The sequence below is a fragment of the Symphalangus syndactylus genome, chromosome 20 (assembly GCF_028878055.3).
Source record: "Symphalangus syndactylus isolate Jambi chromosome 20, NHGRI_mSymSyn1-v2.1_pri, whole genome shotgun sequence".
In the NCBI taxonomy this organism is placed as follows: Eukaryota; Metazoa; Chordata; class Mammalia; order Primates; family Hylobatidae; genus Symphalangus; species Symphalangus syndactylus.
Window position 1 is genome coordinate 19,655,219 of NC_072442.2, and position 271,529 is coordinate 19,926,747.

A 271,529-nucleotide genomic window follows, 5' to 3' on the forward strand; every position below is an offset into this window, starting at 1 on the left:
CAGGAACGTGACTTCATTATCTCCCAGTGAACAAGGAGTATGCCTTTCCCATCTCCCTCTTTTTCCTAACACAGACAGGGATAGAGTTGTTTTTCAAAGTGCTTTCTCCCCTATGCTCCTTATGGACATCAAATAACTAAGACGGTGAAATTCTGCAGTAAACACAACAACATATTTGCCTTAAAACCTGTGGATTAAGCTGGGCGCGGTTGCTCACGCCTGTAATCCCAGCACTTTGGGAGGCCGAGGCAGGCGAATCACGACGTCAGGAGATCGAGACCATCCTGGCTAACACGATGAAACCCCTTCCGTACTAAGAATACAAAAAATTAGCCGGGCGTGGTGGCGGGCGCCTGTAGTCCCAGCTACTCGGGAGGCTGAGGCGGGAGAATGGCGTGAACCCGGGAGGCGGAGCCTGCAGTGAGCCGAGATTGCGCCACTGCACTCCAGCCTGGGCGACAGGGCGAGACTCCGTCTCAAAACAAAAACAAAACCAAAACCAAAAACAAAACAAAACAAAAAACCTGCGGATCACAACTTTTTAGTGACTTTTTTATATGATAATAAATAGCTGAGATTAGTAGGGCACACACTCTGAGTCTGGCACTGTACCAAATGCTTGACAAGTATTATAGTATTTATTACTCACAACCATCTCAAGAGGAAGATATTATTATCATTATTTCCATGCTACAGAAGAAGGAACAGTGGCTGAGAGAAGTAAAAATAAAAGCACTTAGTCGGGATCACAGAGCTATTATGTGGAGCCTAGATTCAAACCCAGGAAATTTGCCAGCAACTCTTAACTGCTGCAAGACACCACATGACTTCTCCTAGGAGAAAGGGAGATTGATATTACGCACATTTCATTCCCTGTAAGTGTTTATTATGTAATATTTAAGATAGAAAAAATGTACATTATGCACAGATAGTGCTTCCTCATTAATTTATGTATTTTATATTTCCCACTGTGTGCCAAGCATTAGGGATGTGATATATATTCGCACGCGTATGTGTATATATATATTTGCCATTGTGTACCAAGCATTAAGCATGTAACAACAAATTCCTCCCGATGGAGAAGGTCAGGAGAAAATTAAGGCAATGTTAGAAAAATCATTTAGAGTTTATTATCCAGTGCCACCTCCGTGTCTAGCATTACACTGGGTAAGCCTGAGTAAAGAAGAGTGTCCGAAAACCCTGCCATAAAATAAACTACATAGACAGAAAAAAAGTCACTTAGTTTGGTTATAAAGAAAGGAGTCTGTTCACACAGCGTAAAAACGAATCTTATAATCGTATTTTATAAGCATCACAGGCAAAAGCAACTAGGGTGACGGGCTTTGGGGAGTGGAAAGCGCCGGATCCTGGGAGCCAGTCGCCCTACTCGATCAAGCATTTTCTGAGGGCCCTGTCCAATAACGTGGGGACGCGGCTGAAAACCATGCAAGCTGATCGCTGCCCTCCCAGAGTTTATAGTCTGGTGAGAGTCCCTGCCAAGCTCTAACTGTGTGACTTTGAACAGGGAATTTCTGTCCCTATCTATAAAATAAACGGGGTTAAACCACGGAATCCACCATTCAAATTCCTGGCCCAAGTGTCTCCGGGGTCGCGGTGCCCGGAGGAGGGTGGGCGAGGCTCCCTGGGCCTGCGCTGCCACGGCCTGACAGCGGGAGCGCTGTTCCGGCACGGAGAGCGTTCGCATTCCGAAAGCGCGTGTCCCTCGCCGCGTGCCGTCGTCGTCGCCGCCGCCGCAGCCCGCTGGGCCGGAGGAGGCGGAGCTGGTGCCTTCCCGGCTCTCCTGCGGGGAAGCAACTGAGGGGGCGGCACGGCGGGCCTGGGCGGCCGAAGAGGCTGGCAGGTGGCGCCGTGGGGTGGGCGCTCCTAGTGAGAGGAGTCCACTCCATGCGTGCGGGCGGAGGCCGGCCCCCGAGAGCCGCCGACATGAAGAAAGACGTGCGGATCCTGCTGGTGGGAGAACGTGAGTCCGCACCCTCTGGCCGGCCCCTGAGTCCCTGCCCTCCCTGCCCCTGCAGCCCCTGTGGCCCCTGTCGCCCCTGCAGCCCCAACTTTTGCAGCCCCTGCCCTTCTCGCGCCTCACAGCTCCGCTTGCCTTTCTCCGCGTTCCTAGGCCTTTGCTCTTCTCTTTTGGCTGCCCGCCGGCGGCCCTCACCCTGTCACCTCACCTGGGCCCTCCAGAGATCTCCTTTCTCTGTTCCCCAGCCGTCCTTCCAAGCCATGTCCCCATTAGCCCCTAACCGCCCGACCTCATCCCTCAGAAGGTTCTCCCCTCCTTTTGCTCTTCGAACCCTGTCCTTCTGGGCCTCACAGTTTCCCAGGCCGCCTCCTTTCAGACCCTCTTGTCTTCTTCTGGAGATTCCCTTGTCACTGCCAGGCAGGTGCCGGAATAAGCAGACTGACCAATAGGGATTGCGTGAACCGGCTCCCGGGGAAGCTGGGGGAGGGCTGCAGAACTATCGACTTGTGGGCAAGGTCAGGTTTCTGCGTTTTTTTGGCACTCGCAGTCTTCACTCCCTCTATGTATTGACATTAAGATATGAGTAGTGGAAAGGGCCGGATCCTTTTTAGCAATACTTGTGCTTTGCATTGAACTAACTCCTCGTACTCGAGATATTTCATCAAAATTTTTTTCTCAACTTCGAGTTATGCAAGCGCTCAATGAATTAGAATTATCTGGGGAGGGTCCAATTATTGTTACCATAAAGCCTAATCTTTGCCCTCTTTTTAAGCATTATTTATTCCATAGTTACTTGGTAGTTAACTTATTAATAACCACAGGCACACAGACATTTGATATCTCCCCCCACCCAGAAATTTCATACATTTCACCTTTTGAAAATATAATAAAGGAGAGTTGCCTCTGTTCACTGACATGAGGACACAACAGCGGGGACTTCTTGATATCACTGTGCAAGTTATGTGACTCAGTTGCTAGGACTAAAATAGGAAAGTGGGCCAGGGAGAACTGGATTGTTTGTTTTAAAGTGTTAATACATTCGTTAATAGTCTGCCATTGCTGTTTCGAAGCATTCTATTCTAAACCATTATTTCTTTCTTGGTAACCCCTCAGGGTCACCATGATGGAATCCCAAGGAGAAAGTTAACACGTTTTTACCCTCTTCTGTAGTGTTCTTTGAGTTCACTGAAATTTCATCCACCTGCTGTTTGGAGAAATCTTCCTTTAGAATTAGAATTTAGGAGTAAGCTTAGCCAGCCGTAATTTACTTTTTGATCTGCAGTTGTAAATTTTAATTTTTATTTATAACTATATCTTAATCTGTATTTTTCATGGACTTCCTTGACAAAGTTCAGGAAGGTGTTATTTAACATATAATTCACGCTTATGCTTTTGGAGCAAGGTAGGGAAAGTGAGTAGACAACTTGCTTGAAAAACTGGTCCTTAAATATATGATGAAATAGTTTGTTGTTGTTGTTGTTTTGAGACAGAGTCTCGCTCTGTCACCGAGGCTGGAGTGCAGTGCCGTGATCTTGGCTCACTGCAACCTCTGCCTCCTGGGTTCAAGAGATTCTCCCACTTCAGCCTCCTAAGTAGCTGGGACAAAAGGCGCACGCCACCATGCCTGGCTAATTTTTTTTTTTTTTTTTTTGTATTTTTAGTAGAGATGGGGTTTTACCATGTTGGCCACGCTGGTCTCGAACTCCTGACCTCAGGTGATCTGTCTGTCTCAGCCTCCCAAAGTGCAGGGATTACAGGTGTGAGCCACCATGCTTGGCCATGAAATCGTTTTATAGTACAATAATTTTTATACTAATTTTTTTAAAATAGAGTCTATATTTTGGGTTTATTTTTGAATATAGGATCAATATTTTGAATATCACTAGTGTGTAAAACATCTAAATAGGCTGGGCATGGTGGCTCACATCTGTAATCCCAGCACTTTGGGAGGCTGAGGCAGGTGGATCACCTGAGGTCAGGAGTTTGAGACCAGCCTGCCCAACATGTTTAAACCCCATCTCTACTAAAAATACAAATACTAGCTGGGTGTGGTGGTGGGTGCCTGTAACCCCAGCTACTAGGGAGACTGATGCAGGAGAATCGCTTGAACCCAGAAGGTGGAGGTTGCAGTGAGCTGAGATCGCACCACTGCACTCTAACTTGGGCGATAGAGTGAGACTGTCTCACAAAAAAAAAAAAAAAAAAAAAAAAATCTAAATAGAAGTGTTACACATACAAACAATATGTCATCCTTAGGACATGTAGGTTAAAACATTAGCAGTATTACTTGGGCCGGGTGCGGTGGCTCACGCCTGTAATCCCAGCACTTTGGGAACCCAAGGCGGGAGGATCACGATGTCAAGAGATTGAGACCATCCTGGCCAACATGGTGAAACCCTGTCTCTACTAAAAATACAAAAATTATCTGGGCGTGGTGGTGTGCGCCTGTAGTCCCAGCTACTCGGGAGGCTGAGGCAGGAGAATTGCTTGAACCCGGGAGGCGGAGGTTGCAGTGAGCCGAGATCGTACCACTGCACTCCAGCCTGCGCAACAGGGAGAGACTCCGTCTCAAAAAATAAATAAATAAAAGCATTAACAGTATTATTTAGGAATATATGAAAGGACTCAAAATTTGTTAGAAAACTTATGTTCCATGTTCTGTAGAAAGCAATAAGAAAGTTGGTAAAACTGTATGTATGTGCTAGAGTTTTCTGATTATAGTGAGCAACTTGACACAAGAGAAAGCCTTAGGTTTTGAGAAAGAAAGCTTTCTTTTTTGAGATGGAGTCTCCCAGGCTGGAGTGTGGTGGCGCTATCTCCGCTCGCTGCAACCTCTGCCTCCTGGGTTCAAGTGATTCCCCTGCCCCAGCCTCCTGAGTAGCTGGGATTACAGGTGCGCGCCACCATGCCTGGCTAATTTTTTTGTATCTTTAGTTGAGACGGGGTTTCACCATGTTGGCCAGGCTGGTCTTGAACTCCTGACCTCGTGATCTGCCCGCCTCAGCCTCCCAAATTGCTAGGATTACAGGCGTGAGCCACTGCGCCTGACCCTTTTTTTTTTTTTTTTTTAAAAGAGATGGGTCCTCGCTATGTCGCCCAGGCTGGAGTATGCTAGCTGTTCACAGGAATGATCATAGTGTACCACAGCCTCAACCTCTTGGGCTCAAGCGATTTCTCCTACCTCAGCCTCCAGAGTAGTTGAGACTACAGGTGACGACCACCATGGTCAGCCACAGGAAGACACTTTTTTTTTTTTTCTTTTTTTGAGATGGAGTCTCGCTCTGACGACCAGGCTGGAGTGCAATGGCACGATCTTGGCTCACTGCAACCTCTGCCTCCCAGGTCTAAGCAATTCTCCTGCCTCAGCCTCCCCAGTAGCTGGGATTACAGGTGTGTGCCACCATGCTTGGCTAATTTTTAAATTTTTAGTAGAGACGGGGTTTCGCCGTGTTGGCCAGGCTGATTGAAGACACTTTTCTTAGAGGATGGTACCAAAAGCCTTAGGCCATCAATCATATATGTTATTTTTTACATTTAAAAATATTAGAAATAGAGTTACTCTTAATCAGAATATGTAATTTTAATTTTAAAGGCTGATATTTTGGGGGGAAATGTTAGAGGCTTTACTCTGTGAGATATAATGTAAATATTTGGCAGCTGTTAGCCTAGGTGTAGCACTTTTAAATGCTAGGTCTTGGCAGGGCGTGGTGGTTCATGCCTGTAATCCGAGCACTTTGGGAGGCCAACGCGGGTGGATCACCTGAGGTCAGGAGTTCGAGACCAGCCTTACTAACATGATGAAACCCCATCTCTACTAAAAATACCAAATTAGCCAGGCGTGGTTTCCCATGCCTGTAATCCCAGCTACTCGGGAGGCTGATGCAGGAGAATGGTGTGAACCCAGGAGGCGGAGGTTGCAGTGAGCTGAGATCGCGCCACTGCACTCCAGCCTGGGCGACAGAGCAAGACTCCGTCTCAAAAAAAAAAAAAAAAATGCTAGGTCTATTTTAGTAGTGATCTGATACATGTATTTATCAACAACATTGACATTAGAAAAAAGTAGTAGTGATTTGAGTTGTTGCTTACCTGTTTGAGCGAGTCTAGTTTTCAGATGTAGTTTTAACATGTTTAATTGAGAGGAACAGGAAAAGCAAAGAAAAAGAAGTATCTTTGTATTATTGTTGTAAAGCCTCTTCATTCATTCACTATCACTTCAGTAGTTGCACAGTGATATTTTGTTGCTGTCAGTGTCTTTCTCTGAACCATAGTAGCAGCATCATTCACCAAAGCTCTGAAATAGTTGTGAATGGTTTCAACATTTTGTTGACTAAACCATTACGCTGTACTGTTGGGGTGAAATGGATCTTTTCTTGGCCCACTTCTCATCTATCCAGGTTTTAATGCTAACTAATTGCTTAGTGATTGTTTAGTGCTTAGATCAAAGAAGTTACTATTTATATATATATTTTAAGGTATTTATTTGCAAGGAAAGCCAAAGTGTTTTAAATATTATCTGCATCTTTTTTTTTTATTTATTTTTTATTTTTAGATGGAGTTTCGTTCTTGTTGCCCAGGCTGGAGTGCAATGGCGTGATCTGGGCTCACCGCAACCTCCACCTCCTGGGTTCAAGCGATTCTCCTGCCTCAGCCTCCTGAGTAGCTGGGATCACAGGCATGTGCCACCACGCCCGGCTAATTTTTTGTATTTTTGGTAGAGAAGGGGTTTCACCGTGTTAGCCAGGATGGTCTCAATCTCCCAACCTCAGGTGATCCTCCCACCTCTGCCTCCCAAAGTGTTGGGATTACAGGCGTGAGCCACCGCGCTCGGCCCACATCTTAATTATTGAACAAACCAAATACAAATCAGGCCAAATCAAAAGTCAGCTACTATTCCTTAAACAAAACAACATTTTGCCAGGTGCACTGGCTAATGCCTGTTTTCCTAACACTGGGAGTCTGAGGTGGGAGGATCGCTTGAGCCTAGGAGTTAAAGATCAGCCTAGGCAACATGGCCATTCTCCATCTCTACATAAAATAAAATTTTAAAAAATTAGCCAGGCACGGTGGCACACACCTGTGGTTTCAGCTATTCAGGAGGTTGAGACAAGAGGATTGCTTGAGCCCAGAAGGTTGAGGCTTTGGTAAGCCATATTTGTGCCATATTTTACACTCCAGCCTGGGCAAAGACCTTGTGATGACAACAACAAAAAAAACAAGGCCAGGCACAGTGGCTCACACTTGCAATCCCAGCACTTTGGGAGGCCGAGGTGGGAGGATAGCTTGAGTCCAAGGAGTTCGAGACCAGCCTGGACAACATAGCAAGACCTCGTCTCTAGAGAAAATAAAAAAAAATTAGCTCGGCATGGTGGCACATGCCTCTAGTCCCAGCTACTTAGGAGACTGAAATGGGAGGATTGATTGAGCCTGGGAGGTCAAGGCTACAGTGAGATGAGATTGTGCCATGGTACTCCAGCCTGGATAATAGAACAATAGCCTCTCTCAAAAAAAAAAACAGACCGGGCATGGTGGCTCATGCCTGTAATCCCAGTATTTTGAGAGGCCGAGGCAGGTGGATTGCCTGAGGTCAGGAGTTCGAGACCAGCCTGGCCAAAATGGTGAAACCTTGTCTCTACTAAAAATACAAAAATTAGTCGGGCATCGTGGTTTGCACCTGTGATCCCAGCTACTCAGGAGGCTGAGGCAGGAGAATTGCTTGAACCTCAGAGGTGAAGGTTGCAGTGACTGAGATCGTGCCACTGGACTCTAGCCTGAGTGACAGAGTGAGACTCTGTCTAATATAAACAAACAAAATTTTAAAAATCTGCCGGGCACAGTGTCTCATGCCTGTAATCCCAGCACTTTGGGAGGCCAAGGCAGGCAGATTACTTGAGGTCAGGAGTTCGAGACAAGCCTGGCCAACATGGTGAAACCCCGTCTCTACTAAAAATACAAAAATTAGCCGGGTGTGGTGGCACACACCTGTAGTCCCAGCTACTCTGGAGGCTGAAGCAGGAGAATCGCTTGAACCCTGGAGGAGGAGGAGGTTGCAGTGAGCCGAGATGTACTGGCCTGGGAAACAGAGCAAGACTCCGTCTGAAAAAAAAAACTTTAATAATGCTCCCACACAGCTGGATGAGGTGGCTCATACCTGTATGCCAAGCACTCTGGGAGGCTGAGGCAGGAGGATCACTTGAAGCCAAGGAGTTCGAGACCAACCTGGGCAATGTAGTGAGATCCTGTCTCTACAAGAAATTTAAATATTAATGGCTGGGCACAGTGGCTCACTCCTGTAATCTCAGCACTTTGGGAGGCTGAGGCAGGAGGATTGCTTGAACGCAGGGGTTTGAGACCAACCTGGGCAACATAGTGAGACCCCACCTCAAAACAAAAGAAAACAAACCACAGCACTATTAGCTAGGCATGGTGGTGTGCACCTGTAGTCCTAGCTACTGTGGAGGCTGAGGTGAGAGGATTGCTTGAACCCAGAAAGTCGAGGTTGCAGTGAGCCATGATCACACCACTGCACTTCAGCCCAGGTGACAGAGCAAGACTGTCTCTTAAAAAAAATTAACTTTTAATGACTGGGTGCAGTTGCTCATGCCTGTAACCCCAACACTTTGGGAGACCAAGGTGGGCAGATCACCTGAGGTCAGGAGTTTGAGACCAGCCTGTCCAACATGACGAAACCCAGTCTCTACTAACAATACAATAATTAGCTGTGGTGGCACGCGCCTGTAATCCTAGCTACTCAGGAGGCTAAGGCAAGAGAATGGCTTGCACCCAGGAGATGGAGGTCGCAGTGAGCTGAGATCACACCACTGCGTTCCAACCTGGGCGACAGAGTGAGACTCTGTCTCAAAAAAAATATCTATATATCTATATATCTATATATGTATATAGATATATATATATATAAAAATAATAGTAAACAGGTTAGTTTTCATCTTAATGGAGTCTTCTTTTTAAATTAAATTGAGATATATTTGTTTTCTACTAGTTAAGTTTATTAAGAAAATGGAACTGTTATCTTCTTTTAAAATGAATCTGGCAGCTCTTTAACTGGTTTGTCTAACTCTGATTATCATTGCAACCTCTGCCAAACTAGTTCAAAATTCCATTGGCTTTGGCCTTGACTTTTGCAATATCTCCCTTAACCAGTCTTTCTGCTCCTGCTTTCCTCCATTTTCCATGGAGCAGGCAGATTCATTTTTTTTTTATTTTTAATTTTTTTACCCTGAAGTATAGATTCAAGCTGTCCTGAATATATACAGATTCATATTTAGAAAATATCTCAGATTCTGCTATCCACCTTAAAAATCATCTAATGTGCCAGGTGTGGTGGCTCATGCCTATTATCTCAGCACTTTGGGAGGCCGAGGCAGGTGGATCACTTGAGGTCAGGAGTTCAAGACCAGCCTGGGCAACATGACGAAACCTCATCTCTACAAAAAATACAAAAAATTATCTGGGTGAGGTGGCATGCACCTGCAGTTCCAGCTACTTGAGAGGCTGAGGTGGGAGAATCACCTGAGCCCAGGAGTTCGAGGCTGCTGTGGATCGTGACTACACCCCCGCACTCCAGCCCTGGTTGACAGGGTGAGAATCTGTCTCAAAAAAACAGATGTATATCATCCAATGATTTCTACTTTCATTTAGAATAAAGTCCAAACTTTTTAATGCCGTCCTATAAGGCCCTCCACAATCTAGCCCTTCTCTTTTATGTTACTCTCTCCTTCATTGCTCTGTCTATAAGAAGGCTCTGACCTAGGCATTATCCCCATAACCATGTATATTTGTACATTTTTTGTCCTGTCTCTTGGGCTAGAAAAGAATCATCATGAAGGCAGGGGATTTGTCTTCCTTCTTGCTGTATCCCCAGTGGCTAGAACAGACCTGGCACAAAAGAGGCACTCAGGTATTTCTTAAAAGAATGAATGAGTTCAAGCTAGTTCAGTTTGTTTAGACTTTCCTTGTTTTCCAAACCACTCTTCTTTGTCATAAAAATTTGATCATTTTTCTTTGTTATTATTTTATTTATTTATTTATTTTTTGAGATGGAGTCTCGCTTTGTCGCCCAGGCTGGAGTGCAGTGGCGTGATCTCGGCTCACTGCAAGCTCCATCTCCCGGGTTCAGGCCATTCTTCTGCCCCAGCCTCCCGAGTAGCTGGGACTACAGGTGCCCACCACCACACCCGGCTATTTTTTTTTTTTTATTTTTTTTATTTTTTTTTTATTTTTAGTAGAGACGGGGTTTCACCATGTTAGGCAGGATGATCTCGATCTCCTGACCTCATGATCTGCCTGCCTCAGCCTCCCAAAGTGCTGGGATTACAGGAGTGAGCCACCGTGCCCGGCCTATTATTATTATTTTTTTGAGACAGGGTCTTGCTCTGTCGCCCAGGCTGGAGTACAGTGGTGCCATCTCGGCTCACTGTAACCTCAGCCTCCCAAGTAGCTGGGATGACAGGCATGCACCAACCACGTCTGGCTAATTTTGTAATTTTTTTTTTTTTTAGTAGAGACGGTTTCACTGTGTTGGCCAGGCTGGTCTGAAACTGCTGACCTCAAGTGATCCACCCACCTCAGCCTCCCAAATGCTGGGATTATAGGTGTGAGCCACCATGCCTGGCCTGCTCTTTTTTTATTTTTTTGAGACAGAGTCTCACCCTGTCACCCAGGCTGCAGTGCAGTGACACAGTCTCGGCTCATTACAGCATCAGCCTTTCGGGTTCAAGCAGTTCTCCTGCCTCAGCCTCCCAAGTAACTGGGATTACAGACGCATGCCACCACGCCTGGCTAATTTCTGTATTTTTAGTAGAGACAGGTTTTCACCATGTTGGCCAGGTTGGTTTTGAACTCCTGACCTCAAGTGATCCACCCACCTTGGCCTCCTGAAGTGCTGGGATCACAGTCATGCGCCACTGTGCCTGGCCTAAGATCATTTTAAAGCCATATTGCTAATCCCAGCACTTGAGAGGTTAAGGCAGGAGACTTGCTTGAGCCCAGGAGTTTGAGATTGGCCTGGGCAACATAGTGAGACCCTGCCTTTACTTTTTTTTAACTATTGAAAAAAAAAGCCATATTGCTTTCCATTCTGGTCTTTGTTGGAATGATATTTAAAGATTAAACTGGATTAAACTGGCCAGGCGCGGTGGCTCACACCTGTAATCCCACACTTTGGTAGGCCGAGGCGGGTGGATCACAAGGTCAAGAGTTCAACACCAGCCTGACCGACGTGGTGAAACCCTGTCCCTGCTAAACATACAAAAATTAGCTGGGCATAGTGGCGTGTGACTGTAATCCCAGCTACTCAGGAGGCTGAGGCAGGAGAATCACTTGAACCCAGGAGGCGGAGGTTGCAGTGAGTGGAGATTGTGCCACTGCACTCCAGCCTGGGCGATAGAGTGAGACTCCATTTCAAAAAAAAAAAAAAAAGATTAAACTGCTCCAGTTTCAATTACACTGTGTTTACTACCTGGGTAATATTCTATGGCCAGGGATGTTCAAACACCCATTGAGGTGAAATGGATCTTTTCTGGGCCCACTTCTGATGTGTGCAGGCTTTAATGAAAATTGCTTAATAAGGGCCGGGCGCAGTGGCTCACGCCTGTAATCCCAGCACTTTGGGAGGATGAGGCAGGCAGATCACAAGGTCAGGAGATCGAGACCATTCTGGCTAACACGGTGAAACCTCGTCTCTACTAAAAATACAAAAAATTAGCCAGGCGTGGTGGCAGGTGCCTGTAGTCCTAGCTACTCAGGAGGCTGAGGCAGAAGAATGGCGTGAATCGGGGAGGCGGAGTTTGCAGTGAGCCGAAATCATGCCACTGCACCCCAGCCTGGGTGACAGAGTGAGACTCCGTCTCAAAAAACAAAAAAGAAAAAGAAAAGAAAATTCCTTAATAAGTATTTAGTGCTTAGATAAAAGAAGTTAGGCTGTCTTTAAATGCAGAGAAAGCCAAAGTTCAAACATCCCTGTCCATAGAATCCATTCTGCATAAAGAGTCTATTCTGTTCATACAGTCCTTTCTATAACATCCTCACATATGTATTGAAACCTATTCTCTGCTGTCTTTTATTGCTTCACCAGTTGGTTACTAGTGTTGATCTCGTTTGAAGGAGAAGGATAGCTGAGCGATAGCTTTTGTTCTGCAGGCCACATCATCTGCATATGGGCAATGAAATTGTCCTTTGGGACAATGTTTAGCTATTTCACCAAATGCTAAAGTTTTCCAGTTAAAAATGTAACTCCATAGTTACCTTCCTCCCCGCAGTGTATTCTAATTTCAATAACTTAGGAAGAGCCAACAAGGCTTCTTACTAAAGAAACATAAAAATGAGGAGTAGGTCTCTTTGCCACTTGAAGCAGGGGGTGTTTGTTATCAAGAAAAATAGCCAGTATGGCTGGTAGAGTGGTAATTGGAACCAGAGAATGTTATTTCTGCTTCATGAATATTAGGAATTTGCTGTCATTTGGAACTAGATGTTCAAAAGATGTGATGAAAAGACAAATTTTTAGCCTGGATAAATCTAGATAATGTGTTCTATAGTGATGAATTATGTTTTCCATGGATGACCTACTTAGAAGCATGGAGTCTCAGAATTGTGGCATATTCTATTGAACTGGATCAGAAGGCCTTCTGTCCTTGCGGATAATTGTGGTCTTGCTTTTAGTTTTTATAGATTACTTCAATATTTCTCAGGCAAAATAGAAGAAATAGAGACCATTAGTTGGTTGGCTAATGAAGGTTAATTTTTTTGTCCTCCATATTAATAACATACTAAGTGTTTGCATCAAATGTATTTATATTACATTTTATACATTTTATTATAAATTTTATTTGTAATTATTTGTTATGTTTTATTATGAAATACAATGTTTTGTATGCATTTGTCCTATAATTTTTATAGTAAATATAAAGTTTAATTAGTATAATTTAAGAAGAGCTTGGGATTTTTGTTTCCTCATAAACAATCTTTATTTTCTGAAGCAGTTAAAAATATGTAGTGTTTATGTCATATTTGCCATTATTAAGATACCTTTTTGATTGTAAGCATATTTAAATAGTTTTTAGAATTTAATATTCATTACATTTCATTATCTTTAAGGCACTCTTATTTATTTCTCAATTAAAATTAGCATAGTCTGGCTGTGGTGGCTCATGCCTGTAATCTCAGCACTTTGGGAGGCCGAGGCAGGTGAATTGCTTGAGCCCAGCAGTTCCATATATATACGCACACACATATATATATACACACACATATATATACACATACACACACACACACGTATATAGAGGGAGAGAGAGAGAGAAGAGAGTCTCGCTCTGTTGCCCAGGATGGAGTGCAGTGGCATGATCTCAGCTCACTATAACCTCCGCCTCCTGAGCTCAAGTGATTCTCTTGCCTCAGACTCCCTAGTAGCTGGGATTATAGGCATGTGCCATCACGCGTGGCTAATTTTTTGTATTTTTTTAGTAGAGATGGGTTTTGCCATGTTGGCCAAGCTGGTCTTGAATTCCTGGCCTCAATTGATCCACGTTCCTCAGCTTCCCAAAGTGCTGGTATTACAGGTGTGAGCCATTGCCCCTGGCCAAAATATTAATTTTTAAAAAATAGCTTAAAAGTGGCTTTTACACTTGCTGCTTTATTATTCCTTTGATAGTCTCACATAGGGTTAGGTAGGGAGGCCGTAAGGAGAGCAAAAAGCCCTAGTTTAGATTTTGAAGCATTTTTTAACTAAGTCACATTTGTTTGATCCTTTATTAAAGTAGCTGTTATTTCACTGCCCTTCCAAAAGGAAACACAAAAATGATACGGATGAAAATGTGCTATTTTTTTCCGTAAATTCACTGTAATCTGTCTCTCTCTCCAATTTTGAACTTTTGCTGCTAATCAACTTAATTTTTTTCATGTATAAGATGCAAAAAGACCTCTTTTCTAAATGGTCCATATTTATTAGTACTCTGGTCAGAGAAATCCAAAGTCTACCATATTGGAGGTTTTCTGGAATTCCAGGCTGTCTGTTAGACTGTAGTCTTCAAAGCCTTGCCTTATACTAGGCCAGGTTTGTGTGGGAGATAGGCCTACAGCTAGACCAGCAAAGGTGCTGAGAGAGGAACCCTGTCCTCCTACCTGGTACTTTGTGAGTGAGAGATACTGATACAGACAGTGGAAAGAATAGCTGGATATCTCATTCTCATCAGGAAGACTGTACAGTTCTATGATTTGGGATATGTCATAGGCATCAGAGTACAAAGCAGGAACTGAGGCCACCAGCCTCTCCCACTGAGTATCTTGCATTTGGAAGTCACTTGTAGGACTCTCAGTGAAGGTAGAGTTCCATGCCCAATTAGAAGGGTCTGAGGGCTGAGGTGGAAGGGAGCTGTAGAAATCTGAAACCACGGGAGAAAAAGCATAAGCATTGGGGGATGTTCTGGGGGAGGTGGACACATTCTTCTTGAATGGAAGGTATCTGGTTTGGTTGCTTTGCTGATTGCTGCTGCTGCTGCTGCTTCAATTTGAATCGCCGGTTCCTAAACCAAGCCTGGGAGTGGAGGAAGAGGGGAGATTGTGGTCTGTTCTTGGAGAAGGCATTCTAGGCTTCTCCTGAGTGAAAACAGCCAGGTTATCATCTTCACGTCCTCTCCAATTCATCATGACACTGGGTTCTTGACTGTTGACTCTGGTAGGTTGAGTTTCAAAGCTAGTTTCTCCTGAAGATTTCTATCTGGGAACATGGTCTGGCTAAACAGAGCTTCTAGCTCTTCATACTGTTGGCAGGTGAATGAAGTACGTTCTTGATGCCTTCTCCATATTGCTGTAGTCCCAGATACTTGGGAGGCTAAGGTGGGAGGATCACTTGAACCTGGGAGGTTGAGGCTGCAGTGAGCCAAGACTGTACTACTGCACTCCAGCTTGGATGACAGAGTGAAACTGGGACTAGCTGGATCCTGTGGTGGTATCACCTTCGTGTTGGAATCATTCATGTTGATGAAAGGGTCTAGTTGGGGATTCTCTGGGGCCATTCTGTTCATCATGGTTTCTGAAATCTGTCATGAATCCCCTTAGACCATTTTCAGTCCTGCGTGGTATGTCTCTCTCTCAATGAACTTTTTTAAAAAAGGAAATCATGGCCCGGAGCTGTGGCTTGCGCCTGTAATCCCAGCACTTTGGGAGGCCGAGGTGGGCAGATCACGAGGTCAGGAGTTCAAGACCAGCCTGGCCAACATAGTGAAACCCCATACCTACTAAAAATACAAAAAATTAGCCGGGCATGGTGGTGGGCGCCTGTAATCCCAGCTACATTGGAGGCTGAGGCAGGAGAATTGCTTGAACCCAGGAGGCGGAGGTTGCAGTGAGCCGAGATTGCACCATTGCACTCCAGCCTGAGCGACAGTGCGAGACTCTGATTCAAACAAAAAAAAAAAAAGGAAATCACTCTTGGATTTTAATGTGGAAGAGATTCATGTTCTTTGATTTTTAGAAGATCTTACTGTACAATTACTTCACAAACTAGCTGGTATTTTTTATAATGTAGTGAGTGCTAAATTACCTCAAATTCTTTTCCAGATAAGGCAGGATATGAATAAATTTTTTAAAATCACACTTTAAAAGATAGTGACTGATACAAATAACTTAAACAGAATTGCCCCCACTCTTTGTTACCACTGTGTTGTGTGTCTGTATGTTCAAGCGTGAGTAAAGCTACTTGATTATTGTTGTCTTTATGACACCTCCTCTCCTGCCAAAGTGTTTTCTTTCCTATCTCTGAGGCCTGCCCTGCTGGAATAGACCTGGTGGCAGGTTTGTACTTTGGCAGGAGCCTGCTGCTACAAAGGCAGCCAGAACTGCCCTTCAGACTAATGAGCAGAGCTGTGAAGAAATCTGAATTTCCTCATAATGTTGGTTATCTGTTCTGAAAATATCATTGCAGATATAGGGAGTCCATGGGAAAAGCAGAAGGGGACTGTGACTGGGAAAAAGTTTGTTCTAATGAGTTTTAAGAAGAGAGATGAGGGTCTTTTCTCTCTTGGACCTTCAGGCACCCGCTTGGGTCTCTAGCAAGCAAATTTTTCATTGATTTCCTCTTATAAAGCCTTTTAAAATAAACTTCCACTTCTGCTCTGAAAAAAAAAAGAGAGAGAGATGAGGAAGAATGGATGAGTTTTAAGGGCCATGGTGAGGGAGGGAACTTCAAGGGGAACAAAACATCTCCTGAAAGCCTGAATTGTGCTAAGAGATCCTGTGTGATTGGGATTAAGGAACAAGTGCTTTCTTGGAAACCAGTAGCCTTTCAGTCTTGGGGATTGGCTTAATTTTGATCACATTATTTATCCTTTTTTTTTTTTTTCTTTTTGAGACAGGGCCTCACTCTGTTGTCCAGGCTGGAGTGTAGTGGCGTGATCATGGCTCACTGTAGCTTTGACTTCCTGGGCTCAGGTGATTCTCCCATCTCAACCTTCCCAATACCTGCATATAGGCATGCATCGCCATGCCTGGCTAATTTTTAAATTTTTTGTAGAGATAGAGTTTCACCATGTTGTCCAGGCTGGTCTAGAACTCCTGGGCTCAAGTGATGTGCCTGCCTTAGCCTCCCAAAGTGCTGAGATTACAAGCGTGAGCCACCTCACTTGGCCTGTTTAACGTTTTTTGAACTGTGAACTAAAAGGTGGGTTTTTTTCTTTCTGAAACTGGTGAGGGCCTTAGACTGGTGGAACGTGAGCAAAATTTTAAAAAGATAATTCTGAAAAGGGGATTATGAGAAGAATCAGTGTCTTAAGCATATTAAGATAGGCACATTTCTTATGGACCTAGAGTGGGACTGAATTATTGAATGTCAGCTTCATTTTTGCCATTCTTAATATGGTAGATGAAGGATGAGAATATGGAGATATTTGAAATATCCAGGTAGCTGGGCTCTGTGGCTCATGCCTATAATGCCAGCACTTTGGGAGGCCAATGCAGGAGGATAGCTGGAGGCTAGAAGTTTGAGACCAGTCTGGGGAACATAATGAGAACCTATCCGTACAAGCAATTTTTAAAATTAGCTGGGTAAGGTGGCATGCACCTGTAGTCTCAGCTACTTGGGAAGCTAGGCGAGAGGATCACTTGAGCCACGAGTTCAAAGCTGCAGTGAGCTATGATCATGCCACTGTACTCTTGCCTGGGCAAAAAGTGAGACCCTGTCTCAAAAAAAAAAAAAAAAAAAAAAAAGTAAAATATCCAGGATAGCTCTTTAGAAATGGAAAAGTTCCTAGAAATATCCATGCTGGTGGTAGTTGTGATTATGGAGACACTCCAGGAAAAGCAGACATATCTACGGGGAATAGTCAGGCCCAGAAGTTCAGAGGTCACAGAAATTATACAGGCATTGTATCCTTTAAAAGGCCTTGCTGTTTTGAGTACCTGGGAGTTATAGTACTACTAAAATAAATTACATAAAGTACAGGGCTTGGTGGACTTGATGGGACTTCATAACAGAGGCATTCTGTGATCCACACAGAGCTCTGTCTGCTGTGTATTATTCATATAAACCAATTGTAAAGTTGAAAAATCAGGGGACAGGTGGGGTGGCTCACACCTGTAGTCCCAGAACTTTGGGAGGCCAAGGCGGGAGGATTGCTTGAGCCCAGAAGTTCAAGAGCAATCTGGGCAACATAGTGAGACTTTGTCTCTGAAAAAAAAAAAAGAAAGAGAAAAGGGGCCAGGCACAATGGCTCATGCCTGTAACCCCAGCACTTGAGAGGCCAAGGCAAGAGACCCACCTAAGCCCAGGGGTTTGAGGCCAGCCTGCGCAACATAGGGAGACCCCGTCTCTACGAGAAATTAAAAAAAAAAAAAACCAGGCACAGTGGCTCATGCCTATAATCCCAGCACTTTGGGAGGCCGAGGTGGGCAGATCACGAGGTCAGGAGATCGAGACCATCCTGGCTAACACAATGAAACTGTCTCTACTAAAAAAAAAAAAAATACAAAAAAATTAGCCAGGTGTGGTGGCGGGCGCCTGTAGTCCCAGCTACTCGGGAGGCTGAGGCAGGAGAATGGCGTGAACCCGGGAGGCAGAGCTTACAGTGAGCAGAGACGGCACCACTGCACTCCAGCCTGGGTGACAGAGCAAGGCTCCATCTCAAAAAAAAAAAAAAAAAATTGGCTGGGTGTGGTGGCTCATGCTTGTAAACCCGGCACTTTGGGAGGCTGAGGTGGGTGGATCACTTGAGGTCAGGAGTTCGAGGCCAGCCTGGCCAACATGGTGAAACCCTGTCTTTACTACAAATACAAAAAATTAGCCGGGCATGGTGGCAGGCGCCTGTAATCCCAGCTACTCAGGAGGATGAGGCAGGATAATTGCGTGAACCTGGGAGGCAGAGGTTGCAGTGAGCTGAGATCGTGCCGTGCACTCCAGCTTGGGCAACAGAGCAAGGATCCATCTAAAAAAAAAAAAAAATTAGCTGAATGATGGAGTGGTGTGTGCCTGTGGTCCCACCTACTTGAGAGGCTGAGGCAGGAGGATCACCTGGGGCCAGGAAGTTGAGGTTGCAGTGAGCTGTGAATGCACCACTGCACTGCAGCCTGGACAACAGAACAAGATCCTGTCTCAAGAAAAGAAAAAGAAAAACAACTATGGTAAGTCAGGGACTGTCTTTCTGTGTTGTTAGCATTAAATGCATTCTCTTTTTTTGTTTGTTTGTTTTTTTGAGACGGAGTCTTGCTCTGTCGCCCAGGCTGGATGAAGTGCAGTGGCGCAGTCTTGGCTCACTGCAAGCTCTGCCTCCCGGGTTCACGCCATTCTCCTGCCTCAGCCTCCCATGTAGCTGGGACTACAGGTGCCCACCACCACACCCGGCTAATTTTTTTGTATTTTTAGTAGAGACAGGGTTTCACCATGTTAACCAGGATGGTCTTGGTCTCCTGACCTTGTGATTCGCCTGCCTTGGCCTCCCAAAGTGCTGGGATTACACGTGTGAGCCACTGCGCCCAGCCTAAATGCATTTTCTTTTCTTTTTCTTTCTTTTTTTTTTTTTTTTAAGTTTTGGTTGCCAGGGAGGATCCTAACACATTTCAAAAAATTTTTTGAGGCCGGGCGCGGTGGCTCACGCTTGTAATCCCAGCACTTTGGGAGGCCGAGGCGGGCGGATCATGAGGTCAGGAGATCGAGACCACGGCGAAACCCCGTCTCTACTAAAAATACAAAAAAAAAAAAAAATTAGCCGGGCGTGGTGGCGGACGCCTGTAGTCCCAGCTACTCAGAGAGGCTGAGACAGGAGAATGGCGTGAACCCAGGAGGCGGAGCTTGCAGTGAGCCGAGATTGCGCCACTGCACTCCAGCCTGGGCGACAGAGCGAGACTCCGTCTCAAAAAAAAAAAAAAAAAAAAATTTTTTTTGATACAAGGTCTCACTCTGTTGCCCAAGCTGGAGTGCAGTGGCTCAGTCATGGCTCACTGTAGCTTCGACTTCCCAGGCTCCAGGAATCCTCCCACCTTAGCCTCCTGAATACCTGAGACTATGGGTGTGTGCCACCATGCCTGGCGAATTTTTTATTTTCTGTAGACATAGGGTCTCACTTTGTTGTCCAAGCTGATCTTGAACTCTTGGGCTCAAGTGATTCTCCCACCTCAGCCTCTCAAACTGCTGGGATTACAGACATGAGCCACTGCATCTGGTCTAAGTATATTTTTAACTTATATTTTCAACTTATGATAGGTTTATTGGGAAGAAATCCCATCATAAGTGAAGGAGCATCTGTGTTTTGCTTCCATCGTGCATAATCATCTGGAATCAGGATGAGCTACTATGAATGTTGACAGGAATACTACCTTGAGCTAGCTGAAGGTTTGGGATTGCTGGAACCTTAAGCAAGGGCATGATAAATGTAGTTATTTAAGGAAAAAGGGTTATGAGATGTTGCACGTAAGTTGGCAAGATCTGAAAATTCCGGGACCCAACATTGGCTTGGTGAGTTCTACTTTGTTCTTGTAGCTAGACAAATGTTTCTGCCAAATCACTTTCCCACACACAGTTAAAACAGATACAGTTTGCAGATCTCTCTGCCATTTCTAGGGTACTATATCTTACCTAGTGGTGTGTGAATGTGTGTTTTGAGACAGGGTCTCGCTGTGTCACCCAGCCTGGACCAGCCTGGTGTGCAGTGGTGTGATCATGGCTTACTGCAGCCTCAACCCCCTGGGCTCAGGTGAGCCTCCCAAGTAGCTGGGACTACAAGCACACGCCACCATGCCTGGCTAATTTTTAAAATTATTTTTGGTAGAGACGGGGTCTCACTGTGTCGCCTAGGCTGGTTTTGAACTTCTGGGTTCAAGTGATCCCCTCACCTCAGCCTCCCAAAATGCTGGGATTATGGGCATGAGCTGCCATGCCCAGCCCTTAATGTTAATGTGCACTTTTTCTCATGTTACAGACCTGTTTTCTAGGTGTGCTCCATGGAAGTTTAAGCATATGCTGTAAGCATTTAGATAACATCTAGTCCACCTATCCCCACCTTTTCTTTTTTTAACGGATTTAACTGGTGAGAAAAATTGAGGCCCAGAGAGAGTTGTAACTCAGGGTCATACTGTTAATGGCAAAAGCCAGTTCCTGAATCCAGATTTTCTGCCCCAGGCCAGTGCTCATTTTAACACCCTTAATTCAAACTGATCATCGTCATGACATTTACCATTTGTGTACTTAATGTGCGACAGGTGTTGTGCTAAGCATTATATAGCTCTCATCTTGATTAATCCTCTTAACAATTCTATGAGGCTGGCCAGTATTTTATAGATGAATAAGCAGGCTTGATGACTTGCCTGAGGAAGCACAGCTAGTAAGTGCTGGAACTAAGATTTCAGCTCAATTCTGTGTAGTTCCAAAGCCTGTTTTTTCTTCTTTTCTTTTTTGATTAAATATTTATGTAAAAGGTAATAAAGAATAATATGACAAATACCCAACACCCAGCTTAAGAAATAAAGTATTACCAATCATTTGAAGCTCCCTTCCCATGACATTGTCCTCTCTTTCCCTCTGAAGTAATCATCCGCTTTCCTGAGCTTCAAATTTGTGCTCCTAACCACCAAGCTATACAGCTGCATTTATTAATTGCCATGGGAGCTGGAGCTACTGTTATTCAACAGTAAACAAGAAAGACATGTTTTCTGCCCTTGAGGAGTTTCCTATAGGTTATAATGAAATATTTGTTTCTTAATCTTTCTGGAGATCTTCAGTAGGAAATGTGACATCAAGGAGGTTTAAGAAGTCCTTCAGGAGATCACTGGTGATATGTTGGAAGGTTGCCTAGATATTACACAAATGAATCAGAGTTAAGAATACATGTGTTGGCTGGGCACAGTGGCTCATGCCTGTAATGCATTTGGGAGGTCAAGGCGGGCGCATCATGAGTTTAGGGTTCAAGACCAGCCTGGCCAACATGGTGAAACCCCGTTTCTACTAAAAATGCAAAAATTAGCCAGGTGTGGTGGCGCACACCTGTGATCCCAGCTATTCAGAAGGCTGAGAGACAGGAGAATCAACTTGAACCCGGGAGGCGGAGGTTGCAGTGAGCTGAGATCGTGCCATTGTACTCCAGCCTGGGTAACATAGCAAGACTGTCCCCCGCTCCCACCCTGCCCCCCCAGAAAAAAAAAAAAGAATACCTGTGTCTTAATTGGATCACTGATTATTTTTTCCTCCTAGAGACCAAGTTATAGATTGGGTGTTTTGTTTTCAGACAGGGTCTTGCTCTTCCATGTCTCACTGCAGCCTCAACTTCCTGGGCTCAAGTGATCCTCCCACCTCAGCCTCCTGAGTATCTAGGAATCCAGGCCCAGCTAGTTTTTGTATTTCTTATAGAGACAGAATCTTGCCACATTGCCCAGGCTGGTCTCAAACTCCTGGGCTGAAGTGATCTGCCTGCCTCAGCCTCCCAAAGTGCTGGGATTACAGGCATGAGCCACTCTGTGCTCAGCCTTGTCTTATTTAATATATTTTCCATATTATCCCCACATAGTATGTAAAACAAAACTTTGTTCTTAGAAGACAATCAGGTCAATAATTATAAAATGAACTAATAGTAGGAGTCTAGACAAAAAAGATGGGTCACGTAGAAGCATAAGTTAATACCCTGCATGTTCTAGTGTTTTCCCTAGTTTGTTACAGGCAGGGTACACATGTGTCTAGGTGGAACTAGTGCTCTTGGATAAAAAATCTGTTACAGTGTTTCTCAGTTTTTGTTTGTTTTTTGTTTTTTTGAGACAGAGTCTCCCTCTGTTGTTTTTTGAGACAGAGTCTCGCTCTGTCACCAGGCTGGAGTGCAGTGGCGCCATGCAATCTCGGCTCACTGCAACCTCTGCCTCCTGATTTCAAACGATTCTCCTGCCGCAGCCTCCCTAGTAGCTGGGACTACAAGCGCATGCCACCACGCCCGGCTAATTTTTGTATTTTTAGTAGAGACGGGGTTTCACCATGTTGGCCAGGATGGTCTTGATCTCTTGACCTTGTGATCCGCCCACCTCAGCCTCCCAAAGTGCTGAGATTACAGGCATGAGCCAGCATGCCCAGCCATTTCTCAGGATTTTAGCTATAAGTTCTTTTGATAAATACAGAGCTCACGTACCCTCTGAGTTCCAACACCAATTTTCCTATACCAACTGAGTGTCATACAATTCAATTCATTTCTAATGATGGCAGTGGTGGCTATCTGGAGTGGCCATCGGCTGCAGCAGGGAGGCGCAGGCAGTGGCAGCAGTGGTGGTGGTGGGACCCCTGTGCCCTGCATCCCTGAGGCAGCTGAGTGCATCACTCCTACCTCACATGGCCAGGCAGGACCTGCTTCCAGGCCTGGAGCCTCCACTATGGCCTCAACCTCTCCGCACACCATGTCTCAGGAGCCCATGAGCACCTGGCTGAAGGCACAGCTGGGACTCGTGGGGCCAGCCTCAAGATCATCGGGTTTGTTTGTGCGGGGTTGGCCAGGGCTGCCACGCCACCTGTACCTCGCCTGCTGCTGCTGCAGGGAAAATATGGAGAGGAGGCATGTAGTCCCCAGAGCCCACACCTGGGAGCCCCCTGGAGCCTGATACCCCGAGAGTCACCATGATGGGGCCAGGCCGAGTTACCCGTTGGCAGGGGAGCAGTGCAATCAGGCATGGATGGGTGGACAGAGAGGGGCCCCGAGGTGGAGCTGGGCCCTGAGCGGTGCCGCGCTCCATGGAGCTGGCAGGAGCTGGAAGCAGGCAGGAGCCCCACCTCCCAGTTGCAGCTGCAGCTGCCCAGCCGTGGCTGTGGACCCAGGCATCTCTGCAGTCTCAGGGGCCCAGGAAGCCTGTGGGCTTGGAGGTGTCTGCTCCTGCTGCCTGGCCTCTCCCTGCTCCTGGTGCCCGTTCTGATCTCAGAGCGAGGTTGGGGCCAAGCCTGGGTGCTGTTGCAGCCTGGCTGGGTGTGCGCATGCTTGGGGCAGTGGTGACATGCCAGGCCCCTGCCACTTTGGCCTCCTCCAGACTTCGGGCACTGGCGAGCATGGGAGGGAGGCTGAGATGGGGGCTGAGGGCAGCTTGGCGCAGGCCTGCAGGTACCCCTTGGCATGGCCTTGGCGCCTTGAATGCCAGCAGGAGGCAGACAGGCTCCTGGGCAGAAAGGGGCAGGTCCCCCGTGAAGCCCCACCTTCAGGCTGGGGAGGGCCTGAAGCCCGGGGGCTGGGCTGCTGATCCCGCAGACCAGTGTGGGAACTTGTGGCGTGGGTCCTCCCATGGCTGCCCATGGACCAGTCGGCACACTCTTCCTTCCCTCTGAGGCCCATAAAAAGCCCCCCCGGACTCTGCCAGACCAGGAGAGATGACAGCATGACCTGCCTACAGGGAGGAACTACCCTCTCTGCTGAGAGCTGAAGAGATGACAGGATGATCTGCCTGCAGAGAGGAGCTACCCTCTCTCCTGAGAACTGAAGAGACGTTGGGATGACCTGCCTGCAGAGAGGAACTACCCTCTCTGATGAGAGCTGAACATTCTTCGGGACAGCCTGCCAAGCAGAGAGGAGCTATCCTCTCTGCTGAGAACTGAACACTTGTTGGGACACCCTGGCTACAGAGAGGAGGTACTCACTGTGGGTTTCCTCTGAGCTGTTCTGTCGCTCAGTAAAGCTCCTGTTTGTCTTGCTCACCCTCCGTTTGTCTGTTACCTCATTCTTCCTGGATGCAGGACAAGAACTTAGGACCTGCTGAATGGTGGGGCTGAAAGAGCTGTAACACAAACAGGGCTGAAACATGCCCCTTGCTTGCTACCTTGAGAGCGTAGAGAAGGGGAGAAGAGCTGCAGTCCTTCAGGGAGCCCAGACCTGGGAGCTCCCTTAGCCAGGGCTGTGACTCCCTCTTTGGGGCCCTGTGGTTCCTGGAGTCGCCAAGCTTCCGGGCACCACTGTGTTCTCCAGTGCCAGCTGTGGAAGCTGCTTGTGATGCGCCTGGTCCAGTTGCAGCCTCGCAGGGAGATGGTGCCCAAGCTGGCACCTGGAGCTGCCCACCCCGCAGCAGCAGCTGGCGTGCCTGGCTGTGCACAGTGGTCAGACCCCATGCTTGCTCACATATCCCTCACCACTTTGTGCCTGGCTCACCTTTGGCAGGTGTGGGATCCAGGCTGGTCGTGTGAGTTGAGCACAGCCTGCCAGGCTGAGTGGGTGGAACGAGCCCAGTGGGCCAGAGCAAAACTTGAACAAAGGCACCACTGGCCACAGAAGTTTCCAGTTGGTGAAATGACACCCCAAGGATCCCGTAACACTGACACCACTCAGAGTTAGCTTCAGATCCACTATAGTTGCCCAGTGGGTTCTTCTGCCTGCTACACAGACAGACCAATTCACCGAGACCACAGTATTGTAGTAAAGAAATAATTAACACAAGGCTGGCCATGCAGGAGAACTAGATGTATCACTCAAATTAGTCTCCCAGAAGGCTCAGAGGTTTGGGTTTTTCAAGGATAGTTTGGTGGGCAGGGGCTAGAGAATGGAGGATGTTGATTGGTTGAGGATGAAATCACTGGGATGTGGAAAATATTCCTCGTACTCAGTCAGCCACTGACTGGGGGCCACAGGATCGATTGAGTCACAAGTTGTGGGTCCTGGTAGAGTCAGTCCTTCACCAGAAATGCAGAAATATGAAAAACATCTCAAAATGCCAATTGTAGGCTCTATTATAGTGATGTTATTCACAGGAGTAATTGGGGAAGTTACAAATCTCCTGACCTCCAGAACAATGGTTGGTTATCATTTACACCTATATCTTAGCAGAATTCAGGTCCCTCACATAATCCTAACCTTGTGGCCTTTCATTAATTTTACAAAGGTGGTTTAGTTTTAGGAAGTGCTATTATCATTCTTGCTTTAAGATTAAACAGTAAACTTAAATTCCTCTGAAGGTTATCTTGGCCTATTCCCAGGAATGACCAAGGACAGCTTGGAGGTTAGAAGCAAGATGGAGTCAACTATGTCAGATTTCTCTTACTGTCATAATTTTGCAAAGGCAGTTTCACCACCAGTTAAAGAGCAAGGTTCCCAACAACATTGCCCTTACTTCAGCAGCATGCACTTTGGCCTGACCAACCACAAATTCAGGGTTTCCTACTACCCCCTCAGACTAGAGTGAGTCACAAAACTCGGGAAAGTGCTATATTCACGATTATACAAATGAACAACCAGATTGAAGAGGTACGTGGCGAAAGGCCTGGAAGGGTCCCGAGCTCAGGAACTTCTTTCTCTGTAGGGTCAGGGTGCACCACCTTCCTGGTACATTGACCTGTTCACCAACCAGGAAGCTCTCCTGAGCTTTGATGTTCGGAGTTTTTATATGGGTTTTCAGTAGGTAGACATGATTCAAGTCATTGGCCACGTGCTTGACTCCAGCTCTTTCCCTGTTGGAGGTTTTGGGGTGGGGCTGAGAGTTCTGACCCTCTAATCATGTAGTTGGTTTTTCTGGTGACCAGCTCCCATCCTGCTAGCATGCTCTGTTGCCCCCTCCTCCCAACATGAGTCACCTCATTAGGATGAACTCAAGTATGGTTGAAAGGGACTCATTAATCATAATAAAAGACACTCCTATCATTCAGGAAATTCCAAGGGATTCTGATGCTCTGTGCCAGAAGCTGGGGACAAAGACCGGATGTATTCTATGTTATATCATTCCCTACTATATATTATTTGAAATTTTAACATTTTTTTACTAAAAACAAATTGAACACAGTAATTTTAGCATATGTTTATATTTTAACTGCCTCAGCAGTTACCCGTTATTCCCAGTTCTCCGGTTGCTGTTAAGAAAATCTTTGAATGCTAGTTCCAGAATCTCCAGGAGGTGGGACCAGTTTCCTTAGTGGTGATGCTGAAAATACAGCAGTACCACTGTGCTTGGGCCAGGTGAAATCAAATCAGATGATTCAGTCTGGTTGATGTGCTAGAGGCCCTTTTCCCATTCGTGTAAAATTGGAAAATTTTGTTCACTATCCAAATGTTTCCAAATATTTGGTTATTGTGTCAATGTAGACTCATACATATTAAGTATGTATCTTGGGTATAAATTTAAGTTATAATTTAATATAAATTATGTGGCACAGAAGTAGTTCAAAGGAGGAAGTGGAGGAAATAAGAGCTATAGGTAGAATTTGAACCATCCTTGAAAGATAATTATTAATAACATTTGGAAAAGTAGAGGGGAAAGCAGGAATGACGTTTAGATGAGGGAAACTGTGTGAGGTGGGCAGGATTTATTGTGGCTTGTTTGCACTTAAACAATGCAGAATGGCCTTATTTGAGCAAATTGAGTGGGGGATAGTGGGAAATGAGATTAGGTAGGTGAGCTAGGGATAGATTATTTATGATATTCAAAGGCAAGTAGAATGATTTCATTTTGATGTGGTAGATAATTGAGAGTCAAAGAAAGCATTTGATCAGGTGAGTTAGAAAATGAAAAGAGCATGTAAGAAAAATGGACCAGCATTTGTATTGTTGGTAGATTAATGAGGAGAGAGACTGGAGAAAGGGATAGGAAATTTGGGACTGGGAGATTTTTCAATAAAAGTACCATAATTAGGGAAATAGGGGAACAGTGAGGGAAGGAATGAATATTAAAAATTTCAAAGGAAAATTTGACAGATCTTGATGGCTAAATGCAGAAGAATGATGAATCGGAGATGGTACATTTTAAAAATTTTTCTTTTTATCCAGATATGTAAAAAGAATGTTAACCAAGGCTGGGTGTGGTGGCTCACGCCTGGTAATCCCAGCATTTTGGGAGGCCAAGGTGGGCAGATTACAAGGTCAGGAGTTCGAGACCAGCCTGGCCAATGTGGTCAAATCCCATCTCTACTAAAAATACAAAAATTAGCCAGCGTAGTGGTGCGCACCTGTAATCCCAGCTACTTGGGAGGCTGAGGCAGGAGAATCACTTGAATCTGGGAGGCAGAGGTTGCAGTGAGCTGAGATCGTGCCACTGCACTCCAGCTTGGGTGACAGAGCAAGACTCCGTCTCAAAAAAAAAAAGAAAGGAAAAAAAAAAAACAAAATGTTAACTATATTGGTGGTAACTATCTAAGTCTGTTACAATGTAATGTAAAAGTAGAGAGGACCTAGTGGCCATGATCAGTGGTATCCCCAGGATCAAGAATAGTGCCTGGCGGACGGGCGTGGTGGCTCACCCCTGTAATCCCAGCACTTTGGGAGGCCAAGGCAGGTGGATCATGAGGTCATGAGGTCAAGAGATCGAGACCATCCTGGCCAACATGGTGAAACCCCGTCTCTAATAAAAATACAAAAATTAGCCAGATGTGGTGGCGTGCACCTGTAGTCCCAGCTACTAGGGAGGCTGAGGCAGGAGAATTGCTTGAATCCTGGAGGCGGAAGTTGCAGTGAACCAAGATTGCGCCAGGGCACTCCAGCCTGCCAATAGAGTGAGACTCCATCTAAAAAAAAAATAAAATAGTGCCTGCCTTATAGAATTGCTCAAGAAATATTTATCAAAGGATGAAAGAATGCATTTAACCTGTCAACTTTTGGGTAAATTTTAGTTGTCATTTTTAACATCCCAATTTTTTTTTTTTTTTTAGATGGAGTCTTGCTCTGTCGCCAGGCTGGAGTGCAGTGGCGTGATCTTGGCTCACTGCAGCCTCCGCCTCCCAGGTTCAAGCAATTCTCCTGCCTCAGCCTCCCAAGCAGCTGGGACTACAGGCATGTGCCACCATGCCCAGCTAATTTTTGTATTTTTAGTAGAGACAGGGTTTCACCATGTTGACCAGGATGGTCTTGATCTTTTGACCTCATGATCCACCCACCTCAGCCTCCCAAAGTGCTAGAATTACAGGGTGAGCCACCATGCCCAGCCTAACATCCCAATTTTTAATACCAAAAATGGACTTTAAAAATAATACTTACTGAGGCTGGACGTGGTGGCTTACACCTGTAGTCCCGGCACTTTGGGAGGCTGAGGTGGTGGATGTCGAGCCCAGGAATTCAAGACCAGCCTGGGCAACATAGTGAAACCCTGTCTCTACTAAAAATACAAAAAATTAGCCAGATATAGTAGTGCACACCTGTAGTCCCAGCTACCCAGGAGGCTGAGGTGGGAGGATCATTTGAGCCTGGAAGGTCAAAACTACAGTGATCTGTGATGATGCCACTGCACTTCAGCCTGGGCGGCAGAGTGAGACCCTGTCTCAAAAATAAATAAATAAGCTGGGCGTGGTGGCTCACACCTGTAATCCCAGCACTTAGGGAGGCCAAGGCAGGTGGATCACTTCAGGCCAGGAGTTGAAGACCAGCCTGGCCAACATGGTGAAACTCCCTCTCTACTAACAACAACAGCAAAAAAAAAAAAAAAAAAAAAAAACAGGGCTGGGCACTGTGGCTGATGCCTGTAATCCCAGCACTTTGGGAGGCCGAGGCAGGCGGATCACAAGGTCAGGAGATCGAGACCATCCTGGCTAACACGGTGAAACCCCGTCTCTACTAAAAATACAAAAAATTAGCCAGGCGTGGTGGCAGGCGCCTGTAGTCCCAGCTACTCGGGAGGCTGAGGCAGGAGAATGGCGTAAACCCGGGAGGCGGAGCTTGCAGTGAGCCGAAATCATGCCACTGCACTCCAGCCTGGGCGACAGAGCGAGACTTGGTCTCAAAAAAAAAAAAAAAAAAATACAAAAATTAGCCAGGCATGGTGGCACATGCCTATAATCAGCTACTTAGGAGGCTGAGGCACAAGAATGGCTTGAACCTGGGAGGCGGAAGTTGCAGTGAACCAAGATCGTGCCACTGCACTCCAGCCTGAGTGATTGAGAGAGACCCTGTCTCAAAAAAAAAAAAAAAAGTTACTGATCTTTTCTAGTTACAAAAACTTTGTGTTTATTTTCCAAGATAACCACTTTAGTATAATATATTCATCCAGGGTTTTTTCTATGCACATACATATTTATCTTTAAAATGGGATCCTGTTGCTCATGTTGACTTATACCTGCATAAATGTCATTTTTAGAAGTAAAATGGAACTTGAACCTCCAAATAATGACAAACCATAAAATAATAGGATGATATAGGAATCTGTTAGTCTGTACTCATATATAAATAAATAAACAGGCATACCTCAGAGATACTGTGAGTTTGGTTCTACACTACCACAGTAAAGTGGCTCACAAATTTTTTTGTTTTCCCAGTGCATATAAGCTATGTTTATAGGCTAGGTGCGGTGGCACATGCCTGTAATTCCAGCACTTTGGGATGCCAAGGTGGGCGGATCTCCTGAGACCAGGAGTTTGAGACCTGCATGGCCAACAAGGCGAAACCCCATCTCTACGAAAAATACAAAAAAATATAGCCAGACATGGTGGCACATGCTTGGAATCTCAGCCACTCGAGTGACTGAGGCATGAAAATCGCTTGAACCTTGGTGGCAGAGGTTGCAGTGAGCCAAGATTGTGCCACTGCACTCCAGCCTGGGTGACAGAGCAAGACTCTATCTCAAAAAAAAAAAGTTATGTTCATGCTGTACTGTAGTCTGTTAAGTGTGTAATGTAATGTCTAAAAAATGTACATACCTTAATTTAAAAATGCTTTATTGTCAAAAAATGCTAATAATCATCTGAGCCTTCAGTGAGTTGTAACCTTTTTGCTGGTGGAGAGTCTTGCCTCAGGGTTGGTGGCTGCTGACTGATTAGGGTGGTGATTGCTGAAGGCTGGGGTGGCTGTGGCAGTTTCTTAAAATAAGACAACTATGATGTTTGCTGCATCAATTGACTCTTCCTTTCACTAAAGATTTCTCTGTAGCATGTGATGCCATTTAATAGCATTTTAGCCACAGTGGAACTTCTTTCAGAATTGGAGTCAGTCCTCTCAAACCCTACTGCTGCTTTATCAACTAAGTTTGTGTAATATTCCAAGTCCTTTGTTGTCATTTCAATATTGCTCACAGCATCTTCACCAGTAGATTCTGTCTCAAGAAACCACGTTCTTTGCTCCATAATAAACTCTTCATCTGTTCAAGTTTTATTATGAGATTGCAGCAGTTTAGTCACATTTTTAGGCTTCACTTCTAATTCTAGCTCTTTTCTTGCTATTTCCACCATATCTGCAATTCCTTCATTGAGGTCTTGAATCCCTCAAAGTCACGTGAGGGTTGGAACTAACTTCTTCCAAACTCCTGATAATGTTACTTTGATCTCCTCCTATGAATCACGAATGTTCTTAATGGCATCTAGAATGGTGAATTATTTCCAGAAGGTTTTTAGTTTACTTTGCCCACATCCATCAGAGGAATCACTATCTATGGCAGCTATATATAGGCTTGTAAATAGTAAGCCTAAATAATAAGGCTTGAAAGTTATAATTACTCCTTGAACCATGGACTGCAGACTGGATGTCATGTTAGCAGGCACGAAAATAATCTCCTTGTATGTCTCCATCTGAGCTCTTGGGTGACCAGGTGTATTGTCAGTGAGCAGTAATATTTTGAAAGGAATTTTTTTTTTTTTTTGAGGAGTAGGTCTCAACAGTAGGCTTAAAATATTCAGTAAACCATTCTCTAAACAGATGTGCTGTCCTCCAGGCTTTGTTATTCCATTTATAGAGCATAGGCAGAATAGATTGAGCATAATTTTTTTTTTTTTTTTTTTTTTGAGACAGAGTCTCGCTCTGTCACCCAGGCTGGAGTCCAGTGGTGCAATCTCGGCTCACTGCAAGCTCCGCCTCCCGGGTTCACACCATTCTCCTGCCTCAGCCTCCTGAGTAGCTGGGACTATAGGCACCCACCACAATGCCCAGTTAATTTTTGTATTTTTAGTGGAGCCTCCCGAGTAGCTGGGATTACAGGTGTGAGCCACCATGCCTGGCCAGATTGAGCATGATTTTTAAGGGCCCTAGGATTTTCAGAATGGCAAATGACCACTGGCTTCCACTTGAGGGCAGCAACCTGCATTAGCCCCTAACAAGAGTCAGCCTATCCTTTTAAGCTTTGAAACCAGGCATTGATGTCTGCTCTCTAGCTATCCATGGCATCTTCTTCTGATATAAGGCTGTTTCATCTACATTGAAAATCTTGGTTGGGTCCTATAATACCAGCAACTTGGGAGACCAAGACAGGAGTATTGCTTGAGGCCAGGAGTTTAAGATCATCCTGGGCAACATGGTGAGACCCTGTCCCTACAAAGAATTAAAAAATTCACTGGATGTGGCGGCATGGCCTGTAGTACTAGCTACTCAGGAGGCTAAGGCAGGAGGATTGCTTGAGCCCAGGAGTTTGAGGCTACAGTGAGCTATGATCATCCCACTGTGCTCCAGCCTAGGTGACAGAGACCCCCATCTCAAAGGAGAAAAAGAAAAAGAAAAGTGCGCATGCACACACACACACACTCTCTCTCTCTCTCTCACATACACATGCATATATTTTTTCCTCCAGACAGAGTTTCACCATGTCACCCTGGCTGGATTGCAATGGTAAGATCATGGTGCACTGTGGCCTCCAACTCCTGGGCTCAAGCAGTCCTCCCGCCTCAGCCTCCCAAGTAGCTGGGACTACAAGTGTGTAACACCACACCTGGCTAATTTTTAAAAAACTGTTTTGTAGAGATAGGGTCTCACTATGTTACCTAGGCTGGTCTTGAACTCCTGGCCTCAAGTAGTCCTCCCACTTCAGCCTCACAAAGTGCTGGGATTATAGGCATGAGCCACTGCACCAGACATATATATATATATATATACACACACACACATATATATACACACACACACACATATATGTAATATATAATACACACACATATGTAATATATAATATTTATATATAATATATTTTTATATATATTATATATAAGCCTCATAAGTTATTCTGATGCATGGCTTTAGAGGTCACCATTCCCTTTCGGTGTTGTTAACTTGTATTAGCAATATTTTTTAAAGTATGGCATAAGAAAGAGAAAGCATTGGCTTGGCCATCAGGAGCTGGGTTATTTTCTTAAATCTGCAACTAATCTTTTAGTAAGACTTGAAGAAAATGACTGTCTCTGGATCCCAGGTTCTTTATCTGAAAATTTTCTGGGGAAATGAATAAACTGACATTGTTAACAAGATTCTAGCAGTTCTATGATGACAGATTCACGGACATCATCAGAACTCCGTGAAATGTGACCTGTGGTCAGCCATTTGAAAAAGGCCTAAACCTTCTTACACAAGTCAATTGAAAAGGCCTGTAGAAATCAGAGCTAGAAGACACCTGTTAAATCATCTAATCTATCCGTCTACCAGCGGTACTTGGTTGTTCATAGCCCTCTCTAAGCTGTTTTCACTCTCCTTCCTGTGTTCCAGACATTCATTATTTTCCCAGAGACTTGACTTGTGTTCACCCTTACTTTTAATCATTTAAGAAGGGAATGTGACTTTTCTTAACTCAAAAAATTGCATTTCTTTTATATTTAGACTTTAATTTTGGAAACTGTAATTTGTTGATAATGGCAGAGATTAGTAAGCATGTGGACTGTTTTCCTCTAGATTCACAAAAGGATTTAGTTGATGACTTGGATGTCTAACAGTAGTAATTATATGATCAGAAAGTGATGGGAATAGAAGTCAAATTTCATAATAAAAGTTAAGATTTTAAAGTTTGTGTATAAAAAAATTGCTAGAATAGAAAATGTAACAGGAGACTTTCTTTGCTTTTACCTTGTTACTAACCCTTTAAATATGATGCTCTATGGAAGAAAGAATGGAGAGATGCAGAGAAATGAGCACTCTGATATTCTGTTTATGAGGATGTAAATTGGTTTATTCATTTTTGGAGATAATTTAACAACATCAGTTAAAAATAAAAAAGATCTTGTGCACTAACTTGAGTTCTACTTCTAGGAATTTATTCTGTAGAAATACTAATTATTGCATTGTTTACAAAAGTGAAAACTTAGGGCCAGGTGCGGTGGCTCACACCTGTAATGCCAGCACTTTGGGAGGCTGAGGCAGGTGGATTGCTTGAGTCCAGGAGTTTGAGACCAGCCTGGGCAACATGACGAAACCCTGTCCCTATTAAAAATACAAAAAAGTTAGCTGGTTGTAGTGGCATCTGCCTGTAGTCCCAGCTACTCGGGAGGCTGAAGTGGGAGAATCACCGGAGCCTGGGGAGCTCGAGGCTGCAGTGAGCCAAAAAAAATCACACCACCGCACTCCAGCTTGGGCAATCAGAGTGGGACCCTGAATCAAAAAAAAAAAAAAGTTAAAACTTGGAAACCATTCCAACGTTCCTTGTTAAGAGTGTATTTTAATAAATTATAATACATCATACAGTGGATTCTAATACAACTATCAAAAATAATGCAGGATGGCTGGGCGCAGTAGCTCATGCCTGTAATCCCAGCACTTTGGGAGGCCGAGGCAGGCAGATCACCTGAGGTCAGGGATTCAAGACCAGCCTGGCCAACATGAGGAAACCCTGTCTCTACTAAAAATACAAAAATTATCTGGATGTGATGACACATGCCTATAATCCCAGCAACTTGGGAGGCTAAGGCACGAGAATCTCTTGAACCCAGGTGGTAGAGATTGCAGTGAGCCAAGATTGCGCCATTGCACTCTAGCCTAGCCAACAGAGTGAGACTCCATCTCACAAAAAAAAAAAGATTTAAAAAAATATTAATATAAAATGGGTTTATTATTGCCGCTTTTAAAAATTGGTTAAAATACATGTAACAATTATCATTTTAACTGTTTGTAAGTATACAGTTCAGCAGCATTAAATTTATTCATAATGTTTTATAACCATCACCACTATCTGTACTTCAAACTTTTTTATTATCCTCAACAAAAACTATATACCCATTAACCAGTAACTTTTGTCTTCTCTTCTCCTAGGAGTTTTTATGTACTGACATGAAATACTGCCCAAATGCATAATTAAGTGATAAAAGAAAATTGCAAAGTAATGTGATAACTATGATTCCATTGTGGTAAAATACTGCAAGTTAATATAAGTATAGGAAAAATCTGGGAGAATATTAAAATGTTAGTAGAGGATGTTAGGAAGGATTTGTACTTTTACAGAATATATTTTGGCAAGTTTTTAAAAACTAGTATATGTGACTTTTCTAAACATAAAGATATGCTTTTACGTATTGTACTACAACTTGATAATTTGGATGCCTTAGATTTTAGCCAATGAGTAACAGACTTCCTTATGTGGTTGCCGAACTTGAGCTTATGTAGAACCTAAACACTTTATTAAATAAACGATTTTTCTTTTCACAGCTAGAGTTGGGAAGACATCACTGATTATGTCTCTGGTCAGTGAAGAATTTCCAGAAGAGGTAAACATTTTGATTTCCATATTTAAATTTTAAAAAATGTATCAAAATCAAATTAAAATGAACTGAACTCTGTCTCTTTTAGCATGTGTTATGTGCTTCCTTTTGGACAGTTGAGACTTTTTTTTCTCCCTTCTTTAGCGACAGGGTCTCACTCTATTGCCCAGGCTGGAGTGCAGTGGTGCCATCATAGCACACTGCAACCTTCAACTCCTGGACTCAAGCAATCCTCCTGTCTCGGCCTCCCAAAGTGCTGCAATTACAGGCATGTGCCACTGTGCCCTGCCAGTTGAGACTTTTTAAAAAGCTAATATTTGTTTATCAGTTATATCTGTGAAATACAGTATAGGAGAAATAACCAGCCTATGTCTAAGTTCACCTAAGTCTTTTGCGTTTTCTTCCTTTGACTTTGTCTAGGACCTTTGTATTCTCTGTGTCTCAGTTGTCTCATCTATAAAATGGAAGCTGAAAGGGATATAAATGTCATATAAGCTCTGTAACCCTTTCTTAAAAATAAAATGCTGCTCATAAACCCAAAATATAAAAAAGATAATGAGCATTCCGTGAGTTGAAGTTAAGGGGAAAGGTGTGAATCCCTACTTGCCTTCTGCCTGACACTCCCTGGTCTGTGAGGTGTTTTTGTCAGAACCACTAGAATTATGATACATATATTTGAAAACCTTTAATATGATCTACCTGCTTCATTTTACAAATGATGAAACGAACTCATTCCACCTTTGCCTACCTCAAAGGATTGTTATGGGTCTCAAATGAGATAAACTTAATAGCAGGGAAGTGCCACCAAAAGTAGTAAGGTGGTTTTATTATTACTGGCAATAAATTTACATTTTGGAAGCTCTGGAGTGAGGAGCTGTTGGCTAAACTTTATATAAAGTTAGCATATAGTTATAGGGAATGAAATTTGTGCAATGGGATGAAAATGATTTCAAATTACCCTCTTTCTTGCATAGTAGGTATCATTAGTGTCACAGTTTACATTTATCTTTCCTTTACTCTAGTTTAGATAGGAATATCTGTATAATTTCATTGTTCAAATAGGAATTTGACGTATCATGTGGTAGTGTTTTCAGCATTTACAGCTGCCAAAAGATTATTTATTATTATTTTTTGCTTTTTTTTCTCTTAGACAAGATGGTTAAATAAGTAATTACTTAATTTAAGAAATGAAGTATATTTTCATGCATTATTTGTAGAATCAGTAACATTAATTTATAATTACCCTGGGTATAACACCTAAAAGTTTTCTGTGAGAGTTTTAGTTTAGAATTGTTTTAGCATAGTCCTCTTGATTGTGGATAAGGGTTTTGTGTTTTTGGTTTTTTAAAATTTATTTTTTCACTTTTTTAGGGATTGTAAGTAATCTAGAAGGGTTTTTAATTAATTTTAAAAAATGCAGTCCTTGTGAAAAATGGAATCATTAAACATAAGGCTTGGCTGGGCGTGGTGGCTCATGCCTGTAATCCCAGCACTTTGGGAGGCTGAGGTGGGCGAATCACTTGAGGTCAGGAGTTCAAGACCAGCCTGGCCAACATGGTGAAACCCCCATCTCTAGTAAAATACAAAATTAGCCAGGTATGGTGGTGCATGCCTGTAATCCCAGCTACTTGGGAGGCTGAGGCAGGAGAATAGCTTGAACCCAGAGGCAGAGCTTGCAGTGAGCTGAGATCGTGCCATTGCACTCCAGCCTGGGCAACAAGAGCAAAACTCTGTCTCAAAAAAAATAAATAAATAAATGAAAAACAAGCAAACAAACATAAGGCTTATGTAAGCCAGTCCATTATTTTCTAGAGGAAATGAATGTTGATAACCTGTTGGTTTATTTGCAGATTGTTGTGGATTTAAATACCTCCTCATTTGCAGAGTATCTTCAGCCTTCAACAAAATAGAATGAAAACAACATATTTTAAAAATCTGACACTGAAACACCAAATTAATCCAAGAATCCTTTGAGTCTGTGTCAGATCTGAAGTATCCTTAATGTATTGGGTCTACGTAGATAGAAATATGCATTTAAAATGTTTTTATCCTACAGTTTTAATATATATTTGCATCTGTGGTAAAGCACAAAAGTAAACACTTATATATACAACAAATGGGTATTGGTGAGAGGGGCTAATACAAGTTGAGCATCCTTTATCCAAAATGCTTGGGATCAGAAGTGTTTCACATTTCAGGTTTGTTCAGATTTTGGAATGTTTGCATTATACTTACTAATTGCACATTTCCGTAATCCGAAAATCAGAAATGCTCCAATGAACATTTCCTTTGAGTATCATGTTAGTGCTAAAAAGTTTAGAATTTTGGAACATTTCAGATTTCAGATTTTCGGCTTAGAAATACTCAGCCTGTGATCCCAGCACTTTGGGAGGCCAAGGCGGGTGGATCACAAGGTCGGGAGTTCAAGACTAGCGTGGCCAAGATGGTGAAACCCTGTCTCTACTAAGGAGATATACCTAATGCTAAATGACAAGTTAATGGGTACAGCAAACCAACATGGCACATGGATACATATGTAACAAACCTGCAATTCTGCACATGTACCCTAAAACCTAAAGTATAATAATAAATAAAAAAATAAAAATACAAAAATACAAAAATTAGCTGGGCGCAGTGGTAGGCGCCTGTAATCTCAGCTACTCGGGAGGCTGAGGCAGGAGAATCGTTTGAACCTGGGCAGCAGAGGTTGCAGTGAGCAGAGATCGTACCACTGCACTCTAGCCTGGGCCATAGAGTGAGACTCCATAAAAAAAAAAAAAAAAGAAAAGAAAAGAAACACTCAACCTGTGTAGATAAATTTATATCATCTGTTACAAGTTTGAGTGATAATATTCAAAGGTGGTTTTTTTTTTCTATATTTGTTTGTAAATGAAGGTTCCTCCCCGGGCAGAAGAAATCACCATTCCAGCTGATGTCACCCCAGAGAGAGTTCCAACACACATTGTAGATTACTCAGGTAATGAATATCCTCTTGTAGATGAAGGTGTAGGTTAATTTAATAGACTTGAAAAAAGATACTGAGCTTTTACAAATGTTCAGAGAGGTGGTCTTTTCTCTGTAGCAATAAATGATCCTTTACGATTCTTACCTCATTTATATCTGTCAACCTCTACCCTATACCCACCTGGTGCCTCCATCTGACAGTTCTTCGTCCCCAGATTACTCAGTTGGGTTCCATAATACCTGTGGCTGTTGAACACTTGAAATGTGACTGTTCTGAATGAAAATGTGCTGTTAATTGTAAAATATAACTGGATTTTGAAGACTTAGTATGAAAAAAGGATGTAAAATATCTCATTAATTTTTCTATTGAGTACATGTTGAAATTTAAATATTTTTGATATTTTGGGTTAAATGAAAATTTAATTTTACCTTTTTTACTTACCTTTTTAAAGGTTGCTACTAAAAAATTGAAAACTATATATGTGGCTTGCATTGTCTGTATGTTGGACAGCACTGTACTGGAAGCTGAGGGAGGTGAATGCCTTCTGCTACAATCAGTCTCATAACTAGATTTATTTACAGAATTATTCTTCAATATGTGTAGCCATATAATTAGATTCACCTCAGTATTAGAATTGAAGCCTTAACCCATTGATTACTTAATATATGGAAAGATATTAAAAATATGGCCTGTTACTTAGCATAGTATAAAATACCATTGAATTCATGTATGATATTAGTTATTATGTCAGAAGTAACAGGCATTTTTAGGGGAAGATATATGTAACCTAAGGTGGTCTAAATCAATATGCCAGTAATTGCTTTGCTCTTCAATTATTTGCTTTCTATCCTAGCTATATCATTCATATCCCCGCATCCGTGGAATTGCAGGCACACCCGCCCATTGAGACCAGTTCTAGCTAAAGATACATGCTAGAGGGGGAATTCTCATCACTTCATTATCAAGCTACAGTTTTGCCTCTGGGTCTTGGTTATTATTACTCCCACCTGCTATCTAGATCTTACGCTTGTATTACCCAGAATCTCACCTGCCTTTTGATCCTGTGTGTATAGACTCTTTGTCCGAGCTCCTGACTCTTCAGCACCCAGTCTGCTAGCTTGGATTTCTGAGGTCCTTTGCCTGACCCTTTTCAACTCTGGATCAGATGCTGGCCTAGATTTATTACACAATGCTTCTGCTGTTCCATGCCTGAGTTATCCTTTTATAGACTTGTCTTTCAGTGCCAGCTGCCTTATCATGTTTGAACCTTTTCATTCCCCTGGCTTTCCCTTGTGTTGGCTACACCACATCATTTTGAGGGATGTTAGATGGGTGTTGCATAGAATTTAGCTTGGCCATTAGTTTTTATGAAAATGTCTGCAATATGAAACATTGACTTTTTGTCATTTGTAGAAGCAGAACAGAGTGATGAACAACTTCATCAAGAAATATCACAGGTGAGCTTTAAAAAACAGAGGTATGGGTTTTTGTGTAGAAAAACAGTGATGATTTTATGAGCCTGCCTTTTTCATTCTCTTTTTGTTTGTTTGTTTGTTTGAGATAGAGTCTTGCTGTCGCCCAGGCTGGAGTGCAATGGCATGATCTCGGCTCACTGCAGGCTCCGCTCCCCGGGGTTCACGCCCTTCTCTTGCCTCAGCCTCCTGAGTAGCTGGGACTACAGGCGCCCGCCACCTTGCCCGGCTAATTTTTTGTATTTTTAGTAGAGACGGGGTTTCACTGTGTTAGCCAGGATGGTCTCGATCTCCTGACCTCGTGATCCGCCCGCCTCGGCCTCCCAAAGTGCTGGGATTACAGGTGTGAACCACCACGCCCGGCCTTGTTTATTTGTTTTTGTGTTTTTTTTGGGGACCGTGTCTCACTCTGTCACCCAGGCTGGAGTGCAGTGGTGCAATTTTGCCTTATCGCAACCTCCATCTCACAGGCTCAAGTGATTCTCATGCCTCAGCCTCCCAAGTAGCTGGGATTACAGGCATGCACCACCATGCCCAGCTAATTTTTGTATTTTAGTAGAGATGGGGTTTTGCCATGTTAACCAGGCTGTTCTCAAACTCCTGGCCTCAAGTGATACACGCTGCCCCTTTTTCATTCTCTTAATTACCAAAAGTTCTTTTGCAGTTCTTTGTTGTTATGGCTGTTACTGAGTATGTGTTTTTGCTTTAAGTCCTTAGGAACATTTTCTCTTAGAGGCAAGCTAATTCTTTTTTTGTTTTTTTGTTTTAGCGTTTAAATTTTTTCTTCCTTTCACCCAAATATATTAACAAGTTGCTAATTAAGAGCTGTCTATGTTTTTATTATTTTTAGATACCATCAATTTGTTAATTTTTCTTCTAGGCTAATGTCATCTGTATAGTGTATGCCGTTAACAACAAGCATTCTATTGATAAGGTAGGTGTGATCTTTTCTTCACTATAGTTGGTTTCAGTGGAGTGCTTCCAAAGTTGATCCTCTGTTTAGAATTTTAGGGGTCTAAGGGAAGAGTGTTTTGTAAAGATCCTTATCATGGCTAAGCGCTTGTTAATTTTCATTTTAGGTAACAAGTCGATGGATTCCTCTCATAAATGAAAGAACAGACAAAGACAGCAGGTATTTTTTCCTCTCTCAAACTTTTTATAATTAAAAAGTTTAAAGCGTGCAGAAAACGTACAAGAAGTAGTACATTGAACTTCCCTAAATCCTTCACTTAAATTTACTAGGTAACATTTTGCCACATTTGCCTTATCTATCAGTTTTTCTGTCTGTTCATACACACACCCACATGCCTTTTTTGGGGGGACTCATTTGAGGCAGTAAATATACTTGAGAGCAAAGCAAGAAACAGAACTCTGATATCATAATGATTCACAACTTCAGACAGATTATTTTGGTCATAAATCTTACATTTCTCTTTCTCAAACTGCTGCTTGAAAAGTCTCAGTTTTATTTATTTACTTATTTATTTTGAGACAGAGTCTTGCTCTGTCGCCCGGGCTGGAGTATAGGGGCGCAATCTTGGCTCCTTGCAGCCTCTGCCCCCCGGATTCAAGTGATTCTCATGCCTCAGCCTCCTGAGTAACTGGAACTACAGGCATGTACCACCACGCCTGGCTAATTTTCGTATTTTTTAATAGAGAGGGTTTCACACGTTGGTCAGTCTGGTCTCGAACTCATGACCTCAAATGATCTGCTCACCTTGGCCTCCCAAAGTGCTGGGACTACAGGCATGAGCTACTGTGCCCGGCCTGAATCTTTTTAAATAGGAAAATCAGACTAATATCTATGTATTGTACACATTTGGTCCTTTTCTCAATTTTTTAGATTTCTCTTTTAGTTGGACGTTTTCGTGCCTTGAAGCTCTAAAGATCTGGTTCTAAACATATGACTATGGTCATTAACCCTCTGTCTTACATATTTTGGAAGGGAGACTGAGATGACATTATATGTGCTGTGAGCAATGCTGTGGCATTGTATGGCTTCTCTTTTATCATGGTTTTAACTTTGTGATGATTTGACAAGGTGGGAAGGAAAGAATGACCCTTTAGAGCTGTGCCGTCCAATGCAGCAGCCTCTCGTCAGTTGTGGTGATTTAACTTTAAATTAATTAAAATTGGCCGGGCACGGTGGCTCAAGCCTGTAATCCCAGCACTTTGGGAGGCTGAGGCGGGCGGATCACGAGGTCAGGAGATCGAGACCATCCTGGCTAACACAGTGAAACCCCGTCTCTACTAAAAATACAAAAAATTAGCCGGGCGTGTTGGCGGGCGCCTGTAGTCCCAGCTACTCGGGAGGCTGAGGCAGGAGAATGGCGTGAACCTGGGAGGCGGAGCTTGCAGTGAGCCGAGATTGCGCCACTGCACTCTAGCCTGGGGGACAGAGAAAGAAGACTCCATCTCAAAAAAAAAAAAAAAAAAAAAAAAAATTAATTAAAATTAATAAAACTAAAACTTGTTCCTCGGATACACTTAGCCATGTTTCAAGTGCTCATAGCCACATGTGACTAATGGTTACAGTAATGGAGAGTAGAGATAAAGAGCATTTCCATCATCATAGAATGTTGTATTGGACAGGTCTGCCTTGGGGGATCCAATACCCATATGCTCCTAATATCTGCTTTTCTTGCTCTTGCTTGAGCCATTTCTAGGAGGGAATCTTTAAGAGAGGGCAGTTTTGCCAGGTGCGGTGGCTCACGCCTGTAATCCCAGCACTTCGGGAGGCCGAGGCGGGCGAATCACGAGGTCAGGAGATCGAGACCATCCTGGCTAACACAGTGAAACCCCGTCTCTACAAAAATACAAAAAAATTAGCCTGGTGTGGTGGCGGGCGCCTGTAGTCCCAGCTACTCAGGAGGCTGAGGCAGGAGAATGGCATGAACCCGGGAGGCGGAGCTTGCAGTGAGCCGAGATCACACCACTGCACTCCAGCCTGGGCAACAGAACGAGACTCTGTCTCAAAAAAAAAAAAAAAAAAAAAGAGGGCAGTTTTGCTAAGATCTATCAATCTATCAAGCACCAGCTTGGACCACTGAATTAAACAATTTTGGCTTTACCATGACAGCTTCCCAAGTAGCTGGGACTGCAAGTGCGTGCCATCACACCTGGCTAATTTTTTAAAAACTCTTGCAGAAACGGGGTCTCACTATGTTATCCAGGATAGTCTTGAGCTCCTGGTCTCAAGCAGTCCTTCCGCCTTGGCCTCCCAAAGTGCTGAAATTACAGGCATGAGCTACTGATGCACACCTTTGGTTACAAACCGCTACATTTTTGGAAACCCTCCTGGTTCTGTTAGGAATTTATATTTGGGCTATATGGTGGTCGGTCTTTTCAAGCATAATGGCACACCAAGGGTTAGGTAAGCTAAATGCTTTCAAGTGCTACTTTTGCAGTCTGGAGTTCCAGCAGGATGATTGGCTTTCCCTCCAAGCTCTCTTGCAGGATTCACAACATTTCTCCACTAGGTTGGTCCTCTTTAATATCCCCATTAAGATTTTTCCCCACAGACTTACCAGATTTGACTTATTTAAAATAAAATCTTTAATTCCCTGCCTACTCCCTGCCAAAAACAAACACAAAATATCATTCTCAATCTTCTGTATCTTCTGAGATCTACCCATTTTTTTCCAGCCAAAACCTGAGTATTTTTCTTGGTTTCTGCTTTTCCCTCAACCTTCACATCTAACCTATCAGCTGTTTCTGTCTTATAAAATATATCTGAAATTCGAATATTTTCCATTTCATCTTTACTGTCACTGTCACTAGTCCAAGTTACTATTATATTTTTAAAAATTTGTTAGTGAAAAAATGTAACATACTGAGGTACACACCTGTTATCCAGCTTCAACAATTAACTCATGGCCAGTCTTGTTTCATCTATTACCCCTCCCACTGAGATCATTTTGAAGCAAATAGAGACATTATTTTCATGCTGTAAATATTTCAGTATATAGCTCTAAAAAATCACTGCATTTAAAAATGTTAACCCTCTTCTTAGAACCATTCAATGACTTCCCATTTTACACTAACAATAAAACCTACACTCCTTACTGCAGCTTAAGTCCTTATGTGTCTGACCTTTGATCCTCTTTCTAACCCCATTTTATACCTTTTTCTCTTTACTCAGTACTGTGTAGCCATTCTGGCATTTTCCTGTTGTTTGGCCCCATCAGGATGTTTTTTCAGTTTGGGGCCTTTGCACATGCCGTTCCTTCCTCCTGGCTTCCTCTTCCCTGACTCTACATGGCAGATTTCGTCTTATCCTTCACCCCTTGGCTCAAATGTCACCTTTACATAGGGGGTTTTCCTTAATTATTATACAGAACTAGCTCCTTCCCACTACTCTATCCCCCTACTTATTTCCTGCATAGTACTTACTGAATTGGAAATTATTTTATTTGCTTATTGCTCATTTTCTGTTTTTCACTATTGGAATGGTCAGGTTTATAGATCTGCCCAGGCATGGTAGCTCATGCCTATAATCCCAACACTTTGGGAGGCCAGAAGTTTGAGACTAGCCTAGGCAATATAGCTAGACCCTTCTCTACAAAAAAAAAAATTTTTAATTTGCTGGATGTGGTGGCTTATGCCTATAGTCCTAGCTACTAGGGAGGCTAGGGCAAGTGGATCACTTGAGCATAGGAATTTGAGGTTGCAGTGAGCTGTGATCCTGCCACTGCACTCCAGCCTGGACAACAGAGCTAGACCCTGTCTCAAGAAAACAAAAAACAAAACAGAATGGGTAGGGACCTTCTGTCTTGGGTCCTTAATACTTGGAGCAGTATGTGGCTTATAATAAGTGCTCAATAGATAACACGTTGAGTAAATACGTGCTATCTGGGGGCTTGACGTGACTGTAGAGGAAGGTTCATGTTGTTGAGAAGATTAAATAAAAGCTTTTTAGTTAGAATGGGTTATGGTGTAAATTAAAATATAAATCTAATGTCTTTTGCCTTCCTTATTACAATGTGCCCTGTTTATTTTAGGCTGCCTTTAATATTGGTTGGGAACAAATCTGATCTGGTGGAATATAGTAGTATGGAGACCATCCTTCCTATTATGAACCAGTATACAGAAATAGAAACCTGTGTGGAGGTATGCCTCATAATTTGATTTGAAAATTTATTTTTAATGAATTCTTACTAAATTGGGGTTTTAAATGGGGACAATGTGGGATGGAATAAATTTTCTGCTCTTTGTGAAGTCACGTAAACCAAATAAAACAGAAGTTGCAGTTGGCCTCTGAGCTCTTTCTAGACATTCATATTGTGATGTCCACAAAGATGCATTTTTCGTTTTTTTCAAGGAATCTTTCTTTTGCCTTATGTTGATAGTTTGAAAATTGTTTTTAGCTCTCATAATTGATTTCAGAGTGTAAAATTTTAATTTTATTTTTTCAGTGTTCAGCAAAAAACCTGAAGAACATATCAGAGCTCTTTTATTACGCGCAGAAAGCTGTTCTTCATCCTACAGGGCCCCTGTACTGCCCGGAGGAGAAGGAGGTAACAGGCTGTGTTTATAGGGGCTGGAATGTGTATGTAGTAACTGTAGTATGGTAGTGATTTTTAGTAACTCTTAAGTATTTGTGTAGAGATTAAACTGCTGAAATTTAAATTTATTGCTTATTAAATGGTTACATTTTCCAGGTACTCTTCTTCAATGACATTCATATTAAATATTCGTAATATTTTCCACAACAGTGGAATGTAATCAAGTACTGCTTCAGGAAGTGCCATTAAAACAAACAAGAATTGGCAACAATAACAACAAAAAAGTCCTCCAAAGACTTAGCTAATGGTCTTCTTGTTTTGCTACTATAAAATCTACAAACTAAAAAACACACACAAATAAAAATCTTATGTAGTTTTTTGACATAGGCACAACGTAATACAATGTGACTACTCCTTTTGTTTTTGTTTTTTTTCTTTTGAGACAGAGTCTCGCTCTATCACTTAGGCTGGAGTGCAGTGGCACGATCTCAATCTCGGCTGACTGCAACCTCTACCTCTGGGGTTCAAGTGATTCTCATGCCTCAGCCTGCCAAAGTGGCTGGGATCACAGGCATGCGCCACCATGCCTGGGTAATTTTTGTATTTTTAGTAGAGACAGGGTTTCACCATGTTGTCCAGGCTGATCTCGAACTCCTGACCTCAAGTGACCCGCCTGCCTGGGCCTCCCAAAATGCCAGGATTACAGGCGTGAGCTACTGTGCCCAGCCCTTTTTGTTTTATAGCTAAGAAACACAGTAACTCTTTATTGAAATATCCAAAATTTAATATTTTGCCATAGACATTGAAAAACTAAATTTTTTTGAGATATATCTCAAGTACCTTAAAATTCATCCTCTTAAAGTTGTACAATTCCGTGGTTTTTAGTATATTCACAAAGTTGTGCAATCATCACCACTGTCTAATTTCAGAACATTTCATCACCCCAAAGAGAAACCCTGTACCTATTAGCAGTCACTCCCTATTGTCCGGTTACTCAACCCCTGGCCACCACCAATCTACCTTCTATCTCTGTGGATTTGCCTCTTCTGGACATTTTATATAAATGGACTCATACAATATGTGACCTTTTGTTTCTGGCTTCTTTTACTTAGCATAATATTTCCAAGGTATATCCACGTTATAGCATATATCAGTATTTCATTTCTTTTTACGGCCCGATAATCATTTTATGGGTACACCATGTTTTTGATGGGTTTTATTTTATTTTTTATTTTTTTTATTTTTTGAGACAGAGTCTCATTCTGTCACCCAGGCTGGAGAGCAGTGGTGTGATGACAGCTCACTGCAGCCTCAAGCTCCTGGGCTCAAGCAATCCTCCCACCTTAGCCTCTCGAGTAGCTAGGACCATAGGCATTCGCCACCATGCCCAGCTGATTTTTTTTTTATTTTATTTTTTGTAAAGACAGGGTTTCGCCATGTTGCCCAGGCTGGTCTCAAACTCCCGGGCTCAAGCAATCTTCCCGCTTCCACCTCTGCCTCCAAGAGTGCTGGGATTACAGGTGTGAGCCACTGCACCTAGCTGGATACATCATATTTAGTTTATCCCTGTATCTGTTGATGCATATTGAGTAGTTTCTACTTTTAGGCTATTACGAATAGACTGTTGTAAACATTCAATACAAGTTTTTGTTTGAACACTTGTTTGCTTTTTTTTGAAGACAGAGTCTTGCTCTGTCACCCAGGCTGGGGTGCAGTGGCATGATTACAGCTTACTATAATCTCGAATTCCTGGCTCAAGCAACCATCCCACCTAAATCTCTCAAGTAGCTGGAACTATAGGCACATACCACCATGCCTGGCTAGTTTTTCTTTTTCTTTTCTTTTTTTTTTGAGACAGAGTTTCGCTCTTATTGCCCCGTCTGGAGTGCAATGGTGCAATCTCTGCGCACCACAACTTCCGCCTCCCGGGTTCAAGTGATTCTCCTGCCTCAGCCTTCCGAGTAGCTGGAATTATAGGCATGCGCCACTACACCCTACTAATTTTGTATTTTTAATAGTTATGGGGTTTCTCCATGTTGGTCAGGCTGGTCTTGAACACCCAACCTCAGGTGATCCTCCTGCCTCGGCCTCCCAAAGTGCTGGAATTATAGGCGTGAACCACTGCTCCTGGCCTATTCTCCTTTTTTTTGGGTCAGGGCCTTACTGTGTCACCCAGGCTAGAGTGCAGTAGCGCAATCACGGCTCACTGCCCCCTCGACTTCCTGGCGTCAACGATCCTCCCACCTCAGTCTCCCAAATAGTTGGGATCACATGTGTGTGCCACCACACCCAGCTAATTTTTGTATTTTTAGTAGAAGATGGGGTTTCACCATGTTGCCCAGGTTGGTCTTAAACTCCTGGGCTCAAGCAATGCACCCACCTTGGCCTCCCAAAGTGTTGGGATTACAGGTGTGAACCACCATGCCTGGCCTTTTTTTTTTTTTTTTTTTTTTTAATTTAGAGACAAGATCTTACTTGTGGCCCAGGCTGGAGCACAGTGGTGTGATCATAGCTCACTGCAGCCTCAAACTCCAAGGCTCAGGCCATCCTCCCACCTCAGCTTCCTGAGGAGTTGGGACTACAGGCACATGCCACCGTGCCCAGCCAATTTTTAAATTTTCTTGTAAAGTCAGGATCTCACTATGTTGCCCAGGCTGGTCTCAAACTCCTGGCTCAAACAATTCTCCCATCTAGCCTCTCAGAGTGCTGGGATTATAGGCATGACCCAACACTCCTGGCCTGTTTTAAATTCTTTTGAGTACATTTAGTAGTTGAATTGCTGAGTCACATGGTAATTGTATATTTGACATACTGAGGAACCAGCAGCTATTTTACACAATGACTGGACCATTTTACATTCCCACCAGCAGTGTATGAAGGCTCCAGTTTCTCCACATCTTTGCCACACTCGTTATTTTACTTTTCTTTTTTGGTTTATTATAGCCATCCTAGTAGATGTGGTTGGGATCTCATTGTTTTGATTTGCATTTCCCTGATGGCTAATGATGTTGTGTAATTTTTCATGTGCTTATTGGCCATCTTCTTTGGAGAAATGTCTATTGCCTATTCAAAGTCCTTTCCCATTTTTGTTTTAAAGAGACAGGGTCTCACCGTCATCCAGGCTGGAGTACAGTGGCATGATCATGGCTCGCTGCAGCCTCAACCTCCTGGACTCAAGCAGTCCTCCCACTCAGCCTCCTAAGTAGCTGGGACTACAGGTGCATGCCACCACACACAGCTAATTTTTAATTTTTTTTGTAAAGATGGGGTCTTGCTGAGTTGCCCAAGGTGGTCTTGAACTTCTAGCCTCAAACAGTCCTCCTGCTCCAGCTTTCCGAGTAGCTGCCTTTGCCCATTTTTTAGTTGGGTTGTCTTTTTTAAAATTATTATTAAAGGTAATTTTTCTTTTAAGAAGTGGGGGCCGGGTGCAGTGGCTCATGCCTGTAATCCCAGCACTTTGGTAGGCTGAGGCAGGGAGATCACTTGAAGCCAGGAGTTCGAGACCAGCGTGGCCAAGGTGGCAAAACCCTGTCTCTACTAAAAATACAAAAGTTAGCTGGGCGTATTGGCACATACCTGTAATCCCAGCTACTCGGAAGGCTGAGGCACGAGAATCATTTGAATCTGGAAGGTGGAGGTTGCAGTGAGCTGAGATTGCACCACTGCACTCCAGCCTGGGCTACAGATTGAGACTCTGTCTCAAAAAAAAAAAAAAAGAAAGAAACAGGTCCTTGCTATATTGCCCAGGCTGGTCTTGAACTCCTGGCCGCCTCCTGCCTCAGCCTCCTGAGTAGCTGGGATTACAGGTGTGAGTCACCACACCACCACACCCAGCTTGAGGTGGTTGCTTTGATTCTGTTTGTCGGGAGAGGTATTGTTTTTAAGAATAAAAAGTTGCAGATATCTTTCAGGAAAAGTTTATAGTATAAGTGAGTGGTTAGCAATGAATGACTCATGGGCCATATTTGGCCTACCACCTATTTTCACACAGTCTGTACACTAAGGAAACATTTTATATTTTTATTTATTTATTTATTTATTTATTTATTTATTTATTTATTTGAGATGGAGTCTCGCTCTGTTGCCCACGTTGGAGTGCAGTGGTGCGATTTCAGCTCACTGGGTTCAGGCGATTCTCCTGCCTCAGCCTCCCAAGTAGCTGGGACTATAGGCATGTGCCACCACATCCAGCTAATTTTTGTATTTGTGGTAGAGACAGGGTTTCACCATGTTGGCCAGGCTGGTCTCGAACTCCTGACCTCAGGTGATCTGCCTGCCTTGGCCTTTCAAAGTGCAGGGATTACAGGCATGAACCACTGTGCCTGGCCATATATTTTTAAATGATTGAAAAAAGTGAAAAGAAATAATATTTTATGATAGGTGAGAATTATGTTACATCCAAATTTTATCATTTCATAAAAATAAAGTTTGATTGTGACATAGCCATGGTCATTCTTTTATGTTATCTGTGGCTGTTTGCGTGCTACAAAGGCAAAGTTTAGTAGTTTCAACAGAGCTTATGTGTACTGCTCTCATCTCTTCTCACTGCTGCTGAGTGCACTACTAATTGCACTGACACACTAGACAGCATTTCAAGTACTATGTATATCACTGTACCAGGACCTTTTATTTATATTCATTGCATACCCATCATGCCAAAACATGAAAAGAATAATAAAGTGTTTTTTTTAGATGGGAAAGCAGATAAATTTTCCAGGTTCAAATTACAGTTCCAGCATCATCTTTTTAGACCTTGATGCAAATGCAAAGGAAATTTCCATATTTCATAATCCATTTAACTATGCAATTGAGTTTCCATTAACCTTCAATTGGAATTGATTAATCTGCGGTGTAATCACACGCTAAAAGGCAAACATCAAGAAAATAATCAAACATAATTTTATAAATACTTTGTGCTCTATAAAGTCATAGGTTTGTGGATATGTACCAGTATTGGCAGTATATATTTGTGCAAAAAGACATTTTCAACGATGGGACACGTAAAATGTCATTACAGATCAGCATTAACATATAAACATTGGCAATTAATTTTCATGGTGGACAACACTAACTTTGAACCCCAACAAAGCAAAATGTTTTCCTTCCAAAAAGAATTTCATTCTTCTCATTAATAAATCTGCATTGCAAAACTGTACTCGGTTATATTTTGAGTTTTGTCAAAAAAACTTTGTAGAAGTTTGGTTTCTTTCTTACTACGTAAGTACCTACATGACATGCTTGATTTTGCCTGTTGGCCCCAAAGCCTAAAATATTTGCTATGTGGCCCTTCACAGAAAACATGCCAGGCCGGGCGCAGTGGCTCACACTTGTAATCCCAGCACTTTGGGAGGCCGAGTCCGGCGGATCACGAGGTCAGGAGATCGAGACCACGGTGAAACCCTGTCTCTACTAAAAATACAAAAAATTAGCTGGGCATGGTGGCGGGCGCCTGTAGTCCCAGCTACTCGGAGAGGCTGAGGCAGGAGAATGGCGTGAACCTGGGAGGCGGAGCTTGCAGTGACCGAGACCGCGCCACTGCACTCCAACCTGGGCGACAGAGCGAGGAGACTCCACCTCAAGAAAAAAACAAAAACAAAAACAAAAAACAAAAACAAAAAAACGTAGATTCCATTCTGATTCAGCTAGGTATTGTATTTATGATAAAGGAAATTTGGGAAACAGTCTTAATACTATGGGAACTGTTACAAGAATTTACCTCTGAGGCCTTAGCCTAGCAGTATATGAAATCCCCCTATTAGTTTGTTCTCAGTTTTTTAATTGTTACTTTGTTCTCAGGCCTGTTATTAGTTCTGCTAATCTGTTAATCCCTCATCCCCGCCCCCATCCCACAAAAGTAAAATATCTACCACCATCTGTTACTCAATTCTTAGGTGGACCTGAGTGAGAGGTAAAATTTTCAACTTTTAAACTATACCTTGTTTTACACAAGTACAAACTTTAAATTGCCTATAACGGAATCTTTTATTTAGACAACACTAATACCTTTTCTTTCTTTTTTTTTTTTTTTTGAGATGGAGTCTCACTCTGTCTCCCAGGATGGAGTGCACTGGCACGATCTCAGCTTACTGCAACCTCCACCTCCCAGGTTCACATGATTCTCCTGCCTCAGCCTCCCAAGTAGCTGGGATTACAGGCATGCACCACCATGCCTGGCTAATTTTTGTATTTTTAGTAGAGATGGGGTTTCATTATGTGGGCTAGTCTGGTCTCAAACTCCTGGCCTCAAGTGATCTGCCCACCTTGGCTTCCCAAAGTGTGTGAGCCACCACGCCCAGCCAAATACCATAATTTTTTATAGCTTTATTAAGTAGAATTTTTAATACTTTTTAGTAGTCCTTTTTTGGTGTTACATTTTCAGGTGGTTAGTTTTTAAATATGACATTGGGCCAATACCTTAGAGCTCTTTAGCTTTGCATTTCAAGCTTTAATGAAAAGTGCATCGTTGGCCGGGCGCAATGGATCGTGCCTGTAATCCCAGCACTTTGGGAGGCCAAGGCAGGCAGATCACGAGGTTAGGAGATCGAGACCATCCTGGCTAACATGGTGAAACTCCGTCTCTACTAAAAATATGAAAAATTAGCTGGGCTTGGTGGCACGTGCCTATAGACCCAGCTACTCAGGAGGCTGAGGCGGGAAAATCGCTTGAACCTGGGAGGCAGAGGTTGCAGTGAGCCAAGATCGCACCACTGCGCTCCAGCCTAGGCGACAGAGCAAGATTCTATCTCAAAAAAAAAAGAAGAAAAATGCATTGTTTATTTTTCTTAAAATTACTTTTTGAAAATGTACCCCTTTATTATGAGAGGAAAAATCACTTAGACAAAATAAAAGGTTATCATTAGGTTCTGTTTTGTATATTCTTGCTGTTGCTTCTTTCGGAAACATTTAAATTACTAAACTTTTTTAAAAGGAGAGTAAATAAAATATGACAATGTAGTTTTTATTAATCTTTAGTTACTAACATTAGGATCACATTTATAGAAGCATTATCTTACCATTCATTATTTTAAAGAATAAATCACATGTGATTATAGATGTTATAGTCCATTTAGTACTCTTTTATAAGGGAAGCGCCGTCAGATGCTTTCTTTTTTTTGAGACGGAGTCTTTCTTTGTCTCCCAGACTGGAGTGCAGTGATGGAATATCGGCTCACTGCAACCTCTGCCTCCCGAGTTCAAGCGATTCTCCTGCCTCAGCCTCCCAAGTACTGGGACTACAGGCATATGCCACCACACCCAGCTAACTTTTGTATTTTTAGTAGAGACAGGGTTTCGCCATGTTGGCCAGGCTGGTCTCAAACTCCTGATCTCAGGTGATCTGCACTCCTCAGCCTCCCAAAGTGCCGGGATTAAAAGTGTGAGCCACCGTGCCCAGCCTCAAATGCTTTCTAAATGTTTGACTTCTTTTTCTCATTTCTTTCTCTTTGTATCTTAAGTTTTATCTTTTTCTCACTATATCAAATTACTCTCCCGGAGACCCCATTTAAAACAAGAATAGAAGGGGTTAACTGTGTATGTTTGGAAGATAATTATTTTCTTTCCTATTTTTTAAAGAATTTCTTTTCTGCATTTGAGTTTGATAGCGTGATCAAAGCTGTCATCATTACCATTTTGTAAGTTAATAAGTTTATATTTCCTCACCTTGACATCTCATTTCTCTGATTTAGGTAGAACCATAAGAGATCTATCTCCAAGCTTAGATGAAATTCAAAGCTCTCTTTGAAGTTTTATTCTCAAAATTGTTGACAGTGATTACCCTATAGTGGTTATACAGTGTAGAAGCATGTGGGCCTTATTTTAAAATAGTCATATATTTATTCTATCCATGATGAATCATAAAACAAAAATGAAGGAAATTGTCAGAATATATTTCCAGCAGCATTAGTCATAAAAGTTTTAGAGTCACAAAAGGCAAAATTCTTTTTAAAGTATAAATAATTCTTATACTAGGAAGTTAGTAAAAATTTTTTACACTTATTAACCAGTGATAATTTTGCCACTTGTTTGTGAATAAGTGAATATTTTATTTCCCAGCATTAACATACACACAGGGAAAAGATCAAAATAAATTTCATTCTGCTACCAGAAGGTTGATGGTCAGAAATCAGAAGTTGAGGGGAAAGTCCTTAGTAGTTTTAAAAGTCAGTTCATATGCTTTATGGAATGAGGGAAGATATAAATAAATAAATAGTTCTTCTTTCTGTGACTAGAAAAATGAATCCCTCCTAAAGATGAACTTCTCTTTTGCCTGTTCTTAGAGGATTTGTGGTCCTAAGGGGAGAGCTTGACCATTCCAAATATCAGTACCAGCAAATATTGACTCATTTACTTAAAAAGGCTTTCATATAAAAGTAAATGGCTTTGCTTTAGTTCATTTTTTCATGTTGGTTGTATTTGATATTGTGTAAAAATAATCAGAATTGTTCTCAGCATTGCTTATGAAAATCACTGTTTAAACAATTAAAACAATTATTTCTTTTCTCAATGATTTATAGATGAAACCAGCTTGTATAAAAGCCCTTACTCGTATATTTAAAATATCTGATCAAGATAATGATGGTACTCTCAATGATGCTGAACTCAACTTCTTTCAGGTAATGGTCCTTTATTTCAGACATTTGCGTATCTTTTTTTTTTTTTTTTTTTTTTTTTGCTGAAAGCTGTAAAATGTGTTAGCTTAAACAACAAGAACGGTATGTTATAAACATAAGTTTCTTTCTCATAAAACTATCTTTCACATCAACCTGTATATGCCTAAACTCTCTTATGCCCAGGAATTGAGGGGATTTTGATAGCTTCATTTTATGGTATAAAGTGGGTATGTTAAGGATGACTTGGAGGCTGAACTCTGAATCATTTTGCTTTCTTGGTTTTGAATAACATAGCTACACAAAGAGCCCTATGTTTTAGAAACAGGATGGAGGGAATTGGGAATGTTTCTAAGTATGACATGTTTTACTTTTTTTTTTTTTTTTTTTTTTTTTGAGATAGAGTCTCGCTGTGTCACCCAGGCTGTAGTGCAATGGCGCGATCTCAGCTCACTGCAACCTCCGCCTCCCAGGTTCAAGCGATTCTCCTGCCTCAGCCTCCCAAGTAGCTGGGACTACAGGCATGCACCACCATACCCAGCTAATTTTTGTATTTTTAGTAGAGATGGGGTTTCACCATGTTGGCCAGGGTGGACTCGATCTCCTGACCTCGTGATCCACCTGCCTCAGCCTCCCAAAGTTCTGGGATTACAGGCGTGAGCCACCTCACCCAGCCCATGTTTTACTTAAATAATACAAAGTGATGACTATTCCTAATGTAGAATATGTTTCTTTGGTTGCAATTCTTGGATTTAATATTGCTTTGTAGATTATCATTTTATATTATTTGTGGTTTTAATGCTGGTTTGTTTTTAAAGATATTTTTATGTTTTTTGCTAGAGGATTTGTTTCAACACTCCATTAGCTCCTCAAGCTCTGGAGGATGTCAAGAATGTGGTCAGAAAACATATAAGTGATGGTGTGGCTGACAGTGGGTTGACCCTGAAAGGTGGGTAAATGGTGTTTTTCCCCCTTTTGAAACTTAATATTTTTAAAATTTGGCAGAAGGTGAAGGTCTTTATTGCATTATTTATACTTTAAGGAAAGGTTAATATTTACTAGTATGCCTAAAGTCTGATTTGGATATTTACGAGTTGGGAGGGACAGGCCATTGTTGGGGATTATCATCTTTACTACCAATATAAATTAGAGGTAGGGAAATTGGTTGGATCTCAAGGATACAGAGGTCCACCTGAGGGAAGGAGATATCTGGAACAAAAAAAAAGTATCTTAAAATTCTTCCTACTCATAAACAGCCTTTAAATAGTCATTATTTTTAGGGAATTTTGTCTATGAGTCAAATTTACCAGTATAGAATGTTCCCTGGAGAATATATTATAGAGGCACAGTGAAGTTAATGAGATTGAAATCCAGAATTTTCCATGACAAAAATAAGCTCAAAGATCTGTAGAACACTACTCTCGTATAACTTTGTGCATGTCAGTATATTCCTTGAGATGCATTGTTGGCCATTTCCTCCAGTGCCCTCTCTTGCTGAGCTGGGTGTATATGTGAAACAATTCTGAAATCAGCTCTGTTTCGTTGAGATACTTGTGAATTTTGTTTTGTTTTGAGCTTTACAATGCAAAGCTAGCATCCGTATGTTCATGAATCTGGTTCTTGCCATTATGTTACATGCTTTTCTCCTATATGACTCTGTACCCTTTATTTACTAATTTACTTTATTTCAGGTTTTCTCTTTTTACACACACTTTTTATCCAGAGAGGGAGACACGAAACTACTTGGACTGTGCTTCGACGATTTGGTTATGATGATGATCTGGATTTGACACCTGAATATTTGTTCCCCCTGTATGTACCTTTGTTTTTTTTTGTTTGTTTGTTTGTTTTGTTGTTGTTGTTTAATTTTTTATTGATACAGGCTCCCACTATGTTTCCCAGGCTGGTCTTGAACTCCTGAGTCAAGTGGTCCTCCCACCTTGGCCTCCCAAATTGCTGTGATTACAGGCATTGAGCCATGCCCAGTCACCTTTGGTTTTGTAATGATTTTACTTGCTAAATATTTTTAAGGTTGATTTAGCACACATGGGGAGGTGGGCTTCAAGCTAATTGGGAATATTTTAGAATTATAGCAGAGCTTTATAGCAGGATTTCGCAACCTCAGCACCATTGGCATTTTGGACCAGACAATTTTTTGTTGTGGATGTCCTGTGCAGTATAGGATGTTTACCACATCCGTAGATGTCAGTGACACTTCCAGTTGTGACAACCAAAACTGTTGAGAAATTGCCAAATGTGCCCTCTGAAGGGAAATTATCCCCAGTTGAGAACCACTGATTCCCTCATGGCTCAAACTTTTCCTCTTCTTGTGGAGACTACAAGTATCTTTTTTTTGTTCATTTTACTGAGGAAGGAAAAACAAGATGCTAGACAACAAACTTGTTTTGGGAGTCAAGAGATCTCAGAAATATGTTGATTAATGTTTTTCTTACATTGTTCTTCTCCCTCAGTTTTATAGCCTGTTCTTAGCTTAAGTTGAAGTAGGTATTTTCCTAAACGACTAGTCTTATTTGTGGTTCTTTTTCTTTTTTTCTGAGACAGAGTCTCGCTCTGTTGCCCAGGCTGGAGTGCAGTGGTGCAATCTCGGCTCACTGCAAGTTCTGCCACCGAGGTTCAGGCCATTCTCCTGCCTCAGCCTCCCGAGTAGCTGGGACTACAGGCGTCTGCCACCACGCCCGGCTAATTTTCTGTTTTGTTTTTTTTTTGTGAGACGGAGTCTCACTCTGTCGCCCAGACTGGAGTGCAGTGGCACGATCTTGGCTCACTGCAACCTCCCCACCTCGTTCAAGCGATTCTTCTGTCTCAGCTTCCCAAGTAGCTGGGAATACAGGCGCCCGCCACTAGGCCCGGCTAATTTTTTGTGTATTTAGTAGGGAAGGGGTTTCACCGTGTTAACCAGGATGGTCTCGGTCTCCTGACCTCGTGATCTACCCACCTCGGCCTCCCGAAGTGCTGGGATTACAGGCGTGAGCCACCACGCCCGGTCATTTTTTGGTATTTTTATTAGAGACGGGGTTTCACTGTGTTAGCCAGGATGGTCTGCATCTCCTGATCTCATGATCTGCCCGCCTCGGCCTCCCAAAGTGCGGGGATTACAGATGTGAGCCACTGCACCCGGCCTTTTTTTTTTTTTTTTTTTTTTTCCTAAGAGACAAGGTCTCATTTTGGCTAGCTCACTGCAACCTCAAACTCCATGGCTCAAGCAATCCTCCCACCTGAGCTTCCCAAATAGCTGGGATATTATAGGTGTGCACCACAATGCCTGGCTTTTTTTCTTTCTTTCTTTCTTTTTTCTTTTCTTTTTTTTTTTTTGTAGAAAAGGGGTCTCACTATATTTCCTAGGCTGATCTTGAACTCCTGGCCTCAAATGATCTTCTTGCCTCAGCCTCCTAAGGTGCTGCGATTACAGGCATGAGCCACCATGCCTGGCCGGTTATTTTCCTTTGATAATGCTGTGTTTAAGTTCTGTTTGTTTAAAAATGGACCCAGTGCCATCCCCAAACAAGAGACCGCCTTGTTGCAGGATCCCTCGTCTATACCCCAGGGAAGCGAGCTTTTCATGGATGGTGACTTCCCAGGATCTGGCCTCAGAGTTTTCAATCATTCTTCATTTTTTCATTGGCACATTACCTTCATGGTGCTCTTTTATTTTAGCATAGCACCTTCAGCTGTCTATGTAATGGTTCAGAAAGACTGTTGTTTTTTACTTCTCCATTATTGAGGAAGCAAAGTTCTTTCTGATTAGATTCCTAGTCCATTAATCTGTTCTAAATTGAAACTTCCTTTGACTGAGTTACTAAATCTTGGCTCAAGTTAATTTCCTAGATTTTTCAATAAATACATACTAAATGAATGAATTTGTTATAGGACTCTCATAAGGTTTTCTTTTCTGTGTCATTTATGTGAATAGATGAATTCTATGGGATGTTGCTTATCGCTTTCGTAAGTATGACAGTTAGGAAATTCCATGTCTTATGGCATTGTGGCTTACACTAATCATCTCTTTCAGTTTTTTTTATCCTCTTTGCCTTTAATTTTCTGCAAAATAACTCCCTGGAGCTACTACATGAATATCTCTATCCTTATGAAACCCTCTGCCTCTGTCCTTCACATTGCTGCTAGAATAGTTGATAAATAAATAAAAATTTGGCTCTGTCACTTCCCTTCAAGACACAGGATAAAACCCAAGCTGCTGCTTTTTTTTTTTTTTTGAGACAGGGTCTTGCCCTGTCTGTCATTCAGGCTAGAATGCAGTGGCGTGACATGATCACAGCTCACTGCGGCCTCAGCCTGCTGGGCCCAAGCAGTCATCCCACTTCAGCCTGCCAAGTAGCTGGGACTACAGGCACATGGCCACCATTCCCAGATAATTTTTAAATTTTTTGTAGAGATGAGGTCTCCCTGTGTTGCCCAGGCTGGTTTCTGTCTTCCAGACTCAAGAAATCCTCCCGCCTCGACCTCCTAAAGTGCTGGGATTACAAGCATTAGCCACCACACCTGGTCTAAAATCCAAGCTTCTTAACATGGTTTGCAAGGTCATTCATGATCTGTTCTCCTCATGCACACTCCCTGCCTTCATTCTGGAAGTCAATACCAAACTATTTGTTGTCCACCAAGCATATGTTCTTTTCTACACCAGGCTTTTGTCCATGCTATTTTCACCTCTCTCCCTCTCACCCCAACCTAATTAATGCCTCTCATCCTTCAAGTCTCAATTCAGATGACAATGTTTCTCAGCAGTGTTGAGGTTTTCCCAGTTCCCAGGCCAGAGATGTTCCCTTTCATGTGGCTCCCTAGCATCCTTGGCTTGCACATACTTAGCTCCTGCCTCATTCTGTTGAAATGTCTTTGGGGGCCGGGTGCGCTGGCTCACACCTGTAATCCCAGCACTTTGGGAGGCTGAGTGGGTGAATCACGAGGTCAGGAGTTCGAGACCAGCCTGGCCAACATGGTGAAACCCCATCTCTACTAAAAATACAAAAAATTAGCTGGGTGTAGTGGCGGGCACCTGTAATCCCAGCTATTTGGGAGGCTAACGCAGGAGAATCGCTTGAACCTGAAAGGTGGAGGTTGCGGTGAGCCGAGATCATGCCATTGCACTCCAGCCCTGGCGACAGAGTGAGACTCCATCTCAAAAAAAAAAAAAAAGAAATGTCTTTGTGATCCACCTCCCACTTGTTTGTGGTTCCTTAGAAGTGGGGAGCCTGTCTCATTTTTGTCTTCCTAGTACCTAGCTCAGTACATTTGCCTTTTTTTTGAGATGGAGTCTCACTCTGTCACCCAGGCTGGAGTGCAGTGGCACAGTCTTGGCTCACTGCAACCTCCGTCTCCTGGGTTCAATCACTTCTCCTGCCTCAGCTTCCCGAGTAGCTGGGATTACAGGTGCATGCCACCACACCCAGCTAATTTTCTTTTTTCTTTTTGAGACAGAGTCTCTCTCTGTCGCCCAGGCTTGAGTGCAGTGGCGCGATCTCGACTTACTGCAAGCTCCACCTCCCGAGTTCACCGACATTCTCCTGCCTCAGCCTCCCGAGTAGCTGGGACTATAGGGACCACGCCCAGCTAATTTTTTTTGTATTTTTAGTAGAGACGGGGTTTCACCGTGTTATCCAGGAAGTCTCGATCTCCTGACCTCGTGATCTGCCCGCCTCAGCCTCCCAAAGTACTGGGATTACAGGCGTGAGCCACCGTGCCTGGCCACACTCAGCTAATTTTCATATTTTTAGTAGAGACGGGGTTTTACCATGTTGGCCAGTCTGGTCTCGAATTCCTGACCTCAAATGATCCACCTGCCACAGCCTCCCAAAGTGCTGGGATTACAGGCATGAGCTACCACGTCCAGCCAGTACATTTGTTTTTTGTTTGTTTTTATGTTCGTTTGTTTGAGACAGGGTCTCATTCTGTCACCCAGGCTAGAGTACAGTGGCACAAACACGGCTCACTGCATCCTTAACCTCCCGGGCTTAACCTGTCCTCCTCCCTCAGCCTCCCCAGTAGCTGGGACTACAAGCATGTGCCACCATGCCTAGTTAATTTTTAAAATTTTTTGTAGAGATAGATTTCACTTTGTTGCCCAGGCTGGTCTTGAACTCCTGGGCTTAAGTGATCCTCCTTGCCTCGGTCTCCCAAATTGCTGGGATTACAGGCATGAGTCACCATGCCCAGCACTCAGGCATTTGGTTAATCTTTATTAAACCGAATTTAGGGTGGGTCCAAAAGGTCAAGTCAGGTAGAAATAACTTCTCTTTGCATCATTTTCCACTCATTACAATATTGGAATTAATATGAAGCTCATAAGTATGACTTACAATTTGTAGGAAGAACAAACCCATGACAGGTAAATCAGTATTATTTGTAAATTTTTTATACTAACCTGCTTTTCTGATATTTAAGAAAATGGGCCTGGTACAGTGGCTCATGCCTGTAATCCCAACACTTACTGGGAAGCCAAGGTGGGTGGATTGCTTGAGCCCAGGAGTTTGAGCCAGCCTGGGCAACATGGTGAGACCCCATCTCTACAAAAATACAAAAAATTAGCCAGGCATGGTAGTGTGCGCCTGTGGTCCCAGCTACTCAAGAGGCTGAGATAGGTAGATTGATTGAGCCCAGGAGGTCGAGACTGCAGTGAGCTGTGATCGTGCCTGGGCAACAGAGTGAGACCCTGTCTGAATTTAAAAAAGAGAAAAAGAGAAAATGTTGTTACTTTGGAACGAGCATTATTATGACTCTTCCAAAGAGTGCCAAAATCACTCCAGAGAGTTTCCTTGGGAAAGTCTAAATGATACCAAGTGAAGATATTCTTGTAAATGGTGTTACCTCACAAAAGACTTGTTGCAATTTTATATTAATTTCTTAAATTTTAAAATTTGATTAATGATTTATTTTACTCTTGAATTTTTTTAACAGGCTGAAAATACCTCCTGATTGCACTACTGAATTAAATCATCATGCATATTTGTTTCTCCAAAGCACCTTTGACAAGCATGATTTGGTAAGCCTTTAGCTGTAATTTTCCATAATATATAGTAAAATATTTTTCTATGGATGATATAACTCTGTTCCCTGAGCTATGGGATGTGTATGTTACATAGCCAAAAACTGCTTAACCTCTCTAAGTTAAATTCGCAAAAATATTTTCTGCTGTTTACCTTTGTTGTTTTCTCAAGGTGAAAATGTGTAATTTCTAATAGACTCTCTTATAGGTTTTCTTACATACATGTGAGGAATTTTCTTGATAAAATGTAAAATTTCTTGTCATTTATTAAGTAGTTTTAAAAAGCATAGCTTTACTAGATTGGGGGGCTTTTGAGTTGGGAATTATTATCTTAGATATCTAAACATTCTGTATCCTTGTGTTTCTTCAGGATAGAGACTGTGCTTTGTCACCTGATGAGCTTAAAGATTTATTTAAAGTTTTCCCTTACATACCTTGGGGGCCAGATGTGAATAACACAGTTTGTACCAATGAAAGAGGCTGGATAACCTACCAGGGATTCCTTTCCCAGTGGACGTGAGTATAGAGCTCACCTCTTTCCTCTAGAGTTACAAATAGTTTAAAATTATGGTGTATTACATTTGTCACTTTGTAAGCTTGTGAGGCCTTATGAAATGCTTCAATCATAATTGCCTCTAAGCAAGATTAGCTGCTGATATCTCTAAGATGAACTATAAATGTTCTATAAATTTATCAGGAAGGGATTGTTTTCTTTTGGATGATGTACAGGGAAAAAGTAGTAAGTCTTATATGAAAATTGAACTACATTTTAGCACTTTTTTGTTTGATTAAGGGAATTGGAAATGTCATTGCTATTGCACAATTCTTACTCTTTCAGAATATGGGGTGAAGCATATTTTACTTGACACTGAAGACTGCTTTTTTTTGTTATTGTTTGTTTTTAATGAACTCTTTTTTTTTTTTTTTTTTTTTTTTGAGATGGAGTCTCACTCTGTCGCCCAGGCTGGAGTGTAGTGGCATGATCTTGGCTCACTGCAAACTCTGCCTCTCGGGTTCAAGCCATTTCCCTGCCTCAGCCGTGAGGTTCTTTCACTCAGCACATTGTGGACATTTTTATGTATCAATAAGTGTACTTTTATATATCTTAATGTTAAATAATGTGTCACAATATGGGTGTTCTATAACTATCCCATAATTATATATTTTTATCATTTTCGGTTTTTTTTTTTCTACTATCACTAGTATTCTGGTGAGGTCTGTTGTAGTTCAGTCTTCAGGTATAGCCTAAGGAGGTTGTTTTTTTTGGTTTGTTTTTTTTTTTTTTTTTTTTTTTTTTTTTGAGACGGAGTCTCGCTCTGTTGCCCAAGCTGGAGTGCAGTGGCGCGATCTCGGCTCACTGCAAGCTCCGGCTCCCGGGTTCACGCCATTCTCCTGCCTCAGCCTCCCGAGTAGCTGGGACTACAGGCGCCCGCCAACACGCCCGGCTAATTTTTTGTATTTTTAGTAGAGACGGGGTTTCACCGTGTTAGCCAGGATGGTCTCGATCTCCTGACCTTGTGATCCGCCCGCCTCGACCTCCCAAAGTGCTGGGATTACAGGCTTGAGCCACCGCGCCCGGCCTTTTGGTTTGTTTTTAACTTGGAAGGTAGATCACATAAAATATCCCCACTCTATCTAGATTTTACCAGCCACTCACCGCCTATGTTTGTAGCCTTGGTGTTTCTGGGCAGATGGAGTAGAGAGAGGAATTACCCACCATCTTGCATTCTTCTCCCTTTCTTCTCTGCCTTAAGAATGGCAGTGTAGGGCCAGGCAACGTGACTCATACCTATAATCCTAGCACTTTGGGAGGCCAAGGTGGATGGATCACTTGAGCTCAGGAGTTCGAGACCAGCCTAAGCAACATGGCGAAACCCTATCTCTACTAAAAAATTTTTTTAAATTAAAAAAAAATTAGCCAGACTTGGGGGCACATGCCTGTAGTTCCAGATACTTGGGGGGCTGATGCAGGAAGATCACTTGCACCCAGGGGGTCAAGGCTACAGTGAGCCGTGTTTGTGCCATTGCACTCTAGCGTGGACGACAAAGTAAGACCCTATCTTTCAAAAAAAAACAATGGCAGTGTAAGAAAAACTATGGTTGGGCACATAGGAAATTAAAGTAGTCTAGACAAAAATTATCTGGGTCTGGTGCATAAAAGTTTTTTAGCTATTGGCTTTTTTTCCCCATAAATATTCATTTAGGAACTTTACACATTTTAAACTCTTTTCTTTCATAGGCTCACGACTTATTTAGATGTACAGCGGTGCCTGGAGTATTTGGGCTATCTAGGCTATTCAATATTGACTGAGCAAGAGTCTCAAGCTTCAGCTATTACAGGTAAGTATCTAGATACTGTTCAGCTCATGATTAGAGATATTTTTTAAGACTCCATTTTCAAATGTAACAAAGAGTAAGAATAAGCTCATCTTCATTAGTCTTCTATCTGCACTCTATTAGTTTTCCTTGTGATCAGATCATTTCTTTTGTGTTGAGGTGCTTGATTTTATTGTTTATGAAAAGAAAGAAAGAGTAGAGACTTTGCTTCAAGTCTACTCCCTGGGGTTACTCCACTGGTGAAAATGAGGAAGAGCTGTGGGCATTAAAGGATTTACCAGTTGATCTTGCATTTTAATTTTCTTTAAACATTAAAAATAATGCGTATTAACTGTTTTCTGTATTAATACAGCTTTCACAAATCTTGTAAGCCAGGCATTCTTGCCAAGCAATGTGCACCACTTAAAGTAAACCATATGTATGGAAATAGCAAGTTAAGGAACTGATCATTTCAAGAGTTTCTTATATCCCTGTTGGTGGAAAATCTGCCATATCTTACGGGAAGCCCTAGCACAAGAAGACAGCCTTTCTTAAATTGACAGAGCAGGTACCCTTTAAAATACTTAACCAATTAGGCAGTATTTAATTCAACACCAGAGAATAAGAAAACAGTCACTAGCCAGCCATGAGGTTCTTTCACTCAGCACATTGTGGACATTTTTCTGTATCAATAAGTGTACTTTTATATATCTTAATGTTAAATAATGTGTCACAATATGGATGTTCTATAACTTAACTATCCCATAATTATATATTTTTATCATTTTCAGTTTTTTTCTACTATCACTAGTATCTCTGGTGAGGTCTGTTGTAGTTCAGTCTTCAGGTATAGCCTAAGGAGGTTGTTTTTGTTTGTTTGTTTGTTTGAGATGGAGTCTCTCTCTATCACCAGGCTGGAGTGCAGTGATGAGATCTCGACTCACTGCAACCTCCACCTCCTGGGTTCAAGGGATTCACCTGCCTCAGCCTCCCAAGTAGCTGGGACTACAGGCGTGCACCACCATGCCCAGCTAATTTTTGTATTTTTAGTAGAGACGGGGTTTCACCATGTTGGCCAGGATGGTCTCAATCTCTTGATGTTGTGATCTGCCCCCCTTGGCCTCCCACAGTTCTGGGATTACAGGCGTGAGCCACTGCACCTGGCTCTAGGGAGGTCTCTTTACCTCAGGAAGGGATACCTGCTGTCCTGATGATACAGCATTGTTTTCTGGCATGCCTCTTTTACAGTTTACATTTGAAAGGACGGCTAACCCCAAAGTGTGTGTCCCTTTCTGTTTTATGGATCCAGCTCCAAGAGAGTGCAGATTTGAAATAGCATCTTTTATTTTATAATATGTGACAGTTTATCACAGAAAAAATTAGATGGAATATAATGTTGGCCATATTCTTAGTAATTTTCATTGATTTGTAGGATATTTTCCTTATGAAAATATACTATTTTATGATGAAATAAATGTTTGGTTACTTGAAATTCACATTCCAGTCAACTTTCAGAAATGCGTATTTTCCACTAACTGGGGCCCTTCTGCATTCTGTGTACTTCATTCACATACAGCTTGACTGTTGTACAATATGTTTGTTTATAGATCAGCTACTTCATAAAAATAATAAACAGCAATGCCCTATTTTGCAAAAGGTGGAATGGAGGCTCAGTGAAACTAAGTGGTACATATTTAGTGGGTTTTTTTTATTATTATTATTTTTAGTAACAAGAGATAAAAAGATAGACCTGCAGAAAAAACAAACTCAAAGAAATGTGTTCAGATGTAATGTAACTGGAGTGAAAAACTGTGGGAAAAGTGGAGTTCTTCAGGCTCTTCTTGGAAGAAACTTAATGGTGAGAGTTCTCGTAAAATACAATTTTATCCAACAAATTTTTATAGTTTACAAGTTTACATAATGTTTTCATAACCATTGACCTTTTTAGATAATTATTAGAACTCAATGGGCTGTATTAGTCAAGTACAGTCTAAATATAACAATAATCCTGTTGAACTGTCTTTATCTTTGTTTCGTTGATATTAGCTATCATTTGTCTTTTTTTAACCAGTGTTTAAATGGGCATTAAATGACTACAGATGTGAAAGCACCTAACACAGTCCTTGGCATGAAGTAAATGCACAGTAATATTTTGAATTGAATATTGATATCTAGTTCTTACTACTCCCTTGAGTAAGAAGAAGAAGACATATTTCTTTTCTTTTTTTTTTTTTTTTTTTTTTTTTTTTTTTTTTTTTTTTTTTTTGAGGCAAGGTGTTGCTCTGTTGCCCAGGCTGGAGTTCAGTGACGTGATCATGGCTCACTGCAGCCTCAACCACCTGGGCTTAGGTGATCCTCCCATCTCAGCCCCCAGAGCAGCTGGGACTACAGACGTGAACCATCAGGCCCAGCTAATTTTTGTATTTTTAGTAGAGATGGGGTTTCGCCATGTTGCCCAGGCTGGTCTTGAACTCCTGAGCTCAAGTGATCCTCCCACCTTGGCCTCCCAAAGTGCTGGGATTACAGGCATGTGCCACCATACCCTGCCGACATATTTCTAGATGGGTATTAATCTCGATCAGACCAAATTATAGTATAATGAAGATTGCCAGCAGGTGGCTCTAGAATATACTTTCGGTAATACGGATAGTTTCCTTCCTTTTTAGCTACTGCTTGTACTTTATGCAGAACAAATACATCTTTTATTTTAGGTCTTAAGAACTAAGAAACATAAAATCAATATCTCCTTTGTACTGATAAATAGTACATAGTGTAGGGAAGAATGCCTTTTTATTTATAACACACCTGCACATATACACAGAGGTGTTTGTGTATTGTTGAAAACTAGTTACTGCAGATATTGAGATTTTCGGTTCTGTTTTCAGAGGCAGAAGAAAATTCGTGAAGATCATAAATCCTACTATGCGATTAACACTGTTTATGTATATGGACAAGAGAAATACTTGTTGGTAAGAAATTCTGTGGTATACAAAAATTACTAATTATTGGGTACATTTTTAAATGGCTCTTTGAAAACAAATTGGCTTCAATTGAATGACTCTATGTAGAACTTGTGTGTGATTTTTTTTTTTTATTTAATTTTTTTTAGAGACACGGTCTCACTATGTTACCCTGGCGAGCTCTTGGGCTCAAGGGATCTCCCACTTCAGCCTCCCAAGTTGCTGGGACTGCAGGCATGTGCCACCATGCCAAGCTTGATTTTATTTTTTTCATCTGGTTTATTCATTAGAATTTTAAGTCTTTTGGCTGGGCGTGGTGGCTCACACCTGTAATCCCAGCACTTTGGGAGGCCAAGGTGGGCGGATCACCTGAGGTCGGGAGTTCAAGACCAGCCTGACCAACATGGAGAAACCCCGTCTCTACTAAAAATACAAAATTAGCCGGGCGTGGTGACTCATGCCTGTAATCCCAGCTACTCGGGAGGCTGAGGCAGGAGAATCGCTTGAATCCAGGAGGCGGATGGTGTGGTGAGCCAAGATAACGCCTGCCTGGGCAACAAGAGCAAAACTCCATCTCCAGGAAAAAAAAAAAAAAAGAATTTTAAGTCTTTTCATCTATGTGATGATTACATAAGTTTAGATATAAATAAAAATTCATCTGTTGGTACACTTAATTGTATGTTAGCTATACCACAATAAGAAAGTTGAAAAAAATGGGCCAGGCGTGGTGGCTCACACCTGTAATCCCAACACTTTGGGAGGCTGAGTCAGGTGGATCACCTGAGGTCAGGAGTTTGAGACCAGCCTGGCCAACATAGTGAAACCTTGTCTACTAAAAGTACAAAAATTAGCTGGGCGTGGTGGCACGTGCCTGTAATCCCAGGTATTTAGGAGGCTGAGGCAGGAGAATCACTTGAACCTGGGAGGCGGAGGTTGCAGTGAGCCAAGATTGTGCCACTGCACTCCAGCCTGGACAACAAAGTGAGACTCCGTCTCAAAAAAAAAAAAAAAAAAGAAGTTGAAAAAACTGAACTCTCCTTTTACTTTCTTCTACTTCTATTTTTTTTTTTTTTAATTTTACTTTAAGTTCTGGGATACATGTGCAGGTTTGTTGCATAGGTCAACCCATCATCTAGGTTTTAAGACCCGCGTGCATTAGGTATTTGTCCTAATGCTCTCCCTCCCCTTGCCCCTCACCCCCCGGCAGGCCCCTGTGTGTGATGTTCCCCTCCCTGTGTCCATGTGTTCTCATTGTTCAACTCCCACACTTATGAGTGAGAACATGCAGTGTTTGGTTTTCTGTTCCTGTGTTAGTTTGCTGAGAATGACAGCTTCCAGTTTCATTCATGTCCCTGCAAAGGACATGAACTCATTCTTTATTTATGGCTGCATACTTCTATTTTTTTTTTTAATTATTTCCTGTACTATTGACTAGAAATTAATATGAAAACCCTGCTAGTGCTTCATAGTTTGTCTATAATCTGAATCAAGTTTATTTAGCAGGGAAGGGAATATTTAACAAATATGTTAGCCTTAAAAATGTATAGGCTAGGCCGGGCGCGGTGGCTCACGCTTGTAATCCCAGCACTTTGGGAGGCCGAGGCAGGCGGATCACGAGGTCAGGAGATCGAGACCACGGTGATAACCCCGTCTCTACTAAAAATACAAAAAAATTAGCCGGGCGTGGTGGCGGGCGCCTGTAGTCCCAGCTACTTGGAGAGGCTGAGGCAGGAGAATGGCGTGAACCCGGGAGGCGGAGCTTGCAGTGAGCCGAGATTGCGCCACTGCACTCCAGCCTGGGCGACAGAGCGAGACTCCGTCTCAAAAAAAAAAAAAAAAAAAATGTATAGGCTACTCTAGGCACACTGCCTATGGGTTAGCCCTGCTCTGCAAGGAGCAATAAAATCAAACAAACAATAAAAAAAGTACAAAAGAAGGGCTGAAAAGACACTATGAAATACAGCAGAAGGAGTGTTATATGGGCCAGGTGTGGTGGCTCACGCCTATAATCCCAGCACTTTGGGAGGCCAAGGCGGGTGGATCACCCTAGCCTGACCAACATGGAGAAACCCTGTCCCGGGCTGGTCTCAAACTCCTGGGCTCAAGCGATCTGCCCACCTCAGTCTCCCAAAGTGCTGGGATTACAGGTGTGAGCCACAGTGCCCACCCCTGAATTTTACTCTTGTTGGAGATCATTATATCATAGATGGAATATTTAAGAAATTTTATAATAAGCACCGAAGAGTGGCAGTGAAACAGAATAAAAATGACCTTACTGTAAAGAGTCATTTGCTTTTTGTTTTTGATTAATGGGGAGAAAAGGTGGTGTGGTAGAAAGAAAATAGATTTGAGAATCATATCTGAGTTTAAATTTTGATTTGATGACTTCTTAGATGTGTACCATGGGCAGCTGACTTAATCTTTCTAGCCCGTCTCCTTATCTGCAGAGTGTAAACAATGCATGTAGAGGGCCTGCCCCCACACATTAGTCACTCACTAATACTAGCTTCCATAGAATCTATTTTTTTTTTGAGACAAGGTTTCACTTTTGTCACCCAGGCTGGAGTGCAGTGGCGTGATCTCGGCTCACTGTAACCTCTGCTTTCCAGGCTCAAGTGATTCTCCTGCCTTAGCCTCCCCACTAGCTGGGACTACAGGCACACGTCACTGTGCCTGGCTAAGCTTCCACAGAATCTTAATCACCGTTTTTAGTCTGCAGAATCAGAATATACTTATTTGTCTATACTTTCTTTTTTTTTTTTTTTTTGAGACGGAGTCTTGCTCTGTCGCCCAGGCTGGAGTGCAGTGGCACAATCTCTGCTCACTGCAAGCTCCGCCTCCCTGGTTCATGCCATTCTCCTGCCTCAGCCTCCCAAGTAGCTGGGACTACAGGCGCTCACCACCACACCCACCTGGCTAATTTGTTTTGTATTTTTAGTATAGGCAGGGTTTCACTATGTTGGCCACGCTGGTCTCAAACTCCTGACCTCGTGATCCGCCCGCCTCGACCTCCCAAAGTGCTGGGATTACAAGCGTGAGCCACTGTGCCTGGCCTTTTCTATACTTTCTACTTTTAAAAATGGCCTGAAAAGTTATGCTTAACCAGTACTTTTAAAGTTAGGAAGTCCAGGGAAGGAAGTGATAAGCTATCATGACTTAATATATCAATATTATGAAACTTATATTTTTCATTATCTTTTTCTTTTACAAGTTGCATGATATCTCAGAATCGGAATTTCTAACTGAAGCTGAGATCATTTGTGATGTTGTGTGCCTGGTATATGATGTCAGCAATCCCAAATCCTTTGAATACTGTGCCAGGATTTTTAAGGTTTGTTGCTCCTATAGACTATGACTGAATGTAACTTCATATGGACTTTTTATGGAATTGCAGTGTGGTGTTTCCTAACCACAAAAATGTAACAAAATCATGTGTATTTTAAAAATACATACATCTTTACCCTATTCCTAAAGGTTCTGGTTTTGTTCTAAAGTGGTAGAGTCTCAGACATATATATTTCTAAAAGTTTTCGACATGTGATTCTGAGGTGCATTCCTGATTGAGAACTTTTACATTAATGCAAGGTCTTCCTGGCTGTTAAAGTTACATATGTCTGCCTTCTCTCTGATGAAAAAAGAGTAGTACATATGGATTATATACTGCCAAATATACCAAGAATAACAGCCAGAGGAAAGGGATAAACCTGAAGCTTAGAAAGTCTGTCAGTCACTTAGGGATTATCAATAAGATTCAATAGGAGTAAAATGCTGTATGTACAAAGGTGTTTATTCTAGCATTGTTTTTAATAGGAAAAAACTGGAAATAAGATGGCTAACAATGGACGATGATTTACTGATGTAAGATAAAATAATCTAGTGGAATATCAGGCAATATTTAAATTAAAAAATTAAAAACAATAAACGTAAAATTAAAAATAGTTTTGAATTCTGAAGAATATGGAGGACAGCGTATTACATTTTTCAGTGGTTATGTCCAGCATGACTGCAACTGTACAAACACACATATAAATAAATGCATGTGCTCAAGGACTAGAGGTGATATTAAAAAATGAAAGTAGTTTTTATAAAAGAATTTAGGTGGATTTCTTTATATTTCAAAATATGTGTTTAATGTGTGTTTTTAATTACATTTTTTTTTAATTGTAATAAATCTAAAGAATCAGTATAGTCTGTTTTGTCATCAGCACTGGAAAAGTGGTCTGGATCTTATTTATTATATGAGATTTACCTAGACCACTGCCAATCTTTCCCTTTTGGTTCATTTTTTCACTTTGAAACTACTGTTGCTTTGCCCATCTGGAGGAAATGCTTGGTTCACATTTAATTAAATAGTAATTTTTGAAGTTATTATCAGATTTTGATTTCATTTTTTATTCCATAGCAACACTTTATGGACAGCAGAATACCTTGCTTAATCGTAGCTGCAAAGTCAGACCTGCATGAAGTTAAACAAGAATATAGTATTTCACCTACTGATTTCTGCAGGAAACACAAAATGCCTCCACCACAAGCCTTCACTTGCAATACTGCTGATGCCCCCAGTAAAGATATCTTTGTTAAATTGACAACAATGGCCATGTATCCGTAAGTACTTGCTCTGTCTTCATTTTCATGTTGCATGGTTCATAACATTGCATGCCATTATTAGCCATGAAGGGCATATCTTTGTCACATAGGAATTGTTCAGCAACAGAAAGATACTTTGTAATGAGAAGGTACAAATTTGAGTAAATGCAAGTTTGGTTTGAATGCCATAATAAAATGATATAAACAGTGCTTCTGGCAATATCTGTATATTTTTGAGCAGGCTGTAACTATCTTAATAGAATAGTACAATAAAACACAACCCCCTACCCAGCATTAAAAAATAGTTTTACTGGAATAAAATGGGGTTGGCATCATGTTGTTTTTATGCTTATAAAGCATTTTCATATGAACAGAAAGTTTATATTTTTCTGTTTTTGACGTTAGGTATATGAAGTTTTCTAAAATCTTTTATTAATTTTTGTTGAAATTATGGGTATGCTTGAGTTAGGATATGTCTTTTTTAAGTGCTGTAAAGAGTAGTTGTAATTGGAATTTCTACTGTATAAATGTTTTACATTAAGTGTTATGAGCCACAAATTTCATGTACATTTATTATATATCTATACATGCATATGCACAAGCACATAACTGTGGTCATCTCTGTAGTTTACTAACTGCCTTAAAATTGCATGGTTCTTAATGGCATTTGCCTCAAGTAGTGTGTTTGTATAAATTCTGTTTTGTAACAAAATAGTTTTTCAGGCAGTGCGTTTCTCAGGACTTTATAGCTTATTCTACTTATTCTTATGTTAGTCTCTAAATTATTTTTCTTCTTATGAAAACTACAGTGTAACATAGAGTAATAATCAAACATTGCTATAAACCAAGAATGACATTTTTCAAAAAGGTGTTGATTTGTACAGATTTTTAACGTCAGAGTTAACTTTACTGCTATTTTATTACCTAATACTTTTTTTAGATGCAACAAACCCTTGAATTTCTATTTGTATTCGAAGACAAGTCATTCCTATTATTATAGAATAACCAAAACCTTATTTATGTTTTACCTTTACTTTAAAACTCTCATGTATGTTATCTACAGAGAGGATCATTACAGAGACAGACTCTCCCGAGACATGGGCCACACTGATAGAATAGAGAATTTGAGAAAAATCTGGGTCTTTCTAAAAACTGCTTTGTAAGTTACTTTTTCTTTATGACTTCTGTGGGATTTTGTTGATATTTTCTTAGAGAATGACCAAATCTCCTTTCCTGCCGTAATTAACATTTAGTAATTATGTAGAAACGCACTGCTTGGTCAGGCTTCCTGCCTAGCTGTATATTATGTTGTCTTCCTTACTACATAAATGTACTTCTTTAATCTTGTAATTACAGTAACTGCAACTGTGTTTTTACATCTGCATTTTTAAAACATTTTACTGTAATTCTGTTGTGTGTGTGTGTGTGTGTGTGTGTTATATGATAAATGTACATACATGGACTACTTGTTTATATGGTTAATCCCAAACTACTTCTCATGAAGCATCTCCCTGTTGCTAAGCATACTTTGCATCTCTCCTTTTTGGTGGGTGGAGCCTTGTGTATGTTAAAGAATCAGATTTGATTTATAAAATAACAGATGGATTCCAGTATGACAGCTGGCGGTGACTTAGTAGCAGTGATTTGTTCCTCATCACAAGTCAAAAAAAAAGAAAAAAAAAAAGAAAAAGGAATGTCTTGAGCCTATACAAGTTTTTTTTTTTTTTTTTTTATTAATTCTTGTTTTTCTTCATGTTGGGAATTAGGCATTATTGGAATGCTGCTAATCGTCACAATCGTGCCACCATGTGCTGTGGTCTCATCAGATCTCATAAGCTAAGCCAAGTCAGATTGGGCCAGTCTTTTGACTGAGAAGCCTATAAAAAAAATGTTCAGGTGTTACAGGAAGTGATGTCATTGATTCATCAGGCGGCGCTCTTCTGAGTGGGTTCTGAACCAGTACCTCTTCATGGGTGGTGTGATGGCTTTGTATGAATGAGTGGCTCTGACCACTAAACAGTCATTGGAGACCCCCTACTTTGGTAGTTAGAGCCGAGGTGAAATGGGTTGCCCCCTGTGCCTGCACCAACTAGTGCAACTCTCCTCAACCAGAAAGGAGTCAGAAAGCCTCCCTAAATTTCATATCTAATTTCAACTGGATCCATTGTTAATTTTTACATCCTTACCCAGAGTTTCATATTGTCATATATAGCTGCTGTGTTTGGGTAGCAGATGAAATCAACCCTATATTTTATTTGAGTAGAAACTTATAAAGCACCTTGATTTAGTTCCTTTGAGAGCCAGGGTGCTTGATGAATTAAAGACCTTGTTGTTCACATCTTCTCAGGGTTGAATATACTTGTCTTTTGGCTCATTTGTATATTTATCATTCTTCTCCTTCCTGGTTTTCAGGCATGTGTGTATGCTGAGGGAGGAGGAGGAGGGAATGGTTATTTAAACGCTAGCAAACTTTGTCCTTTTGGTGGGTGCTTATGGCTTACTCAGTTTTTCTTTTTATTTATTTAGACAAGGGTGCCATCTATTGCTGTGCATATTTATTCCACAAAAATTCATGTAATAATAATTCCATCCCCCCTCCAAAAAAAGCAAAAGTATCAGCTAATTTTCCCTAGATTTTCTACAGGGAGGGAGGAGGAAACTATTACTATTTATTATGTTTTTGGTAAATGTGGAATTCTGCACAACTTTAGCATGCCCCATACTGTCCTTTTCCTTTCTACAAAGAGTGTTGCTTATGCCTAAGTCTTTTTTTTTTTAAAGTTGGCACACCCTGACTTGTGCCATATTTGTAAGTAAGAACTCAACTCCTGTCCTTCTGTGTGTTTTCGCAGCCATGCCCGGTTACGCTGTATGTGCACCTGCAACAGGTGTACATTTTGCATCTGTCAGAACTTCCTCAACTCAGACTTGCTGCAATCTGTAAAGAACAAAATCTTCACTGCAGTTCTTAACAGGTTCTTAACTTTATTTACTGGGTACCAGGCATTCTGTTAAAATACAAAAGAAAAAAGCGGATAACTATTTATTATACAGACACTCACTACAAAGACAAGCTGACTGATGCCCAACTAACTTCCACTAAAATTCTCACTGTGATGACAATGTTTAGTTTTGGAAGCATCCTTAATAATGTTTTTAAATTAATAAGTATATTTAGAGGACTATAAAATAAGATTTTGGATGTTTTTTTCATAAGGAAGATAAATCATCTTTCCTATTAAAAGATAATATGTATAGGGAAATTAAAATTTTTTGGCTGTGAGTTAATAAATTAGGACTTTTATAGTAAAGAAAAGACACATTAATCCAAATGAAAGATATTATATTATACTGTGCTCAGCTTACATTGAAATAATATATCTCATTAAAACCATAGTAATGCAAACAGTATTTTGAGTTTGAAAAAATATTCTATGCTTGAAACCATTTATAATTATAATCTGCTTTTAAGTACCTGGAGTGTTTATTTGAAAGAACATGGTTTCTAGACATGAGGATAATAACCAACTTTAAGAACTCAAAGGAATATGGAAAAGAGAAAAAGATCTGTAGTACTGTTTTTTTAGGCCTTTATAATTGAACCAAAAGCATGAAGTAATCCTATGAAGTAATACACTTTTAAGAAAGAAAGAGAAAAAAAAGGATGCATATATTCCCTCAAAGCAATAATCTTGGAAGGTTGTATTCTTATTCTGATCATGCTACCTTTGTTCAAATCAGTTTTACATTTTTTGAGCATTTAAGAGCTGAATACTAATTTGTACCTGATGTCATATGTGTATGCATTAGGTTTTTGAAATCATTTAAAAGTCATTGGGAGCTGGGCTTGATTAAGATCAAGCTAAATATTCAATTTTGGTTAGAAATGGGTCAGTTATTTGGTTCACCAGTGGACACTCACTGAGGGCTAGACTTTAACTGTATCAAATGACCATAGTTTGTATCCACCAGCAATATAGTGGATGTGTCTATGAAACAGTGAGTTTATTTCTTCTGTGAGTCAGAAACTGATTTTGAAGGCATTCTAAGAGTTTCAGTGATGTTTCGAGCACTAGCAGCTCTGGAATAAGAATGCAACCATCTCAGGTGACTGCTTTGAAGGGATCACCACACTCATTTGGTGGCAAAGTTCTGCTTCTGTGCTTTAGCACCTTGTAAAGTAGTAACATAGACAGATTCTCTCATGATGACTGACAGAAAATGCAAGGCTAGTTCAAACCAAACAACACTCAGGTGCTCCAGTGTTGGGAATCGTTGAGTTGGAAGAGATTCTAGAATTCATCTGGCCTAACCTCCTGTTAGAATGCCTTCCTGCAAGCCTTCCTGAGAGAGTGCTGTTTATCTGCTGATGGCTTGCCTCATTGGAAAGCATTTTTGCTTTTGCTTTTATTATTTTTTTTAACTAAATGTTTTCCCTATAACTTTCTCTCTTTAGTTTTAGTTCTGCCCTTTAGAACAACATACGACTATTCTACTCCCTCTTCAACATAGCAATCCTTCAGGCATTTGAAGACGGCCATCATGTCTCCCCTAATTTTCTCTTCTCCAGGTAGAACATCCCCATTTCTTTCAGCCTTTTCTTAAATTAGATGGTTTAGTGAACTTATCATTCCTGGTTGTCTTCATCTGAAAGCCCCTTAGGTTTTCACAGTACCTCTTAAAAGGTGCCACCAAGAATAGAAAGCAGTGTTGCAGTTGTAGTGCGACTAGTCCAGAACAGTGGGCAGCTGTGTTTCACAATTAGGACAGCATCTGTCTAGGACATGAATTAACTTTTTGGCAGTCCCATCCCACTGTTGACATATATTGTCCTGGGGCTAATTAAAGTCAGATGTTTTTCATATGAAGAGACAGATGTCTCCTCCTTTCTAATGTGTATTTGACATTTTTTAGTTGATGCTTTAAATCTAAATGCAGATACATATATATCTCTATTAAATGTCATATTCTTCTTTTTGACCCATTTGTTCTAGCTCAGTCATTTCAAACATTATTTCTGTCATTTGTCCCATTATATATCTCTCTAAGCATTGTGTTATTTGCAAATTTGGTAGATATGTACTGTTTTTCAAGTTACTGATAAAAAATGTTGTTGAATACTCAGAGGTTGGAGAGAGAGAGAGTGCTAAACTGAGCAAGCCCTATAGTATTCCACCAGAGAACTCTGTCAATGACAGGTTCAAAATTCCTGGGGAAGGATTTTTCAGTTAATGAAAAATATGTTATTATCCAGCCCACATTTTATCTTCCTGTCTTATCAGATATTTCATGAAGGATTTTTCTAAAATCAGTATATAATTTCTTCTATATTCCTCTGATCTACTAATATCATAATTTTATCTAATTAACAAGCAACATCTATTTGATGTCTTATTTTGGTGAACTCACCTTGGCTCCCCGTAATTGCTGGTCACAAACCACCTACTTTATTACCTATTCTAGAAACTCTTGATTGTCCGTAATTACAGATTGATTCATTGTCTATGTCCCTGGTGACAATTTTATTCCTAGATTGGTTTAGTTAGCTTTCAAATAAAATTGATTTAGTTAGCTTTCAAATGAAATAGGACAGATGTGCATTAAATGAATAATATTGCGCATAGTAAATTATACAGTGGCCCTCAAAGAGAAATCAGTAAGTTTTGGTCATATCTATTTATAAACTGGTAGTAATTTAATGGTAATGTCAGCACACATCCTGACATCTGGTAATCAAGAATGGAAAGAATGAAAACGACAAGTAGAGGAACCAGTATACTTTTCAAACACTCCTTCCTTATCTCCGTTAGTATTTCAATCATTTAAGAGAAGTACAGTGGAATTTTAGGGGCTGCGTATTGGAGTTTCTTCTAGTTTATGAAAGGTAAGTAAGATAGGTAGGTGGGGGCCAAAAACTCAGTGCCCACAAGTCCTGGATGGATAATGTAAAAGAATGAAGGTGGCCAAGTATAAGAAACAAGGAGAGGTGGGGACTGTGACAGGCACTGTCTAAAAGAGGCAGCCACCACTCAGCTCTGGCCATTTGTTGTTGTACAGGTCTGGTGTTGCCAGGTTTTCTGGTTTTACAAGAGACTGGAAATCAAGGCTTTGGTGTGAAATTTCCAGATATTTAGAGATTAGCAATTAATTAACAAATTTTTAAAGTACTAATCAGAACAAAGCATGTTTATAGTCCACCAGCTTGCAACCTCAGTCTTAAGGTGTGGCCTAGTGAAAATGGAGGCCAAGGAAAAGGACACCTACAGAATGAAAATGTCTCTGGTCCCATCACCACCACCACCACTTTACTCCTTTCCCATGAAAAATTTGAAAAAGTTATTGGGTGGTGGGATGAGAATGGAACCACCTTTCCCTGTTACTTCTCAGGTTTTGGCAGCTGTTATTAGTTGGTCACTATTGGTTTCCTGTGTTAGACATATCCTAATGTTAGGCACAAGAAAGATTGACTGACTAATTAAGTAAAAGTCATTTAAAATTTTTTCATTACTTTATTCATAGGGAGGGTTCTCACCTAACACTAGGTCCTAAGTCTTTGTTTTTAGATATCAGAACTACCATGCTTAGTGTTTGATTTAGAATTGTGAAAGAGCAGTTCTAAAAGGCTTGTCTTTTTTTTTTTTTTTTTTTTTTGAGATGGAGTCTCACCCTGCCACCCAGGCTGGAGTGCAGTGGCATGATCTCAGCTCACTGCAACCTCTGCCTCCCAGGTTCAAGTGATTCTCGTGCCTCAGCCTCTGGAGTAGCTGGGACCACAGGCATGTGCCACCTTGCCTGGCTAATTTTTGTATTTTTAGTTTTGCCATGTCTCAGACTGGTCTCGAACTCCTGACCTCAGGTGGTCTGCCCGCCTTAGCCTCCCAAAGTGCTGGGATTACAGGTGTGAGCCACCGCACCCAGCTGTCGTTTTTATTTAAGTAAAAAGTTTCATTGAATGTCTACAAATAATTAAATTAGTAGACAAGTATTGGTCTCAAATCAGCACATTGTTTTAGTGTGCTTGTAAAAATTTTGGTCACTGAAATAGAAGTTACTGCCAGATATGATACATGTTTGAGACCACATTCTCTTATTACCCCACTCTCCCCTAACCCCACCTTGATGTGATTTATTCATTCAGAGTACTTAATTTAAGTACCTGCTTTGAATAGGAACCTGCTGTGAACTGGGGCAAAATTTGAAAATGAAGAATATATGGAACCTGCCTTTAAGCATCTTTCTAAATATTATTTCTCTAAGAAAAACATTTTTTAACTTTGGTTATATTTTCAGTGATGTTAGTCCTTCATGCTAAAAAGGAAAGTGCTATATAACCTGATAATGAATTTAGGCAGTTTCAAGAGGTTAATTTCTGCAAGTGTTTTTCTTTTTATGAGAAAAAAATTGTCTTTTTTCTTGAACTTATTTACTAGACACTATATATTTTAAATATAGAAAGAATGAATTAAAAATGTTTATTTCCAATTTAATTGAATGTATATTAACTTTGATATGTGAGAGTAGTGTTAAACACACATCTATCTCACATGTAATCTTTCTCTCGGTAATTATGATCTCACTCAGATCTGGATAGGTTTATGTTTTACTTTAGACTAATTTATGAATAACTGGAATTATTTGAATTTAAATACATGTGGAGGATGATTAACATGTGGTCAGATGATTTTAATCTTTGGGACTGCTTTCATTTCAAGTGGTATAAATTACGTTACTGGAGAAAAAGACCTTTTGAATATATTTTAAATTTTAAATATCTTTTAAATTTGAAAGTGATTATATATAGATGAGCTTGATTGTTGGTTTGAACTACCCAGGATTTTTATTTATTAAGTATTTATTACTCTGACTTGAGAACACTCCTGCTTTGCATGAGAATGTTACTAGATTGTAGTGTGTCGTGAACTTTAATTTGTCCTTTTTTTTTAGGTATTTGTTTTCATTTGTTTGTTTGTGTCACTTAGTCATTTTTTAATACTCTCAATCTCCTTCCCAGCTAGGTTTTTGTGTATAATCTCACCACTTCTAACCTGTTATTTAATCAAATATTGCTTATTTTACAGTTTATTATTTGGGCGTGATTTCCTTTGTGCATATTTTGGTTTTAGGATTTCTTTCATTCTATTTTATTATTTGCATTAGCCATATAAGTTGTTGGTTCATGTTACTTCTTAAGTTCAGTAGCAGCATTTTATTTTGACAACCAAGTGCATAGTTCACACTGAATATTTACAGAGACCCAAAAGTATGATGGATAGACATCATACCTATTGCATTTTTTACCCTATTTATAATGTATTTTTAGATTAAATATATGTGTGACTTTTAAGCCACTCATTAATGACTTACTTCATTTACCCATATTGCTTTAATAATCACCCAAGTTCTTCCTTTATGTAGTTTGAATTCGTTACTTGATATAGGAGCCCTTTGTTGAAGAAAGGATTTTATTTTTGTCAGACAAAAATGAACTGCTTTTTCATAGGATTGCCTTACGAAGAGGATAGGTTTCTAAAAATCTTAATGTTGTTAAATGTTGGAAATCTAAGAGTCCTTGGGATATTACATTATAGTAAAATATTTTATCCAAGAAGTCCTGCTTTAGTTTCTTATGAAACTTATTTATTCCCTTGTATGAAGGTCCTTATAAGACTGTTTGTGAATTTGTATACATAGTCATATATTTAAAGTTATACAAGAGTTTATGTTATAGATTTTCATTAAGTAAGCTGCTGCTGCTTATAATTTTTAAATTTTTTGTCATTTGGTTAATACATTAAAGGACATGACAAGGTGAAGTTTGCCTTATCTGATCTTTAAGTATTACTAGTTAACATATAGATATTGGAGCATTTCCTTCGTATTCATGGTCATCTGTGAATTCAGATTCTTCTAATGCTTGGTGAGGCATTTCTTGACATTAGTGCACACCTGTGTCCTTTCCCAAAGTATGTTACTATTTAGGCGTGCTCAGTTAACAGCTTGCTTATGGTTTGTGTTGAAGCTGCTAGACACTGTATATTGATTCCTTAACCTATTTTATCCTATTAAATATTTATCCTAATAAATATCCTGTTAAAATATTTTATGCCTATTGGCTCAGTTAGGAGAATTATCCTTATTAAAATTATTATTAGCAGTAGTGGCATTATTTTTAAAAGTAGGTACAGAAAATATGGCCAGGCGCCGTGGCTCACGCCTGTAATCCCAGCACTTTGGGAGGCCGAGGAGGGTGGATCACAAGGTCAAGAGATTGAGACCATCCTGGCCAACATGGTGAAACCCCATCTCTAGTAAAAATACAAAAATTAGGTGGGCGTGGTGGTGCACACCTGTAGTCTCAGCTACTCGGGAGGCTGAAGCAGGAGAATTGCTTGAATCCGGGAGGCGGAGGTTGCAGTGAGCCAAGATCGCACCACTGCACTCCAGCCTGGTGACAGAGCAAAAAAAAAAAAAAAAGAAAGAAAAGAAAAAATACTTCACCAGATTGAAACATTTGGAGAAATAGAAGCAGAGAGTCCAGAAGACTTTTTTTAATTTTTAATATTTTATTTAATTAATTAATTAATTTATTTATTTTGAGATAGAGTCTCACTCTGTTGCCCAGGCTGCAGTGCAGTGGCCCTATCTCAGCTCATCGCAACCCCCACCTCCCAGGTTCAAGCGATTCTCCTGCCTCAGCCCCCCAAGTAGCTGGGATTACAGGTATGCACCACCACACCTGGCTAATTTTTTGTAGAGACGGGTTTCACCATGTTGGCGAGGCTGATCTCTAACTCCTAACCTCATGTGATCTGGCTTCTTCTGCCTCCCAAAGTGCTGGGATTACAGGCATGGGCCACCATGCCCGTCCTCAGAAGACTTTTTTTTTAAGTGGAGTATTTGAAAATAGAAAAGGGCCAAGTGCAGTGGCTCATGCTTCTAATCCCAGCACTTTGGGAGGCCAAGACAGGAGGATCACTTGAGCTCAGGAGTTCAGGACCAGCCTGGGTCACAAAGTGAGAGCCTGTTTCTACAAAAAATTAAAAAAAATGAAAAAATTTTTTTAAAAAAGCTGGGTATGATGGCTCATACCTGTGGTCCCAGCTACATTGAGGTGATTGAGGTGAGAGGTTTGCTTGAGCCCAGGAGGTCAAAGCTGTAGTGAGCTGTGTTTGTGCCAGTGTACTCTAGCCTGGGTGACACAATGAGATCTGTCTGAAAAAAAAAAAAAAAAAAAAAACAGAGCTGGGCACAGTGTTTCACACCCATAATTTCAGCACTTTTGGAGATTGAAGCAGTAGGATTATGTGAGCCCAGGAGTTCCAGACCAGCCTGGGCAACAAAGTTGTATTAAGACCCCGATCTCTACAAAAAATCATAAATTAGCCAGGTATGGTAGCATGCACTTGGGGTCCCAGCTACATGGGAGGCTGAGGCAGGAGGATCACCTGAGCCCAGGAGGTTGAGGCTGCAGTGAGCTGTGTTCATGCCATTGCATTCCAGCCTGGGTGACAGAGCGAGACCCTGTCTCTAAATAAATAAATAAATAAAGACAGAAAAATTTACTGTAGTTTGGTGACCTCAGTATAGTTTTCAACTTGAGATACGTAATTACAAATGAGAAAAAGCTAAATATGGTATCTCCGTGCCCTGGTAACTTTAGATACACTTGTATTACAGTTATATTGGTTGTTTTAGAGTATTATCTTAAAAATCTATACCTGAGATGTATATATGGGTAGAGTTGTAAAATTAGAAGACCATTCACATTAGTGCATTTGTACATCTCTTAGTTGTATTTTGGAAAGAATAAGATGGGGAGATGAGAGGAGTGAAAAATAGGAAATTCAAATACATTTCTGAGAAATTGTGTGGAAAGACTGATAAAAATGACTCTCTGAGTGGAGCTCCTCTGAGTAAAATCTCTCAGTTTTGCTTCTTTTCAGTATTTTCTACTGAACTTTTCTTTTCCTCTGCATAATAGCTTACAGTCTAAGACAAGGTTAATTGATATCTGGGTAACAATTTCTGAATTCTTACCCTTCCTCTATGTTGCCCAGGCTGGTCTTGAACTCCTGGCCTCAAGCAGTCCTCCAACTTCAGCCCCCCAAAGATCTGGGATTACAGTATGAGCCTCTGTGCCCAACCAGTTCATGTTTTTATATTTACCTTAAGTTGCAGAATTAATTAAAAGTATTTTGTATGCCCTTGCACTAAAGATATTCAGTGCAAAGGTACATAGGAATTTTGGCCAGTCTGCATATGCCTTGTGTGACTGTTCACAGTTCACACAGTTACTTGTTTAACTCTTTATTACCTGAATTTTGCAACATTTTCTTCTCTCTGCATTATTAAGTAGTGGCCTTAATAAAACCCAAGTCCAGATGTGTTGGTTGGCTCCTACACCTGTGTCAAGGAGAACTTGACGTCTGATACATTTATGGGCCTTCAGCACTTCTAAGCCAGAAAGCCAACATCCCAGACACAGGAATTTTCACCTAAGAACTTGAAAGCTCTAACAAACTGCGAATGATTACTTAGGGTTATATTCAACATTTAGTCATTATTTCTAATGTTCTAAAAAGAGATACTGCTTCACTAAATGATCTTATTCCACATACAGTAGGAAAGTTTGGTGATTTTGATATATCACTAGGTTAGAAAAAAACCTTTATACATAGACACACATACACATTTTTGACCTTGTAACATTTAATGCTGGAAAGTCTATCTTAATGAAAACATCCTAAATATAGAGAAAAATTTTATGTAGAAAGATAGTCTTTTTTTTGTAGCCACAAATAAATGGAGATAGCCAGGTTGGGCATGGTGGCTTATGCCTGTAATCCCAGCGCTTTGGGAGGCTGAGGCCAGGAGTTCAAGACTAGCCTGTGCAACATAGCAAGACCCCCATCTCTACAAGAAAAATGAAAATTATCCAGGCATGATGGCACACGCCTGTAGTCCCAGCTACTTATGTGGCTAAAGCAGGAAGATCACTTGAGCTCAGGAGTTCGAGGCTACGGTGAGCTAGGATCGCACCACTGCGCTATCCAGCCTGGGTGACAGAGCAAGACGCTGTCTCTGAAAAGTAAAATAATAAAATAAAAGGAGATAGCCAGCAATAGGAGAATAGAATATAATCCAGCTATTTAGAATGTTTCCATAATTGATGAAGAAGTCCATACCTTATAACACGTGTGAAAAATATATAGAATTATACACACATTGTGTTTGCAGCTGTGTAAAAAATACATAGAAAAAGTCTAAAAGGGGCTGGGCACAGTGGCTCACTCCTGTAATCCCAGCACTTTGGGAGGCTGAGGCAGACGGATCACTTGAGGTCAGGAGTTTGAGACCAGCCTGGTCAACATGGTGAAACCCCATCTTTACTAAAAATACCAAAAATTAGCTGGGCATGGTGGTGCACGCCTGTAATCCCAGCTACTCAGGAGCCTGAGGCACAAGAATGACTAGAAGCTGGGAGGCGGAGGTTGCAGTGAGCTGAGATTGTGAGACTCTGTCTCAAAAAAAAAAAAAAAAAGTCTAAAAGGAAATACCTGACCTTTTAATTTGTTGCCTTGGGTAACATAAATGATTTTTTTTCTTACTTTGCCTTATTTTCTAATGAGTGTATATTAACTTTTTTATATTTGAAAATAAAGTAAACTTTAGAAAGAAAGAAAAACTATGCAGTAAGATACTATAAGTTATTCTAAGATGATATTTTCTAAAAGTCGTTTTGAAAGAATTATGCTTTTGAATTGTGGAAGAATTATTTCTGCTTAAGTTTAGAAATGAGCCAGAAGCGGCCAGGCGTGGTGGCTCACGCCTGTAATCTCAGCACTTTCGGAAGCCAAGGTGGGTGGATCACCTGAGATCAGGAGATTGAGACTATCGTGGCCAACATGGTAAAACCCTGTCTCTACTAAAAATACAAAAATTAGCTGGGTGTGGTGGCATGCACCTGTAGTCCCAGCTACTCGGAAGGCTGAGGCAGGAGAATCACTTGAACCCTGGAGGCGGAGGTTACAGTGAGCTGAGATCGCGCCACTGCACTCCAGCCTAGCGACAGAGTGAGATTTCGTCTGTCTCAAAAAAAAAAAAAAAAAAGAAAGAGAAAGAAATGAGCCAGAAGCTTTATGAAACTGTACTCGCCTCTGTTTGAGAACTGAAAGGGCAAATGTGAATTAGTTTTTGATGCTTTTGGAATACATGTGAGACCACATTATTCTCTATTCAGGTTAAGCAATGATAAGCGTGCCCTCCATTTTAAATGCTTTCTCTCTTTTTTAAATAGAGCCTGGTAGTGCAGCCTTTAAATGCAGGTGTTACAGGTGTAAAATAGTTCTGTAAGTAACTTTCCATGTCTGAAAGTGTCTTAAACAGCTACTGTAACATTGATGGAGCCATCGAAATATATTTTATAAGTTAGTAGTTACCTTAAGTTTTCAACTAGCTGTATCTTGAACATGTATCTATATTAATCTTGAAATGCAAAAGAAAACTAAGCAATAAGGTCAGTCAGAATATATTATTTCATGTGTCTTAAAACACAAGGGAGACCAGCCTATAGTTCCAGCAGTTAGAGAGGCCAAGGTGGAAGGATTGCTTGAGCTCAGGAGTTCAAGATCAGCCTGGACAACATAGTGAGACTTCATCTCTATAAACAAACAAGAAACCACAAGGGAGCTCTGTGGAACAGATATCCATATTTGAAGACTCTGAGAAATCATTTTGATTTTAATGTGATTATAGCTATCTTAAATCCTAATTCTTTTTTCCTTCTAAGTTAAAAAATAAATGTAAAAATTTTAAAATAAAAAATCTCTATCAGTGCAGATGCATGATAATCACAGGGAGGCCAAAGATGAAGAGAAACCTCTAATGCACCTTTACCTATGCTCTGACTTTAAATTCTATACGTCTGCATTGACTTGGAGTTGTAAACTTTTGTTACTCTCATCATAGGTCCATGGTCTGTGAGTTTGGGATGTTGGACTCAATTTTTTCACAGATATATATTTGTAGTTTTTGATAACCCAAAGTTATAATCATCTGTAAACTTCATGACTAATAGTTGTTAACCTCATTTCTGATGAATACTTATGGTTACTACATGTTGTCAGGTACTGCTTATGGTATTGGTTTAAAGGACTTGGTATTTCAGATACACCAAGACCGGCCTCATAGGGATGTTTAGAGAATGTATATAACAGCTTTAGGTTTCCTTGTCTGGGGTGGGTGGGTGTGTGTTTGTTAACAGAGTACATACAGATAGATTTTTTTTTTTTAAGTTTGGCAATTTGCTGTAGAATACATTTATTTTAAATATAGAAAACATGAGATCCATCATATAGGGTGGCAACTCAATTTATGTGTGGGATGCATAATTGAGAGATGTTATTTTGAGTCCCTTTTTTTGTGAGCTCTGCTGTGAACTGCAAACTGTGTGCATGTGCATAAAAGGTTAAGAGCCCGGGTAGCTGAGTGGGGTGCCATGCTGTTAGCAGACGACGAAGGCAGTATTACTCACCAGTTGCATGCTGTCAGCTCTGTAGAAGATTCCATCTTCATGGAGTCATCTCATGGTCCACTTTTTCTTGAAGCCAGGTAACATTTCCAATGGGTTGGCCTCGTTGGAGTTTTTCCAGCTTGAAAAACCTAAGCATTTTCTTCTGTGACTTTTTTTTTAATAAAACACTGCCTGTTGGAAAAACTAACTTGCAAGCTGGAATGAACCTGTGATATCACTTTGCTTTGTAAGAAATAATTATGTGAGGAGTGATTTTTTCTTTAAATAGAAACTGGTGAGGGTGAGAATTGGAGTGTTGTCTCTTGCTTTGTTGTGGTGCTAAGCATGGAGCACTCTGGCTTGTGTTGTAGACTTTTGTTTCTAGGGATGTACAGACTCTATTTTGTGATAACTAATGTGTTCACTTTGACTATTACTGAGGCAAAGTAGTTTTGTGCAGTTTGAATTCTTGGCTCTTAACTCTTTTGCATATGTCAGTGCCTTGGTCTTTTAATGATATCTGACTTTTGCTTCAAATCTGTTTAACTTAGTTATAAAATAACCTAAACTAGACAGTCTCTCTAAGTTCTTAATTTTGTAAGTTTTCTTTTCTTTTCTTTTTTTTTTTTTTTTTTTTTTTTTGCGATGGAGTCTCACTCTGTCACCCAGGCTGGAGTGCAGTGGCACTGTGTTGGCTCACTGCAACCTCCATCTACTAGGTTCAAGCAATTCTCCTGCCTCAGCCTCCCGAGTAGCTGGGATTACAGACACCCACCGCCATGCCCGGCCACTTTTTATAGTTTTAGTAGAGACGGGGTTTCACCATGTTGGCCAGGCCAGTCTCGAACTCCTGACCTCAGGTGATCCACCCGCCTCAGCCTCCTAAAGTGCTGGGATTACAGGCATGAGCCACTGCACCCGGCCAATTTTTTAAGTTTTCTACATCATCTCAATTGTGTTCACTTAGTAACTAAGACTTCAGTGACATTTAAATAAAATGTTCCGACCTTTTCTTTAGAGCTTTATCCTCTTCATGATAAGCTGTCATACTTGAGACTCTTGAGGGTACTTACTGAGCATGCTCACAACTCAGTTTGTGGCGTACAGGCTGTCCCTGTTCTTGTCATGCGTACTATGGCTTCTTTTATGTCATTGCCTTTCAATCCATCACATTACATTATGTCTGTTAGTTGGTATCATTATCACTGCCTGTCTGACTAACACCAGGGATTGGTTTTTTTCTCTTTAATTAGCAGTAACCAAATTAATGCAAACTGGTAAATCCTCCCCTCCCCCTTCGGGTTTTTTGGGGGTTTTTTTGTAAATTTTTATGAGGCTCAGTGTTTCCAAAGTTGACTTTAATCATTTCTCTTAGAAAAGTATTGTCACTTGTCACTTAACTGCTTACAAAATAGCTTTCAGTTCCTGGGGATAGGAGATTGCACATTATTTAACCATGAATATGATCCTCAAAATTGTGGGAACACCGCCTTAATTTTCATTTTGAAGGACCGTGATGGTATTATAAAATGCTAGATTGATTCGTCTAACTTCATTTCCTGTGTGAAAAAAAGTTTACAAATTTAGATGTCTACTCCCACAAAGTAGCTAATTATCTTTATTAGTGTCTACATTATGTCATTTTCTTAAAGTAATGATTAAGTAATTATATACATGGCTATATTGATCAATGTTTTTGATAAGCATTACTGTATGCAATTAGCTTGACAAGTGTGCCAATACTTCCCTAAAAGTAGACTGCTAAATAACTGGTATAGGGTTTTCCTACTAATCATGTTTTAAATAATAATTACATTTTCTGACTGCAGGCACGTGACACAAGCTGACCTCAAGAGCTCCACGTTTTGGCTTCGAGCAAGTTTTGGTGCTACTGTTTTTGCAGTTTTGGGCTTTGCTATGTACAAAGCATTATTGAAACAGCGATGATATAAAAAGAAATACTGTCCCTACCAAAAACAAATACTTTTACGTACATTCTGAATGCTTTAAGTTCTGCTAGAAATATTGAGATATTTATACATGCAGAGTTACTTTATTAATATTTGTAATTCATGCATAAGAGTATTTTAATGATAGTTATAACTGCAGTATTGGCTAGCATATGGAAAGAAAACAGCTAACAGCCAAACTAAAATGGCTAAATTCCAGAGGCCAAAAGGGAATATTTTGTAAATATATGTACATATTCAGGCAAGATATGGTCTCCCAAGCTGAGTTCTAGAAATGATGTTTCTAGACATTTCTAAATGGTATTGTTAGTGCTCACTTGGCTCACTCTCCTAGGTTTAAGTTAGCCCAGAGATTGTATTTACTCATGGATCACTTTATTTATTTCACATTTACTCAGAATGACCCTTTGGGTTCTATAAGGACATAAGGCACAATTTGCCATTCTCTCTCCGTTTTTAAAAACATACAAGTCAGTGTCAGCTTACCAACATGACATTTTTTCAGTCAGTTGTGGTAGGCCAGCCTTGAAGCCATTGCACAGTCTAGAAAATTGTGTAGCTGAGTGTGCAGCTCACCTTTAAGGGTGAAGTGAGGTAAAAGCAATTAGCAGAGATGTTATCTATGTGATTATGTTGCTTCTTTGTCAGTATGTTGAATTTTATAGCCCTTTCAATGAAATGAAAAAAAAAAAAAACAATTTGTATATTACCAATGTTTTTAGTTTAAATAAAGAGTCACCCTTACTACTGTTGAATTTCATCCCAAGTGTAAATCATTCTATAATGGCTGTGTCTGTTATAGTATATTACAGTAACTGCATGTGTCACCAAGTGTTCTATATCAGGCTAGGATAACCTAGAGGCAGTAATTTTTTAAATGATAAAATCTAATGAATATAAACTCTCATGATAAACCTATTTTTTCCATCATCAGCCTTTTCAAGTATTTAAATAAATAACTGCTGTGTACTGTGATCTTGAGTTCTTTTGTCATCTAAAGTAAAAATTTCTGTACAGATGTGAGTGAAGTCCTCTGGTTTCTATCTCTCATATTGAAAATTATTTTGTGTAAAAGGAATACTCATCCGGGAGTGGTGGCTCAGTCGTGTAATCCCAGCACTTTGGGAGGCCGAGGTGGATGGATCACCTGAGGTCAGGAGTTTGAGACCAGCCTGACCAACATGGTGAAACCCTGTCCCTACTAAATACAAAACATTAGCTGGGCATGGTGGCACATGCCTGTAATCCCAGCTACTTGGGAGGCTGAGGCAGGAGAATCGTTTGAACCTGGGAGGAGGCGGAGATTGCAGTGAGCCAAGATCACGCCGTTGCACTCCAGCCTGGGCAACAAGAGCGAAACTACACCTCAAAAAAAAAAAAAAAAAAAAAAAAAAAAAATTAGGAAAAAGGTCAAGTATGATTTATATATATGAGGAAATTTATTTAAAAGTTGTAGAGAAATGTATTCTGGTAAAAGGCCAATTGTTTTCTCCTACACATAGCTAGTTAATATGGTTTCTGCTATTGTTTGCATGTTTATTTTCTCCTTTAACATGATTTTTCCTCTTTGCCATTCTGAGGGACATTTTCTTACAAGATCACACTTCTTGAGCAACTAGTAACAGTATAACTTACTAGCTTGCAAAATAACATGACACTTCATTTTTTATTTTTTATTTTTTGATAAGACAAGGTCTTACTCTGTTGCTCAGGCTGAAGTGCAGTGGCATGATCATAGCTCACCGCATCCTTGAATTCCTGGCCTCAAGTGATCCTTCCATCTCAGCCTCCCACAGTGCTGGGATTACAGGTGTGAGCCACCACACCCGGCCTGACTCCTCATTTTTTATTATTTTCTGAGAATTTCCCACTTACCAAATTTATGTCCGTTGTATAGTTTGCAATGACAGTTAATTTTTTCCAAGTTCTTTTCTAGTTTGTCTGAAATACTGCTTTAAATGAATATGCTTTATAGATTGTTGTGTTTGTGAGAAGCAGAGGTAAGAAGCTAGCTTACCAAGAGTTAATAAGTGGTGTGTTTATATATTTAGATATTCTCTCTCCATCTTTTCATTTGGGGACGTTACATTTCTTTGGTTCAGAAGAAGGCAGGGGGCCACTGCCCTATCTTGCACTTGCTCTGGACACACCCCCTTGCTAAGCTAGCCCCTTTCCTCACTTGTCAATCACTCCAGTTGGGGCGGATTTAGTAGAGGGAATGCTCACTGTTTTCTCATCTTTAACCTACAGGCACATACGGGTTTTTTCTTTCTTTTGGAGACAGAGTCTTGCTCTGTTGCCAGGGCTGGAATGCAGGGGCGTAATCACAGCTCACTGCAACCTTGACCTTGTGCGCCCAAGCAATCCACCCTCCTCAGCCTCCAAGTAGCTGGGACTACAGGCATGTGCCACCACACCTGGCTAATTTTTAAAAAATTTTTTTTGGTAGCGATGAGGTCTCACTCTGTTGCACAGGCTGGTCTCAAACTCCAGAGCTCAAGTGATCCTTCCGTCTCAGCTTCCCAAAGTGCTGGGATTATAGGTATGAGCCACCAGGCCTGGCCTATTTTTCTTCATTTTGCATCCACTTTAGAGACTAGTGAATGTGAGAAAATAATGTGAACACAAGAAAAGGCTTTTTCTGGCTTTTACAGTTTGCTCAGGAGATGCAAGCTTTAAGAGTACTAACGAGAAATGAAGAAAATAGGAACTTGAGAGTCGAAAGGAGATCTTTCACTTTACACCAGTTGGATTGTCTTTTTTTTTTTTTTTTCTTTTGAGACAGAGTCTTGCTCTGTCGCCCAGGCTAGAGTGCAGTGGCACAATCATGGCTCATTGCAACCTCAGCCTCCCAACTAGCTGGGACTACAGGCGCCCACCACCATGCCCGGCTAATTTTTTTTTTTTTTTAATTTTTAGTAGAGACAGGGTTTCACCATGTTGGCCAGGCTGGTCTCAAACTCCTGACCTCAGGTGATCCGCCCGCCTCAGCTTCCCAAAGCATTGTCTTTTATTTTTTATTTTTATTTTTTCAACATCTAAGTCTTTATTAAGGTGAGTTTTTACAAACAAGCATCTATCCCAGTGTGTGGGGTGAGGATGGGAGAGGAGAGTGGGACAGCAGGAAGATGAGGATTCTCATCTTTTAATTATAAAGCTCCAGGTTCATCCCATTGTGGATTTCATAGTCCCCCAGAGACACATGGTCCTTAAAAATTGTGTACCACTTCTTCAGGACAATCTTGTTCCAACGGGTGCCAGTTTAGGCTGCAATCAGCTTCTTAAGGTCCCCGATGTTATCATCCGTGTTGCATTTAACATGGACCTTCTTCCCCAGACGGTCGTTGCAAACAACCTCGATCATCCTAGCTGGAGCTTGAATTGCCTTGTATCCTAGCTAGAGCTCAAATCGCCTGGAATCTGCAAGACCACTAGCTCCTCAGCATTGTCTTTCAAATGGGCAATTCTGAGGCTGTTTGCTGCAGTGCCTTAATGAATAAGGCAGTTGTGTGAAGAAGCATTGCTTTGAAGGTTTATTTCAGGTACAGATAACTGAGGAGTAGAGATGGGGTTTCACCATGTTGGCCAGGATGGTCTCGATCTCTTGACCTCGTGATCTGCCCACCCTGGCCTCCCAAAGTGCTGGGATTACAGGCGTGAGCCACCGCATCTGGCCTGTAATTTCATTTTCTTGATTTACACAACCCTTTCTTGAGAAGCAGCTTTACTCAGTCACTGAGTCCATGTGGAAAGAACTGACTAGCAGCCCTGGAAGCTAAATGATCTCTTAGTGGTAGTGGAAATTCACTAGATTATGGGTCGGGCAGTAGTAAAGGATTGAGTTAAGAGCTAAGATCTGAGTTTAAATCCCAACTTTTCCACATTTCATGTGCAAGTTACTTGAACTTTCTGTTTCCCTCCTAAACAATGAAGATTGGGATTGTGCACATTTACTGAGATCTGTTCCTGGGGGGTGTTATTTCCCCGTCCCCTTGTCAGGAGAATAGGAGGTCTGCATCCCACATCAAGGCCCACAGGATGGCAGCCCTCTGCCCTTCCTCCTGCACTTGAGCAGAGCTGCACCACTGCATCTGGGGAGTGGGAGAGGCATGGATGGCAGCCAGTTTTTTTTTCCTAAATGTATCTGAGAAATGTCTTGATTCTCTTGAGTATTGGAGCTGTCTTAGCCTATTCAGGCTGCCATAACAATGTAACAAAATACCATAAACTGGGCAGCTTATAAACAACACTAATTTATTTCTCACAGTTCTGGAGGCTGGGAGGTCCAAGATTAAGGTACCAGCAGATGCAGTGTCTTGTGAGGGCTCGATTCCTGGTTCACAGATGTCACCTTCTCACTGTGTCCTTACATGGTAGAAGGGGCAAAAAGTTCCCTTGGGCCTATTTTATAAGGGCAACTAATCCCATTCATGAGGGCTCTACCCTCATGGCCTAATCACCTCCCAAAAGGCCTCACCTAATACTGTCACCTTGGAGGTTAGGATTTCAACATAAGAAACCGGGGTGGGGGGGATATATTCAGACCATAGCAGGGGCCAGTAAAATGTCCCGTACCCTTATTGTCTCGGCAGGCAGCACAAACAGTTGAATTTCCTTATTTCACTGGCTCCTTTCTCAGTCTTGTGGGCTGCCCGACCTCTGCTCAACCTCTAGGATACTCGAGTACCCCAAGGTTCTGTCCTGAGTTTCCTTATCTTTCCTATCTAGACTTTGTCTCTAGGTGATCTCATTCAGCACCTTGATTTTGATTTTTTAACCTTTTTTTTTTTTTTGACAGCGTTCCACTCTGTTGCCTAGGCTGGAATGCAGTGGCTCAATCTCAGCTCACTGCAACCTCCGCCTCCTGAGTTCAAGCCATTCTCCCACCTCCTCCTCCTAGTAGCTGGGACTACAGATGTGCACCACCATGCCAGGCTAACTTTCAATATTGTTTTGTAGAGACAGGGTTTTGCCATGTTGCCCAGGCTGGTGTCCAACTCCTGGGCTTAAGCAATCAGCCCACCTTGGCCTCCCGAAGTTCTGGGATTATAGGTGTGAGCCACCGCGCCCCGGCCCTGATTTTTAAACTTTTTGTGTTGAAATAATTTGAAACATTCAAAACAAAGTTACAAAAGTAATCACAGGACTCGCTCCTTTGGGGTATTTCTTATAAATGGAATCGTACAGCCTGTGGCCTTTTGTGACTGGCTTATTTCACTTAGCATAAAGTTTTCAAGATTCATCCGTTTTGTAGCATATACCAGTACTTTACTCCTTTTTACTGCTGAATAATATTCTGTTGTATGGATATGTCATATTTTTATCTTCAGTTGATGCACATTGGGATTGTTTCTAATTTTTTACTGTTATGAATAATGCTGCTATGAACATTTGTGCACAGGTTGGTTTTTTCATTTTCATTTTGTGTTTTGTTTTTCTGTGTACAAGTTTTGGTGTGGATGTATATTTTCATTTCCCTAGGGTATATACCTGGGAATGGAATGGCTGGGTCATTGAGTAACTCTGTGTTTATTATTTTGAGGAAAAGCCAAACTGTTTTCCAAAGTGGCTGCACATTTCACATTTTCACCAGCAATATGTGAGGGTTCTAGTTCCTCCACCTCCTCACCAACACTTACCTGTCTTGGTTTTTGTAACTATTTAATATTCTAGTGAGTGTGAAATGGTGTCGCTGTGGTTTTGACAATTGCTGATCTTGCCCAGAACATTTATTACTGCAGTATTTCCCAATTTTCTACTAAAGTTATTCCCCCTGTATTTATTAATTGGAGTTATACAGTAAAAGAGTGTCCGTCCCCCATTGACTTATTTATTTATTTGATATTTATTTATATGATGGATATTTACTTTATCCTATAGGTCATAACACATTACTCTTTTCTTTTTTTTTTTTTTTTTCGAGATGGAGTTTCACTCTGTCACCCAGGCGGGAGTGCAGTGGCATGATCTCGGCTCACTGCAACCTCTGCCTCCCGGGTTCAAGCGATTCTCCTGCCTCAGCCTCCTGAGTAGCTGGGACTACAGGCGTGTGCCACCACGCCCAGCTAATTTTTATATTTTTAGTAGAGATGAGGTTTCACCATGTTGGTCAGGCTGGTCTCGATCTCCTGACCTCGTGATCCGCCCACCTCGGCCTCCCAAAGTGCTAGGATTACAGGCGTGAGCCACTGCGCCTGGCCTCCATAACACATTACTACTGTTTTTTATTTTGTTGTTCAGTTTTGCTCATCCTGTTCTTATCCCAGATTGGGCCATCGGGAGCTCCTTCAAGCTGGCCCCTGCACTCGTCAACATGTACCCCATTATTTCTGAGCACTTCCTTACTTCTAGGCATCACAAGATGTTCCAAGCAACTTGTTTACTTCCCATCCTCATCCTGTACTTTACTTGCCCTTGTCCCAACATCAATCATTTCTCCAAGGAACTCTGGTTCCTTTGATTAGAGAATGGTTATTTAGAAACAGAGATTCTGGCATTAGGTGTAGCTCATTGCTACTAGCAGCCCCTGGACTTCAAATACAATCCAGCTGCAACTCCTAAATTGCTATCACCAGCCCTGACCTCATTCCAGAAATCCACACTCTGCTTCTAGTTTATTTTTTTCTTTTTCTTTTTCTTTTTGAGACATAATCTTGCTCTGTCACCCAGGCTAGAGTGCAATGGCGTGATCTTGGCTCACTGTAACCTCCACCTCCCAGGTTCAAGCAATTCTCCTGTCTCAGCCTCCCAAGTAGCTGGGATTACAGACGCCCGCTACCACGTCCAGCTAATTTTTTGTATTTTTAGTAGAGATGGAGTTTTGCCATGTTGGCCAGGCTAATCTCAAACTCTTGACCTTAGGTGATCTGCCCACCTCAGCTTCCCAAAGTACTGGGATTACAGGCGTGAGCCACTGCCCCCAACCAACTGATTCTAGTTTCTTGCCTGCTGTTTCTTCATGGATATCTGAAGCACCTTAAACAGAACTCTTCATACCCAGCAGTAACTGCCCCTTTCCCGATCGTCCCCGTCCTGTTGACTCTACTTCCAAAACATTTATCTGTCCACTTATCTCCATCTCCATTCCTACCACCCAGGGCCAGCCCATCACAACTTCTCACCTGGAATAAATGCGGGGTAACCTCCTAATGGCTGCAGCAGTTTCCCAGTTTCTTCTTTTCCTTCCAAAATCCATTCTCTTTAAGCAGCCATCTTGCCACTCCTACACTTAAATTCTTTCATTGTCTTCTTGTCACACTTAAATAAAACCCAGTTTCCTTGTCCTGCTTTTTTATTTTTTATTTTATTTATTTATTTATTTTTGAGACAGAGTCTCGCTCTGTCGCCCAGGCTGGAGTGCAGTAGTGTGATCTCGGCTCACTGCAAGCTCCACCTCCCAGGTTCACGCCATTCTCCTGCTTCAGCCTCCCGAGTAGCTGGGACTACTGGCGCCCACCACCACACCCGGCTAATTTTTTCTATTTTTAGTAGAGACGGGGTTTCACCATGTTAGCCAGGATGGTCTCGATCTCCTGACCTCGTGATCTGCCTGCCTCGGCCTCCCAAAGTGCTGGGATTGCAGGCGTGAGCCACCGCGCCTGGCCCTTGTCCTGCTTTTTAAAGCCTGACCATGCTGTTCCTTGCCTGCTTCTCTGACCTGTTTCCGGACCCATTGCCTGCTTCCTTCAGAGCCTTTGCACTGGCTATTCTCTGCTTGAAACGCTCTTCCCTCTTTTTTTGAAAAGCTGTCTCATGCTTGTCACTTACATCTCAGTTTAAATGTTACCTCCTCAAAGTGGAGCCTTTCCAGATCATGTAAAGAAACCATCTAGAAACTCAATCTGACAGTCAGGCGTGGTGGTTCACACCTGTAATCCCAGCACTTTAGGAGGCTGAGGCGGGTGGATCACTTGAGGCCAGGAGTTCGAGACCAGCCTGACCAACATGGTGAAACCCCATCTCTACTAAAAATACAAAAATTAGCTGGGCATGGTGGCGGGTGCCTGTAATCCCAGCCACTCGGGAGGCTGAAGCAGGAGAATCACTTGAACCCAGGTGGCAGAGGTTGCAGTGAACTGAGATCACACCACTGAACTCCAGCCTGGGCGACAAAGCGAGACTCTGTCTCAAAACAAACAAACAAACAAAAACTCTATCTGACATCACCCTGATTGTCAGCATCTCACCACCAGCCATCCTCCCTCCCTCCATTTCATCCTATCTCATTACCTCCCTTCCACCCTCCCTCCCTCCCTCTCTCGTTCCCTCTCTCCCTCCCTCCCTTACTCCCTCCCTTCCTCCCTCCCTCTCTCGTTCCCTCTCCCTACCTCCCTCCCTTCCATCCTCCCTCCCTCCCTTACTCCCTTCCTTCCTCCCTCTGTTCCATCCTCCCTCCCTCCCTCCCTCTCTTGTTCCCTCTCTCCCTCCCTTCCTTCCTTATCCACGTGTGCTCCTTCATTTGTTGAGGGTCTCCCTCTGCTTCAATGTAGACTCTATAAGAGTAGGGCTTTGGGCCGGGCGCGGTGGCTCATGCCTGTAATCCCAGCACTTTGGGAGGCTGAGGTGGATGGATCACCTAAGGTCAGGAATTCGAGACCAGCCTGACCAACATGGAGAAACCCCGTCTCTAATAAAAATACAAAATTAGCCAGGCGTGGTGGTGCATGCCTGTAATCCCAGCTACTCAGGAGGCTGAGGCAGGAGAATTGCTTGAACCTGGAGGCGGAGGTTGCGGTGAGCCGAGATCGTGCCAGTGCACTCCAGCCTGGGCATAAAAGAGCAAAACTCCGTCTCAAAAAAAAAAAAAAGGAGTAGGTCTTTGACTGTCTTAATCACCACTTTATATTCAGGGCCTAGAACAATACTTGGTACATAGTTGATGCTCAGTAAATATGTTTTGAATCAATGAGTAAATGGACAAATAAATGAACTTTAAGCCATTTGCCTTAAAACTCTATGAAAGTCAGTGCAGCTTATTGGACTGAGTGAGGAAATAAAGCTAAAGGACAACCAAAATATTTCCTACAGAGCTGGCTCTAACAACTGAGCTGTGGGGAAGGGCATCCACAAAATCAATGACAGAATGTCAGGGACTTGCACCATTCAGAGCCAGGGGTCACAGGCTTCAGACTTGGGGTCTGAGCCTTTCTTCAAGTCGTCTGGTCAACTAGGCCTCTTGGCCGGGGCTCAGTGATCTCTCTTCTACTGCTACACTTAGTTTATCACGAGGGATTCTGTTCTGCTTGGTTGTTCTTTCCTTCAGAAACGTACTTGGAGCCTCCTTTGTATAAAGTGCTGGGCTGCATGTCGCGAGAAATAGAGATGAAATAGTTATGGGGGAGGTGCCTGATTCAAAGATCTTCCAATACAATAGGGAGAGGTAATATGTAAATAAGTGTCTACTATAGGTAGAAAAATAAGAACTATAAGAGATAAAATCAAGTGCAGGCCAGGCGCAGTGGCTCACGCCTGTAATCCCAGCACCTTGGGAGGCCGAGGCAGGTGGATCACCTGAGGTCTGGAGTTAAAGACCAGCCTGGCCAACATGGTGAAACCCCATCTCTACAAAAATACAAAAATTAGCCGGGCATGATGGCAGATGCCTGTAATCCCAGCTGCTCGGGAGGCTGAGGCAGGAGAATCGCTTGAACCTGGGAGGTGGAGGTTGCGCCATTGCACTATAGCCTGGGCGAAAGAGCGAGACTCCATCTCAAAAACAAACAAACAAAAAAATCAAGTGCAATGGGAATTCGAGCAGAGGGGAGATTTCCTCCTATTGAGGAGCTCCCAGAAAGCTTTTATGGAGGAGGTGGTGTTCACCTTGCACCATAACAATTCATACATAAAGAATATTTAGTTTCATTTGGCCTGAAAGAATTCAGGTGCCTGTGTGCCTCACACTTCTGGGGCTAAAGATCAGTAATCACTTCACTGGATAAATTTCCTCCAGTTTGGTATGTAAAAATCGAGACACATACTTTCTATAAAAACTGTCAAGTACAGCTGAACTTGAAAAAATATGCTGTGTAATAATGTGCTTGGAACAGAATAGTTGTTCATTTCAAGCAACATGAACGCTGTGCTCACCTGTTATATATAAGTGGCAGCTGAAACATGTACCAGATTATAACTCTGCCACCAGCCAGGTGCAGCTGTAGCATCTTACATTGTCATCAGGATTCTTCCACATTTTAGGATCCACATTTTGGGAATGAGAGTTACTGTTTGCCAAAAATGACCTCCCAAGCCCAAATGAAGAGGCCCTACCAGCACAGCAGTCAGCAAGAAAGAATTGGGAGATGCCTGTCACCTGCAGAGAGAGCCTTCCTTATGTGGTCAGGACCATGGAAAGCCCAAAGCCAAGGGACCTGGGAAGTCAGCCAAGGACGCTTGCCTGGGTGTCTCCTGGCTGGTTTCTCTGTGCTGTGGAGCCACCTATGTTTAGAACCTCTTGCCGCGCTCCCTCTGCTGAGCTTATATTTATGCTAGATCAAATGTTTAAACTGCTTTTCTCTTTGTGGATCACAAATTTTAGAACAGAAAATGTGGGTTCCGGAGGGTGTGAGAGACAGGGACAACCATATGTATTGCTTTAGTAGATGCTTCAGAGAAAGAAGACACTTAGTTCTCTAGTTGTTCACCGAACCCAATACGGTTTCTGCTCCTTAAGCTACATTCCTATAAAGATTAGCTTTCAGGTGCTACCACCAAGAGACAGTTCAAGTGCTGCTTATGTTGTATTTTAACTAAAGATCTCAAGAACAGAAAAGAAATCCCTAGATGCTGACATTCCAAGCAAACTTAGGTCAGGGGTGGAGGCGGGGAATTGACAGTTAAAGATTTCGGTGAACAGGCAGTTCTCACCTTAGGTGAGTTCACAGTGTGCAGGGGTGCTTGGTGGGATGGTACCCATTTCTTTCATCTTTGAGATATTTAAGGGGTGCTTACAATAAGGGGATACCCAATCTGCCTATCTTGACACATTCAACATGAGTTCTTAAATTCCCAGCTAATGGGTTGGATTTCCATTCATTTTATAGGCAGGATGGCTCTATTTGGATGACCCTTCTCAAAAAGTAAAAACAACCAAGGCAAATAAATCCTTCTGAGAGAGAGTATGAGGCTATGGCAGACAAGGTGAAATGCCTGTCACAGGAGATAAATTATTTTGCTCATTAATGAGTCATCTGTCCTTTGATTTCTCAAAGTCCTGGAGAAACAGGAGCTCAGCTGACAATGACCTGAGGGGACCCCTACAGTGCTTCAAGCAGTGGATGGAGGAGGAGGTGCCTTCCTGGTTAAGAAATTATCCCTGAGCCCTTGTAGAGGACAGTCCAGCATAGGAAATTCTGGAACTACAAGATGAAAATGTGTGCCAGCATGCTTCTACTTTCAGGGTACAGTCTGAGGCCCTAGGGAGGAGCAGTTCCTCAAGTGCTTTGACCTCTTGCCAGGACAAAGATGGAGAAGTATTTAGAAGCATCTGGATTTGTTAGCTCTTCAGTTTTCCTCCTCCACTCCCCACCCTGCACACAGAGCCTCAGAAGGAGAGACCAGCTTCACCCCCTTACCAGCAATTACTGAAGAATCAGCCCCCACCCACCGCAGGATCACTGATCTCCCTCCTATATGGGAACCCTGAACCTTGGAGAAAAACTGCTGACCTACAAACTCCCCACATTCACCTAGAATGCAGCCAGAGCAGAGTTTTGAGTGAGATAATCAGTCCTTCAGGGGGATCTGTTTTTCCAGCTTTCATTTTTCTCCCCTTGTTTCCTTTATCTCTAGAATTCTAAGAGCTGTACTGTTCATTGTTTCTACCCATCATTATTAAGGGAGAGATATGGAAACATTCCCATGGTAACAGTTTCATCTCAAAATATCTGAATGCTATTAGCTGCCTTTCCACTCCAGGGAAAAGATGAGATTTTTTTTAAAAAAAGAAATCTTTATTCTCAGAGTATAGTTGACAGGTCCTCTCCACACTGCAGGGAGGCCTGCCCAGATCAGCGGAGATGGGAAAGGTCTCAGAAAGCCAAATTTGTTTCTTAGCTGACTTCACTTCCTGAACATTTCAAAAACTTATTATTACATGGTTCTGACACCGACCCAGAGAATTGCTGGTGGAAGTACTGATGAAAACACCAACATCTCTGGGGGAAGTCATCAACTGGGAGCATATGAGATGGGCCAGCGCAGACTCAGCTCAAAGACCCACAGACCACACTGTGTTACTGGAGAGCAACAGGTTTGAACAAACCCAGAGGTATGTGCTGGTCGCCATCAGAAAGCTGGGGAGAGAAAATGGGATAGGAAGCATTGTACCTCATATTCATGCACGCTTTATGGCTGGCCAAGGGCTTTTCCTATTGAAATGGGATGATGGAGGAGATAGGACACATTTATCTTAAACATGCGTCTTAATTATCTATTGCTGGCGGGGTGTGGTGGGTCACACCTGGAATCCCAGCACTTTGGGAGGCCAAGGCGGACGGATCACTTGAGCCCAGGAGTTCGAGACCAGCCTGATGAACATGGTCTCTACCCATCTCTACAAAAAATTAAAAAATTAGCTGGGTGTGGGACTGCACGCCTGTAGTCCCAGCTACTCAGGGGGCTGAGGTGAGAGGATCTCATAAGCCAAGGAAGCAGAGGTTGCAGTGAGTTGAGATTGTGCCACTGCTCTCTAGCCTGAGTGACACAGCAAGACCCTATCTCAAAAAAATATATATTTTATATATATAATATATATAAAATATATATATAGCTGCATAACGAATTATTCCAAAACTTGGCAGCTTAAAATAAACATGTTATCTCACAGTCTCTGTCGGTCAGGAATTTGGGAGCAATTTAGCTGGGTGATTCTGGCTCCAGGTCACTAATTAGATTGTATTCAGACTGTCCACCAGGGCTGCAGTCACCTGAAGGCTTGACTGGGGCTGGGAGATCCCTTTCAAAGATAGCACATTAGCCATTGGCAGGAGGCCTCAGCTCCTCACCACATGGGCCTCTCTTCACAGGGCTGCTTGATGACATGGCAGTTGGCTGACCCCGGAGCAAGTGACCCAAGAGATAGAAAACAGGAGGAAGCTGCACTGTCTTGTTTGACCTAGTCTCAGAGGGCACACATCATTGTTTCTGCCATATTCTGTTCTATAGAAGCATGTCACTAAGTCCAGCACACATGTTTGGGGAGGGGAATCGAGCCACTTCTTGAAAGGAGAAGTATCAAGGACTCTGTGAACATGTTTTAGGACCATGATGTCATGACAGTTATGAAAACGAATGTATCAGTGCTGTATGTACTGATATGAAGCAATCTCCAAGATGTATCTTCAGTGACAACAGCATGATGCAGAACGCTAGGTAAGTCTGGATACTATTTATGGTTTTAAAAAGGGAGGAGGGAGCCAGGTGCAGTGGCTCACGCCTGTAATCCCAGCACTTTGGGAGGCCGAGGCGGGCAGATCACAAGGTCAGGAGATTGAGACCATCCTGACTCACACGGTGAAACTCCGTCTCTACTAAAGAAACACAAAAAATTAGCCGGATGTGGTGGCGGGCACCTGTAGTCCCAGCTACTTGGGAGGCTGAGGCAGGAGAATGGCCTGAACCTGGGAGGTGGAGCTTGCAGTGAGCCAAGATCGCAACACTGCACTCCAGCCTGGGCAGCAGAGCGAGACTCTGTCTCAAAAATTAATTAATTAATTAATTAATAAAAAAAGGAGGAGGGATAAATATGCAATTATGCGTAGACTACCTCTCAGAGGATATACAATAAACTGGCCTCAAGGAGGAGGGCTGGGGACAGGTGGGAGAGAGATTTGCTTTCTGTACCTTTTGGATTTTACTTGAGCAAGTATTACTCTTTGATAATAAAATTTAATTTCAAAGATAGATTAAAATAACATAGAAATAAATAACATTGTTGAAAGAACTCAGAATGACCAGTTTGAGATGGAATTTTTTTTTTTTTTTTGAGTTGGGGTTTCACTCTTGCCCCTCAGCAGGGAGTACAGTGACACGATCATAGTTCACTGCAGCCTCGCCCTCTCGGGCTCAAACACTCCTCCCACCTCAGCCTCCCAAGAAGCTGGGACTACAGGCACATGCCACCACACCTGACGAATTTTAAAAAATTTTTAGAAGAGGTGAGGTCTTGCTAGATTGCCCAGGCTCAAATTCCTGAGCTAAAGCAGTCCCCCTGCCTTGGCCTCCCAAAGTGCTGGGATTACAGGCATAAGCCACTGTGCGCCTGGCTGGAATTCACTTTGTAAAGCTATTGGGGCCAGCAGTGAGCTATGATTGTGCCTGGGTGACAGAGCAAGACCCTGTCTTGTGGAAAAGAAAAGAATAAAGCTATCAGGGTAGATGATTTTAGGGGATTGGTTTGCTTGCTTTCTTGCTTGTTGTCTTGGAAGCAAGTGTACTTTCTTGGCAGGCACGTTTTGAGACAGGAGGCTATAAGCAAGATGTTGAAGGAAAACAGACCAAGCTCTCTGAAGGAGAGGACTTGGAAGAGAATCTCGTCCAGTTCTCATCCCGTGTGTGCCCACCTACCTGGACTTGAACGTATCTGCTATATTTTCCCTTCTGTGACTACAGAGACACTGTCCACAGGCAGCTCCTTCCCTTGCACATTAGAGTCTGGCCTCTGTCGTCTGCATCCTCCAACAATTCCCCCTGCCTTTCTTGGATCTTTGATTTGTTTTCCTCTGGATTTATTAACACACAAACAAACAAACAAACATTACTTCTCCCATCTGAAAAAAAATATCTCTTCGTTCGCATTTCTCTGTTCCCTTTATAGCTTGCTTGAAAGAGTTTCCTCAGTGTCTCCTATTCTGTCTCTTTTCAGAACCTGAGATATAGCTCACACTCCATAAAATTCACCTTTTTAGCATGTACAATTCAGTGGCTTTTAGTATAGTCACAAACTTGTGCAACCATCACCACTATCTCATTTCATCACTCCCGAAAGAAACTCTGTACCCATTAGCAGTCACTCCCCAATCCTTTCTCCGAACCCCTGGTAATCACTAATCTACTTTCTGTCTATGGATTTGCTTCTTCTAAATATTTTATATAAATGGAATCATACAATATGTGGATCTTTGTGACTAGCTCCTTTCAGATTGCATGACGTTTTCAAGGTTCATCCGTATGAACCTTGTATCAGCATGTATCAGCATTCCATTCCTTTTCATGGATGAGTAATGTTTCATTGTATGGAAATATCACATTTTGTTTATCATTCATCAATTTATGGATATTTGGGCCAGGCACGGTGGCTCACGCCTGTAATCCCAGCACTTTGGGAGGCCGAGGCAGGCGGATCACTTGTGGCTGGAGTTCGAGACCAGCCTGGCCAACATGGCAAAACCCTGTCTCTACTAAAAATACAAAATTAGCCAGGTGTGGTGGTGCATGCCTGTGATTCTAGCTACTGGGGAAGCTGAGGCATGAGAATCACCTGAACCCAGGAGGTGGAGGTTGCAGTGAGCCGAGATCACCTGGGCAACAGAACAAGACTGTCTCAAAAAAAAAAAAAAATTATGGATATTTTGGGTTGTTTCCACCTTTTCGTTATTATCAATAATGCTGCTACAAACATTCATATACAAGTTTTTGTATGGGCATATGTTTTCAATTATCTTTTCTTTTTTTATGACAGGGTTTCACTCTGTTGCCCAGGCTGCAGTACGGTGGCATGATCTCGGCTCACTGCAACCTCTGCCTCCCAGGCTCACGTGATCCTCCCAGTTCAGCCTCCCCAGTAACTGGGACCACAGGCACAGGCCACCACACCCAGCTTTTTTATTCTTTCTTTCTTTCTTTCTTTTTTTTTTTTTTTTTTTTTTGGAGTTTTGCTCTTGTTACCCAGGCTGGAGTGCAATGGTGCAATCTCGGCTCATGGCAACCTCCACCTCCCGGGTTCAAGTGATTCTCCTGCCTCAGCCTCCCAAGTAGCTGGGATTACAGGCATTTGCCACCATGCCTGGCTAATTTTTTTGTATTTTTAGTAAAGACAGGGTTTCTCCATGTTGGTCAGGCTGGTCTCGAACTCCTGACCTCAGGTGATCGGCCCGCCTCAGCCTCCCAAAGTGCTGGGATTACAGGTGTGAGCCACTGTGCCCGGCTAGTCTTTCTTTCCTGTCCTTTTTTTTTTTTTGGTGGAAACACAGTCTTGCCATGTTGCCCAGGCTGGTCTCCAATTCCTGGGCTCAAGCGATCCTCCCTCCTTGGTCTCCCAAAGTGCTGGGATGAGGCGTGGGCCACCACAGCAGGCCTAGGATTTTCTATACATAAGATCATGTCATCTGCAATTAGAGATAGTTTTATTCCTTCCTTTCCAAAGTATATGTCTTTTATTTATTTTATTTATATTTCTTTCTTAATTGCCCGGCCTAGACCCCCCATGTCATTTGTTAAGTACAAATGACAAGAGCAGACATCCTTGTTTTGTTCTTGATCTTAGGGGGGAAAACATTCATTCTTTTCAGTAGTAAGTTATGGGTTAGCTGTGGGTTTTCTCTCTTTTTTTTTTTTTTTTTTTTTTTTTGAGATAGAGTCTTGCTCTGTCATCCAGCCTGGAGTGCAGTGGCGTGATCTTGGTTCACTGCAACCTCCTCCTCCTGGGCTCAAGCAAGCCTCCCAGCCCCCAAGTGTCTGGGATCACAGGCACACACCACCACGCCCGGCTAATTCTGTTTTTTTTTTTTTTCGGAGATGAAGTCTTGCTGTGTCGCCCAGGCTAGAGTACAGTGGTGCAATCTCAGCTCACTGCAACCTCCGCCTCCCGGGTTCAAGCAATTCTCTTGTCTCAGCCTCCCAAATAGCTGGGATTACAGGCACGTGCCACCATGCCCAGCTAATTTTTGTATTTTTAGTAGAGACGGGGTTTTGCTATGTTGGCCAAGCTGCTCTCGAACTCCTGACTTCAAGCGATCCGCCCGCCTCGGCCTCCCAAAGTGTTGGGATTATAGGGGCGAGCCAGCACACCCGGCCTTCAGCTAATGTTTGTATTTTTTAGTAGAGACAGGGTTTCGCCATGTTGCCCAGGCTGAGCTGTGGGTCTTTCATAGATGCCTTTTATCAGATTAAACCAATTCTCTTCCTAGTTTGTTGAGTGTTTTTATAATGAAGCAATATTGATTTTATCAAGTGCTTTTTTTGTTTACTGAAATGATCATTTGTTTTTTGTCCTTTATTCCATTCATACAGTGTGTGTATTACATTGATTTTTGTATGACGAACCAATCTTGCATTTCTGGGAAAATCACGTTTGGTCATGGTATATACTCCTTTTTATATATTGTTGGATTCAGTTTGCTAGTATTTTGTTGAGGATGTTTGCATCTATAGCATAAAGTGTATCATTGTATAGTTTTCCTGTGATGTCTCTGTCTAGTTTTGTTATCCAAGTAACACTTTTCTTTTCTTTTTCTTTTTTTTTTTTTTTTTCTGAGATGGAGTCTCACTCTGTCTCCCAGGATGGAGTGCAGTGGCGTGATCTCGGCTCAGTGCAAGCTCCAACTCCCAGGTTCACAGCATTCTTCTGCCTCAGCCTCTCGAGTAACTGGGACTACAGGCGCCTGCCACCATGTCCGGATAATTTTTTGTATTTTTAGTAGAGATGGGGTTTCACTGTGTTAGCCAGGATGGTCTCGATCTCCTAACCTCGTGATCCACCCACCTCGGCCTCCCAAGATGCTGGGATTACAGGCGTGAGCCACCGCGCCGGGCCCCAAGTAATACTTTTCATGGTAATACTGGCCTCACAGAATGAGTTGGGAAGTGTTCTCTCCTTTTCTATTTTTTGGAAGAATTTTTGAAGAGATTGGTGTTCCCATTCGGTCTTGAGCCATTCCTCCCAGCTTGTTACCTCCCCTACCATACTGAAACTGCTCTTGTGAAGGTCTCCAATGTCCTCCACATTGCCAAATCCAACAATCAGTTCTCAGCCACCGTCTTACCACTCAGCAACGGCATCTGATCTCAGCCACCGTCTCACCCTCAGCAACAGCATCTGATCTCAGCCACCGTCTCACCCTCAGCAAGAGCATCTGATCTCAGCCACCGTCTCACCCTCAGCAACAGCATCTGATCTCAGCCACCGTCTCACCCTCAGCAACAGCATCTGATCTCAGCCACCGTCTCACCCTCAGCAACAGCATCTGATCTCAGCCACCGTCTTACCCTCAGCAAGAGCATCTGATCTCAGCCACCGTCTCACCCTCAGCAACAGCATCTGATCTCAGCCACCGTCTCACCCTCAGCAAGAGCATCTGACACATTTCCTTTCTCCTTGGAACACTGTCTGCTTCTGGCCTCCACAATCTTCTGGTTTTCTTTCTGCCTCGCTGGCCACTATTTTCCGGGCTTCTTTGCTGGATTGTCTTCCTCTATCAGATATCTTAATGGTGAAGGGACACAGGGCTGAGTCCTTGACACCTTTTTTCTGCCTTTTCTCAGATTTTTGGTCATTTTATTTCTCTCCTACATTTAAACACCAACTATATGCTGAAGCCTCCCAAATTTAGAGCCCAAATATGGTCTCTCTCTTTATCTTTGGATTTATATATCCTCTGCCTATTAGACATCTTACCTTGGATGCTGAATGTATATCTCAAACTTAACATGTCCAAAATTAAACTTTTGATCTATTCCACCAAAATTTGCTGTGCCCACCATCTTCCCCATCATTATTAACCACAACTTTAGCTTTTCAGTTGATCAGTCCAAAAATATCAAAGTCAGCCTTATTGGATACTTTCTTTCCCTCACTCCCTACGGTCATTCTATTAGCAAATCCTGTTGGGCCTACCTTCAAGATAATCAGAGTGGCCACCTCTCACCACCGTCATGATCGAATTATCTCCCTGGTCTTTCTCTAGCTAGGATTGATGGACTAGGCTTCTAACTGGTCTCCCTCCTTCCCCTTTTGCCCACCTTCAGGCTGCTCCTGGGACAGCAACCACCTCAGAGTTCGTATCATAAATAAATGTTGAATTTTGTCAGATGACTTTCTGCATCTATTGAGATTATCGTATGGTTTTCCTTCTTCAGTCTGTTAATATGGTAAATCACATAGTTTTTGGTTTGGTTTTGTTTTAGATGGGATCCCTAAAAAGGGTGCGGTGGCTCACGCCTGTAATCCTAGCACTTTGGGAGGCTGAGGCCAGCTGATCACCTGAGGTCGGGAGTTTGAGACCAGCCTGACTGACATGGAGAAACCCCCGTCTCTACTAAAAATACAAAATTTGCCAGGTTTAGTGGTGCGTGTCTGTAATCCCAGCTACTCGGGAGGCTGAGGCAGGAGAATCACTTGAACCTGGGAGGTGGAGGTTGCGATGAGCCTAGATTGCACCATTGTACTCCAGCCTAGCCAATAAGAGTGGAACTCCATCTCAAAAAAAAAAAAAGAAGAAGGAAAAAAATTAGCACATTTATAGAGCTGTTTCCAAAGCCCTTTTCACATATCATTTAATTGTCATAACCAAGAGGTGTAGCTATTACTATCATGCCCATTATAAGAGAACTAAGACTAAAGGAGTTTAAGGAACCGTCCTAGACCTAGCTAAGCAGCAGGACTGGGACTTGAACCCATGCCCTCTGTCTGCAGATGCCATGTTCGAGGTTAGTACCCAGTGAGTGAAGACCTTTAGGGACAGGCAGAAGGGCTCCTTTCAGCTTTGATTATGCTTGTGACCATTTCCCAAGGGAAGGAGCAGAGCTTCTGCCATGAACATGATACAAGTAATTCCATGTTTCTTACTTACAGCATCTTAAGAAAACTCCAGCATGGCAGAATGAGCACTCCACCTGCAGATGCCCAGGAGAGCCTGAGACTTATTTTTAGCCAGAATAGGAAAATGCCAAATATCTTCTAAGAGAGTTGGCAGGTGGCGGGCTGCTGATACAGCTGTGTTTATATAAGCTGGTGCAGAGGGGAGAATGATGGTTGCAAAGGAGGCAGGAGGTGCTTAATCCACCTATACACTTGTTGAGGTTTTCTTGGGAAGTTCTGGTCAGGAGTTACTGCTCAGGAGAGAGGGTCATGCAGACAGTCTGGAGATTGCCGAGAGCATATGTGCGACTGGCTTCCTTGAGTCAGAGCATTTGTCAAAGCCGCCCTTAAACGATCTGTCCACTGGTTCTTGGCCTCTTCCCACCCTATTATCCAGGGGTAAATAAAAGAACAGAAGCTCTTTCAAATGGTGCTGTTTTATTTATTTTTTTGAGACAGGGTCTCTGTCGCCCAAGCTGGAGTTCAGAGGCGCCATCACGGCTCACTGCAGCCTCCATCTCCTGGGCTCAAGCAATCTTCCTGCCTCAGCCTCCTGAGTAGCTGGGACTAGAGGCCCACGCCCACACTCCCCCCTGCCCAGCTTTTTAAATTTTTTTGTAGAGGTGAAGTCTCCTTATATTGCCCAAGCTGGTCTCAAACATCCTAAGCTCAGGCGATCCTCCCACCTCTGCCTCTCAAAGTCCTGGGATTATGGGCATGAGCCACTGCACCTGACCCTCAAGTTTTAAAGCATAGAGGTTCACCCGATTCTCACCATACTTCTCAGATGTGCTTGGTGAAAGCAATCTATAACACCCCATCCTACAGAAGCTGTCAAATAGTTTTCTCACAGAGGCAGCAAAATAAGGCTTTTAAAGGAGTTACCTATGGGCTCTCAGAGAGAATTAAGGTAAAACTTAACCTTAGTAAGGATTTTTTTAAATATTTTTTAAAATGTTCAAATAAAAACAAAAGTAGAGTAAATAGTATAATGATCTCTCACGCACATATACCCACCACTGAACTTCAACACTTACCAGCATGGACAATCTGTTTCATTGTTCCCCCACCCATTTTGGAATTATGCTGAACAAATCCCAGATAGCCCATTATTTCATCTGAAAATACTTCAGTGTGTACCTCTAAAGAATCTTAAAACAAAACAAAACAAAACCACAATGCCATCTTCACACTTTAAAAATGAACTATTGGCCAAGCATGTTGGTTCATGCCTGTAATCCCGGCACTTTGGGAGGTCAAGGTGGGCAGATCGCTTAAGCTCAGGAGTTGCCTGGGCAACATGGCAAGACCCCATGTCAACAAAGAAATACAAAAATTAGCCGGGCATGGTGGTGTAGGCCTGTGGTGCCAGATACCCAGAAGGCTGAGGTAGGAGGATTGATTGAGCCTGGGATGTCGAGGCTGCAGTGAGACCTGATGGCACCATTGCACTCCAACCTTGGCGACAGGACAAGACCCTGTCTCAAAAAAACCACCATTCCTTAAGATCAAATATACAGTGTTTGTATCGCCCCAACTCTTTAAACAAGTTTTTTTTTTTTCCACTTGATTTTTTTAACTCAGGATCAAATATATATATATATATTCCTGATGAAACCAGGTGATTTGTCCTGTAGTTTCTTATGGTATGGATTTTCCTGATCATATCCCTGTGGTGTCATTCAACATACTCTTCTAAATATATTTATTCATTAATGACCAATGTATTTCCTGTGAATTGGATCTAGAGACTTGAACAGATTCAGGTTCAATTCTGTAGCAAAAATACTTAAGGGGTGCTGTATACTTCCATCAGAGGCAGCAAATATCTGGTTTCTTTCTGTGATGCTAGCCTATAATCATCGCCTAGACCCGTAAATTGACTGACAATGACTTTTAAGGAACAAATGTGGCTGCAATGGCTTTCTGAGTAATACGTGCAGAAAAACACGTCCTGTAAAGTGTATTGTTTGTTTGTTTTTTGTTTTCTAGGCATGAAAACAGCCCTGGAAGTCTGCCCTGGCGCCTGCACTGAGACTAATCCAGGTCACTTTAGGGAAACTGCCCAGCTCTGGCACCGCACTGTGTGTCTCAGTCAGCTCTGTGAGGTGCTATGGCCTCATTTTCCCACTAGAGGACACTGTGGCTCCAGGACTTCCTGTGGCTCCCAGCCAGTCTTGCTACTCCAGCACCTCTAAGGAGGCAAAGCCTTTAGTGTGCATTTATTAGGCACTAACTGGATGCTTTCTTTATCAAGGAGAGAAATAAAAGAGGTCAAACACAAGGTCCTGTGGCATTGTTTCCTGATGTAGTTTCTTTCTTTTTTCTTTTTTTTTTTTTTTTTTGAGATGGAGTCTCACTCTTGTCGCCCAGGCAGGAGTGCAGTGGCGCGATCTCGGCTCACAGCAACATCTGCCTCCTGGGTTCAAGCAATTCTCATTACTCAGCCTCCCAAGTGGCTGGGATTACAGGCGCCCGCGACCACACCTGGCTGATAGTATTTTTAGTAGAGACACGGTTTCCCCATGTTGGCCAGGCTGGTCTTGAACTCCTTACCTCAGGTGATCCACCCGCCTCAGCCTCTCAAAGTGCTGGGATTACAGGCATGACCCACTGTGTCCGGTCATGTTTCCTGATGTAGTTTATTTGCATTATTTTATTTTATATATTTGTTTATTTTTTGAGACAAGGTCTTACTGTGTTACCCAGGCTGGAGTGCCGTGGTGCAAACACAGCTCACTACAGCCTTGAACTCCTGGGCTCAGAAAATCCTCCCATCTCCACCTTCCGAGTAGCTGGGACTACAGGTGCCTGCCACTGTGCCCAGCTAATTTTTAAATTTTTTATTTGTCAGGATGGAGTATCACTATGTTGCCCAGGCTGGTCTCAAACTCCTGGGCACAAATGATCCTCCCACCTCAGCCTCCCAAAGTGCTGGGATTACAGGCATGTATTTCCCTTTAGAAAACAACAGAGGTGCTTTTCCATCTGCTGGAAACCATTTTAGCCCCTGCTATAGGATGGCTGCCTCCTGCAAATTTGGTTACCTAGTTGATTTTTTTTTTTGAGACAGGGTCTCACTCTGTCGCCCAAACCGGAGTACAGTGGTGCAGTCTTGGCTCATTGCAACCTGTACCTCCCAGGCTCAAGCGATTCTCCTGCCTCAGCCTCCCAAGTAGCTGGGATTACAGGCGCTCACCACTACGCCTGGCTAACTTTTTTATTTTTAGTAGAGATGGGGCTTCACCATGTCGGCCAGGCTGGTCTCAAACTCCTGACCTCAAATGATCCACACGCCTTGGCCTCCCAAAGTGCTGAGATTACAGGCATGAGCCACCGCACCCGGCCATTGGATGTTTTTTTTTAACTGCAATATTTGGGCTTTGGGGAGTGTGAATATATCCAAGAAAGATGCCAAAGTGTATTCATCTCTGAAATAATTTACTCATTTATTCAACTCCATGTATTGAGTATCCTGGGCGGGGAAGGAATGGGGAACGGATGCTTACTGAGAGCTACTCTGTGCCAAGTACTGTCCCATCCTTTTTACCTACATCCTCACAAGATGGGTAATATTAACCTCATTTAAATCCAAGGAAACTGAGGCTCATTGAGGTTAACCAGCCTGCTGAAGCTTATCCTGCCAGATGCAAATGGAAGTCTAAATGGATAAATATGTACGTTTTCCACCAAATCTCTCAATGCTGCACTGACAAGCATGGTACTAGGATGTAGAGAAAGTAAGATGATTACAGAGACATCCTTTCTTTAAGGAGGTCATGATATAACACAGAAGTTACAATAAACGGACAATTATAGAACTTCTAATAGGTGGGCACCCTTTCAATACGTAGCTGACCACGCACAGCCTCCCTCTGCTGCTATGACACTGTCCTTATGCAGAGGCAGACGCTGACCACCAAGAATAGGGCCTCTGCTTGTAGTGATGCCTTTGTGTTGACTGTCCACTCACCCTCACCCCATCACCCCCATGACCAAGGTTACTCGGGGCATCAGCATGATTCAGGCTATAACCACCAATCTGCCGGGAGAATGTAGCAAAGCCAAGACAGACATCTTCCCTACTGCTCAAAATCTCTAGTTTAGGCTGGGCGCAGTGGCTCATGCCTGGAATCCCAGCTTTGGGAGGCTGAAGCAGGTGGATCATTTGAGACCAGGAGTTCAAGATCAGCCTGGCCAACATGGTAAATCCCCATCCCTACTAAAAATACAAAAAAATTAGCCAGATGTGGTAGCATGCTCCTGTAGTTCCAGCTACTTGGAAGATTGAGGCAGGAGAATTGCTTGAACCTGGGAGGTGGAGGTTGCAGGGAGCTGAGATTGCACCACTGCACTCCAGCCTGGGTGAGAGAGTGAGAGTCTGTCTCAAAAAAAAAAAAAAAAGTCTCTAGTTTAATGGAGGAAGATAAGCACAGACATATGCAATACCAGGACAAAGCAATGAGTTCTTGAAAATTCTGTGATAATGCAGCAAATAATTTTAAATGCCCTTCCAGTTATTCATATTTTCAAGCCCACTTAGCCTGTCCCAGCCTTGTCCCTACTGCCTCATAGTTCAGCCCTGGCAGCACAACTGAATTCATATTATCGGAGCCCAAGCTGTGTTATTTACTAAAATCTGACCAGTTGCACTAAGGAGAAAATGACAGCTGGCAGTTGGGAGAATGGACTGGCTGGTGTAAGTTGGGAAAAAGAGACACAGGTGGCAGGTGTCTAAAGAAGCAGAGCTGTGGGTGTTTGGAGAGGCCCAATCCCGAATGCCACTTCAGCTTCAGGCAACCACAGCTTCAAGGTTCCAGGAAGGAAGGACAAGCGTGGGTGTGCTCCAGCCCACCACCCTCCCCCAAATGAGTCCTGGGATAATGAATAAGCGGTCAGCCAGAGTCTTTGCTCTCTGATGAAAGGACCTCTGCTGCAGACTGTCCCTCTGCAAATACGATTGTGCCCCAGGAACCATCTGGCAAATGTGCCAGTTCCTTCAGCATTTCTGTTATTTCCGTGACTTCTGGCCCCCTTTTTTCCTGGGATATAAATTGTTGCAGCAAGCCAAGCCAGCAGAATATTTACTGCCACTTCACAGGCCTTCTCTGCGCCTGGTTAACCCCATGGCTCACAGCCTATGAGGCTGCTCACAGCTAACGATGTCTCGGATACGTGCGTCTCCCCTCTGCCGTTCTTGTGTATTTTGGAGTATGCAGAGCCAGGCAAGTGAGCTGCAGCCCAGAGCTGCAGCCCAGAGCTACAGTGACCACATCGAGAAGCTGGGGTTGGGGGAAGTGCATTTCTGTTGCAGGATGTCCTTCACGGAGAAGGGACAGGTTAACTCCATCTCTCTGCAGAGGACTTGGACAGCTCCCCAAGGAGCCACAACAGGCCACCCCAGCTGTAGGACAGATCACGTGCTTTGGCTGCACAGGGGAGGATGCCCAACAAACCGAGACGGCCCATGTCAGCCACTGGGCCCCATTTTGCACAGTGCCACATTCCTCCTCTGACCCGGCCTGATGGTGGGCGAGGCTGAAGAGTTATGGGTCACCTTCGGACCCTTTGAGCCAGCCCCCCAGTTTCAGTCTGCTTCACTGATTTTCATTCAGAGAACAGATACAGGCATGTGGAAAGGGAGACTTACTCAAGTCACTTATCTCCTTGGTGATGCATTTCATGGGCAGGGAAGCCATATGGAGCCATCAACCATAAGTCCCCTCATCCCAACCCAGGGAGTACTGGATTGTTCTAAAGGGGTGGGAGAGGAAGCAGTCAATGCAAAGACTCCCAGAATGTCACTGTCAGCCTAACGGTGGACAAGTGGGCAGTTCCAATGCAGATTCACACCTTCCTGCCTTAGTACATGCAGTTCCTTCTGTCTTGAACACATCAGGCCCCATCCACTGGGTGAACTCTTACTCAATCTTTTAAGATCCAGCTCCAGCATCACCTACTTGGATCCCTTAATGCCACCACATCCTTTGCACCCATCTCTACTTAGTACCTGTCACATTGCACCTGCAGTTGTTTTTAGCATGCCTTTTCCACCTGAGTTGGAGTTCACTGAGGGCAGAGAACTATGTCTCACTAACCTCCATGTCTAGAGACTTGGTCTGTAGGCATGTTTATCAGCAGTGTTTTGGAAGGCAAAATCGGGGATTATGGAATTTAGAGATGGATTCTCCTCCAGAAATCTCTTAGTCCCTCCCACTGCTTTCACAAAAGACAAAACTGAGATTAGGAAACTGCCTTCTCCAGGGCCACAAGGCTAAACAGTGACAGAGCTTGGACAAGAGCCTAGGTCCTAGGTCTGCTGGCCCTTTGTCCTGCTCTCAGGTACTAAGAAATCAGATCCTGCCGGGTGCAGTGGTTCACGCCTGTAATCCCAGCACTTCGGGAGGCCAAGGCGCGAAGATCACCTGAGGTCGGGAGTTCGAGACCAGCCTGACCAACATGGAGAAACCCCCGTCTCTATTAAAAATACAAAATTAGCCGGGCATGGTGGCACATGCCTCAAGAGGCTGAGGCAGGAGAATTGCTTGAACCGGGGAGGCAGAGGTTGCGGGAGGTGGAGGTTGCGGTGAGCTAAGATTGCACCATTACACTCCAGCGCCTGGGCAACAAGAGCAAAACTCTGTCTCAAAAAAAAAGAAAGAAAAGAAAAAGAAAAAGAAATCAGATCCTGAACTGTATTTCCCCTGCCAGCTGGGAAGGAGAGCTGACAGTAATGAACAGGCTTCTGGGCCCGCCCAGGATGGAGAAGGGTTAGAGGGACACCAATTGAATTTAGAGCTGGAAGGGATATCATGGATCATCTAGTCTGACCCCTGCATTTATAGATGAAAAAAAAAAGGGGCCCATGGGGGTGAGGTGCCTGCCCAAGGTCACACAGCAAGCTGGTGAGAGAACTAAGCTGAGAATGCAGGCCTCCTAATTCCTAGGGATGTGCTCTTGCCCGACTGAATTAACCTCCCACCCCAGAAAGATGGATGACCAAGCCCCTCCCAACCAGCTGCTATCCGAAGGGCAGATCCCTGGAGTCCTTGACTCTTCCAGGCTTTTTCTTCTCTCTGCTGGTGGTGCAATACTTAAGTAGGGTGCATTCTGCATAAATAATAAAGAATGCTTCCTTTGCAGGGAGAAAGGCCGCGTCTGGGCAGGCAGTGTGACAGATGGTATTTACAATGTGCACTGAGAAGTTCTCACACAGCCTCGCTTGGGCTGTGTGGCTGAGAGATGGAGGAAACGGATTTGGGTGCCCACTGTCTCACTCCCCTGCCTGATGCTCGCAGGCAGCGGCGGCTGCTGTTACTGCTGCTCCTGCATTTCTGTGCGGGACTGCTTCCCTCACGCCCGTTGCCTCTTGCCATGCTGAATATGGAGCTCCAGGATGTCTTGCTGCTGCTGCTGCTGCTGCTGCCGCGGCCTCATCATCAAAAAGCCTGCCTCGTGGACCCCATGTCATTCTTCGCTGCAGCCCCTCACTGGAGCAGGTGCTGGGCTGAATTGATGTTCTTCCCCAGAGGAGGCCAACGAAGTCCTAAGAGACTAGACGCTGGGCAGACTTCCCAGGGATTCTGGCCTCGGGGAGGCCTTCTCTAGGCCTGAAGAAGTATAAATAGGACAGGTTCATTCAATGAGCAAATACTTTTTGTGAACCTTCTATGTGCCAAGAATCATTCTAGGAGTCAAAGATGCTACTGCAGGGCGGGTGCAATGCTCACGCCTGTAATCCCAGCACTTTGGGAGTCTGAGGTGGGTGGATCACTTGAGGTCAGGAGTTCAAGACCAGCCTGGCCAACATGGTGAAAGCCTGTCTCTACTAAAAATACAAAAATTAGCTGGGCATGGTGGCGCACACCTGTAGTTCCAGCTACTCGGGATGCTGAGGCTGGAGAATGGCTTAAACCTAGGAGGCGGAGGTGGCAGTGAGTTGAGATCATGCCACTGCACTCCAGCCTGGCTGATAGAGCCAGACTCCATCTCCAAAATAATAAATAATAATAATAATAATAATACTGCAAACTAACAAAACCAATCCTTGCCCCTCATAGACAGTGAGCTCCAATGTCAAGGTTTGCCACAGATCTTACAGCTAATTACCCTTGGCTGTGCCAGACTCACACCATTTCTTTCCCTCCACAGTCTGTTGGACACTCTGGTGCCTGGTTCTGTGCAGTGGGTAAGAAAATTAGATCATCCTCTTTTTTTCTGAGGACACTGATTGCACACTTAGGTTGAGAGAAACAAAGCAGTAAATAGACCAATGGAAGCTTTAGCTACAAAGCCAGAGACAACCCCCAAAGTTTCTGACTCATACAAGCCTGCAGCTGGACAAGCCCTATTTGTGCGCTGAGGTTCAGTCTTGTCCAGTTGCCCTGGGAAAGCAGTCTCTGTAGCCAGTGGTCAGCGGTTGGGGCCAAGGGCACTCACTACCATCAGGGGCTTTTGTATTTCACTCTTTAAATAAGAACTTTGGTGACAGGCATGGAGAATGAAACCTCCCTGGGGCCCAGGGATTTTAGTGTCCCCATTTGTAAAATGGAGGCAATTGTTATCTGTTCTGCTCACCTCAGAAAGGCTGGCTTTTTGAGGATGAAATGCAATGGCAAATGTGGAAGTATTGTGAAATAAAGGCAGCAGGCATACAGGCGCATTATTATTATGCAGAAGAATTTTTTTCTCTATAACATAAAAGTTGCATCTTGTTGCAGGCTGAGAGTAATAACTATATAATTAGAGTTTGTGTCATATCAAGAGAGGCATCCTCTGTTTTTCATTAAACAGACATTTGTTCAGTTTCTACAGTGTGCAATGTTGCGCATTGCGAAGGATGCAGAATTGAATAAGCCATAATCCTCCCCTTCAAGGAATGTACGTTCTAGTATCAGGAAGATAAAACTTAGAAGATATAATTCAAAGTCAAAAGGAAAAAGGGATTCAGAGGAAGGAGTGGTTCATTTGGGTCGGAGAGTTGAGGAAAGGCTTCGTGGAGGAGACAGTATTCATCAGAGAGATGGGCAAGATTTTCTTCTTTATTTTAAGGGATCCTCCCACCTCAGCCTCCCAAGTAGCTAGGACTATAGGCCCCATGCCACCACACCTGGTTAGGTTTTAATTTTTTTTTTTTTTTTTTTTTTTTTGAGACGGAGTCTCGCTCTGTCGCCCAGGCTGGAGTGCAGTGGCGTGATCTCGGCTCAATGCAGGCTCTGCCCCGCTGGTTCACGCCATTCTCTCGCCTCAGCCTCCCGAATAGCTGGGACTACAAGTGCCCGTCACCTCGCCTTGCAAATGTTTTGTATTTTTAATAGAGACAGGGTTTCACCGTGTTAGCCAGGATGGTCTCGATCACCTGACCTTGTGATCTGCCTGCCTTGGCCTCCCAAAGTGCTGGGATTATAGGTGTGAGCCACCGCGCCTGGCCAGTTTTAAATTTTTTTTGTAGAGGCAGGGTCTTGCTATGTTGCCCAGGCTGGTTTTGAACTCCTGGACTCAAAACCTGGACTCCTGCCTTGGCCTCCCAAAGTGCTGGGATTATAGGTGTGAGCCACTGTGACTGGCTGATGGGTAAGATAGAACAGGTGGTTTACTGAAGAGACGGGACCTGCCTATAGCACAGTGAAGGTCATATGGAAGTCTTGAGGCCCAAAGAGAATTCAGAAATGGGACCTTGGGGACCAGCCACACCCCAAGGAGGTGGCAGGAAAGGAAGGTAAGACCTGGCAAAGTAGCTGATTGTTTCCCTGAATGTGTGATTGGCTAAATCTTGGGACTGGGAAAGATTTTTTCTGTGCTTTTCTGAGCTCAACTTTTGGGTGCCCACGCCTTGCTTTGAAAGGGTTTGGTCTGTGAACCTACACATCTCTCAGTAATGATTTAAGTTTCTCAGAAAACTGGGAGCCCTGGACTGAAAGCAAGAGATGAAAGGGAAGGAAATCCATGTAGCAGTCTTGCTCTGTTTGATCTGGCAGACAGCGGGCGATAATGGAAGAATGCTGGAGATGGAGGTGGAGGGTGGTCGGATTCTGCCATCCTGAGCCACGTCTGCTGTTTGGACTTGCAGACTTCAAACATGGCTGGGGGATTCCTGGAAGACAAAAGAATTCAGGGCCGGGGCTTGGATCTCAGTCAAAAATAACTTGTCTTCATCTCAGGCAGGCAAACAGTGGTAGCTCAGGGCTGGTTTCTCAGAAGATTAGAGCTACAGGTGGGGACAGGGTGCCACGAAGTTCAGTTTAGGTTTAAGTTGGCTGCAGAGAGAGAAGGGGCTCAGAGGGTGTGGGTCTGGCAGAGGGAGATGTCAGAATGAACCCCAAGTGAAAGAGGTTCTGGAGAAAAAGTCATCCCTGTTTGCCCCCCTTCTGGGCACTGCCATTGCTTTGAGCAATAATTACAGCCCTTCATGTTTCTTCCCTGGCTTCTCATCAGCTCAAGGTGTCCACAAACAACTGCTCAGCCCCCTTTGCCTTCCTCTCCCCGCTTCCAGCAGCTACTCCTGGCTTTTCCATGGCAGCCGAGTGTCCCAGCTCCCAGGACCAGAACATTGGGTCCTTAAAAAACTCCTTCCTCTCTTGGAGGGCACATTTGAGAGACTCAGCCCCCGAAAGGCTCTTCCCTTTCTCCTCCCCCTTATCCCACTGGACTGTCATTAGAGGATGACCTCATCTTCCCCCAGGAGGCCAGGGCCTGGGTCTCATCCCCTTTGTATTATCAGCACCTCGGCCAGGGTGTGGCACATAATGGACGCTCAGCACCTGTGAGCTGAATGGCACTGCTGAGCTGTCGCCAACTTAATCTTCCCAAAATGCTGCTCCAGTCAGAAGCCATCACCGCTTCTCTATCTCCCACTGGGCGAGGTCCAACCTCCTCAGACTGGCACTCGGGGGCCCTGGCGACAGAGTGCTCCTCGCCTGCCTGGCCATCCTCACTTTGTGCTCAGCCACTTCATGGTTCCCAACACAGTCAACAGCTTTCCTATCTCTGTGTCTTTGCCGCAGCAGTTCCCTCCACCTAGAAACCCTTCCACGCTCTCTACCGCAAGCTTGCCCCTTTCAAGGCTCATCTCAACATCATGCTCCTGCCCTTCTAAACTGAGTTTGATCCACTCTTCCCCAGCCCTTCATCCTGCTCTGCGTTGCCTTCGAGTGTCTTGTTAGGAACCTTAAAAGAGGCCATGGTGTGGCGCACTTGCAAAATGAAGAGCAGGGAAGAAGTGCCAATAGGCCCAGTTCGGTGTCACTTCTCATTAGCACCAAAGGTTCTCCCAGGGAGGGGCCTGTGCATGGCACACCTCCAGGCATCGACGAGTGCCTGCCCGCTGCAGCTGGTCAGTGAAAGTGACACCAGGCCCATTCCCTCCTCTGCCCCCAAAATGCTGCAGAATATGCCAGTCTTTAGGCTGTCTCAGGTGAGAGTAGAACAAAAGATGTCAGGGTGCCCAGCCACTCCTATCCCCTGGAGCTTTCTAGGCCTGGGCCCCAGGCCCCATGTCCTACCGCCTGCTGGGGAGTGGGTTGCAGATTCGCCTGGGGCTGAGGGGCAGAGTGGTCCGACCAGCTGGGCGTAGGTGACATTGAGGACAACAGGTAAAGGGTCGCCTCAGGCTCATGGAGGATGATGGATGTAACAATTTGTCCTAACAGTCTCCAAGTCCAGACACCATCACCTCCCAGCAAAGGCCAAGGTGAATGAAGCTGCCCCATGAAGCAAGAATCCTGGTGAGAGATCAGGAATTCCTTCTTAGGAGACTTTTGGAAACATAGCCTGCCAAGGCGGGGTAAATGTTCCTAGGGACAGAAGGAGGAACAAGATAGCCTTCTGCATGTTTCCCATCTTCCCTCTCCCTTTTATTCTAACCGCTGCTGCCCTTGTGACCCCTTCCTGGGACAGCACCTCTCATGTCCCTCTGCTCAGGCCAACCTCCCTCCTGTCCAGACTCTACACTATAGCCAAAGGGATTTTTTTTTTTTTTTTTTGAGACGGAGTCTCAATCTGTCACCCAGGCTGGAGTGCAGTGGCACGATCTCTGCTCACTGCAAGCTCCGCCTCCTGGGTTCAAGCCATTCTCCTGCCTCAGCCTCCCGAGTAGCTGGGATTACAGGCGCCCACCACCACGCCCAGCTAATTTTTTGTATTTTTTAGTAGAGACAGGGTTTCACCGTGTTAGCCAGGATGGTCTCAATCTCCTGACCTCGTGATCCGCCTGCCTCGGTCTCCCAAAGTGCTGGGATTACAGGCGTGAGCCACTGCGCCTGGCCAGGGATCTTTTAAATATTACTCTCCTGCTCACAATCCTTCAATGGCTCCCCATTGCCCTTAGGTAAAGTCCAAGCTCTTTTCCCATGAAACTCACAGCCCCTCACAACCTTCCCGTCCAGGCTGGGCTCTTTAGATTGGTCATCGTGCTCCAGTTTCCAGCCATGCCAAACCGCTTATCGTTTGCCTCCCATATGATGCTGCTCCACAAGCCTGGTCGTGCTGTTCCCTCTACCTGGAACACCTCCTTCACCTTTTCCACGTTGCCTAGTTCTGGAGGCTTATCCTTTGGGAAGCCTTCCTGGACCCACAGCGACCCCCTCCTTTGGAGTTCTACACCCTCTGGGCTTTCCTTGAATCCAGGACTTACCCTTATGTTGAATGTGACTGTCACCCCCAATTATCCATTTCTGGAGGGCAGGGTCTGGTTCTTATCCACCTCTGTATTCTCAAAGCTCTGTCATTGGTACTTAGTAGGAGCTTAATACATGTTCAGGAACAGAACTGAGCCTGCTAAGCTCCTTTCCCCATGAAGAGATGATAGAGTTGGATATGTTGGTAAGAGCTGTCCCTGGGTTGATGAAGAGGCAGCTCCCATGGGTAGCTGGTATCAGAACACTGTCCAGGGCGGCTGGGCATCCCAGCAGAGTGGCCAACCCTTTTCTGTGCCCTTCTCCTTCCAGTTCCCCTGGAACCAGGCTTCCTGGCCCACTTCTCTAGTCCCAGAGATCTAAGTATAACAGAGCCAACACCCATACCGGTCATGCAAATGACAGCAAGGGATGTGGGAGGCAGCGACACAGACCCCAGGGCCCCAGCAGTCACTTGTCCTTCTGGGCTCCACTCCACAAAGGAATCAGCCTCTCTTCTGTCCCCTGAAGGCTGTTTTCAAAATCACACCCCATGCAGACAGTTTTATTTACAAGGAAATCTTGGCAGGATCTTGACTTGTTAGTAGAGTAGGGATGGGGAGGAGGGTGGTGAGAAACAAAAATAGTTGAAATGATCACACTTTCTGAAACAGAGATGAAAATTGGTGTCTGTAGCAAACTCACCTAATTAGAATCAAGTGAATTCCCTTCTCGGTGTTTAAGGGGAGCAGTCATTGCTGGGTGAGATGCTCGCAGGTCTGATCCTGGGCATGGGGTTATGTGTTTGCTTTCTGAAGATGACTGCATTAATTGCAGCTCTCACTAATGGAAAGGAGCCTGTTTCGTTTCCGAGAGGAAGGAAGAGGGCAAAGACTAGTGAGTGAGTGGGTGGTGGGAAGAGGAAAGGAAGAGGAGTGGAAGGGCACAGCCTTGGTGTGGGCTGGGGACTGACTGTGAGATGCCTCCTGGAGAAGCCCCTGAGCCTCTGGGGAGAGCTGGCCCCTGCGAGGCCGGCCACTAGCACCATTTACAGCCAGAACCTCTGCTTCGGGAGATGGTCTCTCTTGGGGGCGCTTTCCTGCAGGGAAACAGCATCGATTTTTTTCTTTAAAAGATCCCCTACTCCTTTTTGGCTAACTTCCTTTCTGATTGCTTTAGTTTCTTCACCGTCCCTCTCCCCAGATGGGGCATTTCCCTGGGCTTACCTTTGTCCACGTGGTCAAATGAAGCCTGGGCATGGTCACTTAGCTCTGGGTGTAGGAAGGGCAAGATTTAGGCTTTGGGGCCCAGGACCCCGCAATCTGACTTCTCCCATTTCTGGGCCTCCCGAGACCTCCCAGAATCTGAGACCGCAATGAATAGGGCGTAAGGATAATGGGGCCGGGGTGAGGGATCCCGTCCTTACAACATCGCGCCCCCAATTCACTCCTAGTTAACCCTGACGTCGCCAACATAGTGTCTCCATCACATATCTGCCACCTCCAAGTGGTGGTTAAGCCGATGGAAGAGCCAAGCCCGGGCCCGGAGTGCAGGCCGGTGGTGACGGGACCGGGGACAGCGCAGTCCCCATCCCCGCCCCGGGCAGCGCCGCCACTTCCTCGCCAGCCCCGCCGCAGCCCTCCCGCTCCGGGGCCGCGCCGCTCTGACCGACTGGGCCCGGGTGGCGGCGCCCGGGGTGGGGTGCGGGGCGGGGGCCGGCCTTCCCCGCGAGCAGCCCCGCCCCCGCCCGCGCGCCGCCCCCGAGGACTCCGCGGGGAGGAGGAGACTCGGGCGCAGAGCGGGGGCCGCGAGAAGCGGGAAGGGAGCGCGGGGAGCGGCGGGGCCGGGGCCGGCCCAAGGGCGCCCTCGCCTCGGAGCCGGGCGCGAGGGCCGGGGCGGAGGCGGAGGCCGGCGGGGCAGCGAGCGCAGTGAAGTTTGGCGGCGGAGGGGCCGGGCGTCCCGGGGTCGCGAGGAGGCGGCGGCGGCGCGGGGACCGGGGCCATGGGGGCGGGCGCTGGCGGCGGGGCGGGCGCGGAGGCGGCGCGGCGCGCACTGAGCCCCTGGAGCGGCGCGGCTGCCGTGGCGCAAAGTTAGCCCGGCGCCCCGGGACGAGCCCAGCAGCCGCCGCCGCCCCCGGACCCCGTCTCGGCCATGGGCGAGCACCCCAGCCCGGGCCCCGCGGTGGCTGCCTGCGCCGAGGCGGAGCGCATCGAGGAGCTGGAACCCGAGGCCGAGGAGCGGCTGCCCGCGGCGCCCGAGGACGTGAGTGCCCCCTCCCCGCCCGGCAAACTTTCTAGGGGGCGCCGGGGGGAAAAGCCGCCCCTGTCTCGCCCCACGCCGGGCAACTTGGAGGTTTCAAGGTGACGCGGGAGCGCCCCGGATTGGCCGGGTCCCCGCGGGCAGGAGGGGGCGGAGGGACCGGTCTCCCCGAAACGCGCGCGCAATGCTTCCCCCGCTCTGGTTCCCGCGGCTTCCCTGCGGGACACAGCCCCGCCGCCGCGCCGCGGACCTGTCACCGCCAGAGCCCCCTCCCCGCCGCTGGTGCAGTGCCCGGGACACGGCGTTTTCCCGCAGAGGCGGCCGCGTCACGGCAGTGACTCCCCCTCCCCTCACGCCCGCGACCTGCGGGCTCCCGGAGCTGGGGAAGGAGCGGACGCCGCAGAGTCCCGGTCCCTGGCCGTGCAGGCCGGTCTGGCGACCCCTTCCTCCGCTCCCGGATTAGCTCCCGCCCGGCACCTGCCTTGCCGCGACACTGATTGAAATTCAAGCCGGCCCCCGCCTCTGACCCCGGCCGGAGCAGGGAGGGAAAGAGTGCTGGGAGCGGCTTTGCTCCTAGAAGGAGGCCCGGGAGTCCAAGACCGTGGCGGTGCCAGGGGACGGTCCCCTGGACGAGGAGAGGGAGGGGCTGCCCCGAGGGCTTCCCCGCCGTCTGCTGCTCGGGTCTCCATCCCTCCGGTCCTGCGGGCCGGCCCTGGGAAGCCCTGAGAACTGGAGTTTCTTGGGTTAACCTCCCGGGGCTAACCTACATATAGGGGTGAAAAACCGGGCAGACACCCTGCCCTGCCCACCCCTCCCTCAGGGTGGGGAGATGGAAGTGAAACCAGGCCCCCAACCCACACAACCAAAGCGGGAAAGTCTGAATGGGGTTGGGGGTAGTTTACGATCTTCTCTCTTTGGCGTCTGCGGTTAAATCTATCACTTCCTCCTGGCCCTAAACCCCTGGTAGAATCTGATGTAGTCACTACTTAGACTCAGCCTTGGAAGAGAATGGGTGGGCTTCGCCGCATTCGGCATTCACCACCCCTCCTCCCCCGCAAAAAAACAAAAAACAAACAAACAAAAACTGCAGGCAAAATGTTAGTGTTTATGCAGAGGTGAGTTCTCCTGTGGGGGGGGGGGAGGGGGCGGGTCTCTAGCCCCCAGCAGGTGAAACCCATTGCGACGGGGTCTGATGGAATTGCACCTGGCCATGCTCTCCCAGGCCTGGGAGTAGCTGCGGACATAAGCTTTAGGCAGCAGAAATTATTAGAGGCGCTTGGACATATTTGGACGCCTTTATTTAGTAATTGTTGAGAATCACTTGTTCTGCCAGTTCCAGAACCAGCAACACCCACCTTGCCGCCCCCGCCCCCACCCCATCCCTTACTGTGAGTTTCCTCCCTCTGCTCAGTGTGGACTCATTGGGCAGCTCCTCCCAGACTTCCCCTGCTCTCCTGTGGCCAGTCCCTGAGCCTGGTCATGACTCCTGGGCAGCCGCTGGGAGGCTATGTCAGAAACAGCCGAGGACTACAGAGACCTTGGTGATAAGTGTGTCTTTCTTTCTCTCCTCTTCCTCTTCTCCTGCATGGCCTCCCTCTCTGCCAGCACTGGAAAGTCCTGTTTGATCAGGTATGTGAGCAGTTAACCCCCCACTTCCTTCCAGCCCTCCCTGAAATCGGTCTCAGTCTCCCTGCTTGCGTGGGCTTCCCTAGCTCCGCGCTCCTGAGATGGTGACGTGGGGTGGGGGTGTGGCCTTGTGCATCTCTGGGGCTGAACGACACTTCTCTCCAGGTATCAGGAGGAAGAGATGGGCTCCCCTGAGAGGATCTCCCTCCCGCCTCCTCCCTACTCTGCTGCACCAGAGCCGGGTTTACACCATGTAGAAATTGGACGTTATATATTGAATGCCTGGGAAATCCTCCATATGCCAGGGGATTGCAGTAGGGGGCTGGAGAGGTGGGGGAAGGGCTTGGGCTGACAATCCCTCTCCGTTTCTACCTCCAATATGGAGGGTCCATGGCCACTGCTGAAGTCAAATCTCTGCCATCCTTGGGGGCTGACTCACAGTATGGACTCTTTTGAAGGCTAAATGTCTTTAATTCTGTCATAGGGATGAGGGAGTGCTGGGAGGTTACAGAGGGGAAATTGTATGTGATTCTTTGCAATGCCTGAGTCTGGGTGTAGGGAATGGAGTTGGGGGTGCCAAGTATTGGCTTTTGAACCTGGAGATGGACGTTTGACCTTCAGCAAGGAAATGGTTCTCCTCTTAGCATTCGTGGTGGCTGCTGTTATGTGCTTCCTTCTCCCTCTTTGCCCCGTGTTGGAGGATAGTTGAGTGCCGTAGTCCTGGAGTGAGAATGGTTGTGCCATGAAGTTTGTGCAACTTTAAGAAATTGGTGTGAGTGGGCCAGAGGGAATGTGTTGGGTAGGAGAAGGAGATAAAGCTGAAAAATTAGCTTGAACCAGGACTTCGTTGTAGGCAGGGGAAGCCTTAGAAAGTTTTTTTTAGCAGGGTTGTTACGTGATCCAAGCCAGGCTTGGGAAAGCTCCAGTGTCTTAGGGGATAAGGGGTGAATGGGCTATGGGGACGAGGGAAGCTAGGCAGGAGCTGCAGCACTGAACGGAGGCAAGAAGGTGACAATGAGGATGGACGGAAAGAGGGACATGGTGATGGAATAATTGGAAGATCTTAATAGACCATAGATGAGGGGAACCACGTATCTTTGAGATTCTGAACCTAGGAGGGAAAGAAGAAGTTGGAGTGGGGCCGGGTGTGGTGACTCACACTTGTAATCCCAACACTTTGGGAGTCTAAGGCGGGAGAATCACTTGAACCTAGTAGTTCAAGACCAGCCTCGCCAACAAAGTGAGACCTCATCTCTACAAAAAATTAAAAAATTAGCCAGGCATGGTAGCACACTCCTGTGGTTCCAGCTACATGGGAGACTGAGGCAGAAGGATTGCTTGAGCCCAGGAAGTTGAGGCTGCACTGAGCCACGATCGTGCTACTGCACTCCAACCTGAGTGACAGAGTGGGACCCTGTCTCAAAACAAAAACAAAAAACAAGTTGGAGTGAGGAGAGACGTTTGGCAAAAATGACAACTTTGGTTTGAGACAAGTTCAGTTAGAGGAGCCAGCCGGTTGCAGATGCTGGAGTGGGCGTGATGACACGGAATTACAGTGTTAAAGGCCTGGGGTGAGGATATGGGGTTATCATCCACATTAACCACGGGGCCTGGCTGTGGTTTGAAGTTCAAAGCATGCACTGGCACCTGTCCTGACCGGCAGAGCATCTCTCCCTCTGGCTCCTAAGAGTACAGCAGCTGCTGGCCTGATGCCCTGAGGCAGGAGGGAGCCCGCTGCGCCACTGCCACCACTACCACCAAGCTGCCAGCCCTTCACACCTCCTGCCAGATTTAGAATCAGAACCTAGAACAAAGTGTATCATTCTTTTTTTTTCTCTGTCTGTGTCTATCTTTCTCATTTGATTAATTTCCTTTGCCAGTCCCTGTGTGTATGTGTACATTTTAAAACAAACCATTTGGGTGAAAGGAAGAGAGCTTTTAGTAGGAAGAGTTTGGAACTCAAGGGAGCAGAAAGAATGTGTAGCACCTAATAGTAGCTGGTGGTCTATTAAATCCAATTTTTCCAACTGAAGGTAGGTCCTGGGTCCTGAGTGTCACAAAGAGCATACCCCTGCTTCTGGGAGGCCTGCCCAGAATTAATTCTAGGAAAGAAATTAGGCCAGGCACAGTGGCTAACGCCAGTAATCCCAGCATTTTGGGAGGCTGAGACAGGGGGATGGCCTCCGAAAAAGTGAGACCCTTTCTCAAAAAAAAAAAAAAAAAAAAAAAGCAACCCTGATAGGTCAAACTGCAGTCATGGATGGGACATGACGCCTGTCAGAGTCCCTATAAGCACAAGTGACTCTGGAGTTCACCTTCCAGAGATCAATGGCATGGGAGGCTAGAACCAGTCAAGCATCTCCTCCCTCCCTTCTTGGGTCAAGTGGACACCAGTGGTAACCCAGTTTCAAACTGGGATCTGCTAGGGTCTGTTTTCCAGGTGTTAGGGATGGATTAGACCAGTCCCTCCATACTGTCTGGTTCTTCAGCATGTGGAGTAGCCTTGATCTAGCATGACGCCAACTGGACCCCAAGGGCTAGAAGCCATGGTGTTGGTCTTGTTGGTCCTATATGGTCACCCTCAAACTAAATGGCCGGATACCCTTTGTGGGGATTGGAGGTGATGAAAGCAGGTGACCCCAGTCCCATGGAAGCTTCTGCATCCCCCTCCCTGGCATTCTGGCATCTGGCCCACTCAAGCAGGAGTGTAGCAGGGCCAATCCATGCCACACACCCTCACTCCCCCGATTCTTCCCCATGGGTCCCAGAAGTTACAGCAGGTGGGAGACCTGAAGGTCATCATTTCAACTCGGTATGTTCCATGTGTTCATGTCCTGTTCAAACTTCTTCTTGAGGGAATCTTCTTTTCATATTTTAGAGATCTTGATGGTTTTCCTAAATATTTAAGTAGATTTAAAATTTACCATAAATATTAGTCTGTTGTTATAGTATAATATCATAGTAAAGATGTTTTATTTTTCTGACTGGGTGCTCACACCTGTAATCCCAACACTTTGGGAAGCCAAGGTGGGCAGATCGCTCGAGCCCAGGAGTTAAAGATCAGCCTGGGCAACATAGCAAGACCCCATCTCTGTTTTTTAAAAGTTTTAAAAAAAATTGTTAAAGAAAAAAGTCTTATTTTCTGTGGAATCTGTTGAGCTTTTCCTTCATGATTCCTTCAGACCTGAGATAGTTTTCATCCCTCCCCAGATCTCATAAATATGCCCTTTTATTTCCTACTACTTTTTCTATGATTAAAAACATCATGTAACCCTGTGCTCCATCTGCATCTGGTTCCTATCCAGCTGTGCTAGCATCACTTATTAAGTAAGCCTTCTTTATTATATTGTTTGAGAAATGTTATTTGGTAAATTTTTTTGTGTGGTTGGGTTGATATTTTATTTCTGATTTATGCCACTGATATTTATAATTTTGCACAGGTAATGTCCCCTTTAGTTATCACTTTACATCTGTTCCATAGGTTTCTGAAAAGCCTCCCTTTTTCGGGTTATGCTTTGATAGTCTTATTCTCAGTCCCTTCCTGAATCCCAGGGAGCTTTGATTCAAGGTTAAATATTTAGTCAAAGGCCAAATAGCAGGGCAGTGACAGATATGGGACTGGAGCCCAGTTAACCCACAAAGGGCTTCTTGGGTTGGAAAAGTCATTTCCAGGTTTAGCCTTAAAAATGCCTCCAAGATCTGTGAATGTTTAATGAACAAAAGGGTTTGGAGCAGAATTCTGTTAAGTCAACAAAGCACAATTGCTTTCAAGCTCAAAAGAACAAGAGGGAAAAGGCAGAATTCAAAGTAACTTGACTATCTTCCTTTTTCCCTTCTCACTGGGAGCCTGTATTTCCTAGACCCCCAAAAGAGATCCCCAATTTTGCTAATCTCCCAGAAGGAAAGCAGACAACTACTATCTCACCAAAATTGTAAACATAAACATGTGCTATGATGAACAGAAGGCATGGGGCTGCCGCTTCGGTGGGTTGCTGGGGTCAGAAACTTGGATTTGGAGTCAGATAGACCTGGGTTCAAGTCTCTTACTCACTTTGTGATTGGAGGTAATTACATTAGCTTTCTGAGCCTCAGTTTCCTCCTCTGTAAAATGGGGACAGTAATGTTTAACTCCAGGGTGACTATGAGAATTAAATGGAAGTGGAAACTCCCTTTGCAATATCTGATTCGCAGTGAACATTCAACAAAAGTGTCTTCATTGAGAATCAGAATTTGCTTGGAGAAGCACAAGGACCACTTGTGAGATCCAGGCCCCATGGGGAAGGCAGCTCCTCGACACTTCTGAGTCCGGAGGATTTTTCTGCTTTCTGTCTTCCAGTGTCTCCCCTTCCCAGTCCCCTGCCCTCCAGCCTGGGGCTCTTCCCTTGGCCTGACTTCATTTGTAGTCCCCCCTGCAAGCTGGCTTAAAGGTGTTCTGGGAGCCAAAAAGAGGTTCAGATAAGACCCCTGAAGGGATTAGCAAGGAGCTGCAGAGAAAACTTCTGCCCCAGAGACAGGATGTTTGCCACCCCCAGAATTCACAATTAGCCCACAGAGCAGGGTTCCCAGAGAGGAACAAAGCCACGGGCTTAACTGGAGCCCTTGGGCTCTGCACCCCCAACTCCTTATCAAGTGGCCTCTAGGACCCTTGAGGCTGTGGACTCCTCTCCACCACAAAGCCTGCTTCCCTACCTTCCTCCTGCCCCAGTGACCCCATCAGCTATACTGACATTAACCCTTTTATTCCTGACCACTCACAGAAATGCATTTGATTGCTTTGGGCAACAGGGCCGAGGGATCCGAGGTTGAACTTCGCCTGGCTGCCTGCCTGACACATAATAGATACACACATTTGAGCGAATGACAGGTCAAACTACAGCTCTGCATGCATTGTCATGGGTTAAAATATCCTCTCCAGGAGCAGGCCCTGACTGTGCGGCTACCACACTCATGGCAGCCCCTCTGCCACCGTATGGCTGCTGCCACCTCAAAGAATATAGGTTATTAGAAGGTTGATGGAGGCATCTTGTCCAGTCTGCTCATCTTGTTTTTGTTTGTTTGTTTGTTTTGAGACATAGTTTCGCTCTTGTTGCCCAGGTTAGAGTGCAGTAGCGCGATCTCGGCTCACCACAACCTCCACCTCCCGGGTTCAAGCGATTCTCCTACCTCAACCTCCCAAGTAGCTGGGATTACAGGTGCCTGTCACCAGGCCTGGCTATTTTTTGGTATTTTTAGTAGAGACAGGGTTTCACCATGTTGGCCAGGCTGGTCTTGAACTCCTGACCTCAGGTGATTCACCCGCCTTGGCCTCCCAAAGTGCTGGGATTACAGGCGTGAGCCACCGCACCCCGCCCAGTCTGCTCATTTTGCAAATGAGGAAACAGAAGTCAGTGGCCTACTGAGGTCATTTGGTGCAATAGAGCCAGAGCTGAGACTAGATCCCAACTCTGCTTTCTATCTGAACTGTGTTCCTGCCACCAGGCCATTCACTTAGTTGGTGCCTTGAGTAACCAAGGCAGGTGGAGAGAACACATATCTAGGTCAAGTCTCAGTTCTGCTCCTACTCGGTGTGTGGCAATGGGCAAGCCAGGTGACCTCTTCACACCTCAGTTTTCTCATCCGTAAAGTGCCAGCCTAGTACCTTCCCGTCCACGTTGTTGTGAAGACAGGATGCCATGTGTATAGTGCTTGGCACAGTATGTAGTGAGCACCTCATAAATACTGTTGTGTTACAGGAATTTAAAGAAATAAAAAAAAGAGTAGGTTTTTTTGGTTTTTTTGTTTGTTTGTTTTGTTTTTGTGAGACAGAGTCTCACCCTGTTGTCCAGGCTGGAATGCAGTGGTGCAATCTCGGCTCACTGCAACCTCTGTCTCCCAGGTTCAAGTCATTCTCCTGCCTCAGGCTCCCAAGTAGCTGGGATTACAGGCGTGTGCAATCACACCTGGCTAATTTTTGTATTTTTTGTAGAGATGGGGTTTCACCATGTTGGCCAGGCTGGTCTTGAACTCCCGGCCTCAAGCGATCTGCCTGCCTCAGCTTCCCAAAGTGCTGGGATTACAGGCGTGAGCCACCGTGCCTGGCCAGACCTCGGTCTTGAATCAAAGTGTTCAGAGCCCCAGTTGGGGTTCCTTCCACCATATCAGGCTGCCTGCTTTAGGAGAGAAGCTGAAAAATCACATTCCCCCTGAACTTTCCAGAGAGAAAGGAGAGAAGGTTTTGGACAAAGGCTGCCTGGGGAGTGTTGTGCATGGCAGAGGGTGAAGGCTGAGACGAGGCATCTGGCCATCAGGTAGACAGGGCTAGCACTCCTCTGTCTGGTGTTCTGATCTGGCAGTTCCTGCTGGAGCTTTACTTAGTGGTCTATCGTGACATTGGGGCCATTGTCTTGTGCTGGAGAAATGAGTCCATGTGTGTCTTAAGCTGTGAACAACTAGAGTTAGCCCCCATCACCATTCTCCAGGCTTTAATGAAGCAAGGTACAGGTTGAAATCAGTATATTTGAGTCAGTAAATATTCTTTGAGGGAGCAAACATTGAATGTCTAACTGTGTGCATATAAATTTGTTGTCTCATTTTGATCTCTCAGCAGCCCTGTGAGGTGTGTGGTGCTGCACCTCAAAAGAGGAAACTGGCTAGGTGCAGTAGCTCACACCTGTAATCCCACCACTTTGGGAGGTTGAGATGGGAGGATGGTTTGCTTGAGGCCAGGAGTTCAAGACCAGCCTGGTCAACATAACAAAACCCCTTCTCTATTTAAAATAAAAAAGGAAAGTGAGGTTTGAGGGGATGGAGTTCACCTAAAGACAGCAGTGAGGACCTTCTGCGGCAGTCGCATGTGTGTGTATGCGTGCACGTGTGTTTGTGCGTGAGTGTGCGTGTGTGTGTGTGTGCACGCATGCACGTGTGTGTATCCCCACAAGGCTTCTGGGTGGCTCCTGAAATGGGCCAAGAGATGCAGGAGCAGCTGAGCACCCTTTATCCTTCCAGCCCATTATCCTGCCTGCCATGCACCCCCTCTGCATCTTGCTCCCCTTCTTCTCCCTGGATCTGTTGGCTCTCTCTCCTCTGGGGGACCGGAGAGACCCTTTGGTGGCTGCCAGGAGAAGCAGCAGCGGCCAGCGGTTTAGACTGAAGGGGAGGGATGGGGCGATGTCAGATCCCTCCCTGCTGACGTTCACTCCCCACTCCCTGCCTGCAGCTCCCTTGAGACTCCTGGGCTTCATGGCCATGACTCGGCTTCAGTCCCCAGGCGGCGCGTCAGGCTGGGCCGGATGAGTCAGCATGGATGTTACATCTGCTGCTCCTGGGTAGCCAAGGGCCTGTGAGTCACAGCCCCTGGCAGCCCCCTCAGTGGCCTGCTGAAGGCAGGGGCCGTTCTAGAATGGGAAGGGAGCCGTCTGTGTGCCTGGCAGGCCTTGTGAGGAGGTTGGAAGGAGGAGAAGGGGCTGCAGGAGTCCCCCAGGGGTGGGAAGGAATAGGCCCAGTGGAGGAGGCAGTCCCCCAACCCGTGCTGCCCACCCCACCCATCCCCAGCTTCATGCGTTCCAGGGAAGGTGTGAGGTCGTTTCTTCCCCTCACTGCCCAGGTGTTGGGAGAGCTGGGCAGTTTTCTGGAAGCATGCCGATTGTCAAGGGTTCAGCCTGAGTTCAGGCCAGGATGCCTGTCTCTCCCTAATCAGCCTCCCTGCCCCTGTCCTAGGATTCGGCTGTTTGACCTTGGGCAAGGGGGATGCTCAGGAGGCCGCTTGGGGCTTTTGGGAGAAGCACCATGAGAGGGCTGAGCTGCCTCCCCCACCCCTCTATGGTGGCAGCTGAGGGAGCAGAAATAATACAACTGGGAATCTCGGAATCGTGGAGGCTTCTCCAGCTGTCGGGGGCCTGGCCTGGCCAGATCCCAGGGGAGTAGGGGTCACAAGGGCCCCTCATGCCTCCATCTGGTCTCTCTCCTTCCCACAGGGGCTTGAGGTCTCTGAAAACCCACTCCCAGCCCCAGCTTGAAGCAGGCCAGACTGCCTGGGCCCACCCCTTCCAGAGTGCCGCAGGCAGGGGGCGTGTCTCTGAGTACCTCAATTTTTGTATCTGTTAAGTGGGATGAACCAGACTTATAGGGTTGGCATGAGAACAAAAAAGCAAAAAAATTGTGAAAGTCAGTATTTTAAAGAGTCAGGGGAAAAGGTCAGGGGAAGGGTGTGAGGTGGTTTTCTCTATGGGTGAATTAGCATCCTCATTTGCAAGAAAGCAGAACTGGAAGAGAAAGCTCCTACTCCCCTAACCTCCCCGCTGACCTCAGCAGCTGCAGCCTGGACCTAATTTACGGGGCTGTAAATATCCATGAATGGGTCAGAGTTCCCTGGTGGGCTCTGGCTGTTGGGTGGAGAGAGCTCTGCTGAACCATAAACCCCTGGGCAGCCTCGTTAATTCTGCTCTGCTCAGAAAACGGGTAATGAGGCAGGGGGCCAGCAGTTGAGCCATGGTAACCTTCACCAAAACCCACCAGAGGGGAGGGACAGCTGCCTGCACCGTACTCCAGCCCTAGCACCTTACTCCAGCCCCAGCACCATACTCCAGCCCCAGCACCATACTCCAGCCCTAGCACCATACTCCAGCCCCAGCACCATACTGCAGCCCCAGCACCATACTCCAGCCCTAGCACCTTACTCCAGCCCCAGCACCTTACTCCAGCCACAGCACCGTACTCCAGCCACAGCACCGTACTCCAGCCCTAGCACCGTACTCCAGCCCCAGCACCTTACTCCAGCCACAGCACCTTACTCCAGCCACAGCACCGTACTCCAGCCACAGCACCGTACTCCAGCCCTAGCACCTTACTCCAGCCCTAGCACCGTACTCCAGCCCTAGCACACGTGCCTGTGCTCATTTCCCAGGGCTCGTTCTACCTCGGTGTGTGTGCACGGGAGAAGACAATGGGGATCCGGGTGGGAACCCGCTCTAGATCCCAGGTATCTACCTTCCTGACCCAAGAGGTCTTCACCCCAGTGGCGGCTGGTTCCTTGGCCCTGGGTACTGCCTTTGAGGTCCTTGAAAGTATTCACATCTCTCACTGAGGTCCGGGGCCTGTCTAGATCATGGACAGGGAGAGGGTCCTCCTGGGAGAGGGAATTCAAGCCTTGGAGGCAGATACCAGACATGTATTTGTCCTGGAAATGCAGCTGGTGAAAATCACACATACATCATAGACACAAGAAGATAGAGGTATGCCCTTCTTTCTCTCATGCTTCCTTGCTGCTGGGCAAATTCTGAAGCCTTGGCCTGGCTCATGGGCCTGCAGCTGGGAGGGGAGAAGCAGTGCTGCTGTCCTGGGTGCTGAGCAGGCAAATCCCAGCTCCAGCGGGGTTTGCTCCCTGAGAACTCAGCTCAGTGGCCCCATTAGGCCAGTCACGGACTCCTCAGCCTCTCCTGGGGCCTGGTGTCCCCAGTCAACCCTCAGGCTGGGCCTGGAGCCCACAGACTTCTAGCATTGCTGGAAGACTCCAGCAAAGTGTCAGCTGCTCAGAGAGCCTGTGCTACTCATGGGGCGGAAGTGAAAGGCTCTGGTTCTGAACCAGCGGCAAAGGGGCTGGGTTCACCAAAGGGAAACGTGACTGCTGTGGACTCATGCCTTGTTCCCAAAGAGTGTTCCATCAAGTGTTACTGTGAAAAAATACTACGACCAAAGGTCAAATAAGTTTGAAGAATGCTGGGCTGAACAAAATCAGACAGGTTTCTCCAGCCTAAGACCTTGCAGAGTCTTTGATATGGTGCGTTATGACCCTCCAAGAGGTTTTTCCACTTGTAGGACCACAGAACCCTTATTTTAGGTACCATCAGGTACCTGGTATTCCACAGAACACACATTGGGAAACCCTTAAAAATCAGCTGGGTGTGGTGGCTCACACCTGTAATCCCAGCACTTTGGGAGGCTGAGGCAGGCAGATCACTTGAGGTCAGGAGTTTGAGACTAGCCTAGCCAACATGGTGAAACCCCGTCTCTACTAAAAATACCAAAAATTAGCCGGGTGTGGTGGTGGGTGCTGTAGTCCCAGCTACTCGGGAGGCTGAGGCAGGAAAATTGCTTGAATCTGGGAGGTGGAGACTGCAGTGAGCCAAGATCGCACCACTGCACTCCAGCCTGGCGATAGAGTGAGACTCCATCTCAAAAAATAAAAATAAACTTAGGGGCTATGTTTCATTCAACTGAACAAGACAGAGAAAAACAAGGGAGGGCAAGATGGGACCAGCCAGCACAGTGGAGGAATCCTGAACTATTTCTGTCTTGATGGCGAACTCACTCTCTGACCTGGACTAGTTTATTTTGTTCCTTTTGCCCTATGCACCTGTTTCCCCATAAAACGAGTGTGATGCCTGGGCCACAGCTGATCTTTAGTGAATATGTGTTAGGTGGACACGTAAGAGGATTGGATGAGGGTCTCTCAGACTCTCTTTAGCTACAGCACTCTAGTGATGGGAGAGAGTGCAGGCTCTCGCCCCTCTGCCTGGATATGAATCCATCTGCACCGATTACCAGCCATTCGCACTTGGGCAACCCAGCTCTTGTTTTTTTGTTTGTTTGTTTGTTTGTTTGTTTTTGTAGCTTTTTTTTTTTTTTATTTTATTTAGGTTTTAGGGTACATGTGCACAATGTGCAGGTTTGTTACATATGTATCCATGTGCCATGTTGATTTCCTGCACCCATTAACTCGTCATTTAGCATTAGGTATATCTCCTAATGCTGTCCCTCCCCCCTCCCCCCGGCAACCCAGCTCTTGGTGCCTCGGTTTCCTCTCCTATGAAATGGAGCTCACAATAGTGTCTACCTCTTAGGGTTGCTGTGAGATTTAAATAGGGGGGACCACTCTCAAAGTGACCAAGTTAGGACACTTTGAGAGTGAAGGAGCCACTGTAAATCACACTCAAGGCTGGGCATGGTGGCTCACGCCTATAATCCCAGCACTTTATGAGGCCAAAGTGGGAGGATTGCTTGAGGCCAGGAGTTCAAGACCAGCCTGGGCAATATAGCAAGACCCTGTCTCTACAAAAAAAAATTTTAAATTAGCCAGGAATGGTAGCACATGCCTGTGGTCCCAGCTACTCAGGAAGCAAACACGGGAAGATTGCTTGATCTCAAGAATTCAAGGTTATGGTGAGCGACAATCACATCACTACACCCCAGCCTGGGCAACAGAGCAAGATCCTGTTGTTTCTTAAGAACAATAATAATTATTATGCTTGGACAACAGGTATATGCCAGGACTAACACTGAAAAACCAGGATGTATGGTGGCCTGAGGTTTCAGTCAAGGGGTGCCTGATACACAGCAAACTTTCCACACATATCAGCCCTTATCGTGTTGCTGCTCACCGGGATAGTATGCAGAAGGCCAGCACATAAACTAGCTCCGAATGGAGTGGCCCTGCCTGAGGAGGGCTGGGGGCTGCTCCTCAGTCCCCTCCCCAGCGCCTCTGGGCCTTGGAGGCCCCATAGCCCCTAGAACTCTGCAGCATAGTTTGAAAACCACTGAGTTTCCCTCCTGCTCTCCTGCACCGTGATTTCTCATTCCCTGACCTGCTGTCCCTCTCCCAGTGTTGCCAGGCCCCTCCGACAGCACAGACCCAAATGACCCCAGCCCTTCCTCACTCCATGTGGAATTGCCTGCTCTGATCCCGAATGTCCCGTAGCCCCTTGACTGTGCAAAGATTCCAAATAGGTCGGCTGCCCTCGTGGGCTGCATGGGTTGTGGATTTCTCATTTTCTACCCCCCATTTCCATATGGCACGCTTATGTGCACGGGGTGAGTGGCCCTTACATCTCCCTGACAAGTTTCTACTTGATTGATGGAGAAACTGAGGCAGGGTGGTTGAATGAACTACCCAAGGTGGCACAACAGCTGCGAGTGGAGCCTCCTTCTGGAACTCTCTTCCTCCCCTTGCCCCAGACTGGGGAAGCAGCCCCAGATGGCAGCAATACAAAGAGAGAATCTGGTGGGTCAGTTCCCCCACCTAGATGGGCTGAGCGCCCCAGGAAGGGGTGCAGCATAGAGGATAGGAGAAGGCAGACTGTGGGAGGCCTCAGGCTGGGGCGAGCTGTGACCTAGAGGATTAGGGTCGGACGCTGGGTGCTGGTGCGATTAAAGGCCAAGGCAGGTGGGCGGGCCAGCTCCTCTGTGCATCTGTGTCCTCCACTCAGACTGAATGTGGACTTCGCCGCCCCTCCCTCCAAGACGCTGAGCCCTATTCAGGAGGCAGCTTCCAGGATGCTCCCAGGCTCCTGGATCTCTGCTGGGCCCTTACAGCCCATTCACAGCCCACATTCTAACGGCTGCCCCGAACAGCCCCAGAGCAGCCCTGGTCAGGCCACCTCAATCCCACCCAGCCCAGACCCCATCAGGAGCACCTCACTACCAAAGTGGGTGAATCTGGGGCACAGTGCCTGGCAGAGGGGAGCTTCAGGACCAGCGGCACGGTATTAACAAGGAAATTGCATTGATGGGGCTTGTTTTCCCGAAAGCTCCAAACCACAGTTTGGATCTGCCTAATGATCCCAATCCCCCTTAAGCAGGCTGTGAAGGAGGAGGAAGGGTAGGATATGTGCCTAGAGAGGGTGGGCCACACCTCCCTCACAGTAGGATGCTCCCAGCTTTGCAGCAAGGGAAGCTGGTCTGGCCTCCAAGCCCAGGCCCTGGTGAGCTGCTGCCACTGAGAGAGGAAGGTAGCCCACTTTGTAGATGAGGTAGTTGTGGCTCGGGAGTTTACTGTAAATTATACAAACCCTGGTTAGTGGCGGAGACAAGCATGAGGTTTGCCTTGTTCCTTGCTACCCCTGAGTGAGGGATGCAGCCTCTGTTAGAAGCTCCCAGCTTCCTTCTGGGGCAATGGGATGCACCTCTCTCCTGCTTTCTGGGCACTCACGCTCTCTCTGGCTCTCTCTGTCTCTTTCTCCCTTTGCTTCCCTTTCTCTCCCCTCCACGCCCCATACCCACTGTCAGCACCTGCCCTTGCTGTTGTCTTCCTAGGGGTGGGGGTGGGGGTTGAAAGGTGTCCTGTGCATTCATGGAACCCAGGCAGCCGGCCCATTGCTGCCTCTCCCTCCCCCTGCCCCAGCCGTCCTCCGGGCATCCCCAAGGCCTCATTATTAGGGTAGCGGTGACCCCCCATTGTCTAGCCTGTCTGGCCCTGCCATGAAAGGTAGAGTTTTGGCAGAGAACCGAGGCTCGGCCTGTTTCCAGCTTGTTCTCTGCTGTCTGGAGCCTGGAGCCTGTTACTATGCTCGGGGCAGGGCAGGCAGGCCCTGGTGGGGGGTGGGGGCTTGAGGAGCCACAGGGCAACCATGTCACTAGGACAACAGCAGGGAGTGCTGGAGGAGGAGATTGAGGGGGAGAGCAGGTGGCTCTTTGTCTGGAGCCTGATCCCAGCACCCCCACCGCACCCCCACCCCACTGCCCTCCCCAGCCTGGGAGGCAGCCCCTAGGAGGGGATTGGTGCTTGCTCCCAGGGCACGCAAAGCCACTGAGCTCCCTCCCCCAGGCCCAGGCAGGAGAGACTGCACAAGCTGTGCTGCAGACCAGTGGCCCCCCTGCAGCTCCCACTGGGGGGCTTCCCAGGACTCCACCTGCTCCTTCTCAGCCCGCACCCCGCCCCCTATGTGTCCACCCAGCACAGGAGGGCCAGGCTAGTGAGACCCTGTGATGGAGTAGGGGTTGGCACAGGTGGCTTGTAGAGATGGGAGAGGTCCCAGGCACCAAGGAAACAGACCCTCCCTGGCTGCGGTTGCCACATTCCCTCTCCAGGGTCCATTTCCTTAGCTGAGCAATGAAGGAGGTCGGAGCTTTTGCTGTCCGGGGCTGTTTCCTGATTTAAAAATCTCTGCCTATGGTAGGGCTGTGAGACTCCTGGAGCCCCTTCCTCTCCTGGGCCCACACTGACCTCTTTGGTCCTTAAATTTTGTTCCTGGGCATCAGAGCAGTCCCTGGAGCTGGAAGTCAGTGGCACCTGGCCATGGCTTCGAGGAGTGCTCGGCTTCCTGGAGGTGGAATCCTGGCTCTGCTGCTTGCCGAGCAGATCACTTCACCTCTCCGTGCTAACTTTTCTGTGCCTCTATTTCCTCATCTGTAATATGGGGACATGGATAGGATCTGCTACATAAGGTTGTGTAGGAGTCAAAGACATTAGATGCATAAGGTGCTTAAACAGTATTTGGCTCCATGAAAACACTCAGCAAATATTAGGTGTTTTTATTCTTTAAGATTTTTACTGAGCAACGAGTAGGTGAGTTTCCTGAAATACTTGATGTTGTGAACCAAACAGATGTCATCCATGAAACTTGGCATTTTGGCTTGAAGGTGGGAGATATACAGATTTTAAAATATGCCTCGGGACCAGGCATGGTCGCTCATGCCTGTAATCCCAGTACTTTGGGAAGCTGAGGCAGGAGGATCGCTTAAGCCCAGGAGTTCAAGACCAGTCTGGGCAACGTAAATAATTTAAAAATTAGCTGGTTGTGGTGGCACACAACTGTGGTCCCAGCTACTTGAGAGGCTGAGGTGGGAGGATTTCTTGAGCCCAGGAGGTCGAGGCTTCAGGGAGCTATGATGGCACCACTTCACCCCAGCCTGGGTGACAGAGCGAGATATTGTGTAAAACAAAAAACAATAGACCTCATTGGAGATGTCCTTTCTTGAATTCTGTGGAGATTTTTTTTTTTTTTTTAAGACGGAGTCTCGCTCTGTCGCCCAGGCTGGAGTGCAGTGGCACGATCCGGGCTCACTGCAAGCTCCGCCTCCCGGGTTCAGGCCATTCTCCTGCCTCAGCCTCCCGAGTGGCTGGGACTACAGGCGCCTGTAACCACGCCTGGCTAATTTTTTGTGTTTTTATTAGAGACGGGGTTTCACCGTATTGGCCAGGACGATCTCGATCTCCTGACCTCGTGATCCACCCGCCTTGGCCTCTCAAAGTGCTGGGATCACAGGCGTGAGCCACTGCGCCCGGCCTTCTGTGGAGAATTGAAATAGCCCATGACTGGGACTCCTGACTGTTGCTCTTTGATTTTCTCAGAAATGCTACACACAAGGCCGGGCGCGGTGGCTCACGCTTGTAATCCCAGCACTTTGGGAGGCCGAGGCGGGCGGATCACGAGGTCAGGAGATCGAGACCACAGTGAAACCCCGTCTCTACTAAAAATACAAAAAAATAGCCGGGCGTGGTGGCGGGCGCCTGTAGTCCCAGCTACTCGGAGAGGCTGAGGCAGGAGAACGGCGTGAACCCGGGAGGCGGAGCTTGCAGTGAGCCGAGATTGCGCCACCGCACTCCAGCCTGGGCGACAGAGCGAGACTCCGTCTCAAAAAAAAGAAATGCTACACACAGAATCCACTTTCCTAAAATAGCCTTCATTGACCATCTAGAAAAGGCGAAAACATGGGTTTGGTATTCCGGACTCCCTTGTCATGCACACACATACACCCTCAATGTCTGTTTGCCTTTTAAACAACTCACAGCTGCATCTTCAGGATGCAGTGGAGTCTTATGTAGGGAGGCACCTTGTGAACAGGAAAGCTCCTGGCATCCAGGAGATGCTTGGTGTTAAAAGTGATGCCATGGGCATTGGGTGGGCTCCGTGAGGAAAGGGATGGAAATGATAAGGTCCTCTCTGGGAGAGGTGACTAAGATCCTGCCTTTTCTTTTTTTTTGTTTGAGATGGAGTCTCGCTCTGTCGCCCAGGCTAGAGTGCAGTGGCATGATCTTGGCTCACTGCAAGCTTTGCCTCCCGGGTTCACGCCATTCTCCTGCCTCAGTCTCCCGAGTAGCTGGGACTACAGGTGCCCACCACCACGCCCGGCTAATTTTTTGTATTTTTAGTAGAGACGGGGTTTCACCGTGTTAGCCAGGATGGTCTCGATCTCCTGACCTTGTGATCCGCCAGCCTTGGCCTCCCAAAGTGCTGGGATTACAGGCTTGAGCCACCGTGCCTGGCCCGATCCTGCCTTTTCTAACTGAACTGATGAGGCTTTTCATGGAAAATCAGTGCCTGTCTGTTCATCTGAACACCCACTATTTATTCATCCACCAAATCTTGATTGAGTGCTGATAATGCCAGGCTGTGTGCTAAGTACTGGGGATAAGTTGTGATGCCAACCTGCGAGGCGCCGCGGTCCAAGGAGGAGGCAAAAGCAGACAGACACCAGTGTGGGCTGGAGGCCCAGAGGTCTGGACAGAACAGAGGGTGCAGTGAGAACAGGCCATGCCTGAGGGGAGCCTTCCAAGAGAAGGGCACATCTGAGTAGTCAGGAAGAGTGAGTCGGAGTCTTCCAGGGAGATGAAGGAAGAAAGGGAATCCCAGGCAGAGGGACCCACGTGGTGCAAAGCTGCAAACGATGGAAGAGCATGGTGTAAAACACAGATGTGCACTCATACTCATGTGCGCGCACAAACACCCCCCAAAACAGTACAAAAACCACAGAGCAGAGTGTCTCTGGGGAGCCCCAATCCTCCCTGCCTGGGTGTGTGGGAGGGGCCATGGGAGGGCGGCCAGGGGCAGAAGGACTTGCAAGGCAGTGCTTCTTGCTCCCCGGGGCCCTCTGGCATCCCCCCTGGAGTCCCTCTGGCCCAGTTCCCTTTCCCTTTGCCAGTCGCAGCTGAAACGTCCTTCTCCTGTTGTCCTCTCCCGTGTCCCAGGCCCCATCATCTTCCTCCACTCATTGCCTTTTCATTCGCACTTCCGTCTCCGTGGTGAGAGGAGGCAGTTTAACCTCTCTGAGCCTCAGTTTCCTTATCCACACGAGATGGTTGGATTGGGTGATCCTGAAGGTCTGCAGGTCTTCCAGGACTTTAAGTGATTGTCATTCCTATTTAGCTGTTTCCCAGGGGGGTCCTTGGAAACCTCCCAGACACTGGCTGAGCCTCTGTTTGCCAGGGGCTGGGGACTAAAGCCAGTGAACAGTGGTGGAGATCAGGGCACCCACATCAGTGTGAAGAGGAGGTGGTGCCCTGCTGACCCTGCTGCTGTCTGCTTTTCCCTCAGTTTGACCCTGGGAACACAGGCTACATCAGCACAGGCAAGTTCCGGAGTCTTCTGGAGAGCCACAGCTCCAAGCTGGACCCGCACAAAAGGGAGGTACTCCTAGCTCTTGCCGACAGCCATGCGGATGGGCAGATCTGCTACCAGGATTTTGTCAGCCTAGTGAGTGCTCTGGGGCCCTTGGTACTGGGAGGGACCTGTTTGAGGGTTGTGGCTTCCACACATTTAAAGGATTTAGGCAATTCAAAGGATCTGTTGGCCTGCAGCATTGAAAAAGTCCAGCCTGCCTTCTGCAGGTGAAAGGGTGCCACCAAGGACTCATCTTCTCTTTGTCTCTAGGCTCTGCCCTCCGCAGTGTCAGCCCATCCTCAAGGCAGAACCTGGCGATTTCAGACCCTTCCATTGTGGCAGCAAAGTGGCTGCAGCTGTTCCAGCCCTCATACCCTCAGGCTGCACCTTGCAGAAGGGAGGGAGAGAGGGAGGGAGAGAGAGAAGAGGAGGGGAGGGAAGAGAGAGAGGAGAGAGAGAGAGAGATCCTTCTTGGGGTAGCTCTTGCACAAGGCCTGGTATTTTCTCCCTCTCATTGGCCTAGATTGGGTCAGTAGGATGGGTAGATTGAGTTAAACCAATCATTGCCCCACCCCTGTAGCTGAGAGTGGGGTCAGTTCCACCAAAATGAAGGGCTGCGAGTAGGTAGGGTCTTGGTAGTAGGAGAAGGGAGTGGGGGCCGGGAGGGTCAGTGCAGCACGTGGTAGAGCCAGAGCTCAGCAGATCTGCTCAGCAGATGCCCTGGGCTGCCAAAGAGGCTGGAGAAGAGAGGCCCGTGGATCCTGCCCAGCGGCCTGTATCTCGGAGCAGAGACTTCCCCTCACTGAGGGTTAGTGCTGCGCTATTTCAGGGGCTGCTGTGGACTGGGGTTCAGTGGGGTTAAGCAGGCGGTATTTCACTCACCATGGGATGCAGGTGACATCAGTAGAAAAGCGGGGTGAACAAGCAGGTTGAAAATAAGACCCAAAGTTTTTGCTGGGTTTCCCTATTGGTGAGATGGAGCTGGTCACCTCTCTTCGTGTCACCCATGGAGGGTGCTCGAGTGAAATGACTTGTGTGAAGCGCCCCAGGCTCCTAGAATTCAAAGGCACCAGTGATGGGGGAGCCGCCACCACTGGAGCCTGTCATTGTGCCACATGAGCGCTCTGATGTGGATGCCCAGGCAGGGGAGATGTTTCAACAGCCTCTTGGCTGAGGTCCAGCCTTGGTCCAAGGGTTGGTGTGATTGCAGGGAGCGGCTGTGGGGTTTTAGGAGTGGAGGAATCGACTGCTGTTCAGAGTGGACCCAGGGAGCAGACCTCGTGGAGGGCAAGGGACAGAGCTGAGCTGAGCAGGGGAGGGGGACAGTGAGGATTCATAGGATAAGTAGTGAGGGTGAGTCCTGTGACTTGGAACCCAGCAGTGCCACCAAAGACCAGGCCAAAGATTTGAGCCTGCCCAGGCTCATCCACAGCCCCAGCCCCAGCACCTGTGTGTTTGCTGCAAGATGCCCTGCTGGGTCACAGGGCAGAGTAGGGCACGTGGGGCCCAGGAGTGGCTTCTCTCCAGCCAGGGGTCAATGGAGCCTCTGTGTGAGCTCAGGACAGCAAGTTACTTGTTACTGCTGGGATTTCTGGGATTTCTCTGTTCAAATTCTGCACTGGATCTGTATGAGCAGGGCTGCCCTGGAGAGCAGACAAAGAAGGGACTCAGCAGAGGGGAAGCTCTGAGTAGGGCAGAGAGCTGAGGACCTGGAGTCTAGCAAACCTGGGTCCTGGTCTGGCTCTGCCTCTGCCGCTCACTGGGAAAGAGCCTCTGAGCCTGCCTTTTCCCATTTGTAAAATGGATCCAAAGGATCCTCTCTTTAGGTTGTTGCAAGGATCAAATACAGTATTTGAATATTTTTGATGTCTCTTAATGTTCTTCCACCAGATAAACTCCTCTGCATCCTTTGTGAGCCTTTACCTGCCCAATCCAGGCAGAGTGAGTCAGCCTTTTTCAGAGCTCCCACAGTGCCTTGCCCAGGCCTCTCTCGTAGTACAGACCGCCACACTGCATTACAGCTCAGCAGCCCGGGTAGTCGTGTATGAGTGTGCAGGTTGTATACTGTACGATGGTGCCTAGCTGAGAGATGATGGAGACCGAAATCTGGCCTGGACTTTGCCCACCAAGGCCTGGCATGGGTGCACCCATCCAGAAGAAGAGGCTCCTTTATCTGATTGGCACAACAGCTCCGTATGGGCTAGCATGGACTGTGGAGTCAGGCAGTTCCGTATTTGAATCCTGACTCTGTGGTTTACTAAGTATGAGTACCTGGGGAAACTACTCACCGTCTCCAAGCTTCAGTCCTCATATTTGTAACGTCAGAATAATACGGGGTGCCAAATAACTATGATGGCACCCTCTTTTGCTGTTTTTACACTTCTGTCTCCCCTTGTAAGCTCCATGAGGCCTGGGACCATGGTCACGACTGTGCCCGGCACAGCACTGGGCATGTGAGGGACGCAGGTGGATGGTGAGTGTGTACTGCTGCTGAGCCAGCTCCCACCACGGGTCTTCAGGGCCTCTGAGCCGTGTGTGTGTGTGTGTGTGTGTGTGCTGTGCACGCCCCTGTGCAGGTGCAGCCTCAGGGACTGGGAGAGAGGCAGGTAAGAGTGGCCACAAAATAATCTGACATCGTGATCCTGTCGTGGGCTCACAATGTGCACAAGGCGCCTAACCCTGGCCTACATTTACAGAGTTCCTGGGCCATTGAGAAGAACTAGATCCAAGCTTTGTAGGCGTGGAGAGGATGGGGATAGAGAATGGTTGGAAAAGGTTCATCTGGGACGGCCTGCTGGAGGGGGCGAGCTTTAAGCTAGATTTTGACCGTGAGAGATGGCAGAGCTCAGGAATGCGAGGTGGGGGGACCCTATAGATGGAAGTTCACAGCACCTGGCCTGGTGTGAACCTATATCCTCCCCAGCCATCTGCCCTCTGACAGGGCCTACAACCCCTATGCCGTGGTCTGGCCTGGTTCACCACACCAGCCCACTGGGTTCCCGCCTTCGGGTTCAGCCTGATGTCTACTGCTGGGCCAAGAGTCCCAGGAATACATTGATAATCCCCACACCAGCAAACATAGGGACAGCTGAGGTGTGGGGTTGGGAGAGCCATATCTCTAGGATTTCTCCCCGTAAGAAGGGTCTAGAGTTGGCCTTGGAAGGCACGTGGGAGGTAACAGAGGCCTTGGGAGGCCAGGAGTCAGCAAGGCCACCTCCGGTCTCCGAGTCAGGCTGACCACTGGGTGAGGCTGCCAGAGCTCTACCCAGTGTGTGTCAGGGAAGCTTCAGGCTGCTGAGGATAGAGCTGGTCCCCAGGTGGGGCTCTGCAGCCAGTCCTTGGGCTTGCTGGGCAATCCAGGTCCTGTGAAGGCCCTCGGGAGTGGTGACCTTCCCCAGGCACAGCTTGGGTTTTGGCTCTGGGAGCCTCTCTGCAAACCCATCTAACCCAGGGCTGCCTGCCTCTTCCCAAGCTAGTGTGTCTGAGGGTGCTACCTCCTGTTCATCCTTTGATTCTCACTCAGGCTTCACCTCCTCCAGGAAGCCTTCCTTGACCTCTGACCTCCCTGGGACCGGATTGGGCTCCCTCTTGTGTGCTGCCACAGCAGCCATCACTCTGAACTGTGATTGCTGGTTACTAATCTGTCTTGAGCACCACTGTATCCCTCCCTGTGCCTGGTAATGAGCCTGACACTTAGTAGTTGCTCAGTAAATTGTGATGGACGGATGATGAATGAGTGGATGAAGGAAGTTATAGTGAACACAAATACGGGCTCTGGAGGCTTACTGGGTGTGAACTTGATGGATTCCTAAAGCTCTCTGTGTCTCAGTTTCCTAATCCAGTAGAATGGGGATGTTAATAGTCCTTATCTAATGGGAAGACTGGTGATCATCAAATGAGCCAAAAGATGTGAAGGGCTGAGAATAACCCCTGGCGGCTAACAAGACCTTGGTGAATGTTGCCTCTTATTAACTATTATAGGAGAAAGGGAAATGCAGGGTCAGGCCTGGTGCAAGGAACATGCTGGCTGGGAAATGGGTGGGGAGCTTCGCTGGGCCCCAGCTCTGACCCTCTCCCCACTCCGTTTCCTGCACAGATGAGCAACAAGCGTTCCAACAGCTTCCGCCAAGCCATCCTGCAGGGCAACCGCAGGCTAAGCAGCAAGGCCCTGCTGGAGGAGAAGGGGCTGAGCCTCTCGCAGCGACTCATCCGCCATGTGGCCTATGAGACCCTGCCCCGGGAAATTGACCGCAAGTGGTACTACGACAGCTACACCTGCTGCCCCCCACCCTGGTTCATGATCACAGTCACGCTGCTGGAGGCAAGGACAAGCATGGGGAGGGGGTTGCTCTGTCTTGGGGGGTGGCGGGTATGGGGAGAGGAGCCAAGAGGATGACACAGATCATGGGGGAAGAGGGACATTTCTTCTCCGTTGAAGGGCAATGGTTGAGGATCAAATAATAGTTGTATCGCACATCAGACTCTGTTGCAGTGCATGCCAGTGTTGTAACCCTGGACTGCAAAGAGATATTCCAAAGACTATTACTTCAAACAATACTTACTGCAGCCAAATCCCCATAGGACCACTGGCCCCCACCCACCCCAAAACAACAGCAACAAAAATGATGTAATAAGTTCATTGACTTGGGAGATCTAGCCAGGCTAACTCATTAAAGCCAGTTTATTTAGTTCCTCCCTAGGTGGGTAATGTGGACCAGTCATTTGCTCCATTTTCCCGCCTGAAAATCAGAAATAACCAGACCTGCCCTCCCTCTCCCAGGACACCTTTATTTAAAGTGAGAGAATGGCTACTGGTGCTTTCTGAACACAAAAGCATCACACAAACACATCTGGGAGGGAGTGTGAACAGGTAAATATGGGCTTAACATTTTTAAAGAACATTCTCCCCCTAGGGAATCCTCTGTGCCTATTGTTATGCTAAATTCTACTGCTTATGCAGCAGAATCCAAAGGTACCCCTTGCTGTGTTGGTGCCCATGTGTGATAAAACTCAATTCTGTTGGCTCTTCCACTCGAGAACCTGTGCAGCCCACCCCAGCTCCGGCTTCTGAATGGATGCTTGGCTTCACTTTGGGATTTTATGATCTCCGCTGTTTCTCTTCCAAAGCCACGGGCCTAATTACCGCCTCTGCATATGTTCTGGTAAAGTTCCTGCCTAATCAAACGGCAGGATCGTTAAGCTTCACGGCATCCTTCTTTTTTTCTAAGTCAGAATATCTGGTCTGCAGGCCAGCATTCCCGTTTGTTGTTATGGCTTCATCCAAGTACATGTTGAAGTTGCGATTTTTCTGAGATATTCTTGGACTCGTTCTTCAAACGCTTACTGTGTTGGTCTATTTATTAACTTCTATTTGAGGCCCAATAATAACGAGATGCCTTGGAAGCAGGATTTGCAGCCAGGCCACCCTCATGGTATTAGGTGGACAGAATGGCTCCTCAGAGAGCCCAGGAGAATACAGCTACCAGGGGCCTGAGCCATTCCCAGGCTGAGCCCAGAAGATTTTAACCCCACACTAATTATAACTTCCTTCTCTAAGTGTGTGCTGGGCAGGGGGCTGGCTCTTTGTGTATAGTTTATCACTTTTAAACCTCATGGCTACTCTGGAAGTCTAGGTATCGGTACCCATTTCCAGATAAAGAAACTGAGGGCCAGAGAATTCAGTTTGCCCAGGTTGATCAAGAGGAGTGATTTTGTGTCCAGATTGGTTCAGATGAACCTCAGCTATGTAAACCTGAACCACCAATCTAGAAGAAACTGGGAAGTGCTCAAATAGCTGAAATAATGATCTTAAAGCCCTTGGGCTATAACGCCCAAGACTTTTGTCTTCTATACAGTTCTGGTAACCTGGCTTTCGGATTTCATAATGAATAGAAAATAGGAGGGACATGGTGCGAAGCAACAAAGGGGTCCACTACCAGCAAGCAATAAGAAACAGTAGCCGACAGCCTGGCAGTGAAGGAAGTGACAAAAGAAAAGTTTAAAGCAGACCTGAATCTTAAAGAAATACAAGAATTGGGCTGGGCGCCGTGGTTCACGCCTGTAATCCCAGCACTTTGGGACGCCAAGGCGGGCGGATCACGAGGTCAGGAGATCGAGACTATCCTGGTCTAACTCGGTGAAACCCCATCTCTAATAAAAATACAAAAAATTAGCCGGGGGTGGTGGCGGGCGCCTGTGGTCCCAGCTACTCGGGAGGCTGAGGCAGGAGAATGGCGTGAACCCAGGAGGCGGAGCTTGCAGTGAGCGGAGATCGTGCCACTGCACTCCAGCCTGGGCAAGAAAGCGAGACTCCGTCTCAAAAAAAAAAAAAAAAAAAAAAAAAAGAAATACAAGAATTGGCTGAGTAAGAATTGGCTGAGTGCGCTGGCTCACACCTGTAATGCCAGCACTTTGGGAGGTCAGGGTGGGAGGATCTCTGGAGCCCAGGAGTTCAAGACGAGTCTGGACAACAAAGTGAGACTCTGTCTCTACAAAAAATCAAAAAATTAGCCAGGCATGGTGGTGCATGCCTGTGGTCCTAGCTACATGGGAAGCTGAGGCAAGAGGATCGCTTCAGCCCAGGAGGTCGAGGCTGTAGTGAGCTGTGTCCATGCCATAGCACTCTAGCCTGAGTGACAGAGCGAGACCCTGTCTCAAAAAAAAAAAAAAAAAGAAAAGAAAAGAAAATACAAGAATTTAGGGGCTTGGCTGGACATGGTGGCTTACACCTGTAATCCCAGCACTTTCAAAGGCTGAGGTGGGCGGATCACTTGAGGTTAGGAGTTCAAGACCAGCCAGGGCAACATGGTGAAACCCCCGTCTCTAATAAAAATACAAAAATTAGTCATGTGTCGTGGCGGGTGCCTATAATCCCAGCTACTCAGGAGGCTGAGACATAAGACTTGCTTGAACTCAGGAGGCAGAGGTTGCAGTGAGCCGAGACTGTGCAGTGCACTGCACTCCAGCCTGGGTGGCAGAACAAGACTCTTATTTCAAAACAAAAACAAAAACAAAAAATGCCATCTTCCTGGGGTTGCTGGAGAAAAAATCACTTTTTTTTTTTTTTGAGACGGAGTCTCGCTCTGTCCCCCAGCCTGGAGCGCAATGGCGGGATCTCCGCTCACTGCAAGCTTCTCCTCCCGGGTTCACACCATTCTCCTGCCTCAGCCTCTCAAGTATCTGGGACTACAGGCGCCCGCCACAATGCCCGGCTAATTTTTTGTATATTTAGTAGAGACGAGGTTTCACCGTGTTAGCCAGGATGGTCTCCATCTCCTGACCTCGTGATCCACTGCCTCGGCCTCCCAAAGTGCTAGGATTACAGGCTTGAGTCACCGTGCCCGGCCAAAAAAATTACTCTTATAGCCCAGATCAATACCCGAGATATTCCTTTTTTTTTCTTTTTTTTTTTTTAGACGGAGTCTCCCTCTGTCACCCAGGCTGGAAAGCCGTGGCGCAATCTTGGCTCACTGCAACCTCCGCCTCCTGGGTTCAAGCGATTCTCCTGCCTCAGCCTCCTGAGTAGCTGGGGTTACAGGTGCCTGCCGCCATGCCCAGCTAATTTTCGTATTTTTAGTAGAGACGGGGTTCCACCACGTTGGTCAGTCTGGTCTCAAACTCCTGACCTCGTGATCTGCCCGCCTTGGCCTCCCAAAGTGCTGGGATTGCAGGCGTGAGCCACTGCACCCGGCCCATACCTGAGATATTCTTAAACAGTTATGCATATGCCCTGATTAAGAACACAGGGATGTAAATGATACATTTTAGAAGGAGTCCCAGAAAAAAAAAAAGAGTCAAGATAAATACCGTTTTAGAGATTAAACAAGTATGCTTCAGTCACGTGTGCAAAATCAAGTTCTGTGGAATGTTGGTGAGAATGTGGAGAAATTGGAGCCCTTGTGCACTGTTGGTGGGAAAGTAAAATGGTGCAGCTGCTATGGAAAACAGTCTGGCATTTCCTCAAAAAATTAAACATAGAATTACCATATGATCCAGCAATTCCACTTCTGAATATATCCCAAAAGAATTGAAAGGGACTGGAGGAGATACTGATACACCCATATTCATAACAGCATTATTCACAGTAGTCAAAAGATACAAGCAACGTGAGTGTCCATCAGTAGGTGAATGGAGAAACAAAACGTGGTCTGTGTTTATAGTGGAGGGCAGGTGCGGTGGCTCACACCGGTAATACCAGCACTTTGGGAGGCCGAGGAAGGTGGATCACCTGAGGTCGGGAGTTCGAGACCGGCCTGGTTAACATGGTGAAACCCTGTCTCTACTAAAAATACAAAAATTAGCTGGGCATGGTGGCACACGTCTAATCCCAGCTACTTGGGAAGCTGAGGCAGGAGAATTGCTTGAACTGGGGAGGCAGAGGTTGCAGTGAGCTGAGATCATGCCACTGCACTCCAGCCTGGGCAACAGAGCGAGACTCCATCTCAAAAAAAAAAAAAAAAAAAGGAAGGGAAGGCTAGGTGCAGTGGCTCACGCCTATAATCTCAGCACTTGAGGAGGCAGGAGGATCGCTTGAGCCCAGGAGTTCAAGACCAGCCGGGAGGTAGAAGTTGCAAGCTGAGATTGCCCCACTGCACTCTAGCCAGGGCAACAGAGTGAGATCCTGTCTCAAAAAAAGGGGGATCATTTTGACACATGCTACAACATGGATGAACCTTGAAAATATTATACCAAGTGAAATAAGCCAGACACAAAAAGACAAATACTGTATGGTTCCACTTATATGAGGTAGCTAGAGTAGTCAAATTCATGGACACAGAAAGTAGAATGGTGGTTGCCAGGGGCTGGAGGGAGGAGGCGTTGGGGCGTCATCATTCAGTGGGTACAGAGTTTCAGTTTTGCAAATGAAGAGTTCTGTGGATGGATAGTAGTGATGGTAGCACAGCAACATGAATGTCATTTAATGCCACTGAACTGATTAAGGTCAGGCGCAGTGGCTTGTGCCTGTAATCCCAGCACTTTGGGAGGCCGAGGTGGGCAGGTCACATGAGGTTAGGAGTTCTAAACTGACCTGGCCAACATGGTGAAACCCCATCTCTACTAAAAATTGAAAAATCAGCCAGGTGTGGTGTTGTACTCCTGTAATCCCAGAAACTTGGGAGGCTGAGTTAGGATAATCGCTTGAACCTGGGAGGTGGAGATTGCAGTGAGCCAAGATTGTATCATTGCACTCCAGCCTGGGCAACAGAGCAAGACCGTGTCTCAAAAAAAAACCTGAAAAACTGATTAAGATGGTAAATTTTATGTTTATTTCACTATAGTTTTTTAAGAAATCAACTTATGTGGAATTTGTCATCTCCCAAGTGGGTGCGTGAGTTATTACTGGAATTAAAGTTCAAAATCCTCCAAATCCTTTCTGCTTAGCACGGAGGAAGTGTGGGCAAAGAGACCCCGGGACCATGTTGCGGCCATTTGACACAAAATAAGCAAACAGAAGTGGGTGAGGGGTGGTTAAAAGCTCAGCTGAGACCAGGCGCGGTGGCTCACACCGGTAATCCTAGCACTTTGGGAGGCCAAGGCGGGCGGATCACCTGAGGTTGGGAGTTCGAGACCAGCTTGACCAACATGGAGAAACCCCATCTCTACTAAAAAATACAAAATTAGCCAGGCGTGGTGGCACATGCCTGTAATCCCAGCTACTCAGGAGGCTGAGGCAGGAGAATCGCTTGAACCCAGGAGGTGGAGGTTGCCGTGAGCCGAGATTGTGCCATTGCACTCCAGCCTGGACAACGAGCGAAACTCCATCTCAAAAAAAAAAAAAAAATTCAGTTGATAACTTCCTGTAGGGACTCCCAGTGCTAGTCAGCACAACAGGAAGTTTCCTGGGCAGTGTGCACCTAGTAACAGACTCTCTCTGTTCTGTCCAGGTTGCCTTTTTCCTCTACAATGGGGTGTCGCTAGGTCAATTTGTACTGCAGGTAACTCATCCACGTTACTTGAAGAACTCCCTGGTTTACCACCCACAGCTGCGAGCACAGGCTTGGCGCTACCTGACATACATCTTCATGCATGCAGGGTGAGTACCTGTCTTCTTTTGCTCTGTCAAAAGACCCTGCAGAAAAATAAGTGGTCAAGGTAGCCTGGATTGAAATATAGTTTTTAGTTTATTTTTATCTATTTGGACACAGGATTTGGGATGGCTGCTTGAAACTCATTTAATACCAAAATATACAAGTAAATTATTGAGAGTGAATGGGAAAGGGAAAAATATATAAGAAGGAAAATGCTAAAAGCCAGCAGTGAGTACAGCACACACATATACAGCATTTGATTCTATGTACTTGCTAGAGGTGGCTTGAAAATTTATTCTAGTGCTTCCTAGTGGTTTCCTAGAGCTTTTGCTTTGGCCACTAGAGCAAAAAGGGATGTCAAGCCACCAGATTTATTGTCCAGAACTGTATGTGAGTTCCTCCCAGTGTGTTCTCCATACATATAGAGGGTCTTCTTGAGGAACTCTGGCGATAATTATAGTTTCTGTTTATAGAGCCCTGTAGCCTGTTTTGGGGCTGGAGCACAATCACTTCTCACTGGTGCCTCCCACTTCATGATAAGGGCCTACCAGCTGGCCAGGTGACCACCCAGGTCCATATCCCTTGAAGAGCAGTCTGGAGGCTTTTATATGGTAGAAGCACTTTGATGGGATAGGAGAGACCCCAGACACCAGGGCTCTGTGGTGTCTTCTCTTCTGTAGCCTCTCCAGAGAAGTGAAAGAGCTCACAGTTAGCCTGGGGAAAATCGTGGGGGTGCCTGGCCTGGAGTGGGAACTGGGAAGGGGGTGACTCTGGCCCCAATGACACCATAATTCCCATTGCTCAGCAGAAAGACCCACAATGGCCAAGAGGGAGTTGTCCCATGAGCCTCCCTTCCCCTTAGCCTCTAAAGCAGGTGCAAGAGCTAATCCCGAATTGGCTGCGCCTGCGGGGGACGGCACTTTTGGGTGAAGAGACCTGAATGAATGCCTCTGCTCGGGCCAAAGAGGACCATTGGTACACGCTACTTACCTTGTCTGGCTTGCCCCAGGCTTCGATCTTACAGGGCTAAGGAGCAGCAGGACGGCTGTCATGCTTCACTCACATCCACTCATGAGCCAGGGGTGACAACAGACACGGGGGCTTCCTTGCCCAGCCATCCCAAGCCAGTGGCTGCACGTGGGTTGGGACTGTCTGCCTTCTTTCCAGGACTGCCCCCTGACCTCTCTTGGTGCCTCAGGGTGAGGAAGGAGAATAGCCAAAGCCTCCTTGCTCCATCCTCTGCCTCCTGGAGCCAGTGAGTTGGGGGCATCTGAGCCCTGTCCCAGGAGCTTCCCAGGGGATGTCAGCTCAATTTAAATGAGACAGTGGGTGTTAAAGTGCTGTATAAAGTTGGAAGCACCCGATTGATTTAGTAATAGTCATGTTACAATCTTTTCTGGTAACATGCACACAGCTAGATACCCCACAATTTTAGCAGCAAGATCTAGTCACAGGTAGTATAGGGAGGAAGACGTTCACAGGGTCAGAAAACCTGGGGTCCAGCCGGGCGCAGTGGCTCACGCCTGTAATCCCAGCACTTTGGGAGGCCAAGGCAGGCGGATCACGAGGTCAGGAGATCAAGACTATCCTGGCTAACACGGTGAAACCCCCGTCTCTACTAAAAAATACAAAAAAATTAGCCAGGCCTGGTGGCGGGCGCCTGTAGTCCCACCTACTTGGGAGGCTGAGGCAGGAGAATGGCGTGAACCCAGTTGGCGGAGCTTGCAGTGAGCCAAGATCACACCACCGCACTCCAGCCTGGACGACAGAGAGAGACTCCATCTCAAAAAAAAAAAAAAAAAAACAGAAAACCTGGGATCCCATATCCTAGTCCTGAGGGTTTTGGAGCAGAATAGGTCTCTTTTTTTTTTTTTTTTTTTTTTTTGAGGTGGAGTCTCACTCTGTCACCCAGGCTAGAGTGCAGTGGTGCGATCTTGGCTCACTGCGGCCTCCACCTCCTGGGTTCAAGCGATTCTCCTGCCTCAGCCCCCGAGTAGCTGGGACTACAGGTGCATGCCACCACTCCCAGCTAATTTTGTATTTTTAGTAGAGACAGGGTTTCACCATATTGGCCAGGTTGGTCTTGAACTCCTGACATCGTGATCCGCCCACCTCAGCCTCCCAAAGTGCTGGGATTACAGGCTTGAGCCACCGCACCTGGCCTAGGTCTCTTCTTATACCAGTAAAGAGAAACCTCCCTTATGAGACTTTAAGGGAAAGCTGTGAATTACTAAGTTATAAGATGTATCTTTAATGCCTATACTTGTTTTGAGAACATATTTTTCTGTAAACATCCATAGCTCTTTTTTATTTTATTTTACTTATTTATTTTATTTTTTCTTTTTTTTGAGAAGGAATCTCGCTCTTTTGCCCAGGCTGGAGTGCAATGGTGTGATCTCAGCTCACTGCATCCTCCACCTCCCGGGTTCAAGCTATTCTCCTGCCTCAGCTTCCTGAGTAGCTGGGATTACAGGCACCTGCCAGCCTCAGCTTCCCTAGAAGCTGGGAGTACAGGCATCTGCCACGATGCCTGACTAATTTTTGTATTTTTAGTAAAGACGGGGTTTCACCACGCTGGCCAGGCTGGTCTCAAACTCCTGACCTCAGGTGATCCACCTGTCTGGGCCTCCCACAGTGCTAGGATTACAGGCGTGAGCCACCACGCCCAGCTAACATCTGTAGCTCTTACAAATAGAGCCAGAACATGGCCAGGTGCAATGGCTCATGCCTGTAATTCCAACACTTTGGGAGGCCGAGGTGAGTGGATCACTTGAGGTCAGGAGTTCGAGACCAGCCTGCCCAACATGGTGAAACCCCATCTCTACTAAAAATACAAAAATTAGCCGGGCATGGTGGCCTGTAATCCCAACTACTTGGGAGGCTGAGACAGGAGAATCGCTTGAACCCAGGAGGCAGAGGTTGCAGTGAGCTGAGATCATGCCACTTGCATTCCAGCCTAGTTGACAGAGCAAGACTCCATCTCGAAAAGCAAAACAAAACAAAAACAAACAAACAAAAAACAAAGAGAGCCAGAATGACCACATGGCCCAGTGAATGGAACAGGTCAGGCAGATTGGAGACCTGAACTGTTGTCTCAGCATGGCCACTAACTGTGGCTAGTCACTATCTCTGAGCCTTGGTTTTTCACATGTTAACTGATGGAGTTGCTGGATCTTTTTTTTCTTTTTTTAGAGATGGGGTCTCACTATGTTGCCTAGGCTGATCTTGAACTCCTGGGTTCAAGTGGTCCTCACACCCTGGCCTCTCAAAGTGTTGGGCTTACGGGCGTGGGCCACTGTGCCCAGCCTAGTTGCTGGATCTTGACTGTGGTTAGTCTGTCTCACTGTGCCAAGTGAAATGCTGCCAGTCACCGCCCAGGCCTTGCACATGTGTTCCTGTCCCATCTGGAAGGAACACTCTTTCCAAGATGGTCTGTCTGAATTGTCATTCCTTCCCCTAGACCATGAGCTCCTCAAAGGCAGAGGTGGTCTTGTTCACTGCTGGATCCCTGGCATCTTGGGGGATGCAGGTGTTTGTTGAATGAATGAATGAATAGATGAATGAGTGAGTGTGGTCTCTCTGTCACAGGATAGAACACCTGGGACTCAATGTGGTGCTGCAGCTGCTGGTGGGGGTGCCCCTGGAGATGGTGCACGGAGCCACCCGAATTGGGCTTGTCTACGTGGCCGGTGTTGTGGCAGGTAGGCAGGTAGGCCCCGTGTCCACAAAGGCACACTGCCCCAGGGTGGGGTGGGAGACCCTGTGGGGCGGGGCAAGCCCCAGGCTTCCAGGACACACAGAAGATCCTCATCTCCAAGGCTCCTGACTTACCGGGCTGTCCTCCAGGCACACCCACCTCCCCATGAGGCTGGAGAGGGGACTGCTGCCCGGAGAGGGAGGTGTGTGGCAGGACGGGGGAGGAGAGCACTGGATTTGGGACAGGCTGGCCAACTGACTGTCGGTCTCACACCACCATGTGGTAGCTCTCTGAGCTTGGGGAAATTTCCTAACCTCTTTTGGCCATGTTAAGCTTTAAGAGGGAACTAATGAGATCTGCCTGTAGGGTTGCTAGGAGGGCGGAGTGAGTAAGGCAACAGATGGAACAACAGTGCTCCGAAAACTGCAAGGGCACAGTGAGATCCCCACAGGGGAATCAAAGGGGTGAGTGGACCCAGGTACCACCCTGGCCACATAGCACCTGTCCCCAAAAAGAGAGCTGGCTGCTACCCAGACCAACTGCAGTCCCCTTGCCTAACCCACTGCTGACAGGGAGTCTGGCCTAAGAGGCAGTGAGCCCTGGCTCCATCTGAAGGCATCTGGGCCTCCAGCTGACTGGGCACACGTGTGGCCAGTGATCATCCTTCATGGATAGTGGCCAGAGTGACTTCCAGTGAGCCTTCCACCTTCTGCCCCCTCCCCAGTGGGAGGTGAGGTGGGTGAAGTGAGCCGGGGAGAGCGTGGATTTCTGCAGGAAGAGTCTGCCAGCCAGGCCTCTGAACATGAGGATCTCCCTCGTGATGTCTCCAACTTTATTGCTGGCTTTTTTTTTTTTTTTTAACAAGGTTTGCCGCCTCAGCTCTTCAGCTTGACAGCTGTGCCCAAGGGAGCTTTGTGTGTATGTTTAAGTAAGATCTTAATCCTTTCTGAGTGGTATTAAAGTTGTCATCAGGAGAGCTGGGCAGCATCAGCCTTGTAAACAACAGGCAGGCAGGGACCCTGGGAGTAACTGAAGTGGTTTCAGAAATCAAAGAGGAAGGGTCCCACCCCACCCACATGAGGCTGGTCTGCTAGTGCATGAACGCTTGGCCTGGGAGATTCACCCTGCACCGTCTCCTTCGCTCCTGTATGTGCTGAGGTTAAAATCATTGGCCACCTTGGACAGCACCCCTGCAAGCCCCTCCCAGAATCCACGGCTCACCGTGTCCTTGAACAAAGGGCTAATGAGCATCTCTAAGTGCCAGACTTGTTCAGCCACCCACACACCCCCTAATCCTGACATCTGAGGATTGATAGCCCCATTTTCCATACCTCAATACCCAGAGACCCAGATGTTAAATAGCAAGGAACAGGGAAGACATTAATAACATTTGCAGTTAGTATTCAATTAGATGGGAATGCCAATAACCTAGAAGACAAAAATGAGATTCAAACGGACTCAGACCTCACCCAAACCAGGTGACATGCAGTGGGGAGACAGTGTAGGTGTCACCTCCCCAGTGACACCAGTGCAGAGTGGGAAGATTCAGACAGAAGCAGAGCTCATCACCTGAATGTGAGCATGTAGGGCTGTATCATTGAGCACATGGCATGCACTGTTCTGTCTGAGTCATTGATTAAGACCAGAGGGCACTTTGGTCACCACACATGTCATTGATCTCCATGATTGAGTTGATTGATCTGCCTCTGCTGTCTACCCTTTCCTGTCCTCCCAAGCTCTCCTCTGAGAGGGGAGCTGGTTTACAGCCAGCCAGCCCTAGATTGGACGGGTGGCCGTTATCAGTGCCTACCATATGCAGGCCGTAATTCATCCACACAGCAATGCTACAAGGTGGGCACTGTTACTTTCCCCCAGCACAGATATGGAAACCAAGGTTTAGACGGCTAAGTGGCTTGCCCAAGAAGACACAGCTAGAAAGTGATGGAGCTGGGCAGGGTCTGACCCCCAAGGCTGTGATCTCAACCACTATAATAGTATGACGAGAACCAAAAGGTGGTCCTTGTCCTTTTTGCAGTTAATTTATTGTCAGAAACCAAGGCAGACCAGGTGCAGTAGCTCACACCTGTAATCCCAACACTTTGGGAGGTCAAGGCAGGAGGATCGCTTGAGCCCAAGAGTTCGAGGCCAGGCTGAGCAACATAGGGAGACCCTGTCTCTACAAAAAACTTTTTAAAAAATTAGCCGGGCATGATAGTGTAGGCCTGTAGTCCCAGCTACTTGGGAGGCTGATGCAGGAGGATCACTTGAGCCCAGGAGTGCAAGGCTGCAGTGAGCTGTGATAACACCACTGCACTACAGCCTGGGTGACAGAGCAACACCCTGTCTCAAAAAAGAAAGAGAGAAAAAACAAAGGAGACCTTAATAGATGTCTGGCAGCCTTACTCTCTAATTCCTTCCCAGTGAAAGTGTTTCCAACCCACTTTGTAACGAGGAGAGCTAACCTCTATGGGGCATATACATGCTCCAGGCATATGATGAGGGGTTTGCGGATGATCGTGGGTGCTATACTCATCACTGCTGTCCTGTATGATGGGTACTATCACTCCCATTTTACAGGCAGCCCAGGGAGGTGAAATGACTTGCAGATTTGCTTACCGGAAAAGTCCTAGAACTAGGAAGGAACCCTTCCCAAGCCCTGTGCTTCTTTCTTTCTTTCTTTTTTTTTTTTTTTTTTTTTGAGACAGAATCTCACTCTGTCACCCAGTCTGGAGTGCAGTGGCATGATCTCAGCTCACTGCAACCTCCACCTCTTGCATTCAAGCAATTCTCTGCCTCAGCCTCCTGAATAGCTGGGATTGCAGGCACCCACCACCGCACCCGGCTAATTTTTTTGTATTTTTAGTAGAAACGGGGTTTCACCATCTTGGCCAGGTTAGTATTGAACTCCTGACCTCATGATCCACCCGCCTTGGCCTCCCAAAGTGCTGGGATTACAGACGTGAGCCACTGCCCCCAGCAGCCCCCTGTGCTTCTTTCTAACCAACGCTTGAGGCCAATGTGAAAATCACTTATGGCTAGCAATTATATGGCACACAATGTAGGTATTTTAAAAACTGGTATCTTGGGCCGGGCAAAGTGGCTCACTCCTGTAATCCCAGCACTTTGAGAGGCTGAGGTGAGGGGATTGCTTGTGGCCAGGAGTTCAAGACCAGCCTAGGCAACATAGTGAGACCCCCATCTCTACCAAAAAAAAAAAAAAATCAATATCACCAATCTTATATTATAGATTATATAGATTACTAACCACGTGTGCATCCCCAGGGCCTAGCACAGGGCTTGGCACATGTTAGGCAATGAACATTTATAGAATAAAGGAAAGTTGGCGGGCGTGGTGGCTCACACCTGTAACCCTAGCACTTTGGGAGGCCGAGGCAAGCGGATCACATGAGACGGGGAGTTTGAGACCAGCCTGGCCAACATGGTGAAACCCTGTCTCTACTGAAAATACAAAAATTAGCCAGGCATGATGGCAGGCACCTGTAATCCCAGCTACTCGGAAAGCTGAGGCAGGAGAATTGCTTGAACCCAGGAGGCAGTGGTTGCAGTGAGCAGAAATCTCATCATTGCACCGCAGCCTGGGCAACGAGTGAAACTCCGTCTCAAAAAAAAAAAAAGGAAAGATACGTAAATAAAGTTACATTACTTAAAGATAATTTTTATTTGGATTTTTTTTTTTTTTTTTTTTTTTTTTTGAGACAGAGTCTCGCTCTGTCGCCCAGGCTGGAGTGCAGTGGCGCAATCTGGGCTCACTGCAAGCTCTGCCTCCCAGGTTCATGCCATTCTCCTGCCTCAGCCTCTCTGAGTAGCTGGGACTACAGGCGCCCGCCACCTCGCCCGGCTAATTTTTTTGTATTTTTGGTAGAGATGGGGTTTCACCGTGATCTCGATCTCCTGACCTTGTGATCCGCGCACCTCGGCCTCCCAAAGTGCTGGGATTACAAGCGTGAGCCACCGCGCCCGGCCTGGATTTTTTTAAGGCCAAAGAAGATGTTGAAGAACACCTGCTTTAAAATTTTATGGGCTAAAATTATCACAGCTGTACCTTATGGCAAAGTTGCCAGTTTATCTGTGTGCTGGCATGAACTTGGAATTTTGGGGTGCAGGATACAGAATTTGTAATCCTGATGAGAACTAAGGCCCATGGTTTGCCTCTCTGCAGAGGTGTGGCATGTCACTCCAGTTTGCCATTCTCTCCTAGTCCTCTGCCCCCATGACCTCTGTGGAATTCACACTGGTCTTATCTGCCTGTACCTGTTAGGATTGTTCAGAGCTCTTGAGGGGATTCCTCCCTGGCCCACACTTCCTGCCCGGGGAGGGCCTTTGTTACTGTGTTTATGTGTACACAGCCCCATGTCTGTCTTTGGTCTCTCCCAGTTGCTCTAGTCCAGGCCTCACCTGCAGTCACTTGAAAGTCTTTGCTTTTTTTTGTTTTTTGGGGTTTTTTTTTTGAGACGAAGTCTTGCTCTGTCATCCAGGCTGGAGTGTAGTGGCGCGATCTCGGCTCACTGCAACCTCTGCCTCCCAGGTTCAAGCGATTCTCGTGCCTCAGCATTCCGAGTAGCTGGGGGGCTATATGCGTGCGCCACCATGTCCAGCTAATTTGTGTATTTTTTTTTTTTTTTAGTAGCAATGGGGTTTCACCATGTTGGCCAGGTTGGTCTCGAACTCCTGACCTCAGGTGATCTGCCTGCCTCAGCCTCCCAAAGTGCTGGGATTACATAAGGGGTGAGCCACCACACCTGGCCCAAAAGTCTTTATATCACCAATGGGGGCAGGTGGATTCAGGCCATTACCTGTGAGGTTCCAGAACCGGGGCCCGAGCCGCAGCCCCTGGATCTTAGGCCAAGACTCAGGTCACTGAATTTCTGATCTGGAAGGAACCAGGGAGGTCCCCTCCAGCACTGGCAAACTGTTCTCTAGGCCCCATCCCCACTTAGCCGGAGCTGCTGCCTGTGTTCTGCTCCATGGGTTAGGGCATCCCTGAAAGGTTTCCTTTGAAGAGAGTTTTGCTGCTCAAAAGTCGGAAAGCCTTAGACCTCATTTTATAGACATGAAAGAAAACTGAAGCCCAAAGAATTCAGGGACTATGCCCAAAGGTCACACAGCTAGCTGACCAGGCCCCTTCCATACTCCTGCCACAATCCCACGCTGACCTCTGACCCTAGGGTCAGGACTCTGAGCTGTGGATAGGGTGAGGGAAAGGTCAGTGTGTGCCAGCTTGACTCTGGCAGGGGCCCGTCCCTGCCTGGGGCTGCCCTGGGGCGGCTCTGCCTTGGTGGACTGTGCTGGGGCAGGGGCGAGGGAGTGGACTCTGGGCCAGTTTGTACAGACCTGCTCTGAGAAGAGAGGCCAGCCTAGGGAGGCTGGGGCTTCCTCTGTCCAAAAGGTGATTAATGAGGAGCAGCTTGGGCAGCCAGCCCTCATTGCAGCCCTGCAATGCAGCCTTCGCAGACAGCCCCACCAGGAGAGCGTGGGAAACCTTTGTCATGCAGATCCTGCTTCCTGTTTGTTTGCCACCCTGGGATTTTTCTTTCCTGTTATATATGGCTGACCCTGTGGCTAAGCAGTGAAAAAAGCAAAAGCAAAAAAAAGTTATCCGACAATAGATCAATACCTAATTAAAGCCAGAGGGAAGGCATGAAAGATTTATAGTTGCCCTGGGAGGGGAGGAGGACTTGGGAGTCCTCTGTTCATGGCAGGTTTTTGTTTTGTTTTTTTTTTCTGAGAGATTACATCCCCCTTGAGACCAAGAATTGGTTGTGGGGACTCTCTTTCTTGAAGGATCTCAGTGAGTAGGGGAGGCCTTGATGGAGGTGGCGGCAGGGGAGGTAGAGGAGTTTCTCGGGGGCTCTGCTGCCAGGTCCTTGGGTGCTGTGGTTGCTGGGCTGGGCCCAGCCTCCTCCTAAGCCCGTGGATCTTGCACCCCATAGAGCCTGCAGAATTTGGCTTTCTGCCTGTCCCTCCTTTCTCCAACAGCTAATTGGCTCTTGAGCCCCTGGGCATTTTCCAGTGGTCATTTCTGCACACTCACCCAGGCCAGCCACCTCTCATCCTCTGAGCCCTGGGCTCCACCTCCTAGTTATTTTTAGTCTCCCATGTCCTCCCTTGGAAGCCAAAGCATTGATCACACTTAAATGAGACCAGAACAATAAATTTCCCCTCTTCTCTTTGCTCAGCTTCCCTCCCAGGACAAGTTTGTCATCCCCCAGACCAAGTCTCGCATACCCTTCCTTTCCCCCAGAGGGTATGACATCATCTCTCTCTCTTCCCTGTGACTTTTCAAGGACATGTTTCCTCCAAAGGAGCCCCACTTGAGTGATGCTGTTGGCCTTTTGTGATTTAGCTGGGCTGGAGGAAGGGTGGATGTAACCCTAAGCAGTTTTCTAGATGCTGTTGAACAGAGGGAGAGATGGAAGAAGGTGGAGGTTAACCTCTGAGCCAGTTTGGGGTGTGGCTGCTAGAGAGGCCAAGGGTGCGGGCTTTGGTCAAGAACACGGGTGGGTTTTGCATCAGGCAGACCCAGATGCAGATCCAGGTTCCAGCACTTCCTACCAGGAGACTCTGGGCTCAGTCTCCTCATCTCAGGAATGAGGCTACTGGCACCTGCCTCAGAGGGCTGTCTTGAGGATTGAAGGGAAGAAAGTCTGTAAAATGTTTGCTTGGTATCCGTGTCACCTAGGTGGCAGCTGTTTCTGCAATAACTACTGCTACTATTTTTGTTATGGTTCCAGAACCCTGACATAGCACCATGTCAGGCAGACGTTGGATTGAGAGGCAGATAATCCAGATAGAAGTCTGAATTTTACTTTGGGCAGGACCCTTCCCTCTTTGAGTCAAAGAATCAAATGGTTCTTTCAGCCAGAAATTAATCCTCTAAGAAATGCATTGGAGGCAGGGCTCTGTGGCTCACACCTGTAACCCCAGAACTTTGGGAGGCTGAGGCAAGAGGATTGCTTGAGTCCAGGAATTTGAGACCAGCCTGGGCAACATAGGAAGAGTCTGTCTCTACAAAGAAAAATACAAAAATTAGCTGGGCGTTGTGGCACACGACTGTAGTTCCAGCTACTTGGGAAGCTGGGGCAGGAGGATCACTTGAGCCCGGGGGTCAAGGCTGTAGTGAGCTGATCGTGCCACTGCACTCCAGCCTAAGTGACAGAGTTAGACCTTGTCTCAAAAAAAAAAATAGAAAGAGAAAGGAAGGAAGGGAGGGAGGGGGAGGGGAGAGGAGGGGAAGCTCCCAGGCAACATGGACTCAAAGGAGGAAGAGTTGGAGCATCTTGCTCTGGAGTCTCAGCACGCAGCCTGCAGAATCCAAGGCCTGGGGCTGGGGTGGGTGAGCCGAGTCCCGCATTCCTGAGCATTCTCGCTGTCTTTCTGTACTAGGGTCCTTGGCGGTGTCTGTGGCTGACATGACTGCTCCAGTCGTGGGCTCTTCTGGAGGGGTGTATGCTCTCGTCTCTGCCCATCTGGCCAACATCGTCATGGTGAGCACCTCTCGTTCTCAATGTGTCTTTCTGGCCCTGTCCTCTGCCATCACTGGGCCTGAGTATTAACCCACTGGAGCTGGCTCACCAAAAACCAGGCACACGTGACATGGAGCAGAGTTCTCACACACTCCTCACACTCTGCAGGCCCATTTCAAATGGGTGCCTTCCGGATGCGATTCCTATTTTCTCCAGTCACGGCTTGGCCTAGGACCATGCCCATCTGCCTCTTCTGCCTCTTTCCCATTCACCGACATTAAAGAGTTAACATTTGGTACCATCCTGGCTAATGCAGTGAAACTCCATCTCTACTAAAAATACAAAAAATTAGCCAGGCGTGGTGGCGGACACCTGTAGTCCCAGCTACTCGGGAGGCTGAGGCAGGAGAATGGCGTGAACCCGGGAGGTGGAGCTTTCAGTGAGCCCAGATCACGCCACTGCACTCCAGCCTGGGTGACAGAGCGAGACTCTATCTCAAAAAAAAAAAAAAAAAAAAAAAAAAAAAAAAAAAAATTTGGTCACTAGCATATATGGCCACTGGAATTGCTTATCATAGATTGTTAAGAGTAAAAGGGCCTTAGAGATTATCTCATCAAAATTCTCAAATAGGAAAGGAGGCTGTGAGAGGTTAAGTGACTTGTCCAAAGTCACAGTCAAGTTTGTGGCAAAATTAGGGCTTGAACCCATATCTCCTGACAACCACTCAAGAGTTGTTTCCCGGCCAGGCACAGTGGCTCACGCCTGTAATCCCAGCACTTTGGAAGGCCGAGGCAGGCAGATCATGAGGTCAAGAGATCAAGACCATCCTGGCCAACATGGTGAAACCCCATCTCTACTAAAAAAATACCAAAATTAGCTGAGCGTGGTGGCGTGCTCCTGTAGTCCGAGCTACTCGGGAGGCTGAGGCAAGAGAATTGCTTGAACCCGGGAGGCGGAGGTTGCAGTGAGTCAAGATCTCACCACTGCACTCCAGCCTGGGCGACAGAGCGAGACTCCGTCTCAAAAAAAAAGAGTTGTTCCCCTGTCCCAGTCTGTCATGGGAGGGGGGCGCCACTCCATTTCTCACCCTCTGCCTTTTCCTGAAAGGTAGTACAGTGTGATAGTGAAGAACATGGTCTGTGGAGCCAGTCAGCCTAGGTCTAAATCCCTGCTACACTCTGGGCAAATTACTTAACTGCTTTGCACCTCACTTTCTACATCTGTGAAATGGAATGGGAGCTGGGCACAGTGGCTCAGGACTGTAATCCCAGCACTTTGAGAGGCTGAGGTGGGCAGATTGCATTGAGCTTAGGAGTTCAAGACCAGCTCAGGCAACATGGTGAAACTCCATCTCTATAAAAAATACAAAAATTAGCAGGGCACGGTGGTGCATGGCTATAGTCCCAGCTATTCCAGAGGCTGTGGCTGGAGAATCAGTTGAGCCTGGGAAGCAGAGGTTACAGTGAGCAGAGATTGCACCACTGCACACCAGCCTGGGCAACAGAGTGAGACCCTGTCTCAATTAAAAAAAAAAAAAAAAAAAAGAAAAGAAATGGAATGGTATACAGTAAATGAAATGAAGTACAAATAACCACCTATATAAATGTAAATTTAATTTCCTTCTCCTGACAGAAGAGGCCAGGATGGGGTCAGACTAGACAAAGCCTTGAAGGCCAGAAATTGGGATCTGATAGTCTTAGAGGATATCAAAATCCTTTTTTTGGAGGCAGTCTGAAGTCTGAGGGCTGATGGAGGAGTCAGTGGCTAACCCTGCCCAATCCCTCTGCTGGCCTGGGAGCCTCCAGGTCTTACTTGTCTATTTCCCAGTACCTGGCATACAGCTGGGAGCATGGTAGATGGTGCCCACTAGATTTTAGTGAATGATGGAAGGAAGGAACAATGTCCAGAAAAGGCATAGCTTTACTTTGGGATCCTCCTGTTCTCACCCACTCCTCCTTCAGTGTCTTTGCCCACGTGGCAGATGTTTGAATGCTCAGTGATCGCAGTGCACAGGGCTTGGCGTTCCTGAATTATCTCATTTTTTTCTTCCTTATCAATCTTTCTGTCACCCACCCTGCTCCCAACCCTGTCCCTTTTGTTCTCATCAAAATGCCCATTGCACATTGAGCAAGAGAAGAGAGAGCACAAGAGGGAGGGGGAAAGAAAGGAAGAGAGGGGGAGAGACAGACAGACACTGAGTACCTGCCTATACTTGCTACTGGCCTGAATTTTGGCACCTTCAGGTGAGTGCTCAGAGAGAGGCTGTGGGTGTTGGGAAACGTGGAACGGTGAGCCTCTCAGTGTGTGTGTGCAGGTGTGTTTGCACATGCACACAGCTCAGTTTGTTGAAAACTTGAGTGCATGGGCTGCCTCCCATGGCCCTTTTAAATGGGTCATTCTGTATCAGTGCCACATCTTTCCCCAGACACAGCTTTTCCTCTGAATTCTGCCTCCTCCACTCCCCCCTCCCCCTGCCCCAATTCCTTTCAGTAGGGGAAGGAAATGCTAACCTCCTCCCTCCCATTCTGCCCAAGACTTGTGTGTGTGTAGGGGTGATGAACAAGCTCAACTGAAAGAGAACACAGGAAGGAAGAAACACGCTGGCGTTCAGAACGATGCCCTGTTCCCACCCTCTTCCCCACCTCATGAGAAACAGCCCTGATGGCCCAGAAGTTCCCATGGTGAAGGCAGACCACTGAAGGACCATGGAGTAGGGCATGTTTGTCGAGAGAGGTGTGAGAGCAGTTTTGTTCCAGTTGACACTTCTCTCTGTCAGGTAGCCCATGGCCTGCAGCTGTGGAGATGAGCAGCCTCATCTGAAAGCTCAGTGCCTTCCAGAAGCAAACGGCTTTCCTTGGCCAGCTGGGAGCTGTGCAGTCCCCAGAGCGTGACACATGGGGAGCCCTTCTCTAGGAGGTTGTGTGGGTTGGGCGCACTGGCTCACACCTGTAATCCCAGCACTTTGGGGGGGAGGTCCACACAGGCAGATCACTTAAGCCCAGGAGTTCAAGACCAGCCTGGGCAACATCTCTACCCATCTCTACCAAAAATACAAAAAATTATCTTGGTGTGGTGTCATGCACCTGTAGTTCCAGCAACTCTGGAGGCTGAGGTGAGATCACCTGTGGTTCCAGCTACTCCAGAGGCTGGCTGAGATCACCTGAGCCAGAGAGGCAGAGGGCAGTGAGCTGAGATTGCATCACTGCACTCCAGCCAGGGCAACAGAGTGAAGACCTGCCTCAAAAAAAAGAAAGAAAGAAAGTTATGTGGTGTTTATTGACGATGAAAGAAAACTCATCGTCTCATTAAAAAGGCTGGTTTCTCTTTGTCAAGAGGCTACCTTTACTCAAATTAGTTTAGTGCTAAGCAATTCAGAGACGTGTTGAGTCGACCCATATGAAATTGCCCTTTCTGGCTGGGCACAGTGGCTCACGCCTGTAATCCCAGCACTTTGGGAGGCCGAGGCGGGCGGATCACGAGGTCAGGAGTTCAAGACCAGCCTGATCAACATGGTGAAACCCTGTTTCTACTAAAAACACCAAAATTAGCCAGGCGTGGTGGTAAGTGCCTATAATCCCAGCTACTCAGGAGGCTGAGGCGGTAGAATCACTTGAACCCAGGAGGCAGAGGTTGCAGTGAGCCAAGATCACACCATTGCACTCTAGCCTGGGTGACAGAGAGAGACCCTGTCTCAAAAAAAAATTGCCCTTTCTATGGGCCATCAGCATTTGAATATTGGCAACTACATATGGATCTACCTAATAGATATACTATTGTTTTCAGCTTCAAAATGAAGGTTTGGAGTGTGTGTGTGTGTGTGTGTGAGAGAGAGAGAGAGAGAGAGATACACAGTAAAGTACCTCATCAGAACTAAAAGTAGAAAAAGCATGGACTTGGGCCAGGCACGGTGGCTCACGCCTGTAATCCTGGCACTTTGGGAGGGCGAGGTGGGCAGATCAACTGAGGTTGGGAGTTTGTGACCAGCCTGACCAACATGGAGAAACCCCGTCTCTACTAAAAATACAAAATTAGCTGGGTGTGGTGGTGCATACCTGTAATCCCAGCTACTCGGGAGGCTGAGGCAGGAGAATTGTTTGAACCCAGGAGGTGGAGGTTGTTGTGAGCCGAGATCGCGCCATTGCACTCCAGCCTGTGCAACAAGAACGAAACTCCATCTCAAAAAAAAAAAAAAGAGAGAGAAAAGAAAAAGCATGGACTTGAGAGAAAATCCACATTTGAGTACCAGTGTCACCATCTTAATAGCTATGAGTCTATTACTCAACTTCTTGGAGCCCCAGTTGTCTCATCTGTAATCCCATCTTCACAAAACAGTTGTTTGGGAGACGAGAAAATGGACAAAATATTTCAACAAAAGATCTAGAATGCAAAAAGCCCTATAGTCAAGACTTTTTTTTTTTTTTTTTTTTTTTTTTTGAGACAGGGTTTTGCTGTGTCGCCCAGGCTGGAGTGCAGTGGCACGATCTCGGCTCACTGCAACCACCACCTCCCGGGCTCAAGCGATCCTCTTGCCGCAGCCCCCCGAGTAGCTGGGACCACGGGCTCGTGCCACCATGCCCAGCTAACCATGTTGCCCAGGCTGGTCTCGAACTCCTGAACTCAAGCGATCCACCCGCCTCAGCCTCCCAAAATGCTGGGATTACAGGTGTGAGCCACCGTGCCCCGCCAAGACTTCTTATTTTAAACATTAGAAATATAAGGCCGGGCGAGGTGGCTCACGCTTGTAATCCCAGCACTTTGGGAGGCCAAGGCGGGCGGATCACGAGGTCAGGAGATCGAGACCACGGTGAAACCCTATCTCCACTAAAAAAATACAAAAAATTAGCCGGGCGTGGTGGCGGGCGCCTGTAGTCCCAGCTACTCGGAGAGGCTGAGGCAGGAGAATGGCGTGAACCCGGGAGGTGGAGCTTGCAGTGAGCCAAGATTGCGCCACTGTACTCCAGCCTGGGCGACAGAACGAGACTCCGTCTCAAAAAAAAAAAAAAAAAATGCAGATACACCTAATTGAATAATTTATTAATTGCCTCCTGCTGGCCAGAGTTCCATTTTTTAATCTACAAGATATTTACTTACACTTCACTCTGTATGATTGATGTTTTCCCAAAATGTTTGAGATCTGAATTTTCACAAACTGAACCACATTGTCAAAGCACAAGGGAAAATGGTTGCCTAACAGACACTAAAGATTTCTGTTATAAGGTTTACTTTATTGGCCAGGCACGGTGGCTCATGCCTGTAATCCCTGCACTTTGGGAGGCTGAGGCGGGCGGATCATGAGGTCAGGAGATCAAGACAATCCTGGCTAATACGTGAAACCCCATATCTACTAAAAAATACAAAAAATTGGCTGGCGCGGTGGCTCATGCCTGTAATCTCAGCACTTTGGGAGGCTGAGGCAGGCGGATCACAAGTTCAGGAGTTCGAGACCAGCCTGGCCAGTATGGTGAAACCCCATCTCAACTAAAAATACAAAAATTAGCTGGGCGTGGTGGCAGGTGCCTGTAGTCCCAGCTACTCAGGAGGCTGAGGCAGAAGAATCGCTTGAACTCAGGAGGCGGAGGTTGCAGTGAGCCAAGTTGGTGTCACTGCACTCCAGCCTGGGCAACAGAGTGAGACTCCATCTAAAAAAAAAAAAAAATACAAAAAATTAGCCAGGTGTGGTGGCGGGCGCCTGTGGTCCCAGCTACTCGGGAGGCTGAGGCAGGAAAATGGCGTGAACCTGGGAGGCAGAGCTTGCAGTGAGCCGAGATCGCGCCACTGCACTTCAGCCTGGGCGGCAGAGTGAGGCTCCATCTCAAAAAAAAAAAAAAAAAAAAAAGATTTACTTTATTAAGGAAAAATCTTTTTGTAGGACAAAGAATCACTCCCTAATTTATCTGTGTCATGCTTTCACATTCCCTGTGTTGGGTTTTCTTGAAGTCATTTCACAAGAAACCGTTTCTACCAGGGATAGATATAGAAAGCTGTGGCCGGGCGCGGTGGCTCACGCTTGTAATCCCAGCACTTTGGGAGGCCGAGGCGGGCGGATCACGAGGTCAGGAGATCGAGACGACGGTGAAACCCCGTCTCTACTAAAATACAAAAAATTAGCCGGGCGAGGTGGCGGGCGCCTGCAGTCCCAGCTACTCGGAGAGGCTGAGGCAGGAGAATGGCGTGAACCCGGGAGGCAGAGCTAGCAGTGAGCCGAGATCGCGCCACTGCACTCCAGCCTGGGTGACAGAGCAAGACTCCGTCTCAAAAAAAAAAAAAAAAAAAAAAAGAAGAAAGCTGTATTGGAATGGAAGCTCCCTGCCTGGCTTTGAGCCTCTGCACTCTTAACCCGGTTGGGTGAGCAAGATGCTGAGGGGACTGCTTACCAACTTGTTCGCTGTGGGTGAGTTACTATCTCACTCTTTGAGGCTCTGGGAGAGAATGAAATTAAAGGGCCTGCAAAAGGTTTGTATTCCCCAAAGATCTGCAGGCTTTTCAGCTTTTATAGCAGCAGCAGTGCTGGCTGCATGTGAGATATTTTTTTTTTCTTCTCTCCTGTTGTTTCAGTGCACTGATTTTATTGGCAGGAATATTGGATTGGGAAAGTAAGGCAGCTGGTTGGAAGCGGGGACTCTCTAGTTTAACCCCTCAGCTGCTGGGAGGCAGGTCATATTTACTGGCGTTCTTTCGCTCCATTAGTGGGCAGCTGGGACAGACGGCACAGGTACATGGAATGTGACCTCTGAACTCTGGGTGGGCAGAGCCCTGGACCAGGAGCCCAGTCAGCTCACCATTCACTCACTGTGACCTTGCACCAGCCCTCCTGAATCCTCAGTTTCTTCTTCCCTAAAGTGTGCAGCAGAGGGATGGACTGGATCAGCTTGGCAAGCTCCAGGGCTGTCAGGGTCCAGGCAGATGTTGTAAACCGATAAAGCGGGGCCTGGGAAGTGCTGTAGCAAAACTGGAGTCATTCAGATTCAGATTTTTTCAAGCCACTCTGCAGGGCAAACTCCCCGTCTTTGTCTCATGTCAAGATATTGTCACACATTTAGATGATGCCTACTGTGTGCCAGGCAGTGGTCTTAGTGCTTTACATATATTCATTTCATTCTCACAACCACCTGATGAGGTGGGTAGCTGAGATAAGGTGCTATTGTTATCTCAAATTCACAAATGAAAACAATAGAGAAGAAGGAATTCTGAGCCACCCCACTGATGGCCAACCAGGCCAAAAATAAGGATGGTGCGTTTAACATCTATCCCAGATAGGGTCCAGGAGGGGCATGGAGGCAGGAGACCTCAGATAAAAGAGAGAGCTGTCCACACATTCTAACTTACTTTGCCTGATATTACCACTCAGGACATAGTGAAAGAGACACTGTCTTCAGATAAGATATTCACTTAGGTCAGGCTTGGTGGCTCACGCCTACAATTCCAGCACCTTGGGAGGCCGAGGAAGGTGAATTGCTTGAGCCCAGGAGTTCTGAACCAGCCTGAGCAACATAGGGAGACCCCATCTCTACAAAAAATTTAAAAATTAGCCGGGTGTGGTAGAGTGTGCCTATAGTCCCAGCTAGTTGGGAGGCTGAAGTGGGAGGATCACTTGAGCCCAGAAGGTCAAGGCTGCAGTGAGCCGTGATCATGCCACTTCACTCCAGCCTGGGCAATAGAGTGAAACCCTGTCTCAAAGGAAAAAAAAGAAAAATAATAAGATATTTACTCAGAGGGGGCCGAACACAAATGGCTCATGCTTGTAATCCCAGCACGTTTTGTTTCGTTGTTGTTTTGAGACAGAGTCTCACCCTTCGCCCAGGCTGGAGTGCAGTGGCGCAATATCGTCTCACTGCAGCCTCCACCTCCCAGGTTCAAGCAATTCTTGTGCCTCAGCCTCCAGAGTAGCTGGGGTTACAGGCATGTACCGCCACACCCAGCTAATTTTTTTATATGTTTAGTAGAGATGGGGTTTCGCTGTTTGCCAGGCTGGTCTTGAGCTCCTGGCCTCAAGTGATCCGCCTGCATCAGCCTCCCAAAGTGCTGGGATTACAGGCCTGAGCCACCACACCTGGCCTGTTGTTGTTTTTGAGAAAGGGTCTCACTCTGTTGCCCAGGCCAGAGTGTGCTGGTGCAATTTCAGCTCACTGCAACCTCCACCTCCTGGGCTCAAGCAATCCTCCCACCTCAGCCTCCTGAGTAGCTGGCACTACAGGTGCACACCACCATGCCCAGCTAATTTTTTATAGAGGCAGGGTTTCGCCATGTTGCCCATTCTGGTCTCAAACTCTCAGGCTCAAGCATTCCTCCTGCCTTGGCCTCTCCCAAAGCACTGGGATTATAGGCGTGAGCACCTGGCCTGTAATCCCAGCACTTTGGGAGGCCGAGGCTGGAGGACCACTTGAGGCCAGGAGTTCGAGACCAACCTGACAACATAGTGAAGTTTCATATCTACAAAAAATAAAAAATTTAGCCAGGTCTGGTGGCACATGCCCATAATCCTAGCTACCTGGGAAGCTGGGGCAGGAGGATTACTTGAGCCCAGGAGTTTGAGGCTGCAGTGAGCTATGATTGCATTGCTGCATTCCAGCCTGGTTGGCAGAGTGAAACCCTGTCTCTTAAAAAGAAAAAGTCTTCTGTACTTTTGCTTTTAATTGTGATAAATGTACATACCATAAAATGTACCATCTTAAAATATACAGTTACATTTTAAATGTACAGTTCAATGGCATTAAGTACATTCATACATTCACATTGTTGTACAATCATCGCCATCTGTCTCCAGAACTCTTTTCATCTTACAAAACTGAAACTCTGTACCCACTAAACAATGACTCCCCACCCCCTCCTCCCTCCAGCCCCTGGCAACCACCATTCTACTTTCTGTCTCCATGAATTTAATTACTCTATACTTCATCTAAGTGGAATCATACAGTATTTAGCTTTCTGTGACTGCCTTATTTCACTTAGCATAAGGTCCTCCAGGTTTATTCGTGCTGTAACATGGGTCAGAATTCCCTCCCTTTTTTTTTTTTTGAGACGAGTCTCGCTCTGTCCCCCAGGCTGGAGTGCAGTGGCGCGATCTCGGCTCACTGCAAGCTCCACCTCCTGGGTTCACGCCATTCGCCTGCCTCAACCTCCTAAGTAGCTGGGGCTACAGGCGCCCGCCACCACGCCCGGCTAATTTTTTGTATTTTTAGTAGAGACGGGGTTTCACCGTGTTAGACAGGATGGTCTCGATCTCCTGCGCTTGTGATCCACCAGCCTCGGCCTCCCAAAGTGCTGGGATTATAGGCGTGAGCCACCGCCTTTTTAAGGCTGAATTGTATTCTGTTGTATGTATATATCAGCAGGTGAAAACGTTATCCTGCCATCTGCTTCTTAGCTTGGAACATGTCAGCAAGTGAAGATTAGACTTTCCACCTAAAAAGGGGGAAGGCAGGTGGCTCACCTCACCTTCTGTGAAGAAGGGGTTGCCGGTCAGTGGAGAAGAGTGGGGGAAGGGAGGAGGTGGGCAAGAAACCAAATTTATAGACATATATATGTATATTGCATTTATCCATCCATCCATGGATACTCGGGTGGCTTCCACATCTTGCCTATGGTGAATAATGCTGCTATGAACATGGGTACCACTTTTTTTATTTTTTATTTTTTTTGAGACAGAGTCTGGCTCAAGTGATCCACCCGCCTCAGCCTCCCAAAGTGCTGTGATTACAGGCATGAGCCACTGCGCCCAGCCGGGTATCACTTTTAAGGGAGAATTGAAACCCATGGAGGGGACATTATAGGGAAGGAAAGCCTGGCAAGCAACAGCAAGAAGAACCGTTAGGGGTGAGAGCCCTTCCCAGGGCTCCCAGGGAGGCAGGGAGCACCCCATCACGTGGGATGGAGGGCCATCTTGTTGGCTACTTGGCAGTGGGTGTCTGCCTTTGGGAAGAGATGTCCCATTAGATGCTTCCCAAGTTTTCTCCCATCCTAGGGTTTCAGCTTGAAAAGGGGCTGTGGTGCCCACCATCCGCTAACTGAGCCAGCTCAGATTGGGTCGCTAGATTCAGGGGAGGGCACTGACTCCTGTTTTGTTCCTCGTCTCCTGGCAAGGCTCCTCTGTGGGCAGACACCAGCAGATAACAACGATATCCTGCCATCTGCTTCCTAGCACGGAACATGTCGGCAAGCGAAGATAGGCTTTCCACCTAAAGCGGGACCGCGGGTGGCCCACACTTCACTTTCTGTGAAGAAGGGGTTGCCGGTCAGTGAGGGAGGATGGGGAGAAGGGAGGAGGTGGGCAAGAAATGAAGGCTGTGAGGATTTCCCCCTCTTTGGCATCTGCTCTGTGTCCTAATTGCTTGACTGAAGCTTTCATAGATGCTAGTGTCCATGCCAGTGTTCAGGGCCTCTGTAAAGTTACACGGGTGTTCCTGCAACCTCAAAGAAGTGCCAGACATGCCCCCGAGCTGGGCCTGGGCCAGGCAGCAAAGACAGATTGGGTGGTGGGAGGGAACCAAAGTCCCCTGGTTGTGCCCTCCTTCCCTGGGGCTTATGTGTTCCAGGAAGATTCCGGACTCATTTCTGTGCATGTGCACCTCTGTATAAATGAAATAGTGCTTTGAATGCACTGCAGGAGTGCCTCTCAAAGGAACCCTGTGGTGAAGTCTTTTGTAAAGTGAAAAGTCCTTTTGTAAAGTGAATAATTGTACTGTTTATCTGCTTTGGAGGTTCCAAGTTTTCCGAGATTCTCAGGGGAGAGAGGGAGTTTGTTTGAAGGCCACCTGGCCCACCCCCTCTCCAGCATCTGATTCTCCACTGGAGCATCCTTTCCGAGTGACGTGAAACTCCCGATGGTGGGAAACTCACGACTCCTGCAAGACGGACCATTCTATCTCTGGAGAGTTCTGCTTACTAGAAATGGAAACTTACTCTGAGCTAAAAAGTCTCTCTCTGAAGTTTTCATCCATTGCATCTTCTGCTTGCAGGTTACACTGAATCGAATGTGCCCTTTCCTTGTGTTGACTCATTTGATATTTGACAACAATGAACTTGACCCCTGAGTCTCCTCTTTTTTGAACTAAAAGATCCTGGCTTCCCCATTCATTCCTCATTTGCAGGATTTTGAGCTCTTTTATCATCCTGGTGGTTCTGCCTTGACTTTGCTTGGTTGGCTATCCTGCATCCTTTGCAACCATGGAGCTCAGCAATGAATGCAGCTCTGAGATGTTCTCTGTTCATGTTGAGGAGACAGGGCCTCTCCTCTTCCTAGATCTGGAGTCCCTTCCTCTGTTAGTCGAGCTCAAGAACTTTTATGACAGGAGTAAACTTGCTGTTGCCTAAAATCTCAAAGCCATGTGGTGTGTTCTGCTACTAAGCCACAACCCTCTCATTCAGGACTTCGTGGAGATCCTTATTTTAATGTCAGATTTTCTTAAGCAAGACACACCAGCAGAAGAGTGGTCTAATCTGGAACTGACTGAACTCTCCTTTTTCCCTAGAACTGGTCAGGCATGAAGTGCCAGTTCAAGCTGCTGCGGATGGCTGTGGCCCTTATCTGTAGTAAGTACTGATGGGGCACTGGGGGACCAAAGCCTGGCACCAGGCCCTGGGGTTCAAAGATGGCACAGTCCCTGCCCTTCACGGGCTTGTGGTCAAGAAAAAAAAAGTGGGACATAATGATGTGCAAAAATGTAGGGATATTGTGAGAGCTGTCTGTTCTGCTGTGCTGCTTCGTAACCATTCATCTTTTATTTATTTATCTATTTTTAAAAATTATATTTCCATCTTTTTTTTGAGACAGGGTGTCTCCCTCTGTCATCCAGGCTGCAGTGCAGTAGCACAGTCATAGCTCACTGCAGCATCAGACTCCTGCCTGGGTTCTGGTGATCCTCCCTCTTCAGCCTCCCAAATAGCTGGGACTACACATGTGTGGTACCATGCCTGGCTGTTTAAAATTTTTTGCAGAGATGGGGGTCTTGCCATGTTGCCCAGGCTGGTGTTGAACTCCTGGGTTCAAGCAATCCTCCTGCCTTGGCCTTTCAAGTTGCTGGGATTACAGGTGTGAGTCAACATGCCCAGCCTTTTATTTTATGTGATGTTATGTTATGTTATGTTATGTTATGTTATGTTATGTTATATGTTATGTTATGTTATGTTATGTTATGTTATGTTATGTTATTTTTTTGAGATGGAGCCTCCCTCTGTCGCCCAGGCTAGACTGCAGTGGCGTGATCTCAGTTCACCACAACCTCCACCTCCTGGGTTCAAGCGATTCTCCTGTCTCAGCCCCCCAAGTAGCTATGATTACAGGCACGTGCCACCACGCCCAGCTACTTTTCTGTATTTTTTGTAAAGATGGGGTTTCACCATGTTGGCCAGGCTGGTCTCAAACTCCTGACCTCAGGTGATCTGCCCGCCTTGGCCTTCTAAAGTGCTGGGATTATGGGCGTGAGCCACCACGCCTGGACCCAGCCTATTTTTTCATCTTTTTATTGACGTATAATTTACAAACAGAAAAGTGCTTAAGGACCAGCACCCAGATCAAGACAAATAACTTCCTAACCTTTTTGGTCATGGAACTGATCCTTTGAGATCCCTTGTTGAAAGTCCAAGGCCCTGTCGCCAGAAAAATACATATATGTGCACTCGTGCATACACACATATATCAAAAGCTGCAGTTTTAGCAGGTTCACAAACTGTAACTAGTCCAAGAACCTCTAGGAACAAGATGTCTTCAGGGCCCTAGTTGGGAGAACTCCGTTCTACCTACAGAGGTCATTCTGAGTGTTAGAGGCAAGCATGTGTCCACCAAGTAAACACGGTGTAAGAGGACATTTCAGGCAAAGCTGCAGCCTGAACTAACACATAGATGGGTGAAGGGTCATGGCCAGCGAGTTGGTTAGCAAAACCAAGAAATCATTTTGGGACTGTGTGTGATTTTGATCAGAGATAAAGTTAGTGAAATAGTATGAGTCAGATTGTTAAGGGCTTTAAATGCTAAGAAAAGAAAATGTACTTCACTTTGCATTCCCTGGGATCCCACTGGGGGGCTTTCAACAAGAGAGTTATTGATGGATAACCAGAGTTTTAGAAAACCAGTCAGGCTGCAGTGTGGAGAATAGATTGTGGGGACAAGGGGGATAAGACCAGAGGCCAAAGGACTCTTTCTGAGATCGAAAGAGATGAGTCTGAACAGAAGCAGTGAAGGTAGGGGCCGGGCAGTGTGGCTGATGCCTGTAATCCCAGCACTTTGGGAGGCCAAAGTGGGAGGATCACTTGAGCCCAGGAGTTCAAGACCAGCCTTGGCAATATAGCAAGACCTTGTCTCTACAAAAAAAAAAAAAAAAATACAAAAAAATTAGCCAGGCATGGTGGCTTGCGCCTGTAGTCCTAGCTACTTAGACGGAGGCAGGAAGATCTCTTGAGCCTAGGAGTTCAATACCAGCCTGGGCAACAGAGCAAGACCCTGTCTGTACAAAAAAAAAAAAAAAAATTAAAATTAGCCAGGCATGGTGGCTTATGCCTATAGTCCTAGCCTAGGAGCTTGAGGCAGCAGTGAGCTATGATCATGCCACTGCACTTCAGCCTGTGTGACAGAGCGAGACCCTGCCTTAAAAAAAAAAAAAGAAAGAAAAGAAAAAAAGAAAAGGCCGGGCACAGTGGCTTGCGCCTGTACTCCCAGCACTTTGAGAGGCCGAAGCAAGTAGATCACCTGAGGTCAGGAGTTCGAGACCAGCCTGACCAACATGGTGAAACCCTGTCTCTACTAAAAATACAAAAATTAGCCGGGTGTGGTGGCACGCGCCTGTAATCCCAGTTACTCGGGAGGCTGAGGCAGGAGAATCCCTTGAACCTGGGAGGCGGAGGTTGCAGTGAGCCGAGATCATGCCACTGCGCTCCAGCCTCAGCAACAGAGCGAGACTCTGTCTCAAAAAAGAAAAAAAAAAAAAAAAGCAATGAGGATAGAAGAGGGAGTGAACGCATTTTCTCATCCAGTCGTCCAAACCCACCTAAAAAGGGTATTATTATTAGCTTAATTTATAGGTAGAAACTCCAGGCTCAGACAGTTAGTTTCCTAGCCCAAGGTCACCCAGCTAAGAAGTGATAGAGCCAGAATTCAGAGCCAACCTGTGCCATTTCAAATGTCCCACATGTTAGCCAAGCTAGACAGCACCTGGGCTTTCTCTGGGTCAGCCACCTGCCGAGTAGGTAAGAGGAAGACTGAGTCCGAACAAACCTGGGATGGAGGGTCAGGCCTGGGAGAGCTCGCTTCAATTCACGTCCACCTTCCTTACTTCTTACCCCATGGCTTTCAAGAAATTGGGTCTGCCCCTGACCCTCTGTGGGTCTCTCTGGATCTGTTTCCTGGATGAAGCTGGAGGATCTCTCATCCCAGGAAGGACCTTCCAGCCTTAAAACCTGAGGACTCCTTGAGTCAGGGCAGTGGGATGGCAGTGGGTATGGCATAGCTTCTGCGTCTGCTTAGGCTCTGAGTGTGTTCGTTTTTGAGGAAGGAAAGAGAAGCATGAGTCTTGTTTAAAAAAAAAATCCGGCCAGACGCGGTGGTTCACGCCCGTAATCCCAGCACTTTGGAAGGCCGAGGCGGGCGGATCATGAGGTCAGGAGATAGAGACCATCCTGGCTAACACGGTGAAACCCCGTCTCTACTAAAAATACAAAATACCGGGTGTGGTGGCACACGCCTGTAGTCCCAGCTACTGGGGAGGCTGAGGCAGGAGAATGGCGTGAACCCGGGAGGCGGAGCTTGCAGTGAGTCGAGATCGCGCCACTGCACTCCAGCCTGGGCGACAGAGCGAGACTCCGTCTTAAAAAAAAAAAAAAAAAACCCAACCGTAAACATCAGAAAAACTAAAATGCTGTATCGGAGTTGGAGACCATCATCTTTCAAACCTCCTTTATCAAACCCTGGACCTGGGGAGCCAAGGCTGGAAGGCTGTCCCAGGGCAAGAGTCGGGGAGCGGAGGGCGGAGGGTCGGTCCCTGGATGCGCCTTTTCTGCCATCTATCGGCCATCCTTGGAGTTGCAGGGCTCAGCCCAGAAGGCTGGGCAACCCCAAGGGAAATGAAGGTCCCTGGAGGTTCTGGCACCCCCTGCAGTGGTTAGGGTGGAGAGAAGTGCCCTGGCTGATTAACTGGTACCTAAATAGGTATAAAATTCCCCTCAGAGGGTTTTATTTCAATCTCAAATTTGCCTTGGTTTTCTCATCTGTAAAATGGGAATAATAATACCTACCCTCAGTGTTCTCTTGGTAGTGGATAATGGGATGGCAGTTTCCTAGCACCCATCGTTTCAAGAGACTCATCCCCACTTGACTGGCTGACCCAAGAAGTTCACACAAGAAGCGTGGATTGGTGATCAGGATGAAGGCATCTTAGAATCTGTTAAGGGTCTGGGTGTGGTGGCTCATGCCTGTAATCCTAGCACTGTGAGAGGCTGAGGCAGGAGACTCACTTGAGCCCAGGAGTTCAGGCCCGAGCAACATAGTAGGACCTCATCTCTACAAAAAAAAAAAAAAATTTTTTTTTAATTACCCAGATGTGGTGGTGGGTGCCTGTAGTCCCAGCTACTTGGGAGGCTGAGATGGGAGGATCACCTGAGCCCGGGAGGTTGAGGCTGAAGTGAGCTGTGATGGTGCTGCTGTACTCCAGCCTAGAGTGAGACCTGTGTCAACAAGAACAACAAAAAGAATCTGTTAAGTGGTCAATTCAGCAATTTGTTGGGGTCGGGGTTTTCTTTTTTTGTTTGTTTTTGAGACAGTCTTGCTCTGTCGCCCAGGCTGCAGTGCAGTAGCGCAATCTCAGCTCACTGCAACCTCCACCTCCTGGGTTCAAGCAATTCTGCCTCAGCTTCCTGAGTAGCTGGGATTACAGGAGCCCACCACCACACCCAGCTAATTTTTGTATTTTTAGTAGAGACAGGGTTTTACCATGTTGGCCAGGCTGGTCTTGAACTCCTGACCTCAAGTGATCCACCCACCTCGGCCTCCCAAAGTGCTGAGATTACAGGTGTGAGCCGCCGTGCCCGGCCAAATGTCACCTCTTTAGAGAGGTCTTGCGTGACTCCCTGAGCTAAAGAATTTCCCTCCTTAAACCAGGCATTGCTTTTACATCACCTGTTTCCCCCCATAGATGTCTCTCTTCCTGAAATTATCTTATGTATGTGATCGCTTACTGGTTTATTGCTAGACCCTGTAAGCTCTGGGAGAACAGAGATTTGCCTGCCTCCTTCACTACTGTGTCCCCAGTGCAGAGAATGGTGCTTGGCCTAATAGGGAATGAATTCATGGGTGGGTGATGAAGTGAAGGCCCTCAGCCCCTGCTCAGGGCCCTCCTGTGACATCTCTCTGCTTCCTCCCCTTGCAGTGAGCATGGAGTTCGGGCGGGCCGTGTGGCTCCGCTTCCACCCATCGGCCTATCCCCCGTGCCCTCACCCAAGCTTCATGGCGCACTTGGGTGGCGTGGCTGTGGGCATCACCCTGGGCGTGGTGGTCCTGAGGAACTACGAGCAGAGGCTCCAGGACCAGTCACTGTGGTGGATTTTTGTGGCCATGTACACCGTCTTCGTGCTGTTCGCCGTCTTCTGGAACATCTTTGCCTACACCCTGCTGGACTTGAAGCTGCCGCCTCCCCCCTGAGGGCTGGAGGCCCAAGGTCGGGGAGGGGAGGGAAAAGCAGCACCCACAGGGAGCGCCTTCGAGGTTTCTTCTCATCACCAGCTCAACTAGGCCGGGCAGGCGAGGACAGAAGACTCTGGGCCGCTATAATGTTTGTGTTTAGATTTGGGCACACAGTGGAGACCCTTTTCTGAAAGGCACCTGGTGGAGGAGTTGATGTGGCTGCTGTTGTTTTTCTCGGCTGCTCTGATGACATCGGGCCAGGGTGAAGGTCTGGGGTGGGGTGTGAGAGTGGCCCTCCCTCACCTGGGCTGGGCTTCTTCCATGGGGCCTCGCTGCTGCGATTGAGCAGCAGCTTCTTCCTCATCCTCTACCCTCAGAGACCCTAAGAGACATGGGAAGGCTCGAGGGTTGTTGCAGCCAGGCATGGCCCCTCTCTAGCTCAGAGATAATTACAGGCCGTGTGGTGTCTCCTTGACACCTGCTGGGTCTGGAGCTCCAGTAAGAAGAGGGCCTACTGGACATGTCAGCTGTGACCTGGCTGAAACCAGGGTGCCCTCCTGAGCTGGTTGGTGGGCACTGGGGCATGATCTGTTGTGCCTGGGTTGGGCAGAGCAGGGAGGCTGTAGGCTCTAGGCCCCCTCTTGTGCTGGGGGTACCCAGTGAGAGGGACCCAAGCAGGGGGAATAAACTTCATTCCAAGTTCCACCCTGGAGAAGACGACCCAGGACCAGCTTCAGACTTCTCCCTCCCTTTCTTCCAGGATATTGGCATCTCACACCGGTGCCCCAGCCTCCATGCCCAGCCCTTGTTTTAGGGTCTTTTTCTTTCCTTTTGCTGCCCTAACACTACTTTGTGCCTCTCTTTGGTTATGGAGACAGTGTTTTGAAACATTCATGCGTGTGTGTGTGTGTGTGTGTGTGTGTGTGTGTGTGTGTGTGTGATGGGAAAGGTCATTGAGGCAAGTCAGCGCCGGCAGAGAAGGCATGGCGGATGCAGGGGGCCCACGTGGGCGTCCGTGAGAGGTTAAGAGACCATGGTGTGCTGTGGTTGCTGAGTGTCCTTGCTTTGACAAAGCCTGCCCCCTTCCTTCGCATCTCCTGACCCTTCCACACCTGCCCCTGAGCATCACTGACTGGTGGCAGAATGGCGCTGCTGGAGGGAGAGCTCAAGGCCTCCGGGGATCCCTGGATGCTGAGGTTTGCCAGGTTCAGCTCTTGTTTCCCTCTGAGATGGCCTTCATATCCAAAAAGGTTCCATCCTATCTCCCTTAGGAGAGAAAGAGCTTTGGGGGTGCAAGAGAGGCTGGTGTAGGAATGTTGAGGCCATGTATCACTTTGAGTTAGGGGGACAGGAGGCTACAGGAAGAGGAAGTCAAATTTAGTTGGAAAACTTTGCCTTGGGAGAATTGTTGGGTGCGTGGATGAACCTCAGAGGGAGGGCAGCCAGTAACCTCAGGGGCTTCGATGCGGGAGAGAACATGGTGGTTATCAAATCCACCCCACCCCATTTTACAGGTGGGAAAACAAGATGGGGGGAATGACCCTCCTAATAGGAGCTGGTGCAGGCCCCGAATGGAGGGCATGAGGATGACCTTTGACAAAAGATGACACTCCCTTTATTGTGCTCTTGGAATTCTCAACCACTGACAGCCCAGAAGAACAAAGAACGCCAGGCCTGGGAGGAGGCAGGGGGCTGGGCGTGTCCCGAAACGGGCAGGAGTGTGGGAACGGTCTTCCTCCAGCCTCGTGCCCATCCCGGCACTTGAGTGTAGCGGGGTCCAGGGTCAGTCAGGCCAGGCATTTGGGGTCTTGGGCCACAGTGGCTTCCCATCCTGGTGACTACATGTAAATGGCCTCACTCATTTACTGGCAGGTGAGCCCCAGCCATACCCCATCTTGGCCCACTGCTAAATAGATTGCCCTGGCCTCATCCACATATGTAGTTCCCTAGGTCCTGCTCCCTCGCGCCAGTGCCGTGCTGAGGGCCACAGCCTGTGGCACTGTGGGCCCACGTCTTTGGTGGTGTTGCGTCAGCCTGGGGCGTCTTGTGTGTGCCCTGCCCACCGTTCTCTGCCCTAGAGATAGAAAGATGTAGATGGAAGTCAGTGCCTTAGAGGAGGAGGCTCTGAGGCTGTGGGGCTGGACTCAGGGAAGACCGGGGGAGGACGCAGAAGGAGCCAGGACATTGCTGCCTCTGCCTGGGCTGCAGCCGCACCAAGCTGAGTGTTGAGGTCCCTTCCTGGAGGGATGGAGAATCCCCTCCAGATTCCTGTCCTGGCCCCCGGGGCTTCTGTGGTGTGGGTGGAATGAGCAGAGTTCCACCTTTGTCAGGTATGACCTGGAGAGGGGGCTTCCTCTCTCAGGGGTGAGAAAGCATTGAACTAGAAGACTCTAGAAATCCCTCACAGAAGCACTCAGCTCCCTCGGGGACTCCCAAGGAAGCTTGTTACTGAGAAGGACAGTGGAGGCGGAATCGTGTCTCCCACCATGTTAAGTGTGTCCTCGGCTGCCAAGGACCCTCGTCTACACCTTAGACCACCGGCCCCAGCTGTTCCCCGTCAACACACCCACCTCCACCCCCTCTCCCAACCACGACTTCCAAGCGGGGCCACAGGGCGGGGTCATAGGGTCACTTCACCTGACCCAGGCCTCTCCCCAGGTCAGGAGGCAGCTGTCTGGTCAGAGGGGTTCCCTTTGTGGCATCTGGCTTTCTCCTCAGCAGGTCCCACCACCCTCTCAGCAGCACTTCCCCATGGCCAAGGCTGGCCGTGTCCTCCCTGCCTCTTTCCTTGTCTGAGGTGGCTGCCGGCCCAGAGGGTGGTGTATAAATCTTCAGGCTGGTGGAGGTAGGTTGGCCTTTTATCCACAGGATACAGAAACTGAAAGCTGGGGAATCCCCAAACAGCAGCCATAGAGTTACTGGCTCTCATTATACAGGAGAGGAATCACAGAAACTGGGGAAGGGAAAACAAACCTTCAAAGGAGAAATTTCGCTTGAATGACACCGTTCATCATTCATTTTTTTCATTAGGAAAAGCTCCCTAATGAGGCTCTTTGCCAGCTAATAGGACTGTCGATTTCCATGAGAACCATTCTTGCCCAGAGGATTAGGGGAGCCATTGCTCACCAAGCCAGGATCTTCCCCCAGCGTCCAGTTTCATTTGCAAATACGTCATGCAGATTCCCTGGGTGCCGTGAAAGCCCTTCCTGGCATCATTCATGTTGCTCCCCGTGCTGGCTGGAAAGCACGGTTCTCCTCTGCCTTAAAAACAGTGTCCAACGGTGAACTGCCCCTCCGAGGACTTGAGTAAGTGGAAAAAACAAAACGCAAACTGCAATGTTTGTTTCTAAGTATTTTTGTATTGTGTACATTCTGTATATTTTTGTTGTAACATATTATTTGAGCACAGATTCCATTAAAGATTTTTTTTTTTCCAAGCCATTGGTTATTCAGGAAGTGACCTGAAGGGCAGGCATTAGGGCCTGTTTCATCTGGGTCTGGGTCAGGATGGGTGGGAGAGGGTGAACAGCAGCGATGGTGGATCTAGGATTTCTATAAAATACAGATTGGGGCATCAGTGCTTAGCACCAGTCTGTAGCTGTGTGCATCTTACTTAACTTTTCTCAAATCACTGAACTCTTTTGAGTGGTTGATGAAAGCTGTGATTTCTCTTCCCATAAAAATGTGTATGTAGGACGGCATGGTGGCTCACGCCTGTAATCCCAGCACTTTGGGAGGCTGAGGTGTGTGGATCACCTGAGGTCAGGAGTTCAAGACCAGCCTGGCCAACATGATGAAACCCCGTCTCTACTAAAAATACAAAAAAATTAGCTGGGTGTGGTGGCACACGCCTGTAATCCCAGCTACTCAGGAGGCTAAGGCAAGAGAATCGCTTGAACCAGGGAGGCAGAGGTTGCAGTGAGCCGAGATCGCACCACTGCACTCCAGTGTGGCAACAGAGTGAGACTCCGTCTCAAAAAAAAAACAAACAAAACAAAACAAAAAAACAGGCCAGGCGCAGTGGCTCACGCCTGTAATCTCAGCACTTTGGGAGGCCGAAGTGGGTGGATCATGAGGTCAGGAGTTCGAGAGCAGCCTGGCCAACACAGTTAAATCCCGTCTCTACTAAAAATGCAAAAATTAACTGGGCGTTGTGGTGGGCACCTGTAATCCCAGCTACTCAGGAGGCTGAGGCAGGTGAATCGCTTGAACCCTGGAGGCGAAGGTTGCAGTGAGCCAAGATCATGCCACTAAACTCCAGCCTGGGCAACAGAACTAGACTCTGTCTCAAAATTTAAAAAAAAAGGAAAAGAAAATGTAAATGCTGCAGAATCTATCCAAGAACAAACTTTAGAGTGCCATTAAGGCTAAAGGCCAAAGAACCCACTTCGGTTTAGAGTGTGGAGATCCAGCTTCCCTAGAAAGAGAAATCAGGATCCTCTCTGAGCATCAGTGCTCTTATAGGTCAACTTCAGGCTCAAGTACCTGAGCCATTTAAAGGCAAGTCCTGCCAGGCACGGTAGCTCATGCCTGTAATCCCAGCACTTTGGGAGGCCGAGGCAGGCAGATCACTTGAGGTGAGAAGTTCGAGACCAGCCTGGCCAAAATGACAAAACCACGTCTCTACTAATAATACAAAAAAACTGCCAGGTGCAGTGGCTCACGCCTGTAATCCCAACACTTTGGGAGGCTGAGGCGGGCAGATCACGAGGTCAGGAGTTCCAGACCAGCCTGGCCAACATGGTGAAACCCTGTCTGTACTAAAAATACAAAAATTAGCCGGGCGGTAGTGGTGCGTGCCTGTAGTCCCAGCTACTCAGGAGGCTGAGGCAGAATTGCTTGAGCCTGGGAGGCAGAGGTTGCAGTGAGCCGAGATCCTGCCACAGCACTCCAGTCCGGGTGACAGAGTGGACCCTGTCTCAATCAATCAATCAATCAATCAATAAAAAAGGCAAGCTTCTTGGAGAGCCAGAAGCTGTTGAATTCTCTGCCTTTGCCTCCTCTCCCTTTTTTACTTTCCTGGTTCTTCCCTTCTATTGATACTAGATTCTCATTCTTCCATACATTAATAAGGCACTTCCCAATAATAAGGTAATTAAGAAATGAAGGGCCAGGCACAGTGGCTCGCACCTGTAATCCCAGCACTTTGGGAGGCTGAGGCAGGTGGATCACCTGAGGTCAGGAGTTTGAGACCAGCCTGGCCAACATGGCAAAACCCCGTCTATACTAAAAATACAAAATTAGCCAAGCATGGTGGTGCATGCCTGTAGTCCCAGCTACTCGGAGAGGCTGAGGCAGGAGAATCACTTGAACCCAGGAGGCAGAGGTTGCAGTGAGCCGAGATTGCGCCATTGGACTCCAGCCTGGGCAACAAGAGCGAGACTCCATCTCAAAAAAAAAAAAAAGCCAGGTGCAGTGGCTTATGCCTGTAATCCTAGCACTTTGGGAGGCTGAGGTGGGCAGATCACCTGAGGTCGGGTGTTTGAGACTAGCCTGACCATGGGGAAACCCTGTCTCTACTAGAAATACAAAATTAGCCAGGCGTGGTGGAACATGCCTATAATTCCAGCTACTTGGGAGGCTGAGGCAGGAGAATCGCTTGAACCTGGGAGGCGGAGGCTGCAGTGAGCCGAGTTCCCGCCATTGCACTCCAGCCTGGGAAACAAGAGTGAAACTCCGTCTCAAAAAAAAGAAGACAATTTCCTGTGTACCTACTATGTGCTAGGCACTGAGGTAGGCATTTCCACATCTACTTTATGTGAACTAGGTATAAATATCCCCTTATTTATACACAAGGGAAAAGGTTAGAGAAATTTAGTTACTTGCTGGTAGTATGTGGCACAGCTGGCTTCACACCCAAGACTGCTGGTATCAAAGTTCATGCTGTCAGCCCTCAGGTATTTGCACAGGACGGTAAGGGCTCTAAGCATGTGCAGGCCTCAGGATCTTTGTTTAAATATCCATCTCATTGCATTAGGCCTAGGGCCATCCAGTAACAGGAATGAACCTTGGGACATTCACTCAGAGTTCGTGTAATAGGACCGTCACCTGATCAGCCCTCGTAGTAGTTTACAAGAAAAACCACAGCTGTCGATTCATTACTGCTTCCATATATATGTATTTTTTTCTCTTGTTGCCCAGGCTGGAGTGCAATGACGTGATCTTGGCTCACCGCAACCTCCAACTCCCAGGTTCAAGGAATTATCCTGCCTCAGCCTCCCGAGTAGCTGGGATTACAGGCACGGGCCACCATGCCTGGCTAATTTTGTATTTTTAGTAGAGATGGGGTTTCTCCATGTTGGCCAGGCTGGTCTCAAACTCCCGACCTCAGGTGATCTTGCCTCAGCCTCCCAAAGTGCTGGGATTACAGGCGTGAGCCACCGTGCCCGGCCTATTTCTTTACATTTGAGACAGGGTCTTGCTCTGTTGCCCAGGTTGGAGCGTAGTGGTAGTCATAGCTCAGTTACTTTGCGCTCCTGGGCTCAAGCGATTTTCCAGCCTCAGCCTCCTGAGTGAGTAGCTGAGATATAGGCACATACCACCAGGTCCTGCTAATTTTATTTTTTGTAGAGATGGCGTTTCACTGTGTTGCCAGGCTGGTCTCGAACTCTTCTTAGGCTCATGCAGTCCTCCTGCCTTGGCCTCTCAAAGTGCTGGGATTACAGGCCTGACCCACCACACCCAGCCACATTTAGGAACTGTAGCAATTAAGAGAACTGGACTGCCCTCTCAGATCTCCAAGTGGAAAGACTTCATTGAAGTCAGCAGGGTTTCCATTAACTGAGAAGACACACTGTTAGGAAAGTGTGGTCCTAGTAACTGCATCTTATTTCCAAGAAACTCGCAGGCTTTCCTGGCACCTGGTCTAAGGGATCCTCTGGTAGAGGACAGGCATTCTGTCATGGTGAATAATGAATGAGAGTGAAAGGAAGTAACTTGGGTTATTGAGTTCTATGGGTATAACTCTATTGGACAATGAATAAAACATTGTGAGGGAAATTGCTCTTAGACTCTGCTTGATGCCTCCTGCAAGAAGCAGAAAGGTGTGTATCCCAGCAAGTGATTTGATTTTCTTCAACAAATTCCTTAGTATAACAAGTATAATTTCCTCACAACCTTGTTGGGAATACAAATGTTAGGCTTGAGGACTGAGCTCATTAAACAAAAACAACTGTCTTGATGAGAAGCTAAGTTTTATTAATTATTATAATTACAAATCAATTACAGAGAAACTGAAGCCATTCATACATGACAAACATACATTTCCTCTGTGTGTACAGCACACAAGTAATATACATAAATATATTCCATGTCTGAACAAATCCTTTTTAGAACTTTAAAAGCTGGCTGGGCGCAGTGGCTCACGCCTGTAATCCCGGCACTTTGGGAGGCCGAGGCGGGCGGATCACCAGGTGAGGAGATCAAGACCATCCTGGCTAACACGGTGAAACCCCGTCTCTACTAAAAATACAAAAAATTAGCCAGGCGTGGCGGCACACGCCTGTAGTCCCAGCTACTCGGGAGGCTGAGGCAGGAGAATCACTTGAACCCGGGAGGCGGAGGTTGCAGTGATTCGAGATTGCACCACCACACTCCAGCCTGGGCGACAGAGTGAGACTCCGTCTCAAAAAATAAAACAAAAACAAAAACAAACAAAAAAACTTTAAAAGCCAAGATAGTAGCTTATTTGAATACAGTACATGTTTCTAGTCATGAACTCTGTGGTTTCTTCTCATGACCAAGATATTCAGTTCCATGACAACATTTTCCTTGTCTATAGTAGTGATACACAGTTCGTCAGACTTATTTTTTTTTTTTTTTTTTTTTTTTGAGACGGGAGTCTCGCTCTCTCGCCCAGGCTTGAGTACAGTGGTGCGATCTCGACTCACTGCAAGCTGCGCCTCCCAGGTTCACGCCATTCTCCTGCCTCAGCCTCCTGAGTAGCTGGGACTACAGGTGCCTACCACCACGCCCGGCTAATTTTTTGTATTTTTAGTAGAGACAGGGTTTCACCGTGTTAGCCAGGATGGTCTCAATCTCCTGACCTCATGATCCACCCGCCTCGGCCTCTCAAAGTGCTGGGATTACAGGCATGAGCCACCGTGCCCAGCCACTCTCACTTTAATACTATGAAAAATGCTACTTAGATTTTTTTCTATACTGCCTACAATCCAAGTTATTAAAATTTAAAACCATATGAAAGCATTTATGAAGATTCTGAATTGTATTTCTCATTAAAAGAAAAGAAATGCTTGGTGAGTCATGTCCCGAGGCTTATGTAGAGAAGAAAGCAGAAGGCCATTGTCAGTCATTTTGAAAGTTAAAGCTCAGCACTTAATGTGAATTTAGATCCATTTAAGAAAGGATTCCTCAGTTTTATGGGTTTGTGCTCCTCTGAGCATCCTCAGGGAAGTGAGAACACAAGACTTCTGTTCTTCTAAGCAAAAATCATTATCAAATGAATTTATTAAAGAGCTATGCCGGGCAAATTGCAATTGTATGTATGTAGCTACATAGGCTTCCATGGGAATTGTAAATAGCTAGCGGAGGGCACTTTCAATTGATTCAGAGTAAAACAATCTGAGGCTTGTAACAAATGTACAAAAAACTAAAATCAATGAGCAACTCTAATAGGAAGAACCTGTTTGCATTCCTTATGTTACAGTTTGCTTGTAAACTGTATGTACTTTGTTTCTTTTCTCAACACTGTTTTAAAACTCCAGCATTTTCACCTAAAGGAAAACACAGGCGGCCGTGCGCGGTGGCTCACGCCTGTAATCCCAGCACTTTGGGAGGCCGAGGCGGGCGGATCACGAGGTCAGGAGATCCAGACCATCCTGGTTAACACGGTGAAACCCTGTCTCTACTAAAAATACAAAAAATTAGCCGGGCGAGGTGGCGGGCACCTGTAGTCTCAGCTACTCGGGAGGCTGAGGCAGGAGAATGGCGTGAACCCCGGGGGGCGGAGCTTGCAGTGAGCAGAGATCTCGCCACTGCACTCCGCGACAGCGAGACTCCGTCTCAAAAAAAAAAAAAAAAAAAAAAGAAAAGAAAACACAGGCTCTTCATAAATACCTGTGAACAAATAAATGAAATGGTGACTGGGGGCGATTTCTGCAGTAGTTTTCTCTCAGAGATAATTTTTTTTTTTTGAGACAGAGTCTCGCTCTGTCGCCCAGGCTGGAGTGCAGTGGCGCGATCTCGGCTCACTGCAAGCTCTGCCTCCCAGGTTCATGCCATTCTCCTGCCTCAGCCTCCAGAGTAGCTGGGACTACAGGCGCCCGCCACCAAGCCCAACTAATTTTTTGTATTTTAGTAGAGACGGGGTTTCACTGTGTTAGCCAGGATGGTCTTGATCTCCTGACCTCGTGATCTGCCCGCCTCGGCCTCCCAAAGTGCTGGGATTACAGGCTTGAGCCACCGCGCCCAGCTCAAAGATAATATTTTATCTTGAAGCTAGTGCATCGATTTTTAAAGCTCATTTAATTTTCTACATACTCAGGATTTGCATATTGACTTAAAATCTGACTTTATCATCCATGCCATTATCAACTAGACAAAAAAATGTATCAAGCACCCACAGGATGCACAGATCTATCTCTGAAATGGTGTAATGGTATTAATCTGTTCTAAGACTAGGATTACATTTTTTTTTTAAGAAGCTACAATCCACTAAAAAGGAAGTATTACGGTTTTTTGGAGAAGAAAAGTTGCTAAATACTGCAGCAAACTCAGGCTTTTCCTGAGAAAAGCCACAAACAAAATCATCTCTGAAATTTTTTAAGCAACAACTTCCTGAAGCCTGGAATTTATGGGGCCAGTGAGACACTAAAATTCCACAACTCTCACATACATATCTATCTAGGACTCAGTGAAGATGTTCCTCAGATTTTTGTTTAAGTTAAATTGGTAAAATACGAAAAGAAAATCTGTATTGAGTTTCAAATCATCTTAAATAGCAATCCTATGAACAATTATAACTGCAATTTCAAACACTAAGACTTAAATATACAAATATATTTGATCATAGTTATCTCAAAACATACGATCAAATACTTTGGTCAAGAGCTTCTTTCATGAATTCTTCAAGGACAGCTACCACATTTTTGGCTTCAGGCATTTCTTCATGTTCCACTTTAACAATCTTCAAAAGTATATCTCCACTACCACAGTTCTTTAGGAACATGTAACATTTAAACAAAGCATAATGATTCATTTCTGCCTGTCGGATAAATCTCTTCAAATTGTTTGTGTCTTGTATGGCCTAGAAAAAGATTACCCAGTTAAAAATGTGTTAAGTGAAATAATAATGAAGCTCAAAAAATAACTCCTATCCAGCTGAGAACTCAACATGTCTTCCTGAATTGTTTGCTTTTCATATTAAATATTTCCAAAATTTAAATTGCAGTATGCTTTGCCCTTGGTAGAAGAAGAAAATCTCTTTTTTTTTCTTGTTTCACTCTTGTTGCCCAGGCTGAAGCGCAATGGCTTGATCTCGGTTCACCACAAACTCTGCCTCCTGGGTTCAAGTGATTCTCCTGCCTCAGTCTCCCAAGTACCTGGGACTACAGGTGTGCGCCACCACACCAGGCCAGTTTTCTATTTTTAGTAGAGACAGGGTTTCACAATGTTGGTCAAGCTGGTCTCGAACTTCTGACCTCAAGTGATCCACCCGCCTCGGCCTCCCAAAATGTTGGAATTACAGGCGTGAGCCACCACGCGCAGCTAAAAATCTCTTACACAAAATAAAAATACTTTAAAATAATCTCCTGCCTAGCATGGTGGCTCATGTCTGTAATCCCAACACTTTGGGAGCCCCAGGCAATAGGATTGCCTAAGGGCCTGTAGTTTGAGACTAGCCTGGGCAACACAGCGAGACCCCGTCTCTACAAAAAATAAAAATAATTAGCTGAGTGTGGTGGTGCACACCTGTAGTTCCAGCTACTCAGGAGGCTGAGACAGGAAGACTGCTTGAACCCAGGAGGTTAAGGCTGCAGTGAGCCATGACTGCACCACTGCACTCTAGCTTGAGTGACAGAGTAAGATTCTGTCTCTTAAAACAAACAAACAAAACTAAATAAGGTGACAACACGTCCCCATCAGAATTTTTTTTTTAGACAGAGTCTCACTCTGTCACCCAGGCCGGAGTGCAGTGGCACAATCTGGGCTCATTGCAACCTCTGCCTCCTGGGTTCAAGCAATTTTCGTGCCTCAGCCACCTGACATAGCCAGGATGACAGGCATGCACCGCCAGGCCCAGCTAATTTTTATAATTTTAGTAGAGAAAGCGTTTTGCCACGTTGGCCAGGCTGGTCTTGAACTCCTGGCCTCAAGCAGTCCACCTGCCATGGTCTCCCAAAGTGCTGGGATTACAGGCGTGAGCCACTGCGCCCAGCCCCCATCAGAATTTTGAAAACTTAGGCACTGAACCACTTTTTTTGTGCTTTCCAACTAAGTCACAGATTGTAAGACTGATGTTCCTTAAATATAAGCAAGCATTCAACCCAATTTATTAGAAATGATATGTATAGAGCTACCAAAAAATAAAGTAAATGTCTTCTGATAATTCCAGTTTTGAGAACATCCTAATTAACAGACATCACAGCTATAAAGCAATTTGTTACCCTGTCACTGGTACTAATTAAAATTCAGACAAAAATTTCATGTGGCACTTGGCACACAGCCAACTAATTACCTTTAGTTTAAAGTTCTCCAGTACTTGTCGGAAAAGAAAAGGGTTACCTCCTTCAGCACCATTTAAAAAAGCTTGCGTCCAATCCTCACAAAACCGGTTACTTCCTATAAAACATTTCAGAGACTAAATAAAATGAAATTTTACAAAGCTTTATTTATTTATTTATTTGAGATGGAGATTCACTCTTGTTGCCCGGCTGGAGTGCAATCGCGCGATCTCGGCTCACTGCAACCTCCACCTCCTGGATTCAAGTGATTATCCTCCTGAGTAGCTGGGATTACAGGCGCCTGCCACCATGCCTGGCTAATTTTTTTATATTTTTAGTAGAGACGGGGTTTCACCGTGGTCTCGATCTCTTGACCTCGTGATCCGCCTGCCTCGGCCTCCCAAAGTGCTGGGATTACAAGCGTGAGCCACCGCGCCCGGCCCCATTTATTTCTTTATAAAAACATCTTTAATGAATTATTTAAGACATGTATAATGGCCTAAAAAAACAGTGTGCTCACCACATGGCTAAGGAATACCAAAATGGCTGACGCCCACTGTATGCCCCTTCCCAATCACATCCCCCTTCCTTTCCCATCAGAAAGGATAATCATTCCCACAGACGTCTTTAAACTTTTCCCATATACCTTTGCACATGTAAGCCTTATCTACATTATTCTGCATATGTTAAAACTTGTATGTATGGCCGGGTGCGGTGGCTCAAGCCTGTAATCCCAGCACTTTGGGAGGCCGAGGCGGGCGGATCACGAGGTCAGGAGATCGAGACCACGGTGAAACCCCGTCTCTACTAAAAATACAAAAAATTAGCCGGGCGCAGTGGTGGGCGCCTGTAGTCCCAGCTACTCAGGAGGCTGAGGCAGGAGAATGGCGTGAACCTGGGAGGCGGAGCTTGCAGTGAGCCGAGATCGCGCCACTGCACTCCAGCCTGGGCGACAGAGCGAGACTCTGTCTCAAAAAAAAAAAAAAAAAAAAAAAAAAAAAAAAAAAAAACTTGTATGTATTTTTTCTTTTATGGCTATTTCACTAAATAGTATGTTTGAGAGCTATATTGACACAAGTAGCTCTAGTACATTCATTTTCACTGCTCTGTTATATTCCATTGCATGAATATAGCAGCTTGTCGGTTTTCCTGTTGATAAACACTTAAATTGCTTCCAATTCCTTGCTTTTTCAAGTAATGCCTTTATGGACATTTTAAAATTCGTCTCCTTGTGTACACATACTGGAATTTTTTTATGTACCTAGGCGTGGAATTGCTAGGCATGGCATGATTTCCATGTTTCTAGAATTATATTGTTTTCAGCAAGTGGTTTCTCATGGTTTGAGATAACCATGTAAAACTGCACAAGGCAGGAAGAATAAGGTTGTATCATAGGCTCTCAGTGCAAAGATGGGGACTCGCAAGAGATGTAGGAAGGCTGCTTCAGAGGTTGTAGCTCACCTGCATTGCAGAACTGAGGCGGGGAGCTGCTGCAATCGATGACCACAGACTTATGCTGCTCCTCTGTCATGGCCATGCACAAAGAAGTCATGGTGCCTTCATGAATAAGTCCTTGAAGACTGGCCACACTCAGAAACCTGCCACACATACAAGTCCATTTCCACAAATAATATTGCAGGACGGAAGGGTGAAAACAAATTTATTTTGCACTGGGCTGGTGGGGAAGGGATGAGAGGAGCAGTTTACAAACATAGATGTCAATTTTGCTGTGGAAAAGCTTTTCTCTTTGAAAAAACTGTTCCTGCTGGGCGCGGTGGCTCACGCTTGTAATCCCAGCACTTTGGGAGGCCGAGGTGGGTGGATCACGAGGTCAGGAGATCGAGACCACAGTGAAACCCCATCTCTACTAAAAATACAAAAAAAATTAGCCGGGCGTGGTGGCGGGCACCTGTAGTCCCAGCTACTCAGAGAGGCTGAGGCAGGAGAATGGCATGAACCCGGGAGGCGGAGCTTGCAGTGAGCCGAGATTGCGCCACTGCACTCCAGCCTGGGTGACAGAGTGAGACTCTGTCTCAAAAAAAAAAAAAAAAATAAAAAAAAAAAGAAAAAACTGTTCTTTACCTGTTAATGTCTCTCTTTGTTTTTTCATCTGATTCTTTAACTTCAACAGGAGTGTAACTCAAAGCCTATGAGAGAAAAATAAAGCCTGATTGGTACATACATTCCAGTTTTTCTTGAGCAGCTACTCATGACTAAATGTCCCCGTAAGTCCCTACCACACTGGATAACGATTGACGGGCACTGGTCACAAGCTCTCCAGAGCCTTGTTCAGCCACTGCTCATTAACATTTTATAGAATTAAAATTGCTTTGGATTTTTGTTTTCCTTTTCAAATTGTTTTGGAAACCATACCTTTCCCAGATCACTTGGAAAAGTAATTATTTTAGCCGGGCGCGGTGGCTCACGCTTGTAATCCCAGCACTTTGGGAGGCCGAGGCAGGTGGATCACGAGGTCAGGAGATCGAGACCACGGTGAAACCCCGTCTCTACTAAAAATACAAAAAAAAAAATTAGCCGGGCGTGGTGGTGGGCGCCTGTAGTCCCAGCTACTCGGAGAGGCTGAGGCAGGAGAATGGCGTGAACCCGGGAGGCGGAGCTTGCAGTGAGCCGAGATTGCGCCACTGCACTCCAGCCTGGGTGACAGAGCGAGACTCCGTCTCAAAAAAAAAAAAAAAAAAGAAAAGTAATTATTTTAAAATGTTTTATCCTATTAGGAAGACTCAGCATTTGAAATTCAACTCTACCTTAGTAATATCACTTTCTAGATCTGAGAAAATAAAGTGTGGTCTATCTTGATAGCAAGCATAGTTTGAATATTTGGGGAGGGATGGGAGTCATGTTCAGAGAAAATGAGTATGTTTCTAAATCATCCAAAGTGATTCTCAGTTAAGGAAATCCTCTTGTTTGGCAGTACTTACAGCATGTAGCAGAAAGGTAAGCTTTTCCTGAAAGAGAAGAACAACCCTTTGGATTGGGCATACAACATCCTCAAACCAGCTGCTCAGATAGGATTTTATGTGACTCTCCAGGCCCCTTTCCTAAATCAAGAAAGAACATCATTTGCTTTAATATAAGCCTTTCCTTTAGAGGACTTCATATTTTCTTCATCATATCCTTGATGGTGAAAAAGACCAGGATAGACACCTCCCTTTTTAAAGCTAACACCACCAATTCAAAAAAAGAAATTGCGATATACCTTTCCTGGCTTGTTGGGCAGGGTGAGGATTAAATCTGTACTGAATTTATTTAAAACACACCAAGAAATGCATTCTATAAAATGAAGAGACTGAATAGGGTTCCATGCTATTTCTTCACAGGGAAGAGTTGGGCACTCACAAGTCCCTCTCCTCCCACTATACTGTGCACTCAATGGAGATACTAACTCAATAATCCTCATTTCCCTGGCACTTGTGGTACAGTGTCTAAAACATGCATAGTATGAGCTTATTAAATGCCTTTTGAATGACTAACGGCTTGTAGATAGAGAATTCATTCGTATTCAGAATGTGAACGGGGAAGGATACAAGTAACTCATCAAAGCACTCCACCTCACTCCAGATGTCAGACATGCTGCCATGAGCACATCTGGCTTTCTAGGCTATGCTGCTCCCTGAAGACTAGTGTCACACACGAAGAGCTCTAGTCTGGGAGAACAGCTCTATTAGACTTGCATCAGTTGCTCACTCCTGCACTATCCCTTCCTCTCTCCTGCAGTATCTTCTAAGTATGTGAAAAGTAAAACTACTACTATATATGTAATGGGTAGTACATTTGTGAGAGTCATGACTAACAACTGCTACAAGCTGAAAGCATTGTTTTTGTTTGCTTTTTTGAGACAGGGTCTCACTCTGTCATCCAGGCTGGAGTGCAGTTGTACAATCATAGCTCACTGCAGCCTCAACTTCCCAGGGTCAAGCGATCCTCCCACCTCAGCCTCCCAAGTAGCTAGGACTACAGGTGCGTGCCACCATGCCTGGCTAATTTTTGTATTTGTTGTAGAGATGGGGTTTCACCTTGTTGTCCAGGCTGGTCTTGAACTCCTGGGCTCAAGTGATCTGCCCGCTTTGGCTTCTCAAAGTGCTGAGATTACAGGTGTGAGCCACCACACCCAGTCAGTTTTTCAAAGGTTTGAATAAGTTGATATGGATATGCCTAATTCATAAAAGATCAATTAATGAAAATAGAATGTTTTTAAGAACCTTTGATGTTGAGTTCAAGAACAGCCATACTTGGCCGGGCGCGGTGGCTCACGCTTGTAATCCCAGCACTTTGGGAGGCCGAGGCGGGCGGATCACGAGGTCAGGAGATCGAGACCACGGTGAAACTCCGTCTCTACTAAAAATACAAAAAATTAGCCGGGCGTGGTGGCGGGCGCCTGTAGTCCCAGCTACTCGGGAGGCTGAGGCAGGAGAATGGCGTGAACCTGGGAGGCGGAGCTTGCAGTGAGCCGAGATCGCGCCACTGCACTCCAGCCTGGGTGACAGAGCGAGACTCCGTCTCAAAAAAAAAAAAAAAAAAAAGAACAGCCATACTATTGCATAGCATGTCTTTGGAGCCAGAGGCTGCATGGCCCAGTACTTCTGACCATAATATAAATCTTACATGCCTAGAAATCAGGAAAAGGACATCCTCTTCCTCGCCAGGCATGTTACTACATGCCATTGAATAGATAGAATTTTTCATAGATACAAAACATCAGAAGCAGTCTTGTGAAACTTTCAGCACTTACAGGACTGTTTCCTGTATCCCTTTAAAATCACCTGTAGGCTGGGTGCAGTGGCTCACACCTGTAATTCCAGCACTTTGGGAGGCCGAGGCAGGTGGATTACTTGAGCTCAGCAGTTCAAGACAAGCCTGGGCAATATGGCAAAACCCCACCTCTACCAAAAATACAATTAGCTGGGCATGGTGGTGCATGCCTGTGGTACCAGCTACTTGGGAGGCTGAGGTGGCAGGATCGCTGGAGCCCAGAAAAGGCTGCAGTAAGCCATGATCGTGCCACTGTACTCCAGCCTGGGTGACAGAGTGAGACCCTATCTCAAAAAATGAAAAAGAAAAAGAAACCACCTGTAGGGTGGGCACAATGGCTCGCGTCTGTAATCTCAGCACTTTGGGTGGCTGAGGTGGGAGGATTGCTTGAGGCCAGGAATCCTAGACCAGCCTGGGCAACAAAGTGAGATCCCCATCTCGACAAAAAATACCAAAAGTTAGCCAGGTGTGTTGATATGTGCCTGTAGTCCCAGCTATTTGGGAAGCTGAGGCGAGAAGACTGCTTGAGCCCCAAGAGGCTGAGGCTGCCGTGAGCCTGATCGCACCACTGCCCTGCAGCCTGGGCAACAAAGCAAGACCCTGTCTAAAATTAAAAAAAAAAAAAAAAAGTCACCTCTCTACTAGCTCACAAGGTGGCAAGTTTCTAGAATAAAGGTGTCTTTATGTCTACCTATATGATCTGACAAGTAGAGCAATCACAGTATATTAATCATTTCAGTCGTTATTTTAATTTTTTTGAGATGGAGTCTCACTCTGTCGCTCAGGCTGGAGTGCAAGTGGTGCGATCTCGGCTCACTGAAACCTCTGCCTCCCGGGTTCAAGCAATTCTCCTGCCTCAGCCTCCCAAGTAGCTGGGACTACAGGTGCCTGCCACCATGCCCGGCTAATTTTTGTATTTTTAGTAGAGACGAAGTTTCATCATATTGACCAGGCTGGTCTCTGACCTTGTGATCTGCCCACCTTGGCCTCCCAAAATGCTGGGATTACAGGCGTGAGCCACCGAGCCTGGCCCCATTTCAGTCTTTAAAAACCATTAAGTCAGTCAGTCACCTTACCTCACAATTCATGTTATTTTTCAGCCCTTGAATGTACTTGTCCAATTCAAGCCTGAAAGTATGTTCTTAAGGAAGCAATAAAGGATGAATAATGAAGACAGTATTTCATCTCTCAACGAGAAATTTAAAATCTCTCAAATAATGTGAGCTGCAAATGCAAACAAGCCAAGGCAAAATGGCCACATGAAGGTATGAAATTCAACTAAATACACGAGGAGTAGAAAAGCTTTTTGGACGTTGGTAGTAATATTCTTCCACCTGCCTTCCCATGTTTTCCTTCCTGATGTTCTCAAAAACCAAAGAAAGGATATAGCTCAAGTCCTTTTTCAGACCCTCCTAAAAAGCAGACCACATATTCTGAAGGGTTATGTTCAGAGTCTATTGTTACTGTTTCAGGAAGCAGTTTTTCATTTTGGAAAAGGCAGTAATAACAACCAACTCGGTAACCTGGAATTCTAGAAAAGAAAGAAAATGTAAAATGCATTATTTTGGTTACTCATGCATCTATAATTTTGTGGACTGCTCTGAATTCCAGTCATCTTGATCTGGCAACACCATTAAACTGCCCACTAACTCAGAGCTTCCCAGACTTCTTGTTGGTGTACTTGCAGCAGCAAAGAAAAATGAATGTATACCCCGGAGGGCTTTAGTTAAAGCAGCGACTACCATACATGAAATTTCTTTGAATTCTCCTGTCTTACATGAAAAATTCACACAAATTTCACTCTAGTTCATACCCATGTTTATATTTAAAAAAAGCATGTTCTCCCCTCTCCCAAACCTTCACAAATTGATGTTTCAGGCAGATGTGTCTGAAGGTGGCCTCATCCTTGGGAAGTGGCCTCAAACTCCTGAGGGGACCTGTATGCTAACTTCACGGTCTGAGTTGAACTATAATAAAGACGTGTAATGGAGGCCAGTCACGGTGGCTCACACCTGTAATCCCAGCACTTTGGGAGGCCAAGGCGGGTGAATCACCTGAGGTCAGGAGTTCGAGACCAGCCTGGCCAACATGGTGAAACCCCATCTCTACTAAAAATACAAAAATTAGCCAGGTATGGTGGTGCATGCCTGTAATCCCAGCTATTCGGGAGGCTGAGGCAGGAGAATTGCTTGAACCAGGGAGGCGGAGGTTGCAGTAAGCCAAGATCACGCTACTGTACTCCAGTCTGGGCAACAGAGTGAGACTCTATCTTAAAAAAAAAAAAAAAAGTAGAGGTGTAATGGAAAGACAGTTGGAATTGGACTAAGAATGCTGATGTTTAAGCCTGAACTCCATCAATTTGACCAGCCTCATGACCTGAGTTTACATAAACTTCTCTGAGTTTATTTCCTCATCTGAAAATGAAAATAAGAGTATCTGCTATATTTCCCCTTTGTAAGGAAAATTACATAAAAGTTTGTGAAAATACTTTACCAACTGTATACAAATTTAGTTTTAATAATCAACTCTTTTCTTCTTCTAAGTACAAAACTTATTAGCCTTGGCAACATGGTAGGACCCCATTTCTAAAAATAAAAAAATTAAAAAAAATTAAAAAATTAGCTGGGCATAGTAGTGCCTGCCTGCAGTCCCAGCTACTTGGGAGGCTGAGGTGATAGGACTGATTAAGTCCAGGAGGTCAAGGCTGCAGTAAGCTGTAATCGCACCACTGCACTCCAGCCTGGGCAACAAAGCAAGACCCTGTCTCAAAAAAAAAAATAAACTAATTAAATAAAGTGCAATTGGGTGCCAGGGTCTCTGCCATTCAATTAATTCCATTCCACAAATGTTTATGTGTGAGGCCCAGTGCTCGGGCTGCCAGAGAATAAAGACAAATTCTGCAGGTCTAGTAGGAGCTGATCTTTTGGAGTTTCTCATCACTTCTCATATTTATTTCAGAAATAAAAACTCAGGACACAGCACATTTTACACTTACTTTAGCTCCACAGATGCAACATTACCCAGTCCTTCAAAGACTGCACCTTTTGAAAGACGCTTAGCAATGAAACTGCGCAGCTCTGGCTCCACTTCGGATGGTAGATTAGTATCTGCCAAGGAGAGGCTTGACAAATGAAAGACACACATTCTTTACCAGTGGACTAGTGTATTCACACCCATTAAGTCAGACAGAATGGTACCAAAGCCAGGGGCTCTTTTAAGGACTGGGGAAAGCTGTCCTTATGACCCCTATTGGTGAGGCTTCTAGGAATGTATGTCACTAAGTATGATCTACCTCATCAAATAGCTTAAAATATTCCTATCTTTCCAGCTCATTCTCTCCAACACTGTGACTCCACTGGAACCCCCAATCCGCTGACCCTACCTCTTTTTCAGTCTCTCAAGTTTCTCATCTCACTTCTCTCCTTATTCTGCCTTAATTCCATGGTCAGTCATTATAATCACACCCCTGGGTACATTCTTATCTTTTTTATCTTTCAACTTTATTGAGGTATAATTGATGATTTAAAAATTTCAGGGCTGGGGCTGGGCGCAGTGGCTCACGCCTGTAATCCCAGCACTTTGGGAGGCCGAGGCAGGTGGACCACGAGGTCAAGAGATCGAGATCATCCTGACTAACACGGTGAAACCCCGTCTCTACTAAAAAAAATACAAAAAAAATAGCCAGGCGTGGTGGCGGGTGCCTGTAGTCCTAGCCACTCGGGAGGCTGAGGCAGGAGAATGGTGTGAACCTGGGAGGCAGAGCTTGCAGTGAGCCGAGATCTGCACTCCAGCCTGGGCAACAGAGGAAGACTCTGTCTCAAAAAAAAAAAAAAAAAAAAAAAAAATTTCAGGGCTGGGCAAGGTGGCTCATGCCTGTAATCCCAACACTTTGGGAGGCAGAGGTGGGCGGATCACTTGAGTCCAGGAGTTCAAGACCAGCCTGGGCAACATGGCAAACCCCATCTCTACCAGAAATACAAAAATTAGCCAGGCATGGTGGTCAGTAGTCCCAGCTACTGGGGAGGCTGAGGTGAGAGGATCACCTGAGGCCGGGGAGGTTGACGCTGCAGCGAGCCAAGATCATGCCACTGCACTCCAGCCTGGGCAGCAGAGCAAGACCCTGTCTCAATTTAAAAGGAAAAAAAAAAAAGAATTTCTTTCTGGCTAATCACCAAGCACACTATCAGTATGTGGATTTGTTTGCCCCAGCCTTGAATGAACCAGCTAATGAGGAAATCAGGATGAGGTTCCTAGGGGATAGGAGGAATTGATGGTTTGACTCAGGGAAAGCTCAGTGGAAATAGAGTATCCGCTGACATGTACAGGCCAGAGATGCAGGGAAGATGAAAGCACATGCATGAATTATGGCGAAGCTCTTTTTACCTGAAATCATCACCAGAGGGAGTTTCTGCATTTGTGCCACTTGGGCTTCCGTCATCACTGTCCCCTCGTTGCTGTGCCAATCTGCAAGCCACAAAACCAATAGTGCTATCAATTTTGGGCTCTAAACCAAGAGGAGTATGGGGGCCTTGCAAGCAGGGTAAAGCAAGGAGTCAACTAAAAATGCTGCAATGTGGAAGTGCACTGCCTATCCTCATGACAAGGAAAACCCATACAGCAGTGCTGACAAGAGCCCCTTCTCTCTCTAGGCCACCTAAGAGGTGGAGGAAAGGCTAAATACCCAGAAGGTTCAAGGAAACTCCTTTAAAAACCAAACTTGACAAGGCCAAGAAGGTTCCAGGAAAGTCAGTCAGAAGGAGGGAAAAGAGGAAGCAAGAACAGAGGAAAACCAGAGGGTGGGGATGGGGCTGTGTGTGACAGAAATGGGAGAAGTGGGGAGATAATGACAGAAAGGAGAGGGGACGGGAACTGAAATTAATGAGCGTGCGGGGCACTGCGCCAAACAAAGGGCAGCCGCGAGAGTAAGGGGCTGGGATGATATAGGGGCAGATGAAGGGCACAGGCATGGTTGGGCCAGGCATACAAGTCCACAATGGGGGCCGGGAAGAGCAGCGGGAGGCGAGGAGCGCCCTTCAGGCCAGAGACCTTGGCTGGGAGAGAAGAAGATGGCTTTTAGGAGCGGCCGGGCCGCTGGGCCGGGGGTGGGGTGCAAGGCCGGGCGGCGGGCCGGGGGCGGGGCCGCAGGGGCGGGCGGGCTGGCAGGCCGAGCTGGGCGCCAGCACCTGCTTCCGCGGTAGCTGTAAAGACAGTAGTGGCTGCTGGACGGCGGCTCGAGTCTCCGCTCCTCGGCTGAACCTCCCTCTTCGCTGCTCTCTAGTTCCTTTTCATCTCCATCCAGCGACTCCTGCAAGGAAGGGAGCATCGCGGCGGCCTCTGAGCGGCCCTGTGTCTCCGCCAAACCGCTCCCCTGCTGCCGTGCAGCCGTCGGTATCAGGGCTCGTCCGGCTCCCGGCCCTCGCACACCTGCGTTCCGCTGGTTTCCCCGGGTTCGCAGGCAAGGACTGGCCTGGAAAGGGAGGCTCTTCTCCCCACAGGGGCTGACAGGCGTACTGAGTTCGCCTTTACTGAAAAGCTTTTACCATTTATTTTGAACTTATTTTCCCTTGAGACATCTGGGAAACTTTCTATATGATAAAGGTGGCACAACTACCTAGCCACGTGGAAAAGAATAAGGCTACTCCTCTGCCTCCTTGCGCGAGTGCCAGCACGCACAGACACTCGTTTGATCAAAAAGTTAAGAATTTAAAATGAATTTTGTTAAAGTGAAAATGTGGGATAATTTTGTTAATTCTTGAAGAAGGTCTTTCCAAACATAACAAAACACTTAAAAGTCATAAAGGAAAACGTTTAAAAAAATGACTACGTAAAAACTAAAAGGCCGGGCACGGTGGCTCACGCCTGTAATCCCAGTGCTTTGGGAGACCGACGCAGGCGGATCACTTGAGGTCAGGAGTTCAAGACCAGCCTGGGCAACATGGTGAAACTCTGTCTCTACTAAAAGTACAAAAAAATTAGCCAGGTGTGGTGGTTCACACCTGTAATCCCAGCTACCCTTCCAGTCTCTGCCCATTACCCAGTTCTAACACCAATTCACATTTTCAGGTGTTTGTTTCTGCAACACCCCATTCTCTGGTACCAGTTTTCTGTCTCAGTCCATGTTATGATGCTATAAAAGGATACCAAAGACTGGGCAATTTATAATCACCTCTTAAAGGCCCCATTTCTTAATAGTCTTACAATGGTAATTACATTTCAACATGAATTTGGGAGTGGACAAACACTCAAACCATAGCGCCACGTGAAGGAGGCAGCAGACTGGAGTGATGTGTCTACAAACCAAGGAATGTCAAGGATTGATGGTCATCACCAGAAGCTAGGAGAGGACATGAAACACTTTCTCCCCTAGATGCTTCAAGAGAGTATGTCCCCACCAGCACCTCCATGTCAACTTCTAGCCTCCAGAACTGTGAAATAATACATTTCCATTGTTTTAAGCCACCGTGTGTGTGTGCGTGCATGTGTTTTGTGTGTATTTTTTTATTTTTAGTAGTACAAATTTTATTCATAAATAAAACTTTATAAAGTTAAAAGCAGGGGCAGTTCCTATTTTTAAAAAGGAATAGTGGAAGGCAATCTGCCATTTCATTTAAAATTACAAGTTAGGTTTTTCAGATGGACAACAGTTGAGATCATTAAATCCCCTTCCTGCTTCTCAGATTTTCACAAAACAGCACATTAAATCCTCAGTCCTAAGGAATCACGGCAGAGATTCCAAATTGCCTCTCAATATCAAAGTGGATAGCACAGTTTTCTTCTCTTGCAATAAAGGTACTCATTTGATGAAGAAGGGAGTATAGCAGTCAGATTCTTAAAAGATTGTATTGCAGAAGTTACTGCCATGTCTTCATTTGCAATGGGTATCCTCACCTCTATCTCCCATTCAGTAACATTGTCAGTTTCCTTATCTCTCATTTCAACTACATTTAAAAGAGGATTCTGATTGCGGGCAACACATGACAGAGGCATTTCAGATTGGACAGTAGTCTGAGATATACTTGATTTTAGTTTTAAGCAGAAGAACTTCCTGGAGAGGTTGAGTTACCACAGTCATGAGGATGGTAGAAAAACTCATAGTAGATATTTGGCAAAACATAGGTTACAAGGCAACCATCTCCTAGAAACACTTCACCGAGGTTCATATACAAATTGTGAAATATCATGGGTTTAATCCTGGCACAGAACCAAAACTGGGTGCATTGTACTTGAATAGCTGACCAGTCCCCAGCACAGATCCATATCAAGGAATCGAGAAAAAAGAGCCCATTTAACCCCAAAATGGTCTTCATTTGCCCAGACTAAAAACCAAATCTCACTCAGGAAACAGCTGTATTTTTATTTTTTATAGAGACAGGGTATCACTTTGTTGCTCAGGCTGGTCTTGAACTCCTGGGCTCAAGTGATCCTTCTGCCCTATCCTCCCAAAGTGCTGAGATTACAGGTGTAAGCCACCGTGCCCGGGTGGTACGTGTTATAGCAGCCATAAGAAACTAATATGGTGGCTGGGTGCGGTGGCTCACGCCTGTAATCCCAGCACTTTGGGAGGCCGAGGTGGGCGGATCACAAGGTCAGGAGATCGAGACCATCCTGGCTAATACGGTGAAACCCCGTCTGTACTAAAAATACAAAAAATTAGCTCAGTGAGGTGTTGGGCGCCTGTAGTCCCAGCTACTCGGGAGGCTGAGGCAGGAGAATGGTGTGAACCTGGGAGGCAGAGTGCACTCCAGCCTGGGCCATGGAGCCAGACTCTATCTCAAAAAAAAAAAAAAAAAAAAGAAAGAAATACAGCCGGGCACGGTGGCTCACACCTGTAATCCCAGCACTTTGGGAGGCTGAGGTGGGTGGATCACGAGGTCAGGAGTTTGAGGCCAGCCTGGCCAATATGGTAAAATCCCATCACTACTGAAAATACAAAAGTTAGCCTGGCATGGTGGCACACACCTGTAGTCCCAGCTACTCCGGAGGCTGAGGCAGAAGACTCACTTGAACCTGGGAGGCAGAGGTTGCAGTGAGCCGAAATCGTGCCACTGCACTCCAGCCTGGGTGACAGGTGAGACTCTGTCTCAAAAAAAAAAAAAAAGAAAAAAAGAAAGAAAGGAACTAATAGAGTCCCCCCAACAACGCCTTCTTCTATTCTTATCTGGATTTCTTCACATTCTTCCCTGTTAATCCCATTTTTTCTAGATTATGGTTTATTCTCTTGATTTGCTCAAGTACTGCCTCCAATATTATCCAAGAAAGGGTATATATAAAATAATTTTTAAGCCCTTGCATGTCTGAAAATATATCCTCACGTCTTTATTGTATTTTCACATTTGATTGGATATTCCTTAGAAACAGAATTTTAGGGGCCAGTCATGGTGGCACACACCTGTAATCCCAGCACTTTGGGAGGCTGAGGCAGGCGGATCACAAGGTCAGGAGTTCGAGACCAGCCTGGCCAACATGGTGAAACCCCGTCTCTATTAAAAACACAACAATTAGCCAGGCCTGGTGGTGCATGCCTGTGATCCCAGCTACTCAGGAGGCTGAGGCAGGAGAATCACTTGAACCTGGGAGGCAGAGGTTGCAGTGAACCAAGATCATGCCACTGCTCTCCAGCCTGGGCAACAGAGTGAGTCTCCGTCTCAGGGGGAAAAAAAAGCAATAGAATTTTAGGTTGATATGATCGGACATTGAATTCAAGGTCAAAAAGAATGCCCCTGGCCAGGCGCGGTGGCTCACACCTGTAATCCCAGCACTTTGGAAGGCTGAGGCAGGCAGATCACAAGGTCAGGAGATTGAGACCATCCTGGCCAACATGGTGAAACCCTGTCTCTACTGAAAATATAAGAATTAGCCGGGCGTGGTGGCGCACACCTGTAGTCCCAGCCACTCGGGAGTCTGAGGCAGGAGAATCCCCATGTTCATCAGGCTGGTCTCGAACTCCTGACCTCGTGATCCGCCCTCCTCAGCCTCCCAAAGTGCTGGGATTACAGGCATGAGCCACTGTGCCTGGTCCAAATCAACCATTTCTCCAAGGACCTCAGGTTGCTTTTACTGGAGAATGGTATTACAAACCAAGATCTGGGGGCCAAGTATGCTTGATATGGGACATTATTGCTTCTAGGCCCTCTCAGCTGATATATGTATCTATACTAACTTTAGTATATACACATATCCATAAATATTTCTTTATGTATCTATTTTAAAATAAACACGAGTTCATACTGGTGTCTCCAACTCTAATCCATGGCCGCATGGATCATTCTAGCCTCCTCCTCTTGCTTAGCTATAAACCCACTTGAACAATGAGAGGCACAGCATGGTGGCTCATGCTTGTTAATCTTAACACTTTGAGAAGCTAAGGCAGGAGGATCACTTGAGCCCAGGAGTTCAAGACCAGCCTGGACAACAAAGCAAGACTTTATCTCTACAAAAAATACAAAAATTAGCAAGGCATGGTGGCATGGCCCTGTAGTCCCTGCTACTCCGTGGGCTGAGGTGGGAGGATCCATTGAGCCCAGGAGATCAAGGCTGCAGTGTCCTATGATTGCACCACTGTACACTACCAGCCTGGGCCACCGAAGCCCTGCTAATTTTTAATTTTTTCATAGAGACAGGATATTGCTTTGTTGCCCAGGCTCACCTTAAACTTCGGGCTTCAAGTGATTCTCCCACCTCAGCCTTCCAAGGTGCTGGGATTACAGGAATGAGCTAGCGCACCAGGCCTTCGGCCTTCTTTAATTTCTAACAGGAATTTTTTTTTTTTTTTTTTTTTTGAGACGGAGTCTCGCTCTGTTGCCAGGCTGGAGTGCAGTGGCACGATCTCAGCTCACTGCAACCTCTGCCTCCCAGGTTCAAGCGATTCTCCTGCCTCAGCTTCCTAAGTAGCTGGAACTACAGGCACACACCACTAGGCCCAGCTAATTTTTGTATTTTTAGCAGAGACAGGGTTTCACCACGTTGGCCAGGATGGTCTCAATCTCTTGACCTCAGGTGATCCTCCTGCCTAAGCCTCCCAACTAACAGCAATATTTTATTGCTTTCATAGTAAAAGTGTTTTAATCTGTTTATGGTGCTGCAACAAACACCACAGACTGGGGAATTTATGAATAACAGAATTGTATTTCTTTCTTTTTTTTTTTTTGGAGATGGAGTCTCACTCTGACGCCAAGGCTGGAGTACAGTGGCACAATCTCAGCTCACTGCAACCTCTACCTGCCAGGTTCAAGCCTCAGCCCGGGTTCTCCTGCCTCAGCCTCCTGAGTAGCTGGGATTACAGGCACCCACCACAATGCCCATCTAATTTTTGTATTTTTAGTAGAGACAGGATTTTGCCATGTTGGCAAGGCTGGTCTCGAACTCTTGATCTCAGGTGATCAACCCACCTCGGCCTCCCAAAGTGCTGGGATTACAGGCATGAGCCACCACACCTGGCCAGAATTTTATTTTCTTTCTTTTTTTAATCCCGAGATGGAGTTTTGCTCTTATTGCACAGGCTGGAGTGCAACGGTGCGATCTCGGCTCACTACAACCTCTGCCTCCTCGGTTCAAGTGACTCTCGTGCCTCAGCCTTCAGAGTAGCTGGGATTACAGGCACCTGCCACCACATCCAGCTTTTTTTTTGTATTTTTTAGTAGAGACAGGGTTTCATCATGTTGGCCACGCTGGTCTCGAACTCCTGACCTCAGGTGATCCACCCACCTCAGCCTCCCAAAGTGTTGGGATTACAGGGGTGAGCCACCACCACACCCAGTGAATTTTATTTTCTTATAGTCTGGAAATTTGGAAATCCAAGATCAAGGCACTAATACTCCGTGTCTGATGAGGGCATTCTTGCTGCATCCTCATTTGGTTGAAGGCAAGAGAGAGTAGAGTTTAGTTCCTTCCAGCACTTTAATAAAATCACTAGGCCGGGCGCGGTGGCTCACGCTTGTAATCCCAGCACTTTGGGAGGCCGAGGCGGGTGGATCACGAGGTCAGGAGATCGAGACCATGGTGAAACCCCGTCTCTACTAAAAATACAAAAAAAATTAGCCGGGCGTGGTGGCGGGCGCCTGTAGTTCCAGCTACTCGGAGAGGCTGAGGCAGGAGAATGGCGTGAACCCGGGAGGCGGAGCTTGCAGTGAGGCGAGATCCCGCCACTGCACTCCGGCCTGGGTGACAGAGTGAGACTCCGTCTCAAAAAAAAAAAAATAAATAAATAAATAAATAAAAATAAAATAAAATAAAATCACTAATCTCCCCGCCCCCGCCCCTGCCCCGTTTACTCATGATTTAATCACCTGGTAAAGGTCCTACCACTTAATGCTATCACATTGGTGATTATGTTTCAAGCAGTTGGGGGGGATATTCAGCACACTGCAATATGGTTTTAAACTTTTTCATTTTTTAATTTATTTTTTCATAGAGATGGTCTCACTATGGTGCCCAGGTTGGTCTCACACTCCTGGCCTCAAGCCACCCTCCTGCCTCGGTCCTCCCAAAGCACGGCGATTACAGGCTTGAGCAACTGCACCCAGCCTGAACTTCTTTTTTTTTTTTTTTCTTTTTGAGACAGAGTCTTGCTCTGTCGCCCAGGCTGGAGTGCAGCAGAGTGATCTCGGCTCACTGCAGCCTCCACCTCCCAGGTTCAAGAGATTCTCCTGCCTCAGCCTCCGGAGTAGCTGGGATTACAAGCGTGCCCCACCACGCCTGGCTAATTTTTTTTTGGTATTTTTAGTAAAGACCAGGTTTCACCATGTTGACCAGGCTGGTTTTGAACTCCTGATCTCAGGTGATCCACCCGCCTCAGCCTCCCAAAGTGCTGGGATTACGGGTGTGAGCCACTGCGCCCAGCCTAAACCGATCCTTTAAAATTCAAATTTAATTCAGCTCCACACATGCTTTGTTTTTGGGCAAATTATTCCAGCTCTCTTAAGTCTCTTTTATCTCATCTCTATTAACAAGTTGACGAAAATGGCTCATACCCCAGAGGCTGAGACAAATAATGTTAAAACTTACTACAATGCTTGGCACACGGTAGGTGCTCCATGGATGTCTGCTATTATTTTTTGCTTTTAATAGTAACACATAATTTACATTACTAGCTATTACTATATGCTAAGCTCTGTTCTAAGTGCAGCCAGATGAAGTTTAAGTGCCTTGCCCAAAATCAGGCAGCTAGGCAGTGGCACTGGTGGACCATGAACCCAAGCACTGGGCTTTTAACCACCTCTCACTTGCATGATCCCCCAGTTGCCCTCTTAGAACCACTCTGTGCCTTCTCAGAGACTTCGGCATGAAATCCAACTTCTGAGAATGCTTCTAGGGTTCGCCAGAACCTGCCTTTGCTAGCCTCCCTAGGATTATCTCTTGTGACCAGCACCTTCACTGACAGCTCCAGTCTTTTTTTTTTTTTTTGAGACAGAGTCTCACTCTGTCACCCAGGCTGGAATGCAATGGCGAGATGTCGGCTCACTGCAACCTTCACCTCCCAGGTCCAAGTGATTCTCCTGCCTCATTCTCCCGAGTAGCTGAGGTTACAGGCGCCTGCCACTACGCCCGGCTAATTTTTGTATTTTTAGTAGAGACAGGGTTTCACCATGTCAGCCAGGCTGGTCTCGAACTCCTGACCTCAAGTGATCCGCCTGCCTCGGCCGTGGCCCATAGTGTTGGGATTACTGGCGTGAGCCACCGCGCCCGGCTATCAGCTACAGTCTTACCACGATTAGTTTTTCACGTGCCCAACCTCAAAGACTTAAACTCTTTGCTCCCTTACTGAGATACCCTTTCCTTTACCTTGCTTGCTCCCGGTGACTCCTCAAGAAACCTTTCTTGTGTCGGGCGCAGCGGCTCAAGCCTGCAATCCAGCACTTTGGGAGGCGGAGGCGGGCGGATCACTCGAGCCCAGCAGTTCGAGACCAGCCTCGCTAACATGGTGAAACACCATTCTACTAAAAATACAAAAATTAGAGGGCTTGGTGGCGCGGGCCTGCAGTCCCAACTACTCAGGAGGCTGAGGTAGGAGAATCGCTTGAACCCGGGAGACGGAGGTTGCAGAGAGCAACGATCGTGCCGCTGCACTCCAGCCTGGGCGACAGAGCGAGACTTGGTCTCAGAAAAATAAAACAAAACAAACAAAAACAAAACCTTTCTTGACAACCCAACGACCACTACCACTACGGCCGCCCTAGGACTCCCGCTCTCTGAGGTCCTACAGCACTTCGCATATCCCCCAACGCCGCACTGAGGACTCTGCGTTGTGTACTCGTCTGTCACCAATCTGCGAGTTGCAGAGACTAACTTCTTTGGTTTAGCATTTAATAGGCACATAATCAACATTTACTGTTCAATTGAAACAAAATTAAAATTGGGCGCTGTCTCTATCTTTATTTGTGATCGGCCCTAACTGCACTGGCAATCTTTTCCGTTTTTTTGTTTTCTGTTTTCCATCCGCATGCCCCTTGGCGTACCTAGAGGCTCCTGCTCCTTTTCAAAAGAAACCCAAACTGCTCAGCAAGCACAGCCAGCAAAAGCGAAAGACTCTCAAACGGACAAGATGGCTGCCACCTCTTCGCGCCTCTTAGTCCCACCCACTCAGGGCGGAGGTCTGCGTCATGTGACCCTCCCCTTCTTGGCTCCGCCTCCTACCGCAGTGCCTGACGGGAGGCGGAGCGGGGAACGAGGCCGTCGGCCATTTTGTGTCTGCTTCCTGTGGGACGTGGTGGTAGCCGTTGGGTCGGGGAAGTGAGGGATTTTTTCGCCTCGTGTCTCCTGTTTCTTTTCTCCTCCCTTTTACTGTGCCGGTAGAACACAGTTATGGGTCGCAAGAAGAAGAAGCAGCTGAAGCCATGGTGCTGGTATCCTTTGTCAGTTTGAAGTCGAGGTCGCGTTGGGGTGCCGGTTGGTGGGGCCTGGGACTGGGAGGCCTGGATTTGGCTTACGGCGTGGAGCGTTTGTATTTAGGCGTCTGCGTGGGTGGCCTGGTGGCTGGGATTGGACTTGGGAAGGCTTCTAGGAAAATGGGGTTCCGAGGTCGACGGAGTTCCGAGGTCGATAGGCTCTTGCAGTTGTGGGTCGTGTGACTCTGTGACTCAGGAGGATCTTGTTTGGTGCGAATTTTGGACTCTGGGAGGCGGCCTGGACCCCTCCGCCATTGACAGTGTCCCGTAGGGACTGTTCAGCCACATTCCGTTGTTTTGGTGACGATTCAACAAAGGGACTTTTCTTCGAGTGCGATGGGCTTATTACTTTCATGGAGGGTTGGGGACAGCTTCCCAGCCTGTCACCCACTTTTTCTGTTTTTATGTACTTTATGTGTGTTTTGTGTTTATTTTTTCGAATTGGCGGTTTAGTAAAGAACCAAGTTAGTCAACCCCGGTTTCGAACCTTTTTTTTTTTTTTTTTTCTTTTCGGGGCGGGAGGAGAACTAGCTTCCGTGTCTCACCCAGAGGCGCCTTAATCTTCAGGAAGCGTTCTCACAGGGTGGAGTTTCTGTTACCCAACTTGGTAGGACTAAAAAGTGCCTATCTTATTAGAAAGGAAAACTCTTACTACAGTGTGGTATTATTTAATGCTTTTTCCGGAAGCGTTAATATTCTTTACATTAAAATTGATTTTATTTACTGTTTTGTACGTAAAGGCGGCTTGTTGCAGTACTGCGTTTATTTATGTAACAGTTTTAAAAATAGCTTAAATACGGTTACGAATTTTGTAGTGTGATTTTAGGAAAATCTGAGTAGTGAGGTAAGAATTCTGTTTTATTGATTTAGTAAGAATTCTGTTTTATTGATTTTATTGATCTGTGAATTTAAATACATTGCTTGGCAACATAAATTCATACGGAATTGGAAACAACTTTATGGATTGTTCATTCGAAATTATGTGATTATTGTTCACCATATAGTTAATCTTAGATTCTAAATATTGCTAAATTCCTAATCCAGTTATTGCTGTCGTTTTCATATCTAGTGAAGTAATTGTCTTGACAGAACCTTGGGGATTTCTTAACTCTTTCCTGTCCTCAGAGTGCATTTATAAATGTTGAAATACTTATAACAAAAGTTTCACCGACATCTCTGTTAAACATAGGAATTTGACAAAGTGTATTGCTGATTACTGAGATGTGTTTTTTGGGGTGGTGAAGAGAGCTGGGCTTCTAGGAAATTGAAAATACTGAAATAACATGGCAAGTGTAGTCCCTAATTGTGTAATAAATATAAAAAGCAGAGTTTCTATACAGTACCATTTTGGTTTTAGCTGTTCCCATATTGTAATGTTATCCATGTTTTTATTATAGGCAGTGTCATCATTAGGCTGTTTTTGTGCCTTAACAGTATTGATCAGGTATTGTAATAGAGATTTTGATGATGAGAAGATCCTTATTCAGCACCAAAAAGCAAAGCATTTTAAATGCCATATATGTCACAAGAAATTGTATACAGGACCTGGCTTAGCTATTCATTGCATGCAGGTAAGGATTTTTCTTTTGTATTTATTGTCCGCTTGTGATTTGGAAACAACTTGAAAGAATAATCTTTTTTATTTTTTTCAGTTTCGGTCTTGTCGCCCAGGCTGGAGTGCAATGGTGCAATCTCGGCCCAGTGCAACCTCTGCCTCTCGGGTTCAAGCTATTCTTCTGCCTCAGCCTCCCGAGTAGCTGGGACTACAGGCGGCCGCCACCATGCCCGGCTAATTTTTTGTATTTTTAGTAGAGACTGGGATTTCACCATGTTGGCCAGGCTGGTCTCGAACTCCTGACCTCAGGTGATCCAGCCACCGGGGCCTCGCAGAGTGCTGGGATTACAGGCATGAGCCACCGCGCCTGGCGGAAAGAATACTCATTTATTTCTCTGACAACTGTAGTTTTTTTTGTTGTTGTTCATTTACTTGCTGCAAAAGATAGCCAGTCAGCCTTAAAAAAAAAACAAATTTGTTCGATAGCCATCAAGACAATAAACAAAACTGGCTTTTTCTGTTTAAAGAGGGTTTGTATTTGTATTTAGTTTGATAGTACCTTACTAGGTTAGATTGGTAACAGATCGAAATCACAAAATATTTCCTGAGTACTTGGAGCAGAGAACAAGGATCAGCAATTTAGATTTTGTAGGTGGTCTGGCCATAAGAATTAATACTTAGTTAACAGTCATTACTTACTGCCATTGAAGGATTTGTTATTATCTGTAGCTTGGGGCTAGGCTAATTTCAGCACTTTATTTATTGGACTTCTTTTGGAATGGCAGCATTGTACTTTTTGCTTTTGTTTTTAAGAGATGGCCTTGCTCTGTGGCCCAGGCTGGATTGCAGTGACATGGTTATGGCTCACTGCAGCCTCATATTCCTGGGTTCTAGCCATCTTCCTGCCTCGTTCTCCCAAAGCCCTGGGATTATGGGCATGAGCCATTGTGCCAGCCCAGAATTGTATTTCATTTAATAATTTCTAGGGCCGGGTGCAGTGGCTCACGCTTGTAATCCCAGCACTTTGGGAGGCCGAGGCGGGCGGATCACGAGGTCAGGAGATCGTGATCTCTACTAAAAATACAAAAAATTAGCCCGACGTGGTGGCTGGCGCCTGTAGTCCCAGCTACTCGGAGAGGCTGAGGCAGGAGAATGGCGTGAACCCGGGAGGCGGAGCTTGCAGTGAGCCGAGATTGTGCCACTGCACTCCAGCCTGGGTGACAGAGCGAGACTCCGTCTCAAAAAAAAATATATATATATATATATAATTTCTAGGTTTTGGTGGGGCGCGGTGGCTCACGCCTCTAATCCCAGCACTTTGGGAGGCCAAGGTGGGTGGATCACAAGGTCCGGAGTTCAAGACAGCCTGACCAACATGGTGAAACCCCTTTTCTACTAAAGATACAAAAATTAGCAGGGTGTGTTGGCATGCGCCTGTAATCCCGGCTACTGGGGAGACTGAGGCAAGAGAATCATTTGAACCGTGGAGGCAGAGGTTGCAGTGAGCCGAGATCGTGCCACTGCATTCCAGCCTGAGCAACAGGGCGAGACTCTGTCTCAAAAAAAAATATATATATAATAATAACAATAATTTCTAGGTTTTTTAAGTTCTTTTAATAAATAGAGCATTGTAATTTATATTTTTTAAGGTCTAGTAAGTACCTTCATGGCTCATTCAACATTATTCTACTTTTGCTTAGTCCTAGAGCTGTCTAAATTTTTGCTAAATTAGACCTTAGAGAAATATGAGATGAGCAAATACCCAGTCATTGGAAACTACTATTGGTGGGAGGTAGGGAGACGTGGTTTCTCCAGGTTTAAAGATAAATTTATATAGATCCTTTTCACTCCAGATACTTTCTAACAACAATTTAATACTCATTTTAAAATGTTGACCAGGTGTGGTGGCTCACGCCCATAATCCCAGTACTTTGGGAGGCAGAGGCTGGTGGATCACCTGAGGTCAGGAGTTGGAGACCAGCCTGGCCAACATGGTGAAACCCCATCTCTACTAAAAATACAAAAAATTAGCTGGGCGTGGTGGCAGACGCCTGTAGTCCTGGCTACCCGGGGGTGGGGGGCGGGGTGGCGCTGAGACAGGAGAACCACTTGAACCCGGGAGGCAGAGGTTGCAGTGAGCTGAGTTTGTGCCACTGCACTCCAGCCTGGGTGACAGAGACTCTGTCTCAAAAAAAAAAAAAAAAAGTGTTAGAGAACCTACTACATGTTAGACCCACAGCTGTTCACTGTTGCAGCCATTAGTTACATGTGACTATTTAAAATTATATAAATATCTAAATGCTCAGTTTCTCTGTCACATAGCTAACTATTATATTGGGTTATGTGGGTAAAAACATTTTATTTTGATTGATTGACAGGGTCTCACTCTGTTGTCCAGGCTGGAGTGCAGATCGTAGCTCACTGCAACTCAACTTTGAACTCCCTTACTCAAATGATCCTTCCACCTTAGCCTCCTGAGTACCTGGGACAACAGTTGTGTGCCACCATACCCGGCTATTTTTAAAGTTTTATTTTTGTAGAGACAGAGTCTCACTGTGTTGCACAGGCTGGTCTCCCAACTCCCGGGATCAATCGATTCCCAAAGTGCTGGAATTACAGTTGTGAGCCACTGAGCCCAGCCATTTTCTTTAATTCTGAATGAAATGGGGGTTTAAATAGAGATGTATGCTATGCTCTGTCACTTTTTTTTTTTTTTTTTTTTTTTTTGAAAGGGAGTTTTGCTTTGTCTTGTGCTCACTGCAGCCTCCGCCTTCTGGGCTTAAGTGATTCTCGTGCATCAGCCTTCCGAGTAGCTAGGATTACAGGTATGCACCACCGTGCCTGCCTGAGTTGTATTTTTAGTAGTGATGGGTTTCACCACGTTGGCCAGGCTGGTCTTGAACTCCTGGCCTCAAGTGATCCCGTCCACTTTGGCCTCCCAAAGTGCTGGGATTACAGGCATAAGTCACTGCAGCTGGCCTCTGTTAGACTTTTTTTTTTTTTTTTTCTTGAGACGGAGTCTCTTTCGCCCAGGCTAGAGTACAGTGGGTGCGATCTTGGCTCACTGCAGCCTCTGCCCTCTGGGTTCAAGCGATTCTGCCTCAGCCTCCCGAGTAGCTGGGATTACAGATGCCTGCCATTGTGCCTGGCTAATTGTTTTGTATTTTTAGTAGAAATGGGGTTTCACCATCTTGGCCAGGCTGGTCTTGAACTCCTGACCTCCTCATCCACCTTCCTTGGCCTCCCAAAGTGCTGGGATTACAGGCGTGAGCCACCGTGCCCAGCCTGTAAGACTTTTTAAAAGGATTTTTCTGGCTGCAGGGTTGAAAGTAAAGTGCAGAGTACAGTGAGACCAGTTTAGAAGACTTGGAATATTCCAGACAAGGGGAGATGGTGACAGAGACCAGAGTTTGATAGGTTAGATATGGGATATAAGAAAAAGTGAGGAGTTGAGGGTGGTCTCAAGATGTTGATCTCAAGATGGTCTGGCTAGGTGCAGTGGCTCACGCCTGTAATCAGCACTTTGGCAGGCCGAGATGGACTAATCACTTGATCCTAATAGTTTGAGACTAGCCTGGGCAATATAATGAGACCCTGTCTCTACAAAAAATGCAAAGTTGGGCATGGCGGGCATGGCGGCATGTGCCTGTGTCCCAGCTACTCGGGAGGCTGAGGCAGGAGGATCACTTGAGCTGGGGAGGACAAAACTGCAGTGAGCCATGATAGCACTACTCGGCTCCAACTTGGGTTACAAGAGTGAAATCCCGTCTCAAAAATGTTTTATCCGAGCATATACCGAGATGTGAAAAGCTACAGGGATAATAGGCTTAAGAATGAGAATAAGGGAGTCCTCTGTTAATTTTGAGTGTAGGTGTGTTTGAGGTCTATTAAATATCCAGATGAAAAGGTTACCTAAGCAGTTTGATGTACAAGTCAGGAGTTCATAGAAATTAAAACAGGAGATAGAAATTTGGAAGCATATAATGTAAGGGTGGATAGTTTAAGCCGTGCTACTAGATGTCCTTTGTAAGTACTATAGCGTGGATGGAAATTAGGTGCTCTCTGCTCTGGGCCACTTACAACATTTGAAGGTCAGGAGATTAAAAGGAATCATCCAAGGAGATTGAAAGGTAGGAAAACCAAGAGTAGTGCCCTGGAAGTCAATGATGTGTTTCAAGGAGTGAGTTATTTAACCGAGTCAAATGCTGGTTCAGTAAGAGGACTGAGACTGGGTTAATAAGGTCATTGGTGATGTGACAAAGAGCGATTGCCAAGAGTGGTGAGGGTGAAGTGTGATTACGGTGCTTTGAAGAGACAAAGGGAGAGGAAGCGGAGGCACTCTTAGGGAGTTGCACTTTATGAAGAGCAGAGAAGTGGAGTGGAAACTGCAAGGAGGTTAGTTGAGAAACTTAGTAACATTATTAATTGTCTAAGTGCCTTTATTTAGTCCTATTTTCACAGCAACCTGTGAGATAGGCCTGGCAGTTAAATCACACCAATTTTTTTAGATGATAAACCCTAAGACATTATTAGTAAGTTAGGTGGTTCCCTGCAGTTCCTCATCAATGCTTGCTCCTGTCTTTTCAACCAAGACCCTATGACTTTGCTTGGCAAGGTCCCAAGAAATCTAATTCTGGCTGTACCATAATAGGTACACCTTTAAATTAATTGTTGCCCTTCTCATAAATGTAGTGAAGATTAGTGTGTATGTGAATGTCATTGTTTATAGAATGCCTGTTGCATTTATTAAAGAATAGCAAAATATTGGGAAACGGGGCAATTAAGTCACTTGTTAAGCTGCTTTATCCATAAATGTTTTAATTGCAACATAAGGAACAGCTTTTAACAATCAGATATTAAGATAATTTCTGAGTTTGATTTGCATGCCCCAGTTTCAAATCTTTAAGTGAGATACATTGCTAAGAAGAAAATACTTAGCTTTTTGTAGTTACTTTTCTGTTCATACATGAAAATGTCTTAGGAGGAAAGAAAAAATGAGTATTTGGGCAAATATATCAAAGTCATTAGCCTAAATGAGTGTTTCTCAAACTTGAGCATGCATTAGCATTTCCAGAAAGGCTTGATAGTCTAGGCAAAATACTTTGACATCTACTTCAGCAAAATGGCTTGCTGAAGAAACCAAGACTGGCAGGGATATTACATTATTGGCAAAAGTTATCCAGATCTGAAGATTAGAAGCACTTATGTAGCAAAACAACATAATGAAAAAAAATCCCAGATTTTCAGTGTGTTGCAATAAACATGTTAAAGTGCCTCAGGGCCGGGCATGGTGGCTCACCTCCGTAACCCAGCACTTGAGGACACTGAGGCAGGTGGATCCCTTGAGTTCAGGAGTTTGAGACCAGCCTGGGGAACATAACAAAACCCCCTCGCCACAGAAAATACAAAAATTAGCCAGGCATGGTGGCGCACACCTGTAGTCCCAGTTACTTGGGAGGCTGAGGTGGGAGGGTGGCTTGAGCTTGGGAGGCAGAGGTTCCAGTGAACTGAGATAATGCCACTGTACTCCTGCCTGGGTGGCAGAGTGAGACCCTGTCTTAAAAAAAAAAAAAAGTAAAATAAAATGCCTCACCTAACTCATTAGTTACAAGTGATACTGCTTGTAAATGTAACTTTTCTAGTTTGTAACCCGAGGCTTGTCTCAACATCTATACTTAGAAAATTTGCTATTCTAATTATTATTATTATTATTATTATTATTATTTTTTTGAGACAGAATCTCGCTCTCTTGCGCAGGCTAGAGTGCCGTGGCACAGTCTCAGCTCACTGTAACCTCTGCCTCCCATGTTCAAGTGATTCTTCTGCCTCGGCCTCCTGAGTAGCTGGGATTACAGGCACGTGCCACCATGTCCAGCTAATTTTTGTATTTTTAGTAGAGATGGGATTTCACCATGTTGGTCAGGCTGGTCTCAAACTCTTGACCTCGTGATCCGCCTGCCTCAGCCTCCCAAAGTGCTGGGATTATAGGCGTGAGCCACCACACCTGACTTTTTATTTTTTATTTATTTATTTTTTTTGGAGACAGTCTCGCGGTATCGGCCCAGGCTGGAGTGCTCACTGCAACCTCTGCCTCCCAGGTTCAAGTGATTCTCATGCCTCAGACAGGCTGGGATTACGGGTGTGCACCACCACGCCCCGCTAATTTTTTTTTTTTTTTTTTTTTGAGGGACTGCCTCTCACGCAGGCTGGATTGCAGTGGTGCGACCTCTGCTCACTTCAAGTGATTCTCCCTCCTCAGCCTCCCCAGTAGCTGGGATTACAGGCAGCCCCCACCACACCCAGCTAATTTTTGTATTTTTAGTTGGGACAGGGTTTTGCCATGTTGGCCAGGCTGGTCTCAAACTCCTGACCTCAGGTGATCCACCTGTCTCGGCCTCCAAGTGCTGGGATTACAGATGTGAGCCACCTCGCTTGGCTATATTCTAATTTTTTTTTTTTTTTTGTCTTGCTCTGTCACCCAGGCTGGAGTGCAGTGGCGCAGTCTCAGCTCACTGCAAGCTCCGCCTCCTGGGTTCACGTCATTCTCCTGCCTCAGCCTCTCCGAGTAGTTGGGACTACAGGCGCCCGCCACCACGCCCGGCTAATTTTTTTGTATTTTTAGTAGAGACGGGGTTTCACCGTGGTCTTGATCTCCTGACCTCGTGATCTGTCCGCCTCGGCCTCCCAAAGTGCTGGGATTACAAGCGTGAGCCACCGCACCCAGCCTATTTCTAATTCTTAATATGAGGCTGTTTCATAATCTTTACTTAATTCACGCTTGAAACATCCCTGATTTGGATAGGACTACTAGTTACTGCTAATTATTGAAGTAATCAAGATTATTTGGTAAAAGAATGTTTATTGAATGCTTACTGTGTGTTAGACATCTTGTCAAGTGTTTTTTATATACAATATTTAATCCTAAAAACAACTCTAGAAATTAGCTATTATGTAGGTGAAGTAAACTGAGGCTTAGAAGTCCACTGACATGCTTAATGTCACAGAACTAGTGAATGGCAAAACTGGGAGTTGGCTCTACATGGCCTCCCTATAGAACATTTATTCTTTATACTAAGCAGTCTTTGATTAACTTGGAATTATTCTTAAAAAAGACTTTTATCTAATGGAAATTGTTGTTGTTAGGTACATAAAGAAACAATAGATGCCGTACCAAATGCAATACCTGGAAGAACAGACATAGAATTGGAAATATATGGTATGGAAGGTATTCCAGAAAAAGACATGGATGAAAGACGACGACTTCTTGAACAGAAAACACAAGGTAAATATTGGGATAAGTTTTATTTTTATTTTTATTGAGACAGAGGCTTACTCTGTCTAGCCGAGGCTGGAGTACAGTGGTGTGATCTCGGCTCTCTGCATCTTCTGCCTCCGGGGTTTAAGTGATTGTTGGTTTGTTTTTTTCTTTTTTTGAGGTGGAGTCTTGCTCTGTTGCCAGGCTAGAGTGCAGTAGCATGATCTCGGCTCACTGCACTGCAACCTCTGCCTCCCAGGTTCAAGCGATTCTCTTCCCTCGGCCTCCTGAGTAGCTGGCACTACAGGCATGCACCACCACGCCTGGCTGGTTTTTGTGTTTTTAGATACAGGGTTTTACCATGTTGGCCAGGCTGGTATCAAACTCCAGACCCTAAGTTGTGATTTGCCCACTTCGGCCTCCCAAAATGCTGGGATTACAGGCGCAAGCCACCATGCCCAGCCTTAAGTGATTCTTGTGCCTCAGCCACCTGAGTAGCTGGGACTACAGGTGTGTGCCACCACACCCAGCTGATTTTTGTTTGTTTTTGTTTTTGTTTTGAGACGGAGTCTCACTCTGTTGCCCAGGCTGGAGTGCAGTGGTGCGATCTTGGCTCACCACAACCTCCGCTTCGCAGGTTCAAGTGATTCTCCTGCCTCAGCCTTCGGAGTAGCTGGAATTAGAGGTGTGCGCCATCACACCTGGCTAATTTTTGTGTTTTTAGTAGAGACGGGGTTTCGCCATGTTGATCAGGCTGGTCTTGAACTTCTGACCTCGTGATCTGCCCGCCTCGGCCTCCCAAAGTGCTGGGATTGGAGACGTGAGTCACCACACCTGGCCTAGTTTTTATATTTTTTAGTAGAAACGGGATTTCACCATGTTGGTCAGGCTGGTCTCAAACTCCTGACCTCAAGCAGTCTACCCGCCGAGATCTCCCAAAGTGCTGAGATTACAGGTGTGAGCCACCATCTCTCTCCCCTTGTGATAATATTCTTTTTTCAGCCTCACTTAAGCCCAGAGTTAGTATTTTCAATTATAAATTTAATGGTAGGGTAGTTGCAGTGGCTCACACCTGTAGTCCCAGCACTATGGGCAGGCAGTGCAGGAAGATTGCTTGAGCCCAGAAATTGGGAGACCAACCTAGGCAATAGAGAAAGACACCCTGTCTTTACAAAAAAAAATACAAAAATTAGCTGGGCGTGGTGGCACATGCCTATAGTCTCAGCTGAGGTAGGAGGATCTCTTGACCCCAGGGGGTTGAGGCTTCAGTGAGCTGTGAATTCTTCACTCCAGTCTGGGCAACAGAGTGAGATCTTATCTAGATAAATCGATTGATTGATCACTTGATAGATAAGGTAGATAAAATTGAATGGTAGATGATAGATTTGTTTGAAATTTAAAATTTGAGCTCTGTTTTTGAAGACATGCTTGATTTGTATATATACAGTACCATTTGGATCATTCCATTTTCTTACATTATTATTCATAATTGAATTCCAAATAGAATTAGCAAGTGTTAAGGCATATGAAAATGAAGGACTCCTATAATTTCAGTGCTTTACGTGGCTGAGGCCGTAGGATCACTTGAGGCCAAAAGTTCAAGACCTCACCTTTACAAAAAAAAAAAAAAAAAAAAAAAAAAGGTCCAGTGTGGTGGCATGTGTCTGCAGTCCCAGCTACTTGGGAGACTGAGGCGGGAGGATCACTTCAGCCCAGGAGTTTGAGAGTGCAGTGAGCTGCAGTCGTGCTGCTGCTGTCCAGCCTGCGTTACAGAGCAAGACCCTACTAAAAATTTAAAAGAAAAAATACTGATTTAGGATAATCATTTTACCTTTTATAGGACAGGGAAAGAACGTTAACCTTGTTTAATATATAGGGTGAAAACACATTTGAAGAACATAGAGCAGTATTAATTGAATTTTTGGGGAAGAAAAATCTCATGAACTAATTTTACCCATATACGTGTTTTTAAATATTGAATGTTGTAAATAAACTTAGTTTTTACTCTATGGAAATAATTAAGATTTTTTTTTAACAGAAAGTCAAAAAAAGAAGCAACAAGATGATTCTGATGAGTATGACGACGACGACTCCGCAGCCTCTACTTCATTTCAGCCACAGCCTGTTCAACCTCAACAAGGTTATATTCCCCCAATGGCACAGCCGGGACTGCCACCAGTACCAGGAGCACCAGGAATGCCTCCAGGTAGCACATCGGATTGCTTAAAATCTAACATTTTTAGGACATTATTGATATTGTATCGAAGTATTACTTTCTTTCCTCTAACTCTTTAATATTTGTTATTATTTTGATTGAAATTCTTGCTTGTAGGCATACCTCCATTAATGCCAGGTGTTCCTCCTCTGATGCCAGGAATGCCACCAGTTATGCCAGGCATGCCACCTGGGTAAGAAAATTCTTTTAATTGTGTTGTAGGCTTTTGCCTAGTAATTGATCTTTTTCAATTTGGATGTTATATGAATGAAATGTTACTTTCCATTTTTTGCTTCTAGAAGGTATGGGCTCTATAAATCTTGTCTAATAAAGGGATCAACCAATAAATTTAAGGAATATAAATTTGCCTCTGAGTAATAGATTTTTGGGTTTTAGGGTATATGTAAGCAACCATCTACTTCAATTGCATTTACTGTGATTAAAGTAGTTGGTTATTTATAGATTTGCGTTTCTGAGATTCAGAATTATCTGTGACACTTTGTAGTTGTGACAAGAAGCAGAGAAACTGTAAATGATTTGTTTGTCAAAGCATCAAAACTAAAATGAATATGAGGTGCTTGTGCCCATCACTTTTACTTAAATATTGTTGGATGTGAGAGGTATACAATACACTTTCCCACTGTATTTTGAAAATCACAGTTAGATTTTGATTTTGTCATACATTTTCACAGATTGCATCATCAGAGAAAATACACCCAGTCATTTTGCGGTGAAAACATGTAAGCATCTCATTCATAATGTAATTCAGGAGGTATAATCATACTGTCATTTTTTTTATGTGTGTGTTTAATGGTATCTATTCATTTGACTTGAGAAATTTTCTAACCTTCCTCACTAAAACTTGCAAGCTAATTAACGCAGGTCTCTTAAAGAAGGAAAATAAAACATCTTTTAGGAAATAGTAATAGACCCATATAAACATACTTCAAACGTGCAGTGATTTTCTCCAAACTATTGAAAGTAATGGGACCTGATAATAAGGGTTAGTATTTAAGAAAGACTATATTCTATGAAATTACATGCTTTATTATTATAGGATGTAATGGAATTTTCTAATGTATTAATAGAAGTTAATCTTCTGATAAAAATTTTAAATCAAGAACTGAATTTACCCACAAAATGTAAAAAATTTTAAAGAAAATTGACCTATTTGTCATTTTTTAAGTGAATTGGACACTGATATTTGAAGGTGAGCTCTTTTAGGGAAAAAAAATAAGTGGGTTGTGTTTTTAAGTCATGGTTTAGTGTTAGGTAGTTATTGTAAATAGGCCATCTGGTTTTACTTTTGAGTGTCTTTAATTTTGGTGGTAGTATTTCCTTTCTCTAAAAAAAAAAAAAAAGTATGTGTGTGTGTGTATGTATTTGACACAGGGTCTCTTACTCTGTCGCCCAGACTACAGTGCAGTGGTGCAGTCACAGCTTACTGCAGCCTTGACCTCCTGGGCTCAAGTGATTCTCCCACCTCAGCCCCCTATCTGGGACTACAGGCGCACACTACTGCACCCAGCTAATGTTTAAAATTTTTGCTTTTTTAAAAAGATACGGTCTCACTTTTTGCCCAGCCTGGTCTTGAACTCCTGGGTTCAAGCAGTCCTTGAGCCTTGGCCTCTCAAAACTTCTGGGATTATAGGTGTGAGCTGCTGCACTTAGCCAAATAAAAAATCTCATTTCACAGGGTATATTCATTCAATCTTTTTCTTTTCAAAATCCAACACAACTCTGAGCTAGAGATTTCTTCTTTTTCTTTAATACTCTGTGTGGATATTTTCCAAATGGAAGAAGTGGTGAATTTGCTTTCCCATTACACATATTTTAGATGAGGCCTCTTGTACATACTGACAGTATATTTGTTCTCAATGACTTTAAATGTTTTGTCAACATTTTTTTTTCTTTTATTGGTAAACCAAAGAGTTTGCTGGGTTTTAGACAGTTTATTTTGATAGGATTGTTACAGTGTGTTGTGTGTTCTTTCAGCTTTGATTCATTTCAGTATTAGAGGTCAGATTCAAGTCTTCTATCTAGTGTTGTTTCAGGCTTTAGCCAGAATATTTTTTAATGGTTTATGCTGTTCATTAACTTACTGTTTCTTGAAATTTGCTTTCTAATAGAATGATGCCAATGGGTGGAATGATGCCACCTGGACCAGGAATACCACCTCTGATGCCTGGAATGCCACCAGGTATGATATGTTAGACAATTTCCTTTTAATATGATGTACAGGCTTTATTTCTAAGTTTTTTTAGACATCTGTGGGCGTTGGTATAATGAAATTTAAAAATTTTTGTAAGTTGCAAGTTCCTGTGAGAAGTGTTATATGGACCCTTTTTTAAAAAATGTATTTTAGTAGATATCTCGGCTCACTGCAACCTCTGCCTCACAGGTTCAAGCGATTCTTCTGCCTCAGCCTCCTGAGTAGCTGGGATTACAGGTGCCTGCCGCCACACCCGGCTAATTTTTGTGTATTTAGCAGAGATGGGGTTTCACCATGTTGACCAGGTTGGTCTTGAACTTCTGGCCTCAGGTGATCCACCCGCCTCGGCCTCCCAAAGTGCTGGGATTACAGGCGTGAGCCACCACGCCTGGCTGGCCCTTTCTTGAAGTTTGAAATAGATGATAGGTTTCAAAGCAGCCAAAGTGAGTCATGGCCTGTGTGCTGAATCTCATGTACTTAAGATAGGTTTCAAAGCAGCCAAAGTGGGTCACGGCCTGTGTGCTGAATCTCATGTACTTAAGAGCGCTTGTATTTGTTAGGAATGTTTTAGACAAGTAATAGAGAAATCCAACAAACTTTTTTTTTTTTTTTTTTTGAGATGGTATCTCGCTCTGTCACCCAGTCTGGAGCATGATCTTGGCTCACTGCAACCTCTGCTTCTGGGGTTCAAGTGATTCTCCTGCCTCAGCCTCTCGAGTAGCTGGGAGTACAGACGCCCACTACCACGCCTGGCTCATTTTTGTATTTTTAGTAGAGACGGGGTTTCGCCATGTTGGCCAGCTGGTCTCAAACTCCTGACCTCAGGTTATCCGCCTGCCTTGGCCTCCCAAAGTGCTGGGATTACAGGTGTGAGCCACTGTGCCCGTCCCCAACAAACTATATTAAAAGGTGTAGGCATTTATTGTCTCAGTCAACAAAAAAGTGGTAGATTCAGTGGCTCGATGATATTTATTAACCCATGCTTTTTTGACTTTGCTAACCTTAGCTTTTTTTCCTCAGAAATGTCATTTGGTTATAAGACGGCTCAGACAATAAGGGGTGTCGGTTGTAGTGCACTCTACATTTTCTTTTCTTCTTCTTTTTTTTTTTTTTTTGGAGACAGAGTGTTGGTCTGATACCCGTGCTGATGTGCCGTGGCACGATCATAGCTCACTGCAGCCGCAGCCTCCCGAAGTGCTGGGATTACAGGTGTGAGTGGACCTCAGCACTTGGCCTCCTTTTTCTTCTATTTGGAAGCAAAATAACTTTCCCAGAAGCTCTTTAGCTCCTTACATATTATGCTGTGAGGGAACCTGGGAAATTAAGTATATAGAATTTGGCCTGTAAAGCAGGAAATACAGCACAAGGAAAGGGATTTGGTTGGCCAGCAAGATGTGCCACACGAGGCTATCAGATTTTTTTTTTCTTTTTTTCTTTTTCTTTTTCTTTTTTTTTTGAGATGGAGTCTTGGTCTGTCGCCCAGGCTGGAGAGCAGTGGTGCGATTTCAGCTCACCACAACATCCGCCTCCTGGGTTCAAGCGATTCTCCCCTGCCTCAGCCTCCTGAGTAGCTGGGATTATAGGCGTGTGCCACCACACCCGACAAATTGTTGTATTTTTAATAGAGATGGGGTTTCACCATGTTGGTCAGGCTGGTCTCGAACTCCTGACCTCCTGATCCATCTGCCTCGGCCTCCCAAAGTGCTGGGATTATAGTTGTGAGCCACCGCGCCTGGCCCTAGCCTGCTTTTTGTGTTGGTGTGTTTGCAATCCATAGCATATTTAGAGTACTGAAATGATAGTTGATGTAAATGGACACAGGAAAAATAAAGCATCAACAAACTATGAATAATTGCCAGGCAGTTCCATATACATTATGTTGTGACACATATTTAGGTATTTAAAAAAATACAGAATAATAATTGATGTTCATTTGAGAATGTGAAGTCATTAAAAGTTTTGTCATGTTGAGGAAGTTTAAAGTATGTAGTAATGATATGTTTAACTTTGGAAAAGTTTGTATTGTTCATGATATTTGATTCATCAGTTTTTACTGTAATTTGCACTAGGATTCAGGGAGCATTTAAATATCTGTCTTGTAGATGATTGAAATAATTCTTTTATATATTGCAAGAAGTTTGCTAAATCAGTAGGACCAGTAAGCATAATTGCCAAATGTTTTGCCCATGCAGCAGGGTCTAGTGTTATCTTCCACTTTGTAAAATTCTGAAGCAGTACAAAGGAAGGGAAAATTTGAGGTAAGAATGTTGCATGGGGCAAATGCCTAAGTTCCTTGGATTTAGTCGAGTCATTGAGCAGTTAATTGTTAATAACTTTGTAGTATAGAAGCGTTTTTTCCTACACTAAATTTTTCAGTGACTCAATTTCAGTGACTTCATTTCTTCTCTGCAGGTATGCCCCCACCTGTTCCACGTCCTGGAATTCCTCCAATGACCCAAGCACAGGCTGTTTCAGCGCCAGGTATTCTTAATAGACCACCTGCACCAACAGCAACTGTACCTGCCCCACAGCCTCCAGTTACTAAGCCTCTTTTCCCCAGTGCTGGACAGGTAAGGTGAAAATCCTGAAAAGGAGTGCACTTATATTTAAAGATAAAGTACAGTTGTTCACAGAAGTCTTTGAAATTTTCATAAGTCAATTTTTTTGTTTACAATATTTTTAATATTAAATATACTAAAAGGTGGCTTATCCGCTTCCATGTTTACACACTGATTTCCTCTACCCATAAAAGGTTGAATGGAGCCAAAGTTAGTATGTTACTTTTTCGTAGTTGTGAACCCTATTTATTCTTAGTTTTTTTGTTTTTTGTTTTTTTTTTAAGCTAGTGAAAGTTTAATATCTGGAGTGTTTAGAAGTTTTCCTTTACTGACTAAACTGTGAATGGAAGGACACCAAAGATGAGCATTCTTAAGACGGTAGCAAATCATTTGTCAGGCTCTGCCTCTAGTATGGAACAGTGATGAGCTACAATGCCGCACTTGTGCTAAAATGGTGTAAATGGCTTTTGACCTAGGCACGCTAGTATTTCTTACTGGTCTTTTTTCAAAACTTTTTTTCCAGAGCATAAGTGAAAGATGCTTCTGTTCTATATGGTGTGCACATAATGGTTAACACCTTTGCTTTTTTTCCTTGTTTCATTGAGAATTAAGCAGATTCAGATTTAATTTATTCAGAATTTAGATCAGGATGTATGTTTATTCATTTTCTTTTTTAGATTATTCCTTAGATTTAAAAAAATTTTTTTTTTCTGTTTGTGGGTGCTAAATTAAAAGCATTTTCTTTAAGTGCCTTTTTGTTAAGCACATTAACCTAGCTTTTATGGTGGGTGGGAATTTTATGTATTGAGAGATGTAAAACTTTTGGCAAAAATCTTTTGTAGAGAATCATTGATACAGAATTGGATTGAAGTGTCAGTATTTGTACATCATTCTCAGTTTCAGCTATCATTCTTGAAATAATGCAAAACAGTAGTTTTAGAAAAGAAACTAGTTAACTAGGTTTTATTGGTATAGAATTAAAATTTTGAGGCTCATACTTTAATTTTGTTTATTGTAAATGCATTAACTGCCTGCCTTTTAAAATAAGTGACATTTGATTGCATTAAATTTTGCATTTACAAATATGCAATCTACTAAAAAGTCTACCACATGGCTTATTTTGACCCATTTGTTTGGAGACTTTTCATTGTTTCCTTTCTTTTATGCTACAGATGGGGACACCTGTCACAAGCTCAAGTACAGCTTCATCCAATTCAGAAAGTCTGTCTGCATCTTCTAAAGCTCTGTTTCCTAGCACAGCACAAGTACGCAGGAAGTTGCAGTTTAAAATTGTTAAAATGGCTTTATAACTTAACCCTTTGGACCCTACTTAAAAAATGAATATTTTTCCAAAAATATACTGTGTTTAGTTTTTTAAAGCAAAATTAATGCTATATAAGTCAAATGGTATTTAAAAATTTGAATTCATGCTGAACAAAACTACCCCAAACTCCTATGGTTCTAAAGGGTTAAAAGCATGTAAGCAGTAAATGCATTATAGTGGCCAATGGTTAGCCTGATGCATGATTAAGCTATTTTGATTTATGCTGTTTAATGCATCACATTTAATGTAAGAAAATTTAATACTGCTTTGTTCTAAAGTTGGCCTAGTCTACATGTTTTAGGTGTGTGTTATTATGAAAAGTAACACATTTGTTACTGATAACTTGCTACTTTAAAAGATCCTGCTAAATTAACCATTTTGTCCGTGATAATTATCCAGCCATTGTTAATTTGGAGGGGATTTTATAGAATACTACTAAAGGATGTATTTTTAATGTGTCACCATTTACACTCATTGTTCATGTTATACTTAGTAGCTGGAGTTTAAACTCATATTCTGTAGTTTTTTTTTTTTTTAGCTGTTTGATAGATTAATAACTAAACTTATTAATAGAACATTAAAAATAGAACACATGCTATTCTATTATAAGATACTGTATTTCAGCAGTCTGGAATAAATACAAAGCATTGTAAATTTAATTTTTGGTGAGGAGGTAGAAGACATCTAACAAGTTAAATATACAATCTTATTTCCACTGCTGTGTTGTGGGTGTGACTTTAACCCAGCATCTTTTGATATTTTTATGGGTTATCTCGAATTTTGTGGAGTGTTTATCACATGTTAACTTTGTTTTAATTTCATTTAAAGTTTGGTCCTTTATTAATGTTGATGCCTTGTTTTAAGTTAAACTGTTGTAGATAGAGCTAATTTAAGGTTTTGAAGTTTTGTTGATGAAGTATTGTATTTTAACAGGCTCAGGCAGCTGTCCAAGGACCTGTTGGTACAGATTTCAAACCCTTAAATAGTACCCCTGCAACAACTACAGAACCCCCAAAGCCTACATTCCCTGCTTATACACAGTCTACAGCTTCAACAACTAGTACAACAAATAGTACTGCAGCTAAACCAGCGGCTTCAATAACAAGTAAGCCTGCTACACTTACAACAACTAGTGCAACCAGTAAGTTGATCCATCCAGATGAGGATATATCCCTGGTAAGTTGCTTTTAGTTTTCTACGAGCAGCACTTGATTTAAAGCCATTATAGCAGTTCGTCCCTTTAAAATAAGTGTTAATTTGAACTCAGATGGTCTGTGATCTGGTTTAATGCTTACTAAGTGGTTTTTGCCATTCTGATCCTTAAGAAATCATAAAATACTTAAAGTGGACGGATATTGCATGTTTCGGTCTTAGATGCTTTCTCTCCCCTTCCTCCAGACTGTTTCTAAAAGAAGACAGTAAGTCAGATTCTTAACTCTCTTAAAAATCATTTTAGTTAAACATAAGTTTGCATATGTTAATTGAATAAACGTTAAGTGTGAAGTAGATCTGCAGATCCCTTAAGTCCCATATAAATGAATTAATTTTGATATGAAGTTAACGTTTAGAATGTTGATAATGGCCAGGCATGGTGGCTCGGGCCTATAATTCCAGCACTTTGGGAGGCCAAGACAGGCAGATCACTTGATCAGGAGTTTAAGACCAGCCTGGCCAACATGGTGAAACCTCATCAATACAAAAATTAGCGGTGTGTAGTGGCGGGCGCCTGTAATCCCAGCTACTCAGGAGACTGAGGCGGGATAATCAATTGAACCTGGGAGGTGGAGGTTGCGTTGAGCCAAGATTGCACCACTGCACTCCAGCCTGGGCAACAGAGCAAGACTCCATCTCAAAAAAAAAAAAAAGAAAGAAAAAATAGAATGTTGGCCGAGCACGCAGTGGCTCACACCTGTAATCCCAGCACTTTGGGAGGCCGAGGCGGGTGGATCACCTGAGGGTCGGGAATTTGAGACCAGCCTCACCAACATGGAGAAACCCCATCTCTACTAAAAATACAAAATTAGCCGGGTGTGGTGGTGCATGCCTGTAATCCCAGCTACTCCGAAGGCTGAGGCAGGAGAATCCCTTGAACCCAGGAGGCGGAGGTTGTGGTGAGCCGAGACCAGGCCATTGCACTCCAGCCTGGGCAATGAGTGAAACTCTGTCTCAAAAAAAAAAAAAAATTTTAATAACAATACTTCATTAGATAGTTTCTTGTTGAAGCAATTTGTAATTCCTGGAAAGTTGTTAGCCATGCTTCAAGTTTACAAATAGGTGAAGTTTTAAGGTATCTAGAGTTTAAGTAGTTGGATTGGTTTGTCTGGCAAAAGTAAATAGTTTGGGATGTAAGGGTAAATTTTTGAAAATTACTCTTAATGTTGTAAGATTTTAGATGCATGCCTTTATGCTTGATGAGCCTCTGCATTCGAGTATTTAGCCTTGCGCTTATTTTTATTCCCAGGAAGAGAGAAGGGCACAGTTACCTAAGTATCAACGTAATCTTCCTCGGCCAGGACAGGCCCCCATCGGTAATCCACCAGTTGGACCAATTGGAGGTATGATGCCACCACAGCCAGGCATCCCACAGCAACAAGGAATGAGACCCCCAATGCCACCTCATGGTATTCCTCTTTTTATGTTTTTCATATTCAGTGGATTTTCTAAGTTCACACATAAAATATTAAATTTATCTGCAGTATATGTTGCATTTAAAAGTACAATGCGTAACAATCTATTTTTTTGTGTTTGAAATTCTTGTTTTTTTAGGTCAGTATGGTGGTCATCATCAAGGCATGCCAGGATACCTTCCTGGTGCTATGCCCCCGTATGGGCAGGGACCGCCAATGGTGCCCCCTTACCAGGGTGGGCCTCCTCGACCTCCGATGGGAATGAGACCTCCTGTAATGTCGCAAGGTGGCCGTTACTGATCTTAACTTCATCCAGTCTAATAGGTTTGGAGATTAAACCTTTTCTCAACTTGTGCTGTTTATATAGCCAAGCTTCCGTCAATAAGGCTTCATTGTGACTTTAACAAACATTATCTTCCCACATACCAGGAACTATTGGACATTTATTTTACATGGGAAAAATTATTTGGAATAATAAAGCAGGAACTTTTCCTGAAGTTGCAATTTATACTGTATGGCTTCTTTTTCATGTTTCATCTAGGTTTTTAGAAGTGAAGTATAGTAAATTTGGTTCGTTAAATTGTGAAGGCGCTGGAATTACATGAACATACCACCTTAGTAAAGGCAAGTTCTGTAAGCTTACATTGCTATTTGTAAAGTTTGCCTTCACAGCATTTCAGATGCTGTTGGACTTCATGTCCCCAACCTAGCTTGGTGAGGGCTGTAACTGTTTCCAAGTACTTGTACATTGGAAGTCTGAATGTGTAACAATATTTAATGTATTTAGAGTTCCTCATGTTGCAGGGTTTAAGAAATCTGACCCACCAAGGTCATGTGACTTTTCTGTACTGTTAAACTTCATTGTAATAAAATGAGAGAAAAATTTATGCCTTTTTATTCATAACCCAGCTGTGGACCACTGCCTGAAAGGTTTGTACAGATGCATGCCACAGTAGATGTCCACATAATAAAATTCATAGTTACCAATGCAGTTTTGATATATCATTGGATTCTGTCTTTGAGTTGTAGGTTATTTCTTAGCTGCATGTTTTAAACTGAATTTGCATAGAGTTGTATGTTAATGTTTCAGTTAAGAGAAAAACTTAGATACATGAGTCATTACATAATGGGTATGAAATCTTTATAATCACCCTTCCACCCTCTATGGTGTCAGTACACATCACGTGTCATAGATACTTAAAATGTAAATGTTAACACTTTTCCTTCCTGCTGAGATGTTTAGAGCCTAGTGCCAGACCCATTCATTTCCTTTTGATTATTTTTGAGACTCAGTACTGCATGGACCTCAGAAGCTTTTCAGGTACAAACTTCTAGAAGCTTAGGTGCATGCAGTAATAGCTTCTTGTGCTGTTAGTGGGTTATATATTCTAAGTGTAATGCAGAGAATCTAAATGTGTCTCTGTTGGGATGGTTAACAGATGGATTGGCAATTTTTAATTTTATTATGTTCCTGGAAGATTACATTATTCATTTGAGTACCTTCTGTTATTAAGCGTAGGTAGCCTTACTGTGCAACTTTTTATCCTTGGAAATTTTGAATGTTGTGTTCTTACAGAGAGCTTTTCTGTAGAGATGACTGCTATTCAATATTTTGTGTTGCAACCTCTCTAAATAATAGCTCTTGTTGACCTTTTTGGGATCTGTTTTTCTGATCTTTACTTTTGCAGGGTAGTTTTATGATTTTTTAGGCATCAAATAACCTATGCAAAGTATTAATATAATGAACTCAAGTTGAGTTTTTCTCATTATAAAGTTAAGACTTCTAAGAAAATGGTAACATTTCTTTATAACTTTCCTGTGAAGGTATAGATAAAAGACATGAACTCTGAAGTTGTACAGAAAAAGGGCTTTAACTTTGAAGGAAAATATATTGAAAAGTGATTTAGCCATCACAAAAGAGTTTGTATTTATGTGACAGATAAAAGTCATACCTTTAAGCAAAACATTACAAGTATTATAAAGCTGAATGCTATTTTAATTCACATTGGCTGGATGCAGTGGCTCACGCCTGTAATCCCAGCCCTCTGGAAGGCTGAGATGGGAGGATTGCCTGAGTCCAGGAGTTTGAGACCAGCCTGGCCAACATTGCAAAACCCCATCTGTACAAAACATTTAAAAATTAGCCAGGCGCGTTAGTGTGTGTCTGTGGTCCCACCTGCCCAAGAGGCTGAGGAAGGAGGATCTTCCTCCTTCCGAGGCTGCGGTGAGCTATGTTCACTCCAGCCTGGGCAACAGAGCGAGACTCTGTCAAAAAATAAATTAAGATATCTGATTATTTGGCTTCAATGATTTTGGCTCTTGTGCTTATGGTACCATAGTGGTACAAAAATTTTCATAGTTTGAAAATAAAACATAACATATTTTGCCAATAATGTATTTCCTTCTGCCAGCAGCCAAGTCCCAAACCACTTTCCCCTCTGAACCTCTGCTTACCTAGATGGTTTCAAAATTAATACATGCTGCTTTGATTTGGCAGCACACTTAATATACTGCTGAAGGAAAACCTCTGTTGAAAATCTTGAAGATAAAAATGGTGTGATGGGCCGGGCGCAGTGGCTCACGCCTGTAATCCCAGCACTTTGGGAGGCCCAGGCGGGCGGATCACGAGGTCAGGAGATCAAGACCATCCTGGCTAACACAGTGAAACCCCGTCTCTACTAAAAATACAAAAAATTAGCCAGGCGTAGTGGCGGGTGCCTGTCCCAGCTACTCTGGAGGCTCTGGAGGCTGAGGCAGGAGAATGGCGTGAACCCGGGAGGCGGAGCTTGCAGTGAGCGGAGATCGCATCACTGCACTCTAGCCTGGGCGACAGATCGAGACTCCGTCTCAAAAAAAAAAATGGTGTGATTAAATTTAGAATAATTAAGTAAGGGATGCTTTCCCAAATTCTCAAGAATTTCATGTATACAGTTATTGACAAACTGCAATAGGGTTAGTAGACCTGTTTCAGAAATTATGTGAAGCTTTATTTGCATTTTATGCAAAGAAGGTTGATACTTTATAGCAAGGTTTTTTGCTCTCTGTATAGGTCTGATGGGCACAAATGGAACTTTTAAATATGGGATAGAATTCTAATTAAAAATTAATTGGAAGTGTTAGGCATTGGCACATAAAACTGAAGCTTATGAGTTCCTGAGTTTGTAGCTATAGGCTCAGAGGTGGTGTAGCCATTTAATATATTTGAAGTGTAATTTTTGCATGCATCCAAACGTAATTAAGCTTCTAGAAAATACCTTTTATCTAAATGCTTCTGGGGTCCATAGTGTGGTTGAATTATGAGCAGAGCAAATTATATTCATATAATTAACTGACTCAACCTTCCTTAAGTAACAGATGAAGTTGAGTCAAAGTGGATGCCAGCTTCCCTCACAGAAGACAACTTTTGGGACTTGATAATTCAGGCAGGCATTGTGATTGTCATAATTAAGGAAGCTGTAAGGTTAGTAGGGCTGGCAGCTTTGGCTCTACCTTACATCCACCCCTTTTAGAAAAACAAAACATTTGTCTGGCACTAGTTTCTGTTGTATAAGTTTTCATACTGTGTAACAGTAACAAGACCACAGCAGGTGAGGATTAATTTTTGAGTGGCTGCTGGAATTACTTGATTTGAATACTTAGTATTTTAGTAGTCTCTCACACATTTGCCATTAGGTATGAATAAAATATTCCTGCTGTACTCCTATTCCACTAAGTTACATTTTGAACTTAGACTCACCTTAATTAAACTTAATTAATTGGGGAGGGGGATTCCCCAACAAAAAGAAGTACGGGCTAAGAATGGAATTGTAGTGGACAGTAGTTAAAAACAAAGCTGCTCCTTTTGCTTGCTTGATCATGGGATTTTTTTTAAAAAAAATTTTAATGCATGTCTTTTAAATTAATTGGGAACTGTTTTTCTAAAATTAAAATTTTCTTCTTCCTATAGCCCTGCCATAGGACAGGCTGAGGCTGAGTCTCAGTGTTGCCCTGTTCAGTCTGAGGCAAGTGGGATTTATTTTATTCCTTATAGGGGCTTTCACAGCTTTATGGCTGTTGGATATTTATGTCCCCAAACTTGCAGCAAGTTTGGTGAAGGCCCCTAAATTTAATTAAACTTAGGATTTTTATACTCTTTTGGCAGAGAAGGCTCTATATTAATATTCACGTTTGACTGTGGTGTTAACATAAGTATTTCATACACAATTTTATGTAATTTGCTTTGTGTTACATAATTAACAGCTTCAGTAAAGCTTGTGTTATATTGCACTTCAGTAAATTGACAAAATTTGATGTTTTTGATTTGGAGGCAAGAAATGTTTCAGTCAAATTTTCTACTTTCACTTCTAGGAAAATCTTACTGGTTTTATTTTCTCCATAAACTATTAAATTTAACCTCAAGGATAAGTTTAATCATTGGAAATGCCACTGGATACTGAAATCTGCGTTCTTTTTTTTGAGACGGAGTTTCATTCTTATCACCCAGGATGGAGTGCAGTGGTGCGATCTTGGCTCACTGCAACCTCTGCCTCCTGGGTTCAAGCGATTCTCCTGCCTCAGCCTCCTGAGTAGCTGGGATTGTAGGCTCCCGCCACATCTGGCCGTTTTTTCGGTATTTTTCAGTAGGGATGGGGTTTTGCCGTGTTGGCAAGGCTGGTCTCAAACTCCTGACCTCAGGTGATCCACCCATCTCAGCCTCCCAAAGTGCTGGAGTAACAGGTGTGAGCCACTGCGCCTGGCCAAAATCTGCATTCTTTTTTGTTTTTTGTTTGTTTGTTTGTTTTTTTGAGACAGAGTCTTGCTCTGTCACCCAGGCTGGAGTGCAGTAGTGCGATCTCAACTCACTACAACCTCCACCTCCTGGATTCAAGCAATTCTCCTGTTTCAGCCTCCTGAGTAGCTGGGACTACAGGTGCGTGCCACCACGCCCAGCTAATTTTTTGTATTTTTAGTAGAGATGGGGTTTCACCGTGTTAGCCAGGATGGTCTCGATCTCCTGACTTTGTGATCCCCCCTCCTCGGCCTCCCAAAGTGCTGGGATTACAGGCGTGGGCCACCGCGCTTGGCCAAAATCTGCATTCTTAATCACCGACTTATGCATTGAATGTTAAGGCTAAAAGATCATCTGGAAATGCTTAATTTTAAAATATTTTCAAGCCTCACCACATTAGAGCAAATGTTAATGTAGAGCCCTGTAAAGGCGGGAAGGTGGTGTCGATGTGTGTGCTTGTGTATGTGGGGGTATAGACCATATAGTTGATATAACAGCAGAATTTGGGTGTTACAGACCTTTCAGCATGGATGGATTACTAATTTTCAGGTATCGAAACTGAAATTTGATACCTGATCCTGTGGTAAAGTATGTTAAACTATGGTTTTGGAGTGATTATTTTGAGGTTCATTTTCAGCCTCACTGAACAGTGTTTTATGCACATGTGAAAAGTATCCACATTTGTTTCCAACTAAAATTTGCTTTTATTTGGTGAGAAAAGTTGTGTGTGTGTGTTTGTTATAGGGAATCATTAGGGAATTGGAAGAGAGGCCAAAAACAAACCTGAATTACTTTTGTTTCTTGTGTTTGAGCCACGATTCTATCCAGATAGCAGTTTACTCTGAGCAGTAACAATGAACAAACAGTATAGCATTTAGCAAACCTGGAATTGTTTGTATATGGTTTTCATTCTTGGAAGCATAAAGAAAAAATATGCATTAAATGAATTACAAATTTTGACTTGTTAAATAACATGTTTTTCACTATAACTAATAGGATTTTAATATTTAAAGAATTTTGTTGCTTCCATGACAAAATATTCCATTGGACTATTTTATAACCTCAGTAATCAACATTTAAGAGTCCTTAATTGGAGATCTGTTTATTACCTACCATCCCCCAATATGCTGAAATCTTTCTAAGTTGCTTGTCTTAATTCTAATGGTGATAATTGATAAAAGTGTGCTGGAAATACAGGCTCTTATCTGCTTGAGTACTGGGGGTGGGAAGGATTTAGTAATGTCATAATCTGTTGAAGGTAATATCTATAGAGAACTAAGATAGTTCTTTTTTTTTTTTTTTTTTTTTGTAATTCTGTGACTCAGACAAATAAGATTTCAAGAATTATGTAGTTTTTAGGTGTCTGTAACATCCACTGGTAAAACTTGGCAAATGAAAGAAAATGGTGAAGTCACCACTTTAACTGAGTTAAAATTTTGTTTGAATAAGCTGATGAAAGTAGACATGTACCCTAGAAGTAGATACTCTAAAATTTATACAGACATGAATGTCTTTTTTAAAAGGTTGTCGTTGTTGACCTAATATTGAATAATCTTTCTGCGTTATTCCAAATTGAAATTTGTTTGCTCTTCATTGTAACTTTTATGGAAAAGTCCTTTAAAAGGGGATTCAATTATAAGGCTATTTGGCTATAGGGCAGATTTTTATAAGTAAACATTCCCCCAATTCCACTTATGCTAACTGTCTCATGACAGTAAAGTTTACTCGTTTTTAAAAACCCCATCTCAGTATTTTAATTTCTGTCATTGAATCATTTAAATAATAACCTTTTGTTTTTATAGCAAAGAAATCATCTGACTTTTCTGTGTGATGTTTCTTGACAAAATAAGCACTTGATGTATGGTCATGTACATAATGGATTTTCATTAATTTTGTGATTAGTGCTGAATTTTCTAAACTAGTATCTTAAGCTCTTAGGCACCCTATTATGGATCTAATTCAAACCAATATGTAGGAAATGGAGAAAGTAGGACTTCAGTTTGAGCTTCCCAATAACTTTAAATATATCCACCTTTTCCAAGTGTTTAAGCCCTAAAACATCTATCTTTACTTTTTTAGCTGGCATTTTTGTTAGAATATAGATTAAGTTTTAAAGTAACATTTAAAAAAATTCTTCAGTAAGATAATTGCTTTTAGTAAGTACTATATTTTTCTTACTCTTGGCTCTATACATTTTTGCATAATATTTTCGTCTTGAAAAAATTTTCATTTTCTTAACTCTGGAAAGTAATAGTTTGGAACTAAATTAGTTTGAGAAATCTGAATCATCTCTGTTTTAATCTGTTCAATTAGTCTCATGTATTCTCAAGGGAAAATGTCTTTATTTTACTAAGCAGAAGTAGTGGTCATATTGAGGCAGAGATTTGTAACCTAAACGAGGTAGGTCTTAGCTGAAACTAATTTGAACTATTCCTATTTGAAGCAAATTGAACACTATTATAAATCCAAACTGGCTAATTAGATGGAAACTTTGATGGTTAGGTTCTTTAAGAGGCATGCAATCAGTTATGAGAATGTTTATGTTTATGTTTTAATTTTTATTAAAATAACCTCAGAGGAGGTACATGTGAGTAAACTGTCTTAATGGTTGATTACTTGGAACCCACCCATTAATTCTAAATGATGTAACGGTCTGTAAGGTAGTAATCTGGCACAGCTTCAGTAATGTGTGCTGTGTTTGTAAAAAGGTCAAGTCCTTTATTGGCATTTTCTAAGCCCTCTGACATTGTTAGTGTCTGGGTTGGTTGGTTTGCATTAGGGTTGAATCTGTTCCTTCATCATTGGTTAAGTCTGAGGAACTAAGTGAAATTCATTGATGGCCAACTTGGATAAAAATGAAGAATGATATTTTCCCAGTTTACTACACATGGACCAATAGTGATTATTTGGGAGAGAACACTGGGTAGTGTTCTTTGACTTAAGAACCTTAAATGTATTGAAAAGTAACAGCATTCTTGCTCATGATTTGCATTTGTTACTGAGGTCTCACCATAGTATTTTAATGTAGCTTCTTATTAAAATTTTATTCATAAATAGTTTAGCAATCACAGAGGTCAAAAAAAAAAAAATTTGCACCATCATATCCCAGTCTTTACTAATAAAATGAGGCTACTTAAGTACCCAAGTGGAGCAAGGGAAGAGTTACTACCGTTACTGTAAGTCTGAGTTAGAAAAAATACAGAGCATCTAGTTATTGAGCAAAGCCCCCTTTTACCTGGTTGCTTATTCAAAGAGAAACAATAGAATTTGCTTCTCAGTACATGTTTTTAAAATTGAGAATCTCTGATGTGACAAAATCAATTTTTACGAAAGTTGAATTAAAAACTTTTAAAAATTGCTTGTCTGTAGGGGTGTGTCTACATATTCGTTTAAATTTAGAAATCCCCACATGTTTAAGATATATGCCCATCCCCTTTGTAGAGTAATCAAAATTTCTATCACAATTCACATACTGGAATACATAGTAAAATTGAGATGTGTCCAAGAGATTTTCAGTGTTAATTAGCTCATTCTAAATAGCCAATATAAGGTAACTTTTGTTTAAAAAAAAAAAAAATAGGGTAAAGTTTTAAATGTATTAATATCAGGCTCTGAGGAAATTTAATGCACATTGACTTTTTAAACTATGGATTGAACTCCTCAGTTTAATACAATTTGTGTTTTTGTTAACTAGCAGCAGAATTTCAGCATTTGCTACTTACTGGTAGAGAAGAAAAATCCCACAGCCCTGCCAGTACAGGTTAGTTTAATCTGTAAGTACCTGATGTTCCTATTTTTTTCAAACATATCCATGTAACTCACACAAGGAAGAAAGCTGTGCGGTTACTTAAATGTTAATATAACTAATAATAGATCCATTGGACACTTTTAAACACTCCGTACTTGGGCCAAAGTAGATCTAGGTTTGCTAACCCCAGTTGTAATAAAGGTGTAATACTGCTCCTTTGTTATCTCCTTGTGGTTCAACCTAAGTAGATACATTGTACATAAAAGGAAAAGACAGTTGGAGTTGGCTATGCCCTTGCTGATAGATGATATGGAGTCCAGGGCTTTGGGTCCAGGGTCTTTTACTTAAGCTATTTCATGGTGGTTCTCTCATTCACCTTTTAACTTTTTACAGTATGAATCAACCTAAGAAAAAAGGCAAGTTTCCTCACATCTAGAAATGATAAATGGTGTACAGTCATAAGCTAGAATATGTTTTTATAATGCTTTTTTGTTCTTTTAGCAACACTTGTAAATACAAGTACTCCTTTTTTTGTTCTTTTTTTGTAAACTATAACGTATTCTGTTGGTGTACCAGTGAGTTCATTTTACTGTGAACTAAGAATAACATACCTTTTTAATATTGAAAGTTGACTACTCATCAAGAAATGTAGCTAGATTCTTCATGTAACACTTTTGAGGGGCAGTGGGGACATAATGGGTCATGGAAGATGTGTTTAACATTTTTATTTTTTTTTTATTCTACCCGAGTTCATTGTTGTTTGAACAATCCTCTAAAGATTTCCTTTAACCTCTAAATGTTGTGCTTTTAGGTTGATAACAAACGTAAAGCACTGAGGAGGGAGGAATAAAAGCATACAAGTTAATTTCTAATTTTCGCAAGCCTGAACCATCCTCATCTGATAGTAGGATGTATGGCTTCTTCCTTTTCACCTTGTGTGATGTTTACTTTGAGACGATCTAGCCATAAAACTAGTAATCTTGAATTCCTCTTGAGCTGGATGGTGATTAGCCATTGTGAAAACAGATTATATGGAAATTGTGCATATTGCTAAATTTTAAAACATGGATTTATCAACTAATAATAAAATATATCTTACAAGATAACCACTTGTTTTTTAATGTAAAATTGCACAAGGGCTTAAGTTTCATTGCCTTTCACAGTTTAATCTGTATATGAAATGGTGTAGATACAGTGGAAATGGTTTTCCTTAAAACCATCTCTTTAAAGCTGCCTTTCTGGTGAGTACTATTTTATACTTTTATATATTATAATTTTACCTTCTAAAATTAACTGAAATAGGACACTTTGATTAAAGAGGTGAGCACTCTGAATTTCTACATCTTTGGATATTACTTGAATCAAGAATATTAGAAAATTATTTTACCACCTGGCATTTCCCTTTTAATTTGCTAGTTCACTTTTTTCTGACCTTCACTTAACAGACTATAAATACAAAAACTTTTAACACATAAATTATTTCATTTTGGTGAGATGGAATAAATGTTTAAAACTAGTATTTAAGAAAGTTCTTAAACATTTTCTTTTTAGTTGGCAGCCAAAAGATTTTTCTTAGTGCTTTGGAGACACTGCATAGGTGTAAAATTAAGATACCAGAACTTCATTCTGTTCTTGTTGAAGCTGTTATTGCAGTGATTCATGAGCAGTAAGCTGGAGTTAGAGTGGAAGAAGGGTTTACCAAAATTCTTCATGCAGACCAGTTACTTACAGGGTTTCTTTGAGAGACTTAAAATTTCAAAAGTAGTATTTAAGCCACTCTAACCCTGCATGAAAAATTGGAGTTAGAAATACTGGTTTCCGAGACCACGTACACCAGTGAAAATTAGCTTCTGAGTATATTTCTAATTTATGCCCTGCTTTATTTAGCCTCGCTATATGTAACACATGGATTATTTTTTCCCTCTAGTTTTTAACTACATCCTAGATTAAAACCAGCATATGCTAAGAATGTTTTTACATCCTGTGATCTTTGTGAATCAATAATAAACAGTCAACTCTGATGCTTTTTAGTATGAACAGTGATAGTTTTCTAAAATCTGAAAATCAATACCTGAGTATGTGATGTGGCAATGCATTCTCCTAGATAAGCACTAAACAAAGTATGGACCCTCAATTTGTGTCTTTAAGATTTAAAGTGAAGTAAATTTCTAAGGAACTGTGTCCTTTCCTAGCAGGAATAAACAGTGAAAATTTGGTAAGTATTTAAGTGCATGTAATAGTGATGAGAGTAAGTAGCCAAATTTCCATAATATAAGATAATGTTTAAAAGTGAGCAATAATTATTGCATCTCTTTTGCGACTTAATGTATATGTGTTTAACATTTTTTACAAATTTGTGTGCATAAAGATTAAATTGGAACATACCTTACTCCTTTGTCTGGTTTTTTTATTTTGTATGGTGCTTTAAATACTAATTTTATATTTCAAGCTTTTTGCAGGGTAGAAATAAGTGGCTGTTAAAGAAAATACCTTCAAGAAGAATTATTTCAATGTCCCTTTTTAAAACTCGATGATGGCTTTCAGTTTACTTAAGTCTTCTGTTTTTCAGCTCCAGTTAAAACTGACAATAGGCAGCTATCAAAAATGGAAAAAATCTTGTGCTGTTTCTGGAATATTAGAGGAATCAGTTAATAATAGTAAAGTGATACTAACCCAATACTTGATTTGCAGTTTTTAAAGCAGTTTTTAAATTGAGAGAAAAGGGGCTGGGCCCGGCTGAAGCAGGTGGATTGCCTGAGGTCAGGAGTTTAAGACCAGCCTGGCCAACATAGTGAAACCCCGTCTCTACTAAAAATACAAAAATCAGCCGGGTGTGGTGGGACGTGCCTGTAACCCCAGCTACTGGGGAGGCTGAGGCAGGAAAATCGCTTGAACCTGGGAGGAGGAGGAGGTTGCAGTGAGCCAAGATGGCGCCATTGCACTCCAGCCTGGGTGACAGAGTGAGACTTCGTCTCAAAAAAAAAAAAAAAAAAGGTGATAAGATTTGGGAGTCTATTCCCTGGGATGTTGTATTAATAATAAAGTGATAATAAATTAAGGTTAAAGTGAAGTGTTCAATTGTTACACCAGGAAAGATTGATTATTTCTGAGGAAAAGGCCCGTTTATTTCCAAACTAGTCTGTAGTGGTTTAGAGTAAGCATTATTTTATGAAGTGGTACAAGATTGCAAAGGTTAGTAAGGAAAGGGACCTGTCTGTCAGGTCAATCTTTAGGCTTCACTTTTACTGGCAAGGGATTATGTGAAGAGTAAGTCATACAAGGGATATGATTGTAGGGAGGTCCTGAACAAAGCATGATAAATGTTAGTCCATGTGTATTATTAAATGGTCTAAAGAAAAATCATAACTGATCGCATAATTTTTAATGTAAGTAAACGAGCTCACTAAGGGTAATTAAATACTAGCTTTTAAAATTTAAAGTTCTCACGAATATTAGTACATCTTGTCACTTTGATTTGTCACCTGGTTAAATAGCTGGAAGCTTGTGCAAATGAAAAATGGAAGACTACATTTGTATATATATCTGTATAATTTTTTATTTACTAGTAGGTTCAGAGAGAGAGAGATGTTCCTTAACATGTAGCCATGTAATTAGAACTCAAGGGACATTGAAATGTTTTTCTTTTTCAGATGGTCTGGGGCTATTTACTTACTTTAAGCCAAGTCTACCATTTGAAAAATGGTGCTTTATTTCCATATCTGAAGCCTGAAGTTATTTTTTAGTTTGTTTTCATCTAAAAGTGGAAAGATTTTTGCTTCTGCGTTATTAAGAGCCTCTTTGGAGGAGATGGTTATCTCCTTCACTCATTAACCTTTGAGTGCTTGTTATCTACAAAGATGAATAAAGTCTTTGATTTATTATTTGTGATACTTGTCTGAGCCCATTTTTTAAATTTGTATCCAGAACAGTTATGTATTAAGAAGGTATTATGATATGCATCAGTTGTCCTAAGCAGTTTTTGTTGTATCCTGGGAACTGTAAGGAAGAATTATCTTTATTAAATACAGAATATCTACAGGAAAAGTAAGGGGTAAAAGAGCACGCTTAGTGTGCATATTTTGTATGTGATAGTGTGTTGAGGTTGGATAGGTAGATGAGCCAGAAGAAACAGTGATTTAGAGTGAGCATAAAACTAGAGCTTGCAACCAAATCCTTGCTTTTCTATTATTTATTAGTTATATGACCTGGAACAAGTTACTTCTCAAATGGTAGTCATAAGTTTCATAGGTTTGTGAGAAACAAGTTAATATGTGTAAAAGAATTTGACCTGGCACTTTGTAAGTGCTCGGTATTTTCTGTATGTTTACTTGAAAGAACTAACACACTATACATTTGTGCTAACCTTGTTAGATGACAGGAAATGGTGGGAGCAGACAGTTATTGCAAATCAAAAAATTTCATTTAGCACATATATATGAATACCCACAGTGTGCTTTGATATTATCCTTTGCACATAGTAGAGAGGAAGTGCATCTGAGTAGAGACTTTGGAACTGAGGATTTAAGAAGCCAGTCTTTGCACAAAGTCTCATTGGGTAACAGTGTTTTGGGTAGTAGGTGTGCAGAAACCATAAGATGGGAAAGCATAACATCTGGAACAAAAAATGAGTTCTGAATGGTGGGTGGGATGGATGGGGGTGTGCATGTACGGTGAGTGGAGATGGGAGAGAGAGAGATAGGCCAAGTCACACAATGGACCATGGTTTGAATGTCATTCTAATGGAAGTCTTGAAGAACTTGGAGCTGGTGAGTAATACATGGTTTATGATTAACAGATTATCCTAAGTTGGTTGGCAGTGGGGCAGGGTGGGTTGGTGGGCAGTATGAGGATCATCAGTTAGAAGGCAAGAAGAACCTGGCCCCAAACATCTCAAGAGTAACTTGAGTAATGACTTACTGGATAGTCATGGGAGAAGTTAGAAGATGCTAACCTTGAATGTGTGAAACACAGGAAAAGGCAAAAAGCAAAATACTGATGCTGGGTACAGTGGCTTATGCCTGTAAACTCAGCAACTGAGGCTGAGTTGGGAGGATTGCTTCAGGCCATGAGTTCAAGGCTGCAGTGAACCATGATGGTGCCACTGCACTCGCTGGTGCCTGGGCAACAGTGAGACCCCCAGCTCAAAAAGGAACATTGGGAATACAGTGGGTTGGGTTGGGGTTTTTTAATTTATTTTTTTGGACGCTGTTTAGGCTGCACTTAATCTGTAAGACTTACTTAGGAAATGTTTGTTGGAGATCGAATAAGACATTGAGAGGCAAATAAGTTTCTTCAAGAGTCTAAGAAGGATACATCAGTAACAAAGTGAAAATGCCCTCAAAGGACGTAAAATTTGGAGAAAGCAAATTCCATCTGTGTGATCTCAGGATAGTGGCATTTGAAGTAGGTCTTGAATTGTTAGGATTTGGGCAAATTGGAAAAAAAAGTGTTAGAAGAAAGATGAGAAAACCCAACAATATGAGGCTTATGAAGGGAAGTTGTAAAGAATGAGGTCATTGGAGTCTAAAGTGTAAAGTTCCTTGAATACCACATTAGGCATATACATTTTCTCTAGGAGTTGGGGTGTCTTGGGATTCTTGGCACAAAAACAACAACTGCCTGGGTGTGATGGCTCACACCTGTAATCCCAGCTCTTTAAGAGGCTAGGTGGGCAGATAATGAGGTCAGGAGTTCAGGAGCAGCCAGGCCAACATGGTGAAACTCTGTCTCTACTAAAAATACAAAAGTTAGCCGGGCGTGGTGGCAGGTGCCTGTAATCCAAGCTACTCGGGAGGCTGAGGCAGGAGAATCGCTTGAACTCGGAAGGCAGAGGTTGCAGTGACCCAAGGTCATGCCACTGCACTCCAGCCTGGACAAGGAGTGGGACTCCATCTCAAAAAACAAAAACACATTGACTAGAGCAGTGGCTGTGGTTTTGGACCCATAAAGTGTTTTGGAAGCCTTATATACCTGAGGCCATTGTTTTTCTTGGTCACTTTACAAACTAAGTTTCTTAATTTTTTTACTACTCCCCACAATTATAGGACATTGTTCCCCTGCCCAGAAACCTTTGTTATCACCACATAACTTGTATTTTGTAGTAACGGAACACCCGTTTTTCTGAATTCTTCATGGAACTTTCCTGAAACCTGGTTCTGAGTCTCTACCAATGTATATTCATACATTGTGGATGTATTATAACCATGTACAATGGAAGTGAGCAATGTATAACCGTATGTCTCAATATTTGCTAGGGTCATGATGCTATAAAGCAATTGATAGTTACCCTTTTCACTTATTCCCCTGGCTATTCCACATGGCTGCTTTTCCTCATCCGTTGGTGCCATAAACACATTTGTCTGATGGCTTTCTGATTCATGAAGATGGTAAAAGCCAAGGCCTTGAACTTGTAGATACCTACCATATCTATAAAATCTGTATTTGCATCCTTTTTTATCACATTGTACTAGGCATCCATTTACAGCTCTCTCGCTATGCTCTGGAATCCAACTTTTGCCATTGTAGTGGTCTCCTTGTTCCTTTTTGTGTTTCTTCAGCTTCCTATCCTGTTTTTTTTTTTGTTTGTTTGTTTGTTTTTGTTTGTTTTTTGGCGGTGGGGAGACGGAGTCTCCCTCTGTTGCCCAGGGTGGAGTGCAGTGGCGCAGTTTTGGCTCACTGCAACCTCCGCCTCCCGAGTCCAAACGATTCTCCTGCCTCAGGCTCTTGAGTAGCTGGGACTAACAAGTGTGTGCCACCATGCCTGGCTAATTTTTTGTATTTTTAGTAGAGACGGGGTTTCACCGTGTTAGCCAGGAGGGTCTCGATTTCCTGACCTTGTTATCCGCCCGCCTTGGCCTACCAAAGTGCTGGGATTACAGGCATGAGCCACCGCACCCGGCCTGTTTCTCATTCTTTTAATGACTCCTTTTTCCTAGGATAAAATTTGGATAAAATAGGAGTCAAGAATGAGGCTCAGGGTTTACTTCTGAAAAGTCTTGGCTCAAAGACCCTTCATAATCTGACTCCTGCTTATCTTTCCAAAATAATTTCTTGCCATTCTCCTTAAACTCTCAACACCCTCTCTGCCCCTTAGTACTTTGACTTGTGTAACTTCCACTTCCTCACATGCCAAATACTAGTTTAGAGTTAATTCCCTCTTACAAATCCCTGATCCTCTGTGATGACCTTCATACATGCTTTCATTGCATTATGTACTTACCATCAATTTGTGTGTTTATATTGGACTGCAACCTCGGAGGCAGGACTGTGTCTTGTTCGTTGCATTCCTAAAACTTGGCACATTGCACAACACTTAAAAAGAGGCACTTAATTGCTGGGTTAAATTGAGTTGCTAGTAATGGGTTAATTAATTTTTTTTTTTTTTTTTTTTTTTTTTTTTTTTTTTTTTTTTTTTTTTTGAGATGGAGTCTTGTTCTGTCACCCAGGCTAGAGTGCAGTGGCGCAATCTCGGCTCACCACAACCTCCACCTCTCAGGTTAAAGCGATTCTCCTGCCTCGGTCTCTTCAGTAGCTGGGATTACAGACGCTCTCCACCACATCTGGCTAATTTTTGTATTGTTTGTTTGTTTTTGAGATGGAGTCTCGCCCTGTTGCCCAGGCTAGAGTGCAGTGGCGCAATCTCGGCTCACTGCAACCTCCGCATCCTGGGTTCAAGTGATTCTCCTGCCCCAGCCTCCCGAGTAGCTGGGATTATAGGTGCACCCTACCATGCTGGGCTAATTTTTGTAATTTTTTAGTAGAGACGGGGTTTCACCATGTTGGTCAGGCTGGTCTTGAACTCCTGACCTCATGATCTGCCCGCCTCGGCCTCCCAGAGTGCTGGGATTACAGGCGTGAGCCACCACGCCCGGCAGGGTTAATTTATTTCGTCAAAACAGACTAGAGGTTTAGAGGGATGTGCCTTTATTTGAATATTGTGCAATTTAAACCTGACTCAGTCATACTGCCCTTTTGAGCAGGATCTTTAGAACAGGTACTTGTGATTGGCTAAAGAATAACCCCTGACAATAGCAAAGGTCTCTTGGGCAGAACTGTTCCAACAAAACAATGAAATCTGTATTTGTTTAAGATAAGGATTTTTGAAAAGCAACTTTTCCTGTGGCATGTCTGCTAGAATAAAAGTTTCTCGTTTTATTTATGGTGAAAGAATAGCTTTTGTTTGGAATAGAGGTAGGCTAGACCAGTGATTGCAAACTGAAACACCTGCAAGAACCAGATAGGTTATAGAAATGGGTGAAACAAGCCAGTTGGGGAGTGGGGAACTCGTGACCCTTACAAATGAGGCTCATGCTGGGTGCATTGCTTGGCCACAGTGGCCAGCTTTCAGTTTTTTTCTAGAGAAGTTAGATCTCTTAGTTATTTAAAGAGAATTTAAACACTGCTAATCACACCTGCAGGACAGTTTTTCTTGTAGATCACCAGTGTGGGATTTTTTTTATGAAAGCTGATGTTTGCGGAAATTTGTATCAACAGGAGGAAAGCCAGATAATCCCAGAGAGGTAGATTTGATGATGGACAAGAGGTAGATGATGGAGTATGATGTTGGGAAACAAGCCACTGAATAGACTGGTGCAGTTGATCCAGTAATTGGCTATTGTGATTGAGCTGCAGGTTGTAGGTGTAAATAAATAAATAAATTAGTGTTCGGCATCAATATTTCAGTTCCTAGATAGACTTTTGGGAAATGCAGTATCCCAACAGACTGAGATCACAAAAGTAAAATTTCAGAACAATCAATGAACATTTTTGGATGGGGAGGGACGTATCTTGGATATAGTCATAATAGGTGACTAAGTTTATTACTGTGGGGTTTGAAAGAGGTTATTTTACCTCTGATTCGTAGTGCTTGGCACCTAGTGGGCAGTAAGTGTTTGTTAGATTGAGTAGGTTTATCTCTGTGATGCCATCCTCAAAGAAAGCTATGTCTGATAGCTGGCAGGGTGTTGGCAAAGCATACTTTAGTCCTCAGTTTCTCAGTAAATAGTGGTGAGACAAAAAGGTAAAATATTTAACTCCAGTAGTTCATAATTACCAAGAGTATGTAATATTTTACCTGCTTTCTGGAAATTTGTACAAAGTCCATACTGTTCCTTTTCTTAAAAGTACATTTTCTTTATGTTTAAAGTGTTGCGTGTTACTTTTAAAAATCTAAGGCCAGGCGTGGTGGCTCATTCCTGTAATCCCAGCACTTTGGGAGGCCGAGGCAGGCAGATGACTTGAGGTCAGGAGTCCAAGACCAGCCTGACCAACATGGTGAAACCCCATCTTTACTAAAAAATACAAAAGTTAGCCAGGCATAGTGGTGCATACCTGTGGTCCCAGCTACTGCGGAGGCTAAGGTGGGAGAATCTCTTTGAGCCCAGATCGCTCCACTGCACTCTAGCCTGGGTGACAGAGTGAGACTGTTATCTCAAAATAAATATAAGTAAAAATCTAATGTGGATTAAACAAAAGAAATTGTTTTCTGCTCCCAGCTACAGTCCCCAGGAAGAACTAGATTTGTCCCTTGTTATCCGAAGACTGGTTCCAGGACTTCCCTTTGATACTAAAATCTGCAGATTCTCAAGTCCCTGATATGAAAACGACATAGTATGTGGATATTACCTATGCACATCCTCCCATATACTTTAAATCATCTCTAAATTACCTAAATTTATTTTTTTCTTAAATGAGATACCCATCATCCAGACCCAGGCCGGTGTGCAGTGGCCTATTCACAGCTCACTGTAGCCTTGGCTTCCCGGCTCAGATGGTCCACGTCAGCCGCCTGAGAAGCTGAAATTACAGGCACACACCACCATGCCTGGCTAATTTTTTGTATTTTTTGTATTTTTTTTTTTTTTTGAGACGGAGTCTCGCTCTGTCGCCCAGGCTGGAGTGCAGTGGCGCAGTCTCAGCTCACTGCAAGCTCCGCCTCCCGGGTTCATGCCGTTTTCCTGCCTCAGCCTCTCCAAGTAGCTGGGACTACAGGCGCCCGCCACCACGCCCGGCTAATTTTTTGTATTTTTTAGTAGAGACGGGGTTTCACCGTGGTCTCGATCTCCTGACCTCGTGATCTGCCCGTGTCGGCCTCCCAAAGTGCTGGGATTACAAGCGTGAGCCACCGTGCCTGGCTATACTTTTTTTTTTTTTTTTTTTTTGGAGACGTTGTCTTGCTCTGTCTCCAGGCTGGAGTGCAGTCACGCGACCTCAGCTCACTGCAACCTCCGTCTCCCAGGTTCAAGCGGTTCTCCTGCCTCAGTCTCCCACGTAGCTGGGATCACAGGCACGTGCCACCACGCCTGGCTAATTTTTGTATTTTTAGTTGAGACGGGGTTTCACCATGTTGGCCAGGATGGTCTTGATCTCTTGACCTCGTGATCCACCTGCCTCAGCCTCTCAAAGTGCTGGGATTACAGGCATGAACCACTGCGCCCGGCCTAATACAATGTACTTTATAAGATAGACCAATACCAACAGCTAATAAATAATAGAACAGTTATAACAACATACTGTAATAAAAGTTATGTGAATGTGGTCTCTCTTCCTCTCAAAATATGATACTGTACTCATCTATTTTCAGACCACAGCCGACCATGGGTAACTGAAACCATGGAAAGCCAAATCTGAGATAAGGGAGAACTACTGTACAGACACTTTTTTATTGACCTCATCTAGGCAGCCTCAGTTTTGTTTTGTTTGCTTTTTGAGATGGAGTCTCCCTCTGTCCCCCAGGGTGGAGTGCAGTGGCATGATCTTGGCTCACTGTAACCTCCACCTCCCGGGTTCAAGCGATTCTCCTGCTTCGGCTTCCTGGGCATCTGGGATTACAGGAAGTTTATTTCTATCTTTATCCAGATTGCTGGTTTTGCAATGCCTCTTTGCACAAGACTTTCTCTGGCTCACTTTCTTATGTTCCCTCTAGAATGAGGCACTGGTAAGAAACATCCCTGTTCCCTACCCTAGTAGTGGAAAAACCCTAGTCCTGGAAACCCAAGACACCTGAATTGGTTCTTCCCAACTCCCCCTCAAGAGAGAGAGACACTTTTAGCTTGTATTTTGGTTTACGGGTTAAAAGTTTTACATTAGGATCAGAATGATTGCATCTGGTTTGAAGACTGAAATTTTTTTAGACAGGGTCTTGCTCTGTCACCCAGGCTGGAGTGCAGTGGTGTGATCACAGCTCACCGCAGCCTCGACCTCCTGGACTCAAGCAATCCTCTCTCAGCCTCCCAGAGTGCTGGGATTACAGGTGTGAGCCATGCACCTGGCCCTAAGAGTTGAATTTTTAAAACCTACTTAAAATTACTGTCTTTGTAAAACCGTACGAAATTAGAACCAGAAATTGCCTTAAAGATCTAGTCTAATCAGTCTAATCTCATTTTGTAGGGAGAAGATTTGCTTGTAATACCTGTAGGATATGGCAAAGTAGAACATGTAACCCTGGCCACGGTGGCTCATGTCTGTGATCCCAGCACTTTGGGAGGCCGAGGCAGGCAGATTGCTTGAACCCAGGAGTTTGAGACCAGCCTGGCCAACGTGGCAAAACCCCATCTCTAAAAAAAATTAAAAATTAAAAATTAGCAGGCCATGGTGGTGCGCAACTGTAGTCCCAGGTACTTGAGAGGCTGAGGTTGGAGGATAATCTTAACCCCGAGGAGATGGAGGCTACAATGAGCTGTGTTCACACCACTGTACCTGAGCCTGGGCAACAGAGTAAGACGCTGTTTCAAACAAAAACGTGTAATCAAAAACAGCAAAATGCTTAGTTCTTTGTAAATGCAACATTTTAGGCTACTGTTTATTTACCAATAGGACTTTTTTTTTTTTCTCTCCTTATTTGTAAACTTAGCTATATATGTTTCTTACTCTTTGGTCTTGTTTACTTTTAGAAGTTGAGGAGATTGGGAGGCCCAGGCAGGTGGATGGCTTGAGCTCAGGAGTTTGAAACCAGCCTGGGCAACATGGCGAAACTCCATCTCTACAAAAAAATACAAAAATTAGCTGGGCACGATGGCGTGCATCTGTAGTTCCAGCTTCTTGGGAGGCTGAGATGAGAGGATCACTTAAGCCTGGGAAGTCGAGGCTGTAGTGAGCTGAGATCACACCACTGAACTTCAGCCTGGGCGACAGAGTGAGACAGCCAAAATAGGAAAAAAAAGAGAAAAAAGGTGGAGGACAGAGGCATCCTAAGGTGATGGGACATTTTACTTTTAATTTTAATTTTTATTATTTTTTTGAGACAGAGTCTCGTTCTGTCGCCCAGGCTGGAGTGCAGTGGTGCAATCTCGACTCACTGCAACCTCCGCCTCCCAGGTTCAAGCAATTCTCTGCCTCAGCCTCTCGAGTAGCTGGGATTACAGGTGCCCACCACCACGCCTGGCTACTTTTTTGTATTTTTAGTAGAGACGGGGTTTCACCATCTTGGCCAGGCTGGTCTTGAACTCCTGACATCGTGATTCACCCGCCTCAGCCTCCCGAAGTGCTGGGATTACAGGCATGAGCCACCGTGCCTGGCCTAATTTTTATTTTTTTTTTACTCGTGTACATGAATCAATTTTTATTTCTTTTTACTTAAGTGACATTTTTCATCTTTCTACTGGGGATTTGTAATTCAGATTTCTAAAATATTTTAATCATCAAAGACAATGGTTTCTTTTTTTAAAATTTTTTTTGAGATGAAGTCTCACTCTGTTGCCCAAGTTGGAGTGCAGTGGCATGATCTTGGCTCACTGCAACCTCCACCTCCCCGGTTCAAGTGATTCTCCTGCCTCAGCCTCCTGAGTAACTGCAAGCGTGTGCCACCGTGCCCAGCAAATGTTTGTATTTTTAGTAGAGATGGGGTTTCACTATGTTGGCCAGGCTTGTGTTGAACTCCTGGCCTCGTGATCCATCTGCCTCAGCCTCCCAAAGTGCTGGGATTACAGGCATGAGCCACTGTGCCCGGCCAAAGACATGTATGTATGTATGTATGTATGTATGTATGTATGTATTTATTTATTTATTTATTTATTTTGAGACGGAGTCTTGCTCTGTCGCCCACGCTGGAGTGCAGTGGCGCGATCTCGGCTCACTGCAAGCTCTGCGTCCCAGGTTCACACCATTCTCCCGCCTCAGCCTCCCGAATAGCTGGGACTACAGGCACCTGCCACCACGCCCGGCTAATTTTTTGTATTTTTAGTAGAGATGGGGTTTCATTGTGTTAGCCAGGATGGTCTCGATCTCCTGACCTTGTGATCCGCCTGCCTCAGCCTTCCAAAGTGTTGGGATTACAGGCGTGAGCCACCATGCCCGGCCCAAAGACAAGTATTAATCCCATTTCATCTTAGAACTTTTTCTTAAATTTTCATGCATTAGGATTTTCTCAAGAATGTACTGTCTTCCTGAAAACTCTTATTTGCCTATATATTATACTTTACATCTTCAACTCATTTACTAATAAGTTGTTAGATTTAACCCAGTGTCTTCCTTGTAATTTCCTTCTCTCCAGCACAACTAGTGTACTTTTTATGTTTTCTTGATGTTAATGAAGATTAGTAAAGGGTACCAGGTACAATTTTAAAAATTTAAGTGAACCCAGCTGATATATTTGCCTTAATTTTATTGCTGACAGACTACATCTAAATATGTGAAAGAAAAAAAGTGATACTCATAACTTCAAAAGTTTAAATTGTATTGAAGATCGTGTTCATTTAAGTTTAATTGTTCCAGTTTACTCACCGGAACACCTGTAATCCCAGCACTTTGGGAGGGCGAGGTGGGTGGATCACCTTAGGTCAGGAGTTCAAGACCAGCATGGCAAAACCCCACCTCTACTAAAAATACACACACACAAAAAAAAAATTAGCTGGGCGTGTTCGTGCACACCTGTAATCCCAGCTACTCGGGAGGCTGAGGCACAAGAATTGCTTGAACCCAGGAGGCGGAGGTTGCAGTGAGCTGAGATCACGCCGTTGCACTCCAGCCTGGGTGAACAGAGTGAGACTGTCTTTTTTTGTTTTGTTTTGTTTTGTTATGGAGTCTCAGTCTGTCTCCAGGCTGGAGTGCAGTGGCGCAATCTTGGTTCATTGCAACCTCCGACTCCCTGGTTCAAGCGATTCTCCTGCCTCAGCCTCCCAAGTAGCTGGGATTACAGGCGTGCCCCACCATGCCTGGCTAATTTTTTTTTTTTATATTTTTAGTAAAGACCGGGTTTCACCATGTTGGCCAGGATGGTCTGGATCTCCTGACCCCATGATCTGCCCTGTCAGCCTCTCAAAGTGCTGGGATTACAGGCATGAGCCACCTCGCCTGGCATGAGACTCTGTCTCAAAAAAAAAAAAAAAAGAAAAAAAAATTGCTCTGGGCGAGGTGGCTCACGCCTGTAATCCCAGCACTTTGGGAGGCTGAGGCCGAAGGATTACCTGAGATCAGGAGTTCAAGACCAGCCTGGCCAACGTGGTGAAACCCCATGTTGTCTCTACTAAAAATGCAAAAATTAGCCAGGTGTGGGGGCGGGCGCCTGTAATCCCAGGTACTCTGGAGGTTGAGGCAGGAGAATCGCTTGAACCTGGAGGCAGAGGTTGCAGTGATCCAAGATCGTACCACTGCACTCCAGCATGCGGTACAGAGCGATAATCTGTCTGAAAAAAAAATGGAATAATACAAAATTATACTAAGATTCATTCATGTTATTTTTTGTGGCTGCAGTGCCTTCATTTCCACTGTATAGTATTTCGTTGTCTGATGTACCAGAATGTATCCACTCTCTTTTTGATGCATGTTTGGATATGCAGTCTTTTGCTTTATGAAAAATGCTGCTGTAAAAATTATTATTATCTGTGTCTCCTGATGCATATGTGAAAGGGTTTTTCTAGGAGTGAAATTGCTGGATAATATGTAAATAATAAACATAAGAAAATGTCAAATTCTTTTCCAAAGTAGTTGAATCAAGTTTACTCCACCAGCAATGTATAGAGTTCTCATTGATCCATATCTTCTCCAACATTTAGGTTTCTCACATTTTACATTTTTTTGCCAGTGAAATGTACATAAAATGTATCTTATGGTTTAATCTTTGTTTTTTTTTTTAACTCAGTCTTTCTGCTTTTATTCTTTATTCTCTATTGAAAATAATTTGGTTTAGATTTAGACTTAGATTGATAAAATTAAAAAAAGAATTTGGGCTGGGTGTGTTGGCTCACTCCTGTTATCTCAGCACTTTGGGAGACTCAGGTGGGTGCATCACTTGAGCTCAGGAGTTCAAGACCAGCCTGGGCAACATGGTGAAAACCCATCTTTATTAAAAAATACAAAAAAATTAGCTTAGCATGGTGGTTCATGCCAGTGGTCCCAGCTATGGGGGAGGCTGAGGTGGGAGGATGGCTTCAGCCCAGAAGGTCAAGGTTGCAGTGAGCCAAGATTGTACCACTGCACTCCAGTTTGGGCAAAACAGCCAGACCCTGTCTCAAAAAAAAAAAAAAAGAAGTTATTTTTTGTTGTTGTTCTGATTACAAAATTAGCACAAATATATTCATTTTCAACCAATATTATGGGCTATAATATGTTTCAGGGTCCTAGGGAAATACATTAGGTAAACAAAACAGACGAGCCCTTCCTCTCATAGAGCTTCCATTCTAGTTTTGGAGATTAACATTAAACAAAGAAGATAACTTTTAATTTCAGATACTGATAAAGTGCCATGAAGACAAAAAAACAGAGTAAAATAATAGTGGTTGGTGGAGTTGGGACTCCTTTAGGTTAGATGATCGAGGAAGGCCTTTCTGAGGAATTGAATTTTGTGTGAACTATATCTAAGTGATCGAAAGGAGCCAGCCATGTGAAGAAGGCACAGGACGAGTGTCTTAGGCAGTAGGAGCAGGAATTCTAAAGGTCAAGAGGTGGGGAACAAACTGGTCAAAATTAAAGAATAAGAAGAAAGCAAGGCAGGCACACTGGAGCATGCCTGTAATCCCAGTTACTTGGGAGGCAGAGGTGGGAGGATCACTTAAGCCCAGGAGTCAAGACCAGTCTGGGCAACATAGCAAGATCCCATCTCAGAGGAAAAAAAATGTATATAAAAGAAACCAGGCCAGGCGCGGTGGCTCATGCCTGTAATTCCAGCAGTTTGCGAGGCCGGGGCAGGCAGGTCACCTGAGGTCGGGAGTTGGAGACCAGCCTGACCAACATGGAGAAATCCCATCTCTAACACAAAGTTAGCCGGGTGTGGTGGTGCGTGCTGTAATCCCAGCTACTCGGGAAGCTGAGGCAGGAGAATCACTTGAACCTGGGAGGCAGAGGTTGCAGTGAGCCGAGATCACGCCATTGCACTCCAGCCTGGGAAACAAGAGCGAAAACTCAGTCAAAAAAAAAAAAGAACTCACCCTTAATCCAACCATCCAGAGATAACCATGTTAACATTTTTTGTTTGTTTTTTGAGATGGAGTTTTGCTCTTGTCACGCAGGCTAGAGTTCAATGGTGCAATCTCGGCTCACCACAACCTCCGCCTCCCAGGTTCAAGCGATTCCTCTGCCTCAGCCTCCCAAGTAGCTGGGACTACAGGTGTGCACCACCACGCCCGGCTAATGTTTTGTATTTTTAGTAGAGTCGGGCATTCACTGTGTTGGCCAGGATGGTCTCAATCTCTTGACTTCATGATCTGCCTGCCTTGACCTCCCAAAGTGGTGGGATTACAGGTGTGAGCCACTGTGCCCAGCCACCATGTAAACATTTTGATGCAAGTTCTTTTTTTTTTTTTCCCCGAAATGGGATTCTTACTCTGTTGCCCAGGCTAGAGTTGCAACGGTGTGATCTGAGCTCACTGCAACCTCCATCTCTCAGGTTCAAGCAATCCTCCTGAGTAGCTGGGATTAGAGGTGCGCAGCCACGCTCAGCTAATTTTTGTATTCTTAATAGAGATGGGGTTTCACCATGTTGGCCAGGCTAGTTTCTAACTCCTTACCTCATGATCCGTCCGCCTCAGCCTCCCAAAGTGCTGGGATTACAGGCGTGAGCCACCATACCCAGCCACTGACACAAGTTCTTGCACACATTTCTCTATGCATCTTTCGTATTCCCCCTATTTTCTGGTGAGTTAAATGGTAAGGTGTTTTTTTATTTTATTCATGGTTACTTTTTTGTAGTAATATTAAATAATATTATGTGAATGTTGTATGAAAGTTTATTGTGGTTTTATTCATGAATTGTAACATATTTACATTCTGCTTTGTAGCCACAATTACTATTACTATGCTTATTTTTCTTTGCAAGTCTAAATATTAACTGTTAGTCCTTTCACCTCACAAATTCCAAATCAAAAGTGTTTTTTTCTTATTAAAGAAAAAAGTTGGTTGCCTGGATGATATCTTCAGGTATATTTTTCTTATGTTTATGTAAAATACATATAACAAAATTTACCATCTTAATCATTTTTTAAAATTTATTTAGTTTTTTTCGAGACAGAGTCTTGCTCTATCGCCAAGGCTGGAGTGCAGTGGCGCAATCTTGACTCAGCACAACCTCCACCTCCTGGGTTCAAGCGATTCTCCTGCCTCAGCCTCCTGAGTAGCTGAGATTACAAGCGCCCACCATCATGCCCAGCTAATTTTTATATTTTTAGTAGAGACAGGGTTTCGCCTGCTGACCTCAGGTGATCTGCCCATTCCAGTGAATCCACAGAAAATTTTAGGATGCTGGCAAGCAAGTGATTGAAATGATGTGAAGTCTTTTATTTTTCTTTTATTTTTTGTATGTGGCAAGAGCTTCTGTGAAATTCATTTCCTTTGTCAGAATTTGGCTCTTCCTTGCTTCCACGACTCTGCTATTTATTTGCCCCTGTTATAATACATATATAGTAAAGGGAGTAAAACAAATTTAAAATAAAAATGTATTAAATTATAAAATATATTCCTATTTTTATAAAATGTGGAAAGGATATATGACTTCTGATTGAGCTGTTAAGGTGAGCTCAACTTCAACACAATTCCTCTGCCTCAAACATGTAGCAATAAATAAATGTTTAAAAAGGAAAAACATATGACTAAAAATAGAAGAGAGGCCAGGCACGTTGGCTCACACCTGTAATCCTAGCACTTTGGGAGGCTGAGGCAGGTGGATCACCTGAGGTCAAGAGTTTGAGACCAGCCTGGCCAACATGGCGAAACCCCGTCTCTACTAAAAATTAGCTGGGCGTGGTGGCACATACCTGTAATCCCAGCTACTCGGGAGGCTGAGGCAAGAGAATCACTTGAACCCAGGAGGTGGAGGTTGCAGTGAGCTGAGATTGTGCCACTGCACTAGAGCCTGGGTGACAGGGCGAGACTCAATCTCAAAAAAAAAAAAGCAGAAGAGAAAGCTCTAGTGGCAAGTGAGGCTCACAGTGAGACTCCAGCTCTTAGTGGAGAATCAGTGTTTGCTGGGACTTTGACTTCTTTCTGTAAAACAGATCCTTAGGAGAACTCCATGGCAGAGATGCCTGGAGCTGGGAGTATTCCTCAAAGCCGAGGCCCAGGATGGGTGCTAGTCTGTGAAAGCAGGCTGATAAAAGGTTTGACTGTCTGTCTGGGACTATTGCTTTGTAAGAAAGTGGGCCTAGTGAGGGTGAGGGAGAAAAACATGACTTTTTGACCAAAAACAGCAAAGTTGTCTGCTCAAGTGACTGAATCTGTAATATTAGTGTATCAGCACAGAAGGTTCGAAACACTATGAAGTCCTAGATCTTGATTGAAGGCTCTGGAGGAACAGGTGGAGCCAACTGCACATCTTCTAGATAAAGTAGAGTAAGAGAAAGAAAAGGGAGAGATTTAAAAAGTAAGAAGGCGGCCGGGAATGCTGGCTCACACCTGTAATCCCAGCACTTTGGGAGGCTCGAGGTGGGCGGATCACAAGGTCAGGAGATCGAGACCATCCTGGCTAACACGGTGAAACCCCATCTCTACTAAAAATACAAAAATTTAGCCGGGCGTGGTGGTGGGCGCCTGTAGTCCCAGCTACTTGGGAGGCTGAGGCAGGAGAATGGTATGAACCCAGGAGGCAGAGTTTGCAGTGAGCCGAGATCATGCCACTGCACTCCAACCTGGGTGACAGAGCAAGACTCCATCTCAAAAAAAAAAAAAAAAAAAAAGACAAAACCTTAACTTTTCATTCAAAGATACTGAAAAACTTAATGCTAAGAAAGGAATGACAGATCACATTTGAGAAGATAATAACTGAACATTTTCTAGAATTCGGACCGGGACGGTGGCTCACACCTGTAATCCCAGCACTTTGGGAGGTCGAGGCGGGTGGATTGCTTGTGCCCAGGAGTTCAAGACCAGCCTGGGCAACATGACAAAACCCTATCTCTACAAAAAATTAGCGGGATATTGTGGTGCTTGCCTGTAGTCCCAGCTATCCAGAAGGCTGAGGTGGAAGGATCACCTAAGCCTGGTGGTTGAAGCTGCAGTGAGCCAATATTGCACCACTGCATTCCAGCCTGTGTGACACAGTGAGACCCTGTCTCAAAAAAAAAAAAAAATTACTAAAGGATATGCCTCTGCAAGAAGAAAAGTTAATCCAGAAGGAAAGTGTGGGCATCAAGAAGCAAAAGGTAGTTTCTATAGTGGGAGCAGTGGTTGACTTAAAGTAATGTGACCATAGGAATTAATTTAACAGGTCAGTAAGTTTAAATTATTTATTGACTCTAAACCCTTTTTTGTGATGGAAGGCCAAAATAATTTTTTTTTTTTTGAGATGGTCTCACTCTGCAATGGCATGATCATGGCTCACTGCAGCCTCAACCTCTGGGGCTTGAGTGATCCTCCTGCCTCAGCCTCCTGAGTAACTGGACTATAGGCATGCTCCACCACACCCAGCTAATTTTGTTTTATTTTTTCTTTTTGGTAGAAATGGGGTTTTGCCATGTTGCCCAGGCTGGTCTCGAACTCTTGGCCTCAAGCGATCTTTCTGCTTTGGCCTCTCAAAGTGCTGGGTTTAGAGGTGTGAGCCACTACGCCTGGCCTGAAATGATTTTTTTTTTTTTTTTTTTTTTGGAGACAGGGTCTCACTGTGTCACCCAGGCTGGCATGCAGTGCCACGATATTGGCTCACTGCAACCTCTGCCTCCTTGGGTTCAAGTGATTATCCTACCTCAGCCTCTCAAGTAGCTGGGATTACAGGCGTGCACCACCACATTTTTGTATTTTTAGTAGAGACGGGGTCTCACCATGTTGGCCAAGCTGGTCTTGAACTCCTGACCTCAAATGATCTATCTGACTTGGCCTCCTAAAGTGCTGAGATTACAGGTGTGAACCACTGTGGCTGGCCCCAAAATAAAAGTTTATTTTTGTTTTTGTTTTTCCCGAAATAAAAATTTAAACCAAGACAAAAATGTAACGAGTGGCGTTATTTGTACATTTTTGCAGATCTCTTTAATGTTTGTCTTAATAGAAGTCAGCTGGATTCTCATATATGCTTCTGTGTTCAGTATGTCGCAGTATTTTCTGGGTTGAAGTACCCGAAGAAAATCCAACCTCACACAGACAAGTAGTTGGGAAAGGGATTATTTTAATAGCTTTTTCACTTGAAAGCTTAAATGTTTTCTGTTACAACAAATACTGAGTTGTTTTTCTTGAAGTGACAGGGTTACTTGATTTTTGAGAAAATGTCTGCCACATACCCACATCTGTAGATCCGTAGTTGTCTATCAGTTATTCTTGCAAATAAAAATGGTGCTCCCTGAGAAAAGTAGCTGGTTCAGCCCAACTCAAAGAATTGCAATGTCTTTCCATGAGACAACTCTTGTATTTCTGTGTGTGGAAGTGTTTTATGCATGCTTCCCATGTTATCACAACTTTTAAAAAATGTGTATTCATGGGTCAAGGATTTATAAAATTAACAATTTTTATTTTCTCATCTGGGGCAATCTTAAGTGAAACTGGCTTTTTCTGTGAGTGCATGATGAAGAATACAGTGACTAATGGACAGTTTGATAACACTGCCTAGATTCATACTAAGACACCAGCTCTTTTACCCATCATCAGTTTTGTACCATTAATGCAAATATCAATCAATTGAGAACAATTTGTAGTATTATTATAAAAATAGCTTTAACCTTTCAGACCCTTGAAAAGGCCTTGGGGAACATACTCTGAGAAGTGCTGCCCTAAATAGTAATAGTGAGAGAGGACCTGTCCAATGGTCCTCTCTTCACATTCCCCAGGAAGAGAGACATAGCTGCAGACATTTAGAGTAGACATAAAGTTAAGTGTGTCGCTTTAAAATCAAGAGTAACTACTAAAAAACCCAGACACATCTATAGTTTTCAAATTAGCACAGCTAAAAAAGGGAATATAGAAATCAATTCAATAGAAGGAAGGAAGAGACTCAGAAAAAGGGATAACATCTTGGGTGTGATGGCTCATGCCTATAATCCCAGCTGTCGTGGGAGGACCTGGGCAACACACAGTGAGACCCTGTCTCTACAAAAAATATAAAAAATTAACCAGATGTGCTGGTGCACACCTAAAGTCCCAGCTGCTTGGGAGGCCGAGATGGGAGGATTGCTTGAGCCCAGGAGATTGAAGCTGCAGTGAGCTGTGATTGTGCCAGTACATTCCAGCCTGGATGACAGAGACCTTGTCTCGTTTTAATACAACAATGGGCAAAAGAAGTTCAAGAAAGGAAATCAGAAATCTCATGAGTATAAAAAATCTCATGAGTATAAAAAAAAAAAAGGAAGAGAAGCAAAATTCTTACAAATTTGGCAGTGTGCTAAAATAAAATATGAGGCTGGATGCAGTGACTCACACCTGTAATCCCAGCACTTTGGGAGGCCAAGGCAGATGGATCATCTGAGGTCTGGAGTTCGATACCAGCCTGGCCAACATGACAAAACCCTGTCTCTACTAAAAATACAAAAAATTGGCTGGGCATAATCCCAGCTACTCGGGAGGCTGAAGCAGGACAATCGCTTGAACCCAGGAGGTGAGGTTGCAGTGAGCCGAGATCGCGCCATTGCACTTCAGCCTGGGCAAGAAGAGTGAAACTCTGTCCCAAAATAAATAATAAAAATAAAATAATATACAATAGACAAGGAGGATTTATTCTGGAATGCAGTAATTTCTTTCTTTTTTATTTTAGGGGCAGAGTCTTGCTCTATCACCGAGGCTGGAATGCAGTGGCAAGGCCTTTGCTTACTGCAGTCTCAACCTCCTGGGCTCAAGCTATCCTCCCACTACCTCAGCCTCTCCAGGAGCTGGGACTACAGGCACATACCACCCACTAACAATTATCACCTGGCTAATTATTGAATTTTTGTATAATTTTTTGTAGAGACAAGGTCTCACTTTGCTACCCAGGCTGGTCTTGAATTGGACTCAAGTGATCCTCTTGCCTTGGCTTCTCAAAGTGTTGGGATTACAGGCATGAACAACTGCACCCAGTCCAAGAATAATTCTTTGAAAATATTTACACTTTTTTGCTCAAAATTCTCCTGTGGCAAAAATACAGAGTTCTGCCCTGAGGGCCTTTGCACCTCTGGTTCCTTCAGCCTAGCATGGACTTTCTTTGTTTTCAGAGACAGACTCTCATTCTGTCACCCAGGCTGGAGTGCAGTGGTGTAGTCACAGCTCATTGCAGCCTCGAACTCCTAGACTCAAGTGATCCTCCTTCCTCACCCTCCCAAATTGCTGGGATTACACACATGAACCACCATTCCTGACCTTGTACTTTGTTTGTTTGTTTTTTTGGAGTCTGGCTCTGTCGCCCAGGCTGGAGTACAGTGGTGCGATCTCAGCTCACTGCAACCTCCACCTCCTGGGTTCAAACAGTTCTCATGCCTCAGCCTCCCAAGTAGCTGGGACTACAGGCGTCCACCACCACACCTGGTTAATTTTTGTATTTTTAGTAGAGACAGGGTTTCACTCTATTGGCCAGGCTGGTCTCCAACTCGTGACCTCAGGTGATCCACCCACCTCAGTCTCCCAAAGTGCTGGGATTACAGGAGTGAGCCACTGAGCCCGGCCTATCTGTCTGTCTGTCTGTCTGTCTGTCTGTCTATTTATTTTTGAGATGGAGTCTCACTCTGTCGCCCAGGCTGGAGCGCAGTGGTGTGATCTTGGCTCACCGCAACCTCCGCCTCCCGGGTTCAAGCGATTCTCCTGCTGCCCGGCTAATTTTTTGTATTTTTGGTAGAGATGGGGTTTCACTGTGTCAGCCAGGATGGTCTCGATCTGCTGACCTCGTGATGTGCCTGCCTCGGCCTCCCAAAATGTACTTTGTTTTTTTTTTCCTTTTGGGAGTCTTGCTCTGTCACCCAGGCTGGAGTGCAGTGGTGTGATCTCAGCTCACTGCAATTTCCATCTCCTGGATTCAAGCAATTCTCCTGCCTCAGCCTCCCAAGTAGCTGGGACTACAGGTGTGCACTACCACGCCTGGTTAATTTTTGTATTTTTATAGAGACAGGGTTTCACTATGTTGGCCAGACTGGTCTTGAACTCCTGACCTCAGGTGATTCACCCACCTCAGCCTCCCAAAGTGCTGGGATTACAGGCGTGAGCCACCACGCCCAGCCCTTATACATCTTTTATTGCAATCTTAGTTATAAACAAAGTAGAAGTATTTATTTTTATTTTATTTTATTTTATTTTGAGATAGAGTTTCACTCTTGTTGCTCAGGCTGGAGTGCAATGGCATGATCTTGGCTCACGGCAACCTCTGCCTCCTGGGTTCAAGTGATTCTCCTGCCTCAGCCTCCCGAGCAGCTGGGATTACAGGCACCCGCCACAACACCCAGCTAATTTTTTGTATTTTTAGTACGATGGGGTTTCACCATGTTGACTAGGCTGATCTTGAACTCCTGACCTCAGGTAATCCACTGGCCTCGGCCTCCCAAAGTGCTGGAATTATAGGTGTGAGCCACCGCTCCAGGCCTATTTATTTTTTGGGATGATGTCTCAATCTTTTGCCCAGGCTGGAGTGCAGTGGCGTGATCTCAGCTCACTACAACCTCTGCCTCCCGGGTTCAAGTGATTCTCCTGCCTCACCCTCCTGAGTAGCTGGGACTACAGGCACGCACCCCCGTGCCTGGCTAATTTTTGTGTGTTTAGTAGAGACTATGTTGGCCAGGCTGGCCTCGAACTCCTGATCTCATGATCCACCCACCTTGCCCTCCCAAAGTGATGGGATTACAGGCGTGAGTCACCGTGCCCAGCCAATATTTATTTATTTATTTACTTACTTACTTAACATAGAGACAGGATCTTGCTCTGTCATCCAGGCTAGAGTGCAGTGTTGCCATCCCATCATAGCTCACTGCAGCCTCAAACTCCTGAACTCAAGTAATCCTCCTGCCTCAGCCTCCCCAGTAGCTGGGACTACAGGCGTGTGCCACCATGCCTAAGTTTTAAATTTTTTTGTAGAGATGGGGTCTCACCATGTTGCCCAGGCTGGTCTCACATTCCTGGGCTCAAACAATCCTCCCATCTCAGCCTCCCAAAGTGCCTGGATTACAGGTGTGAGCCACCGCGCCTGGCCTACTCAAAGTCCTATCTGGGAAAATGCTATCTGGTGATAATGTGTAATTTTCAATTTTTTAAAAAAATTGGTTCTGTAATAGTCTTTTAGGCCCTTCCCCTTTGTATAAAGATGTATTTATAAGTAAATGAATTATGAAATTGGTTCATTTCCATCTTTTTAAAAGGTAGTCAAAAATAATTGTCAGATGCAATGAGATATTGGATGAGCTGCATAGGTAAGATATAAGCAGTGTACAAAGTGGGATAAAAATGCCACTTTACATACTTCTTTTTTTATTTTTTTGAGACAGAGTTTTATTCTTATTGCCCAGGATGAAGTGCGGTGGCTCGATCTTGGCTCACTGCAACTTCCACCTTCCAGTTTCAAGCAATTCTTCTGCCCTAGCCTCTCGAGTAGCTGGGATTACAGGCATGTGCCACCATGCCCGGCTAATTTTTTTGTATTTTTAGTTGAGACGGGGTTTCACCATGTTGGCCAGGCTGGTCTGGAGCTCCTGACTTCAGGTGATCTGCCCACTTCGACTCCGAAAGTACTGGGGTTATAGGCGTGAGCCACCACGCCCGGTCCACTTTTCATACTTTCTAAAACAATATTTAGGGATTTTTGTGTTAGCCGCTCTCCTATCTCATTTCTCCAATTGAAGTAATGCATAAATCTTACATTCCCTTTTTTCTCTCATTCTTGGATAAATGAATGTCTATAATGAAAAGAGCTTCATATCAATAGCCCTCTCAGATTTGTTCTGAATTTTGCCAAATATTTGTATAACTCTGCAAAAGACTTTCTTTCTCGGCCTTCTCCTTTAGAGGGAAAAACAAATGGTAGTGTGACAGCTTACCTCCTAGCGTTGTTGTGAGGTTTGGCTGGCACAAGATAAAGTGCCGTGTAATTACTCTGAAATGTTTGTAATTAATAAAGAAATGAATTGTAGGCACTTTGTCAGTAGAAACCACTGTGATTTGGAAACGCAATATTTCAATAATAAAGACTATAAATTTTAAAAAAGAAAAAAATTATCTCCAAATTATAAATTAAATGGTATACATAATGACTTTCCTTAGAACTTGAAAAGCTTAACCCAAAATTTATATGAAAAGGCAAGAGCCTGGAATGGTTAAGAGAACGTTAAAGAAGAAGAAGAGGCTGGGCGTGGTGGCTCACACTTGTAATCCCAGCACTTTGGGAGGCCGAGGCAGGCGAATCACGAGGTCAGGAGATCGAGACCACGGTGAAACCCTGTCTCTACTAAAAAATACAAAAAAATTAGCCGGGCGTGGTGGCGGGCGCCTGTAGTCCCAGCCACTCGGAGAGGCTGAGGCAGGAGAATGGTGTGAACCCGAGAGGTGGAGCTTGCAGTGAGCCGAGATTGCGCCACTCACTCCAGCCTGGGCGACAGAGCGAGACTCCGTCTCAAAAAAAAAAAAAAAAAGAAGAAGAAGAATGTGAGACTTACCCTTATAGAGACCACAATTAACCATAAAGCCATAGATGTTCTCAAGCCTAGTATAGTGCCTGACACAGACAGTAGTCAATGAATGTTTGCTCAGTAGACTGATGGGTGGAACAATGAGTTGCTTGGGAGTCAGGATTAACTCTGGAAGTGGTAGTTGTGGGAAGGGTTGAACCTGAAGATTAGGGTGACTCAGAACTGCAAAGACCAGGGAAGTTGAGTTCTGAGAAAGGGCAGGACAGAGAGCTGACTAATTTGTTTCATTTGTCTACACATACCCTTAAGCAAATTTTATCTTGTACAGTTTGAGTATGGGGTTTGTGTTTGTGTAAAATTCAGCAAGCCTGTAACAGGAATGTACTCAGTATTAAGTGTGGTGTCAGATTGGCTGCAGTGTAGGAAAGCTTTTATTCCATGGGAAAGAAGTCCATGATTTTTGGAGCTATCTATTATGCAGTTATGTTGCTTTAGATTTAGTTATTTGGATCTCATGATTGAAATAATATTTTAAATTGGGGACATCTTTTGTTTGGGAGAGGTTGTTTAGAAATGACAGGTGAAGAATAAAATTATTAGAGTAAAATTTGGCCGTATGTGACATGGGCATTAATGATCCAATGATTTATATATGCCAGTAATAGAATTTACAAAGGACAGCCAATAGTGAGATGCTGTTCTCTGGTGGCATTCTGGTAATAACCAGCTCTCGTATGGTGCTTGATAGTTTTCCAAAGTACTTTTGCATACCTTATGTTATTTGTGCCTCCAAGGTATGTAAAGGAGGTTTATTTCAATTCAGTGATCATTTATTGAACAGGTTTTGTGCCAAGTTTTGTACTAGATCTTGGGAAACCAGCAATAAGACAAAGAACTTGACTCCAAGTTAAGATAGACAGATAACACTGGGATATACGCACAACCAGGAGCTTAAGTTTGGAAACAATAATTAAGGAGGGAGACACATATGATTAGGATGTGGTAATAGGAGGTTGTGATGGCTTTCCTAGGCTTTGTTAAATTTTTTGTTTCAAGGAAGAATTGTGTGTTTTACACCACTTTGAAACTATCTTTCACAATTTACATAGCTGATAATACACTTTTTTTTTTTTTTACGCAGTCTAGCTCTGTTGCCCAGGCTGCAGTGCAGTGGCACGATCTCAGCTCACTGCAATCTCTGCCTCCCGGGCTCAAGCGGTTCTCCTGCCTCAGCCTCCCAAGTAGCTGGGACTATAGGCGCGCGCTACCATGCCTGGCTAATTTTTGTATTTTTAGTAGCGATGAGTTTCACCATGTTGGCCAGGCTGATCTCAAACTCCCTACCTCAAGTGATCTGCTGCTTTGGCCTCCCAAAGTGCTGGGATTACAGGCATGAGCCACTGCGCCCGAACATCTGATGATATACTTTTTTTTTTTTTTTTTTGAGACAACGTCTTGTTCTGTCACCCAGGTTGGAGTGCTGTGATTTCATCTCACTGCAACCTCCGCTTCCCGGTTTCAAGTGATTTTCCTGCCTCAGCCTTCTGAGTAGCTGGGACTACAGATACGCATCACCACACCTGGCTAAATTTTTGTATTTTTAGTAGAGACGGGGGTCTCACCATGTTGGCCAGGCTGGTCTTGAACTCCTGACCTCAGGTGATCCATCCTCCTTGGCCTCCCAATATGCTGGGATTACAGGCGTGAGCCACCACGCCCTGATGATATACTTTTGAAAACTATATTACATTTTCTACAGTTACACTGTCTTTCCTCTGAAAAATCTGGATGATCTGTTAGAACATTTGACCTAAGCTACACTCTTTGATAATGTATTTGTGGAAGGAATGATTAAGTGCATAATTTAGTCCTTTGCATACAAAATGCAATTTTGTTTATTAGAAATATTTTAGATAATGCTTTGTAGGATTTTTGTGTTATTTTTAGATCTGAAAAAGATGAAGAAGAATAAAACATGGCAAGTCTAGAGGGAGGCACTGCTTGAAGTGCGTGAAACAAATCAAGCATCAACAAAAATAGAAGCCCTTGAGATGAAGAACAGAAAATCTGTGATTATTATCATTATTAGCTTCACAGGGATGTTGAAGTGATCAGGATATCAATGACATAATTAAGTGGAATTATATTTTTAAAATTTGAGAAATAAGGAAACCATTGCTTTAGGATATGTCTCTTATGTACTCAGAAAAGCTTGCTTTTGTAAGTTAAGCCTCAGTGATGAATAAATAGTGCATTTGTGGCTGGGCGTGGTAGCTCATGCCTGCAATCCCAGCACTTTGGGAGGTTGAGGCAGACAGATCACCTGAGGTCAGGAGTTTGAGACAAGCCTGGCCAACATGGTGAAACCCTGTTTCTACTAGAAATACAAAAAATAAGCTGGGCATGGTGGTGCACACCTGTAGTCCCGGCTACTCGGGAAGCTGAGGCAGGAGAATCGCTTGAACCCAGGAGGCAGAGGTTGCAGTGAGTCGAGATTGCACCACTGCACTCCAGCCTGGGCAACAGAGTGAGACTCCATCTAAAAAAAAAAAAATAATGCATTTGTATTAATTACATGGATACAATTCTGTATACCAAAGAAAAATATCCACATTTACTGGAGATTCTTTTGTAGGCTGTGTAGAATTTTACTTCAGGCTGGGTGTGGTGGCTCACACCTGTAATCCCAGCACTTTGGGAGGCCAAGGCAGGCGGATCACAAGGTCAGGAGATTGAGACCATCTTGGCCAACATGGTGAAACCCTGTCTCTTCTAAAATACAAAAAATTAGCCAGGCATGGTGGTGCGTGCCTGTAACACCAGCTACTTGGGAGGCTGAGGCAGGGGACTCACTTGAACCCGGGAGGTGGAACTTGCAGTGAGCTGAGATCACGCCACTGTACTCCAGCCTGGTGACAGAGCAAGACTCCGTCGCAAAAAACAAAAAAAAAAAAACAAAAAGAATTTCTTACTCATATGAACTTGACCCTGTGAACACTATAAGAAAAACTTCTTTGCTACAGGTTGATTTTCTTTTGGAATGGGATCCCTTTATTCTGATAATTGATTCTAACAGAAGACTTCTACTCAATGCGATAATGGAATGATTTGGAGTAACTCTACTATCAAATCAGGGAAAGCTAGCCTCCAGGGTGATCCAGAGGTTCTGCTGTCACCTTACAAAGCCAAAACAAGATTTTTCACCAGGACTGGCCTTTGAATAACATATATGTTCCATAACAATACCTGGAAGGAGGCATGTGTTTACATGGCCTAGTGATTTTCTCTGGTTGCTTTTGTGGAATTCAGATGCTGATTTTATCAGTGACTAACCGTGACGTGTGGGGACATTGTAAGATAATTGGTAAGTTTTGGAAAATCTCACAGTGGCTGGGTAATTCGACTTCCTTTTTGTGCAGGATTTGGGGATGAGAATGGCATTCTTTTCTTCTTCTTCTTCTAAAAGCTGGAATCTTGCTATGTTGCCCTGGCAGGACTCGAACTCCTGCGCTCAAGCAGTCTTCCTGCCTTGGCCTCTGAGTAGCTAGAACTATAGGTGCATACCACTGCTCCTGGTGAAAGTGGCCAGGAATTGAAAGAACAGAAATTTTGTTGGTGGAGTGATTTGTGCTGTCTCTAGCAAAATAACACTGGGCGAGTAACTTGGCCTCTCTGAATTTCAGTTTCTTTATTTGTGAAAAGAAACTAATATTAGCCAGGTGCAGTGGCTCACGCCTGTAATCCCAGCACTTTGGGAGGCCAAGGCAGGAGGATCCCTTCAGCCCAGAAGTTCAAGATTGGCCTGGGCAACATAGCTAGATCCCATCTCTAAAAAAAGTAAAAAATAAGTCAAGCATGGTGGTGTGTGCTTGTGGTCCCAGCTACTTGGGAGGCTGAGGTGGGAGAATTGCTTGAGCCTGGGAGGTTGTGGCTGCAGTGAGCCTTGATTTCGCCACTGCACACGGCCTGGGCAACAGAGCGAGACCCTGTCTCAGAAAAAAGCCCGCAAACTGATATTACTTTATAGGGTCTTGTGAAAATAAAATAAAACATTAGCATAGTACCTAGCATACAATAAATATAATTATTCTATTATCAATAATATAAACATGGAGGGCGATTATTAGCTCATTTGCTACTCAAAGGTATGTAACTCAATAAAGATGCATTCTCTTCTAATATTAAGTTTCCATTGTTAATACAGAAATAGTCCAGGTGTGGTGGTTCGTGCCTATAATCTCAGCACTTTGGGAGGCTGAAGCAGGTAGAGAAGTTCAATTTTCTTTTCTCCCTGCAGGTGCTGCTGTCAAGCTTGAATGAAAGGTATCTCATGGGTGGGCGCGGTGGCTCATGCCTGCAATCCCAGCACTTTGGGAGGCCAAGGCAGGCGGATCGCTTGAGCTCAGGAGTTTGAGACCAGCCTGGACAAAACCCCATCCCTGTAAAAAATACAAAAATTAGCTGGGTGTGGTGGCGCACGCTTATAGTCCCAGCTACTCAGGAGGCTGAAGTGGGAGGATCACTTGAGCCTGGGAGGCAAAGGCTTGCAGTGAGCCCAGATTGCACCACTGCACTCTAGCCTGGGTGACAGAGTGAGACCATATCTCAAAAAAAAAAAAAAAAAGTTGGCTGGGCGCGGTGGCTCACGCTTGTAATCCCAGCACTTTGGGAGGCCGAGGCAGGCGGATCACGAGGTCAGGAGATCGAGACCGCGGTGAAACCCCATCTCTACTAAAAATACAAAAAATTAGCCGGGTGTGGTGGCGGGCGCCTGTAGTCCCAGCTACTCGGAGAGGCTGAGGCAGGAGAATGGCGTGAACCCGGGAGGCGGAGCTTGCAGTGAGCCGAGACTGCGCCACTGCACTCCAGCCTGGGCGACAGAGCGAGACTCCGTCTCAAAAAAAAAAAAAAAAAAAAAAAAAAAAAATCAAACATTTCAATAGAAACATTACTGTATAAGGTATTAAAATTATGTATTAACATTTGATCACCAAAGGAAATATAAGCATTATTGCATTCTATCTTTTAGTATTGTTAAATTTCTTTATTTAGTCGACGTTGTATTAAAGTTAAATAAATGCATCCTTTTTTCTATTGCTTTTTGTTTTTAGACTAGAAGTTGTTATTCAGGAAGAATAGAGACCAGGCTATATTTGTAGGGGTTGTGAAAGAAATCTTATAAAAGATAAACTAAGATTAGGCAGTATTAGGTAGATGCAAAAGCATCAGAATGCATAGGATGAGTAGGATACAAAGTGTTGTTGAAAAGCCTTGGCTGGGCACAGTGGCTCATGCCTGTAGTCCCAGAACTTTGGGAGGCCAAGGTGGGAGGATCCATAGGGTCAAGGAGTTTGAGACTGGCCCAGGCAACATAGTGAGACCCCCATCTCTTGAAAAAAAAAAAAAAGAAAAAAAAAAAAGGAAAGCCTTATGTCTCAGAGCTAAGTGTCTGTTTTTAAACAAATATAGCCTTAGATGTCCTGAAAAAAATTTGTAAAGGTAAATTTGGTTTGGGGTAGAGGTCAGGGAGCACTTGCAGATGGGATACAGAGAATTTGGAAAACAAGCAGGGTTCCAAAGTACTGAGCAATTTTCAGGAGGAGTATAAAAGCCTAGGGGATAATTCCTATGCAGCTGCATAGGAAATTTATTTGATAGCTGTATTTTCAGGACCTGTTGACATTTTATTCATCCTTAAAGGCCTCTTTCAGTTGCCATTTCCCCTGAAGTCTTCTCAGTTTTTCTACTAGCTAATAAGAATCCATTTCTCTCTTTTTTTTCTTTTTTTTTTTTTTTAGACAGAATCTCACTGTCGCCCAGGCTGGAGTGCAGTGGTGCGATGTCGGCCCTCCCAACCTCCGCCTTCCGGGTTTAAGCAATTCTCTGCCTCAGCCTCCTGAGTAGCTAGGATTACAGGCGCATGCCACCATGCCTGGCTAATTTTTGTATTTTTTAGTAGAGACGGGGTTTCACCATCTTGGCCAGGCTGGTCTTGAACTCCTGACCTCAGGTGATCCGTCCACCTCGGCCTCCCAAAGTGCCAGGATTACAGGGATGAGCCACCACGCCTAGCCAAGAACCTTCTCTTTAGACAAAAGGAACTGTTGTTTGGAGTAGCATTTTATTTATACTTATAAAATGTTATGTTACAGTTTGTGTTGTTACATGAATGTATTTGTCTCTTAAATCATGGTATAGTGTGAAGAAAATGAGTTCTCAGGTTGGAAATATCTGGATTTGAGTACTAGCTCTGACCTTTCCAACAATGTGTCTTTTTGTCATATGATGTTTCCTTTCCAACAATGTGTCTTTTTGTCATATAATGTTTATTTTCATAGGGTTGTTGGGAGGATTAAATGAAATTATATCTGTAAAGTACCTTTTATAACCTGCTAATATGCAGGTCATAATCTAATGGTATAGAATTTTTGTTCTGTACTCTTTGATAAGAATTCTAAGGAGGTGGTTTGGAAAGAGAAATGTACAGATACCAGATGAAATCCAAAACCCAGGTATACAACGAGTCATATGCAAGATCTCTGTCTGTTAATCTGCCTCATGAAAATGATGAACCAGGAGAATCTATGGGACAGTAGGAAAAGCTGCCAGTCACTCAGATTATAATAACATTTACCTTATACATTTATAATGGAAATCCTGCCACTATTTACACCAGAAACAGTTTCTATTGAGAAAATGTATTTTAATAGAAAATTCTCATTTAAAATTTGGGCAGATATCTGTATTGTTGAGTTAACCAAATGAGAAGAGAAAAATCCTTACAATGTAGCTTGTCATTTACCTGACTTGATGCAGACTGCTTTGCTTAGTAATCATGCAGCACTATCAAGACTTTGTACATGTCAGAATCCATCTACGTAAGATGTAGTATGGACTGATGCCAAGCGAGCCTGGGGTGGAAATCAGAACTGGATGCAAATCCTGATGTTATCTGAGAACAGGCACCTGTTATATAGGCTGTGTTACTGTGGCAAAGATAATGTTAAGTCAGGCGCGGTGGCTCACGCTTGTAATCCCAGCACTTTGGGAGGCCGAGGCGGGCGGATCACGAGGTCAGGAGATCGAGACCACAGCGAAACCCCGTCTCTACTAAAAATACAAAAAATTAGCTGGGCGTGGTGGCGGGCGCCTGTAGTCCCAGCTACTCGGAGAGGCTGAGGCAGGAGAATGGCGTGAACCCGGGAGGCGGAGCTTGCAGTGAGCCGAGATTGCGCCACTGCACTCCAGCCTGGGCGACAGAGCGAGACTCCGTCTCAAAAAAAAAAAAAATAAAATAAAATAAAAAAATAAATGTGGGTTTGAGAGGCCTACCCTGAAATGTACAAGATCCTGGCCAGACTTCACAGATCTAACAATATGCTAGTTATTATTTGTTGACATGTCTTAAAGAAATGTTCATCAGGGCCTCAGAAAGCAAGGCAGAGAAGAGGTCCCTGAAATTTACTAGCTTGCACCAAACCATCAGATAAAGGTAGGTTAATATTTGACTGAGAAAACTCTTCAAAAACGACAGTGAAATACTCTTGAGATGAATCCAGGTATTAAAAAGTTCAGGAAAAAAAATTGTCTCTGGAAAAAAAAAAGAATCAAGGAGAGATTGCTCTCTCTTGCGGTGAGGCGCAGTGGCTCATACCTGTAATCCCAGCACTTTGGGAGGCCAAAGCAGGAAGGTCACTTGAGCCCAGGAGTTTGAGACCAACCTTGGGCAACATAGTGAGACCCCATCTCTGAAATTATGTAAATAAAAATATAAAAATAAAAAAGAGAAAGCAAATAACCCCAAAATAACTATTTTATTTTTGTTTTTTATTATTTTTATTTTTTTTGATACTGAGTCTCACTCTGTCGCCCAGGTTGAAGTGCAGTGGCGCATTCTCGGCTCACTGCAACCTCTGCCTCCCGAGTTCAAGTGATTCTCCTGCCTCAGCCTCCCAAGTAGATGGGATTACACGTCCAGGTATGTGCCACCACGCCCATCTAATTTTTAGTAGAGACAGGGTTTCACCATGTTGGCCAGGCTGGTCTCGAACTTCTGACTTCAAGTGATCTGCCCGCCTCAGCCTCCATAAGTGCTAGGATTACAGGCGTGAGCCACTGTGCCCAGCCAACTTTTATTTTAATAATAGAGATGCAGTCTCACTATGTTGCCCAAGTTGGTCTTGAACTTCTGAGTTCAAGGGATCCTCCCACCTCAGCCTCCCAAAGTGCAAGGATTACAGGCATAAGCCACTGTGCCTGGCCAAAATAACTTATTTTATTTTATTTTATTTTATTTTATTTTATTTTATTTATTTATTTTTTTTGAGATGGAGTCTCGCTCTGTCGCCCAGGCTGGAGTGCAGTGGCGCAATCTCGGCTCACTGCAAGCTCCGCCTCCCGGGTTCACGCCATTCTCCTGCCTCAGCCTCTCCGAGTAGCTGGGACTACAGGCGCCTGCCACCACGCCCGGCTAATTTTTTTTTGTATTTTTAGTAGAGACGGGGTTTCACCGTGGTCTCGATCTCCTGACCTCGTGATCCACCCACCTCGGCCTCCCAAAGTGCTGGGATTACAAGCGTGAGCCACCGCGCCCGGCCGACTATTTTAATATTAAGTTAAGAATAGTACAGACGAGGCACAGTGGCTCATGCCTGTAATCCCAGCACTATGAGAGGTCGAGGTGGGCGGATCACAAGGTCAGGAGTTTAAGACCAGCCTGGCCAACGTGGTGAAACCCCATCTCCACTAAAAATACAAAAAAAAAAAATTATCCGGGCGTGGTAGTAGGCACCTGTAATCCCAGCTACTGGGGAGGTTGAGGCAGGAGAATCACTTGAACTTGGGAGGCAGAGGTTACAGTGAGCCGACATTGCACCACTGCACTTCAGCCTGGGCGATAAGAGCGAAAGTCCATCTCAAAAAAAAAAAAAAGTAAAAGCCTGGGCACGGTGGTTCACACCTGTAATCCCAGCACTTTGGGAGGCTGAGGCAGGTGGATCACCTGAGTTCAGGAGTTTGAGACCAGCCTGGCCAACGTGGTGAAACCCCGTCTCTACTAAAAATATAAAAATTAGCCGGGGATGGTGTCACTTGCCTGTAATCCCAGCTACTCAGGAGGCTGAGGTAGGAGAATCACTTGAACCCAGGAGGCAGAGGTTGCAGT

General features: G+C 44.6%; 5 protein-coding genes, 1 long non-coding RNA gene and 3 pseudogenes across 39 annotated transcripts in view; 4 read left to right on the top strand and 5 right to left on the bottom strand.

Moving 5' to 3' along the window:
- Positions 1-1,278: 1,278 nt before the first annotated feature.
- On the bottom strand, positions 1,279-6,104 carry LOC134735177 (uncharacterized). The gene is made up of 3 exons (XM_063628394.1): positions 6,065-6,104; positions 2,357-2,416; positions 1,279-1,965 (listed from the first exon to the last, which is right to left on the bottom strand). Exons 1-3 carry the CDS (start codon positions 6,102-6,104, stop codon positions 1,313-1,315), a joined length of 753 nt encoding a protein of 250 aa, XP_063484464.1. The 3' UTR covers positions 1,279-1,312.
- RHOT1 (ras homolog family member T1) lies at positions 1,732-108,752 on the top strand. Of its 9 annotated transcripts, XR_008653164.2 has the most exons (22): positions 1,848-1,981; positions 34,717-34,775; positions 37,665-37,746; positions 39,148-39,191; positions 40,087-40,140; positions 40,286-40,338; positions 44,207-44,315; positions 44,621-44,722; positions 53,224-53,322; positions 54,157-54,265; positions 55,008-55,128; positions 60,244-60,328; positions 60,702-60,847; positions 62,571-62,671; positions 64,375-64,505; positions 65,533-65,616; positions 68,819-68,938; positions 70,010-70,212; positions 71,258-71,353; positions 73,047-73,169; positions 74,651-74,764; positions 86,536-86,654. XR_008653164.2 is itself a non-coding variant. In XM_055257602.2 (21 exons), the coding sequence occupies exons 1-21, from the start codon at positions 1,906-1,908 to the stop codon at positions 86,651-86,653; spliced, it is 2,115 nt and encodes a 704-aa protein (XP_055113577.2). In that variant the 5' UTR covers positions 1,757-1,905; the 3' UTR covers positions 86,654-87,651. The 9 variants fall into 9 exon arrangements, 8 of the variants coding, with proteins under 8 accessions (XP_055113581.2, XP_055113584.2, XP_055113580.2 ...); XM_055257602.2 differs by lacking the exon at positions 74,651-74,764 and having other exon boundaries at positions 1,757-1,981; positions 86,536-87,651; XM_055257603.2 differs by lacking the exons at positions 74,651-74,764; positions 86,536-86,654 and adding an exon at positions 108,461-108,752.
- Positions 13,949-18,121, bottom strand: LOC129470155 (arginine-fifty homeobox-like; annotated as a pseudogene).
- Positions 89,803-90,148, bottom strand: LOC129470157 (ubiquitin-like protein 5; annotated as a pseudogene).
- A 12,120-nt stretch (positions 108,753-120,872) lies between the features above and the next one.
- RHBDL3 (rhomboid like 3) lies at positions 120,873-181,288 on the top strand. 3 transcript variants are annotated; one of them, XM_055258273.2, is made up of 9 exons: positions 120,873-121,341; positions 122,944-122,967; positions 139,971-140,129; positions 144,133-144,357; positions 149,921-150,069; positions 153,653-153,765; positions 161,166-161,266; positions 172,714-172,774; positions 177,598-181,288. In XM_055258273.2, the coding sequence occupies exons 1-9, from the start codon at positions 121,231-121,233 to the stop codon at positions 177,867-177,869; spliced, it is 1,215 nt and encodes a 404-aa protein (XP_055114248.1). In that variant the 5' UTR covers positions 120,873-121,230; the 3' UTR covers positions 177,870-181,288. The 3 variants fall into 3 exon arrangements, with proteins under 3 accessions (XP_055114248.1, XP_055114249.1, XP_055114247.1); XM_055258274.2 differs by lacking the exon at positions 122,944-122,967; XM_055258272.2 differs by lacking the exon at positions 161,166-161,266 and having other exon boundaries at positions 120,885-121,341.
- Positions 181,289-185,027: 3,739 nt separating this feature from the next.
- C20H17orf75 (chromosome 20 C17orf75 homolog) lies at positions 185,028-207,824 on the bottom strand. Of its 6 annotated transcripts, XM_055258279.2 has the most exons (12): positions 207,757-207,824; positions 207,083-207,237; positions 199,486-199,607; positions 198,686-198,766; positions 197,298-197,423; positions 195,690-195,833; positions 195,379-195,436; positions 192,472-192,591; positions 191,615-191,679; positions 190,994-191,130; positions 189,547-189,650; positions 185,028-188,115 (listed from the first exon to the last, which is right to left on the bottom strand). In XM_055258279.2, exons 2-12 carry the CDS (start codon positions 207,218-207,220, stop codon positions 187,900-187,902), a joined length of 1,311 nt encoding a protein of 436 aa, XP_055114254.2. In that variant the 5' UTR covers positions 207,221-207,237; positions 207,757-207,824; the 3' UTR covers positions 185,028-187,899. The 6 variants fall into 6 exon arrangements, with proteins under 6 accessions (XP_055114254.2, XP_055114250.1, XP_055114251.1 ...); XM_063628524.1 differs by lacking the exon at positions 189,547-189,650 and having other exon boundaries at positions 187,848-188,115; XM_055258275.2 differs by lacking the exons at positions 207,083-207,237; positions 207,757-207,824 and having other exon boundaries at positions 199,486-199,713.
- LOC129469612 (putative oocyte-secreted protein 1 homolog) lies at positions 201,132-201,754 on the bottom strand (annotated as a pseudogene).
- A 93-nt stretch (positions 207,825-207,917) lies between the features above and the next one.
- Positions 207,918-240,335, top strand: ZNF207 (zinc finger protein 207). Of its 18 annotated transcripts, none has more exons than XR_010117991.1 (15): positions 207,931-208,143; positions 209,630-209,756; positions 216,884-217,022; positions 219,034-219,201; positions 219,328-219,403; positions 219,903-219,950; positions 221,340-221,410; positions 223,835-223,992; positions 225,153-225,245; positions 226,238-226,480; positions 227,766-227,925; positions 228,071-228,255; positions 228,473-228,555; positions 231,878-231,932; positions 236,394-240,335. XR_010117991.1 is itself a non-coding variant. In XM_063628520.1 (13 exons), the coding sequence occupies exons 1-12, from the start codon at positions 208,103-208,105 to the stop codon at positions 228,229-228,231; spliced, it is 1,485 nt and encodes a 494-aa protein (XP_063484590.1). In that variant the 5' UTR covers positions 207,931-208,102; the 3' UTR covers positions 228,232-228,255; positions 228,473-228,922. The 18 variants fall into 18 exon arrangements, 7 of the variants coding, with proteins under 7 accessions (XP_055114244.1, XP_055114246.1, XP_063484590.1 ...); XR_010117992.1 differs by having other exon boundaries at positions 236,397-240,335; XR_010117990.1 differs by lacking the exon at positions 228,473-228,555.
- A 15,132-nt stretch (positions 240,336-255,467) lies between these two features.
- Positions 255,468-271,529, top strand: part of LOC134735192 (uncharacterized) — a 20,865-nt gene continuing 4,803 nt past the window's right edge. Inside the window, exons 1-2 of one of the 2 annotated variants that reach the window (XR_010118005.1) lie at positions 255,468-265,730; positions 265,833-271,529. The exon at positions 265,833-271,529 is cut by the window's right edge and continues 4,803 nt beyond it. This is a non-coding gene — a long non-coding RNA (uncharacterized lncRNA). The remainder of the gene's footprint in view (positions 265,731-265,832) is intronic. The other variant, XR_010118004.1, reaches the window with a different exon arrangement.

Bases quoted from the DNA above. Each gene is read 5' to 3' on its own strand.
- ZNF207 (XM_055258269.2), top strand. From the start codon at position 208,103: ATGGGTCGCAAGAAGAAGAAGCAGCTGAAGCCATGGTGCTG. The intron at 209,757-216,883 runs GTAAGGATTTTT...TGTTGTTGTTAG, and splicing joins TAGCTATTCATTGCATGCAG to GTACATAAAGAAACAATAGA. The intron at 219,202-219,327 runs GTAGCACATCGG...TCTTGCTTGTAG, and splicing joins AGCACCAGGAATGCCTCCAG to GCATACCTCCATTAATGCCA.
- C20H17orf75 (XM_055258279.2), bottom strand. From the start codon at position 207,220: ATGTTAGCGAGGCTGGTCTCGAACTGCTGGGCTCGAGTGATCCGCCCG. The intron at 195,437-195,689 runs ATATCCTTTCTT...TTAAGAACATAC, and splicing joins TCTGAAAAAGGACTTGAGCT to TTTCAGGCTTGAATTGGACA. The intron at 192,592-195,378 runs GTAAGGTGACTG...TTCTTGATTTAG, and splicing joins AAAATAACATGAATTGTGAG to GAAAGGGGCCTGGAGAGTCA.
- LOC134735177 (XM_063628394.1), bottom strand. From the start codon at position 6,104: ATGTTAAAACTACATCTGAAAACTAGACTCGCTCAAACAG. The intron at 2,417-6,064 runs GTAAGCAACAAC...CCTATTGGTCAG, and splicing joins AACTAGACTCGCTCAAACAG to TCTGCTTATTCCGGCACCTG. The intron at 1,966-2,356 runs GTCTGAAAGGAG...TCCCACCAGCAG, and splicing joins CTCCAGAAGAAGACAAGAGG to GATCCGCACGTCTTTCTTCA.
- RHOT1 (XM_055257602.2), top strand. From the start codon at position 1,906: ATGCGTGCGGGCGGAGGCCGGCCCCCGAGAGCCGCCGACATGAAGAAA. The intron at 60,329-60,701 runs GTAAGCCTTTAG...GTGTTTCTTCAG, and splicing joins CCTTTGACAAGCATGATTTG to GATAGAGACTGTGCTTTGTC. The intron at 64,506-65,532 runs GTGAGAGTTCTC...TTCTGTTTTCAG, and splicing joins TTCTTGGAAGAAACTTAATG to AGGCAGAAGAAAATTCGTGA.
- RHBDL3 (XM_055258272.2), top strand. From the start codon at position 121,231: ATGGGCGAGCACCCCAGCCCGGGCCCCGCGGTGGCTGCCTGCGCCGAG. The intron at 121,342-122,943 runs GTGAGTGCCCCC...CCTCTCTGCCAG, and splicing joins TGCCCGCGGCGCCCGAGGAC to CACTGGAAAGTCCTGTTTGA. The intron at 150,070-153,652 runs GTGAGTACCTGT...TCTCTGTCACAG, and splicing joins TACATCTTCATGCATGCAGG to GATAGAACACCTGGGACTCA.